At 53.5% G+C, this 278,630-nt stretch overlaps 5 protein-coding genes and 1 long non-coding RNA gene across 6 annotated transcripts; 3 read left to right on the top strand and 3 right to left on the bottom strand.

The window, feature by feature from the left end:
* Window positions 1-5,206: 5,206 nt before the first annotated feature.
* RAB11FIP5 (RAB11 family interacting protein 5) lies at window positions 5,207-31,364 on the top strand. Its single transcript, XM_070949024.1, has 6 exons — window positions 5,207-5,668; window positions 15,301-15,740; window positions 16,498-17,149; window positions 22,043-24,142; window positions 28,332-28,506; window positions 29,581-31,364. Exons 1-6 carry the CDS (start codon window positions 5,274-5,276, stop codon window positions 29,779-29,781), a joined length of 3,963 nt encoding a protein of 1,320 aa, XP_070805125.1. The 5' UTR covers window positions 5,207-5,273; the 3' UTR covers window positions 29,782-31,364.
* Window positions 31,365-32,238: 874 nt separating this feature from the next.
* On the bottom strand, window positions 32,239-34,525 carry LOC139320631 (uncharacterized). The gene is made up of 2 exons (XR_011600713.1): window positions 34,405-34,525; window positions 32,239-32,633 (listed from the first exon to the last, which is right to left on the bottom strand). It is a non-coding gene; the product is annotated as an uncharacterized lncRNA (long non-coding RNA).
* Window positions 33,253-81,852, top strand: SFXN5 (sideroflexin 5). The gene is made up of 14 exons (XM_070949025.1): window positions 33,253-33,317; window positions 39,527-39,595; window positions 48,686-48,763; window positions 52,179-52,205; window positions 52,834-52,888; window positions 53,719-53,744; window positions 56,531-56,584; window positions 58,477-58,533; window positions 59,393-59,458; window positions 60,686-60,776; window positions 61,557-61,672; window positions 63,163-63,248; window positions 69,459-69,576; window positions 81,692-81,852. The coding sequence occupies exons 1-14, from the start codon at window positions 33,261-33,263 to the stop codon at window positions 81,767-81,769; spliced, it is 978 nt and encodes a 325-aa protein (XP_070805126.1). The 5' UTR covers window positions 33,253-33,260; the 3' UTR covers window positions 81,770-81,852.
* A 7,783-nt stretch (window positions 81,853-89,635) lies between these two features.
* On the bottom strand, window positions 89,636-103,825 carry EMX1 (empty spiracles homeobox 1). Its single transcript, XM_070949026.1, has 3 exons — window positions 103,429-103,825; window positions 99,363-99,547; window positions 89,636-89,803 (listed from the first exon to the last, which is right to left on the bottom strand). The coding sequence occupies exons 1-3, from the start codon at window positions 103,823-103,825 to the stop codon at window positions 89,636-89,638; spliced, it is 750 nt and encodes a 249-aa protein (XP_070805127.1).
* A 15,284-nt stretch (window positions 103,826-119,109) lies between these two features.
* On the bottom strand, window positions 119,110-123,945 carry SPR (sepiapterin reductase). The gene is made up of 3 exons (XM_070948826.1): window positions 123,633-123,945; window positions 122,165-122,455; window positions 119,110-122,073 (listed from the first exon to the last, which is right to left on the bottom strand). The coding sequence occupies exons 1-3, from the start codon at window positions 123,940-123,942 to the stop codon at window positions 121,883-121,885; spliced, it is 792 nt and encodes a 263-aa protein (XP_070804927.1). The 5' UTR covers window positions 123,943-123,945; the 3' UTR covers window positions 119,110-121,882.
* A 3,442-nt stretch (window positions 123,946-127,387) lies between these two features.
* Window positions 127,388-272,889, top strand: EXOC6B (exocyst complex component 6B). The gene is made up of 21 exons (XM_070949200.1): window positions 127,388-127,467; window positions 147,953-148,118; window positions 148,561-148,608; window positions 150,070-150,160; window positions 150,257-150,302; window positions 151,447-151,651; window positions 194,806-194,874; window positions 202,738-202,821; window positions 202,936-202,982; window positions 204,250-204,370; window positions 205,017-205,088; window positions 205,909-206,006; window positions 207,326-207,431; window positions 207,803-207,912; window positions 210,939-211,050; window positions 212,999-213,133; window positions 214,276-214,455; window positions 234,165-234,306; window positions 242,147-242,220; window positions 272,361-272,475; window positions 272,744-272,889. The coding sequence occupies exons 2-21, from the start codon at window positions 147,987-147,989 to the stop codon at window positions 272,758-272,760; spliced, it is 2,004 nt and encodes a 667-aa protein (XP_070805301.1). The 5' UTR covers window positions 127,388-127,467; window positions 147,953-147,986; the 3' UTR covers window positions 272,761-272,889.
* Window positions 272,890-278,630: the final 5,741 nt, after the last annotated feature.

Here is a 278,630-nt window from a genome sequence, read left to right as displayed (position 1 = left end):
GGGGGCGGCAGCAGCCTCTCAGAGGGCTTACTGTTCTTAGTGTGGGTGGGAGACCCCTGCAGTCCCAGAGCTGGGAGGGGTGGCTTAGAGGACTCTGCCTGGTGTGTGGCTGGGGCAGGGAATGGGGTGGGGGCGGGGGGCAGAACTGGCCCAGCAAGGAACCTCCCCCTCTTCTAGCTAATTGTGGGCTCCCGAGTGGAACGACCGCTGCCCTGTGCCCGGCGGGCGCATGAAAAGGCAACAGGGAACATTAGGCCAAAACGGGCCCTGGCTGCGTGGCAGAGATGGGGCAGATAGGGCAGGCTCCTGGGGCCGGGCAGAGGAAATGAGCCCTGCCTGCCTTATCTGCCTCCCATCAGAGCCTGGCACCATTTTCCATGGAGCAGAGATCCACAGATAAGGGGGTGGAGGGCAGAAAGTCCCTGGCCAGATCAGCCAGAGGGGGTCCTTTGCTGAGCAGGCAGGGGGATGCCGGGATGGCTGAGGCTGGCTTCTCGGTGACCTTGTCACACGGCCTGCCCCCCAGGACCAATTCTCCACGAAGCTCCTGGGGGGGGGGAACCGTTCACATTCCTTGTTGGGCCTTTTTTTCAGGCGCTGCTAATGGACGACCCCTCCTCACTTGGATGTATCCAGTGGCTCAGAAATGGAATGGGATCTTGGAGACCCTGGAAGCTGTGCCAGCAATACCCCTCCCTCCATAGGGCACCTACCTGAGAAAGGAGTGGGTGGCATGCAGGGTCTCTGGGCGGGCCGGGCTGGTGCCGCAGGAGGAACCACGGAAGGGCAATCCTAGGCCTCGGCCCTCTCTTGGGGGGTTTCGGGGGCTTCCTCCTGCCCCGTCATGCCCGCAAAGAAGGGGAGGGGCAGGCCAGGCAGAGCCAGGGGGCTGAAGGAATGGCTCATCCCGGCTCCTCCGGCCCAGACAGACCCAGGGCCTCGTCTCCTTTCGACCTCCCACACCTGGACGTTCCGTTCCTTCCCTTCGGACGGTTTGTGGCCAGAGCCAAGCAGGTCCCCCCATCCTGGCCTCTCTCTGGGTTTTGGCAGAGCAGGGAAACCTTTGGGGTCTCTCTGGAAAGGGTCCCACAGGGACGCCACGGAAGAGGGCTTCTCGTGGGGTGGCCTTGTGAGGCTTCACACCTGCAGTAACTCGACTGACCTCTGCAGCCACCGGGGGAGGGGGGGATAGGCACACCCCACACCCATTGTCTCTTGCCATGGAGTCCTCAGTGAGGATGGTGAGGAGGTTTTTGGACCAGCAATTGAGGTGTGAGGAAGATCCACGTGGCTTTAGCAGTTATGATGAGAAAAGACCCTGGAAATGGGGGGCCATCATGGCTCCTGGACCACCACCCCAGTTTCTTTTAGGCCCCCAGAGGCTGAGTGGAGCAGGCTGGCTCTGAGACCAGGAACCAAAATGACCTCTAAAAATAGAACAATATCTGAACCATTTAAAATGAAAACACCTGGAAAGAAGAATGCAGATTAATAACCGCTCAATGACTGCAATTACCAGTAGCTTTATTTGAGTGGCTCTTGACTGGAACGGAGCCTCGTCTGCATTCAGCAGAAGAGGCTGGGGAGGAGGGCACTTATTCTAAACCAGAGGTTAACAAGGGGCTGGGAGGAGGGGCCTCTGTGCCCCCCCCCAAGTCTTTTCCTTTTCCCTCTCAGAGCCCTGAATTGGGTAGTGGGTGCCCAAACCACCTGCAGCTGAGTGGGGTGGAGCGGGGCAGGCGGGCACATTTGGGCTAGCAGACCCTCCCCACCGCAGAAGGACTCTGAAGGCAGAGTCAGCCTCAGGCAGGGAAGAGCCACTGAACAGCTGCCTTCATCCCTGCCAAGAGCAAGGGGTCTCCAGATCTTCTGTGCCTCCCCCTGCCCCCCCCCGTTTCGAATGAGTCAGAGGAGTGTGAAGAGTGATGGCTACAGCATCCTCTGTAGATCTATTTCTCCTGTATGGAAACTGGTGTTTACCAAATGTACGCGGAAGACCAGGAATGATGTGCCGGCAGACCAACTTCTCAAGGCACTTCATGGGGATAGGAGTGAGTGCCACCGGTCTGTCATTGCTGAGGTTATCGATAGGGAGCTTCTTTGGCAGCGGAACAATGGTGGAAGCCTTCAAACCAGATGGAATAGTGGACTGGGATAGAGGACTTTCTTGGCTTTCGAGAACTGAAGAAGCTTCTTAAATGAGAAGTGAAACGTTTTCAAGGGAAAAAAACCCAAGAAAGCCCAGTTGCCTTTTGAAAAGAACCTTTGGGGCATCAGCTCAATCGACTCCCACTTTTCAAAAGCAGACCCCTCGCACCCCAAACTCTTCTCTTCCTGGACCGCACTTGCCTCTCGTCAGCTGCAAAGCACTTCTATGTGCTCGTCGTGAATCTCCAAAAACTCTTCCTTCTTGAGGACAAGAGACCGATGGCTCACCAGACTTGCTGATTTTAATAAAATAACAGTTGGAAAATCCAATTGTTGGCATGTTTTTAGCTGAGTTTTTAATATCCCATTGCCATCACATTCCCTACGGTGCTCCACCAGGCAACTGTGAAGAAGATGGAGCAGGATTTAATCTTGAGATTAATAGAAATATAAGGATTAATTGCAAGGAATTTAAATCTGCAGGGCCAGATGACCAGCCCATGAGGGTACTTGAGGAATTAATGGATGGTCTGGCTAAATTGGTATGTCTTCTCCTGTGCTCTGTAAAGGAAGGAAAACCAAGAAAAACTGAAATCTTTCAACTGCGATGGTGGAGAAAATTATTAATAATTATTTGGGCCTAATAATTCAATGTCAACCTCGAACCCTGTCAGGATCGAACTCAGGCTGAGGGCAGAGTTTGCTTGTAATCCAGCACTTTTAACCACTGTGCCACCAGGGCTATCAGCTCTTATTCCACTGATAGCCACCTTTCCATGTTCAGAGATTGGCCAGAGATACAGCAGCGGATAGATGACCAGAAGGTTCCCAAAGGACATCGGGTAAACCTTGGTCGGCTCCGGGAGGCACCTTGGTGGGACCATTTCCCCCAATTCTCCACTCTGGAGCTTCAGAGCCATCTCAAACCGACCATGACTGCTCACAGAGCTATCCAGGAAAGTCCTCCTTTTTCAATCACTGGCTTTATGCAAAGCTGCTTGCCTGGTGCCAGATATGAAGAGGGACCGGATGGCAGACCTGACATTTTTAGCCACTTGAGAAGCAGTTTAGGACACTGTGGTCACACCACTGAGTGATCTGTCTAGCTCAGAAAGGAAGATGATTGTTCAGCTGGTAGTCAGTCCAGAGCAATGTTGCTCAACCTTGAGTGGACTTCAACTTCCAGAATTCCCAGACTGCCTGTTGGCCAAGGAATTCTGGGAGTTGAAGTCCACACATCTCAAGTTGCCAAGGTTGAGAAAAAAATTTTTTTAATTTGATTTATATGCCGCCCTTCTCCGGAGACTCAGGGCGGCTTACAATGCGCTAAGCAATAGCCTTCATCCTTTTGTATATTTTATACAAAGTTAGCTTATTGCCCCCACAATCTAGGTCCTCAATTTACCTACCTTAGAAAGGATGGAAGGCTGAGTCAACCTTGAGCCTGGTGAGATTCGAACCTGCAGTAATTGCAGGCAGCTGGTCTTAATAACAGGGTGCTTTAGACCACTGTACTACCAAGGCTCTTATTGGCTTCTTAAAGCATCTTTGCAGTAAATAAGGACGAATTGCTGGAGCCTCTGGTCCATGAGAGGCAGCCCCTCCGGACTGTGGCCATATCACCTCCCCACCTGCAGCCCTGGCCTGCTACAACCAAGAGCAACTCAGAGGAGGCAACTTCCCTCTCCTCTCTTAGCTCAGTCAGTATAATGCATGCCCAGTCAGTGCTTTGACCCAGGACTAAACCCTGGATAATGAATGTCTGGCTAGGCATGAAGTAGCAGAATTGTATCGGAGGCCCACCATTACTGTCACTATGGCTTCCTTGGCTAGATTGCAACCTGAAAGAAATGGAGATCCCAATTGCTTCCCTTCCTTTCCCAGCAAAGGCTGGTTGCAGCCTCTCCTGCACTTGCAATAATCTAGATGACCACTAGATGCCAGCCTTGCAAGGTAGTCCAAATACAAAGCACATTCAGGAATATTAGCGCTGTATTTTATTGGAAAGTTATGTTAATAGAATCTTGCAAGTCTGAAGGTCCATGGCTCCACCCCCGTCACCTTTCTGATCCAAGACACCAGGGAGGATTCCCTTCTGAGACATTTGCCATTCCTTCTGCGGCTCTTCCTCCCGCTTCCCAACAGAACGGTACCATTCCCACGTACCATTACACACAGACCCGATTATTGCAGCCTTGCTAGTCACTGATTTAAGCGGACCTTCTCCTTTGCTGAAGACCCGGCTGTCCTCCCAGGCCCTGGGGGAGGGGTCAGTGACTTTTGCGCTTTCCTTTGACTTTTTGTCCTTTGCTCTTCTGGTCTCTTGCATTTTTAGTTATAAGGTAACCTCAGACAGGGGAGTCCGGTGGGCTATAAAATTCAGTTTCCCGCTTGGAAAACTACAGGGCCTCTTCTCCTGCTCTGCACGTGCTCTGCTCTGCGCATGCTCGCGCTCCAAACGCCCCCCCACCGTTCTGGAGTGCAGAGTCTGCCGCTTGCCCCCCCTCCCTCCCGTCCCCCCGGGGCTGGTCCTGCAGTTGCCCCAAGCGCCCCCTCCCCGGTGGGCAGCTGTGCACCCGGCCTTCCCTGGGCTCAGCGGCCCTCGAGGCTTCCACCGGCGGGGCGCCCTCCAGTAGGGGCCGGGCGGCTGCTCCGTTTCTGGCAGAGGTCCGGGCTGACGGCCGGTGCTCCCCCGCTGGCCGGGGTGGCGGAAGCCGGCGGGGCCGAGGGGCGCCCGCGGGCGCTGCAAAGTCTCGGGGCGCGGAGGGGGAGCAGCCGGCGGGCCAGGCGCGGCTCTGCCTAGCGAGGCCTCCCGGGCGACCGTCCGGCCCAGCCTCCCCCAAGTTGGGGGGCGCCAAGCGGCCCGGAGGCCCCTCCCGCCCGGGAAGCTCTGCGCGGGACGCCCCCCCCACCGGCCCGGTCAGCCGGACGCGGGGCGGAGCCAGCCCGCAAAGGCGGGGCCCTCCTGGCGCGGGGGGGGGGCGCCGGGCCGGGCGGGGGCGGGGCCAGCCGACTGCAGCTGCAGCACCGCCGCGCCTGCCGCTCCTCCGCCCGCCTCGCCCGCCGCCGCCCGCGGGAGCCGGAGAAACTTTGCCGCAGGAGCCCCCCCCCCCAGCCGTCCCGGGATGAGCCTGCCTCGGGCGAGCGAGGAGCCTCCGGCGGCGGCGCCGTCCTGGCTGCCCAGCCACGTGCAGGTGGCGGTGGGGCAGGCGCGGGGGCTGCGGGCCAAGGGGGGCCCGGGCGACGCCGCCTTCGTGGCGCTGCAGCTGGGCCGGCAGAAGCACCGCACCGCCGTGGCCGCGCAGAAGGGCGGCTGTCCGCGCTGGGCCGAGCAGTGCGCGCTGGAGCTGCCGCCGCCGCCGCCGCCCGGCCCGCGCCCGGCCCCGCCGCCGGAGCCCGACCCGCAGCTGCTGCAGCTGGTGGTCTGGCAGCGAGCGCTGGTGGGCCCCGACCGCTTCCTGGGCCGCGCCGCCCTCCCGCTGGCCGCGCTGCTGCAGGACGGCCGCTCCCACCCCGACCGGTGAGTGGCGCGCGGGGCTCCCGAAACGCCGAGTCACTCCCGGGGAAAGCATCGGGCGGGGGCGCCCCTGCTCTTCCGGGAGGCACTTGGTCCCTTCTGTGCAGGGGGGCAGGGAAGGCCTCTCCGACCCCTGGGGGGCACTGCTGGGACGCCTGGCTTTCCGGTCTGGACGGAGGTGCAGAAGGCAGGCCAGCCCCTCCCCAGGGCAACCTTGACCCCAAGTCCGTTTTCCCAGATGTTGGGCACACCTGGGGCAAGACTTGCAGGTTGTTTTGTCCCCTCTGGAGGGCTGCCCACTCAGGCCTGTCCCATGGCCGCTGGTGCCCCAAGAGGTCCAGGAGCAGCTGGTTTGCAAAGGAGACCCCTCTCTGGGGGGCCTTCCAAAGGGTGGCCCTGGAGCCCGTGTCCCTGGCAGAATCCGTGTCCGTGGCTAGCCCCACCCATCTGGGACGGAGAATCTGAGGGCCTGGCTCTCTGAGGGATGGTGGCCTTCTGTGGAGGGTGGCTGGCACTGTTTGCCCTGAGAGAGTGCGGGTTCACGTGGTCTGTGGGGGCCCTGGAGCAACCAGGGTCCTCTGCTGGCTGGCTGGCTTGGCAAACTCCCTCTTAACCCTGGTTCCTGGCAGGTTTCAGGCAGGGGAGGCTTATGAGGGACCAGGGCTGCTGCATCTCTGCCCAGTCTCCCCAGCCTCTGGGCTGGTCATTGAAAGAGCCGTGCCCAGGTCTCCCAGAAAGACAGATGCTCCTGCAACTCCCCCCCCCCACCCGCCCCTGGCCAGCAGAGATGGCATTCCTTTCCATCCGGTCCATTTGGTGAAGCTGTACAGATTGCTCCTCACTTCCCCCTTCAGGTGACCCCCAGACAGGCTGGACTTCAACTCCCATAGTCCCCAGGCAGCAGCATTGCCCAAGGTGGAATCGGAGGCCGGTTGTGGGAAGATGACTTTCAGCAGCCGATACTAAAACCCAGCCCGCTTGGCTGGTTGGTTCTGCCCCAGAAGTTTCCATTGCATTCTGCAGGTGTCCAGTTGGGGCCTCTTGGGAGGGGGCTTTGCAGCTTGGGATGCCAGGGTGGGAGAGCCACCTTGTGGGGTTCCTCTTCCCGGCCGGATTCCAGGGGAGGGGTCGGGGAGTTGACCAGTCCCTGCTGGAGGGCACTGGGCGCTCGCTGGGAGGACCGGCCAGCAGCCTTGTTGACCTGGCCTTGCTGAAGGCGCCTGTTGTTACAGCCAGGGAGCCAACCAGCTGCACCCAGGGTGTGTCGTGGGCTGACTTTGGCCCAGGTTGTGTTTTTGTTCTGTGGTTTTGAATAGCTAAATTGTTTGGTCACTTGTTGCCTTGAATGTTTCACATTGAGTGGAAAGGAAGTGCAATATTGCAGAAGGGAACGTTTTGGGGGCCTGCAGGGAGGGCTGAGCGGGTGGCTGGGCTGCTACTGCTGCTGCTGGCACTGCCAGGGCTTTCTTCCTGCCTGGGTGCAGAGCATCAATTAGGGTGACACCCTGGCTTGTCCCATAGAAAACTCCCTGCCCCCCCCTCCTTTGTCTCCTTGGGTGCCCCCTGGCCCAGAAGCTCCTCCTGCTCCCTGCTTCAGTGCAGGCCACTTTCATCACAGGCAATTGCTCCAAATGTCACACAATTGTGTGAACTTGGGGCTGTTCGCTTGAGATAAGGCTGACTGTTTTTTCTCCAGCCACCTCTGGGCCTCCCCTGGCACAATCCGTCTGTGGCCATGACCACCTCTACAATCGGTCTGTGCCTGCAGGAGCCGCAGGAAGCGGCACCTCCTGCCATCTGTGGATGGGCCTGAGTGTGTGTGTGCATTTTCAGGCATTGTGAGATGAATCTACCAGAAATGAGGACCCAGATTGTGGGGGCAATAAGCTGACTTTGTATAAATATACAAAAGTATGAAGGCTATTGCTTAACACATTGTAAGCCACCCTGAGTCTCCAGAGAAGGGCGGCATATAAATTAAAGCCAAAAAAAATAAATAAAAATTAAGAAGCAGCCAAAGTTGTGTTGGAAGAAGGATGAGGTTGTTTCTTTGGGATAATAAGAAAATAATTTCAAGGAGCTAAATTTAGCTTAACACTAGGGCTAATCTCCAAAAAGGAATGTTGGAGTGGAAGAAGCCATTTCTGTAACTTCTTATGAAGTCTCCAAAGAAAGTTGGGCAGATCACAAGAAAACCGGGTGCTCCTTGCGGCCACTTGGTGCATCTCACCTGATGGACTTCTGGGCATCGCAATTCACAGGCATCAAGAATGAAATGAAAGGGGGCTGGGGGGGGCTCGGCCCCAAGAGGAAGGATGGCAAGCGCTGCGCCTGGGCAAGGAAAGGCTCCTCATGCAGAAAGTGGGGGCTTCAGCCATGGAGGCAGAGAAGACTTGGTCCTGATAGAAGCAAACGTGGCTCTTGATGCTGGACGTTCTTCCCTTGTATTTCGGGACCTGAAGAGCCTTGCTGGAAACAAGCTTCAGAGTGCCGATAAAGAAGAGTATTTGTAGCTCAGAGCTGGAATGAAGGGCTCAACCAAGCTCAGCATCCAGGACCCTCCCAAACTTCAGAGCTTTTGGAATCCAGATGGTGACCCGCCCTTTGAGCAGAATGTGTCCATCTGAATTCAGAGAAGCCACACACTCCTTTTGGGGTGTGGAAGAAGGCCATCTGACAGGCAAGGTTCCTTCCTCTGGTCGGTTTCAGGGCCTGCGTTGCTTCCGAGCGAGATGGTGCAATTTCCCCTTCTCTCACCAGCTGCTGCCCAGCATGGACAGCTGCAAGCTGAACCTGGTGCAAAGGGCTGTGGGTCGTTGCAAGCCTGCAAGAGCTGCGGGTGGAAGGTTTCCTGGCTGTGTTGAAATCTAGCACTAATTATGGCTCGTTGGCCGGCTTGGGAATGGCCACTGTCCACAACGCAGGAGAGCCTCTGCCATCAGCGGACACCAGCCTTCCCTTTTCATTAGTTGTGAGTGTTGGACATCCCATGCCACCTTTTCTGCAGAACCCTGGGAAAATAAAACTAAGGTTCTCAGAGTGGCCTAAGCCAGAATTCCTGTAAAGCTGCCATACGTTCTGGGAATGCCAGGAATTCATCTAAAACCAGAATAGGAGAGCTCTTTATTTATAGGGATAACCTGGGTAGCAAAGATAAAAATGCAGAACTCCATAACAATTTGCAAGAGGCAAGTACAAGCCTGGGTGACATCTAACCTAGACCAGGCTCCTTCACATCCTAAAAGCCACAGCCTTCCAGAAGGCCAGGAGATTCAAAGCTAATAGAGTGGAGGCAGCAGGTGCCGTGACAGAAGGCAACACAACCGAGCTGCTTCACCGAGAGGATCTCGGGGGCAGCCTGCCCTGCCAGATTTGGAATGCAGCCCTCGTTGGCTTGCAAGTCCAAACATCGAGGTCCTTTCTTTGGACTTTATGGCTGAGCAGAGCCTGAAGGATGAAACGCTGGAGGTATTGGGCCTTCCCCCTCTCCCTGAAGCCCTCAGGCCCGGCCCCCTTATCTTTGGGAGGTGGCTTGGTGGTGCCCACTATCCTCCTTTGCTTCCCATCACCTGGCAGTGTTGCAATCTGTCTTTTGGATCCTTTTGAGTTGCTCTGGCGATCTGTTAGAGTGAAGTACACCCCGTGTCTGCTCTTGGGGTGAGCCAGGCAGGGAAACAGGCGCGGCCCCGATTCCAGGAATGCAATTTTATTATTGTGGGGAATCTTGAAAGCCTGCCAAGATTGCTCTCAGCCCTCTTGGAGAGGGTCTCTCAGAATTCATGCATTTCCTGAAACACACCCGTTGTTCTTAGGAGTCAGAGTTGGAAAGGACCTAAGAGGTCATCAGGCGTCACCCCTTGCATCCAGCAGCATTCACTGCACCAGCCCTGCTTGTTGGCTGTCCAGCCTCTGTAGGAAAACTTTCAGTAAAGGAGAAGAAGCCATGCCAGGCATTAATTGGGTTCCTCTTCCTGACCAGGTGTCCTTCCTTCCTTCCTTCCTTCCTTCCTTCCTGTGAGTTCAGGTCTTCTCCTCTGGAGTGAGGGAGAATTCTGTATGTCCAAACTCTCTACAACGTCACGCCCCCTCAGGTGTTTGAAGACAGCTGTCAGCCCCCCCCCCCCGCAAACTTCTCTTCATCCAAATTGAACACCTACCTATCAGTTGCCTTTCTCAACTCTGAATGCGTCACAGCCTTGGTGGGTGTGGGCCCCTGGATGGAAGGAGGGTCTTGTGTCATCACGATGATCTGCAGCCTTCTACTCCCCAAGTTGGTTGGATTGTGGCTTCTGAGGATGCCGGTTGGGGAAGGATGGCCTTGGCCTAGGCTGGGGGAGAGGACAGGAGGAGAACCCTAATCAGTGGGAGCCAGGCTTCCCAATAGGCCTGCAATTACGCACGGTCTTTGCTGACCTGGACTTTCTGTGCAAATGAGAGGGGCAGGAATGTCAAGGGGTCGACCTGTTTTCCAAGGCAGGAGAAGAAGCAGCGGATGGAAACTCATCAAGGAGAGAAGCAACCTGGAGCTAAGGAGGAATTTCCTGACCCTTAGAATAATCAACCAGTGGAACAGCCTGCCACCAGAAGTTCTGGGTGCTCCAACACTGGAGGCTTTCAAGAAGAGACTGGACAGCCACTTGTCTGGAATGTTATAGGGTTTCCTGCTTGAGCAGGGCTTGGACCAGATAGAAGATCTTCCAACTCTCTTATTCTGTTCTGCCTGCTGATCTGTTTCTGGGGAAAGATTGAGACCTGAGGAGTTTTATTCACCATTTATCTAATTTATATAACCAGCTATCTCACAAAAAGCTATTTTGGGTGGTGTACAAGAGAGCTAAAATAGTGAGTAGATACATAAAATTACTATAAATTATAACACAAACATAAACTATAAAAAGCAGAGCAAGCGGACAATAGGTGAAGGGATGCTCATAATCATATTGCTCGGGTTGTCTCCTGCCCCCCTTCCCGGAAAGGGGCATCTGGAGGGTGGCAGGCGGAGAAGAGACGAGGGTACAGCCAGGACTGGCTCCCATTTGGCTTTTCCAGCCGTCCGTCCTTCAGAAAAGCTCTACTGAGCGGGGAGGGATTTTATATGTTGTGGCTCGAGACTCTGGAACCATCAGTCACAAATCCCCGGATGTTGTGGTCAGAGTCTGGAAGGCCATTTGGGGTGGGGGGCAGCCCTGGTTGCCCTTTGGACTTCCTGCCATCTTTCTGCCGAGAGAACAGCAGCCATCATTGTAGAGATTGGGGCCTAACTCCAGAGCTTGGCTGCCCGGGCTGTGTGGGACACAAGCCATGCACCAAAGGTATCTCGGAGGCTTCCGCTCTGGGGAAGCAGCTGCTGGTGTCTTGGTCACCTACAGGTCTTCTGCGGCCGAAGGAATCCGGTGGCTAAGGGGGACCTCCTGCAGGAAGTGATAGGAGGTTCTTCCGCGGGCGCTCTTAGGGGCTCTGCTGCTTCCTCTGAGGGTGCAGGGATCATGGCCAGGAGACCTGGGCTCACGGGAACTGCTCAAGGAGCAGGAGGGAAACAGAAACGGGGAAGGAGCTCCCCTCCAGCCATCGGCACCCGGAGGAGCAGAGGTTAACTCCAAGATCAACATCAGACCAACAGTCAAGTAAGCAATAATCCAGTCAAAAGAACTGCCCAACCGAAGAACCTCTGAGACCACCCCCAGCAACACTGAGAGGAGAAGCCACTGGAATGTAAACTCAGAGCAACCCCAACTCCTTACTAGCACTGATGATGCCACCTAGTTGGGTCATGAAATGTCTGCAAGAAAACTACCAGACTCAGAGAGCACAAGGACCTTCAGCCCTGCCTTTGTTAGCATTCAAAGAGACTCCTGCCCTGCGTTGTGTAGGGGGCTTCCTGTTCCTTCAGCAGCCCCTCCTGTGGGGGAGAACCCCCACGCACACATAACGCTGGTGATGCCAGCTGGGTTTTTGGGAAGGCTCTGAGCTGCCCATTTTGCCCTAAAAAGTAAAAACTCCTGCATGGCTTGGCACTCTGTGCGCTCCCTTTACCCGTCCCTCCCAAATACAGCCGCCCCTCCCCCCCCCCCGGTCTGGGGAGAGCCCCCAAACTGGTGCTTTTCATTCAGGGCCCCTTCCCCAGAAAAGCGCTTGGGAAATAAAGCGGCACTTTTAGAATTGCTTTGTGGAGTTTTTAGTCTTTCACGAGGTTGCCGGAGTTGAGACTCCCAGGAATGAATGCATAGACTTGGGTTTTGCTGCTGTTTTGCTGAAATTTGTGTTTATTTATTGACTTTGGTTTCAATTGGAATATTGTAAGTCACTGGGAGACACGTTGGACCATGGCAGTCAGTACATACTGGGAATGGGGGGGGCTGGTTCTGTGGGAGCTGAGGAGTAACAAAGAAGAGGGCTAACTCAAACTAAACCTTGGGGCAGGGGTGTCCCCCAAGGGGGGTCTGGGAATCCCGGAATAACTCATGTCCAAATTTTGTGATGCAGAGGTGTTGCCCTCTGAGAGTAGAACGGTTGGCTTTTGCTTGCTTTAATGCCTATGGCACCCATTGCCTGCCTGGCTGGTACCCCACTGGCAAGAAGAGAAAAGTCTGAGCTGGGAGGGAGCTCTCTGCTGCCACCTCTCCTGGGCACCTCTGGGCAAAGCCTCCAAGGCAGGCAGCCCACTTGGGATGCCAGGGAGAAGAGTAGCAGTCAGAAGGAGTGAAGGTTGGAACCCCAGAGGGAACGGGGGTCTTTCCTGTCACTGAGGCAGGGCCCCCCACTTCTGCTTTGCAGTAGGGTCCATCATCTGTCTTGCACAGTAGCATATTGGGGAAGTGATTTGCAGACCTGTGAGAAGTTGTGGGAAGGGTTGTGGGCCCTTGGCAGCCTCGGCCCAAGCATCTTCATCTGAGCCCCTTCTGGGCTGCCGGAGGGGGTGGGGGGGGCTGGCTTGCTTTTCAGTGGCTGAGCCAGCAGGCCCATTCCTAGAAGGAATGGAGCACATTCCTTGCTTCCTGCTGGAGATTGCAGGCGGATTCTTTGCCAGGTAGGGAGGGCCGTTTGAGACCCAGATCTGTGGGGGCCCTTGACTTGTCCTTGCAGCCTTTTTCTCGGGCCCTTTTGCACAGGGTGAGCAGAGTCCTGAAGCCGGCTGCCTGTCCCAGTGATGCTGGCCAGCCAGATGTTCTAGCAAACGGAGTAGCGAATCCGTGCCAGGGCGGCTCTGCCTGGGCTTCGGAGAAAGGCCTCTCCAGAGTGTTTGCAACAACCCCAGGCTGGATTGCTGTGGATCGGTTTCCTCCTTCGCTGTGGGCCGGGTATTTTGGAAAAAGTGTGATGTTGACGGGCCTCCACTGAGTCATGTGCTCCGAAGTGCTTCCCCACCTTCCCCGAAGCTTCTCCAAATAAACATTTCTCTGGATATGGGCTGGCAGGGAAGAGCTGAGGAAACTGGGCTATATTGCCAAGTGCAGATAGGAGGCCTGCAGGCTGCCTGGGAGGAAAAGCCCCTTGGCCTTAGGGCTGGGAAAGGGATGGGGCCTTCCTTCCTTCCTCCCCTCCCTCCCTCCCTCTCTTCTTGGCCTGTAGTCTCTCAGCTCAATCTTTTAGAGAACTTTTCCCATCTCTGCTGCCTTAGAAAACATGAGGTAGAAGAGCAAGCAACGATTTATGCAAATATAAAGAAGCAAATTTCAAGGGCGACTACCTGGGGTTGCCCTTGAAGAGCATCTGGGAGCTTCAACTGGCGCAGAACTCGGCTGCGGTGGTGGTTAATGGCGTCTGTTTTCAACGCGTGGGACACTCCGCCAGCGGCCTTGGTTCCCACTCGTTTCTGCCCATCCTGCCCGGTCTGCTCAGGTCCCTTCGGCCAGGGATTGCTGGTTGCCTGGGAGATGGGCCTTTTCTACTCTAGTGCCCATCCTCTGGCATAGTCTCCTCCTGGAGATGAGAATGGCCCCAACCCTCCTGCTGGCCTTTCGTAAGGCCCTAAAGACCTGGCTCTGGGCCTGGGGCGCTGAATGTGCGGAGGGGCCTGGCTCCTGCCTGTGGCAGCGACTGCTACATTTCCCTTGGCTGCTGCTTTCTTGGCATTTAGGTTCTTGTAGTTACGATCGTAATGGCATCTACTGTTCTCGTATGATTTGAGAGAGGGTTCACTTCCCAGAGTCCTTGTTGAGATGGGCGACTATATAAATTGACCAAATCAATCCCCTCCCCCTCCCCCTCCCCCAAGGCAGTGGGCTCAGCTTCCTTGGGGCTGAGTAGCAGAGTCGGGATTCCCTCCCTCGGTTCCTGGAAGCCCCAACACATCTGGGGGGGGGGAGGTCAAGGGCGGCTGCAGTTGTGTCCTGCTTTGCTTGAAGTGGGGGGTCAAGATCTGGTTAAGGACCAGGTGGGCCGGTGGGCCCTTCCAGCTCTGCCTTCTGGAAGCTCCTGTGAGCTCCTGGGCCAACCTTCATGCTGGCGCCTTGCATGAGGAAGAAGAGCAGAGCGGGAGGCCGAGTTGTCTCCTTCAGCAGGGCAGCAATAGGGAAGGGCCTGGCTGCCTCCTTTCACCCTTCCTTTGCTAAGCTGGGGGGTCATTTAGTATATTTTGTCTTGGGTCTTTCTTATCCCCTTGTGGAAAGAATGGCTTGCTCAGCAATTTTTCTGGCTCAGGGATTCTGGGAGCTGAAGTCCATGGGTCGCAAAGGGGCCACGGCCCACCGTAGGGTGTAGGGAGACATCCAGCAAACACTAGAGCCACTCGGCCCTCGGCAGGAATCTGGGCAGGGCCGGAAGCACAGTAGAGACCCTCCCTAGTTTGGGGGCTGTAAAAGGGAGGGGGAGGAGAAAGGGACGTTCAGACTTCAGCCTTACGAGCTGCTTTATTGTAAGATTATATTAACAGGGCCTTGCAAGTCTGAAAGTCCATTTCTCTCCCCATCCCCGGTCCTCTTTACCGCTCGAGAAACAGGGGAGGGTCCCTCCTGATCCCGGGTTCCTGCTGCCGCCCATATGGCCATTCCAGGATACCATGGCATCCAGTTCATTGGCATCTGTTTCATGGGCACAGAGGGCCCATTTTATGACAATTGGCATGCAGGCAAAGGTGAGACCCGGGAGGGTCTCTGCCATCTCATAGGGGAAGGTGCAGGGGTGGGGGGCACAGAGCTTAGCTAGAGCAGACCTTTTGCACATTGTCATTGGGGGGAGCGTGGTAGGTTGCAGCCAGGCAGGTGAGCTCATCCAGGTGTGCGGATGAGGCAGCTGCTGGCTTTTCTTGGTGAAAAGGAGGAAGACCCCCGCCCTGAGGGGAGCCCTGCTGAGATGGGGCAAAGGTTTCCAGGGCAGCCCAGGAGGAATTGGCCTGGCTGTTTACGTGGGGTGGAGTCTGCCGGATCAGAGCAGAGGGCCCTCCATTCGAATCCTGCTCAGGGCAAGTGCCAAGAAGAGAAGCTGGGAGAGGGTGGCAGAGAGCAGGGCGCCCTCTGGGCACTCCCCAACCTGATGCCCCTGGAATTGCAGCTTCCAGATGTTCCTGGCAAGGGGCTGGATAGCATTGGGGCCAGGTGGCTGCTTTTGGGAAGGGCAGCTGGGAGAGGGGCATCGTGAGGATGTCCCCTGCCCCTCATGGGGTCGCTGGGTTGATGCCCTCCCTCCTGTCCCCCCAGGTGGTACAAGCTTCACTCCAAGCCGGGCAAGAAGGAGAAGGAGCGGGGTGAGATCCAGTTGAGCCTGCAGTTCACGCGCCACAGCCTGACGGCCAGCATGTTCGACCTGTCGGTCAAGGAGAAGTCGCGCTCGCCCTTCCGGCGGCTGAGGGACAAGATGAAGGGGAAGCACAGCTACGACCTGGACTCCTCCTCGGCCATTGTGCCCAGCAGTAGCGGGGCCCTGGATGACGACTTCCGCCCGGGGCCCCCCAAGGACAAGGCCCGGGGGGGCTTCTTCTTCAAGAGCCAGCTGCGCCGCTCCTCCCTCACCCGCTCCAGCACCTCCCTGGGCTCCGCCAGCACCCTCTCCTCCGCCAGCAGCCTGGGGGCTCTGGGCAGCACCGAGGGGGGGGCGCCCTCGCCCAGCCGGCACAGCAGCCTCTCTACCGACCCTGCCGGTAAGTAAGCGGGGGGGACGGGGGACAGGACGGCCAGGGATGGGACTATGCCAGGTGGCCTTAGGAAAACACCCCCCCCGGCCCTAGGATTCTAGGATGACCCCCCTGGGCCTCCCCTGCCCCCCGCAGATGCTGCTGCTCCTTTTGCTCTCCTGAGTCAGAAAACTTGAGTTCCTGCTCTTGGTGCCCCCTCCCCCCCCCGGGAAGAAAAATGGCTGCCCGGTTGCAGCAGCATCTGGCAGGCGGCCCCCTCTGGGTCTCGGGAGGGGGGTGCTTTGCCTCTGAGGGCTTTTTGGGAGGCCTGGCCATAAGAGGAGAGAAGTTCTTGGCCCCTCTGGAGCAAGTCCTCCTCAAAAGAGGCATGGCATTGGGAAGGAGCCCCCCCTCCGTATTAAGGGTCATTTCACAACCCAGCCAACTTTTAAGCTGGGTGAATTATTCTGTTTTGGGAAAAACAACCAAAATAAGTCTGGTAGCACTTTTTCCAACTACAGTTTTCATTAAAGGAGTAAGATGTGGGTCACAAAACTTGATTTTCAATAAAATGTGTGAGTTGGAAAAGGCTATCCTCAAAGCAAAGGGCTGCCCCTCTGTTGTGCCTCTGTGGGGCAGAGCAGCTGGGAGGCTGATCATTTCTTTCTTTCTTTCTTTCTTTCTTTCTTTCTTTCTTTCTTTCTTTCTTTCCGTCTTTCCTTCCTTCCTTCCTTCCTTTTTTCTTCCTTTCTTCCCACCTTCCCTCCCCTCCCCTCTCTCCCAGGAAGAGATTTTCTGCCCTCCCCCCAGCTGACCCACAAGAGAGCCTTCAGCGATGAGGTGAGCCAGATCAACCTGCTGCCAGAAACTGTGCAGGGCCTGAAGACCCCAAAGGAGCCCTCCTCTGGGTCCTCCCTCTGTATCAACGGGAGCCACATTTACTGCGAGGAGCCCACCCCCAAGCCCTCCTTCCTCTCGCTGGCCCCCTTTCCTCCTGCCCAGAGCGATCCTAGCAAGCAGGAGGGGGGCTCGGGGGCCGGACTGCCTGCTGTCGAACCGGACCTGCCGCCCTGGCCTGCCAGCGGTTTCCAGAAAGGACCCCCGAAAGACCTCCCCCGGTTCATCCCCTCGCCCCCCATTTTGGCGGCGCAGGAAGAAGACAAGCTCTCTGTGAAGACCATCGCCCTGAACAAGCAGCGGGCCCGAGCCAGAAGGGAGGAGGGGCTGCAGGCCGAGAGCAAGCCCGTTCCCATGGCCGCCCCCCTGGCTTTCCCCCCGGAGGACGAGAGGGACCATCGTGGGAGCCTCAGGGGCAATGGCCAGAGCCCCGAGCCGAGTCTGGAGGCCGCACCCGGAGTGGAAGAGGCGCCTTGGAGTTGCAGTGGCGGCAGCCGGATCAGTCTGAGAGACCCCAGGGAGCCGGTTCGAAAGCCCAGGTGAGCCTGCATCTGTGGGGCTGAGCCATGGGATTGGGAGGGGGGGGGCACCACTCGCCATGGTGCCAGGGAGGACTGAGTTGGAAGTGGCTCTTCTGGACTCCAGAGTCCCTGCTCTCAGGCCGTTGGGTCCAGCCAGCCCTGTTGCTGACCTTTTGCACCCGGGATAGAGGCTGGCACGTCCGGAGAGGCAGCTGCCTAGGCGGGGGTGGCAGAGTCTGGGGTGACTGACTGAGTTTGGGCGGGGTTCCCAACCTTCCCAGTGCCAGGGCTGCCTTGGGAATGCCCGATTGGCATAAATCCAGCTGCTGGGCAGGATGGGGGCTTCGGAAAGGAAGGCCAAGGTAGGAGATGAACCAGGGTGGCACCTGGAGCAAGGCTACGGCAGCTGCTTCTGAGACCCCTGCCCGAGGGGGAGCTGGACCCACGAGGACATTGCCTCAGCCCAGCCTGAACCGGGCTGTCTGCACTTGGCCAGTTCCTGATGGTAACGGGGTCTGCTCTGTCATTAGGGCAGCTGGACATTTGAGTCGGGGGCTCTTTCGAATTTGAACAAGGGGCAGTGAAAGGGAGGAGGAGATCTGTGCTGGAAGAAGGAAGGAAGGGCTGGTGGTGTTTTCCTGGGATCCAGCCTGCTGAGCATTGGGGGGGTTGGGGGAATTTGGGGGGGGGAATGGGGAAACAGATGAAAAGCACCTGAAGTCCATTTTTTGCTGCATCAGTCAGGATCATGACGAACAGAACAGAGTCCCAATTCAGCCAGTCACTCTGGATTGCCCCCTGAACAGCTGTAATGGCTTTCAAGTAGGAGACGCAGCAGCGCTGGGGTTCCCCTCCTCCCTCGCTTGCTTCCTGGCCCCCCATGTACCCTCCAGGAGCCCCCTATGCAAGGAAGAGTCCATTTTGTGGCAGCACTGAAAGACCATTTCCACCTCTCTGAAAATGGCGGCCACTGAAATGGGACTGTGGTACTTTGGGGGCCCCTCAGGAGCCCCTGGAGCTGCTCCCAAACGTCACTTTGGGAAAACATGATTAAAATGGAGGCATTGGCATCTCAGCCTCTAAGCAGCCTCTGTGTAGCTCTGGGCCTCCCTTTTGGGTTTTGCAGGGTCTGATCTGGGGCTTCCTTGGAGTGTAACGTGGGAGTGGAAGGTCCTGCGTGTCCCAGAGAGGAGTCCCTCATTCCAACATCATCCTTGCTGAGTTGCATAGATTGTGGCAGAGGCTAACAACAATCCACTGGAAACGGTTCCCACCGTTTGAGCAAGGACTCCAGGTGGGCATCCACATTCACATCAATGTTGTCCTGGATGATGACCCCAAGCCCTGGTCGGGTGGCCCCCAAGAACCTCCTGGAGAAAAGCTGAGGTCCAGTGAGGAGCTGAGGAGGAGCAGTAGCAGCAGCTTCGGGGCTTCCAAGGCGGCTGGGTTGAGGTGGGAACGTTGCCCAGATACTGAAGTGACCAGAGGCAAAAGGACGAAACCATCTTAGGATGAGGTGGGAGAGGGAGGGGGGTCATGGCGGGAGGCATCCAGAGCAGACATGGCCAGACAGGAGGCTGATACTCTGGGAATCCGGCATGGAGACTTCCTGTGACAGCTGAAGAGCCACCAATCTTCCTGTGCGGTCAAGAAAAGGAGGAGAAGAAACGGAGTAGCCATCATTAACTAAATGGGGTAAAGCAATGACCTTGATTCAGAGCCCAACCGACCTTATTCGCACAGGTAGTCCATGACCTACAACTCTATTGGAGCCTTCCCATTATGGCCAAAAGTTGTGACGGTCATAAAGCAGGTCACTCACGTGTCTGACCTGATTTTACAAATTTTTTTGCAGTGGTCATTAAGCAAACACCAGGGTCATTAAGTGAACCAGTTGTTCACCGTAATCTGTTCATGCTGAAAACTGGATGTAAATGCTTCTTTTTGGAAGAAACGTCGTAAAACACAGGTGGCCATGGGACAATGCAGATGGTCGTAAATGCAGATCAGTTGCTGAAATTTGGTCATGTGACCACAGGGGCAGGGCCTTTGATTCTTTGGAGCTGGGTTCCCATTGGCATCCCCAGGGTGATCTAGTCTAACTTAGAATGGTTGCCAGGTTCCTGTGTAGATCCGAGTCTCTAGATTGAACCACCAAAGCGGAAGGGAGTAAACGGGTCTGAGCCGTTTTTATCAAAGAGGAGACTGGAGCGCTACAGTTGGAAGTGAACAAACTTCTGGATTAAGAAGAAGGAGGTTTGGCTTCCGGGCTCCAAGAGGAGGAGAGAAAAAGAATCCGGATTGACGGGAGGCCCAGCCTCAGAGCCTCCTCAGGGCGCCCTCCCTGGAGACGGTGCAGGGAAGGTCAGAAGTTCTGCCTGGCCAGCAGAAAGCAGGACTCCTCGCAGCGCAAACTACAGGAAGCACAAAGATCAGGCCCACGAGGGGGGACCTCAGCCGTATTCCGTATCATCACACGATAGAGCTAAAAATAAATGCAATGGCTTAGACTTGATGAGTAACCGGAATGATGTCATGGAGCAAAAATACTCCAAAATGCTGAGAAGCAAATAAGGTGGAAAGACGGTCGGCTGACAGGTTAAAAAAAACAGAAGCTGAAGGAAGCAAAAGAAATCGAGAGGAAAAATTGCCTGGCTAAACTCTGCGCTACACAGACAGCAAGGAGAAGGCAGGAATTGCAGCTCCATAAGAACCTCAAGGACAAGATTTTTATTTAAGAAGATCTCAGAAGTCAAGAGAACCTTTTCTGCAAAGATGGACGTGGTGAAAGATCAAAATAGAGCAGCAAAGGAAGACCTCGGGCCATTTTGAAGGACTGTGTGTGTGTGTGTGGGGGGGGGGAAGGTGGAATCCCTAATTAAAAATGTGTATGAAGGTTTATTTATTTATTAAATGTCTTTGCCACCCGTCTCACTAATTCAGCAACAGGTTTATCCGCTGAAATGGAGCCAGAAGTGACCTAGGTGGGCTTAGAAAATATTTCTTAAAAATTCTGCTGCAGCCGTTGTTGAAACAGCAGCTGAGCTGCTTTTAAGCCTCTCTTTGCAAAGTGATGCAGTTGAAATGCTGCTTGCAAATTGGAATCAGGTATCGAAACACAGCAATGGCCCAGAAAGATGCCACTTGCGTTTTCCCTCATGTGCTCACATTTGCTCCAGATGTGCCTTTGGAGGAGACACCCCCCCTCCCCCCCGATTCACTTTACCTAACTCGGGGGGGGTGGTGGTTGTAGATTACACACAGCCTTTTAACTATAGATCACAACTTGTGGGTGGTTGTTAAAAAGGGTGCATAAGAGGGTAGCTCAACCAGGGTGCCTGTTGAAGAACGTTTATAATGGCCAGAAAAGCCACCATCTGATTGGAAGATGGCACAAGTAAGCAGCTCAGAATCGTGGAAGGATTAAGGCCAAGACTGTAGGAGAAGGACTGGCAGAGCCGGGGGGAGGAGTGAAAAGGGGAACCAGCCTAGAATTGGTATATAGCCACAAATGAAATAACTCCAACCTCCCTTAAACTGACCCTTACCTGACTCCAAGCGGGTGCTGACCATTGCTGGAGAAGATTTCTGTGCCCAGGCTTTTAGCACATAACTGGGTTAAATTGGACCTCCCCGTGTAGATCAGGTTTCTTGGGCCTGAGCTGATTTCTGCAGCTTCCTCTTCCTCTGGCTCCTCCACAGAGTCCGAAGTGAGCTTGTGGAGAAGCTGAAGCATTCACAAGGCGTGAGATGGGGCATCCCAGGGCATCCAGCCTTCATCTCAGGCTGTGTTAGTGGTGAAGGAGGCCCGGACTGCCCTTCCTTGGTTCCAGGAATGAGGAAAGGGCAAAGGTTGGGCTTTGACCTGAGCCTTCTAGCTTCTTGGGCAGCTGGGCAGCTGTGCTGAGGGCAAAGGGCCGGCTGTCCGGGCACCAGATGCTGTTCCAGGGTGGGAGAAATCTGCTCATCTGGCAGAAGGGCTGGGCAGTGGTTCTCTCCACCAGCCTTCTGCCCGTCCAGGTCCCAGGGGATGGTGGGGGGTGTTCTCTGCTGTCAGAGGGGCTCATTTCCTGGAAGGGCAGAAAGTCTCTGCAAGGGGCTGGCATTGTCCAGGTGACTTTTTCCGACTTCCTGAGCTTGTCAGAATGACTGGAGGACATCAGGGGGACGGATGGGGGAGCCACAGCAGCGTTGGGGGCTTCAAGGGAGAGTGAAGGCAGCTCTCCGAGTCCCCGCGCAGTCCCCCACCCCCAATAAAGAGTGCAGCATTATTACTTTTGAGGGAGGAAAAGGAGGACTCTCCGGAGGGGGAGGGGAGGGAATTTAAAGCCATCCTGGGGTGGGGAGTCTGTGGGGAGTGGGCAAGGTCAAAGAGGCTGGGGGCAAGGCCCCCATGGAAAGCCCCTTGGGAGGCAGTCTGGGAGGGACTCTGACGGCTGTGTCCTTGGAGCAGGCCAAACCCGACGGGTGGTGTGGGGAGGCCCAGCCTGCCTCCCCCCTCAACTGTGAAGGGGGAGCCCCCTTCTTTTCCATCTCTGCTGCTTTGTGCTGCTTTTAAGTTATCCATTTTTGTGGCTTCTGCAAAGACTGGTTGGTTGCTGTGGTTCCATGAAGGCACCAGTGGGTGTCTTGTATTGCGTGTGTGTGTGTGTGTGTGTGTGTGGCTGTTGGTGGACCTGAATCATTTGGGGCACTGAATTGTGACCAGTGCAAGGGGTCAGAGTCACCTGCGGTGACTTCTAGGGTCACCCAGGAAGCCGCCTCTGTTCTGGCCTCCAAGCAGCCCTCCTTCCTTTCTGCCCCCCCACAAGATTCCCCTCCACCAGCCCTGCCCCAGTCAAGCCTATCCTTGAGGACTAGCTCCTCGTCGACAAGATACTAAACTTGCTTCCCTGCTCGCTTTCTCCCTAGTTCCCAGCCTGGCCTGCCTGCAACTCCAGAGCTCGCCAAGGACCCTAGGGTGGTTCCTGAGGATCAGGGCCTCCCTCCCTCCATCCAGGCCGGAGAAGCACAGCCTGAGCCCCGAGCCCCACCTGCCAGCCACCTTCAGCCATCGTTGCCCGCTGCTACCGCTGCTGCTCCTGCACGCCCACCCGTGGAAGGGGACGATGGCTTTGACGCCTTTGCTGCCAGCCGCTTCCAGCCAGCAGCTCCGGAGCCTGAAACCCCTCCCACCACGGAGCCCCCAGGGGGGGCGACTAGTCTCCTCCCACAGCAGGAGGAAGGGCCCCCCAGCCCTGAGAGGGTCTCGCAGGAGAGTCCGGGCTGGCTGAGCTTCGCCTTTGGGGACAGAGGCCGGGCCTGGAGTGGGTCTGGGGGGGCCCTGCTAGCGAGGGGGACCTTCGGGGAGGGAGGGAACTCTGCCCCCAATACAAGCAGCCTCCGAGGGGAAGCCACCCGTGCCCAGAATATGGGGCGGCTGGGTTCCTCCATACCTGTTGCCCCAGATGTGCCCGAAGAAGCGCTCAGCTGGACACCAGAGAGCTTCCCATGTAACCGGACCATCCCTTCCTTGGCCGACCCCTCCTCGGAGCAGCTGGACTGGGGCCGAGAGCAACAGACATTGCCCCAAAGCCAGCCGGCCCTCCAAGTTGAAAGCAGTGAGCCCTCTTGGCTTCCGTGGGACCCCGAGAGGGAAGAGGACGTGGGTGTCGAGGAGGCTGCCCTGACCGGCGGAGGCCCTGCCCAGGAGGAGCAAAGGGTGCCAGCAGAGACTGAGGTGCCGAGGGGGGCAGGGACCCCTCCTCCAAAGCCAGCAAGGAGGGTCCCCCCTCTCCAGCTCACCGAAGAAGCCAATGGGGCTGGTTGGGGCACGCCGGAGAGCCCATGGCTGAGGGGGGCAGACCCAGAGCCTCCTCAGCACCTCCCTCCTGTGGGGGCAGCTGATTCCCCTCCAGCGGCTGCCATCTCCCTGGTACCAGCAGTGATAATTGGGGCAGGCGTTTCTGGGGCCCCCGAGGGCCTCCCACTGGCTGCTGCCGAGGATGAGGCTCTGCAAGATGACAAGCCGGGGGGCCAGGAGGAGTCTTCAGGGGCAACCATCTTCACAGCGAACGAGGGGCCCAGTGCGGAGGCCCTGCCATTCTCCACCTGCCCCTCCCAGCTGTCCTTGAGCGGATTAGGCCTCTCGGGGGTCCCTGAGAGTCCCAGGCAGGATGGGGAGACCAGCTTTGCCCCCTGGGGGCTCGAGGGTGCCTGGCCGACAGGGCTGCCCGGCTCGGCCTCATTGTGGAACTCAGAGAAATTTCCCCAGCCCCCCGAGGTTTCCCATAGCCCCCCTGAGCCACGGGTGGAGCCCAGCCCATCTCTGCTGTTCTGGTCTGCCTTGGAAGAGCACCAGGGGCTGCTTGGAGGGAGCACCAGCTTGGAAAGCCCATGCGGCCTAGGACAGAAGGATGTGGCCACTGGGCTGGCCCCTTCGCACCCGGGGCACGAGCAGGAGCTCCCCTCAGGAGGGCCCAGTGACCAAGCGATGGACTTCAGGAAGGCTTCTTTCTGGCAGGAGGGCAGGGGGGAGCCAAAGAGCAAGGAGGAGGATCCCGTGCTGACCCCAGGCAACCCTTTTGCCCCCTGGGCCGCCCCCTCTCCACAGAAGAACCCCTTTGTGGACCTGCCTGCTGCAGAGGTGCCCTGGGCCCAGGCTGCCGTCCTTCCGGTCTCCCCCACTGTTGATGCCCACAGCCTGGGAGAGTTTCCTGCAGCCACCGGCCCTCCCAGGGAGCTCCGTTCTCACAGCTTCTCTGTGGAGCTCCCGGTGGCCCCCAGCCGGCCTTATCCCCGGCCCTTGGCCTTCTCCACCCCTTCCTTCCAGCCCGCCCCAAGCCCCACCGACTGCCACCTCCCTTCTCCCCTGGGGCCCCCAGCCACTAGTGCAGGGGCTGCAGCGGACGGCCAGACCAGGCCCCCCCCGTCCCCCTTGCTCTCTCCCCCCAGCACAGATGCCTCGGCCCCTTCGGTCCTGCCCATGGAGATGCTGCCGGCTCAAGACGCCCCACACCAGCAGACGGCCAGGTGAGCAGCGGGGGGTTGGAGGGGTGCAGGCGTGTGTGTGGCCGGGTGTCTGTGCCTGTGTGTGCAACTTCTCAGGAGAGTGCTGTTGCCTCCCATCTCTGCTTGGCCTCCCTGCCAATTCCTTTGGCTCAGCCAGGCTGCTCTCTGTGTTGGGGTCCCTCTGGAGTTTGTATTTCTGGCCTCCCCGTTTCTAGCTTGAATTGGCTTCCTGGCTCCCAGCTGAACACAGCCATCTTCCTCTCTGGCGGGCAGGAGGCTTTCATGTGCCAAAGCCAGTTCCCTCTTCCCCTCCCCACCCCACCCCCCATAGTAAATGCCACCACTTCCCGGGGGTCAGGGGCAGGGGAGAGGTGGAAAATCTTGGGGTCCCTGCCTCCTCGAAGGCTTGTGAGAGGGGAGCTGAAATAACCAGCATTTTTGGCAGGAATGGTGCCCGAGGCCAGGACAGTTGTGGGCCTGGAATGCCAGCTGGGGCGGCCCCTGCAGCATTGGGCTTGAGGCCGGAGCCCTCACCGAAGAGGGCCTTTCCCTTGCAGGTGCTCCGAATTCTCAACCCAGGAGGCCAGCTGCTCTGCAGACTGAGGATCCTGGGGATTGTAGTCCCAGCACCTCCAGGGGTGACCTGGGTGCTGCTGTGGTGTCCTAGTGGCCGAAGGGCTCTTGAGTGGGTGCAGAGTGTTCCCCCTGCCCCCAGCACAGCCTCTGTGGCCGGAAGAGCTACCCAGCTAGACGAAGGGAGGGGAGTTGGGGTCTCACATCCACTGCTATTCTTAACAGAATAATGGGGTTGGAAGGGAGGTCTTCAGCCTCCTCCTCAAGCAGAAACCCTCTACGACTTGAGACAAAGGGCTGTCCAGTCTCTTCTTAAAAGCCTCCAGTGACGGAGCATCCACAACTTCTGGAGGCAAGTCGTTCCACTGGTTAATTGTTCTCACTTCCTTGGTTCTAGTCTGGATCTCTCCTGGATTAGTCTTGCACAGTGGATCCAACGGAGCCTTGAGTTGGGGCCGGAGTGCTGGGCTGCCTCTAGAGGGATGGGCAGCAGTTCCCTTGGGATGCTGGGCGGTGGCAGCTCCCTGGCCTGGGGCTCTCCTGCCTCCCAGCAGCTGCGGTTCAAAGCCTCTTTCCTGCACGGCCTGTAAAAAAAAAGGGGGGGGGCACTAGGAATTCAGGCCCCTCTTCCTGGTGGTGCTGGTTAGCCTTAATTCTTGCATGTGTGCTGCCTGAGTCAGTTCCCCTAACACTGGATGTCCCGTGTGTTGGTTTATTTAATCTGTTTATACTGCTTGACCAGTGACTCTGGGTGGCTGGGAGGCCTTAAGATATCCAACACAGGGGAAAAGGACAATAATAGGGACGGAAGCTGGGCGGGGTCCTGCTCCCAGCTCTTCTTTAAGGGTAGCCGGTGGGGAAGCAGAAAAGCTGTGGAGGTCAAAGGTGAGAAAGAAAAAGGAGGGCGTGGCTGTCCACTCTGGGAGGAGAGGCTTGGCGGGCAAGGGAGAAAGGGAGGGAGGGAAGGTGGGCAGCTAGCTGGGCAGGCGGAAGAGGTCTCGGCCAGTTCACTTGGTGGCTCCCGGCAGGCATTCCATTGCTCTCAGGCAGGGAGTAGGGTGCGCCTCAGGTGCTGTGACGGCTGCTGGCCTCTGTCCCCTTCTCTTCCTGGGGGCCAGATTCAGCCTACTGACCTTTGCAGCTGTTGGAGCTCAAAGGGCCCATTCCTCCACTTCCTCCTTGGTTAGAGCCAACCTTCCTCCCACAGTTACTCTGAAAACGCTCCTCCAGTGGTGAACGTGGGGTTGATTTATTGCTCAGGGATGAGCATTTCTGTGCCCCCTTAATAGTTTGGCTGGGTGTCCAGGGTCTGAAAGCCCTCAGAGAGGTTCCAAATGGTCAATGTCTGGAGATTCTCAATCCTCCAGGACACGGTTGTCCCAAAGGTGCTTTTTCCAAAAGGAAACGGGACTTCCTTGTTTTTTTTCTTTGAAAACATTTTGCTTCTGATCCAGGAAGCTTCTTCAGTTCTTCGCACAACAGTACAGGGGAACTGTACTGAAGCCCTGAAGTGAAAGCGTTTGCAGCTGAGCAAAATACCCTGACTTCTCCAGCTCTTGAGGCTGAGTTGGCACAGGTCTTCCAGACTGGTATGGACAGTTTGGCATATCTCTGCCAAGCTGGACAGTCTTGAGGGCCCGATTCTTGATTGGAGCTACCAAATATGTTGTTGCAAAGATTCCGATGAACACCAGATGGCAGCAGAGAGATTTAGGCATCCCTTTGCTACCATCCAATGCACACCTGGATATTTGCAGCTGGGACGTTGCTCTTTTTTCCTCTTTAAAACAATATAATTCTTAATATAAATAGAAGAATAGCAATCTCAAAATCTTAAAAAACCCACAAAGTATAAAATAAAAATGAATTGGAAAAAAGATATGTTGAAATAAATGTAAAATAAGTTCAGTTTTATAGAAAGCTAGTTTTAAGAAATGTATAAGAAATGAACAGATTTCTTCTATCCAGGATTTTAAATCAAGTGTGATAGAATGTTTTTATGAGAATAAAACTGTTTTTAGCTGCAGTCCTAGCATACTAAACTCTGAATTCTTCATGTTTAATAGATTCCAGATTTTGAGAATATCATTCAATCCTTCCACCTTAAATCTTGAGTATCAAACCAAAATCACAGTGCTACAAACTAAAACCTCATTCTTCATTCCAGTCAGTGTCAATCCTAAAATATTACACCTGCAATTTGTAAAGATTTCACACTGTCCTTCCTACATATCTGCTGGAGGGTTACAAATACAAATGAGAAATAAAATCATTTAGTGATGTTAATTGCACCTTAAGACCATAAGATACTAATTCAATATTTTAAAATCTGCCATTTAAAAAAGATAGTCCAATTCTGGGTCAAGTTATTGCAGACTTGCCATGTACAGCTGAATAGACTCTTTAAGTTTTACTTACAAATTAACTGGTGATTCGTGAGCCTCCAAAATCATTTTCCAGCAACATTGATATTTTAAGCATTCCAAATGCTGATTTCAGCCCAAGCTGTAAAATCAAAAGATGTTTCAAATTAATATCCATATTCTAAGTATAATTTGTGAACAATTTTCAAAACATTCTTGGATTTGTGCCATAATTAATGTGTTAATCTTTTAAGATGACCCGAGACTGTTTTGAGATTTGCTGCAACAGACATAGCACAGCTGTCTGGAGGGAGCTAAAATCCATTCTCTGTTTAGAATTATCTCCAGAAAGAGGTTGGCGCAGCTGCCAGCAGGTGGCGCTGGTGCTGCACAAAAACCTCTCAGCCTGCAGTAAGTGGGGATTTGGGGGGGGGGCTCATCTGTGGGCTGCCAAGAGAGAAATTGTAGGGATGATTGTGCAACCCTGGAACTCTCCGCCTTAAAAGGGGGCTCCAGGATGCCTATGCAGCCTGCCCACTTGGGCATTGGGGCTGGGCTGACGTGGGCCAGGGAGGATGCTCCGGGGTCTGGCTCAGCTCCTCAGGAAGGAGGGTCTGCAACGTGTGCCCAGGAGCCAGGCCGAGATTGGTGGGGCCTGCAGGGTACGAGGATTTGGAGTTCACCCCACCCTTCAAACAGACAGCCATTTAATAGGTATAGCGCTTCTGGAGGGGGCTGAGGATTTCCAGGAATGCCCTTTGTTTTCCTTAAGGGAAGAGAAACAGGGCATTCTGGGAAATTTCCTTTGTTGGTCAGAGATGAAGGAGGAAGGTTGAGGAAGAAGGGAGATTTCCAGCCCTCCTCATTTGCTTGCTTGAGGTGTAGGATTGCGACTGCAGAGGGGGAGTTGGCTTGATGGACGACAGTGAAGGAGGGAGCCCATTCCATGGAGGGAGGCAGGCCAGAGGCAGCCCAGCCTGGAGGTGGATTGGAGGAGGAGGAAGGCGCAGGAGAGACACTTCCTATAGTCTCCCAGGGTATTTCATTAGGGTGAGAGGAGTATAGGTTTAGTCTGGCAAGATTCTGTCTACATAGTGTGAGCAAATAAAGAAGTGGCTTTCGGGTGGTTTTTTGTTCTTGGGCCTGGCACTTGGAGCTTTCCACAGCTTCCGGGTCCTGGCGGGGGTTTCTCTGCAGCTTTGAGCAGGGACAGCGTTTCTCTCTCAGCCCTCCATCCAAGAGGGGAGCCTAATGATGCCTCTGGTTTCTTGCAGTCCGCACCCAGTCAAGCCCATGAGAAGCACGCCTGCCCCAGAGTCCCCACGCAAGGAGGCTTCCAGTCTGAGCCCTGGCCAGACCACTGACCAGGAGCAGCTCACCCCCAAGCCCACCATCAGTGGGAGCTTCGCAGTCTCGGTGGCGCAGCTGGAGAAGACGGAGCCGAAACAGGTGAGGACGGGGCTGAGCTGCCGAGGACAGACGTGCTGAATGCCAGGAACGCGTCTTCCTTGCTGAACCTTTGGAGCGTCAGTTGTTCCTCTCTCCTATCCGTTGTGCCCAGGCCAGAAGGGGGCATCCTGCACCCGGCCTGGGTTTATTGGCCAGATGCAACTACTCTGGCATCTGATTCCCGCCCCACTGGCCCATTGCCAGGAAGCCTGGCCTAGTTTCCTGCTGCAGATTTTCAGTGACGCCTCAGATCTTTTGAGCTCCTGGGTCAGCCCTGGGCTCGGCTCCCTTGGTACCTTTCACAAGGCCTGCAAGCTTCCCAGGGGCATCTCTGCCCAGTCTCTAGGCTTTGGCAAAGGACTGAGATTCTGGGCCCCAGACATGGCGGAAAAGCTGTGCAGGGAGAGGGTGGAGTCAGGAGGATCACAGGAGGACTGCCCTTGAGTGGCAGCCAGGAGGAGGAGGGTCCTTCTCCCTGCCCAGTAGCCTTCTGGGGTGGGAATTCTGGGGGACAAAAACAATCCTGGTGGCTAAGCAGACTGATAGCATTGTGATTAATACCAGCTGTCTGCAATTACTGTAAGTTCGAATCTCACCAGGCTCAAGGTTGACTCAGCCTTCCATCCTTTCTAAGGTAGGTAAATTGAGGACCCAGATTGTGGGGGCAATAAGCTGACTTTGTATAAATATACAAAAGTATGAAGGCTATTGATTAACGCATTGTAAGCCGCCCTGAGTCTCTGGAGAAGGGTGGCATATAAATCAATTTTTTTTTTAAAAAAAAGTCCAAACTGGGGGGAAAATGAGCCCTCTGGGACGAGGGGAGCTGTATCAGGCAATCAGAGCCACAAATGAATAATCAAAGCCCTTAACTTTATTGTCTGGGAAGGTTCAGATGAGGCTTCTTGATCTTGGAGGAGGTCAAGCTTCTGCCTCTCATGGCTGCGCGAGGACTCCAAACTAGGCCCTCGCTTGACTCCTCCTCCCAGCCCACCGGGCGGTTTCCCAACAAGCTCACCCTCTGTGGCCCTGCTCTTCAGCCCCCATCTGTCTCCCCCCCTTGTGTATCTGCAGAGCCCCCCCACCAAGTATCACCACCTGACGCGGGAAGAGCTGCTCCAACTTCTGCTGCGACGGGAGGCTGAGCTGGGCAAGAAGGAGGAGCAGGTGCGGGAGCTGGAGGGCTACATCGACCGGCTGCTGGTGCGCATCATGGAGCAGTCACCCACCCTGCTGCAGATCCCTCTCGAGGAGCGGGCCAAGGCCACCCAGTAGCCCCCTACCAGGAATCTATCGCCCCTCCCTTCCTGCCTGGGTTTGGTCTGCTGAATGTTCCCCTCCTTTGGCGCAGACAGCACCCCCCACCTCAGGATACCCTGCTCCTGCAGCCCCAGCCTGGGATCTCTGGACCTCCAAACATCTTGGCATTTACGGACTCTTCTTGGCACAGGCTGCGGGGTGGTCCTGCAAACTTCCTGGCGTGTCCCTTTGCGAACTCTGTCACCTCGACCACACTGCAGTCAGGCAGTCTTTGCCGTCCACTTATGCCCCCCCTTCCCCTTGGCTGAAATGGGAGGTTTGCATTGGGGGCAGTCGAAGGGAAAGGCACTGGTGGCTGACCCAGGAAAAGCCGCCTGATTGGACAGAGCTGGGACCTATGCTTTGCCTTTTTCCATGAGGACTAGTGTCTTCCTCTGATTTGTTCAGTGTTCAAGGTGGTGCCATCACGCAGCACCTCGGAACCAGCCTGATCTTTTCCGTGTCATCTCAGGGCAGGGGGCGCTCTGCCTGCCCCAGAGTAGTACCAAGGGCTGGCTGTGCATGCCAAAACCATTCTCCTCTGCCCTGTTTCTCCATCTTCTACTTGGCCTACACACGAATGGAAGGAGGGGCGCATCTGCCTGAAGCGGTAATAAGACGTGCCTTTTGACACCCCACCCCCACACAGAACCTGGCCTGCATGTAAGGAGGGGCCCTCCCTCGCCTTATTTACTGACGTCACCCAGGAATCTCACAGCAAGGAGAGGCTGCTTTTAAGGCAGGCAGAGGCTTAAAAGGTCTGGAGGAATGCCTTAGCTCCTGGGGAGGCAATAGGGGGATTGACCACCGGTCCCCTTGGCTGCCTAGAGGCTTTGTGTCAAGGGTGGATGCCCTTCCTGGTAGCTTAACTCTTCTGGAAAGCCTTCCTGTGGCCCTCCTGGCTCCCTTGCCAAGAAGGCCTGGGTGGGGGGGCACTACTGAAGGCCTGAAGCAAGGCAACCCCGATGCCCACAACATGAGGGAAATCAAAGGAAAGGAAGCCCCCTGCCCCCATCTTGGGAAATGGCTGGGCAAGGAGGCTCCCTAGATTTTCGTTCATCCTGTTTCTGCCAAATGTTTTTACTGTTTGCCCTTTAAGTACGGTGGGGCGGAGCGCATGATAAGGAGAGGGCACCAGAAGAAGCTTTTTTGGGGGGGGGCTGGTAGTCCTTGGCTGCGATGGGGGGATTTGTGCCTGTCCCCCTTGAGCTTGCAGTGAGCGGCCTCTTTGACTGCCGTCTCCTTAGTGGCCCCAATGTTCCCCACCCACCTGGGCCCGTCTTGGAGACCTGGGTTGGATGTTGCCTGCCTTTGCTTTGGAGAAGCTCCCAGTGTGGTTCCCCCCCACCCACATCTGGCAATAGCCACATAACGCCTCCCCACGTCCCGCCCCCTCCCCGTGGGAACCTTTTTCTCCATTACAGGCTCTGCCTTGTCCTGAGTGGCCTCTGGAAGAATGGAAGGGGGGGGGGGGCTCTTGTGTTAAGTGCTGTTGATGATGTTTGTTTCATAAAAGTTTTGAGACTCTTCTGTTTTAAGCACTTTAAAGACAAAATAAAAATGGTTGAATTGTTGCTTAGACAGTTCGTATTTCCCAATAGTCCTTTTCACACGTGTCTTGGCTAATTCGCATTCCAAGATCCCCAGATTTCCACTGTGTCTCCACCGTAGGGAGTGGGAAGTTGCCCAGCTGGGGATGTGGGGGTGGGGGAGATGCTCTTTTAAGGCAGCAGCTGGGGGCTGGCTGTGCCCTCTGCCTCATCACGAAGAGCTTCCCCTGGCCAGCCAAGTCTTGGGGGCTGCACAGAGCAGGCTGGTTTCTCTCTGTTTCCTGCTCTGCAGGGTGATCTTTTCCCTAACTGGCGGGGGGGGGGAATCTCCCCTTCTGCAGAAGAGGGTAGGGGGAGCTTCTCTCGTGGTGGGTGGGCTGCCTGGTCCCCCTGCTGCTCCCCCCCCCCAGCTTTGCTGGTGGGATGGGATTTTCCTTCAGGGGTTCAGCCCTCTCCTCAAAGGTCAGCCAGAGAATTTCTACAGAATGCATGAAGGCAGTACATGTTTATGCTAGAAATAGGAAATAGAAGGAACATTGTATCATGCTTGGTGGCCTTGTAAAAACACTTTAAAAAATATTGGATGATACATAGCTTGAATACAGAATATTGATACAAAAAGTCAACATTAAATTGAAACCGGGAATTCTAAGATTGATGGACACACAGTTAGAAAAAAGTCACTGAAGATTATCTCAATATATGGTTGCCCTGGAGATTATATGCAGAGATGGGAAGATTTCGCACTGCCCTCCAGGGAGGGACGGCTGGTGAAACTGGGCAGATCTCCCTGAGATGGGTAAACTGGCTTCTTTGATTAGAGAAGAAGCATTATTTACATTTACGGACTTTTTGTGTAAAAATGAAAAAAAGAGACTTGTGATTTAGAGTTTAGAGGTTTAGGATAAATTATAGAATGAGCAACAAGTAACTTTGTTGTTGTTAGTTATGAAGTTGTGTCCGACCCATTGCGACCTCATGGACAGCGTTCCTCCAGGCCTTCTTGTCCTCTACCATCCTCAGGAGCCCATTTAAGCTCACGCCGACTGCTTCAGTGACGCCATCCAGCCACCTCGTTCTCTGCCGTCCCCTTCTTCTTTTGCCCTCCATCGTTCCCAGCATGAGGCTCTTCTCCAGGGAGTCCTTCCTTCTCATTAGGTGGCCAAAGTGTTTCAGTTTCCTCTTCAGGATCGGGCCTTCTAAAGAGCAGCCAGGGTTGATCTCCTCTAGGACTGACCGGTTGGATCGCCTTGCAGTCCAAGGGACTCGCAGGAGGGCCTTTAGAGAGGTAACGTCAGAGAGGTTAAATGTGATATGAAGATTATCAGAAGCCACTTTATTATCATTTTTTAAAGCTTTTCATGCACTTTTTGCTTTTTCTTCCTTACTTTATATTAACATTAGTCTTGAGTTTCTTTAAAAATTTTAATACACGTTAGACGCACGCACTCAGAGAGAGAGAGAGAGAGAGAGAGAGACTTCAATTCCCAGGATCCCCTGCTGGTTGACCTATTGCAGGGGTGGGGAACTAGCACCCCTTTATGACTTGTGGCGTCTGGCTCGGGAGTTCTGGGAAGCCCGTAGTTCCCACCTCTGATCTCTCGGAAGGGTGTTCCAGTCCTGGCGCCCGCGAGCTCCTCCTTGGGGAAGGCTGCGGACGGTCGGCGCTGCCCCGCCCGCCCCGCACGGAGAACGGCGCTTCCTCACTCCGCCCTGTCGCGGAGGGGGCGGGGCCGCGCGGGTCCGGCCACAGAACGGCCCTTGCGCCGCCAGAGGAAACTACCCGCCCCAGCAGGCTCCGCGGGAGCTGCGGTGCGCCTCAGCCAATCGGGGGCGGGCCAGGCTGCAAGGGGCGGGGCCGGGCTGCAAGGAGCACTTCGCACGCGAAAGTGGCGCCGAGCGGGGATGGCGGAGAGCGCGGGGTTCCCGGCCTTCCAGCTGGGGAAGCCCCGCTTCGAGCAGGTGGGCTGCGGGGCTGCGCGCGCCGGCATCGGGGAGGGGGCGCCTGCCGGGCGGGCGCTGGGCCGTCCCTCGCCCGGGGGCTCCGCTGCCGGGGAAGAGCGACTCCCGCCTCCTGCCGCCAGGCCGCCCGCTGATTGGGCGCTACCGCTGTCGCTTGCCTTCTGGAATTCCCGCCCTTTTCTGGATGCCAGGAAGGTTTTTGATTGGCAGTTGCTTTCCCCCAGGGGCGGGGCTTCTCCGCCGGTGGCGAGTTCGAGTCTAAGTGCGGGAAGGAGGCGGGGGAGGGGTGCGGAGGAACTGGATCCGTCTCTAGAAGAGGGCAGGGCAGCCGTGCCAGGGCTGGGGGCAGCGGCCCCTGCGTGAGGGGGCTCAGCGCTGCTCGGCCCCGTGGGAGCTGCCCGCCTTTAGCCCAGCAGGGCAACGGCGGAGGGCGCTGACCCCGAGGGAGGGACGGGGGGGCGCAGGCTCTTCAGCCGCAGCTGAGCCGCGCTGCCCAAAGCCGGCCCGGGGGTTCCCTCCGCAAGGCTGCCCGAGGAAGGCAGAGCGGCCGGCTTCCCTCCCGGTCCTTTGCAGGGAGGAAGTTGCCTCCCCCGAGGACCCCCCCCTTCTCTCCTCTCCCGGGCTCAGAGCCCCCGGAGGACCCTTGGCGGGGGAGGGGCGCTTTTGGGGCAGCCGAGGCCTTTGGAAGGAGGGGGCAATTTCACCCAAAGGGAGCCCCCCCTCCTCCCTCTGCCCCCCCCCCCCGACAAAGGGCCTGCCTGGGTCTTCCTGCCTGGCAGTGCCAGCCTTCCGGGAGCGGAGGTGCCCTGCTGCTTTGGGGGGGGTGTCCCTCATCTGTCATTGGGGAATGGCCGCCTTTCTGAGAGGCAGAACGAATGACTTTCTTTGCCTTCTGCTCTGCTCTGGGCCACTGGCAGCCCCTTCGCTTCATTGGAAGGGATGCCTCATGTCCTACTTCTGGCCCACCCCAAAAAGTACACAGGTTTATTTGCCACGGGTTCTAGTCGAAGTTCAGCCTCCATAAATACCACTAAACCTTGGACTTTGCTCGTCAGAACTGCCCAGGTGATAAGAGAGAAAACCTTACCTGGCTGTTTCCTCCAGACCTTCAACCCTCTGAAGGGCCTGGGGCAGCCCGTGCTGCTTCCTCAAGGCTGTTTTGCTCCTTTGCTGAAGAGGGGCTGGTCCCTTTGGAGGGGCGCCTGCACCCTTCCGGAGTTTGCTGGGCTGACTCGCCTCACCAAGTGAGCAAACAGGAAGAAGAGGCAGAGTTTGGCCAGAGAGTCAAACAGAAGACTTCCCCATTTTCATTCCATCTTTCAGCCAGCCTCTTTCCCTCCAGGCTTGCCCTGGGGGGGGCGCGAAGTTTTGGGGAGCCTGCGGCCCGGAGTGAACAAACAGAGTTAGAGGGCGCATGAAAATTTGGGGAGGGGAGGAGCAGGGAAGGCTCCAGGTACCCCAGACAACCAGGGAACAGCATGTGACCTGCTGCAATGGAGTTTGTGTCTTTATGGGGAGGGAGGGAAGGGCCTGAGGAGGGGGATTCCACCACCTCCCAGGCAGAGAGAACATGTTGCGGATTGCTGCTTTAAATTTCAAGAGTAGATCCCAACTAGTGGAGAGCAAAGCAGGAAGGATTCCATGGATGAAGGTCCTTAGGGGAAAAAACAGTTGGGGAGAGTTGGGAAACCTAAAAACGAGATAATTAAAGCCCAAACCTAGTCAATTCCAAAGAGAAATGAAATGGGAGACCTTCCCAATGAGGCCACCATGGTTGCACCAAAAGCTCTCTGGTGGACTGAGAAAAGGGACAAGTTTAAGAAATGGAAAGGGGCACGTAGAGAAAACAGAACATCAGCAAATAACTCTAATCTGCACAGATGGAGTCAGGAAGGCAAAAGGTCAGCATGATGATGAACAAGAAGGAAGGTTCTTTGGGTATGTGTGGAACAATGGAGGTCAAGGAAGCAGACGGTCAACCGGTCCCCTAGGCTGTGGACTATCCTAGGCTGTGGAAGGAAGCAGCAGGTGTGATCTCAGGAGCATCTTCTGTAGTCTCTGACAGTGCTGGGATCCACAGGAAAGGCCAGAAGACTGGAGAAAACCTGATATTGTCCCAAGCTATAGAAAAGGGGGCTCAGGAAACTGTAGACCAATCGGCTTAACACCAATCCTATCGGAAGGCATTGGGTTTGCAAGATTTCACCAAGGCTTTGGTCCTTTGATAAGATGGCCCATTGCCCCGTCCTTCTTCAAATAGGACAGTATGGGCTGCTCCACCAGATGGAGTTGCAGTTGGTTGAACATCCATACCCAACACTTGGACCTTAATGGACCTGTGTCAAGCTGGGGGCATTGGGGTATCTTGCAGCTCTGTCCTGGCTCTGTTCTTCCTCAGCCTTCTTAGATCTTAAGTGGGGGGGGGGAGTGTCAAGGAGATGCTCATCAAATTTGCAGATGGCCACAAGCTGGTAGAAACTTGAAGCATCTCAGAAGACGGATTAACATTCAAAGGAATCTTGATAGACTTGAAAATTGGCCCCTTTTTTAAAAATGCTATTTAGCAGCAAGAAATAGAAAAAGCCAGAGGCCCATGAAGAAGAAAAGGGTTCTTTTCCGGAGTGACCTGAGGATCCCTGCCCTAGTCTTGGGGCTGGACTAGAAGACCTTGAGCCACCCTGGAAGTCTGCGGAATGTGTTGGAGCAGATGAGGGGGGGGTCCCAGATGTGTCCTAGGAGGACAGAGAAGTTAGGAAGGTCTGGGAGGAGCATCTCACTCACCCACCCTCTCTGGCAGAAGCAAACTTTTGGGAGAGCCTGGGTTCAGGTGGCACTCTAGCCTCTCCCTCTTAGAGAATGGATTACAGCCACGCAGGCAGACCACATTGTGGGGTATTGTAGAAGACACGTGGACCACAAGGACTGGAGAAACTCTAGAGGAAGAAGAGGCACATTGTGATGATGGATGATTCCTTGCTAAAAGGACCCCAGGAGGCTGTGCACAGTCCTTGTATGATGTCGTGGGAAAGGTGGCCTTCCAGGGGCCCACACAGGCCGTGTGGCAGACTGAACTTACCTAAACTCACTCACAAGGTTCCTTCCGGTCATGTCCAGGCAAATGACCCATCCAGAAGAACAATTCCAAGCACCTCTGGAGACTCTGAATTGGTAGTCAAAACCTCAGGTGCCTCAGCTGAGCGCACTGTGTGAGAAACTCACAGGGAGGACTAGAGGTCCTAACTCCAAGGGCCAAAGTGGAAGGTTGGCAACCCTGACATTTCATTGGCACAAAGGCTACATTTAATTCCAGGCTGAATGAGATGGGTATGTTGCACTTTACATACAGGAAAACATGCATACTTGCCCCAAAATTCAGGAATGGACCATCCAAACCCTTGGATAAGAAATATTTGGATAAGAAAAAGAGGAAGGAAGAAGTAAAGTGAGGATGGGAATTCATTTTGGGATCCCTGACCGGCCTCTCAGAGAGGCCTGAGAGGGAGATAATGGAGGCTTTTGATTCCCCTGCCAGGAAACTGCTGAGAGATGGAAGCCCAGAAGATTGTGGTCGTCTCTTACTGATAGTGACGATCGTTCTCTGAGGATCCACGGTCTGGGTCCACGGAGCTGGTTCTGAGACAGTCTGCCGGCGTGGCAGGCGTGGCACAGGCGAGGGGAGCTGGGCCAGCTGTCTGGTTCGCTTAGCTAACGAGAGCGGCTGCTTTGTTTTCTGCTGTGTCTCTGCCCAGAACTAATTTATTTTATGAAAAGATTTGCTTAATTAGTTTTGTTCTTTTGTAAGTGAGCCAAGCCATGTGAGAGGGAGAAGCTGGAGGTGTTCTGCACCAATTAATTTTTTTTCCCCAGTGCTGATTAACAGAGTTTTTCTTCAAACTCTTCGGGCTCAGGCAGGGCGTGGGAGGGACGAATTCCTCTGCGCTAGCTTCGTTAGGGGTGGCTGTGAATGGCCGCTTTGAAGTGCCCGCGGGACGGGATGGGCACCTGCCTGGGTTTGGGGGTGCAAGGATGCTCTTCTAGAAAGGGCCCGCCATGGAGCCCTTCCAGGACGGGGGTCTCGGGGTGGACTGGTGGAAGGGCTCCATCCGCAGTGCCCCAAGCAAGGCTTCCAGAAGGTCAGGGTTGTACGATGCACACCGGTGGACAGGGGGTACGATCTCCATTGGCACTGCACGTGTGGATTGAGATGACCCCTCCGGAGCAGCTGTCGCACCAGAGAGATGTAAAGTGACTGGGTGCCCCTGAGGAAGGCCGAGGGCCTGGTGTGCTTCTGCCTCGGACTCCAACCACAAGAAGGGCTGATTTCCATAGCTTGAGGAGCATTTCTGCTGGCAGAGGCTCCAATAGAAAGGGGGGATCCCTGCCAGGGAGAGTTCTGCCCCCCCGAATGGATCAGCCTTTGCCAGTCAGACGCTCCCTTTGTGATGGCCGGTTCCTGCTCCAGGAGCCATAGAGGGGGCAGCTCTATGGCCAGGAACCCTGGGGCCCCTCACCTGCTGCTGTGCCCCTGCTGGAGGGGGTGGGGCTTCTTGGGGTCTCCATCAAAGGGCCGCCATTGCTCAGGTTTCTCTGAAGAGGAGGGGAAGATCTGGTGTGCTGGGTGGAGGGCAATCCCTGCTTTCCTTCTGAAGCGCCAACCTCAACCCCTGTGGTGCTGTGCCTGGCAGTGCCCGGGTTTCTTTTTTTTATTGAAAAAGTTTTACAAACATCAATTTTTCCCCCATTTCCCCCCCCAAACCCTCCCCCCCCATGACTTCCCCAAGGTGAAATCCATCCACATTGTATTATATCATACTTTACCACCCTTCTATTCTCCTCCCTGTGGACTATAAATTTCTACATAACAATAAACAATTTTGCCCCCATATACTATACATTTCTACACAACATTTAGCTAAAAGCTATCTGGTACTTCCTGGTTTGGTATTTATTCTGCACATAATCTATCCAATTCTTCCACTCCCATGCATAACTCTCTTGAGTCCGGTCTTTTAAGTATGCGGATATCTTCGCCATTTCTGCAAAACTGGCCATCTTCAAAGTCCATTCTTGAATTGTAGGCATATCATCCCTTTTCCAATATTGAGCAATCAGTAACCTGGCTGCTGTCACCATATACAATATCAATTTTGTTTCACCCACTGAAAAACCCTTAACTATACCCAGTAAAAACAAATGAGGAGAAAATTGAATTTTTTTCTTTAAAACATTTTGCATAACCCACCAAATTTTTATCCAAAAAGCCTTGGCTTTCTTGCATGTCCACCATATATGATAATATGTAGCATCTAAACAATCACATCTCCAACATTTCGGTTGAACATTAGGATACATACATGACAATTTCTTAGGATCTAAATGCCACCTATAAAACATTTTATAAAAAATTTTCCCTTAAATTCTGCAACTGTGTAAACTTAACATTCTGAACCCATATTTTTTCCCATGTTTCCATCATAACTGGTTCTCCAAAATTTTGCGCCCATTTTATCATACAATCTTTAACCAATTCATTTTCTGAATCTCTTTCTAACAAAACATTATAAATCCTCTTAATATGCATTGGGCCTTTCTCTTTTATCTGTCTAACCAATTCTTCTTCATGCAACATTAAACCGTTTTTTTGATCTTCTCTCCATCTCAATTGAAGTTGATTATACTGTGCCCGGGTTTCTTGACCAAGGCCACAGCTGTTTACAATGGTCTGGGGGTTTGGACTGAAAAGTGGGGGGTTGAGGTCCCCCAATATCCTGGTTTTGAGCGGTAGGAACGTCCCCAGAGTGGCCTCTGAGCTGAACTCAGCGTCTGTAACAAAAAGGAATCCTGGGGAGCCATATCCCCCATGCTGAAGGTCCAGAGGGGTCGCCCCAGACATCCCAGGAGCCCTGGATCAGTAGTAACACTGGGGGCGGGGGGGTGAAGCTTGGCCCTGAATGGCACCTGCTTTTATAGCCCCAGCAGTGAGGGGGGGAGGCTGGGGGCCTTTCGGCATGAAGTGTTGCCTGGGGCTTTGGTGGGCTGGGCTCTTCCGTGGGGGCCACAGGCGCTTTGGAGAAGAGGCAGGAGGGCTGCCAGGGGTCCCTGGGTCAGAGGGAGGGAGGCAGGCTGCTTGGCCGGCGGGTGGGGGGGGAAGGAAGGCCTTGCGGATGGGTGGCTCTCTGGTCCTGATGCTGGTGCTTCTGTCTCCACAGGGCTCGTTTTATGGCAGATTGAGACACTTCCTGGACATCATTGACCCCCGCACTCTCTTCGTCACAAAGGTAACGTCTCTGCCCCTCCTCGGGCCCTCCTCTCGCCTGAAACGATTTCCCTCCTAGACAACGCTTCCTTGGCGTTTTTCTTTGCAAAAAGTCCTGCTCTGATCATGGATCCAGTTTAATGCTTGAGCTGGGAGCTGGTTGCCTTCCTGGGCTGGTTGAGTTCTGGCAGAATCTGAAGGGTGGCAAGTGGCATTTTCTGCCTTGGGATTCTCTGTCTGGACTTGCTCACCGCTCCCCTTCACCCGTTCTCGCTTCCCAGCCATCCTTTCAAGCCTCTCCTGCCCTCCCCTCCAACGTCTCCCTCCTTGCTGCTTTGTTACTGCTTCAGGTGCAGTGGGGCACCCCTCCTGCCCTCAAAGAACAGCAGCATGCCCCCCTGACTCCCTTCTCAAATCCATTATGTGCTGCCTATTATTTGCTGGTAGCAAATAAATTTAATAAATAATAATTAGATTGAATAGGACGCGGTGGCTCAGTGGCTAAGATGCTGAGCTTGTCAACCCAAAGGTCGGCAGTTCAGTGGTTGGAAACCCTAGTGCCGCAGAACGGGGTGAGCTCCCGTGACTTGTCCCAGCTTCTGCCAACCTAGCAGTTTGAAACCATGTTAAAAAATGCAAGTAGAAAAATAGGAACCACTTTTGGTGGGAAGGGAACAGCGTTCTGTGCGCCTTTGGCATTGAGTCATGCTGGCCACATGACCACGGAGACGTCTTCGAACAGCGCTGGCTCTTCGGTTTTGAAACGGAGATGAGCACCGCCCCCTAGAGTTGGGAACGACTAGCGCATATGGGCGAGGGGAACCTTTACCTTTAATTAGATTAGTTTTCACTTTGAATTAACCCTCTCGTGTCTAATACAGCAGCAACCGGGGGCCACAGCTAATGTTCTCCAAGGAAGGCAGCCTAGATCGCCAACTTCTGCAAAGCTCACCTTAGTCTTACCTGCTCCTGTGGGCAGTTTTCCCCTGGACAAGCATGTCCCAAGTGACCAGCTGAAGGGGTCCCCCCACCTGAGTGACCTGCCCCTTGATGGGTCTCTCTCTGCCTGCTGCTTTGTGCCAGCCTTGGCCCTTGCTGGGGGGTGGGGTGGGGGCTCATTCAAAAACGGTTCTGGGACTTGAGGGTCCCAGCAAAGGAACCAAGGTTTCAGGAGGAACCTGGGGATGGGCCGTGTGGCCTTGTCCATGCCAGAGCCAGTGACCATATGCGTCTCCCATCCCCTCTGGTGCCCTGGGATTCCTGGCACGTCTCCCTGGAGGAAGCTGCTGCATGCCCCTTGGTGGGAGGGGTGGGGGAACCGATGGGGAATTCCTTTTGCAGGGCAGGAATTCTGCTGCTCACTATGCAGTTAGCACTTAGGAATATCCATATTGTTAAGTAGTTTGATGCATTTTCTCTGGCTTGGCATGAAATGGATTAGGAACTAGGAATGATGAAATCTCTCTGTGTAGGTGTGTGATGCCTCCAAAATAATTAGCTACATCAACATTTTCTGCAAGGATTAAATGTCTAATGATGTTAACCTACTAATATATGTATAAATATATTTGGACCTGATTACTATCATACTTTAAGGAGGGCAAGCAGTTAATTATCCCCCCAAAGCACACTTAATTTCTGTCCTCCATTATCAGTTCCTTTTCTGCACTTATTTATCTCCATTAATTTCTTACACCTCACAGTCCCTGATGAAAAGTGTGACATACTTGGAGACAGTCAGAGATCCCATTTCCCCCCCCCAATGGTTTTTTTAAGTTTGTGTGTTTGTGTGCAAGAGGGATGGAAAAAAAAAATTAAGGACACAGAATTGGAGGGTGGAGCAGGTGAGTAACTGGGGAGGGTTGTTATATATAGTGGGTGGGTGGGTGTTTGTTATTCATACAAGAGGGAGAGAGCCACAACTCTCCAGCTGAAGGCAGCATCCTGTCACCCTAGAGGACAACCAGACCCACCAGGGATTAAGCCCCAGCAAGACCCACCCACAGCCCTGGTGCCCCTCATCTCTCCAACCCCCCCCCCAGCTGCCCCACACATCCCAGTTGGCCATCCGGGGCCTGTTTGGGACCTCCTGGGTAAACCCCCCTATGTGGTTGCCACTCTTTGGAGCCTCATACTGGCCAAGGCAGATGAATTCAGCCTGAAAAGTGCCAGGGTTTGATGTGTCCGTTGAGGAATTTATCAACAAAAGCTAATTATCACTACTCGGGACTGAAACATCAAGACCAGCCAGGCAATGTTGTGTCACGCACACGAGGAAAGACCTAAAGAGACAGAATTCGGGAGGTGCCCCTTGCTTGATGTTTTTCAACCTCCACAATGTTAAGACGTGTGGACCTTAGTTCCCCAGAGGATGCCCCAGAGGTGACAAAGTTGTCAAAGTTGAAAAACTTTGCTCCAGAGTAGAAAAGGCACAGCCCTCCCCAGCTGTTGGCTGTCTGCTTTGGAAATAGCGGTTCCGGTTAGTTGATTTGTTTACAGCCCAAGACGGTCATAAAATTCCTTCGGATACAGAGATTGTGTGTGAACATATGGACCAGGGTTGGGGGACCTTGGCCCCTTTATGACTTGTGGACTTCAATTCCCAGAATTGCTGAGCCAGCCACGAAAGGGCCCAGGTTTCCCCACCCCTGATCTAGGCAGAGAGTTAAAAGACAATAATGGAAGGAGTGGATGAAATGATTGTCAATCTGAATCCTGATAAGAATTTGGCAACCTCCTTGGAGGCATCTAGAAATTGGTCACTGAAAAAGAGAACGGTAACACCTTGAGTGTAAAAAAAGATTAATTTTTTTGACAATTGGGCATTTTAGCAACCCATGTGAACCAGAGTTACTCTCCATATCAAAGCCTACACAAGTTGGAATTGTGCAAGGAAAGGCAGCCTGTGTCCTTCCATATCCTAATGGGAGCCCATAATTTTGGCCAGGGAAAAAATCCTCTTGTCAAACATTAAAAAAAAAAAAATTGGGGATAGTCCCAATAATTGTGACAGGACCTGCAGTATAGTGGGCATGGGAAATCCATTGAGATGTCCCAAATATTTTGCTTAAATTTGCACGTGTTTTATTAAGGCTGAGAGTGGATATTGCCAGAACAGAAAAGCCAAACCAAGATTAATTCCTCCCTGGGGGAGAAACACCCCCATCTAACAAGGTCCAGTGCGGCAAGGAAGTCCCTCGAGGGATCAGCTTTGGCCAGAGGCCAGAGTGCCTGATAAGCCTCGGAGGAAACACCGGTTGAATTCTGGTCTTTGAGAGCCCCCAGAGTTGCTTCGGGGATTCACTTTACATCTTTTGTGGATTTTAATTGGATGGCTTTGAAGCCTGTGGAGAATCGGGACTGAACACCGGGCAGTATTAAACCAGAAGTTTCAATACTTTAATTGCTTCTTGGGCCTGGTTGTTAACGGTGTTGCCTCACACATTTCATAATCGCCAGGAATGCTCCGTGTTCTTAGATTAAGCTCCCTCGCTTGGTTAGTCCACCAGCCAGAAAGTTGAAAACAAGCCCTTAAGTACCTCAAAGGCTGCATCCGTCCGTCTCCCACCGTTCTTATAACTAGCTGGAGCTCTGAAACTCTTTCTTGAGAATACTAAAAACTCAGGGCCATTAATTTCAAGGTGCTCCATAGGGCAACACTTCCCAAACCTGGAAAACTTGCCCAAAATTGTGTAACTGTCTTTTGTTTACTTATGTAATGACACACAATTCCATTGCCCAATTACAACAGGGACATTTAAATTGACTTTAAATTTAAATTGAAGAAGGAGTCAACCTATTCTCCAAAGCCCCTGAGGGCAGGACAAGAAGCAACAGATGGAAACCAATCAAGGGGAGAAGCAACCTGGAACTGAGGAGGAATTTCCTGACAGTGAGAACAGTCAACCAGCGGAACGACTTTCCTCCAGAAGCTCCATCACTGGAGGCATTCGATAAGAGATCAGACAGCCATTTATCCGGGGTCTTCTGTTTGAGCAGGGGGCTGGACTGGAAGACCTCCAAGGTCCCCCTCCAACTCTGTTATTTAAATTTAAATTGAAGAAGGGCTCAACCAATTCTCCATTTTGTTTTGCTAAACAAAACAGTTGTTAAGAGAATTGCCTCATTTTATGACCTTTCTTGCTACAGTTGTTATGTGAATCACTCCAGTTGTTCATTAGTAACATGGTTGTTCAGTGAATCTGGCTTTCCCACTGACTTGGCTTGTCAGAAGGTCATAAAAGAAGATCATAAAAGGGCTGTGGTGGTGCAGTGGTTAGAGGGCGGGATGGCAGGCAAACTCTGCCCACAGCCAGGAGTTCGATCCTGACTGCCTCAAGGTTGAGTCTTCCTCCCTCCCTCCCCCTCCCTTCCTTCCTTTTACAACCCTTTTGTGGTCCCTTTACAACCTCTGGACTTCAACTCCCAGAATTGTTTTGCTACTGTTGTTAAGCGAATCACGCAGTTGCTAAGTGAACCCAGCTTCCCCAATTGACTTTACTTGCCTGAAGCCGGCTGGAAAAATCACAGATGGTGACCGCGTGACGCTGCAACCATGGCAAATACATGCCAGTTGCTAGGCACCCAAAATTAGATCATGTGAATGTGGGGACAGTTGTAAGTGTGAGGACAGACTCATGTTTTTCGGTCCCAATGTCGCTTTGGACACTCGCTAAGCCAGTGGTTTTAAGTCAAGGACTCCCCGTAGATAGCCTGAGTCCAGCGGCCCTTCAGGCTGGCAGAGCAGAGGGGAAGCGTCTGTGCGCAGGGTGCGGTTAATTCCCACCCGCATCCTGGTGGGAAGCGCCTGTGATTCAGGCATGATTCATGCCAGCAGCCAGACCAGGGTGGCAGATGGGCAAAGAAGCCGGGATTGAGCTGGTGGGTTGTTCGCAGGCTGGGCTGGAAGCCTCAGGCAGAGTTGAAAGGATTCCGGGTTTGAAGTCCTGTTTACAACAGCAAAGTGGGGATCACGAGCCAGTCCCCGTCTCTCAGCCTGGCCCACCTGACAGGGTGGTTGTTCTATGGAAGATAGGAGGAAAAAGGAATGCAGGTAGTCCTTGGCTTACGATCACAATTGAGCCCCAAATGTCTGTTGCTAAGTGAGACAACTGTTAAGTGAGTTTTGCCCCATTTTATGACCTTTTTTGCCACGGATGTTGAGTGGGTCTGGCTTCCCCATTGACTTTGCTTGTCGGAAGATCGCAAAAGGGGATCACGTGACCTTGGAACGTTGCAACCGTCATAAATACAAGTCAGTTGCCAAGCGTCCGAATTTTGATCAGGTGACCACAGGGGAGGCTGCAACGGTCGTAAGTGTGAAAAACGACCATAAGCCACTTTTTCTGTGCTGTTGTAACTTCAAACGGTCATTAAATGCACTGCTATAAATCTGCCCTGAGTTATTTGTAAAAATAATAGAAGGCAGGATAAAAAAGTCTTTTTCGTGAAAGGAAGATCCATCGCGTTGCATTGCTCACCTGTGGCTCCTCCTGAGCTGCTTGGGCTTCTGCCTTCTTCCCAAGCAAAGGGGGGGGGTACCTGATCGTCAATCAATCAGCTGGGAGGGACCTTGGAGGCCTTCTAGTCCAGCCCCCTGCTCAAGCAGGAGACCCCATACCTCCCCGGTGCATATAGGAAGACGCCACCGGGCTTTGCAGCGGATCTCTCTTAATCTGAAGCTGCGCTTACACACTGGACGCAATCCACGCACTCCCCCCCCCCCTTTTCAGTCATTGATGACTAAGCGGTGAGCATCCACGAAGCCCAGACCCAGACCTTCTCCAAGTCCTCCTGGAGTGATTAATCTGTGAAGGAGAAAATGCCAGGTTTCCCCTCCTCCTAAATGAACGTTTTCCACCCTGGGGAGAAGCGTGGAAAGGCTCCTCGGGGGCTCTCCGTGCAAAGGCCCTGGTGCCCTTGAGGGTCCTCTTGGACGGAAGCTCTTGCGTAGATGTTTGAGGGAATAGTGGCCACTCCTCCAGCCGGACTCTCTGGGCTAAGCTCGGAAAGAAACCCTTCCTCACTATCCAGGCAGCAGGCCCTTAAACCTTGGACGATTTTTGACATTTTAATGATGAAAGAAATTTCAATCTTGCAAAAAGAATTGCATGTAGCTGATGCCAAAGCAACAGCAACAAAGAGGCAGGATAAATTCCCAAGATATCTTGGATAAGCCGGTGGTCCCCGTTCCCTCTCGGGCTTCCATCCCCACAGGTCCGCTGCTGGTAGAGCTCTCCCCAGACCCCCTTCTGGAGCTGAGCTCCTGCGCCTGTGCGGAGAGGATCTGCCTTCTTCTTCTTCTTCCTGGCAGGTGTCAGACTTCGGTGCTTAAAATTAGGCTCTTAATTGCTTATAATGAAACTGTGTGGGACCATCTGAAGGATTCGGCAGGTTTTTTGCGAAGCTAATTTAGTCCATGCGACATTTGCTGCTAACGCACAGCAGGGGATTGGGGAGTTCGGGGAACTGGCAGGCTGCCGGGGGTGCGGGGGGGGGGTGTACCCTCCCCCTCCCCCCCAAGAGGGAAGTGGCCAAAGTGGCTGCCAGAGTATTGAAAGGGCTGCTTCCCTCTATGACGGCTCCGGCCGGATGGTGGTTCTGGGTTTTGGGTGGCTGTTGTTGTAGTGGCACAGGTAGTCCTCGACTTACAACTGTAACGGAGCCTGGCCATTTTAAAGTGGGTCAGCATATGAATGACTCTTTTGGGGCAGTCGCAAAACACTTCTTGCCAGGACCCAGATGTAAATGCGGTTTTTGGCAACCACATTCAGGGGAGTGTGGAATGCTGCAAACAGCTGCTGATCTCATCCCAAAATGCCATCACAGGATGGTGGGGAGGGGGGAGCATTCAGACCTTCAGAATCAGGTGTTAAGTACCTTTGGGGGGGTCTCTTGCAACATCAAATGGTCACTAAGCAACCTGTTATAAGTAGAGATGTTTTTGTGTTGTGTTATGTATGTGTCCACTTTTGAGAGCAGGCAACAGAATTTCCTTTTTAATGGGTACCAGTGTGCCCACAGGAAAAAAAATGACAATAAAGGTTATCTTATCTATCTAACCTTACAGATTGGGGCAGCAGTATTGGGATGCCAGCAGCCGCAGCCAAGGAAGAAGGCAGTGGAGTGAAGGGTTAGGGCAAGGCAGGGGGCATTCCTATTCGCTTCTGCTTGGGCCAGGTCCCAGGTTGGGGGGGGGGCTTCACCTCCTGGCTGTGGGAGTCCCCCCACCTCCCTGCTTGCATCCAGGCCCACTTTGCTCAGCTTTGCACTCCTGTGTCTTCCCTCAGGGCAAGCTTCTCTCTCAGCCCCCCAAAAAGAGGGTGCAGAGTTGCCCAAAGCCTCTCAGGCAAGCCTGGGCCATTTTGTGCTGCTGGGGGGGGGGGAGGGGGGGCATTGGTCCTGTGCGGCCAGCTGGGCCCTGCCAAGGTTGTTATAGTAACCAGGAGAGGACAAGAAGGTCCATTGATGCATTTTCTGGGTCTTCATTCAGAAGAGCGGAGGGAAGCACAGAGACGGGCTGCAGAGAAGGCCTGGAGTTGGACAATTCGGGTGTCCAAAAACATGCTAATGAGGAGGAGGAGGAGGAGGAGAGAGTCTCCCTGGAATGCTAAGCAGAGCTTGGCTGCCTCTTCACAGGAAAATGGGTCACTTTCTTGGCTGCTTGGTTACCATTCACCGGCCTGGCTCTGGAGGCTCAAGCCAGCAGGCGGTGGGAGGCCTTGGCTCTCCTCCTCTAGGCCTTGGATGCCCCCTCCCCTCCCGCCTCTAGGGCTGTTCTGGGGCTGCCCCACTGAGAGCAGTTGTACTAGGGGACGATTTGGGTCCCTGGCTGCAATTAGGGGAAAAGTCCATCTTACGAGATGAACTTGGTCATTTGTCCAGTGTCTGCCATTGGGTGCTGCCCTTCTCTGATCTGGCAAATTTCTTCACTCTTCCCCACATCGTCTCCCATTGCGCTGCTTGTGTACCAAAAAAGGAGAATCTTTGGAGCTCAGGGTTGAAACGAGTGGCCCTGGGTGCTCTCTGAGCTGGGTGGCTTCCTTGCAGATGTTTCAGGACCCAGCTAGGGAAGGTCATCAGTGCTAGGAGGGAGTGGAGTTTGGGGGGAGGAGGACTACGGGGCCCTGGGTGCTTTCTGAGCTGGGTTGCTGTCTTGCAGCCCTTTCATGACCCAACTAGGTCACATCATCAGTGCTAGAAGGGGTCAGGGTTCACTCTGATGATGTTAGCTAGTTGGGTAATGAAACATCTGCAAGAACCCAGCTCAGAGCGCAGGAAAGACCCTTCAAGAAAAGGGTGGCTGGTGGAGGAATGGGGGGGGCACACAGCACTGGACTCCTAGCTCAGAGGGAAGAGAAGGTCTTGGAATGGGGGCTTCCAAGGGTCTACCCGAATCTTGGAGGCTGACTGACATACGTGCCTGAGTGGCTTGCAGGGTGGAAACGAAGGGACTTGGAAAAGCTTTAGAGCATGGGTGTCAGACTTGCGATGACGCGTTATCACGTGACGTATCGCAACTTTTTTCCCCTTTGCTAAACTGGGGGTGGCCTGGCCAGTGCGTGACACATCCGGCCCGCAGGCTGCGAGTTTGACACCCTGCTTTAGAGCAATTGCCGCCTTGCATGATGGTAGTACATGCCGTGGGTAAGTTGGCCGGCCATATTGATTTATTGAATAAATAAACAAATACATGAACTCTCCCATGGGGGCTTCTGTCTGATTTGGGAGGAACCCTCTGAATTATCAGTCTGGATGAGGAAGAAGCCGAGTGCCTCCATCTGCTTCCCTTGCCATCGGCCCCATCGGCTGCCCCCTCATGGACTTCTTGCCCGCTCTGGGGCCGCTGGCATGGCCAGCAGAGTGTCCTCCCTTCTCTCAAGACAGACCCGCTTGCTTAAAAGGGGAGTTCAGACAAGGCCTTGCCAACGGCTTCGAGCCTTGCTAGCAGTTGCTTGATGGCCCTCTTCTCGGGGGGTCCCACGCACAGCCCTGGCTCCCCTCTCTTGTTCCCTTCCCCAGCCAAGGACATTGCCCAGAAATGGGAGGCCCTGTGGGGCCCTGGTCCTTTTCCTTTCCTCAAGGGTGCAGGTGATGCTTGCTGTCTTTTCAGAGTCGCCTCAAGGAAGCCATGCAGCTGCTGGAGGACTACAAGCACGGCTCGCTGCCCCCAGGAACCACCAACAAAGAGGTGATCGGAGGGAAGGAACCCCCACCCTCTCCTGAAGGAGAGACCTGGGCCCAGGGTGGGGACAACCAGAGGTTAGGTAGCCAGATGATGCGGAGGCCAGGTGTGTGCCAGCTGTGCCCTTCCTGCCCGTCTATCAGTAGCCCCTGCCCTGTTGGCACAAAGGGCCCTCGAGCGTCTCTTCTCAAGAATGGCGGCGTTTGTGGAGGGCAGTGTCTTTGGGGGAGGAATCCCCTCCTGTGAGATCTCAGAAGATCCCCCCAAAAGGGCAGGAATGGGCCCGGTGGATCTGCCAGGTGTTTTTCAAGTATTTTCCTTTGATCCTCCTTGATCCAGGCTCAAGTGTTTGATAGTTTGGGTTCCATAATTGGCGTTACTGAATAGCTGGCATCCAGCGGCATTTGATGCTTTGGCCATGTTGGGCAGCTGATGAGAGCCCACGCAGGCAGCCCTTAACATACGGCCACAACACAGCCTGCCCATTACGGTCATATGTAGTGATGGTCATAAATCAAGTTGGCCATGTAACATGATTTTACAAGCTTTTTTTTGTGGTGATCATTAAGTGAACATGGTGGTCATAAAATGAACACCATGGTATTAAGCAAACGTATTGTTTGCCATATTGTAGTTTTCCAAAAATATCATAAAACACAGTCGCATGATTCCATGACCCATAAGTGCAGTTGTGTAGTGAAGTGAAGCCCCTGAAGCCATTTGGCCATGGGGAGGGAGGGGGGGGAGGGTGGCAACCATTCGAATTTCAGAGCAGGGTTGTAATTCCCTTTTTTCCAGGCAGGACACAACTTTGAGTGTTTGCTAAGTGCCCGGTTGAAAGTTGAGGACTACCCATATTTCATAGACGCCCTAAAGCACTTGAGTTCTGAATTCTGAAATAAAGGAGCTTCTCCTGGCCCAGATCCCAGCTCTTAGCTCTGGTTTCAGCTACTGCTGGGGAGATCGGGGTCCGCCCTTCGCCTGGGGGTCTCCAGGGCCAGGCCTGTGCTTGGGCAGATTGTGGAACAGTCCCGAAGTTGCAGGGCCAGGAGCTGCAATGGGCCCCGGGCATTTATCCCTTCTCTGCCCTGCAAAATCCAGGTAGAAAGGCAGCAGGCATCTCAGACACAAGCCAGCAGGTTCCACGGAGCAGCTTCCAAGGAAGGAGGGCTGCTTCCTCTTCTTCTGATGAAGGTTGCCGTAGATCTGGGCTGCACCAGCAGACAGCTGGCCAGGGCTGACTGGCACGGACCACAGACTGTAAGTGAGCAAGTCCCAAGCCAGCCAACCGGCTCCCATGGCTCTGGGTTTGGGCCTGGGCACAGGCCTCCCATCTTCAAAGAAATCGCCCCCCCTGGCTCTCATGGATCAGGAACCAGAGGAACTGTGGAAGGAAATAAAAGACGCTGCAAGGGCTGAACTTGAGAAGAAGACCAAGGAAGATAAGAAAGCAAACTGGATGTCAGAGCAAATGATGAAAGTCAGCCAGAAGAAAAGCCAAAGATCCCAAACAAGATCAGGGAATTTCAGAGACCTTTTGGGAGAAAATCAACATGGGGGGGGGGGCTGGCTCTTCTGCCCTCCCCACTAGCTGTTTCCTGGCCAAACTAGGATAGTCATTCTCTCTCTCTCTCTCACACACACACACACACACACACACACACACACACACTCCCTTTTCTCCCCAGCCTTAATTAGCCTTAGAAAAGAGCCTTTTCTCACCTGCAGATGCCCCCTGCAGTCCACACAATTGTGTGAGAGGCCCCCCTGGGAGAGCCTTTGGGATCTGCTCCATTTAGTGACCAAGCGGCAGCTGAATCATTCCAAGCTTCCTTCCCTCCATTCCAACTTCCTTCGAGGACGTTGTGAGGACTAATTAATTAACAGTGGTAAAGTGTTATTTAAGTGCTCTGAATTTTTATTACTTTGTGCCATGCAGAATTCTTCTGCTGGTGCTTTTGCTGTTTTACACCTATGTAAATCCCCTGGCTGTGGCAGGGCTCCTCGTGGGCTCGGCTGGGTGCGACCAGGAGAAGATTGAGCCTCTGATTTGCACAGCTGGAGGACAGCCAGGCGCCTGGCCAGTTTTCCCACCCCGGCTATTCGAGCCCTGATGTCTCTCAGTCAGCCACACGTCCAATCATTCGGAAGTGGCTGGGCTGGCTCGGGTGCTAAAAAGTGTTTTGGAGGCCAATTTAAGCACCGAAAGCAAACCGAGCAGAGCCCAGCAGGGTGTGCCCTGAAGAGGAGGTTGATGTGAGGAGGAAAAGGCTGATGGGAAAGAGGAGACCACGGGGGGGGGGGGGCAGGTGTCATCCAGACGGTCCCTCTTGCCCAAAGGATGAAGGACGGGCAGGCAGCTTGTCAGCCTTGGCCACCCTGGTGCCTCTGGATGTGTAGGGCGTCAAGGACCACGCTGGCTGGGATGATGAATTGTTCCATCACATTAGGAGGGCAGCAGGTTGGGGAAGGCTTGTCAAGCAGCTGAATACGGTATGAAATGAATTGCAGTTCCATTAAATTTTGTAGATGTGCTCAAAAATAAGCCCCTAAAATACTACAGACTCGGTTTGTGTGTGGGAACCACGACAGAAGAGCTTCCTGGGCAGCTGAAAGGGCTACCTCTTCCCTTCTTTACCTGATCAGAAACCCTGAGCCACAAAAGAGCTTCTTCCGATCCTTGGTGAGATTCTCATACGGAAATCCTGATTGCGTTTGGCTTCTCTGTGACACCATTTTCCTTCTTTTATTCAACAAGTTTCCTGGCTAAGGCACCCCAAACTTATTTCTGTGTGGCAAAAAGGGAGCTGGCCTGACCTGAGAAACAGTCTTCTCCAAATGCAGACTGAGATGTCTTCACGTCTCAGCCACGGAAGTGTCCAGATGTCCACCAAGAAACACAGGCCCCTCAGATTTTGGAGACTTGTTTTGGGATGGGCTGCCTAGAGGCCCTTGGCTGTGGGCAGGGCAGGACCCGAGAGGGACATCAAAAACCGTATCCTTGAATTCAGTGGTCCTTCTAGGACGGGGCTGCAGAGGCCCAGCCAGCCCTTCTCCTGAGGGCCCGTTGGCCGCATCTTCTGCCTGGGATTCTGCCTTGATTGGCCTAGGAGAAGAAGAGCCCCTTCCTTGCCCCAAGAGGGGGGAAAAGTTGCACCCACCCCATCTTACCAGCTGCAGCACACCTGGCCCCCTCTACAAGCATCTCTCTGGTTCAGGTTGTAGGGCAGGGTTAGTCAGTCCCTGCCCCCTGCCCTGCCGTGGGTTTTGGGATGAGCTGTTCCTTCCCTCCAGTGAATTTGACCTGCTCTCCTCCTTGCCCTCCCCCCCTCAAAGCTGCCCTTTGGGTAGGGTTCTCTCTTGTTGCCTTCAGCCTGCGGATTTGAACCAGCCTCCTTAACTGTGTCTTTTGCTTTTCCAGCTTTGGAGAGCACAGAAAATAAAACAGGTAACCTGCTCAGAGTCCCTCCTGGGTGACGGAGGCTGCTTCTCCTGGTGCCGCCCTTGGCCCTGACGGGGAAGACAGGGCTCCCTTGTGACGGCCGGAGCCTCTCGGTCCCCGAGTAGCCTTCCTTTTGCCACCGGCTTCTCCGGAGCGCAAGGCCTTAGGGGCCCAGCCATCCCAGAGCCTGGGTTGGGAAGAGATGGGATTCCTCTGCATTCCCATAAGGATAAGGGAGGTTTTTCTTCCTCCACCTCCACCCCAGTTAGCTTGACTTCAGCCTGGGTGGCTGGGGGGGGTGTGTGATTTTGATCTCCCCCCATGTGCCAAGAAACCAATTTTGTTGTTGTTTTGTTGTTTTGCTGCCTAGTGAGGGAGGGGTCAGATGAGAGGGGAAGGAGCCACAGCTGAGAAAAGGGTTAAAAAGGAAAAAAAAACTTAGAAATGAGCTGCCTGAACATCTCAGGCTGTAAAAGAGAGAGCGGGAGGTTTGTACCTTCACATTTACAAGACAGTAGCCTTACAATGAACTAGACTGAGCTCATCTGGGGGTGTTTCCTGCCTGGTCTGCTTGGGAGGATGGGGGTTTCTGGGGAAGCTGCCTCCAATTTCACTGCGTCTCCTCCTTTTCTAGGCCATCATCCACCCGGACACGAACGAGACCATTTTCATGCCTTTCCGAATGTCAGGTATGGCCCCGTGGAGGTTTGCTGGGTTTCGGGCGCTCACCTTCTCCAAACCTTGGTGCTTCTCTGTGCGGTCAGTGCCTGGTTCAGCCCTTCCGTGGCCCTCTCTAGCTCAGCGGGAGAAATTCTTCTCTTCCCCGCCTTCAGTGGGAAGCCCAGTCCCAGAAGCCGAGGGCCCCTCCACCTTCCTCGCCTCCACCCCACTGTAAATGACCAAGCGGGTAAGGAGGGTGAGGATGACGAGAACAGTCGGTCACTCTGACGGATCCCAGATGGTTATTCAGGGAGAGCCATCTGCCCAGGGTGCTTGAAGCTGGCCTCCTGCCCTGAGTGTGGGGCTGGACCTGATGGTTCAGGAGTCGCACTCAACCCTAGGATTCCCCACCCCTTCAGGTGACCTGGATTGGCTAATGAGGTTAATGAGCCCACATGACCTTCCTCAATTCCGGGGGTCCTGTGCCTGTAAATTCACACTCTGCCCTTGTGTGAAACCCTGTTGCTCTGTGGCTTCTCTCATGGGAGAAAGAAAAGGCAGCGTAGACTCACTGAGGGAATAGCTATAAGAGCCTCCTTCCGCCACCCGACAGGTTCTAGACGTATTCCTCTAGAATAGATCCCAGGGTTCCTCCTGTGGTTGGGCATTCTGGAGGTTTTGGTTTACCCCCATTTGGGAATCCTGGCTGCAAAACTCTGGCCGGCCATTAGATGGCCCAGGTGGAACTTCTGTGCTGCCCCCCAGTGGTCACCTGAGTTCTCGCAGCTCCCATCCAGCAACTCCTCTTGGGGGTGGGGGAGCATCTGGGTCTCAAACGATGCCTTTCTTTTTTCCTTAGGTTACATTCCTTTTGGCACGCCTATTGTAAGTGTGAAAGCCTTGCACCTTCATTCTGCGTAGCAAGAAATGCCTTTCTTAGCATTGACTTCCGGTTCTCTGGTTCAGTCAGGACGTTACTCACAGGCTCCTTATGTACCAAGAAGCCCCCCGGGAGACCCTGGTCTGCTTGCCGCTGCATTACTAGGCTACCTGGGGCCCCCAGATGGCCCCGGGGGCTGATTGGGCGCATCAAAGACCCCTTTCCTCTTTGGGGCCGGCTGAAGTGGGCGGGCTGCCATCTGCCTCCGTCCAGCATGGCTGCTACTGGTGGGTGAAGGACCAGGAAACGGGACGGCTGGCTCAGCCAGCAGAGGCAGCGTCTGGGACGGGAATGGACGAGGAGACCTGCAGTCAGAGAAGCGCTATTGAGCAACATTTGGCTGCCATTTTGTGAGGTTCCGGTGGGGAGGCCTTTGCTTGGGGCAGCCCTGTGCGTGTCCAGGCCTGCAGCAGCTCCAGCCCCTCGCCTTGTCTCCTTCTGGGGGAAACACTGGCCCCCGTTACCGCCCTTTTCCTCCTGGGGGGCCACCCCTCCCTCCGTCTCTTCGGGGAGCGTTCTGGCCACATTGCCGGAGACATATGGGCCTTGCAGTAATGATCTCTTGAAGGAAGGCATGGCAGGGTTCCCAGCGTAAAGAGGGGAAAGGTGTCCTTATTTATGTTTAACATTTGGGTGGTAATCTGTAATTAACTTTGCAAAAAGTTAAACACAAATTTGAGTTAGCGATCAGGTTGACACCAGAATCGGCCCAAATCCAGACCTGTCAGAGGAGCTGAGAGCTGTCAGCGGAGCTCCGTTTTGCAAGCTGTAAATGATAAACTGGAACCCCTTGTCATAAAGCAAAAAAAAAAAATGATTTTCAAATGTTACATTTTAATTTTAACATTTATGCCAATTGATCTGTGAAATGTAGTGACATAATTGGCAGCTCCCTCAATCCCCGTCTGAGTTTTCAACTGAGCATACTGGGAAGGAAGGAGGGGGTGTTTTGAGGATGGATGGAGGCTGGGAACTCCCTTCCTTCCTCCCTTCCTCCTTTTGTATTCTTTCTTTCCTCCCTCCATCCCTCCTTCTCATTCTTTTTTGTATTTTCCTTTCCTTCCTTCCTTCTTCCTCACTTTCTTCCTCCTGCTTCCTTTTCCTCCTGCTTCCTTCCTTCTTCCTCATCTTCTTCTTCCTCCTTCCTTCTTCCTCCTCCTTCCTGTTCCTCCTCCTTCCTTCCTTCCTTCCTCCTTCCTTTCTTTTTCCTCCTCCTTCCCCCCTCCTACTCCCCGCTCTGGGGCTCCAGTTGAAGGAAGACTGAACTTGGTGCTAAGACCATCCAGGCTTCTGGCCTCAGCTGACCTCCCCCTCAGAAGCCTCCTGGGTTCTGGCCTTCAAGGGCAGCCCTGGTAGATTCTCCATTCATGGCCGGGGGGGGGGGGTGCACAGATGTGTGGCCCACACAAGGTGTCGGCAGGGCAATTGAATTTCTGCCTGCCTCATCCATAGTGCAGGAGGCCATCTGAAGCAAAGCAGGACCTGGGTCTTTGTCTCCGATGGGATCCGTGAATGGGGGTGGGGGGCTTGGAATGGCTGCCTTTCCCCGAGTCCCCAGAATCCTTTCTGCCTCTTATGTGCAGCTCCATGGAGAATCCATTTCTGGGGGTTTGCTCGTTGTTGTCTTCCTCTCCGCCAGGAACGAGCAAGGAAGCCGTAGGTTTTTGGCAGACCCCGGCCCAGATGGAGGAATGGCGCTCAGCGTGCCTCTTGCAGGCAGCCCCCTCGCCCACGTGTCTCCCCCTCCCCCGATCTGGGGGGATGTGCAGCTGTCTCTCATTCATTTCTAGCCATTCCATGCCTTCCCCCCCCCCCAGGACCCACCTGTCCCTCAAGAAAAAGAAGTAGGGCAGGGGTCTCCAACCTTGGCAACGTTAAGCCTGGCGGACTTCAACTCCCAGAATTCCCCAGCCAGCTGTTAGTTAGTCCGCCAGGCTTAACGTTGCCAAGGCTGGAGACCCCTGAACTAGGGTACAGACTGTCCGGCCACAGTCGGGACCAGAATTTCCATTGTTAAGCAAGGCAGTTAAGCAATGCCTGATTTTATGACCTTTTTGCCCTGGTTGTTAAGCGAATCAGTGCAGTTGCTAGGCGAATCACATGACCCTGGCTCTCCCTGTTGATTCTGCCTGTCAGAAGCCGGCTGATAAAGTCACTAGTGGCAATTGTCTGACCCCGGAACACTGTGTCTTTGTATATATGTGCTGGCTGGGACGGTTGTAAGTGCGAGGACCACTTGTGAATAATTCTCAGAGCAACTGTAGCTTTGAGTGGTCACTAAATGGATCGTTATGAACCGAGGGTTACTTTGCAGATAAGACGCAGGTTTGCAGGCTGAAGCCTCCTCTCCCTGCCAGCCTGATGGCCCCCCAAAAAGCAGCATCCCCCAGGTGGGCAGAGGCTCTCTGCATTCCCCCCCCCCCCGAATCTGGGGAACAATCGCCAGCGGGGGGGGCAGGGAGCAACGTTTTGTCTGCTTCCTGTGGGCCAAAGCCAGGGTCCAGGGGAGGGGCTCTGCCTGGGGAGCCCCTTTTCTTTGGGCTGGATGGGTGCTGAAACAGCTCCTCCCTTTCTGCAGGTGGCAGGCGTGCCCAGGGTGAGGCTTCTCACCCACCGATGCTTGCCCACGTTCGTTTTATGCCCAGGGAGCATTGGGGGCCCTCCAGAGGGGCTCAGCCCGCCTGGCATTTGTGCCTTCCTTGTTTTTGAAATCTCCCCTTTCCTCTCGTAGGTTGTGGGTCTCCTGCTGCCAAACCAGACCCTGGCCTCCACCATCTTCTGGCAGGTAAGGAGCACGCGTGTGCCCATCATCCCCTGGAGGAGGAGCCTCTGCCAGCTGCGTGTTTCAAGCAGTGATCCCCTCCTCAGGCCTGCCTGCCTGCCTTCATCCATCCATCCATCTTCTGTGCCTCCCATCTCACTCTGCAAAGCAACTTGTGGGCATCTGTCATCGTTCGTGAATGGTTGCTGTCCTTCTGGGCCCATCGCCTTGCTTTCTCTGGGAGAGCCAGGATCCCTTCCCCTCCTTATCTGTCTCTTCCCTCCATCGTCCTATATCCATTTTCTTCCCTCTCCTGCCCTCTGGATTCTCATCAGTTCTGCAGCCCCCCCCCCAGCTACAGCACCCCAGGCCTTCCTGAACTAGGGGTCCAAAGGGAGGGGGCCGCTGTGGATGCTCCCCAGTCCTCCGGCTGCCAAGGCCGTGTTGGGGGGCCGGGCCGGATCTTGTCACAGGCCAGACTGAGGGACCCCCAGCTCTCTGCTGAGATGGTCCCTGGGCTCTTCCGGACGAGACACCCAGACCAAAGCCGGTCTCTGTTCCCCAGACAGGGCTAGGCCGATGCGTTTGTTCTCCTCCTAAAAAGTGAGTTGTTTCCCTTGTTTGTGGTTGTCCGGTGAGCCTGCAGAAAAAGAAACCAAGAAAATGGCAGGTTTTGCATTGTCAGCAGCTTGGAAGGGCAGAAACTGAAAGGAATGTGCAAAGCAAGACCTCTGTGTCTGTGTGTGCGTCTGTATTGTGGAAGAGAGAGCTCTCTCCAGGTGGAAGGCCAGCCTGAGTTACTGTGGTGCAGAGAGTGGCAGGCCTGGCATTCAGGCTGAGTTAACTCAAGGTAAACCCACCTCCCATTCCACTTTCTGCAAGAGGTCTGGAAAGCTGTTTCGCCTGAGGGGGTGGGGGGGCTTTGGCTCCATACTCCCCCCCTCAAGACCTCTGTTCTCCTTCCGCCTGGCACAGGTTGCCCTGCCTTTCTTGCCACTTTCCTTCCTCTCGCCTCGCATTTCCTTCTCTGACTCTCTCGCTCTCTCCTTCTCGTCTCTCCCTCTTCCCTTCTTCTCTGCTCTCGGCTCAGCCTCCTTTGCCAGGTCCTGCCAGCAGCTGGAGAGGGACAGAGCAGCCCCCGCAGAGCCACTCTTAGTAGAAGGGCAGGCAGGGCCGGTGGAGGTAAGCGCCCAGCACAGCTCAGCTCATAGCACCAAGCTGCTCAGAGACACACAACACACACACACACACACACGCACATGCACACTGACCTCTCCCTGTCTCAGGGCTGCCCTGCCACAGCTGGAACCTTGCCCTGGGCTAGGAAGCTCCCCTGGAGGGAGGCAGCAAGCAGAGCCCCAGGGCCCTGTCCTGCTTCCAAGGCCAGTTGTGGAGGGGGAGGGGGGGCTGCTCCCGGAGCGGCTCACCGAATTGTCTCTCCCTGTGCAGACAGCACCAGCCAAGGTGGAAATGGCTCTGGAGAGCCCCCTGGGGACTGGCGCGTTCCCCCCAACCCATCCCCCCCCTCTCCCCCCCCCGGCAGGGCAGAGCAGCCACGGTTGGGGAGGACCCAATTTGACCTGGAAAAGCAGGCAGGCCAGGGAATGGGGCGTGGGGTGGGTGTGCCTGTGCGTACCGGCAGGTGAGTACCTGCCAGGGAGAGAGTGGTGAGCTGTTGGGCCTCTGGGGGCTCTTTGTCTCTCAGATAGGAGCAGCATCGCCTGGACTGGACAAGCAGAGGCTTTCTGTGCTGGCCAGAGGCTCACCTGGAAGGGCTGCTTTCGGCCACTCGGCCTCCTCCTCTTTCTCCCATAGCAGTTCTGCCAGTGGACTTTCCGCCTCTTGCCTGAGCTGACCCTCTCTCCCGCTGCCTTTTAACCAGGGCTCCGTCCCTCTCTCTTCTCCCTTCTCCTTAGTGGTTGAACCAGAGCCACAACGCCTGTGTCAACTATGCAAACCGGAACGCAACCAAGGTGAGGGGGGGTCTCCACAAGAGAGCACAGGGGGCCTCCGGCTTGGTTCCCCTGGCCCAGATCATCCTCCTGGGGTGCAGGGAGAGCTCCAGTGGCAGGGACTGGTCAGCACATCACGCCCTGGCCAGAGGTCCAGATGCCAGGACTCGGCTCGGCCTTCACATCAGACCCCTCTGCCATCCTTTGGGGCTGGGCACAGCATCTGCCTGTCTCTCGGGAAGGTCAGAACCTCCTGCCACATGGCCAGCTCTGCAGCCCTGAAGGGACCACCCTGCTCCTCCTCCAAGGGGCCCACCATCCAGCTGTTGGAGCCCAGCCAGCCAGCCTTCCCTGCCCCGCCCAGGCCTCCTGCCCTGCTGAGTCTCTGGCCCCAGAACGCCCAGCTGCATGGCCAGAGGATTTAGGGCGGGGGCTCTGCTGCCCAGAGGAGGAGGAGGAGGAGGAGGAGGAGGAGGAGCTGCGAAGAGCTGGCTGCTTTCAGCAGGGGGCTCTCGGGGGCTGCAAACAAAGGGCTGGGAGGAGGCATGCCTAACCCTAAACACCCCCCCCCCTCCGTGTCTTGGTTTCCTGCTTGTGATCCCAGGTGCTGCCTTCTATTAATCAGAATAGACCTGGGACCTTGGAGGTCTTCTAGTCCAACCCCCTGCTCAAGCAGGAAATCTTATATTATTTCAAATAGGTGGCTGTCCAGTCTCTTCTTAAAAACCTCAAGTGTTGGAGCACCCACAACTTCTGGTGGCGAGCTGTTCCACTGGTTAATTGTCCTCACTGTTAGGAAGTTTCTCCTTAATTCTAGGTTGCTTCTCTCCTTGATCAATTTCCCACCATTCTTTCTTGTCCTCTTCCTCCTCCTTCCCAGCCGTCTCCGACCTCCAAGTTCATCCAGGGCTACCTGGGGGCCGTGGTTAGTGCCGTCTCCATTGCGGTGAGTGGCCCTTTAAGGCTTCTTTTTTCCCCTCTTGGGTGTGGGGGGGTGAGCGAGAAGCAGCAAGAAGATACTCCCCCCAAAGCCTGTGGGGTGAGGATCCCCACAGGGCTGGAGTGGCATGAGGGGGTTCGGGTACCCAGGATCTGTGGGGAGGAAGTGCTTTGCTGGTCTTGTGCTGCCCCATAGAGGTGGAGGTGGCCCCAAGACAGTCCCCCCCATCTCCAGCGTTTCAGCCAATGAGCAGGCTCAGTTTTGGACATGGGGTGGGGGCAAAGCTGTCTCGGGAATTCTGGGAGTTGAAGTCCACAGGTCATAAAGTTGGCATCGTTGCCTACCCCTACAGTAGACTGACCAGCAAGATGCTGCCAAGGAGCCTACAGAGCTCTGCCCACAATGACCCCTCTTCTGTCCCAGGGTCCTGGCCCCTTGGTCCAGTTCTCCCACCGGCTTCTCATTTTCTCTCCTCCCGCCGGTCACCTGCCCTGCTCCGCCTCTCAGCAACACCATTTCTCTGGTGAAGGTGCCCTGCGGCTTTCCTCCGTCCTTCTGCCCACCTTGATAATTGTCTGCCAGAAGCTGCTCAGATGCGTTGATAGTCTGCGAATCTCCCACCAGCATCTGGCGTGGAGCAGAGGGACCCCCACCGGCCTGGCTCCGCTGACCACTTAGCACCGCGAGAGAACCGTGCTCGGCCTTGAGGAGCAGCAGCCTTGGTCTCGGCTGGGCCGCTCTCTGGCTGAAGCCATCAACCTTCCCCTTGGGAAAGGAAGTGGACGATGGGCTTTGCCTCTGGTCTTGTGGTGGGGGTGGGGGGGTAGAATTGAAGGTTCCTAGTCCTAGTTTGCTTGACTGCTGCCCCACATCATCTGAGAGGCCAAGGGGGCTTCCTTGCGAAGGGCAGATGCCACGTGGAGGGCAGGTGTGTTGTGGTTCCCTTTGCCACGCTTTTGTGAGTGTTGGTCTGGAGACGTCGTCTCCTGTTTAAAGGTGGTGCAGTGATGCACTCCTGAATCTCGGGACAGCCTTCTGCTCCTCAGGGTGTGGGGGGCTTTTGCTCTCACAACCTGCCACGTTCAGATTTCCAGGAAGGTTTGTCTTCAGGCGATGAGCATTTAGCAGAGGGAATTGGGGGGAGGGGGCGGAAGCAGGAAGAATCCCTCCCTTGGACGCCCAGCAAGTGAGGGGCTCAGCCCCCTGACCTCCCTCGGCTTGCTTCCCCCGCAGGTGGGCCTTAACCTTCTCATCCAGAGAGCTAACCAGTTCACGCCGGCCACCCGGCTCCTGATCCAGAGATTTGTGCCATTCCCTGCCGTAGGTGAGACCCTCTGCCCTCTCCCGCAGGCTGGTGCTGCTGGGGTCCCTGGTGCCAGGCTTCAGGCAGGCTGGAGGTATCACGGTCTGGGGGTGGGGGGGCGATGTCTGGCATAGCAGGATCAGGCAATCCCCTGACTCACCCGAGACCCCCACCCTGGGCTTTGCAAGGAGCACTGCAGGCAGCCCTGCCTCTGCTTTCCCTGATTTTGTGGCCCAGGCCCCCAAGGCTTCCAGACTGGGGTCTCCCAGACTCCCCCTCCCCCTCCCGCCCGCATGGCTGTGCCCAGAGCTTTTCCTGGCTGCTTCCTCTCTGCTGCTTTGGGAACAGCCTCAGTTTGGCCGAGGGGGGGGGGAGAAGTGGGGGGGCTGGGGATGCCCAAGGTGCTGTGGGGGGAGAGGAGGGCACCGAGCGAGTGGCGGGGAGAGACAGCAAGCCTGGGAGGAAGAGCTCTGCCAGAGAAGCTGAGGGCATCTAGTGGTTTGGGAGAAATGGGGGTGACATGCTTCCCCCTGGGGGGGCAGTGATTCCATTGGAGACTTTGGGGCTGCAGGAGGGGCTTTCAGCATGGAGCTGGCAGGGGGTGTAGCCCAGCTGTGACACTATTCCTCCCTCCAGTAAATGCAATTTCAGCCGGGTCCAGGGGGATCAGAGTTCAAATTCTGATACCGCCACCCTTCTGTGGGATTGGAAGCAGTGGAGCAGGGGGCTTTCCCCCGTCCCATGCGGGGTGGGCTCTCCTTCCAGCATGGCTTTTCAGCTTTTCCTCCCCCTCCCCCCCAGCGAGTGCCAACATTTGCAACGTGGTCCTGATGAGGCACACGGAACTGGAGGAAGGGATCGACGTCCTGGACGAGGAAGGGAACGTGGTTGGATCGTCCCGGATCGCTGCCAGACACGTATGTGCCTTTCGCCAGGGGGAGGGGTTGAGGGTCCCACCAGGGTCAGGCATAGGGTGGGCGTGCAGAGGCCGGGCTTCTTGGGCCTGCCTTTGCTGCTCAGGGAGTGAAGAAGGATGCCCACCCCCTTCGCCCCTCTGGGAATTTCTCCTGCTGGCCATGAGGAGACATTCCTCTGCTGGTCAAGCATTTTGGGGAGTCCCCATACCCGGGGTGCCCTAAGCCCTGCCAGCAGAGGGGTCGGAAAAGTCCTGGCGCTTCTGGGGCCCATGAGAGCAAGAAGCCTTTTCCCTCCCTCCGCAGTTGCCCCCTGAGAGGAAAGGGTCCCGTGCCCGATTGTGGAGTGGCAAAGAGGAAAGGAGGCAGGAGGGTTTCTAACTTCCCAGCCTGGAATTAATTAGCGATTGCCAGCTGTGTCTGTGGGAAGATGCTCCAGATGTTTCCCGACTCCCCCTCCACACCTGCCTGCTCCTCCTCCCCCCCCACCCCCAGTTCAGCCCTGCCATCTGCAGACACCCTGCGCTTTCTGCTTCTGAGTAGCTCTTTGCCAGGATAACCTACACAAAGCCCCACTCAACGTATTGTGTCCCTGAGAGGCACGATTGTGTCACTGTTGTGTTTCACACCGTCCCAAAGAGAACACCTGTTCAGCTGGCAGAGCCCCTGTGGGCCGGAGACCACCAGCCTCTGGGAAGCTAGAGCCTCCGGGGCAGGGTCAAGCCAGCCCCCTGCAGCCCCCTCGGTCAAAACATTTTTATACTGCTTTTTATTTTGGACCCCCCCATAACCTCCCCCAATAAGATCTGAGCTTCGTTTTGCTGCAGCTACTCTTTGCACCAGGGCGGCTGCTCCCCAAGCTGCTGCCTCCTCCAGGACGTGGAGTGGGGGCACTTTGCAAAGAGCATGGGGGGGGTGCAGGTGCAGGTCCGGGAGAAGCTGAGCCTTGGCAAACCCACAAGGGCAGGCAGATGATCCACAGGCCCAGGTTCCGTGGCAGCCCACGAATCCCCTCCCGTGGCAGCCCAGAAGGGTTCTGGACCAAGCTGCTCAGACGCTGGGCAGGCACTTGGAGGGCACCTTTGCAAACTGCAGGGCTGGCATGAAGAGCAATGGGGAGGGGTCAGAGGATGGGCTCAGCCTTCCAGCCCTCTTTCCAAGAGCCAGGGAGGTGCCCAGCAAGACATGCCCAAGGCACCAGGGTGCGCACAGCTGAGGAAGGGCCCATTTGCAGAAGCACAACGTCCTCGGGATGCCCTCCCTTGTGTCCTCCAGATCGTTCCTTCGGCTGCAATCTGCCAGGGCCCTTCAGCAGGTGGACATGGCAGCTTCCCCCCCCCCCGTGGGGTGAGAGTGACCCAGCCCAAACCCCCGCCGGGCTCTTCCGTGGGGCGGGCGAGGGAGGCCGTCTCCCCACCCCACTCAGAGCCCCCCTGTTTCCGGCAGGAGGGCAGGCAACGAATCTGAAGCAACCGCCCACCGTGTCTCCTCAGGCCCTGCTGGAGACGGCGCTCACCAGAGTGGTCCTGCCCATGCCCATCCTGGTTCTGCCTCCCGTCATCATGTCTCTCCTGGAGAAGTAAGTGGGCGCAGATGGCACTTGGGAGGGGGGGCTCCCCACAGGGCTGTACGAGAGGGGAGTCATGGCCCCCCAGGATGACGGAAGGGTGTTTTGGGGGGTCATATTCACCAAACGCTTGTTCTATTAATGCAAAGGAACATGCCGTTCCAGCATCTTCCAGCCACTCAGGTTTCCGTCTCATTCCGTCCTGCTGGGTGTCGGTCAGAGCTTCCACTTTTAGGACATCTACGTAATTGATGAGAAGCTCCTTCGTTTTGGTGTATTTTTATTAAATTTAGAAGCTACTCAATTCTGGGCAGCTGGCTTATAATTAAAGCACAGCCATAAAACCAAGGGATGAAAGAACCGCGCAGGTCTGAGAAATGTACAATATAGCAAAAACAGTAGAAGGGAACATTTGTAGTTCAGGGTTGAACTGGGAGGTCCTTGGGTGCATCCTGAGCTTGGTTGTTTTGAAGACATTTCATTACCTTACTGGGTAACATCAGCAGTGCGTGTGAGTGTGGGGTTTACTCCCTGTTTATATACATATATAGGGGTTTGCCTTGGCAGTGTGGGTGAGGATGTGGTTTTCTCCTCGGTAGTTACTTTGATTTGGATGTTGTTTTCCACCCATATTGTTTGCCTGGTGCTGATCCCTGCTTATCTTGGCGTTGGCTGCTGGAGAATATGTGTCTTGGTCTTTTCTTTTATCCTTCTTAGCTTTTTTGGTCTCTTTTGAATGGTGTGTAAATTTGGTTCATCACTATGTGTCTGCTGATGGCTGGTTTGTCTGAATGCCAAGAGGAATTCCTTAGCATTTTTGTATTTTTGCTCACTGTTTCCCAGTTGAAACTGTGGTGGAGTCTGTCATATATTGTGCCATTAAAGAGTTGTCAGCATTCACACTGAGTAAAAGCTCCTCTACCACATTCTTCCAGATCTTCGTCATTCCCTCCTGTGTCCTTTCCCAGTCTGTGTTAATCAAACCTCTATATAGTTTGATTTAATTTTATTGAAAGTTTTAAAAATAAGATTAAAAATGAACAAGAAGGAAACCAGAAAAAGGAAGAAAGGAAAAAACGAAAAAGAAAAGAATAAAGTAGAAGAAACATAGAAAAGAAAAAAGATATAAAGTAACTTCCAGTCTTCTTTACAGCAGTTATGAGTACAGTTGTAGATTCATTTCTTTCTCTAAAATTATATTGTGACCCTCTACAGTCTGTCCTATCTAATCATCAAAGCCATAGCTCACGCATCCATTTTTTCTGGTGTGTGTGTGTTGCAAAACAGAAGTCCCAAAGGAAAAGTTCTGGTTTTAGCTGTATATTATTTTTTAAAATCCTCTTAATCCATGTATATATTTGAATCTGGAATTTTCTAGCTTTTTTACACATCTACCAAACATAGCAAAATGACCCTTCTCATAACTGTGAGGTGCTTTTATACATTCTAGAACATTTCTCTGGTGTCATATAGCAACGGCACGTCATTTTATAAAACTTCTCTTGAAGATTATCATGTAGTCTCCGTTGTTCCACCTGTGTATTATAGCCACAATTTTTAGCGCACTTTATCATACATTCTTTCATTTCTTCTGTTTCAAATCTCAATAAAAGTTTATACATTTTAGCAAGGGCTAGCTCCTCATTTGTATGCAATTCCAAAGCCAGAGTATTCAATACATCCTAAATTCTTTTGTCTACTTTGAACTTTTCTGATAACTGTAAATGAGAAAACCATTTACAGTTATGTCCCTCTGCCATCAGTTGTACAGTTGTTTAATGTTGTGTTCCCCTTGACAACATTCTAATATCTTGCAGTACTTATTACTGCTTGCCTACTGTTTCTCTCTGTAAAATGCTTCTTGTGCGGAGAGCTACAAAGCAGTGGTGAAATCCAGTTTTGTTTACTACCAGTTCTGTGGGCGTGGCTTGGTGGGTGTGGCAGGGGAAGGATACTGCAAAATCTCCATTCCCATCCGACTCCAGGGGAAAGATACTGCAAAATCCCCATTCCCTCCCCACTCTGGGATCAGCCAGAGGTGGTATTTGCTGGTTCTCTGCTTGGTGCCGGGGGTGGGGGTGGGGGGGCGCATCCACAGATGCGAAATGCTGCTGTTGGTGCTGCTCTTGATGGCTCAGGTTCCCAGGAAAAGAGAGTGGGGTGCTCATCTCCCCTCCCCAGGGCCTGATTCTTGAGGGCACTACTGGTATACTCAATGCTGCTCAAAATTTCTCCAGAACCTGTCAGAACCTGCTGGATTTCATCCCTGCTACAAAGGTGTTTTCGGGGATATCCTGGGTTTGTATCTATTCCATACTCCCATACTCCCATACTCTCTAAATGGAACGTCTGACACAGTGATTTTTAAAATGTACGTGAGTCTGAATTTTCTCATACCACAAGTGTCAAAGCCAGCCAAATCTCAGGCCATGTTCTTCTAACTCTGAAGGTCGTCTATTTCTCAGCAAGCCCCTCTCTCTCTCATCAAAACTAAAGAGTGAACTGCAAAATAGAATTTCAAATCAGCTGAACTCAATCACGGAAGTAAAGGTTGGGTTGAAGCAGGATGTTCCAGAGGAGACACCTCAGCCTCCCTCCTGCCTTTGTTCCTCCACCTCTGTTGCACAGCCTCGGGGGGGGGGGGGCTGCAGTTGTTCCCCCTTTCCTGGGCCTGCCTTCTCTCATCTCCTGAGTGTGTGTGCCCCCCCCCGCCGAGATTTCCTCCTTTCCTCCCCAGGAAGAGTCTTCCCATCCCCTCCTGCTGTGGGGACTCCACAGTCTCCCCTCGGCTCCCTGGGGAAGCAGCCAGCCGGGCTCAGCGGCACCTATTCTGAGCTCCCTGCTTGGTGCCGGGGGTGGGGGTGGGGGGGCGCATCCACAGATGCGAAATGCTGCTGTTGGTGCTGCTCTTGATGGCTCAGGTTCCCAGGAAAAGAGAGCGGGGTGCTCATCTCCCCTCCCCAGGGCCTGATTCTTGAGGGCACTACTGGTACTGTGGCCTTTGGCCTCCTGCAGGCAAAGGACGTGCCATAGGATGTGTGGTGGGGGAGAATGGGGGAGGGGGGAGTTCCTGTGAAGCAGAGGATCCGCACTCGAGACTGTGGTCATGAGGCTGCAGTTTATGTGAACCCCCCGGGAGCCCCAGAAGCAACCTCAGTTGAATTGAGTCCTCGGAGGACGGTGGCTTCAGCGGCAGAGGGGAGAAAAAGCAGCGGCTGAGAAGAGACCCCCCCTTGCAGGCAGCTTTGGGGGTTCATGGGGTCCCTTGTTTCAAGGGCCTTGAAGGTTCCATATCCTTTGAGCATGGAGGGCCCTGTGGTTGGGGAGGGCGCCTCCCTTGTCAGATCAGGGCGTGGGGGGGAGTGAGGCACCTGTCCTGGGCCAGGGGCTCAGCATCGGAGTGGGGGACATCCACAAGGGTCCCTTTGCTACCCCAGAAACGCCTGCCTTTCCCCAGTCCAGCAGGGAGGATCCTGGTAGGTCAGGGTTGAACTGGGGGCTCCTTGTGGGGGCTGTCTGAGCTGAGTGGTTTCCTTGCAGGTGTTCCATGACCCACTAGCCCTGGTGAGGTTCCCTAGTTTGGGTCATGAAACGGCTGCAAGAAAACCGCCCAGCTCAGGGCCCCTCATTTCCCCGTTTTGTGGCTCTAACCGGAGACATCGATGGCAGCCGTGTTGACTATAAACACAGCCCTTCCTGCCCCACCCGGAGTCTGCCAGCTTCGGAGCCTGCCCTGAGCCCCTGCCATCGCCCGCTCAGCGCCTCCGTCTCCTCCGAGGCAGGTGCCGGTCTGGAGCACCAAACCTGAGAACGCCTGGGCGTCCCGAGAGCAACTTCCATATGGAAGGCATTGCAGGCCTTCCGAAAACGCCGGCGACAGCTGCCACATTATGCAGAACATGAACCGCTAATCAGCCATGTGCTGAAACTTGAAGGAAGGTGCGCGTTCAAGCTCGGTGACACGCCGTGTCTGCAGCACAGATGCACCGTCTGCACCATCCTTCTCTCCGGGTCCCTTTGGGGGTGGAGGCCTTGGCTTGCCCACCCCCCTTGGGCTGTTGGAAGGGGCTTTCTGCCTCCCTGAGGCCTTGTCCACAAGAGGTGGGGGCTCCGCGGAGGGACCAGCCCCCGGAGGCCCTTGCTGTGAAGAAGGCCAAGGCACGGAGGCAGGGGCCTCTCGGGTGGCAACAAGGAGACCCCCACTTCCACTGGGTCTCTTCCTGCTCGCTGCCAGGCAGGAGGGAGAGAGTGGGCTGCCTCCCGTCTCGGTCTTGCCCCCTTCTTTCCAGGCTCCCAAGTATCAAGGGCCCCTTTTTAAAGCTTTCTGGGAACCCCAAGGAAATTTGGGCCATTGCCAGCTGTTCCCCTTTTCATCAAACGAAGCCTCCAAAGCGGGGTCTCCAAACTTGGCCACTTTTAAGACTTGTGGACTTCAACTCCCAGAATTTCGGCTGTCTGGGGAATTCTGGGAGTTGAGGTCCAGAAGTCTCCAAGTTTGGAGACCCTTGCTCTAAAGCCGGTTGCAGGGTCTGCATGGTGTGGGCTGACTAGCATGGACCACCCCCAGCTAGGATGGGCTTCAGGGCAGCCAGAGGGCTGGCCTTGATCCTGGAAGTCCTCTTCCCATCCAAGCCCCGGCAGAGAAGGACTCCTTACCTCTACAGTGGGAAAGCAGCCGTTCCCACGTGCAACGGACACTGGGATGAAGGCTTACGGGGATCCTTCTCCGTACTCTGTACAGTGGCTTTCTGTATTTGCTGGTAGCTGGAGCACCTCAGCCTGGGCTCCTCTGGCAATTGGATTCCAGCCAGGGAATTCCCCCGTGGGGTTCTCACAGCCTTCATCCAAAGCTGACTGGCTCTTTAGCTCTTTAGCCCGGCAGAGAAAGCAGGGGGAGTTGGGGGCCAGAGGCTCGGGGTGGGCAGGGCTTGCCCTGACTGGTGTGCGGGATCAGGGTGGCACCCTCGCAGGCAGCAGCCGGGCCTTGCTGTGATTCTTAAGAGCAGGGATCTGAAGGCTGAGCCTCCCTCTCGCTTAATTGTGAGTCATTTAGCCTGAACTTTGCAAACGCTGAGATCTGAGTCCCAATTAAGACATTGCACTTCATGTGATAATTAAGGCTTTTTCTTTAAATCAGGCCATAACGCCTCCTAATTAGGAGGCCGTAGCCATTGTGATTTGAATTGGCCTGAGTTTAAAACACCCAGGGTGGAAGTCACACCTGGGAGCCTCACCAGACAACGCTCTAAATTGGTTATGTTCCCCGTAGAAATGGGGAGGAGCCCAGTGGCTGCAATTAAGTGGCTGCAGACCCCAAAAGGAAATGGGGTGGCCTGGGGAAGAGGGGCAGCGGCCCAGAGGGGCCAGGCGGGGGCCAGTGGGCTGCCAGCTTTGGTTGCGAGGGTGCTGGCTGGAATTTCAGAGGGGCACCGCCCACCTTCATCAGGAACACGGACAGAGGGGATGGGCTCCCCTGAGCTAAGAGCCCAGTTGCCGACAGAAGGGAGGCCTGTGGGGGGAGAGGCGATCGCCTGTGTCCTCCTGCCCTGCCTCCGTGGCTCTGGTTTGTTCGGGGCCCTTAAATATGGTGGCCCCTTGGCAAGGCCTGCGTCTCAGTGCGTTGCCCGACTGGGGAGGGGATGAACCCATTGTCAAAGCTCTCACGAATGGAGGAGGAGGGAGGTTGCCCAGGCAGGGAGAGGCAGCAGCACTTCAGAAGAGCCTGGTGTCCCCAGTGCTGCCCCCACCCTCTGGGCACAAAGAGGGCAATTGCCAAAGGTCCTTCAGAGCCAGGGTAGGGTTGGGGATCGCTGAGAGCCCTCACTGTCTTGTGCATCCCTTCCGAAAGGAGTCCGGAGGGGCAGCAATCACCGCATCCCTCTTGCAGCTCTGGTGGGCGTAAAGGAAAGAAGGCTTCCTGTATCGGCCGGAATCTCATCCAGCTTTCTGGTTTGGCCCTTGCGGGTCCTTGAGGGACAAACAGACAGGCTGGTTGGCTGGCAATGACAGGAGATCAGGGTGTTCTGGCCAGGGTGGGTGACGAGGGCCAGACCCTCACCCAAAAGACGTTCACTTCTGTGGATGGCCTCCAACTCTTCTCCCTCGCAGGCCCCTTGGGGGCTAAATCGCTGGTCTTCTCCCCAGAGAGGGCTGCGAGTGCGGCAGAGAAGGGGGGTCCCGGTGGGTTGCTCTGTCTGACGATGACATCCGTCTGTCTTCCAGGACGGCTTTTCTGCGCTCCCGACCTCGGATGCTCCTCCCGGTCCAAAGCCTCGTGTGCCTTGCCGCCTTCGGCCTCGCCCTGCCCTTGGCCATCAGCCTCTTCCCCCAGATGTCCCAGGTCAGTGACACGCTCGTTCCGGTCCCCGGAGGGTGGGCAAGGGGAGACTCCTGTGGAAGGGTCCAAGAGCACCCCTGAGCACCCTCAGTTGACAAAGCAGTGGGCGTATACGTCCTGAACCCGCCTGCTCCAGAGCCCCAGCTCTTCCTGAGTTTAACTTATCTTGGTTAAACTCAGGAAGAGTTTAACCAAGATAAGCAGTGAATAAGTAATGGGAGGGCAGGGCTGCCGCCTGCAGATTTGAGAAATAGGTAAACGGTGGTTTTAATTACTGGATTGGTGACAGGATTTGCATGCAAAGGTCCCAGTTTGGGCAACAGTTTGACAGGAAAAGCCTTTTCCTCCTTTGTGTCTCGGGATCAGGGAAGGGCAGCATCAGAGGAGTGCCGCCGCCCCCCCCCCCCCGCCCCTCTGCTGGCTTTGCAATGGGCCACCTGGAGCCCCCGAAGCCCTTTCATGAGAAGCGGGGTGGGGGTGGGATTGGCTGCCCCATCTTAATTAGAGAACCACTTTAATTGGTCAAAGGACTTTAATGGGTTACCCAGAAAAGCTGAGGGGAGCCCTTTGAAGGGGCAAGTGCAGGAAGTCCGCCTTCGCTTGCTCTGCCCCTGGAGGAAGGTGGCTGGGGGAGAGGAGTGAAATCTGGGGGCCTGGGACAACTGCAGCCCTGGGCCCCGGAGGCTGGAACCCCAAGAGGGCGGCCCTGCTGGGCAGGAAACGTTTGGGCTCCTGTAGCAGTGATGGGGGTGGCTGCTTGCCAGGGAGTCCCATTTGCAGGACCCCTGAGGCCCTTTCCTGGGGCTCCTGAGACAAGGGCTTGGGGGGCCAGTGGGGTGGAGGCTGAGCCCACCTGCATGGGGAGGCAACTGGCACGCCTGAGACCCTCCAGGTGCCCAGCAGGAGGGCCAGGAAGGTGAAGGGGGCCCTCCGGGTGGCAACTCATCACAGCCCCCCCCCCCCATGGGACAAAAGTTACACTAATATAGAAGGAATAGAGGGATAGACTCATTAAAGAAAGGATGTCGCAGGGGGGACAAAATTAAATGTGAATGAAAAAAATGAAAACAATTTTTAACTATTTTAAATAATTGAATTGTGCCTCAGTGAGTTGTCCTCTGGTGAGTTGGTCATGATGAGTTGGCCGTGGCGATTTGTCCCATTCGCCTCCTGGTTGGTTCTGATTCCCCAGAATGTTCAGGAGGGCCCCTGATACTGGAGAAGTAAACATGGGGCTCTTGTGGGGGCCTTGCAAAAGAGGCCCCTTCCCCTTGCCAACCCCCCTGTCCTGGCTGCTTCCTCCTCCCTTGGAGCCTTGCCTTCTGGCCCCCTCCAGGGAGCGTTTCTAAGAATTGATTGATTGATTGATTGATTGGTTATTGGTGGGCTGATTTAAATTCTTGGGCTGCCCCCTCTGATCCAAAAGGATTCCGACTTCAGAGGAGAGTCTCAGAGGGAACTGGAAAGGGGGATGGCCGAGCAGGGCAGGGATGCTGGAGGGGCCAAGGCCACGCAAGGGAGCCCAGCGCTTAGTTCCTCAGCAGGGCCAGCCAGGTGATGCTGGGGGAGGCAGGATGGAAGGCACAGGGTTTACAGGGGGCAACCCCCAGGCCCCCAGGGCCTAAGGGATGAATTTGAAACCCTCCAAGCCAGCGGCCATTGCCAGGTCTGGGACCCTGAACCCCCCAGGTTAGCAGCAATGCCCTGCGTGATGCCCGTTTCACATTTCAAACCCTTGCCAGTGGGAAGGGGGCTTGGCTGGCCCTGCTGCTTGCTTACAGCAAGGAAGAAACTCCTCCTCTTCCTCCTCTTCCTCCTGATACTCCTCTCTATGGGCATCCACCGGTGCCCCTCAGTCCCCCAGGCATTTCAGCCTGTCCTTGGGAGGCAGCTGCCTTGCCCAGCACAGGTTGGGAGCAACTGTCCCTCTGCAGCCGGGCGGACCCCCATAAGCTGCCCCTCCACGGATTGAAGAGCAGCTGAAGGCCTGCCCTGGGCCCAGGCATCCTTCTGGCTCTGCAACGGGGGAGCGGCCCTCCTTCACCAGTCTGTCTGAGCCTCCCTCTGCTGGCAGCGCCATGAGAGAAGCAAGAGGTTAATGAGCCAACGCGCGGTGGTGTTGCGGCAGCAGCCGCACGATGACAGTGAGCAGCAATTACTAATTAGATGCAGTTTAACAGGAGGGGGGAGTGACATCTCCTCTTCGCCAACTGTCAATAATTAGCAGATCTGGTGAGGCTGAAATGTGTCCACAGTTAAAAGGCGGCTCCTGCCTGGGAAAGGAGGAAGAGGAGGAGGAGGGGAGGAGGCGTTGGTGGTGGGAAGGGCCACAGGGAGGCTGGGGCGGGACCAGCCTCGTCCACTGGGACTGAGCTGGGCCGGCCTCAGGGCAGGCGGGAGGGTCTGCCGGTCCTGCTGGGGGGCAGCGCAGGGCTTTTCCCGGACAGCACGAAGGCTGGATCCAGTGCAGCGTGAGGGAAGGATCTCAGCCCTTCGGGGGGCAGGAATTCAATTCCGCAAGAACAAAGGATTGGTGTTCACCTAAGCAAGTCAGTTGCCCAACCTCTAGTCTGGCTTCTGGTCATTGTGCGAAGCCCTTGGTGTATGTGGCTGCGATGCCTTCAGGATTTCAGCCCAGCCCCAGACCGCTGCCCCACAGGCCTCCTCATGACCTCAGATTTGGAACTGGAATGGATGCAACAGGAGCTCCTACTGGACCCATCCTGGACAGGAAAGACGGAGCCCCTGGCAGGGTACGGTTCTTGTGCCCCATGCCCTGCCAGAGCCTCTCAGCCACTCTGGGCCAGGAAGGGAGGGGGAGGGAGGGAGGGAGGGAGGGAAAGAAGGAAGGAAATGCTTGGCTGCTTCTCGTGAGGGGTCCCTTCTGAGTCCAGGTGTGCTCTCTCCCTCCTGGCAGCTTCCTTCTTGGCCTTGCTGGGCCACATCAATCCACCACTCTTCACGGAGGGCAACCCAGCCCCAGAGTTTCTCTGGGGGGCTGGGTTCCTCTGGAGTGGGCTTCCCTGGTGGAGGGATGGCGTGGAAGGGCCCATCTGGTGCCTTGCAGTTTCCTCCTTTCTCGTTTTGTAGAGATCTCAGATAGTCCCAAAGGTGACATTTCACTTCTCATCCAAGAAGCTTCTTCAGTTCTTGAATGAGAATCGAAACGTCTTCAAGGAAAAACCTTGAAGGGAGTCCAGTTGCCTTTTGAAAAAGCATCTTTGGGACAACTGTGACCCGGATGACGGAGAGTCTCCATAGACAGATCTCAGGAAGGTTGCCTGGCAGATTTCCTTCACTGCCATCGGGATGGACTTTTCTGGAAAGAGGGAGAGCCTCCTCCATGGTTGTTTCTCCCTTGGGCTCTTTTGAGGCCCCTGCTGGGCCGAACCCACCAAAAAATGCCTGAAAGGCCTTCCTTTCCCTGCAAGACGAAGCGATCCGAGCAATGGCAGCACAACGCAGCCTTCCCCATTTGCCCCCCTCTGGCTTTCCTCCTGCTCACGCAGCCCTCCTTGAGAATTCATTTTCAGCTCTCTCACTTCAGCCCATCCAGGGGCTTTGCTCCTTTCTCCCTCCAGCCCTGGGAGGCCCCCATTCACCCACCACTCCTCCAGATCTTGCTGACCCTTGAGGGGGGGATTGCAGGAACAACTGGACCCTGCTGGGGGGGGAGGGATGCTGTCAATTAATCAATTAATTCAGAGATGAACTGCCAAGGCGCCTGAAGAGAAGCCGTCCTTCTGCTCTTGGATCGGTTGCATGTTCCAGCCCCCAAAATGCCTTCCTGCTTCCCCTCAGTCCAGGCAGCGCAATGTTTCTCTTCATCCCCTGACCGGCCAGGACTTCTCAGGCCCAGGAGTTGCAATACAGGGCTCTGGCTGTCAGCCAGAGTGAAAGAAAGAAGGAAGGAGGAAGCAAAGAATTCCCAGAAAGCAGGAAAGTGAAGATCTGGTTCTTTCTCCAGAAGCCTCTTTTGGTCTCCCTAAGCCCAAAGGTTGTTGGAACCCAGGCAGCGGTGAAATCTAAAAATCTTCACTACTGGTTCTGTGGGTGTGGCTTGGCGGGCATGTGACTGGGTGGGCGTGGCCAACTTGTCACTCACGTCACTCACTGTTAGTCAGGAGCTGCACATTCTGAAGCACATTCTGCCCTTCTGAAGCCCCCAAACACTTTGAGTTTCCCTCTGTCATCTGGCTTGACTGCCCAAGTGAACCTCGGAGCCTTCTCTTGCCCAGCTCTCCATCCCGGAGGGCCGTGCATCCCCCCGCCAATCCTCCGTACAAACTGCCCACCCCGTTTATGCAAAGGCAGAGGCGCCTCCTTCCCCCGGAGTGCTGGACTCCACGGGCTGAGCTCCCAGAGTGGCGCCGGTGGTCAAAGAGAGCTGGCATGTGGCCGGGTGGGAATCCAGTGGACTGCTTTGGAGCCCCACGGAGGCGGCACGGGAGGCATGGGTAGAAGGCGGCCTTTTCTGCAGCATCCCCCTCCCGTCTTTGGATCACCCTGCAGGAGGGGGGTTCTGCCTTTGCAGAAACAGGGTGGGGCAAGCGAGCGGCGACCGGGGGACCGGTTTGGGGGCGCTACCGGTTTGGCAATCCAGGATCGCCTGAACCGGTAGCATTTCACCCCTGATCCCAGGGTCTTATTTCCGGGCTAGCACTCTGCTGGAGATCATTAAAGGTGCTGAGATGCCTCCTTAGCTGACCTCAACAGAGGCCCTGAGCATTGTGGAGGCCCACTGCTCATTCTCTCCACAGTGGCTGCATGCAGATACCTGGATCCAGACCGCAAGATCTTGATTATGGTCTCCCTGCTGAATGTGACAAAGAAGCCGCCCTGAGTCTCTGGAAAGGGGCGGCATATAAATTTAATAAATAAATAAATAAAATAAGTCCGGCCATGCCTGACCAGAGATGGACTAAGGTACTTCTCTCTGGGTGAACTTTGGGGCACTAAAAGGCATTTTCACCCTAGAGGTTCTGGAACAGAACTTCTGGATCAGCTGGTGAGCAAGAATCTGATGAATTTTGCACGATTTATCCAAAATGATGATGTCTGGCCTGAAAAGAACAAAGAGAGAAAGATGAGGAACGTGATGATGAGATGACTAGAATTCTTGTAAAAAGAACCCACAAAGAAGTCAAACGTTTCATCAGATCGAAAGGCGTGCAGCCCCACTTTTTCTCTTACGCCCTAAAATGTCAGTGGATGCTTCTTGCAGCCCATGTTCTGGCCTTGGGGAGCTTTGCATGGTAGCAGCTCCCCCAAATGCTCATCCACACGTGGGTCCCAGGAAGAAGAAACTCCACAAAGGACACCTGGTTGGCTTAGCTTGGCTTTGTTTTTACACACATGGACCCACATCACCTACAGCAGCCACAGGAGCCCCAAGGAGTTGAAGCCTTAATTAATGAATTAATTCCCTTGGGTCACCTGTGACGAGCCCTGATTTTCTGAGAACCATCCGGAAGACCTTAATGATCTCTATTCTCCAAAGCACCTGAAGGCCAGACAAGGAATAATGGATGGAAATTAACCAAAGAGAGAAGCAACCTGGAACTGAGGAGAAACTTCCTAACAGTGAGGACAATTAACCTGTGGAACAGAAATTGCCTCCAGAAGTTGTAGGGGCTCCATCACTGGAGGCTTTTAAAGAAGAGCCACCTGTCTGAAATGGTATCAGGGACTGCTGCTTGAGCAGGGGGCTGGACTAGAAGACCTCCAAGGTCCCTTCCAACTCTATTCTGATAATTGGTTGATTGGATCCAAAGCTGCCCTGCAAGAGCCTAGGAAGGGCCCAGTCTTCAAAGAAAAGAAAGAAAAGCTTCTATCAAGTAGTTAAACATTAATACGGAATCAAATCTTAAAAGGTTTCTTCTCTTAAGCGTTGCCCTTGGTATCCAGAAGGGCTGAGCCTCACTTCTGCGGGACGTCCAGGGAAGATGGTCCTCTGCTGGACAGAGCCAAGGTCCTTGCTGGACTTGGGAAATGCTTTTCGCCTTTTGGCCACCTGGTGGCTTTGGTCCTGCTCCCTGGAACCAGGAAGAGCATCTTCTTCCTCTCCAGAGGAGCCTCCACCCCTTTCAACTCACTGGGCTTAGGACCCTTCCCTGGGAGCCTTTTGATTGTCAGCATCTTAAAACTGGGGAGCAAGACCCGGCCCAATGCTGCAGATGTCGTTCCCCCCACCAGCAAATCCTCCTGCCCCTTCCTCCAATTCTCTAGCTCTGTTGTGCAAACAAAGCATTCTTTCCCCCCCCCCCATGGGGGGGGAGGGGGAATCAGGACAAGAGGTTCAAAGGCACCTTTTCACACCTGGCACCTGCAGGCTGCTTGGACGCTCAGCTGCCAACTCAAAAGGAGAGGAAAAGTCTCCTGATTCCTCTTGCAAAGAGAAAGTGGAGACTCTGAAAGCTGCTCAGGAGCATCACTCATCCCTTGGACATGCCCTGCTTTAAGATGTCAAACAGGAGGAGATGATCAAAGCCCAGGCCGGAAGAGGCAAGGCCCCGCTCGGTGCCCTGGGGCAGGGAGTTGCCCTTTCGGGATCTCACAGCAGGCACCTCTGCCACGGGCCTCCTTTGCCATGGAGATAAAAGGCCAGGTGTGGGGGAGGAGGAGCAGACCGAGACCTTCGGAGGCCAAAGGTTCCTCAGGAAAATGCAGGCGAGACATCCCGGCCTTGGGCGACTCTCTCCAGGCTGGGTGGGGTGGAACGAGGCAAAGCCTTGGAGGTCTCCAGGGCCGGAAAACAAAGGCAGGCCAGGTGTGGGCCTCTCTCTGTGCCTCTGAAGGAAAAAGGTTGGCCCGTTCAAGGCTGAAGGAGCCCTCTTGATGGTATGAAGGCAGCTCCTCCGGGGCCTGAGCCCCCTCTGCTCCTCAGGGGCTCGGAGAAGACCAGCAGCTCCTCCCCTGCTTGGAGGCTGGACCTGTCCTGGATGGGATGGTGGGCTGGGTGCAGAATGCTGGACTCGACTGGCTTCAGGTCGAACCTAAACTCTTGTGCTCCTGAAATGTTCTGTCTGTTTGGCTGAGGTGTTCCCAGCTGGGGCAGAGACTCCGGGGCTGCCCCATGGAAGACGGACGGGACAGGATCGTTCAGAGATGCTCCAGGAAGTTAGACAAGAAACAAGCAGTTTAAATTACAAGGAAGCAGATTTTACTGAGAGATTAACAAATGAACGGCAAGAGCCGCTGAGCTGCAGATGGAGCTCTCCTTCAGCAGAGGACTTGAAATACAGGGCCTTTTGCTCAGTCTAGATGATCTTCAAAGCCTCTTTTGGAAATTCTTCCAGGGATCAGAGAAAAGGCTGAGCTGCTCCACCAGACAACCACAAAGAGGGGCAGGATTCAACCCGAGACGGATAGGAAGTACGCCTGGGGCATCCCTATTCACTCCCATGAGTTTCAACCTTCAGGGTGCTGCAGGAATCAGCAGCTGGACTTGGAGGAGCCTCACAAAGGGGCAGACAAGGGCGGAAAGGCGTGGGAGACCCTCCCCTTCCACAGAAGATTTGGGGAACTGCAGAGAGCAGGGCCTGGAACGCTTGTGCAGCAGATTGGGGTGCAGCTACTCTGCAATTCCATTAAAAATAACGTGATGCTTGCCGGAAATCTGTGTAGATTTGTCAAGAATGACACTCCCCCCCCCTTTTGCATTAAAGACACATTTATAATGTACTTAAGAGTCTGGATGACTGGAGACCTTCATAGGCATTCAGAATTTGTGAACCTTTAGGAATTTTCAATATTTCTCCATAAACATGAGCTAAAATGTTATCTGTTTTCCACATAAGTCCTCAAACTAGATAAAAAGAACTTAATTAAACACAGGAGTGAAAAACAGAAATCAATGAACAAGTATATTGTTTTTGAATCATTTCTTTGATGGGGTACTCTTTATCCAATTTGAGGACTTGTATGGAGAACAGATCAGGTTTTATGCAGAAATATTGAGAGCTCAAATTCAGAAATTCTTAAGCACCACTAGACTTACTATTATATCTTCAGGTTCAAACACGCCATAATTAAGATTGCATTAATTATACAATTTATTGTTTATAGGCCATGCAGAGGCCCACTTAACTTGATACCTATTTTTCGGGTTTTTAAAATAAAGATGAATTGTGTTTATGTAGTACTTCTTTCCAAAATGGATAAACAGTCTTGCCAGCACATCCTGATCTCATTATTTGATTGAATGGGTTCTTAATTGATTGTGGAAATGCTGTGAGCGTAATATGTCTGGTTCCAACAGAGCAGTTCCCACCGTCCCTTGTGGCAATGCCAGTCCATTTGGGGCTGGATAGCATGATCTAAAAGCGGTTTGAAGTCTGGTCCAAGAATTGTCCCCAAATCATGCTTTTCAGTCATTCCTTATCGTAGGAGTGAGTTTTGGGTGGAAAAGCTAAAGATGTGGTTTATTATGACATCAATGAGGAGTGGGAAGCACACGTCTCCAGTTCAGACGAATAGCTTTAAAAAAAAAAAAACAACCTCAGAATGTTCTCAAGAGATCAAAGCATCGAGCTTCAAATTAGTGGCTACCTGTTGTGCAAAGATCTTCCACTTACGAAGCAGAAGTGAAACGCCTGAACGGAGGATTTAATTGTGTAAAAAGTCTTAGAGCTGATTATACACTGAATGTAAGTCAACAGGTCTGGTGGCAAGAATAGGCCAGGCAATTTTGCATTGGTTTCCTATATTGCTCTAGGGTTGTGGGGTTCAACATGGAGGAGCCCACCCTTTTAGGAAGGATGTAGAGAAACTGGAAGGGATTCACAGATGAAGAAGAGGAAGATCTGGAGAACATCCTACACAGAGAGAGACAGCCTTGGAAATGGCCGGGTGGCACAGGACTCATCAGAGGAAGCCAAAGTCTCTTCAGCCCACTTTCAGAGGGTAGGACCTGCCGACCTTCCTCACACAAAGACCCGTTCACCAAGGGAATCAGCGACCCAGAGAGTGGTGGGTTGCCCTGCAAGCAGAGGCCGGGCAGCCATCTCTCTGCATATCTGTGGTACGAGCCAACGTCCATTGGTGCCAGGCGCAGCTGCTGCCTGGACTCAGCCTCGCCGGCCCCTTGGAAGTGAACAGGGCAAGGTGGTGCCAAGCTGGAGGTGGCCTCCATGGCTTTGCCAAGAGGAAGCTGGGCTTGGTGGGTCCAACAAAGGGGCTCAGCGGGCCCACGCCTTCCAGTGGCTGGCACGGTGGCTCCCCTCCACGTCAGCCAGTCCCACCCTTCCCTCGCAGGATGCTCCGCGTCCCCCTTTCCGCGTTCTGCTTTGTGTTTAAATAAGAAAAGAAATGGTGAAGTTGCTAATAATGGCTCTAAGAGAAAATATGCTACATCTGCTATGGATAGCAGTACAAAATTAGCTACTCACACCTCTGACACCCAAGATGTCTTCACTTAAAATACCCGTCGGCTTCCTTTACATAACTTGCTGATGATATTTAAAAGAAATACAATTTTGCAATTACTTCTTCTTTCTGGTGTATATCATTTTCTTTTTATGTTTATATATTTCTGCTTCATTAGTGCAGACTGAAGGGTGATTAGATCCCTTCAAACATTTTACAGAGGTTAAACGTTGATTAAGATTTAATTATTACTGTAAATAGCTTGGAATGACATATGGTGCAAAAACCTGACATATGTGCATTTGAATAAATGAAGTGCTATTTCCCAGGATGCACCAGGAACTGTTTAACAGCTTTGGTGAAGGGTTATGTTGCACCTCATGTTAAGATTTCTTGGATGTTATATTTTGTTGGGTTTCTGCAGCTGAAAGCTAAGAACAGTTTTTCCAGTTTTTAAAAACATTGAATATTTTAAATACCTAAATTGTTTTGCACAAATTTTTGCTAATTTGTCTAACTAGGTTAAACATTTTCAAAAGCTTTTAGGTTTCCCATGTAGGTTCCTAGCATTGTTGTGTCAGCCTTGGCACTGCCACCCGTAGAGACCATTTTAAAGATATAAAATAATAATTTTGAAGGAGGACAGCAAGTGTCCTGCTTCGGATGGGTGAGCCTCCGAAGGAAATACCTGGGTCCTTCTGCCCCTTCCAGGGTGCGGAGAAGGGGGGCTTCAGGCCCTTGTACCCCTTGTGCCACTCCAGAGCCTGCGGGACCAAAAGAAGGTTTCAGTACTGGGGGCCAGTATTTATTTTATTTACTTCTTCAACTTACATAGCCACTCATCTTGCAGGAATCATAAAAGCAACCCGTATCCAAAGCCAACAGAACCGACTGGCAGGGGAGGGCACCACTGGGACCCCTCCCGGAGATGAGTTCCCTCAGCCCTGGGGGGGGCTGCCATGTCTTCAGAGTCTTAGAAAAGCCCCGGGGGGGGGGGCTGGAGGGGATGAAAAGAGGCATTCCGCTCCCTTAAGTCTTGCGAACCCATTTCGTCCTTTAAAAATCCTCTGTGCTGGACCCACCTGCGGTCTTGGAGCCGACTAAAATGGGGCACAGTTGCTGCCTGTGATGGAGGCCTGGGGCATTTGGGGTGCCTGGAAGGCCTTTGAAAGCAGGGAAGGACATGCCGAGGGAAGCAAAACCCCCTTGGCATGGGGAGCGGGCAGTGCCTGCCTTTGCTCCGCTTAGAGGCGGCTTGCAAGGAACGTCCAGTGTGGGATGTTGTGACACTCACAACATACATGCTGTGGCACCGAGAACATACATACATGTGAGAAGGAAGGGCAGGTATGGGGTCTGGAAGGGTAAAGGGGCCAAACTTGTTTAGGGTGGGGCTGGCCCCAGAAGGGGCGATGGGGCCCTCCGTTCCAGGAGAAGAGGTGGGCTTCCTTGGACCCTGCCTCTCCCGGAGTCCCCAAAGACAGGAGGCCAGAGGGAGCCCAGTCTGGACACAGCAGCAGAGCCTTTGGGGCCCAGTCGTGGCTTGTAGGTCTCTGCATCCTGGGCCCCTCTCACCCACAGTTGAACCTCCCTATCCCCCCCCCTCGCCCTCCTTCGCTTTCAGCCTCCAAACTCCATTTCCTCTGGGCTCAGCATCGCAGCTGTGCTGTTGTGATTCTTCCCACTTTCTCTGTTTCCCACCTGTCCCTCCAAGAGACAGTCAGCCAAAGGCAGCCGCTGAAATTGGGGTGTGTGTGTGTGTGTGTGTGGAACTGGTGATCCCTCACGCCTGGCAAGACCGTGTGTGTGTGTGTCACCCTAGGAGGCCACTGATGGGGCAGGCTTTGGCCATCCAAGTCCAGGGCTTGGGCCACGACGAAAATCCCTGGGGGCTCCTGCAGAACTCTCTGTATACTAACAGACTCCACTTACAACTCGTGTAACTTGGGGGGGGGGCAGTAATGAATTAAAATGTGTATCACTCAGACCGCTCGGCTAGAGCCGTAAAGCACTACGAAGCGGTATATAAGTCTCAGCGCTTTTGCTGTTGCTAATCAGGGCAGCTTTCCTCCTTCCTTGTGTGACATGAATGGGTGGGTTGCTGGGCCTCTGCTTATGCTGGCAGGGGGGGATTGGTAGCTTTGCTGCTGTAGTCTGTCTGCACACACAATGGCTCCTGCCCCGTCTCCCTGGGGAAGGAGGCTCCAGAGCCAAGAAGTCCCCTGCACCTTCTCCCCCCCCCCAGGAGATGCCGGGGCTGGTTGCTGGGCGCCTTTCGGCCTTCCAGGCCCAAAAGCATCCTGTGACGATGCGAATGCCCCACAGATAACAGCAGCCCCAACACGCCCAGAGCCTGGCAAGAGCTGGCAGAATTACGGGGAGCTTTCAAGAGGGGCCCAGATAGACTCCGCTGAGCCTTCAGAAGCCGCCTGGCCTCCTGGAAGGAACATCTGTTCAAAAGAGTTTTGACAGTGAGGACAAAGCCTCTGCTCAGGTTGCTTGCTTGCAGTGGGGATACCTGGCATCAAAAGGCACCTGGTTGTCTTCAGGGCTCTTGGGCCTCAGATGCTCCAAGCAGCCCCTCAGAACCAACCGGTGTGAGCAGAGGAGATTCAAGTGGGCTGGGCTGATACCGTCCGCAGAGCCTCTCGTCCTGTTGGCCACGGCCAGCAGCCCCTGGCCGCTCTCGTGGCCCATGCCGGAGCCTGCTTGCTCTTCTTCTGACCCAGTTTTCCTGCCTTCTTCTTGGCAGATCGAGGCCGCCCGTTTGGAGCCGGAGATCGCCCGGGCCACCACCAGCCTGACCGTCACCTACAACAAAGGGCTGTAAGCGGAAGCCAGCCCAGCCCTGGGCGCCCAAGACAGCAGCGCAGCAGCGGCACGGAGAGGCGTGAAGGGAGGAGGGGGTGGTTGGGGAGGGGGCGGAATACAATAGGAAGGAGAAGACGACAAAGCTGCGGCTTGTAACATCTTCCCTCCGTCAAGAATGGAGTGTAAATTAGCACTTTCCGAGACCCGGTATCTCACGTTGGTCGAAAAGATTAATATTTAAAATTCTCAATTAGCGACAGTAACAGCACAAAGAGAAAGGGGGGGGAAGGAAGGAACTGGGGGGGGGGGGCTGGTGGAAAGTCTGGCTTCCTCTGGCTCTGCTGAGCTCCAGGCCAGGCTGGCAAGCCCCCTCCCACCAGATGTGTGGGAATGCAGCTTTCGGGGTCCCCAGGCTCCCATGGCCACACAGGGAGCTGCAATCCCAGACAATTTGGGGAGGGGGAATCAGCTGGAGCAGCTGCAGAACATAGGGAGGGGGACTGCTCCCCCTTTGAGGCTGGAGTAGAAGGCCTTTCAGTCCCTGAGCTGTGTAGGGAGACATGAGGGAGGCCTCCTCCAGCTTGGCCAGAGCTGTGGGGCTCACTTTAATTCCAAGCCCTTCTCAGAGGGTCTCCTGGGCCCTCCTTCCTTGCTCCTCCCCCACAACCGCCAGCACCCCACCCCCTTTTCCCTGTGCCCAGCCGCCTCCTGCAGCCCTTGGGAGGGACATTGAACGTGTGAGCTCTTGGAGAGGCTGCTGGAGTCACCCTTCTTTCTGTGCTGGGCCTCCTGGATTTTTTGGCTTGCAGACTCCCACAGTGGAGAGGGACCCTCTCTGCAGTGACCCTTTCCACCGAATGCAGAGGACCTCTTTATGGGGCCAGCCGTGGGACTGAGGCCCAGCAGGGCTCTTCCCTTCCTACTGCATCCCCCCCAGGGGGAAGGTCTTGGGGTTGAAACATAAGCGGGTGAGGAGGCAGCATACTGGGGGCCAGAATGTGGGGTAGCAGCAATCAGAGCTTTAGGGGTTGGGGGGCTGAACGAGGCTGGTTCTACCCATGGCCTGCTTCCCCCCCCAACCCCTGGAATACTTGTTCTGGCTCCCCCTGAGAGGCCCCAGCCTCCCCCCCAGCCCTGTGTATCATGGCTTCTGCAGGGACCCAACAGGCAGTGCTGGTTGCAGCCTTGGGAGCCCTTCAAGGAGGGGGTTTCTCTGACTGACCCCTTCCTTGGGGGGGGCTGACCTTTGCCTGCTCCTTTAATTTTCAGAGGCCTGACCAGCACTTCCTGCTTTCCTGGGACTTTTCGACTGTCGGCTGGATGTGGCACTTGGTGTCTGAGGCCAACTGCCAAAGCCGGTTGGTTGATTGATTAGGAAAGAAAGAAAAGAAGGAAGGAAAAGAAAGAGAAAGAAAGAAAGAAAGCTTTCGCAGCCAAGTTCCACAGGAAGTGCCAGTTCAGCTCACACAGCATGCTTAATCAGACGACTGGCAGAGCCAGCGGAGTGAGTTTCTCTGCAGCATTCATTACCCTTAGCCTCCCTCCCTCCCTCCCTCCCTTTCAGTTGCTGCTGTTGTTTGGGGTCTTGTGTTGTGGAAACTCAGGTAATGAGATTAAGTGTCAGGTCAGTGTATTGGGCCAACCCTGAACATGTGAACGCAGCCCTTGTGCCTTGTGGGGGCTGGGATGGTGCCTCCGGCTAGAGCAATCCTTGCTGGTGGAAGTGGCAGGGCCAATAGGCTCCCAGCCCTCCCCGGACCCTCTTTGCACTCCCTGGACCCCTGCCCGGTTAGTCTGGGGCTGGGTGAAATTGGATTTTGTCTTCCCAAAGTATTTGGGGCAGTGGGGCGAAGCCAAGCCTCTTCAGAGTTATGGGGAGCGTCCAGACTTGTCGGTGGGGAAAGTGCCCCAAAGGGCAGCTCCTCCGAAGCCCCCCCCAAGGGGAACCAGGGTGCTCAGACCCTGCACCTCAATCTCCCACCTGGGGCTGAAGCAGGAAATGCCTCTCTCCGTTGCCTGGAGGTGGGGTGGGGGTGCAGCCTCCCCCCTTGCCCAAGGACATGTTTTGGTCGTGAAATCCAAGCCCGTCGGGAGCTTTTGCTCAGCCAGCGGGAGGGACTCCACCTTGATCTGAGCGGATTGTTTTAACAAACACCCCCGGGGGCCCCCCCGCAAGGATTCCAAGGATGCTTTTAGCGCCACTTGCTCCAAAGCCGCTGCCCCCCCCACCTTTTCCTGGGAAGAGGCCTGGAGGGCGCCTGGTTGGGTCTTTGCGCCCAGATGCCCCCCCCCCCCGGCTTCTGTCCCCCGCAACCCGCCGGCCTGGTGGCGAATTAATTGTGCCGCCGCTCCAAAAGCACAAAGGGAGCCGCGGCAGCCTTCGCGGTCCTGCCTTCCCGTAATTGGGACGCGGAGGAGAAGCAGGCAGGCTGGCTGATGCTCACCTCAGCAGCTAATAATAATGAGAGGATCCTCTCTTGTAGCTTTTAATTAGGAACTGAGTAGTTAATTGATTTGTTGGGTATGTTAATTAAGGAATAATGAGGGCTGCAATGAAACAGAAAGAGGGAGCTGAGGCTGCCCCCACCCGCGGCAGTGGAAGGTGGAGCCGGCGAGGGTCGCGGCCCTCCAAGAGCCTCCAGGGTCTGGCTTTCGGCTTCTCTATGGGGAGCAGAGGGGGCAGCCCTTTAAGCAGGACCATAGGAGGCCAGGGGATCTGCCCTGCCCTTTCTTGGGAGGGGAGAGGGTCCTCCACGTGTCCCCCTCCCTCAGAGCTGCAACACCTGGCCGGGGCACCTGCGTGGCCCGTGTTCCACAGCCAGTCCATCCCCTGGCAAAGAGGCTGGGCCCAGAGAGCTGCTGGAGGGAGCCCTGTTGCAGGAGGGGTGAGGCCAGCTGGAGGGGTGAAGCCAGCAGCTAAGGAAGGGCTGGTTTGCCACAGAATTGCCACGCCATGTGGTCTCTTGGCCGGGAAGAATCCACCCAGCCACAGATCCAAGCAATTCACCTCCAGCCTGGACAGATTGTACACACCTCCCTCTTGACTTCTGTGGGGAGTGGTCTCATCCAGGTTAAATCAGGGATCTTCAGTGGGTCTCGATCGCCAGGAAGTCATGTGTGCTGGTGTGTGTGTGTGTGTGTGTGTGTGTGTGTCAAAACTCACTTAAGGCTGTGTTGCCACTTAGCCCAGTCAGAGGCTGCGGGCAGTTCTGCTTGTGCAGTTTAAGGACTAGAATACAGGAATTAAAATGTAATTAGTGTTATTTTCATATCTTGCAACTCTAACCCCAATGAAATCCTTAGTCTAATTTCTACGGGGTCACACAAATGCATTTACTGTTGGGGGGGGGGCTGTGCTTTTGAGCAGCTGGGCAGTGGTTCAGCCCCTGAACGACGTTGCCAAGCTTTGTACTGTGAAAGCCCTCCGGGTGGGTGGCAAAACTGCTGAGGGCAGGCGCTGTCCTAGCTGGGCACGGCCCAGGGCTCAGCTGCCTTTGGCAGGGAGCCACAAGGGGTCTGCCCTGCGCCTCCCCTGCGGCCCTCGGCACCCGCACTGATCTCAATGCACCTTATGGCTCTCCTGAGCCCCCGAGCGGCCACCCATTGGCGGTGGAGGGGGGTGGCCATCGTTTGTCTTCCAGCGACCTCACGCTCCGAGCACAGATACCTCTGCCTGGGTGAGCCCACCGCAAAATGCTCAGAGGCCTTTTTTAACTTCCTCAGTAGATTTATTGATCATGACACTTTATGTAACACTTCTAAACTCTAGAATAAAAGCACACCTAAAACTGCTCATCTGCATCTGTGGCTTGGTATTTTATAGGACACCTTTATTATATTTTATTTGTTTGTTTATTAAATGTACATGCTGCCCGCCTCGCTATCTTGAGGGAGCTGTGTTCCGGAGATCTCTCCTGCCAGTGAAGGATGTTTGTAGAACATGTGTAGGTTGGATAATGAACACAATGCAAAAAAACAGCCAAGCTGAGAGAGCATCAAGGAGCCGTTTCCTCCTCCTCCTCCTCCTCCTTTGCACAACCCCCCTTCCCTTCTAGCACTGATGGTGTTACCTAGTTTGCGTCATGTAACATCTGCAGGAAAAGAAGCTCAGAGGGCGCCTCAGAACTCTCCTGGATCAGCCCAAGGTGCACCTGATCTAGTCCTGTCCCTCCTGTCAGCCCTTCTTGGGAAGCCCACCAGCAGGGCAGAAGACCACGACGGCTGTCGGATGGCAGAGGGACTCCTGCCATCGCCTTGGCCAAGAACGTGCAATAAAAGCCGCCAGAGAGGCTAGTCCTCTTGCGATGGTCCTTCTTGTGGCAACATCCTTCAGGATCCCCTTCCCGCCTCTCCCTGCCTTGGCCTCCAAAGTCAACAGGCTGCAGTGCTGCTGACCACTCTCTCTTCTCTGCCAGAGGTTGGCCCAGCCATGCCCCAAGGTCACTCCTGTCCCACACGAGGGGCACCACCCAGCTGAGAACTTGATTTGCCCCCTTCTCTAACCTGGTGCCCATTTGAGGAAAAAGGTTGAGGTGCCCCAAATACCAACCTGTGGTCACACTGGCAAATTTTGCTGAAGTGACACGTCAGGATTTATTTACTACGCGAGCCAGAGGGCTTTTCTGCCGCTTCTATCAAGGAAACGTAGCAAGCAGCTCACGGCAAATGCCAATCAAGCTCACAGACAAGAAAGGGATGCAGAAAAACACCAGCACATAATTTCAGCGCAATAATAACAGCAAATCAATATGCGAGGGGCGAAATGCCTCCATCTTCAATTCTTCCATCCTCAAATCCAGCCACTTCTGTGCAGGCCTTCTGAAGGGCAGCAGCCAGCAGGCTCACCTTAAGCTGCAGAGACGGCCTCTCCCACCAGGCTGAATTCCGGAAGAGAGGCCCACTTTGGAGTCCCCTCCTACTGTCCCTGGCAGGAAGTGGGGCTCCTGTGTGCCTTGGGTAGCTGGCCAGATGCTACCCAGTGGAATCTGGTTCTGAACCCTCATCCACACCTTTACTGCACCCAGAAGCAAGCTGGCCCTGCTGTCATAGGACAGCCTGGGATGTCCTGTTAGCACTTGGGCAGCCACCTGTTATACCAGCCAAAGGTTCTCCGTGGTCTCCAAGGGTAGTGCAGTATAGAATGAATTGTAGTAGTTAGTCAATGCACAAGGGCATGGGTCTTGTTCTGGGGGACACGCTGCTCCAAACCCTTCTGGGAGAGCAGAAGGAGCAGAGCTAACGCCCTTCTAGAATTGCTTGCCTTCCCTATTAGCTCCTCCATCTTTTCCACCTAGGTGCTTACAGCTTCCATTAAATCAGGGACCAAGATGTACAGCCGGCTGACGTCTACTTGCTGATATTGTAACTCAAAGGTCAAGTAAGGCCTCCTAGTGGTTTCCTATAGGTGCTAAATAAGGTGGAGGAAAAGGTTAAGCCCTCGAGCACCCCGTGTTGATGTGCCCCGGCCTTTGGAAGTAACCAGTCAGGAGGAATTTGCACCCCCACAGAATGGGGGCTCTAGTTCTCACCCTCACTGGTGGTCCAGAAGAAAAGTATTCTCAGCCATTGGGAGAACCAACTGGACAGGTATGGTCACAATCCCTTACGTAAGTCCTGATTCAAGAAAAGGTAAAAGAGGGGGTCCACCTATTCTCCAAAGCCCCTGAAGGGAGGACAGGAAACAACAGATGGAAACTAGTCAAGGAGAGAAGTAACCTGGAACTAAGAAATTTCTGACAGTGAGGACAATTAATCAGTAGAACAGCTTGCCACCAGAATTGCTGGGTGCTTCATCACTGGAGGCTTTTTAAGAAGAGACTGGACAGACTCTTGTCTGAAATGGTATAGGGTCTTCTTCTTGAGCAGAGAGTTGGACTAGAAGACCTCCAAGGTCCCTTCCAACTTTGGTTATTCTGCGATTAGAGTAACAACATGATTTCCGTCCCATGTCCTAAATGCATCCTGAATGGAAAGAGCCCAGCTCTGATTCTTCCAGATGCTTTGTGGCTCCGGCCCCAAAGAGAAAGGTTGGGCCATGGATGGTAGTTGCCTGGCACCTTGAATCCCAGGTGTCTTAGAGGAGAGACCATATGGAAGCCCCTTCAGACCTTCAGCAACAAGGCCCATCTCTCACCTCAGATGAAGCCAGCCCCAATCTCACCCCCTCTTCCCCAAGGACAACAGGCCCAAGCTCTTCCTGGTTAACCTTGCCAGATACCCTCTGGGCCCCAGGAGGCTCCTCCGTTTATGGCCAGAGCTGCCACATCTTCCCTCTCACCCCCCCATCTGGTTTCCACATCTGGGAGTTGACTGCCTCACAAGGGATAACCTTCGCCCCCCCCCCACCACCACCACTTGTCCTGCTCCCACAGATCCATCTCGAGGCTGGCAGGGAGACCTCCCTCTTTCTTTGTTCTAATGGGGGGTGGGCTGAGAGGCAGGCACCGCACCCCTTTCTCTGCAGGCATTGGGCTCAGCCCTCCCAGCAAAGAAGGCTCTGCAGGCCCCCTTCCTGGCTGCATCTCCAAGCGCCCAAAAGCTGCTAACGGGGCAGCTAGGCTCCTGATAGGCGCTTGCAGGGAGGTCCGCACTGCTCCCACAGAAGCCCCAGCGCTTCCTCCCTTTGCAGAGCAGGGCAGCAGGGGGTGGGACTGCACCGGAGGGCCGGTTCCTCCTTTCCCGGGTGCCTCGCAGAGTGAGGCTGGGCAGGGCGCAGCAGGGGCTCATGGCGGAGGGCTTCTGGACCAACCAACGCCTCCACAGGGCGAGCCAGCCGGGCCTCTGCTGCAGAAACTCCTGCCCGCCGAGCAAGAAGCAGCACGGTTCAGGGGCCTCGCATGGTGCTGCTGCCCCCAGCCTCCTTCAAGCAGATCCCGGGGGGGGGGCTTCCCTGAAGGGACAGAGGTAACCTAGTTATTGGGGGGGGGAAACTGCACCACGCTAGTCCCAACCCACGGATGCCAGCGGGAGGGCAGCTCCTGCCTAAAGGATTTTTGCTGACCCAAACTTTAGGATCTGATGGGCACACCAGGAACTGGAGAACAAGGCAGCTGCCAGTGGTTTGGCTTGTCCATTCCACGACCCCCGGCCCCCAGCATGCCTCTTCCTGCAGAACCTTCCTGCAGGGGGCTTCTGGGCACAGAAGAGAAAGAGTCAGGAGCCACGGCCACAACTGGAGCACATCCCAGGAAGGGAATATGCTGGCGTGGCCCAGAGGGACACCCTCATTCCCATCAGAATCCAGCAGCTTTCCTGGACCTCTGTGTCTAAAGGTTCGGGTAGCTGTCCAGAACGGAGCCAAATGCCGGGGAGACGACCAGGTCCGGTAAAGGGGCCCTTCTGCAGGTGAGCCAGCTACAACCAGGCCTTGCACTTCCAACCCAGGTTATTTTTATTCACGGCACAGCAACACACACTACAGCTGCTTGCTATCTATGACATCAGAGTATGTACACAGGCCCAGCAAATGCAGAGACACGAAATAATAAATTAAAATAAAAATGCATTCTTTTTTGTTGATTAAAAAATTATCCCACCAAAGTGCAACAAAGACGAGAGGATGGAGTACGGCGGAGGGCTTGGTGAATGGATGGATCTGTTCACACGGCTGGCGAAGGGCTTCCCTTCGTCCCTGGTGGCCCTGCCCTCCGCACTGGCTGGGCTGGGTATGTCCCACGGTTCCCCAGTCTGCCCTGTGGCAGCTAGGCAGCGGGCAAGATCGCAGGAGAGAAGGGATTTCCTAGATCATCCTTAGGTTCCCCCCGATTCCCCATGAAGGGGGCACCCCTGGTGGAGGGGAGAGCAGCTGGATCTCCATTGAGTCCTTGCTTTCCCACACGGTCCTTTTCGGCCCTGCTCGCCAGTGGCCGCCTCCTCCCGCCTCTCACTAGTCATTGGACGTGACATCAATGTCCTCCGTGTTGGACTGCTTGGTGGCAATCCTCCATCGGTTGATGTGGTGGGATCCCTTTTTCTTTTGATCCGATTCGGGACCTTCTTCTTCCAGTTTCTGCCTTTTGTATTTGGTCCTTCTGTTTTGAAACCAGACCTTCACCTGGACGAGACAGAGAGTAGAAAAGGAAAGGTAAAAAGTTAAGGCCCTCTTGGAAACTAGACTGGAGCAGTTGCAAACCTGGAGAAGCATTTTCTGATGTCCTGATTTGCACAAACGCTCACGTGCTCACGGTCTCTGAACTGAAGCGCCAGAGACCTGGTACTTATTCATTGCTGTAAGCCTATTCATCCTTCACCGCTCTCTCCAAGAGGATCAAAGTTATACCTTGAAAAGAGGCACCTAAAACCAGCCAAAAGGACCAGAACAAAAGCACAGCCGGCCACTCTGCTTTTGCCACAAGGGAGCCTTCCTCTCCTGGGGGAGCCAGGGCCCCTGGGGCCATCTTGGGAGAAGAGGCCTGAAGCAGAGTTCAGGGCTTCCAGAAGCCTCCAGTTCAGAGGGAGAAAAGCCTTAAACATGGGGCTGCCTGCCAGGAGGGGAAGGGGCTGCCTGCTTAATGCACAGGGACGAGAGCCACAGCCTCCAAAAAGTCCCATCTATCAGTAGAACAGGATTTGTCTTGCCATTTATATAAGTATAAGTGTAGAATATATGTACATGTGTCTTTGTGCATACACACACATATACAGGCACATACATACACAACCAATTTTGTTGCTCTCCACATTTCATAGCCTCTAACATCAAGATGGATTCATCCAAGTTTGGGACTTGGCAGGGAAGTGAAAGAAAAAAGGGCCTATCAGAATGCTGGTAAGAACAGCAACAGCCCACTCTGTTCATGTGCTGTGGATCAAAGTGCAAATACAAATGCAGACGGTCCCCCCACTGTCACTTATGTAGCAGAGAGGAAGTTGTGGAGACTGGCAAAGTTCACGAGAGACCAAGAGTAGATTCCTGAAGGGTGGAAATGCCTGTTGGAGCAGCAACACGAGACTTCGCACACCACCCATACTCTGGTTGATGGAAATTAAATTGACTTGGCATTAAAAGAAAAAGTCTCATGAATAACAGAGACATTTCAATAGGAAAACACACCTGTAGGTCACACAGAGGAAGTCAATGGTAACAAAGACCTGGTGAATTTTATCTAAATGTTGTCCAGAATCTGGTAGAATTTTGACCAGTTTGAGAAACTGCCCACCATGAAAGGCATGAAGGATTCCCAAGAAACTAGCTGACGTGTAAGAACAGGCGTGGTTTTGAAAATGTTTGGATCTGGGACTAAGATAACACCTCTGGCACAGATCAGACCCATCCCCAGATTTTACTGGTGTGCCTCAGCAGCTGCATCAGAAGACCCCGAGGAACGTCTTCAGGAAAACGGCAAAAGGACACAAAATTTGAGAATCCAAATGCAAACAGGCATCAAACAAAGAAGGAACTCTAGAAAGAAATGACTTTTGTAGGGCTTGGTTGACATCCATGGCAATTCTGCATCATTCTATTCTTCTAACTCGACTGGCCTCTCTTAGGCATCCCGCTTGTAATGGCTGCGGAGACCCTCAACATCCCTTTCCAGCCTTGGGGTTTCCTGGCTGCCATTTTGAAATCCCCCTGGGGAGTCTTGCATGAATGTGCCCCAAAGAGCCATTTTGGTCCCCAACATACAAAGTTCTTGCAAGTTTGTTGGCCATGGAGCCCCACACAGACGCTCCTGGTGGCTCCAATTGTTCTAGGAAGCTCTGCTGGCTGATACACACACACACACACACACACACACACACACACACACACACACACACAAACAGAGGATTCTCTTTTCTGCCTAACTCTAAAGGTATTGTTGGAAGAAATGTCCATCTGGGTTCAGTTCCAAGTGGGGAAAAAGACATTGGAAATATGGAGACTACTTGGAAAGATGGTTTAATGGTGAACAAGAATCACATGGCTTGAGTTCCTGAGTAGAAAAAAAGGGGCAAGATGCTGAGAGTGACTTGGTTTTATGCCCTCTGTTGTGCCCCACCTCAGAATTTTTTGTTCCTGTATAAGAAATGTACCCTGATTGGTTGTGAGACTCCCAGGGGACGGGGGTCTTAGCTAACTTTGTAGGCTGTCTCCCAAGCTTGCTTGAGTCTTGCCATGTGGTGAGTTTCTGTTGCTAGATGGGTCCTATTGTGTTGCAGATGTTGATCCATTGACAAACATGGGGGGAAATGAATGAGCTCAGCTGAAGCCTTAATGGCCCATTGACAAAGATGGGGGGGACAGGGAGCTGCATTGTCATTAAAACATGTTTCTCCATTTCTCATCCAGGGAAATATAATATTCTGCCTTTTTAATATTTCCTAAAATATTTCATTCTTCTAGGAGAGGGATGAGTGCTAACTTCCTACAGTATGAGAGCTGCTGCAGGGAGACTTACGGCCAGCCATCTTGCTCAGGAACATACCTGATTTTTGTGGCAGCTGCATGGTTCCTCCTACAGATGGGCTCCAAAGCATGCAGAGGACCTGGGGGGGGGGTCCCCACCACTCTAATCCGACTCTCTCCCTGTGGAAAATCTTGCCCTGGAAGATTGGCGTGGCCCCTCCCAGGCATCCTTTTCGCAGGCCTGTGCCAGTCACACGTGGAAGTGTCTTTGGTGCCCTCAGGTGGCCAAACCCATCAAGAGAAACAGAGATGCCTCTTGCCTGCATGCCAGGCTTCAGTTTCAACATTGGCAGAGCCAGAAGGGCCGTCGGGGCCTCCCCTTGCCACAGGCAGGTGTGAGGGGCCTGGAAATGCCTGAGGCCTTTCATGCAGAGAAGATGTGGAAGAAAGACAGGTTTCTCCCCACCCAAATGCCAGAATGGGGGCATAACTGAATGAAACGTCATCAGAGTCAAACTGGAAGTTTCCTTCTTACGGTGGACTCTTCCCTGAGGGCCCCTCTTGCAGATGCTTCGGAAGAGAGATTCTCGGAGGGGCTGCAGTTAGAGACGACTGCCGGGGCCCAAGAAAACATTGATAGACACTATTAAGCATCTCCCTATTTTTAAAAGACAACGGATTTTGCAGGACAGGAATCCTGCTTCAATTTCCATTTCAAATCCCAAGTTTATTTTCAAGGCATCCTCAGAGGGATCCAGTACTCAAGGGGCTCTGGTGCCCACACGGTCAACATACATGAAAAGGAGGCAGAATTTCAGCCACACACACAATTGCAGCATATCTGGATGTTTTGACACACCCTCCCATGGGTGATCTCACTCCTAGCCCAAGATCACTCATCCCAGCCGGACCCACTGATCATCTCCCCCCAACAGGCATTTCTCGCCAGAGTTCTGGAGCCTATTCTGGAGTTTAAATAACAACCAACACGAACATATCACAAAAATATGGAACACCCTATCAACAGCAATGAATGTACCGAACCGAATGGCAATGAAAGCTTTCCACATAAAAATTCTACTCCAATTATTTTCGTTCTGATAGATAATTTAAATGCTGGTACAATAAAGGTTTGCATTGTGTTGTTTTCTTTAATGAACTCGGAATTCTCACTGGAGGCGCATTTGACCAAGGCCTGGCTCTCTGCAGAAGGCTCAGAGGCTGGGAAGGAAAGGAGGAAGGAAAGAGGAGAGGATGACTGGAAGCAAAGGGGCTGGACTCAGTTCGAATGATGATGGGGGAGGGGGGCGACCTTGGGGGACCTCAGGATTAGCCTTGGGCAGATCATCCTGGAGGATGTGGTCCCCAGGAGTTAATTGTGACAATGGCAGATAATACAGGTAGTCCTTGACTTGTGACCAAAATTGAGCTCACAATTTCTAAGCAAGATAGTTGTTCAGTGAGTTTTACCCCATTTTACGACCTTGTAAATCACTGAATCACTTCAGTTGTTAAGTTAGTAACCTGGTTGTTAAGTTAATTTGGCTTCCCCATTGACTCTGCTTTTCAGAAGGTCACCAAAGGCGGTCACGTTACTGTGGGATGATCTACTGTCATAAATAGGAATCAGTTGCCAAGCGTCCAAATTTTGATCATGTGATCATGGGAATGCTGCAACAGTCGTAAGTGTGAAAAATGGTCATAAGTCACCTTTTTTTCAGTGCTGTCAGAACAGTGACTAAATGAACTGTTGTAAATGGAGGACTATTTCTACATCATTTTATTCTGTTGTCTATCATTTAATCCCCAGTGGAGTTTCTTCACTCCTCTGACTTGTTTTGGGAGGAGGAAGAAGATGCCAATGAAATAAGGGACCCTCCTAGTCTGCTCCAAAAATTCTTGGATAAACCGCAGTGAGTCAACCTGTGCCTAAGGGGGGAAAAGACGGAAAAAGAAGGAAAAAGGCGGCAGGGCTGGACCTGGACGAGTCCCTGCTGGTGGAGCTCTGGGGGGGGGGGACGCTGGGAATGGTACTCTGTGACAGCCCTGCAGAAAGCAATTTCCCTCCCCAGCTCAGAGCAGTCTACCCAGAAGCCAGACATGTCCAAAGCACCAGCCACAAAGCTCCCTGTGGCAGAGTGCTAAGGGACAAATTGGGAAGAATTGCACTTTTTTGTTTTTGCAAAGAAAAGGGTAAAGGTGAAGGAAGGTTTTCTTTTGAGGGCTCCTGGGTGCTCTCTGAGCTTACTGATTTTCTTGCAGAGGTTTCATGATCCTAACTGGGTAACATCATCGGAATGAACCGCTGCAAGAAAGCCAGCAAGCTCAGAGAGCACCCAGGAGCCACAAACGTTCTCCTTTATAGAGTTTCTTTTCCTGGCATTGGTCAAAAGGTTGTTTTCTATTTGTTTTCACCATAAATGACCTCTGTTTTTATTGATTTATTTTTTATTGAAAAAGTTTTACAAATACAAATTTTCCCATTTCCCCCCCCTTTCCCTCCCTAACCCTCCCCTCCTCCCATGACTTCCCCAAGATCAAATCCAAATCCAAATCATTTTATATCGTATCATACTTTACCACCCTTCTATTCTCCCCCCTGTGTACTATACATTTCTACACAACATTCAACTAAAAGCTATCTGGTACTTCCTAGTTTGGTATTTATTCTGCACATAATCTATCATAATGACCTCTGTTTTTAAATGGTTACGCTCCGCTCTCCGCTCCATTCTAAGTACCCATTAAATTACCTTTAAAAAAACCTACGGAATTGCCAGTTTCTGTTTTCACATTTTACTTCCCTTAATGGTCACCAGCAAAGCGGCACTGGGGGTTCCGGGCTGCTGCACAGCTCTTCCTCCGTCAGGGAGGACCGAAGGGAAGACTGCCTGCGGGTCAACTACGGCTCTGCGGCTCTCATTTTCCCTTCAGTAATAAGGGAACGTTACTCCCTGAGGGAGGCAGGGAAGGAGGAAATAGGAGGATTTTCTGGTACAAAGTTTCCTTTAAAAGGTTTCCAAATCAGCCTGATCAGCCCCCCCCCCTTAATAGAAAGCACAGGGCTCTCAACCCCAGATGAAAACTGTTGTACCTCACCATATTCCTTGGTCCATCCAAGGAGACTTCCCTGCCCCAGGAACTCAGCATACAGGTGAACCCCCCCCTCCCTCCCTCCCTCTTCTTTGATTAAAAAAAAGCAGATAAATTTTGTGCATAAAGCAATAAAAGAAACAAGAAGCCTGACAAAAACCTTTTCTTATAAAAAAACAAATATTGCCTTTGTTCCCTTCCAGAATGCTTTGGGCCTATCTGCACATGAATACACAGACACGCCCACAGGTGGGTGTCTTGAGATCAGAAATAAGCAATCCAGAGGCTGAGGATCGCATCGACCTCCAAAACCTCTTTTGAGTGAGTCTGCTCCCCCACAACCCTGTGACTGAAATGGGAAGGAAAATCTGTGGTCCAGTTTCCAGCCAATTTCTGAGAGGGAGCAGATAAGTCAAATTGAGCCTTAGTGCAACTAAGCTGGTCGGAGGAGATGTAAAATTCGAGCCCCAGAAAGCTTGATTGCTCCCCCCCCCCCCAGCGTTGTGTATGTGCGACACAGAACGCTCTGCAGTCCTTGGACCTAAGAAGCACCGCTGGAGTCTAACCCTCCCCCCCCACACAACATCTGCCAATCTTGGCCTCGTCGGAAAATAAATGCTCAGCTCTGTGAACCAGGATGATAATTGAGGCGTATCCTGCATTTTTTAAAAAAGCGAGCGAGAAATACCTAAACGAACAGAGTGTTGCATCCTTTGATTTCCTGGGGATCTTTCCCCGGCCTTGCCCCCCCCTCCCCTCCCCTCCAGACCCAGAGCCTCGTGTTCTTCCCCGGCCTCCGAAGGGGTCACTTCCTCCAGAGGAAAAGCTCAAAGACCTTTCAATGGGGGCCGTTTGTTTTGAAACCCAACTCTTGTTACTTACACCATTTGCCCAAAACACACCTGCTTACTCCAGCCGCGCTTACCGCCAGGGGGACGCGGATCACCTTACACCCCCACCCCCCACCCCGGTGGAGCCACCGCCGGACTCCCAACCAGGCGCACCTTTGGGGAGAATTTCTGCTCTTCTCGGCCGCTCTCCGGTCAGCTTTTACACAGCGAGGCAGTTTATTCGGCTCCGGACAAAGGAGCCCCTTCCGCCGGACGCTGCGAAACCCCTCAGCGGGTCCCCAGAAATGTCCGCTCACCCTGGACCCTTCTGACAGGCTGCTGAACCCCCCCCCCAAGTCTTCTGAGGAGACCAAGGCGGGTTTCTTTGACGGGGGCAAAGGGAGGGTCTCCCTGAATCTGGGCAAGAATAAGAGTTGGGTGGAGGGGCCGCGGGGAGCCCCTGGCCGCCTCCTGAAGACAAAGGGGCGGGAATGCGAGGTGGGTCTTCTTTTCCCAAAGCAGGTGGGGAAGGAGCACAGAACGAAAGCCCAGTTAGGCTCCTCCGCACAGGACAGTTTATGATGACATTCATCTGCTGGTCTCCGGCGACTTCCGTTGTGCGGAAAAGGGTCCCCAAGGGCCACTCCTCCTTCAGCCCTTGCACCTCCTCACCTCACAAGACACCGCAAGCAGCCCCTTTTTCTAAGGGGTTCCTAAACCACGGCAGGCCATTGCGGACTTGACAAACAGCAAAGGCACCCCAGAAACCCTGCCGGCCTCCCAATAATGGCACCTAGGGCATCTGGTGCCAGCATGAATTTTCCTCTGCCACAGTGTTTGTATAAGGGCGCCGTCACACAAGCGTTGTCATCCACGCCCCTCGTGCCGCATACATACACGGATCTCCAGGAAACTTACCCTACAGCCCCCTTTCCCACGTAGGCGCCGTATGCACCCAAGTACCCATCATGCTGCTCCATTCCAGAGAAAGCAATATGGGTATTGAGTGAAGAAAGCGAGTCGGTAAAAGTGAGACAGAAAATTATGCCGAAAAAGAAAAGCAACTGCAGCTACATCTAGATTAATACGAAGTCCTCAAATACCCCTTGGTAGCTTCCTATCCTGGCAAAACCTCCTCCTCCTTCCAGGGGTCCGATGCCCCGCTTGGATCCCCCATTTGGTCCTCCGCTCCGTCTCCCCCAAACTTCTCCTCCTCTGGAGCGGCTCAGCGCCGCCCCGCTCCCAACCTTTCCCCCTCGCCCCTTGCCGGCCTCTGCCTTCCTCCCTGTCTCTTCCCTTGTTTTCTCTCGGTGACCTAACCCTCCGGAAACCTCTTTGGCCCAGATCACTCGCTTTGCAGTCAAAATAATATTCCATTACTCGGTCCAATCCCTTTTATCTCCCATATCCAAGCCTCCAGTATTTATTCTGTTTCTGCTTAACCCTCCCTTCCAGCTTTTATTGATGTCTCATATTTAGAAAAAGGGCCTGGGGTACCTTCTGATCCACCCCCGTTTTCACAACCCTTCACTCCTCCCGCGAACAACCGCGAGGATTCCACCCGAACCTTCTCCAGCTATTTCCCCTGTTTGGAGAACACGCCAGCAAGGCATCTGCCGTCCTCTCCTGCCTCCGGCTGCTGTTTTCGTGCAACCTGCCATTGCTCGCTCCGTTTTCCCTGCTAAACAACTTTGGTTTCCCAGGTAGTGAATTGCTAATTCCTCGCTGTACTCACTGCAGGTCCTTCAACAAGTTCACCTCATCTGCGTGCAGAAATACGTGCACAATTCGTGTCTCCAACCACGAGCGTCTTAATTCCACCACAAGAGTTTCGTCTGCATTTATCTGTAATTACACGAAAGAATGACGGGGACACCAAACACCTCCGTCTGGGCACCGAACCCTTCGCGAGCTTCTCCTTTAGCCGCGCACCCGCACGCTTCTCTTCCACCGTCTCTCTCTCAGCAGCAACCTCCAGCTCCGTAGTGGTGCAAAAGGGTTCGCGACGGAAGCCTGCTCCATTTAGCGACGGGGTTTTGTCGCAATCCACAAGTTTCGCACAAATTGTGTTTTTCACATTCCTGCATTTCCCAGCAACCCGCTGAACAGCAAATTCGGCTCTGCGCCACCTGTTTTCCCGCTTTCCCCCCTCCTGCGTCTTGGGCAGAATTCTTCCAAACACCCTCCGGGACACATCCCGCCTCCCCCTGGCTTCTGCCTTCCGTCCTGCTCCCTTTCCAGGTGCGCAGGGAACCGATAATAGCATTCTCTCCCCCCACCCACCCACCCACCCAATTGTCAGCCATGGTTGCAGACGTCCCTCTTTCCAGTCACACCATCTAAACCTGCAGTTACCATTTTTCAATGTTCTCACCATATTTATAACTTGCTGCTCTGGGGTTTTCCCCCCTTGGACAGTAGCCATACCAAAGATTTTTCCCTTTTTGCCACTTTCTGGCATCTCAGCAACAGTCCCGTCCGTGTTTCTAGTTATTCCTTTCAACGCTCCTCGCTTCAGTTTCATCCCGAACCATTTTGTAACTTTTATTTTGTTTCCGGAGTCTCCCTGCTGTAGCCTCTTCGCCCAAGCCAATGTTTACATCTGCACACACGTGAACGCATCCACACGCGATGACACACAGCTGTTCTCCACCTCTGTGGGAAACATAACTGGGGATCTACGGGCTCCAACTTTTCCCTCCAAACGGGGCGCTCCTCCTGCCGTGACTCCGCCAAGGGCTGGGAAAGGCCCCCGAGAGGGGACTGACGGCAAGGACGGCATCAACTTAAAATACCCAAGAGAAGGTTTCTAGTTCACACCTCGGTTTTCAGAGAAATATGCTCAGATCTACACAGTTTTTGTACACTGCTGGTGAGTCTGGCAGGAACCAGAAAAAGTTTGAAGAGGCAAGGTCCGTTCTGAGGCCAGAAAAGTTAAATCAGCCACCCTGCTCCCCACCTTGTCTCATCTATGAATTCACTAGCGAAATTGACCTTAACGAGTTGGGTTATTTCAAAAGTGTACAGGAAAGGAAGGCTTTAGAATGACTGATAGTTTAGTCATTCTGGTTCACTGGCGGTTGTGAGGAGTCAAATGTTCAGAGGATAACTTTATCAGGTCTCAGGAAGCAAGCGATTAAGGCTGAATGCTGCACAGAATGACAGCAGCAACAGCATAAGGGAAGAGGGCGGCCACTTCCACGCGGGGCAACCGGCGGCGGTCTCCCTCGCAGCTTCAGTCTTTGGAGAAAACGGACCTTCCCGGCCTCCCATTTCTCTCACCTCCTTGGCCTTCGCTGGTGCTGCCTCGCACTGAAGGGCCCTGTGCCCCCCGCCCCCCCCCGTACCGCGCCACGGCCCACCTGGGTCTCGGAGAGGCTGAGGCTGCCGGCCAATTGCTTGCGCTCGGCGCCCACCACGTAGTGGTTCTTCTCGAAGGCGCGTTCCAGCCGCAGCAGCTGCGAGGGCGAGAAGGCGGTGCGGATTCGCTTCGGCTTCCGGGCGAAGGGCCCGTGCAAGAGCAGGTTCTCCTGGGACACCTCGCCGCCTGCGGAGGGAAAGCAGCAGGTCAGCGCCCGCCGCCCAGGATCAACCCCGTCAGACCCTTCGGCGACCCCGGACGAAGCTGCTACACGGGCGCCCGCGGGCCTCCGTACTCTCAGGAGCCGGGTGACCCCATTCCAATCCCCCTCCAGCCGCCACTCCTTGCGGGACAGGCAAACGCGGGATTCAGGCGGGACGCGGGTCCTAGGCGGTTGCTGCCCCCTTCCGAAGGGCCGAAACAGGGGCAGAAGGGGAGGCAGCACCCAGGTGTGAGAGTTCCGCGTTTCAGCCCACCCTCCGCCCTTACTTCCCGTTCGGCGGAGGGGCAGGAGATGGGAATCCTGGGGCGACCAAAAGCTGGCTCTAGATCAGAAACCAGGCGCCCCCCCTTTGTTGCAATTCCCCGGGACCCGAGGCGGCCACAAAGCAAGGTGCCCTTGCCCCGAGCGCTTTTTCCTCAGAGCTTTCGGCTGGTCTTCCCCAAAAGCAATTCGACAACCGTGTGGAGTGACTAGGAGGCCTACCTTGTCAGGACCTTGTGAAGGAAAGAGCCAACATTTACACGGAGAAAGGGCTGTGGGAAGGGAACGGCGGAGCCCAGTTCTGGGGGATGTGTGTGTGAAAGGGAGGGTCGATACCAACCCTCCGGGGTCCTGAACTAGGCTGAGCTGCGGCTGCCTTTGGTGGCCAGGACAAGCTCTCCCCTCTCTTTAGGGCGCGGGAGGAGCCGGGAAAGAGATGGAAGGGCTACCGTTTGAAGCGTTCTCCTTTCCCTGGCCGAACACTTCGCCCCCCCCCCCGCCCATTTTGAGGAAGGCAAACAAGGGGTCACCAGGCGAGATCTGTCCTGGCAAGTGGCTCGGTCTTGCGTGGGGCAACCTCCCCAAAGTAGCAATAGCACTTAGATTTATACACCGCTTTACCGTGCTTTACAGGCCTCTCTGAGCAGTTTACAGTCAGCATTTTGCCCCCAACAATCTGGGTCCTCATTTTACCCACCTCCGAAGGAGGGAAGGCTGAGTCCACCTAAGTAAGGGAGTGGCTGAATTTATGCCCCCACCCCACAGGCTGTGCTCGCGCAAGGGCTGGAGGGGAGCGGTTCCACAAGCCTGGCCTCCGGTTTGGGTTTGCACAAAGACCCTGCAAGGCCTGGAAATGACCGGGTTCAGCGCTGCGAAGCGCCCTTCGGCTCAGGCGTCCTTTCCTGCTTTAAGAGCCCGATTTGGAAAGCAGTATCTCCAGCCCTCGGCTCCCCACCGTTGGAAAGCTGGCTTCGGCCTTGCTCTCAACGCGTTTTCTCCCCCGAGCTAGTACTACTCCGAAGAGAAGTGCGGACGGAGCTGGTAATTCTGGGCGAGTGGCGCTCTCTCCCTCTGCCTAGCGCAGCCCCGCGTTCTGCCTTCCGCCGAGAAAGACGGGGGCTCCAAAAGCCTCTTGCCCCGCCCGGGACTTGCAGGAAGCTCGGCCGCGGGACAGGTGGACTTCCCCGGGACCGGCTCTTGGCTGGGGTGGGCGAGGTCCGCCTCCTTCTCCGAGGACCCGCCAAGCAGGCCAGGCGAGAATCGCTTTCTCGGTCCGAAACCGGTGAGCGCGGCGGAGGCCGAGCCCGCGCAGGCTACCTCCAAGTCTGTTCCGAGCGGCTGGCTTGCAGGAGGGGAGGCCGAACCCGCAGGAGGCTCTCCGGGAAGCCGAGCGAAGAAGCTTCCTCCAGGAGGGCACTTGGGGAGGGCCGCGCACAACGGGCAAGGGGGCCGGGTGGGTACAACGGCAACGAAAAGGGGAAGGGAAGGGCGGGAAAGCAGAGCCTCCCTTCGTCCACGCCCGGCACCCCCTCGGACTGGCTGGCATTTTGGGAGCATTCCCTCGGCCCGCCTTTGCCCCTTCCCCGGACCGCGGCGGGGAGAGCTCCCCTGCTCTGCCCTCCTGGCCGACGAAGAGAGGCCTTGAACGGGCGCTTCTTCCAGGCCGTGGCCGAGCAGCTTCCCGGGAAAACCCGAGGCGACCTGGCTCCAGCGACCTTGTGTGTGTGTGTGTGTGTGTGTGTGTAGGGCCCGAAGGGGGGCTAGTGCCAGGCTCTGCTCGCCGCCGCCGGTTCCGCTGGTAGGCCATAAAGAGGGAGCCGGACGCGGCCGGAGAGGCTTCCCGGCCCTGCGAGCCTCGAACTCGTTTCCAAGCTTCTCCTTTACCCACGGGAGCGTCCCGCGGGCTTTGGGGTTGCCGTGCTACGTTTCCCTGCAACCATTTTACCTTCTTCAGAAAGAGCCGAACTGCGGCTGGAATGAAGGCCCCGCACCGCCTGCTGTTCGCCGATACCAACGAGGCTTTCCGGGCGGAAAGTCCGGCGTGCCTGGGCCGGCCTTCCCTGCGGGCCGTGAGAGCCGCTCTTCTCCTGGGTTGTGCCTGCGGAGCCTTCCCAGCAACCAAGAGAGTCTCCTCTCGGAAGGAAGGAAGGAAGGAAGGAAGGAAGGAAGGAAGGAAGGAAGGAAAGGAAGGAAGGAAGGAAGGAAGGAAGGAAGGAAGGAAGGAAGGAAAGGAAGGAAGGAAAGGAAGGAAGGAAGGAAGGAAAGGAAGGAAGGAAGGAAGGAAGGAAGGAAGGAAGGAAGGAAGGAAGGAAGGAAGTGCAAGGGAGAATTCCTGGCGGAGTTCAGGCTGCCGTTCTTTAAAACGAGACGGACGGATCGGCGCCCGTTTCCGCTAGGATGTAGGGGAGCCGCCCCGGGGCCGCCGGATCTCTCCTTCAGACCACCGGAAAACTATAACGAGCCTCTGTTCGGGAAAAAGGCTTCCTGGAATCGCAAACCTTCCTGGAAGGAAAGCGGCCTTTCTCCACGACCATCAAGGACCCGTCTGCGCTCGCCGGTGGTCCCTTTCCCCGCCCTCGCGGGGTCGGAACCCGGCGGATCGCAAGAATCGGCTGTGATTCCTCAGCGCCCATTTGAAATCGGAATCTTCCCCATACTCAGAATGTTGTATCTACCGCCTCATCTCCCAAGCCAGCGCAGCCCCCAACCGAGGCCGGGGAAGGACCAGACAATTCTCCGCCGCGAAGAGTATTTGAACGGATCTCCACGGATTTTGCTCGGATCCAGATCGCTCCGTTGCGGGGCGCCGAAGCAGCCGTGGCTCCTTCTCCTTACCGGGTGCTGTTCTTCCCCGCCGGAGCAGGGATTGCGGGGCTCAGCAAAGAGGCGGCGGGGAGGGCCTTCCCTGCCGCTGGGCGACCTCACCGAGCCCCCCTGCACCTCCCTCCTAAACGATCTCAGCGGAAGAGATGTCTGAACAGCGGGCCTTCTCGGGTCGAAGGAGGGCAAAGCGAGCAGTTGGCGGGACGACAGGACCGGCTGGGGTTGCCTCCTGAACCCGCGGCTGCTCCTGCCGCTACAGAACTCCCGGGGTTGGGGTGGACTTCGGAAGAGGGTTCAAAGGGCGCCATCGCTGCCGGCCAGGGGCGCCTTGGGGGGGTCTGGATCGCAACGCCCCTCCCGCGGGCACCGAGGGCCGTGCCGGTCGCCACAGGCCCGTAAGGGAGAGAGGTAGCTGTGCCAAGCCATCTCAAAGGCCGCGGCTGCCTTGATGGCATCAGAAACACGGCCCAGCCTTTATCAAAGTCCCGCTGGGCCCCTGACCGGTGGGAAAAGGCGCTGCCTCTGGCCAGCGGGAACTTCTCCCGCCGCCTGGCCGCCCCGGGATCGCGATTCGCTTCCCCTCCATGCCGGGCGGGCTCGGCTGCCACCTGGCACAGCTTTGACCCACCGCGAACTCCAGGCCGGGCTTCGGCCGGGCGGTTACGGTCACTCCATGCGCTGCTCCGAAGCGCCAAAGCCGGCGCTGAAGGGCCCCGAGCGCGTGCCCTCTGCTCCCCGGAGGCGGCCGCGCTTGGCTTACCTTGGAAGCGGTGCCCGAAGAAACGGTTCCGCAGCACCCAGGGATAGAAGTTGAGCGGGTCGCGCGGCTGCGGGCCGAAGAAAGGGTGCGGGGAGGGAGGCAGGTGCGAGGAGCCCAGCTGCGGCGGGTGGACGGCCAGGGCAGGCGGGTGGCTCACGGCCTCCGGGAAGAGCAGCTCCGGGCCGCCGTAGAGCGAACGCCCGGCGGCGGCCGAGCCCTGGAAGCCGTGCGCGAAGGCCTCGACGGCGGCGCTGGCCGGATATCCGAGGGCGGCGGCAGCGGCGGCGGCGGCAGCGACGGGACGGAGAGAATCCTCTGCCAGCGGGTGGCTATTGTCTTTGCCCACCAGGGACTCGATCGTGAAGCAGCGCTTGGCCGCCGCCGCGGGCTGGAACATGGCTCAGGGCCGGGCGAGGGCGGCGCTCAGGCGGACCCGGGCGCGGGAACACCAGGGAGCCACGTCGGGCTCGGCGCGCAACCGGCCCGATCCGGCAGCAGATCCGGGCGCGCTGGACCGGGCAGGGCGCGGCGGCTCTGGGGAGGTGGCAGCCGCACTCCCACCCGTGGTTCACCCGCGCGCCCGCCTCCCACCCCATCCACCCGGTGCGCAGTGGGCGCGCTCCTTGGCTAGTCGTCCAGATAAGCCGGGTACCTGCGGCCCGCCCCTCTGATTGGCCAGGTTCACCTGCCCCGGGGTTGGGGAGGGCACGTGGGAAAGGCGGAGGGAGGGAGGCGGAGGGGAGGAGGCAGCGGGGTCGCCGCCAAAAGGCGGACTGGAGCGCCCGGGAGGCTGCGCTGAGCTCCGGATCCGCCCCCGCTGCCCCGCCCTCCCGCTTGCCAGAAGGAAGGCAGGCAGGCGGGCGGCGAGAGTGAGCGCGCGAGCCAGAGGGAGGGATCGGCTGGCCGCCCGGGCTCTTCGTAGCCAGTCCCCCGGCCCAGACTAGGAGAGGGCAGGCCCGGTCGCCGCCCGGTCCAGGAGAACGGCGGCTCCCGAAGCCGAAAACCCCTGGGCGGCTCCCCGGGCCTTGAGGCCACCAGGACCTTCTCCAAGCCCCGACGGAGCTCCCCCCCCACGTCGGCTTTCGCGCAGTTTCTGGAAGGGTTGGAGCAGCTGTGTGGGTCACCAGCCAAGCCGGAGCCAGCGAAGGCCCCTCCAAGGTTCGCAGCGGCGCTGCCGGAGAGAACGGCCGCCTCGGTCCCTCTCCGAAGACCTGAGGCCCTCCAATCCCAGACAGCGCCTCGAAGGAGTTTGGGGCGCAGGCTAGCTGGCTGGTAAGTAGCCCCGGCCATGGCTCCCGGGGAGGCTCCCGTCGTGGCCTTTGGTGGAGCCTGGAAGGGCCCGATTCTTGCCTGCTCAGCTCCTCGCTGGCCTCCCGAGGGTGGTGGAGGAAGCCGCGCCTTGTGACCGCGGGGAAGGATCCCCGTTCCTCAAAACATGGGAGCTGCTCCCGCCACCAGGATTGAGGCTGAGCCCCACTGCGCCTGCCGAGGCCGCTCTGGCTGCGCCGGTTATGTGGACGGACCGAAGGGGCATTTGGCTCCGCAATCGCGGCGGCCGGAGGGTTTTTTTCCTACGAGGCCTTGGCGTCCCTTTCCCGACGGTCCGTCTGGCGAAGGGGCCGCTTTCTCCGCCGAGGTCGGGCTCATTCTTTCTCGGGCAGCGAAGCCACGAGCGGCTTCTCCAGCGGGGGTTTGTCCCCTGCTCTGGCCCGGGTAGTGGATCAGAAGCCCAACCGGAACGTCTGATCCGGAATTCGTGTCTTCTGCCGGAGGCCGCCCTGGCTGCCGCCTCAGGGCGCCAGGGAGAGACGTAGAGGCGGCTGGCTCCGGTTTTCCGGGCGGCCGGGATTAGGCAGGGGTCTCCAGGGGCAGAAAGATTTGGGGAGACGAAGAGATCCGAACGGAAGCGGCTTCTGGCGTTCCCGGCTAACAGCGGGTCGCAACCCCTCTTGCCTGCCGGAGGCTCTTGCCTCTTGCCTTCTTCCAGGGGCCGAGGGGCGGCGGTTTAGCGGGAAAGGGGCTGCCCACTTTTCCGAGGCGTCCCGGTGAAACCGGCTGACCCGAAAATTTCATGCCGAGCCGCCGCCTGAGAGGTTCTGGAAGGAAAATGACGCAGAGCCAGCCGGGGACGCCATGCGGTCCCAACCCTGGGCTGCCCTTTGTCCGGGAGGGTCTGTGGGTCCCTGCGCTGGGTGGGTGGGGGCTGGACCAGAAGAGCTCGGAGGTCTCCTCTCATCCAACGAATCAAAGGTCCCTCTAATAGAAATACGGCGCAGGCACACATAATATGTCTTTTCAGGATGTCGGTATTTTTCACAGGAACCGTTTCCGCGCAAACGCCGCTCTCTTCGAGCGCAGTGAGCCCGGAATCGATGCCACGAGCGCCGCACCCGCCACTCTGCTCCCTTGGCCGGAGATGCGGCGCTTTCTCTTCCAAACCAGCTCCATTTCCGTGGGCATTCCGTGCTTCGAGCCGTTCGCTACGCAGGAGTGGCTCTGGAGCCCGGACCGTTTAGGTGGCCCACCGAGAGGCGGTTACCCGAAGAACTCCGGTCCCGACGGGCGCTGAGCCCCCGTCGGCCTCCAAAGGGGCTCCCGCCATTGCCGGCAGGGGAGCAAACCGAGGCGCCTCCGTGCTGGGCAACGGCCCTCCACCTTCCAGCGCCGCTCCGAGCAAAGGGAAAGCCGTCAAGCGGCCCAGCGAGATTCTGGTCCAGTTCGCCGAGACGCAACAAGAACCTGGCGGGCCCAGCGGCCGCTCCCTCCGCTCCCCTCCCCTCCCGGGCGGTCTTCCCCGCAAGCTTCCCGCTCCCTTCAGCGCCTAGGAAGCGGCCTGAGCCGGGCGATGGGGCTGACGGGGCTTTGGCGACGGAGGCTTTGCCCTCCGGCCCCCCCGTGACAGCCCCGGCCCCACGCAGCCTCCTTCGGGCTCCCTCGGCCCTTCAGCTGCCCCCCACTCTCCGTCGGGCACAGCAGGGCGACCGGCCGAAGCAAGGCGGGAGGAAGAGAGCGCCGGGGCCGCGGCTGGACGCTGCCGGTCCTCGGACTTCGGCTCGGCTCGTGTGGCCGGGCGGGCGCTGGTCTCCCTCGCCAGGGCGGAGGTGGAAGGCGCTGGGCATGCAGGGCGCTCCTGTCGTTGGGGATTCCAATCTGAAGGCCGGGCCGGGCCTAACCGTTTTTGGCCGGGGGCGGCCGCTTCTCGCTGCCCTCTGCGGGAGAAAAAGGCCGGGGCCTTCACGCCCTTGAACCCCCGGGGGGCGGGTGGGGCGGAGGGCTGAGGATGTGTCGATGGTGACTTTTGCTGTAGGGCGTCCCTGGGGGCCTGGGCGAGACGTCTACCTGAAGAGGCTTCCTAGCAGCTGGCAGGATCGGAACAGTGATCTGCCCAGCCGATGGAATCTCCCCCAGAATCTTTAAGATCCCCAACTCGACCTGACTTAGAAGCCAAGTGCCGTCCGGGTCTGGCGGGGTAGCGGTCGTCGCTCTGACGGAGGCCGAAGGCTGAAGTCTCACCGGTGAATCCAATCCCGCGCCCAGGACGCCCTTTCTGGCTGAGAAGAGAAACGGCTGGCAACGGGCCGGGGCCCCCTAAGAACCCCTGATTCGCCCGGGCAGAGGGTAACTGCTCTCCCCTGCCGCCCCCAGATGCTGCGATGGATGCCAGTCAGCGCTTTCGCCCAGGGCTGATCCGAGCAGGGAAAGCGGCGGTGGCAGTTTGGAGCATCCGCCTCGCCCCTTCCTCAATCGGCGGCCTCAAAGCTGCCCAGGCTCGGACGCTCTTCTGGCGTAACTGGAGCGGGTCCAATTTACTGGCCGGGCTGGGTGGAAAAGACAACCAACAGGTGAATTTCCCCAGGCTGCCTAGGCAGGTGAGGTCTTGCTTTTCCTAACGAAAATGTCCCTGTGATCCAAGGGCTCCTTGGTTATTTGGGCCAGGAATGTCTTTGGACTGGGGTGCTTCCCTCTTTCTCCCCCTCTCTCAGGAGGAAATGACCCCCTTTGCAGGCGTTGCCATTTAAGCCTTGGGAGTGGATCCAAAATGGTTAACTGGAGGTTTTTGCCCTTAAGCCAGAAGGGTTGAGAGAGCAGCAGGCCAGGGAGGAAGTGAGCGAGTTTACTACAGGACCCTCTCCCCTCCCCTCCCCTCCCTCTCTCTCTCTCTCTCCTTCCTCTCCTCTCCTCTTTTCCTCCCCTCCCCTCCCCTCCCCTCCTCCCCTCCCTATCTCTCTTCTTCCTCTTCTCTCCCCCTCCCTCCCCTCCACTCCCCTCCGCTCCCCTCCCCCTCCCCTCCCTCTCTCTTCCTCCTCTCTCCTCTTCTCTCCCCCTCTCTCTCACACACACCAACAAGAACAAAGCAAGTAAACCAGACCTCCCCTCCCCCACTACATGAGAGAATGGCGTCTTTGATTAGACCAGAGATGATTCCTGGGGGCCACAGGTTCAAGATCTGCCCCACTTGCCAATTCCTGAAGATAACTAACAAAAGCTTTGAAATTTGGCAGCAATTCAAGGAGCTGAAGCAAGAAAGAAGCGCTTCCCTGGCCCTGAGCTGTGGAAGGCTCCCCATTCATTTGGCTGGTTTGGAGAAGGCACCAATCAAGAACATGAGCAGATCCGTACATCAATCCACCTAATTTAAAATTCAAGGTACCTCTTCAATATTACTTAAAGTCTCCTATCACTTTTGAAAGCTTCTTTTTAGAAAAGCTTGAGATTATAACTGGGAATCAGCCTGGAATTCCTGAAGGTATAAAATTCCCTTTAAATGCATGCTAAGAAGTCATTAAAAAAACTATATAAATATAATTTACAGATGATGCCAAGCCTCTTAAATGCCTTCTATAAATCAAATTAATTTTTGTTGATAGTTGACAGATTTGTTCTACCAAAACACTGGAAAAATATAAAGGCCAAAGTCTTTCTTTGAATCGGTGGCATTTGAAAGTGTGGAAACAGCACTGGATGAATAATACAACAGCAAAATGGGTTAATTAAAACTGCTTTATTTATATTTAGCTTCCATTTTTAGTAATATCAGTGGAGTAATTTATGATAACTTCCATCTATTTTTAATGAAAATAATTGAATGTACATGTTTAAAATTCTCAATTTCACTTTTAAATTTTGAAATGTACTAAACATATATACTGGTAAAATGTATGTTTTAAAAAACTTTGTATAGTTTCTCTTTTTTGCTTTTATAAACTTTTCCCACATTAAACATTATTTTATCATTGTATCCTCCATCCATCCATCCATCCAATTCATTTTCTGGGTTCACACAACATGGTAAATCCTAAACCAGATTAACAAAACAGGCTTGTCCTCAGCTGCTCCCAAAGGTCCATCTGAATGAGGCTTTCCTTGGCTTAGGGAGGGCGCAGCTCAAAGAGAATCAATGGAGCCTTCCATCACCCCATCCCGGGAGGGGGGGATACTCAATTTCTATCCCCACTTTTCTAATCAAAGTGCTCAGGGAAATGGAAAACCATCCCTCCCCCCAAAAAAAGTAATTAAACACGAAGACTGTTTAGGAGTGAACAATTCAGGGGCTAGGAAAGGAAATGTATCTTCTTGGTGCAATGTCCCAGGATGGCTTCCACTGGGATGGGGCTTTTCTTGTCGCCAACATCCTTAGAAGAGCCCCAGAAACCCCAGCTAGTCCATGAAGCCGGAGCCCCGAATGAGCATCAGTCTCCCGTTGGGAGGGGACCCTCTGTTGAGAGTGTTTCTGAAGGGCCGCATGGACGGATGCGATGGCCACCCAACAGCCCTTCCGGGTTTGGGGGAAAACAGGAGGGCCAGAAACACCAAAACATGCTTAGCAGCAAAACCCAAACAAAGCTAGGCAGAAAAAAATGCAAATACAGGAGGGGGAAACTGAAGCAGTGTCATGGATGGGAGACCACAAGGAAACCCAGGCTGTGGATTAACAGGAAGTAGAGTGGTCACAAAAACCAAAATGATGGCCTCAGCGGTGTCATCAAAGCCCATTTTTATGCCTGTCCCTGCTAAAGGGGGGGGAAGCTTTGATTGCACCCTTACAGCCCCCTCTTGACTTTTTTGACCCACCCTCTGCAGAGGTGAAAGAAGTAAATCAGAAAGGCTTCTTCCCTTCCATCCCTCTGCTGATGACGTCATCAAGAGGTCAGCTGAGCTCCAGGAGGATGGAGGGGGGGGGAGGCCCTGAGGATAATAAAGCCCAAGCAACTTTCAGTCTGTGAGTGAGTGAGTGAGTGAGTGAGAGAGAGAGAGAGAGAGAGAGAGAGAGACGCACACAGAGAGAGACAAGCATAGAAGTCTCTATGTGTGCAACATGGGCTCGGTGGTGGATTTCTGCTGCGCTCCCCACGGCTTCTGAGAGAGGAAGGGCCCATCAATCAAGGCCATATGCCGCCGCCGCCGCCGCCGCCTGATTTCCTCTCTTGCAATTTGCGCGGCGCTCGGCGTCGCAGCCGTCGCGGAGATGGCAGCCTCCCAGCCCTGATTAGGCTCAACAGATTTCTGCTCCTTATATTTAGACTCTCCATATTGCTTCCAGGAAAGTGCGCATTTGGAAGGCAGCGACGCCCGAGGGCCATATCCTGCCACCAGGCTCGGCAGGTAGGCAGCCGGCTCCCCGCCGGGAAGCCCTCGCAGCCGGCGCTTCTGGGGCTGGCGGGGCCCGGCCGAGCCTGGCTCTGACCTCCCCCTCCCCCGGCCTCCGCAGCCCCCGGCCGCCCCGCAGAAGGGGGGCCTCTTTCGTCCCCCCTCCCCCGGGGGCTTCCAGGCGAACTAGCCTCCCCGGCCGCTGCTGCCCATCCCCCTCTCCAGCCGCTCTGGGGGCTCCCTCCGAGAACAGCTGGCAACGAGGCTGCCTGGGTCCGCCGGGCGGGAACCCTCCGTCCCTCTCCGCTCCTCGCCTGGCCCGAATCGCGGCTGGGCCAGCGCTTCCACGGGCGCCGAGGCCAGAAAGACCAGCCGCTAACGGGCGCTGTGAGCGGGAGATGGAAGCAACTGGAGCCTCCGGGTCGCCTTTGATTCCCAGGTGGCCGCTCTGGGAGTTCCCGGAGCCTGCACGAAAATTTCGGCCTCTGGCAGAAAAGGGGCTGGGGGGGGGCGGAGGGGAGCCCGGGGCGGGAACGGGCAGGAGGGAGGCTGGGCGGGCCTCCTTCGCTTCGCCTGGGAGAGCGGGGGATTTAATCATTCCCCTGCCTTTGGCAGGCGGGGGAGGAGAACTGGGCAGCAGGGGTCGAGTGGGCTGTGCGTGGGGAGGTCGTCTTCCGTGGGGTGAGAGGTACGCTGGCCGGAAAGGATCCCGAGGGCGGCAGGTGGCGCGGATACTGTGGCAAGACCAGCTGGGGGAGGGGGGCCTCCGTCGCTGCGACGCGGGATGGGCAGCTCTTCCATCGGTAGCGGCTACATTCCTCCCCCCCCCCGCCCCGCGCAGCGCCCAAACGTTGGCCCGCGGGCGGGGTTTGGTAGGGCCCGGCTGGAGCGGGGGGGGGGGCGTGGGTGAAGCGCCGGTGAAGTGCCAGCTCAGGATGTGGGAAGGAGCAGGGCAGCCGAGAGGGCGGCGACCAGCTTTGGCGGAGCGAAGCAGCGCCGGCCCTGAAGAGCCTGGCCTGGGTGGGAGGACCCCGCTTCAATCCCACGGAAAGCCCCCCCCCGCTCCCTCCGCTGGGTCTCCGGCTCTTTTCTCCCCAAACTCGTAATTAATCGCTCAAGGCAAAAGTAATGAATGTTAATTGGCCATCTGTACAAAGGCTAATTAAAATCTACCATGCTGGGGATTCGAACGTCCTGCGAGCGGGCGGCTGAATGGAGCCGAGCCCAGCCGAGGAGGGAGGTGGGCGCAGAAACCCGCTGAAAGGATGGCGGAATGGCGAGCGCCGGGGACGCGGGGCCGGGATCCGGCTGGCTCCTGGCTTTGCCGCTTTCTTCCTTGGGGCGGGAAGCCCCAAAGCAGCCTCGAACCCCCGCCGCTCCCTCTCCCTCCCTCCCCTGCTAGGCCTTGGCCGCGGCTCCCCGTCGAGCCCCCCGAGAAGATCTTTGTAGGGAGGCTGGAGGGGGCCCCCGGGTCTCTGCTGTCGCCTCCAGCACGGAAGAGGCGCCCCCTATAGGGACCCAGAGACTCCCTGGCGGAGTTCCCCTCGCCCTCTTTCGGAGTCTTCGCCCCCGCCCCCTCCCTTTGCAAAAGGCGGCCAGAAAGAGGCGCCGTAAAGGCCTCCAAAGGCCCACGGGCTGAGTGAGAAAGAGGCCGGAGCCGCTGAAAGGGACAAGGCTTTCCGTCGTATTTGCGGGACAGGCGACCCCACCGAACAATCCTCCGCAGGTCGCTTTCCGAGGGGGTGAAGCCCCTTCCTCCTAAAGTTGACCGGAAAGCTCGCCGCTGGTTTCCGGATTTTCTAATGGGGGGAAGCCAGAGGGGCGTCACCCTCAATCCCCCCCCCAGGCGGAACAGAAATGGTCGCTCAACCGAATCAGTCCTGGGACGGAATCCTTGTGGCCCAGTCAAGTCCCTCCCAGGGGCGCCCCAGCCGAGACCCCCTTGCGGGATTGACGCGGCCCCACCAGGCCAGCACAGCGGCCTCTCGCCGCCTCCCATACTTTCTGCCCGGGGAGCTCAACCGACGCCCAGCGCCAGCCCCTCTCCTGGGAGCCTCCCCGCCGGAGTGCGGCTGGGCTCAAGCGGAGCGATCACCTGGGAGCCTACCAGGCCCCACCGTGGGCCCCGCCGAGAGCCCGAGGCAGATTCCCCGAACCGGGATTTGCCCCGTTCTCCGGGTGCCCTTGAGCGCCAGATCAGGCGGCGGGATAGCCTGGAATTCGCGTCTGGCCTTCCCTTGCCCGCCCCCTCGACCCCAGGGGGGGCAGCCTCCAGTCCGCCGGTCCCCGAGAAGCCCCCAAGGGGCCGAGGCTCCAGGGGGACCGGGAGGCCGGAGGCGCCCGGCTTTGAGGAGGCCTGGGCTGCCTTGGGGTGGCCAGGAGACGCGTTTCCATGGGAACCAGTGGCAAGTGGGCTTCACTTCATCCTCCCCTGTCCCCGAAGCTGGACTCTGGAAAGGGAAAGAAGGGGAAGCGGAGCCCGGCCGGGCTTCTTGACCTCTGGAGCCGCCTTTCTCCGGGCGCTCAAGACAAGCTGCGTCGCGCTGGTTGCCGAGGCCCCCGATGAGCTGTCGGGCGAAGGTGGCCCTGCCCCGGGGCTTGGAAGGCCTTCGGGGTCTTTGCGGCTCGCTGGGGCCTGGAGAGCCTGGGCTGGAGGGGCGGCGGAGGCGGCGGGAAAGCCGCGTCCGAGGGGCGCGCAGCGGAGGAGCCGAGAGCCAGCGCGTCCCAGGAGGAGAGGCCGTGCGGTCGGCCAGAGCAGCCACGCGAGTCTTCGTAGGACACCACCGGGCGATGGGAGCGCCGGAGAAGAGGCTGAGGCTGGGCAGGGGGGCGGTGGAGGGGGACTCCCACTCCTCGGGGTCTCCGGGTCGAAGAGCGCCTTCCAAGTTTGCAGGCCGAGTGGGCAGACAGACCGAGATTGCTGTGAGGGCAGCCCTGGCCAGGCAGCCGGTTGCACCGGTCAAGTCCGCAGGAAGAGAGGCGAAGCAGCTGGAGGCACAAAGGGAATTGCAAGCCCTTTTCATCCCTGACTGAGATATTTCTTGGGGAAGGGACGGTGCTGCAAGACTAAAGATGAAGAAACAGACTTTCTCAAAAAGAAAGAAAAGACGATTCAGACATTGGATGCCTTTTTTCACAGTGAGGTCGCACTTCTGATCTATTTTTATTTTGCAATTAATATCTTCTTATGTGTGATCTCCAAGGCAAACAGCAGCTCTGAGCAAGGAATGGCTGAGGCCGCCCAGAGACGCCACAGAGGCTGGGTGGGGTTTTCACACCTTGCAAGGTTCAAAGGTGAGAAGTTCGTCCCTAACCAACCTCTCTTGCCCCCCCTCCCCTCCCCTGCCCAGCCCTATTTAACTCCCACCCCAGTCGGCCCCCTCCCCGTCTGATGATCCTAGCTGTAGCAGATGAAATTGGGGCTCTTTAATAAAACTTGTTTATTGGGAAAGGTGCCGTCACACTCCTCCTGATTTGGGGCCTCTTACATTTCTCTTGACTTATGAACGCAATTGTCGCTGGAGTCTCTGTTGCTGAGCAAGATGAGTTGCTGAGTCAAATGAGTTGCACATTTAGCACCTTTTTTGCTGTGGTTGTTAAGTGAACCACTGCTGTCATTAAGTGAATCACATGATATTTAAATGAATCTGTCTTCGCTTGTCTCTTCTTGTCAGAATCTGTCTAGGAAGGTCACAAATAGTAGTCACGTGACCCCGGGATACTGCAATTCCCATGGATACCAGGCGCTCAAATGTTGATTATGTGACCACAGGGACCTTGCAATGGTCGTAAGTGTGAGAACTGGTCGTAAAGTCCCTTTTTCAGCACTGTCATAACTTGGAATGGTTGCTAAGTAAGTGGTCATAAGTCAAGGACTATGTACAAACTCCGTCATAAAACCAAGCAGCCAGTCTGGCACTGGATGGCTGCTGAGAGTTTTCAGGTTGCTGGCAGACTGAACACTCTTAATGGGTTCTTTCTTTCCATCCGCTCTGTCTGTCCTTTTGTGTTTTCAGACAGACCCACAATGCCACATTAAACGCTCAGACTAGAGACCTGGCCTGAAACCAAATCAATGAAATTCATCAGAATCAAAATCTTGCTCTGAGATGCGCCAGAGGATTAGAGTTAGTTCAGCGCAGTTTATGCAAAAAATATATATCTCAAAGTCTTGGCACATTGGAAGCTGACTAGGAGCCTGTAGCACAGTGTGGTTGCTGGAGAAACAACCACGATGTCCAGTTGGACTGAATCTGAAGTGCCGTGTCCAGATCTGGGCAGTGACGTTACGAAAGAGGAGGAATTGAGGGGCCCTTGGTGCTCTCTGAGCTGGGTGGTTTTCTTGCAGGCGTTTCATTACCCAACTAGGGAACATCATCAGTGCTAGAGGAGGAATTTCCTGGTAGTGAGAACCATTCATCAGTGGAACAGCCTCCCCCCTGGAGTTGTGGGTGCTTCATCCCTGGAGGTTTTGAAGAAGAGACTGGACAGCCATCTGCCTGGGATAGTTCTTGCCTTTGGGCCGCAGGTTGGATAAGAAGACCTCCAAGCTCCCTTCCAGCCCCAGGATTCTGTGAAACAGGAGACCCTGAATTCCATTTGGTCTGGAGACCCAAGTGGTCGGCAGAGCGGTTGCTGGGTAGGTTCAGCCTGGGGAAAGGAGGCAAAGAGGAGATCAAATACTCAGTTCACCAGACAAAGGATGAAGCTCCCAAGGGCAGGAATACAACCACTAAGGGGGCAGCAGGGGGCAGGCATTACGGGGCCCTGAAGGGCAGTGAGGGCTTTTGATTGCAGTCCCAGAGAACTGAGAGGGGAGTCTTGCCAAGGGACCTTATGGCCCCAAGCAGGCTTGCACTTCTACTCTGCAGAGAGCGGAGCCAATAAATGGGAGGGGCTGCAAAGGACAGATAGACACCCCCACCCCACCCCACCCCCAAAAAAGCCCGCTCCTGAGTCAGGCCGATAATTGTTGCTTTCCCAGAAAATGAGCTCACCGATCTCCTTTTGAACTCACCTGGGCTTCTCTGCAGGTCTTGGCGGGAGAGTTCCGGGAACAGGCTCTGGATTCCAAACAGGGCCAACAAAGGGTTGCGGAGCACACTGCCCTCCAGTGGGGGAAAGCGGTAAAACCTGTGCTTCATCAGCCTGACTAAACTTGTTTTCACACAGTCTGAAGAACAAGCAGTTTCTCCCCCTCTGAGCGGTGGAACAAGGACTCCTTGGTCTCTCTGTCTGTCTGTGTGTAAGAGGGAGGGGGCCCTCCAGCCGTCAGCTGCTCTGTCCTGGGTTCTCATTAACAGGCCCTGGAAGAAGGGAAAGTCCAAGCAGAGTTGCTTACAAGGCCGGTCAAACCACTGACCCTCCTCCCCCCTCCCCAATTCTCCCCCTCAGGCTCCCAGACTGGCCGCTCTCTCTCTCCTTCGCTTGGTTGCCCAGGGAGGAGCCAAGCGGGTCAAGCGGGGCAGGCGGGGGAGGGGGGATGCCGGGAGGCCGTTCTGAGGGAAGGTTATGTCCGCCCCTGGACTCCTTTTATTCCCAATATACAGGCAGTCCTCGACTTAAGAACCATTGGTTGAGGGAGGGGAAAAAGTTGACTTATGACTGTTTTTCACACTTACAACCATTGCAGCATCTCCATGGTCACGTGATCACAATTCAGATGCTTGACAACTGACTCATATTTATTAATGACCGCAGTGTCCCGGGATCACGTGATCCCCCTTTTGCAGCCTTCTGACAAGCAAAGTCAACAGGGAAGCCGGGTTTCCTTAACAACCGTGTGACTAATTTACTAACTGTTGAGTGATTCACTTAACAACGGTGGCAAAAAGGGTTGCAAAAAAGCGCAAAACTCACTTCACAATTATCTCGCAACAGAAATTGGGGGCTGAGTTGTGGTCATAAGTTGAGACTCCCTATGCTGGGGGAAAATGTCTGGCTGGGAGGCTGTGACCTCCTTTCTCTGGGGCCCAGACATAACCCCCCCCAATGTCTAGAAACCCAAAGGGGGGCAGAGCTACAGCCACCCGCCCTCTTTGGAGGTGCTGGCCAGCCTGGTGGACCCTGTGGCTGAGCAGCTTCTTTGAGGGAGGGGACAGAGTGAGGCCCCTCCAGAGAGTGGCTCAGGAGAGGAGAAGGACTGCCTTCAAGAGCAGGGAGGGGGCTCTGGGCACTGGTGGTCCTGCTTGCTTTCGGCTGCTCTCCTCATCCCTCCGGACCCCTGAAGGAGCTGTGGAAATGAGAAACTAACTGCCCTCTCCCACCCAACGGGAGACCCCCTGCCCATGGGGAGCCAAGGGGGGGAACACAAAGAAATGCCCTTCTGTGGGGATTGGGGAACAAGGAGAGGAACCGGGCAGGCTGGCTGGCCTTCCCACAGTTTAATTAATAACAGAATATATATATTTTTTATGGAAGCCTCTATTAACCCCAATTGAGGCGCCTCAATCATTAAAAGGCTCCTGGGAACAGGACAGCTTTAGAGGCATCCGGGGCCCTCTGGCACTGGAGCCAGTTAATCAATTACCTCTCCCTGTTCTTGGCCGGCCCACGCAGGAGCCAAGCCACCCATAGCCGCCAAGAGGAAGGTAGGGGTGTGTGTGTGTGTGTGTGTGTGTGTATGTGGTATTCCCTCCCATCGCCTCTTCTTTTCCACAGTACCCCTCCCTCCTGGCCGTGCTCACCAGGACTCTGTTCCTCAGGCTGCTTCCAAGGGTGGGCTCATCCAGAGAAAGGGCAAAGCTGAATGGGGAGGGAGCTTGGTGGCAGCCAGAATTAAAAGCAGGGGAAGGAAGGAGGGCTAAACAGGAAGACCTCCGTTGCCCAAGACAGCAGCCCAGACGGTGGGGTGGGACTGGAGTGGGGGGGATGGGAAAACTGCCCCACAGTCCGAAGGGGGCCTGGCAGAGGATGGGGCAGGGCTGCTCACAGCCACAGTAGAACAACTCCAGGGGAAACAAGGGCAGCCTTGAGTTGGACTTCCCGTCTTCAAGAATGGGATTGACCGGATGGTGGTGGTGGATTCCTGACCTGGGTGGGCTTGATGAGAGATCCTCCAAGACCACCATTTAGCCCTTTTAGATATGACTGAGGCTTCATTTACATATTGCTTCTCTCCTTGATCAGTTTCCATCCATTGCTTCTTCTCCTGCCTTCAGGGGCATTGGAGAACAGGTGGAACCCCCCCTCTTCTTCTTTGCAGCAGCCCCTCAAATACCGGAAGGCTGCTGTCATGTCCCCCTAGATGAGTCCTCCTTTCCTCCAGAAAGGCCAAACCCAAATCCTGCAACCGTTCTTAGTGAATTTTAGTCTCCAGACCTTTAAGCACCGTGGTTGCTCTTCTTGGCACTCTCAAGATCTTTTTTGCACCGTGGTGACTTTGGGCCAGCCTGCCCAACCCACCTCAAAGGGTGGTTGTGGGGAAAAGTGGAGGCAGAATTAGATTTGTTTGCTTTGAGTTCAGAAACACAGAGAAGGTGGGATGGAAATCTGATCATCATAATCATACAGGATCTGATCTCCACCTGTGGAAGGCTCTGCTTCAGTGAATCCCAGCGCTTTCCTTCTCAAGCCCTGAGAAAAAGGCAGATGCTCCCCAGGGCTGCCTTTGTGAAGACCCCGCCCCACCAGCCCCTCCCAGACCCCGGAGCTGCTGTTTGGTGGCCTTCTAGTGCCCCCTGCTGGCCACCCACAGGAAACAGGCCTTCTGTCGGCGACACCATCGGGAGGGGTCCTAGGCCAAGGACAAAGGTCAGCCCAGGGGAGGTTGGACCTGCACCAGCAGAGTTGAGCTTTTTGGTGGGTTTTGCCCTGGGAGGGTTAGGGGCTTTTCATGACTGTTCTGGGGTCGCTCCTATTTTGCATATGCGAGTGGAGAGGGGGGGGGAGGAGCCAGAGCTGCAGAGGGAGGGGGAGCTTGCAGCTTATTTCCTCCTTTCTCCATCACCCCTTCCCCAGCTGAGGGCACCTCTTCCCATTCTCCCCTCACCCCAAAACATTGCTGGGTTTCTTCCTCTCTTGCCCGCTGGGAGTGGCTGCTGTTCTTCATCCAGCCAGAAGGGGGAGCCTAGATCCCCCCAAAGCACCTCATCATTGGAGAGAAGTTTGGGCTTAGCAAATCAGATGCTTTAAAGGAGGGGGGAGGGGGAGCAGGAAGGAAAAAGTTGAGCCATGAAGGGGCTTTGCAAAGGGACACCTGACAGCACATAGAAAAGAGCCCGGGATGGGAGCGCCTTGAGCAGAGGGTTGGACTAGAAGACCTCTGAGGTCCCTTCCAACTCCAGCTGAAAGGAACCTGGGTTGTGTGAAGGCAGGCAAGGAAGCTGGCTGGGTCTTGAAACAATGTGGTTGCTTCTCCCAAGACGGGGGAGGGGGCTCAGAGCCAGAGGGAGGAGGCAGGGATGGCACAACTCCCAAGGAGCAGGATGACCCAGCACCCTCCATTAGGTGTGTAGATCCTGCACTCACAGGATGTTTCCGTGTTGTCCTGCCAGGGGGCAGCCCCACTGCAAATTGCACTACAATTTGAGAGAAATGGCTGTCTAGTCTCTCCTTAAAAACCTCCAGTGATGAAGGCAAGTCTTTCCACTTTTCTCACTGTTAGCAAATTCCTCCTTAGTTTCAGGTTGCTTCTCTTCTTGATTTGTTCCCATCATTTCTTGTCCTGCCTTCGAGTGCTTTGGAGAAGAGGTTGACACCAAGTGTGACACTGTCCAATTGTACCTAGTTAGCACAACATCCAAAAGACACAAAGCCCAGTTTTTTGAGCATGCTAGACTCATGTTTGTTTGTTTGTTTGTTTGTTACAACTTTTCTTGCCACCGTTGATAAGTGAATCACTGAAGTTGTTAAATCTATATATATAAAAGCGAAAACCACCCATGCCATAATCACGAAATCTCCAGAACCGTAAAGTCTACAAACTTGAAATTTGCCACGTATGTTCCTCTTGGTTTCTAGGTACTCACTAAGAAAGGATTTTTTGAAATGACCATCACAGCATTAGTATTTCCTATATTATTATTAACACGCTCTGATGCTAAGGAGGTTTACTCTCCCTCCCCACCAAATGCAAAACACAAGCAGAGGAGAGGAGTTTCAGTTTGTTTTATTTTCACAGCAACAAGCAGCTTTACTACAGAACAGTTGAGCTAAGCCACGGCCAGGCTCCTTCCTGTCTCCTTCTTGCTCACATAGCAAATACTGTTTCACTTTCCAAACATGCTAACTCCTGATGCTAAGAAGTTCTAGTCCCTCTCACCACCTGAAAAGAAATCTGTTCCAAATGCAAAACACAAGCAGAGGAGAGGCATTTCAGTTTCAGTTTTACTTTCACAGCAGCAGCAGGGGATAGGATAGGGGAGGCTTCTGTGCAAGGCTGAGGGAGAGAAGAGGAGAGGCTGATCGTAACTACTCATTAATGTTCAAGCTGTTGATTTATCAAGCCCGATCGCATAGTTTCGTAGCGGAGCACGGGTATTCAGCTAGTTAGTGATATGATTGTTAAGTGAATCTGGCCTCCCCAGTCACTTTGCCTATCAGAAGGCTGCAAAAGGAGATCCCGATTCTGGGTCACTGCAGCTGTGAGTCAGTTGTCAAGTATCTGAATTCCAATCACGTGACCATGGGCATGCTGCAACGGTCGTTAAGTGTGACAAAGGGGCGTAAGTCACTTTTTTCAGTGCCGTTGTATCTTTGAACTGTCACTAAATGAACTGTTGTAAGTTGTGGACCACCTGTACAGTATCACATTGACATAGCAGGTATTGCAGGTGTTTTATTATTAAGCTGCTCTAATTTGAGCTCTAAATGACCTACATAGACCTATGAGGATCATTTCTGGTATTTGAAATACAAGCCAACCTGCGGTTTATCTTTTGCCTCAGAACGGGGCTGCCTTCATCGCTTTCACTGTTGCTGGCGATTAGAGGGGTTTGTATATGCGTGTTTGCAGAAATAATTTATTTAACCTTCAGAAAAGGGGAAAAAAAGGGCAGGTTATGACTTTAAATGTGTTTTCTTCTTCTTGCGTTAAGGGATTTTAAAACGCAACAAAAATAAAAGTGTTCAGAAATGCTCAGAGTAGGGTTCTTTCCTTCCTTCAAAAACATCAGTTTTCGATTCAACAATCAAAGTTCAGGGTTACATGTGATCAATGCAATCAAGTGGAAGGCTACATAAATGATTAACTTTAGGGATCAGGCAACATCTGGCAGAGTTTGTGGGTTGGATGGTTTCATTCATTGAAGCTACTGGTAAGCTCCCACTGTGAGTTATACACACTTTTAACTCTTAATGTTATATCCTTAACGTTACAGCTTGACGTGATGATGATGCTATCTTGATGTTGTATCTGGAACGTGTATCCATCCTGTCCTGTGACTAAGTAGGGCAGATGGGTGGAATCTAACCACCAGATTGTAAGAACACAAGCGAGCGGTCAGACTTGGAGACCCAAACTCACCGGTAGCCTCACATTGCAATGAACAAGGACCTGCATTCAACTTCGCAGCTACTAAAGATGGTTGGCCGAGCAGCTACAAAAACAGCCAGGCAAGTGACTGAAGCCTGGGAAAGGAGCTTCTTGCCAGTCAACAGGACTGCTGATTTACCACCAGCTTTATCAGATATTTAGGAGGTGGGGGCTTGGCAACACCAGCAAATGACAGCTAATGGCTTAATAACTGGCCATCTACACCCCAATCAACCAATAAAAAAGCCACGCCCAACCAGGCACCCTATAAATGCTAGACATAGAATAGCCCAAAGGACACACTGTTAGCAGAGACCAGTTCCCTGAGGATGGGCTCCACCATGAGTCTGAAAGCTCGGAAGACAAAACCTCTGGTCCCAGTGACCGACCCAGATTGGATCCTGCAACATTATCCTGGGACACACCTAGATTTGCCTTCAAGCCCAAAGAAAGTCTGGAACGGAATAGGATCTCCTGCCACAGGCAGGGGGTTAGACTAGAGGACCTCCAAGGTCCCTTCCAACCCTATTATTCTTCCTCCAGGGACCTGCAAAGAGGCCCCAAAAGGGACTGGCCGGAGGGGGCTGAAGGAAGGTGCGTGGCCCACAGCCAGCTCCAATCTCCAGCAAGGTTGACCCCGACTCACAGCAGACCAGACTGCAAAAGTCTGTGAGAGGGCCTAGCAAAGGAACCGCTGTGAGCTCCCGGCCACCTGGGGAGGGGTGGGGTAGACCCTCCTGCTTGGGCGTGCATCCCCAGGTGGAACTTTAAAGCCACCCCAAAGGTGAAACAAGGATCTATGCAGAATATGGAATAACTACCTATGGAGATTCTCAGTCATTCAGGTCAGGGGTGGGTTCTACCTACCTTTACTACTGGTTTGCAACGGGGCCGTGCTTGCGTGCTTGCACAGAAGCGTTCTGATGACGTTGGGGTCGGTGGGCCAGTTTTACTACCAGTTCTATAGAACCGGGGGCAACCCACCACTGATCCAGCCATGGTTGTCCCAAAGGGGCTTTTTCAAGAGGCAACTGGATTTCCGCTCAGAGCTGAAGAAGCTTTTTGGACGAGAAGCAAAACGTCTTCACAGAAACACAAGAAAGTCCAGTTGCCGGTCACTCCCTCCCCACTTAGCCCCACCGTCCACCCTGGGAAGAGCCACAATTTCCGCACATAATGCAAAGGTAGCTTAGAGTAATTTTTGGCTCTTTTTGGGCACAGTTACAGTTCAGAATTTTGCAAAATGCTTCTACAACAGCCTCAGATACAAAACTTCCAAACAGAGGTTATTTACTGCAGCATGCATGAAAAAAAGAGCCGAGAGAGAATAATTTCTGCTCTTTTAAGGAAGGAAGCCATGCCTTAGAGGAGGACCCTCCAACGGAGAGCTGCTCAGGTGTCATAGAAGTCCACGTGGGCACCGGATTCAAAGGTGTTTGCCAGCAGGAGGTCCAGCAACTTGTGGGCAGAGACGTCGCAGTCTATCAGCTCCCCAGATTCCTTCAGGTGAAGGAAGGCCTGCCTCAGCTCCGGGTCTGCCGAGAGGCTGCGGGCCTCTTCCTGCATGGAGGTGTCCAGGGGGCCTGCAAAGAAAGAAGGCGGGGCAGAAAAGGGCCGCCAATCACGGGGACTCCCGGCAGAGCCAGAGGGTCCGCAGGGCCCCCTGGGACTCACCTGGGGCGTAGTTCAGCACCCGCACGTCCGGCTCTTCGGCCGCTAAGACCTGGAACATCATGTCCCGAGCCGCCTTCCCCGTGCAGTAGAGGGTCCAGCTCTTGAAGGGCTTCAGGGCGCAGAGGGAGGAGATGTTGACCACCAGGCGGCTGAAGCCCGGCTGGGCAGGAAAGGCCTTCAGGACGGAGGCGGTCAAGCAGAGGGCAGAGGTCACGTTGAGGTTTAAGTAGCTGTTGACGTCGCCTGGCTCAGAGAAGTCCGAGAAGGTCTTGGAGACGTCGCCCAAAGATGCTGGAAGGGAAAGAGGCCCCGCTCACCTCCAGCTTCTGGCCAATCAAGCACAAATGAAAATATGGCCCACAGAACCCCACAGAGGGCCCGATTCTGACTGTGGGCCGTTGTTGTGATGAAAGCTTTGGAGCTGTTCTGCTGACCTTCATCAAATTAACGCCTCCAATACTTGCTGAGCCAAGCCAGACCCATAAGAGGCCTTGGAGGGGGTGGGGAGCATCTCGCCTTCCCCCAGATATGCCTAACCCTCATGGGCAGCCCAGCTGCAGCCAAACTCCTCCGAATCAAGGTAACAAGGTTGTCACAAGCTCAGGCTCATCATGAGCCACAACATCTGGAGCCAGCTCCACTCCAAAGACAGGAGTGGGAAGCCCATGGCCCACTGGTGGGAGCAGGCAGCACCTGCCTAATTCTAGAGCTGGGAAGGAGGGAGGACCACTACCTTATCCCGGTGTGGGGTAGTGGGGAAAGTACGGGCCTAGAAACCAGGAGACGGGGAGTTCTAGTCTCGCCTTAGGCACGAAAGCCAGCTAGGTGACCCTGCGCCAGTCCTTCTTTCTCAGCCGCCCAGAGGGTTGGGTGGGGGAAAGAGGCGGCGCAGAGGGGAGAAAAAAAATCCTAACGGTCACCACTTTCATCATCCTGGCCTCTAACTTCTCATGCAGACCCCACCCCACCAAGCCAGGAGGCTGCCAGGGGAGATGTTGAGTGGGGGACCAGACCCTTCTCCCCAAGAGGCCCTCACCTTCGCAGGAAGGCCTCCACTGGGCTTGCTGGGCCAGAAGGGGAGGGAGCTTCCCTTCCTTCCCACTGCCTTGCCCCCACCCTTCCTGGGGCAGATCCTGCACCTTGCACCCCCTTCCTCTCCCCACCCTGAAAGCTGCCCCCCCAACACACTCCAGCCCCAGAGAGCCAAAGCCCCCCGCCCCCCCGCCTCCTCTGCCTGGGTCTCTGTGCTTCTGAGAAGAGGGGCTCCCCAGAACTGCGATCTTCCCCCAGGGGCCACCCGGCGAGTATTATGGGCTGTCCTGGCTGGCGGGGGAGGGGAGCCTGGACTGAGTGCCTTTCGCCCAACTCAATTGTCGAAGGAAAGCCCCCCCTCCCCCCCTTTGCTTCGGGGCCCAAAGTCGCCCACGACCCCCCCCCCCCCGATGGCCGAGCGGCGCCCGCCTCTCACCGGCGTTGTTGATGAGCAGGAGGCGCTGGGGGTCTCCGGCCCCTCGCAGCGCCCGCCCCGCCTCGGCCACGCGCCGCAGCCCCTGCTCCGAGCCCAGGTCGGCCGGCAGCGCCCGCACCAGCAGCCCCGGCCAGGCGGCGCGCAGCTCGCCCTCCAGCCGGCCCAGCGGCCCCGCCGAGCGCGCCACCAGCAGCAGCGCCGAGCCGGGCGGCAGGCGGGCGGCCAGCAGGCGGGCCAGGCTCCGGCCGAGCCCCCGCGACGCCCCCGTCACGATGCACGCCGTCCGGCCCCAGCCGCGCCCCGGCTCCATCGGCCGCAGCTCCCGAGCGCCGCTGCCCCGGCTCCAGCTGCCCCGGCGGAGGGCGCGGCCAGGAAGCCGGGGACGGCAGCAGCGTCGGAGGAGGCGGAGAGAAGCCCGAGCGGGGCTTGGACTACTAGGAGACTCCAAGGTCCCGTCCGGCTCTTCGGCTGCTTCTGCTCGGCGCCCGCGTCCCCTTGACTCGTGCGGGCTGCTCCCGAGGAAGGGGGCAGGGGGGAATCGGCCCAATGGTAGGCAAAGGATCCCTGGGCGTCTGCTTTGGGGGAGACGCGGCTCTTCCGAGGGATGAAGGGCGCAGATTGGGACTCCTGAGGTGGCCTTTGGGCCTTCGGTGAGAAGGCTTTTGCCCAATCAAGGCAGGCCAGGTGTGCCAATGAGAAAGCCCATCAGGCCACTTCTGCGCCCCTGGCTTTTCGCCAATACAGCTGCTGGGATCCTGCTGCCTGGATGGTGCGGAAGGATCCCTATGACAGGCTGTCATTCAGTGGCAGTTTAATCTGCGCTGCCTTCTGGCCGCTTTCCAACACTCCTGCGGAGAGCTGGCTACCATTTTGGATGCCCCAAAGGGCTGTGAAAGTGGCAGCCAGTTTCCCCCCTCCCCCAGCCTCTTCCTGGCTCAATGTGAAGGACATAATCCGAAGAAGGACAAACGGTGTTTCAGAGCACCAGTTTTTGGCCATCCTTCCAATGCGCACATGCCCTGATTTGGCTGGGTGGATACTATACTGAACAAGGACTACATTCAGTAGCCAAACAGATTTTAATTCAGCATATCATGCAAGGCAAATTTTTGTTTATCTCATGATTATGTTACAGAGGCTCAGAAAAGTGATTGACTGTGCTGAAATTCTGCTGTTTCCACCAGAGCTGAGAATTTGAGGTTCAGGTCCTTCCTAATGGAAGAAACAGGCTTTTGCTCTGAGGGTGCTTCCTCTTTTGTCTCTGATCCTTGTGTGTTTCATGCAAACTGGCACCTCTTTGCATCAGTGTGACTTTCATGTACCGTAGGAGCAGGTCCTCCTGGGATCAGCTTAGAGCCTGATCTTTTTTTGGTGATATTTCAGCCTGAGGTTCTTCTAAGATGCTGCCTGCAGTCTGAGTCTCTGCTCACTTGTTTTCTATGTAAATTCAAGGATGTTTTGGTTCTTTTCTTTAATAAAGTTTGATTCTAGTTCTCTCTTGTGAGATTGGTCTGTCTGCTCAGAAGAAAGAATAGGAACAAGGATTGATGTACTTAGTCATATGCCTCGGTGCTCTAGGGCCATACATACCAAAAGTTTGCTTCCTTTTTTATCACTCGTTTTCCTTGCCGTTGAGGTCTGCGACCCATCTCTTTCATACACTAGTGTTAGGGGTAGATAGTCAGTCAGTAAATGAATTGCCTGGAAGATAGGTGGCGGTGGCAGTAACTGCCAAGGCCCCCACCAAGGCATGATGCAAAGACTTCCAGCTTTCGGTACTCTATTTACCAAAGGCAGATTAAGGAATAAACCCTTGAAAAACATTTTGCAATTATTCCTCCTTCATGATGATGATATTTAATTTATTGCCACACACGCTTCTTCCCCAGGGATTAATATCTCAGTAGCTCCAATGACCCTGAATGAGCTGTGAGAGCATGGAGTCATTCTTGCCAGGATGGGAAAAACGGGTGGGCAAGCAAAGAGTAACCTGCAGTGGGGCTGAGGGCCAGGGAAGCCAACCCACCCAGGAGAAGAAACTGCAAAATCAGGCAGCCATCAGAAGCCCCTGCAGTACTGTTGCCAAGGAAACTGTGGGTGGCAACACAGAGAGAGCTTCAGGTGAGAGACAAGGAGGAACCTGCTGATTATGAAGTGTCAGCCTGTGAAACAGGCTCCTATGTGAGGTGATGAGCCCTTCCATGCTGGAAATCTTCAGAACCCGCCAGTCATTGCAGATTCGGTTTGAAAAAGAAACACAACATCGAGGAAAAGAACTGTGTCTATTGCAAGGATTGTTGAGTTCACAAGAAGATCCCAAACAAAAGAAAAGCCATGATTTTTATAGAAGTTGAAGGGTACAAGGCAGGAAATCCTCGATTGGATGGCCAGTTTGGGGAAGTCGGAAAGGTCCTGGCCAGGCCAAAGGGATGGTAGTCTGTCTTTGAGTTACATTCACTCATTCCAATGTTCAAGGTTACAACAGTGCTGAACAAGCAGGACTTGCGGCCAGTCCTTGAAATCGCAGCCATAGTGACACCCTGTGGGGTCCTAGGAGGCCCATTTGCAACCTTCCCTGCCAGCTTCTCACAACAGGCATTGGGGAAGCCAGCAGAAGATTGCAAGTTGCTCCTGTGAGTAGCTTCCACTCTTGCCATCTTTTCAGCTGGCTGTATTCGGAGGGACCCATTAGCCTGCCTGCATGCTCGAGACTCTGTTCCTCCCCGTGTCGTGGCCACGTGAGGTCATCGCTCAACGACTGTGTGGTCCTGGGGTTGCAATGGCAACAGGCCCTGTGGGATGCCCTTCAGGTGCTTATGCAAGTCCCACCTCCTGAGGCTGCCAAGGTTGCTCCTGCGGCTCATGCAATGGAGCCGGGGCTGAACTCCAGGGCTCTTCCATCTCCTCTGCTGGAAAGACCTCAGGTCAGAAGGCCCTCTTCTGCCTCGCAGAGAGACAGCAACATGAATATAAGGAGTGGATCTACTCAGTACTTAAATTTACACTGAAAAGCTACGGGATAGGAAGAAAACCACAATTTTCAGAGAGAAAAAAAATATCCAGTTGGATGTCAGGACGGTGCTCTAGGCCAGGGCTCTCCAACCTTGGCCACTTTAAGACTACTGGACTCCAACTCCCATGTTCCCTTGCTGGCTGAGGAATTCTGGGAGTTGGAGTTGACAAGTCTTAAAAGTGGGCAAGGTGGGACAGCTTTGATCTAGATCAGAGGCCTTCAAACTTGGCCGCTTTAAGACTTGAGGATTTCAACTCCCAGAATTCTCCAGCCAGCATAGTTGACTGCATAGAGAATTCTGGGAGTTGAAGTCCACAAGTCTTACAGCTGCCAGGTTCGAAGGCCTCTGATCTAGAGAGTCCGAGAAAGCCTTGGATTAGGAGAAGGGGGGGGAGGTAGGACAGAGACGTGGCAGGGGGTGGACTGGATGACCTCTTGAGACTCTTCCCTATGTAATACCTCCATCGAGAAAGGGAGGGGGGTTCTAAGAGGTCATGCACTCCAGCCTCAGGGCAGAGGATTTCCCCCTTCCCGCCCGAGGAGAAAGCCGGGCAGGGGTCCGGGGGCGGAACGGCCACGCGGCGGAACGGCCGGGCGCCTGGGCGCGTTTCCGGGGGAGGAGAGAGGGCGCGGGGCGTGCGTGCGTGCGTGCGTGCGGGGCGCGGCGTGGGCGTGGCCGGGCGGCGTTGCCATTGCGACGGCGAGGAGCTGGGCGCGGCCCGCCATGGCGGAGCCGGAGAGCCTGGAGACGGCGGCCGAGCACGAGCGGATCCTGCGCGAGGTCGACAGCACCGACACGGCCTGCCTCGGGCCCACCCTCAGGTGCCGCCCCTGCGGAACTCCCCGCCTCGGGAGCCGCCCCTCCCCCCGCCGGGCAAAGGCTCCGCGCAGCGACCCCGCTCTCTCCCCGGCCCCAGGGAGGAGGAGGAGGAGGAGCCCCTGCCTGGAAGGGCCCGGCCGGGACCCCCGCAGGACCGGCTCTTCTCCTGGGCGCGGGCCCCTCCCCCCCTCGGCTGCCATGTTGACTTTTCTGCCCCCCCCTCCCTCCCTCCGTCCCCGCCTGGTTCCTGCTGCTGCCTTTGGCCGGGGAGGGCGACCCCCCTTCCCGGCTCCTCCCCTGTTCTGCTTCATTAGCTTTCTCCTCATTCCTCCCTGGGAGCCCCCCCCCCCCGGGGTCCTTGAGGACGGTCCTCCTGCTTGAGCAGGGGCTGGACTAGAAGACCTCGGAGGGCCCCTCCAGCTCTATTCTGAATCTGATTCTGATTCCTCCTCCTTCTCCGGGCTGCCCCCCCCGCCGCCCCCTTGGCCATCAGAGGATGGGGGCGGAGCAGCTCCTGTTTTGGGGAGCCCTGGCAGTGGTTGGGGGTCACTTGGGAGGGGAGGGGGCTATGGGGAGGGTTGGGGTCCAGCGAGAGAGATCCCCACTTCTGCTTTTCTGGCGCGGCCTCTGCTTTCCTTTGCTCAGCCGGGGCCTCAGGGTTGGTGCCCCTTCCCCTCTCTGCTGACCTCTGGGTTTGGGAAGGCACCTGGGTTGGCCGGAGAACGGGGCAGGGCAGCCTCTGGACAACCAGTCAGTGCATCTTAAATATAAGGTTCAGCCTCTGCTTCCCCTCAGGCTGCAAGATGGAAAGGATCCTGCTAGCCTACAGTTATGAATCATAACTTTAATTTTATCCATTTGCATGGCTCATCGTTCTGTTTTTCTGCTTCGTGTAACGTCCCTCAGTGAGCGCTTCCTGGCTGCGATGAGAATTTCCCCCCTCCCTTTCCCTGAATTTAAACAGTATAATGTTCCCTCTGGCCTGCAGTGATGTGTGCGGTACACTGTTTCTAGATGGAAAAAATGGCATTTAGTTTGGAGTGGGTGTCTGTATCTGTTGGGCACAGCAGAATGAGGGATTAGATTGGAAGAGAAGGAGCTCAGGATGTCTCCCACTTCATTCAGAGTTAGATTTCCTGCTGGGAAGGAAATGCAGTGACAGAACCGGACCTTCCTTTGCTTTTTTGATAGACCCTCTGACCTTCTACCTCGCGTGGATTACAGGCCACCCCCAGGTTAAGAAAGGGGACCATTCCTAAATTTCTCCTTAACTCAGATTTTTATGCCAGGCGGAATTTGTACTTATGAACAGCCTGCGTGTTGCTAAAAACGGCAGATGGCAGACTCCTTCCTTTCACGAACAGATGGAAACAGCCTGTACATTAAGTGCCTATGGAGATTCTCAGCCATCCAGGTCGTGGCTGCCCCAAAGGTGCTTTTTCAAGAGGCAACTGGGCTTTATTATTTTTTCTTTGAAGACGTTTCACTTCTCATTCAAGAAGCTTCTTCAGCTCTGACATTCCCCACCATCCCGTCAGAGCTAAAGAAGCTTCTTGGATGAGAAGCGAAACGTCTTCAAAGAAAAAACAAGAAAGCCCAGTTGCCTCTTGAAAAAGCACCTTTAGGACAGCCTGTATGTTAAAAAGGTGCTGCTTTGGTGGTTTAAGAAAACAGTGTGTGCCTTTAGTAGTTCATTGGTTCGAGGAAAAAGAATGCCATCATGCATTAGTACAGCAATATGCAGCCTGTTCATATGAGTTGTCCATAAATTGGACATTCTTAACCCGGAGGCTGACTGTAATCAGGATGATTCCTTTTAGATCTGGAAGATTTCTGGAAGATTCATATGCTGTGCAGCATATGAATGGACAAGGCCTGAATGAGCCTGAGAGTCCAAATCCCCACAAAGGGGTCAACATACAGATAAGAGCTCTTAAATTGAGGCTACCTGTACCTGAAGAGTCCCAATATAGGATTACACTGGTTCTATAGTGCCCCCTAGTGGCCAGTGCCAAATACAAGAACGTGTGAAAAAGCTACAACTCCCTAAGTGCCCCCTCCAGGGCTCTGGATTGGGGGGGGGGGGTTGTCTGCAAACTTGGCAACTTTAAGACTTGTGGACTTCAACTCCCAGAATTCCTCAGCCGGCAGAGCTCCGTAGATAGTGCCATGCACAAAACGTAACAAACATTGAAACCACCTGGCTTCGTCCGTATTCCCTTTTTTCACAAACTGTTTTCACTCATGGCCATCATTTATTACTTGAACCCTGTGCCGGGAGAGCTGCTTCAATCCGGGCTTCATCAGTCAATCCATCAGTGGTTTTATAATGGGCAGACCCCATTAGGGGGGTAGGTAAGAGGAGCCCAGCCCCCCGCTCTTGTGCCTCTGCTTGAAACTGACAAGACTTTAAGCGATTATACCTGAAGGCTTTTGCCTCCCAAGTGGCCCTGGCCCATTTCTGGTACACGTAGTCCTTGACTTACGACCACAATGGAGCCCACAATTTCTGTTGCTAAGTGAGATGTTAAGTGAGTTTTGCCCCATTTTATGACCTTTCTTGCCACAGCTGTTAACTGAATCACTGCAATTGTTAAATTATTAACATGGTTATAAAGTGAAACTGGCTTCCCCATTAACTTTGCTTGTCAGAAGGTCACAAAAAGTGATTCCGTGACCCCGGGATGTTGCAGCCATCATAAATATGAGTCAGCTGCTAAGCATGTGAATTTTAATCACGTGACCCTGGGGAAGCTGCAACGGTCATAAGTGTGAAAAACCATTAGTCACTTCTTTGAGTGCTATTGTAACTGAATGGTCACTAAATGAACTGTCGTAAGTCAAGGACTGCCTGTACCTAATCAAAACCCAAACCCATAAAACTGATAACCCAAAAGCAGAAGTACCTGCAGCCCTTCTTGCCCTGCTTCCAGATGGGCAAGTTTGAAGGAGAAGGGTGGACTTCCTTTTGATTTTAAGGCTGCCAGTTTCAGTTCATGCTGGGCATGACTGGTGTTTGTTTTTCCAAGGGGCACCTGCAGGAAACCCTGCTTTCCTGAAGAACGATGCTGCAAAGGGAGCGGGCATTTGCGTGGCTTACTTGTTCCACATTTTCTCCTCTGCTGGCACACAAATGCCTCTTCAGAGCGGTTGCGGGAAGGAGATCAATCAGTGGCTTCTCTGAGAACAGTCAGCCTGCTTTTTTTCAGGTCTACTGAGGAGCTTCTTAATAGCAAAAGGGGCCCTAATGGACCAGGCTATCCGTGCAGCTCTATCCGAGCCGGCTTAATGCAAGTCCGTAGGTCAGGCAGTCTGACCTTGGCAGCTGGAAGACGTGGGGACTTCAACTCCCAGAATTCATGGTTGGCTGGCTGGGGAGTCCACAGGTCTTCAAGTGGCCAAGGCTGGACACCTCTGGTGTTCTAGGTTGACCAGAAAATACATACTCTTAGTAAGCTTTGCTTGTCCCTATAATTTGTCTAAAGAAGATGAAATCTTCATTAATATCTCATTTGTATCAATAAACTTTATGCAACTTACAGGCCATCCTTGACTTGCAGCCAAGTGGGGACCAGAATTTCCATTGTTAAGTGAGTGGTGACCAGTTTTGCGGCCATTTTTGCCACGATTGTTAAGCAATTCACTGCAGTTAAACGAATCCCACAGTTGTTAAGCAAATCCGTCTTCCCCTGTTGACTTTGCGTATGGGAAGCTGTGAGTGAAATTCATGGGAGCTGGGGACACTGTCGTCCTCCTAAATAAAGGCCAGTTGCCAAGTGTGTAGTTGGATCAGGTGACCATGGGGATGCGGTGATGGTTGTAAGTCACTTTTTTCAGTGCTGTGGTAACATCAAACGGTCACTAAACAAATGGTTGTAAGTCGAGAACTCCCTATATTAGCCAAGAACTGTTCTTCCAGGACAGCCAATTGTTTGCATTTTATCCTTGCCAAGTAGTTGCTCCTTGAAGTCCCCCGCTGTCGTTCATTGGGCTGCTGAAGGAAAGGGGCTGCCAAGGGTGGGAATCTCCACCTGGGTCGTTGGTGGAAGGAAGGCTGGCCCTCCCTCTGCGGCTGTGTGTGCAGCTGCTCCTTGCATCCACTCTGCATCTTAGGAAAGGGATGGACAAACTGGGCGGTGTCTGAGGAATCCAGATGAGGAGGAGGCTGGAAGGAAGAAGCTACGAGGATGGGTTGGAGGCGTTGGGTGCCTTTAGCAGGATGAAGGGCGGCCAGGGAGATGACAAGGCAGGGCTGGCTCGGAGGCAGGCGGAAGGTCAAGGGCTTCAGTGAGAGGGAAGTCGCTTTTGGTGGGTGTCGTTCCTAATGGCAAGAGCTGCTTCTCTGGTGCTCCTTAAACAGAGGCAGGCTGGTCTTCTGTTGGGGAGCCACTGGGCAGGGGGTTGGGCTAGGTCCGTGATGGCGAACCTATGGCAGGTGTGCCACAGGTGGCATGCAGAGCCATGTCTGTGGGCAGACGAGCGCTGCCCTAGCTCAGCTCCAGCACGCATTCGCACACCGGCCAGCTGGTTTTTGGGCCTTCCGGGCCCACCAGAAGTCAGGTAATGGGCTGTTTCTGGCCTCCGGGGGTGGGGGGTGGGGAAGGCCCTTTTCGCCATCCCCAGGCTTTAAGAAAACCTCTGGAGCCTGGGGTGGGAGAGAAACGAGCCTACGGGGGCCACCGTGCCATTGCGTGCCAAAAGCAGGGGGAGTATGTGTGTGTGTGGGGGTCACATGTGCGTGCGTGTGGGGGGCGAGGTACATTGAATTACGGGTGAGGGCCCGAGCGTGCGCAACCCCCCCACACTCCCCCTGCTTTTGGCCCACGATAGCAAAACGCCATCACTGGACTAGGTGATCTTCAAGGTACCTTCCGACCTGTGACTTATAACTGTATTTTAAAATCGTTAGGATAGGTAGGAATGCCTTTAATCAAATTTATCAATCTTGATACAATAGAGTTTATGATATTTACTTTCCCCTATTTGGATTTTTATCTATGTCAGATTTAAACTGACAAGAGTCAAACATGCACAGCTATAAAAGGAGGTTCTGTTTCTGTGTCTGTTTCCAGATAAGTCAAGCAATGATTGGAGTTCTGGGCAGTATCACGGAGCCCATATGAAACTTAATCCAGTTAATTGGATCACTTTATACATTGATTTGTTGAGCCATATCAGTCCTTGCCTTCATGTATGCCCAGCCCTATTTTGTAAAATAAGGAACGTTACGCAAAGTGTAGAAATCTGCCCTTGGGACATCACTCGTTCTTCCCTTCCTCACTGCTTCATGGGGAGCTATTTGCCCAAATTCCATTGATTCCCCTGGCTGCTTTATTTCTATCGTAGCCCCTTTTATAGCGTTCAGCCACCAAGCTTCAGCGCTGCTTGTGCAAAATATTGCATCGCTCCAAGGCCTTCATTTTTACAGGTTGGGATCCCTGCGTTTACCATGTGGCCCCTGGGGGCCCAAGGACCTCGTCCAACTCTCGGACCCCGGTGCCCTTTGTAGGTGGCCTTCCTAGCCAGAGCTGTCTCCACCAATCCTGACCTGCCTCGGAGCCCCAGTTGGCTAAAACTGTTAAGTTTTGAAAGAAGAATTAAGAACAAAAGCAACACGGACGTTAAAAGTGAAGAAGCTGAACGAACAAACTAGAAGTAGGTTAATTATTTCAGTAGGAAACCAAAGAGAAAATGGGGCAGCTAATTTCTTTCAGAAGTCCAGAAAGAAACCTCTCGGCTGGGGTGATAGTTCCACAGTTTGTGATGGTTGAGATACTTGAAATCGGCCAACGCATCTTTTCCTTCTCTTCTTCTGAGTAAGCAGAGTTCATTCTTTCCAGCTGTCACTCGTATTTTTCCCATCAGTATTTGCTCCTGGACCGGGTAACCAAGGGGAGAAAAATAGAAGTGAGAAAATAATAAAATGAAGCATACAGGTGATTGTAACTAATCATTTTCATAGGACCATAAGGTCAGGAGGCCTTCAAGTTCAACCCCCTCCCCTCATTCCATCCCAGAAAAATGGTGGTCCAATCTTTTCTTGGCCGGCTCCAGCTTTTCTCACAACTTCGGGCGGGAGGCTCTTCAGATGGTGAGATGGTTCCCACCTCAGGAAATTCCTCCTTATTTCCAGGTTGGAGCTTCCACCCATTGCTTCTTGTCCTGCCCTCGGGAGAATAAATCGCCCCCCCCCCCACTCCCCTTCCAGGACGGGAAGACTGTTCTGGTGTCCCCCCTCCGCCTTCTCTTCCTTAAGCCAAACAGACCTCCTTCCTTCCGCTCTTCTTCACAGAGTTTAGCTTCCAGGATCGCCTTTCTTGCTCTTCTCTGCACTCTTTCTTGGGACTCAGCAGTTCTGAATTGGGGTGACCAGAACGGGACGCAGTGTCCTAGACGTGGCCTGAGTAGTGTGGCTTAGAGCGGTACCATCACTTCCCTTATCTTGAGGCTGGCGCTCTCTCGATGGAGGCCAGGACTGCGTTAGGCTTTTTGGGCAGCTGCAGTCCACTGCTACGGTCCGTCAGTATACTCCGGTCTCTGTCCTTTCCTGTCCCTGTGCAGGACCTCACCCTCGTCCCCAGGGAGCTGCATCATGTTGGGCAGGGCCCAGTGCTCCAGCTCCCTTTGCTCGCCAGGCTCGCTTTCCTGGAGGCAACAGGAGAAGAAGCGGCTGAGTCAGTGGGGAAGGAGTTCCTCCTTGGCTGTTTGGGGAAGATTAGGACCGCCTGTTTTTAGGCATCCTGTGTCCCTCTCGGGCCTCTTCCTGCACAAGAAGAAGAAGGGAAGCTGCGATGGTTTCCCTTCTAAACGCAGAGGTTCAAAGGTCCATCCTTGCACCTTGGTCTTAGCGGAGCCCCTGGCCCTGCCTGAGGCAGCGGAGGCCCCCTCGTTGCCCACCAAGCCCCCTTCCGAGCACGTTCCAAGGGCTGCCTTTTCATGCCCTAAGGAACCCCAACCCTCCAATGCCCTGAAATTGGGGGAGACCAAAGGGCCACTCCTCAAAAGATTGGCTCCGTTCTGAGAAGACGCATCCAGGTGAAGGAAAACAGGGAGGGAGAAATACAAAGGGTTACAGGTGGCCCTTGATTTATGACCACAACTGAACCCAACATTTCTCTTGCTAAGTGAGACATTAAGTGAGTTTTGCCCCATTTTACGACCTTTCTTGCCACAGTTGTTAAGTGAATCACTGCAGCTGTTAAAGTAGTAACACGGTCCTTAAGTGAATCTGGCTTCCCCATGGACTTGGCTTGTCAGAAGGTTGGAAAAGGGGATCACGTGACCCTGGGACCCTAACCCTAACCCTAACCCTTCTCCGGAGACTCAGGGCGGCTTACAATGTGCTAAGGAATAGCGCATTGTTGCCCCCCTCCCTTTTTGGCTATTATTAGCTTTTAAATATTTAATATTTTTAAAAAATATTAAATATTTTTAATGTGTGCCATCAAGTCCTTGTTGACTCTTTAAAAACCACATAGGTAAACCTCAGTGGTGAAATTCAAATTTTTTTACTACAGGTTCTGTGGGCATGGCTTGGTGGGCGTGGCAGGGGAAGGATGCTACAAAATCTCCCTTCCCACCCCACTCTGGGACCAGCCAGAGGTGGCATTTGCCGGTTCTCTGAACTGCTCAAAATATCTGCTACTGGTTCTCCAGAACCTGTCAGAACCTGCTGGATTTCACCCCTGGTAAACCTTCTGTTTTAATTTAAGTTTTAAAATTATTAATTTTTTTTGGTACCATTTAGTGATCTTTTAGATGTATAGTTTCTTATTGAATACTTTGGAATGATTTTGGCACACCAGGTAAAATAAATAAAACTCGGACAATGGGCAGAAACCAGCAGGAAGAAATTCTTTGGGAATGAGTTCCATGTTCTGCATTTGGGTGGGGGCAGCAGGAAGGGGGCCTTGGATGCCTTGTTGAAGGAGAAGCCGAAGAGGAGCAACCGGGAGATGCAGCTGCAGACAAACACACACGCACACACACACACACACACACACACAGACAGACGGACAGACACGTAGCTGTGAGGAGGCAGCAAGAGAAGCCAGTGTGGAGCTGAAGGGAGGCCTCTGTGCTCCTCTCCGCTTGGGGTCAGTCAGACCAGCAGGCTCTTCTGGGCACCCGGTATGACGAATGAGCTGGAAGAAAGTGGGAGCGAGCAAGATCGTAAGGCGCAGGGTGGGAAGACTTTCATGGGAAATGGTTGGAGGCCATGGCTTCAGGTCGCTTGCTGTCTTCAGGGCTGCCCTGCAGAAGAGAAGGCCAGATTGTCCGGAGTTTGTCCGGAAGACGAGAGAGAGAGAGAGAGAGAGAGAGAGAAGGAGCCAAGTGCAGGCCAGCCATTTCCCCTTGAGAAAGAGCCGCTTAGAACGGGGCAGGCGGGGCGGCTAGGCTCTCCTTCGCTGGGGGTCTCCCAAGCCTCGCTCCAGCTGAGGAGGGAACTGACCCAGGACTGGAGGCCAAATGCAGCCTGGCCGGAAGCGGACAGGCAGCCCGTTTGTTTAGTGACCGTTCCAAATTACAACGGCACCGGAAAAAGTGATTTACGACTGTTTTTCACACACACGACCATTGTTGTGGTCACGTGATCAAAATTTGGATGCTTGGCCACTGGCATGTACTTAGGACGGTTGCAGTGTCCCTGGGTCACCTGATCCCCTTTGGCGACCTTCCGGCAAGCAAAGTCTATGGGGAAGCCGGATTCACTTAACAACACATGTGGATTTGGATTTCACCTTGGGGAAGTCATGGGAGGAGGGGAGGGTTAGGGAGGGTTAGGGAGGGAAAGGATGGGGGAAAATGGGAAAATTTGTATTTGTAAAACTTTTTCAATAAAAAAAACAACAACACTGTTACTGACTTAACTGCAGCGATTCACTTAACGGTGGCAAGAAAGGGGGCAAAACTCACTTAACAAATGCCTTGCTTAGCAACAGAAATGTTGCGCTGAGTGGTGGTCATAAGTCGAGGACTCCCTGTATTTGAAGGGATGGAGGAGCTTGCCCCTCTAGGAATTTGCCAGAGTGTCGAGCTCTGGATGTTTGAAGAACATGTGGCTTTGCTGCCACCTGGTGGTTGGTGAAAGACGTTTTGTTTCCTATCAAAGAAGCTTCTTCAGTTCTGACTGAATAGTGGGGAATGGAAGGATTTATATTCTTTGCAGTCATCTGGTCGTTGGAACTCCAAAGGCGGAGTGGTTGAGGCCACTTGAGGGTTCATCTATATCCTCAGAGTCACCTGAATCAGAGTGCAAATGGGTGTGGAACCTTCTTGGCATTGCTGAAAGGACTGTGTTGTAGACAGGAGGTAGGTTGTGCCACATCCTTCCCACACTATTGAAAGAGGGCTGTTCAATTTTAACATAAATGGCCTCTTTAACCCTTCTTTCAAACCAGAGGTCCTGTCTGACCAGAATGTGGACTTTGCTGTCTTCAAAAGAGTGACCTTTGTCTTTTAAACGCAGATGGACTGCTGATTCTTGTCCTGATGGGTTCATCCTCCTATGTGTTTGTGCCATGTGTTTGTGAAGTGGTTGTTTTGTTTCCCCAATGTACAGATCTGCACATGTCTCATTGCATTGTATTGCATCTGTCACATTGCTCAGTTTGTGTCTGGGTGTTTTATCCTTTGGGGTGGACAGACTTCTGCCTTAGTGTATTCTTGGGTTTAAATTGTGCACGTATGCTGTGTTGGTTGAAAATCTGCCTCAGTGTTTCAGATATTCCTGCAATTTATGGAATGACAATGTTGCTTCGTTTGTTGTTCTCTTCTTTGTCTGTTATGTAGGAGCTCCTGGGTGGGTCTTTTTCTGGATCTGGTGAAGACCCACTTGGGATAGCCACACATGTGATGTGTTTTAGTTCTTTTTCTTCCTGATCTTTGCTGGTAGGCAAACTTTCAGCCAGGTGGTATAAGGTTCTGATCACTCCCATTTTGTGTTCCAGTGGGTGATGAAAATCAAAATATAACTATTGAGACCGCAATTTAACGATAGCCATAAACGCAGTCCAACTCATGAAAAACCAGTGGAGCTCACCCAACCTCCTAACCCCAACGCCTGAGGGACTAGCCCGGGGTTTTCAAAGCCTTGTGATGGGCTAACAAGGTTGGGGCCGTGTGGATCTTGGTTGTGGGATGCTCAGTGGTGCTGCCACTGGGAAGGCCTGGCATTGTTTCATGGAAGGGGCTTTGAGCAGGCTAGGCAGGACGGGGCGGGGGGGGGGAAGCAGAAATGGAGGGAGAGTTGCACTAAACAGAGGGGTACGACCATGGCAACTTTAAGACTTGTGGACTTCAACTCCCAGAATTCCCCAGCCAGCTGTGCTGGTTCCTTGATTGCCTGAATTTGCCATGAGCTGAAAAGCTCCTAACCCCCATTTGCTCAGTCTCCCCAAAACAGAAGCGTAGCGACACTTCACTAGTTGCTATCTTGGCACCTGGAAGAGTTCCCGGGATGTAGTTGCCGGTTCAGAACAGCAGAGGGCAATGTGACATCAGCAATGGGATGTCTGCGGGAACTCTGCCTCTGCTGGGATGGCTTGATTGAGCTTTGCTGACCGGCGGCCTTGCTGGCTGGGGGTGATGTCCAAGTCCATGGACGCTTCGGAGATCGAGTTTGACTCAAGGAAGCTTTTTCGGCCTCTTTGCTTTTTCCCCCCGGGGCACAAAGCCAGCTGGATGACCTTGGGCCGGTCACACACCCACAACCCCAGGAAGGAGGCAAGAAAGATGATGGGGCTGGAGGCTAAAACATAATGAAGAAGGGTTGCCGGAATTGGGTATGGCCAATTTAATGAAAAAGAAGTGTTCCAATATTTGAAGGGCTGCCCCAAAGAAGAGGGGGTCGACCTAGCCTCCAAAGCCCCTGAAGGCAGGACAGGAAGCAACGGATGGAAACTGATCAAAGAGAGAAGCAACCTGAAGAAACTTCCATTTGTCTGAAACGGTAGAGGGTTTCCTGCCTAAGCAGGGGGGTGGACTAGGAGACCTCCAAGGTCTCTTCAGGCTCTGTTATTCTGAGGCAATGGCAAATCATTTCTGAAATCTTATCAGGAAAACTGCAGAGACTGGTCCAAGCGGCTGCCAGGAGTCTGCGCTGACTCAGAGGTGCACCTCCCCCCTGCTGACAGGTGCCAGAGATCAGGTCCCTCACCTGAGGGCTGAATTGCAGTCATTTTTCTCTTGGCCCAGAGAGGAGAAGGAGAAGGAAGGGCCTCTTTGCGTTTCAATGGGAACTGAAGTCGCATACCTTCAGGGTGGTTTGCGTAAGGAGCTACAGGCTCACGGATACTCCATCACTAAAGACATTGACATATATAGCAAACACAGACTAACTGGAATAGACATGCCATTCATTACAGTAATAGCCATGTCACAAACAAAACGTGAAGCCTAGGAGTAAACGGACAATAATTGTAATGCTGGAATGTAGTTGGAGGTTGCAAGGAGAAGGTTCATCTTGCTCATTAATAAAGTGCAGTTGGTCAACTGATGGCAGATCTAATGTTACCACAAAATTACCGCTCTGAGACTGGCAGCGTATAATTTTAATAAATAAATAAATAAATACAATTTGGTTTGGGGAAGACAAAAATGGCTAGCTGAGCTCCATTTTGAGGGGAAAGCAGAAAATTATTCCAAACTATATCAGTATTGACAATTCATTTTTCTTTTAAACAATGGCAGAAAGATATTTCTAGATTTGTATGGCAAGGTAAGAAATCAAAAATTAAATATAGTGAATTGTTGCAAGATGTGGAAAAAAAAGAGATGGACTAGAATTACCTGGCCTAAAATTGTACTTGAGGAATGTTGTTTGGGACGCGTGACTTTAGGAAACCGGAGGTTCTTGGAATTAGAGGGACATTTTTTGAGATTTGGGTGGCATGGCTACCTATGGCATTTTAGCCTTCAGGATAATGTGAATTGAAAAAAGCCCCTTTGACAGATGTGCCCTAGTGAGAGTTTGGAAGAGATAGAAAGCAAGTTTGTCTCCTATCATTTCTCTTTGGCCGTCACCCCAGGAAACCTGTTTTAGAAGAGAAATGATACTTACGCAAACTTGGTTACTTATGCTGATCTATTGATCTTAAATAAACCTACATATTGTAATATTGTATATAATATTATTAGTCAATAAAAGAGTAGGAAAAGCAATACTGGGATACAATCCCCAAAATGACAGAATGATCTCAGTTCGAATCCAAGGCAAACCATTCAGTACCACAGTAGTCGAAGTCTCTGCCCCAACCACCGGTGCTGAAGAGGATGAAATTGACCGGTTCTGTGAAGCCCTACAGCACCGGATAGAATTAACACCAGAAAATGATGTCCTTATCATCGGGGGGGGGGGGGGGATTGGAATGCTAAAGAAGGAAGCCAAAAGATAACCGGGATAACAGGCAAGTTTGGCCTTGGAGTACAAAATGAGGCAGGGCCCAGGCTGATAGAGTTCTGTCAAGAGAGTACGATGGTCATAGCAAACACTCTTTTCCAACAGCCCAAGAGACGACTCTACACATGGACCTCACCAGACGGTCAACACAGAAGTCAGACTGACTCGGTGCTCTGCAGCCAAAGATGGAGAAGCTCTAGAGCCGTGCGATGGCGAACCTATGGCACATGTGCCGGAAGTGATGTGCAGAGCCAGTTTTCCAGGCATGCGAGCTGTCGCCCCACTGCAGCTGCGCATGCTCCCAGCTGGTGTTCGGGCCTCCGGTGTGCATGTGCACAATTCAGGGAACCCAGTGATCTTCGGAGCTCTCCTGTGCATGCGTGCGCATTTGTGCATGCGCAAGAGAGTGCTTGCGTGCATGCATTGTGTGCATGAAATCCATGCACATTTGCAGATGGTGCGATTGCACGCACAATGCATGGTGGGGTGCACATGCAAAAGCTGTGTGCATGTGCAGATGGTGTGGTTGCGTGCGTAGCGCATGGAGGAGGAGCCGTGCATTTGCAAAGCACGCAAAGCAAGGACCTGTTCAGCACTCGGTGAGTAAAAGGTTCGCCACCACTGCTCTATACAGTCAGTAAAAACAAGACCAGGAGCTGACTGTGGCTCAGATCATGAGCTTCTCGTTGCAAAATTTAGGGTTAAATTGAAGAAAGTGGGGAAATGCACTAGGCCACTCAGGTATGAACCAAATCATATCCCTGATGAATATACAGTAGAGATGACAAATAGATTTAAGGAATTAGATTTGATAGACAGAGTGGCTGAAGAACTATGGACGGAGGTTCACAACATTGTACAAGAGGTAGAAATTAAAACCATCCCAAAGAAAAAGAAATGCAAGAAAGCACAATGGCTGTCTGAGGAAGCTTTGCAAATAGCTGTGGAGAGAAGGGAAGCGAAAGGCAAGGGAGAAAGAGAAAGATACACCCAGTTTAATGCAGAATTCCAGAGAATAGCTAGAAGAGATAAGAATGCCTTCTTAAATGAACAGTGCAAAGAAAGAGAAGAAAACAATAGAATAGGAAGGATCAGGAATGTCTTCAACAAAATTGGAGATATGAAGGGAACGTTTCATGCAAAGATGGGCATGATAAAGGGCCAAAATGACAGGGACCTAACAGAGGCAGAAGAGATTAAGAAGAAGTGGCAAAATTACATAGAAGAACTGTACAAGAATGAGCTTAACATCCCTGATAACCACGATGAGGTGGTCACTGACCTCGAGCCAGACATTCTAGAATGTGAAGTCAAATGAGTCTTAGGAAATCTGAGCAACAACAAAGCTAGTGTATTCCAGCTGAGCTATTCAAAATCTTAAAACACGATGCAGTAAAAGTGCTACACTCAATTTGTCAGCAAGTTTGGAAAACTCAACAGAGGCCACAGGATTGGAAAAGGTCAGTTTACATTCCAATGCCAAAGAAAGACAATGCCAAAGAAAGTTCAAACTATTGCACCATTGCACTCATTTCACAGGCTAGTAAGGTTATGCTTAAAATCCTACAAGCTAGGCTCCAGCAGTATGTGGATCAAGAACTACTAGAAGTACAGGCAGGATTTCGAAGAGACAGAGGAACTAGAGATCAAATTGCCAACATACGCTGGATCATGGAGAAAGCTAGGGAGTTCCAGAAAAAAATCTACTTTTGCTTCATTGACTATGCTAAAACCTTTGATTGTGTGGATCACAACAAATTGGCAAGTTCTTAAAGAGATGGGAGTCCCAGACCATCCTATTTGTCTCTTGAGAAACCTGTATGTGGCTCAAGAAGCAACAGTGAGAACTGGACACGAAACCACTGATTGGTTCAAAATTGGGAAAGGAGTCCGGCAAGGCTTTATACTGTCGCCCTGCCTATTTAACTTATATGCAGAGCACATCATGAGAAAGGCGGAGCTAGATGAATAAAAAGCTGGAATTAAGATTGCCGGGAGAAATATCAACAACCTCAGATATGCAGATGATACCACTCTAATGATAGAAAGTGAAGAGGAACTAAAGAGCCTCTTGATGGGGGTGAAGAAGGAGAGTGCAAAAGTTGGCTTGAAACTCAACATTAAGAAAGCTAAGATCATGGCATCCGGCCCTCTCAATTCCTGTCAAATAGATGGGGAAGAAATGGAGGTAGTGACAGATTTTATTTTCCTGGGCTCCAAGATCACTGCAGATGGGGACTGCAGCCAAGAAATTAAAAGACGCTTGCTCCTGGGGAGGAAAGCCATGGCAGATCTAGACAGCATACTAAAAAGCAGAGACATCACCCTGCCAACAAAAGTGCATATAGTCAAGGCTATGGTGTTCCCTGTTGAAACGGATGGCTGTGAAAGTTGGGCCATAAGAAAGGCTGAGAAGGCCAAAGAATGGAGGCCTTTGAACTCTGGTGCTGGAGAAGACTCCTGCGAGTCCCTTGGACTGCAAGGCGATCCAACCGGTCAGTCCTAGAGGAGATCAACCCTGGCTGCTCTTTAGAAGGCCCGATCCTGAAGAGGAAACTGAAACACTTTGGCCACCTAATGAGAAGGAAGGACTCCCTGGAGAAGAGCCTCATGCTGGGAATGATGGAGGGCAAAAGAAGAAGGGGACGGCAGAGAACGAGGTGGCTGGATGGAGTCACTGAAGCAGTCAGCATGAGCTTAAATGGACTCCAGAGGATGGTAGAGGACAGGAAGGCCTGGAGGAACGCTGTCCGTGGGGTCGTGATGGATGGATTCCTTTGACAAAAGACAAAAGCCAATTTAGTTGCATTTCTATTTGGAGAAATAGAAGTCTCTTTTGGACTTCTTGCTTGAGAAAGATTAAAATGAAGTTTTGATTTTAGGATTTGCTGATTAGATGTGTTATTATTATGGAAATATTGTGTATTGTTATTTTTATTGCTAGATATGCTGTATTTTTATGCTTATGTTTAAACTTAGATTAAGAGATTTGTTGTTATAATTTTATGTTATTTACATTGCTTAATCCATACACTTTTTATATCAGGGGTCCCCAACCTTTTGGACCTCAGGGACCACTAAATTCATAATTTTAAATCCCACAGACCACTAATATGATTTGCCTAATGATTGGCTGGGTGGGCGTGGCTAAGTGGTCATGTGACTGGGTGGGCATGGCCAACTCGATGGCATTCACATCGAGGGGCGTCTCACCGACCCCTACTCACCCCTCCCCTCCCAGTCACTCCTTGCCTCCCCGTCTGGGCTCCTTAGGGCCCCAACAGGAAGCAGTTGTTGGAGCTAAGCAGCCACCGTGAGAAAGAGTTGGCAAAACAGCTGGCTCAGTTCAAATGGGATCTGAGAAGGAGGCTCAGTAGAAGCACCTCACTCAGGACTAGGAGCAGAGGCTTTCCAAGCAGAGGGAAGACCTGCAGGAGTGCAAGGCCAGGTAATGGCGCCTGGAGGCTCATTGGGCTGAGATGGTCAGCCAGTTCCAGGCCATGAGGCAGTCCCACTGGAACAAGGCCCACCAGCGGCTCTTCCCTCCAGCCTTTGCCCAAAGCCCCGCACCTGGCAGCTGAAGCAGACCCCAAGTCGGAATTTCTGCCCCCCTGCAACCCGCACAAAAAGACCCCAAAGGGGGAGATTCTCTGCAGCAACACAAATGTTCATTGCACATAGCCGGCCCAGGGGCCATCGTTTCAGGACCCCTGATTTAGTGCAATATAAAAAAATGCAAATAATTTTTCTGTGGACCACCGACATTTTCTTGTGGACCACCAGTGGTGACCGCTGTTGTATATGATGTTTTTGTTTTAACTTTAAGAGTAAAAGGTTACTATATACCGTAATTGTACTTGTACTGAAGACAGTTGGGTGTCAGTCCTCTCCTTTTTTGTCAGTTTTTAATTCCCCCCCCCATTTTTGATTGCCTCTCCCCAAATTTTTCCCTTTTTGTTATTCTGCATTTTATATTTTTTTGAAATTGAAAACAGTGGATTTTAAAAGAACGAAAAGCAGAAAAGAGTGAAGGAGACTGCAGTGTGTCTGACTCTCATTAAAGCCCCACACTTTCCCCATCCAAGCCCTGTCCAGCCCCACCCTTTCCGGAGTCTATCTGTGGGGAGTTAGTTGAGGGGTCTCTCCCACCGAGGGGGCCAAAGGTAATCTGCCTAGAAGGTATCCTAAGGATGGTTCAGCCCCCCTTCCTCCTCCTCCTCCTCCTCCTCCTCCTCCTCCTCCTCCTCCTCCTCCTCCTCCTCCTCCTCCTCCTCCTCCTCCTCTGGAGTTGCCTTTATCTCTCCCGCTCAGGGTCTGTCCCGGCTTCTCCCCATCTGCCGCCACGACACATGGTGCCAATCAACTGTCCTTCCAGCTTGAAAGGCTGCTGCGACCGGAGGAATTGCTTGCTGACGCATCACTTCTGTTCTTCCCAGAGAATTGTTCCCACCCTGCGCTCCGAATGTGTTGCTGGTGGCCATCCTTGTCTCTCTCCATCCTTGTCCCAGCGGGGAGTGGGGGGGGAGCCGCTTGGGCCTGGCCTTCCCTCTGGGTCCCCCGTGGCAGCCTTTGGGGCTGGCCAGAGCTGTAGCATGGCCACCTCTCCCCTCTTCCCCAGACCCCTAATTTTTCTTCCTGGGTTCTAGATAAGCAAAGTCCTTTGTCCCTGCAAAGAGCTTCCCTGTTGCTTCAGGGGAATTCTGGCTCTTCCTTTCGATGCCCCCGGATTCCCTGCTGTCAGGGGTGTGTGTGTGTTTGTGTGTGTGTGAGAGAGAGAGAGGGGGGAAGGAGAGACCCCCCTCAAGGACGATGATTAAAGCAAGGGGATGGCCTTGAGAAAGGCTGGTCTTCTTGGGGACCGCTGAGGAACATCTAGCAGCATTTTGTGAAAACCCTACTCTGGCCATCAAAGTTTGGGAGGTGCTCTTGGTTGTGATTCTTGGGGAGCTCTTAAGCCCTTGGCTTCCTTTTTCAGTGGGATGTTGGATGCTGGCTGGCTCTTGTCATTTTCCTCAGAAAATCAGGGCATAATTTTTTTGACTCCTTTGTTCAACGGACTATCTCGTTTTTAACACTTCTGTGGAGAACAAATCACATTTTAGGTCATATTTGTGCAGAAATATCGAACGTTCAGAAGGGCTCACAAATTTTTAAGCATCACTGCAAGTTCTGAGATTGGTTTCTCTTTCCACTGGCAAAAGAGTACGACGCGGGGCCTGCCCCGAGGTCAGCAGTTAGCCAGGGTTAAGCAGAACTCCCTCCGAAACGGAGGCACTGAAGCTCCCATTTCCTAAATCTGGTGTTTTGGACCGTCCTGGGCTGTTCTGGGCAGATGGAAGGTCTGTGTTTCACTCCTTCTTTTCCAGCAATGGACAGCAGGGTCAGAACCCGGCCGGTAGTCTGCAGGACTCGGGAACCGTTTGGGGAACAGGTGGACAGTTGCCTTGACTCCAGCTGCAAGGAGGGCGGATCCAGTCCTTCCAATAAAGGAGAATATTTGCTACTCAGGGATGAAACGAGGGTGCTTTCCGAGCTTGGTACCTTCCTTGCAGACATTTCATGACCCAACTAGGTAACATCATCAGCGCTAGAAGTATATAAACAGAAAGCAATCCCCCCCCCACTTCTAGCACTGATGATGTTACCTAGTTGGGTCATGAAACGTCTGCAAGGAAGCTACCAAGCTCGGAGAGCACCCAGAGTAGAGGGACTGCCAGGGTGCAAGAGAACTTCATGGCCACCTGAGGGGCCATTGCAGTTTGGGGCCCACCTTTGATCTCGGGGGCCCCTTTGGCTTGCACCTCACCAGGCTGTCCAGCGCAGGCGCTCCGGAGGCTCCTCAGCAGCAGCAGCAGCAGCAGGAGAGGCGCTGAGTTTATGCTCGGAGCCACCTGGATCCAGACTTTTCCTGACCTTTTCCAGAGCACGTTGCAAAAAATGTGCCTTTGTGTGGGAACCAGGAGTTCATTCTTTCTGCTGCTTTATTTTTAACTTCCCTAATAAGGAAGCCTTTATGGCCTTGACACTTAATGGAAAGAAAATGTCCGAGGATGAAAAGAATGCCTTTGCGCCCTTAGCCCTTCAAGTGTCATCTGGGCTTTCGTTCCGCTTCTTAATCAAACCCAGAGCAGGAGGCCTTCCCGGGCCCCAGAAAGTCATCGCCATGCCCGGATCGCGGGTTCCTTCCTCGGAACTGCTGGGGTCTTCCCCTGAAATGGACCCCACTCCGTTCCCATCCCTCCGTCCCACCTCCAGATGGTGGAATCTGGGGCTGCCCCCAAGCACCCCTCTAACGGGGGATGGATTCCCAGGAGGATTTTGCCTTTGCAACCCCCTGGGTGCCTGCCTGAAGACTGAAGCCCGTTTCACACCCAGCAGCCCTGGCACTAACCTTTCCGTGCCCTTCCCTGGGCAGCCTGCGATTTTCTGCCCCTCTCTGGCCGGGCAAGGGTGAGGGGGCCGCTCTTTAAAACCAGGATAGGCCTCCCATGCTCAACAAGGCAGCTTGGCTGCAACACCCGGCTGGATACGCTTGTGGCTCATGGCAGATGGTTTTATTTCGCATAATTCTGTTTTGTTCCCTCTTAAGGAGGAGGAACTTCATAATACTGGCTTTAAAATAATCCAGAAAGTCTTTGGCAGAAAGGAACAGGAACGGGAGGGGTGAAGGAGTTATGGGGGTGCCTTTCCAGACACGGTCTGTAAAAACACAGGCCGGCTCTTTCATTGGTTTCCCAATTTGGTCTGGGGGCACGAGAGGCCCAGGGCCCTGCGGGACCATCCTGGGGACGAAAGCCCAGCCCTTTCTGAATTGCGCCCGCTTCCCTGCCAGATAGCCCAGGTGCAGCTTTCTCTAACTGGGACCCAGCTGGGGAGTGGGATTCGCCTCCCAGAATGCAATGCATCCCCGTGATTTTTCTTAACGTAAAATTTGGGTAGCCAAACAAGCTTTTATTCCAGTGTATCGAATAAGCCGCCTTCTGATTAAGGCCAGTTTGTTGGAAGCCGCTTGTGGAATCGGCCCTAGTAGCCGACTGGGCGGCTGGAGGGGGCCAAGACCATTTTGGCCCTTGCCCTGTATTTGGCATTGGGCCTTTTTAAGTTTATTGGGGGCAGAAATGAACCCGGTTTAAAATCTCTCTGACCCAGCTCCTTTGGAGGGAGACAATGCAGGTCGGCCTCGACTTAAGGACAGTTCATTCAGCGACCATTCTAAGTTACCAGGGCACTGAAAAAAGTGACTTAGGACTGTTTTTCACAGTCGTGACCGTTGCAGCCTCCCCAAGACGCTTGGCAACCGGCTCGTCTGTATGTCCTGGGGTCACGTGATCCCCTTTTGATGACCTTAATGACAAGCAAAGCCAATGTGGCTTGCAATGGGGAAGCCAGGTTCACTTCCCAACCGGGTTACTAACTTATCAACTGCAGTGACTTACTTCACCATTGTGGCAAGGAAGGTCGTAAAATGGGGTGAAACTCAATTTTGGGCTCAGTTGTGGTGATACATTAAGGGCTACCTGTACTGTGGCCCCTGTATCTTGGGCGATGCTCCTGAAGAGAGGGAAAAGGGACAGGCCGGCAGATGGCACGGGTGGGGCCGGGTTTAAGGCTGCCAGTGCCAGCCGGGCCTTTTTAAAAATCTCTTGCCGTGCCACCTGCCATGCAGAAATGTCTCTAGACTAACCTCAATTTATGGCCTCCTCCTTGGTCTTGGTTCCACTTCTCGCCGCTATTGGCTCAGGGATAAAGGGGAAACTGAGTCGCTCACATTTGCTGAGTAAACCAAGCAGCCGGCAGTTGAATCTTCACTGGGATTACAGTGAGACCTCAGGTTCATGAGCCTCCTTGTAGCAGACCTTCAACACAACAGTCTTTGGATGTCCTCCCCCCCCTCCCCAATTGCAGACAGGTCTGTTGCCTCTGAAGGAGAATGGCTGGCTGGGGAATTCTGGGAGTTGAAGTCCACAGGTCTTAAAGCTGCCAAGTTTGGAGTTCCCAGGGTTACTTGATGATTCTGTGTCTTACGTGAACTCAGAGAACAGGTGAATTCAGGGTTTCAGCTGCCTAACGCATCCCACTTTATCCAGGTCTGTCTATGATGGGGCAGAACATGGGCGCTTCATGGAGAAGCTGGACGCTCGCATCCGGAACCACGACCGGGAGATCGAGAAGATGTGCAACTTCCATTACCAGGGCTTTGTGGACTCGATCACGGAGTTCCTGAAGGTCCGGGCAGAGGCCCAGAAGCTCAAGGTAAGGGATAGGGGGTCAGCCGGAGGCGGGTGCAAGTGGCACAGAGCACCTTGGAGGCCAGAGGAGCCCGAATTAGTCACCTGGGGGAAGGCCAGGGAGGGACCGGGGGTGCAACCCTGCATGGGATGCAGCAGCCGAGACTCCAGGGGGGGAAGGGGACGGTTTCTGAGGGCCACCCTCTACTTTAGCGCTGGTGGGGCTGAGAAGATGGCCAAGCAGCCCTTGAAGAGGCTCAGGAATTCTGGGAGTTGAAAGTCCACAAGTCCTAAAGAGGCCATCGTTGCCCACCTCGGATCTATATCATCCATCCACCCAATTTGTGCACCCAGCAACTCTGTGTGTGTGTGTGTGTGTGTGTGTGTGTGTGTGTGTGTGTGTGTGTGTGTGTCTCACTTCATGGGCTAAAAATAACTCTTAAAAACACCATGCCTTTTTTTTACAGAATCAAGTCACAGATACGAATCGGAAACTGCAGCTGGAAAGCAAGCAAGTAAGGAAGCCTCGGCTCCTCTCTTCGAAGCCTTTGTGGCAATTTTATTTACAGGCTGTCGTCAGCTTATTACAACAGTAGCCGGGACCAGCATTTCTGTCACAGTACGAAGCCGTGGCCCGGCCACCCCAGCTGCCATTCGCCCTTTTCCTCCTGCAGAAGGCCTGCCCTGCAGTTTGCCAGGCAGCTGCTCCCGAGGCTGCTCGTGCCATTCCTTCTCCACATGGCCTGTCCTGTCCTGTCCTTGCGATGCTTTGGGAAGCCCCTGAGATCTTCCTTCGGTCTCACGAGGACAGGCACGCTCCATGGAGGACTGCCGGCCTTCCCTTCTCACAACGCTTACAAAGACCTCAGGGGGGGGGGGGTTCTGAAGCTTTGTGAGAACAAGGCATTCGGTTTGGAGAATGGTGCAAAGGATGTTGGGAAGAAGGCCAGGTGCAGCCAGCAGCCCCTCACAGGCGGAAGGACCAGGACCAGGGGGTGCCTCGGCAGCAGCAGAGGAAAACATCAGGGGCACCCGGGGCAACCGGGTCACTAGTGGGGGCTTGAGGCGGTACTTCTCAGTGGCAGGAGTGGCATCAGGGCTGCTTGAAGGCCTGTGCTACTGCCAAGGGCCCTGGGCCCCCCGGCCCCAGTCCTGCCACTGCTGAGGGCCCCTGGGTGGAGCGCCACATAGGAGAGGCTGGGGGGAGAGGGGAGTTGAAGGATCCCTGCCGTCCTGAGTGTGGGTGGGCCTGAATTTTGACCACATCACCGTGGGGGCTGTGCAACAACAGCAATTTTGGGCATGGGTCTATCCCCATCCCTCTGTTTCTAACCTCCTTGGAGGCTTTTCTGCTCCCCCTCAGAGGGCTCCGGGGTGCCTCTCTTTGGCCTCCAACCCAGCTCGGCCCTCGGGCCCTCCTTCCCTCAGGCCTGAAAGGAAGCTGCCGTGGAGGAAGGTTTTCAGTGTCCTCGGCAGCATTTGAGCCTCTTGTCCTTCACAAAGCTGCACCCGTGTTGGCAGAGCTGTGTAAAGAGGAGAATGTTGGAGGTGGAGTGTAGAGTCCGAGGGCTGGAAGGGGCCTGAAATGCTCGAGGGAGTGTATGGATCAGGCGAGGGGTGTGTGAATCCGCCTGTCCAGTCTGTCCTTAGCAAGGGCCTGGGTCTTAGCAGCTGAGTCCTGGCCCATCCGGTTCCTTGCCCCTTCGGCCTGCCTGGACACTGCCCGCAGTTGGTCCCTGCGCTCGCTTTGGGCTCTCAGCCAGCCCCTCCGCAGACCTGGGGAAAGGGAGCCGAAGGTCAGGATTCCAAGTCATAGGGTTGGCAATCCCGGTGTCAGCCCTGGTCTGCCCGGGCAGCAGGAAGACTCAGGGAAGGTGGGGGTGGGGGTAGGGGGTCCGCAGTGACCATGTCCAAGCCAACCAAGGTTGGCCCCGAGGCTGCCAGCGACGATAAAGCCCCTCTCGTCTCTCTTGCAGCTGGTGGGCGCCATGGAGGAGCTGAGGCAATGCCGGCTGCAGCAGTGGAACATCTCTGCCACGGTGGATAAACTCAGCCAGTGCCTTCCCGGTGAGAGCCCTGCAGAGGAGGACGGGGGCGCCTGGGGGCGCCTGGGGCCGCCCGTGTCTTCCTGACCTCTCTGTGTGTTTCCGTTCCTTCTGCTAGTTCTGGAGATGGAGAGCAAGTTAAGGGAGCAGATGAAGTCCAAAAGGTAGGCGTTCCTGGGCGGCCCTGTGATTTGGCCGGGGTCCAAGGAAGGTTCTGGCGGCTGGGCTAGGTTAACCGTGGAGCCATGGTGGCACAGTGGCTAGAATGCAGCATTGCAGGGCCCACTGCCAGGAGTTCGATCCTGACCGGCTCCAGGTTGACTCCTTCCGAGGTGGGTGAAATGAGGAGCCAGAGGGTTGGGGGTGGGGGTGGAAAGAGGCTGACTCTGCGAAAGGCCTTAGAAAGGGCTGTTGAGCCCTGTGAAGCGGCATAGAAGCCTCCGTCCACGGCATTTGGGGCTCCCTGGTGTTCGTTTCGTGGCTCTGCTCTGCCTCTCCCTCCCTCCACTGACTGGCCTGCCCTTTTCGCTTGTTCTCCTTTTGGAGATTCTGTCCAGATTGCAGCTTTTATTGATCTATGTTTTTGCACCCATTTTTACCTTTTGTGATCCGTTGGAAAAATGCAGCCCTTTCTCTATTTCCCTGTCCTCTTTCCTCCTTCCTTCCTGCCTCCTGATCCTTTGAGTCTGAGGAGCAGCCGCCCCTTAATACGCAAGAGGAGGAGGGGGGGGACACGACAGACTCCTTTTTACAGGGAGTCCTTGACTTACAACAGTTCGTTGGTGACCATTTGAAGTTACACTGGCACTGAAAAAAGTGACTTACAACCATTTTTCACACTTATGACCGTTGCAGCATCCCCGTGGTCACATGATTGGAATTCAGATGCTTGGCAGGAGGTTCCTATTTATGACGGTTGCAGTGAAGGTCACGTGATCCCCTTTGAGACCTTCTGAGTGGCAAAGTCTGTGGGGAAGCCAGATTCATTTTACAACTCTGTTACTAACTTAACAACCACGGTGGTTGACTTAACAACTGTGGCAAGAAAGCTCACTTAACAACAGGAATGTTTTGCTTAATTGTGGTCATAAGTCAAGGACTACCTGTAGTACCTGGTTTGTCATCGTCTTACCAGTGGTGAGACCGTGAGGGCTGATAAAATCCACTCCCCCCTCGCAGAGTGATTTAAAGAGAAGAGAAAAACTTCAGGGGATTCCTGGGGTCCCAAAGAGCCTGGGAGCCCTGAGGGTGAAGCGAGTCACCTGACCTGCTTCTGAGCAAGGCTCTTCCTTCCTTCCTTCCTTCCAGGCATTATCCCGCCCTGAAGACCTTGGAGCACCTGGAGCGGATGTGCCTGCCCCAAGTCAGCCATTACCACTTCTGCAAGATCATGGTGGAGAACATCCCAAAATTGCGTGAGGAAATCAAGGACGTCTCCATGTCTGACCTGAAAGACTTCCTGGAGAGCATCCGCAAACACTCGGACAAGATTGGGGAGACGGCCATGAAGCAGGTGAGCAGCCAGGTGGGCAGAGAGTCACCCTGCCCTTGCGTGGTCCCAGGCCTTTCCCAGTGCTCAGGCAGCCGGCCTGAAGTGTCAGCCGCTGAGGACCTGGCCTGCCTGCCCGTGTCTTGGGCCTTGCTCAGAGGCCCCTGGCCAGCCACGGTGGGACGCAGAAGGCTGGAGCGGATGGCCTCAGGGATCTCCCTCTGGGGCTGGGAGGACACCCTCATAGCCTTGAACGCTGGGGAACGCAGGTCTGGTTTCTGTCTCCTGGCTTCGGAACATGATTTGTTTATCTTATTTATGAAAACTTATAGGCTGCCCATCTTACCTCAAGGTAACTCTGGGCAGCTTGCAATCATAAGCGATAAAAACAGCATGAACTAAAAGTGGAGCAGCTTTCATTTCTGACTCCTCTCCCGAAGGGACTGCCAGGCGAAACCTTTTCTTTGCTGCTGCTGGTGATGGCAGCGGCTTAGTATATTGCTTTAGTCGTTTTTCCTTATGTATACGTACTCATCACTCGAGTCTCGTTCGCAGTAAAAACAGTTACGTAACGTACAGAAAACGTGCCAGAAGCAGTAAGGCAAGGAATGAGATAAGAAAAAAGAAGACTGGGGACACTCCTCACCGTAGCCCTCCGTGCCGTCCTCATCTTGCTGTTCATTTAGGCTTCTTTCATCTCCTTGCTCTGCTTTGGGTCTTCTGCCTTCTCTTCTGTGTTCTCTGGAAATGGGTTACTTGCATAACCAGGTTTAGCATCTCGGGTGACTTGGGCTTCTGCCTTTAGAAGATAACCAGCTTAAGTTGCTGTGAGCAGAGTGGAATTTAGATGACAGCCAAGAGACGTCGGCCTGCGCTGCTCTGGAAAAGTTGTTGGTGTGACATTTTGCTCTCCTGCGATGCTTCCCTCGTTTGCTTTGCCCGGGGAGAGGAAAGAAGGATTGGATTGAATGGGAGACGCTCTGGGCTCAGGGCAGGAAGGTTGCTCCTCTCCACACCCGGCTTGCCAGCTGGCAGAGGAGGCTGAGAAAGGCCAAGCGTGGTCTGTTAAAAGGGGGGGGGGGAAGGATGGTGGTCTTAATCTGCAGGGAGTTTAAACTGAGGGGAGTCGGCTGCTTTGAACGGCTTCCCTCTTTAGGAAAGGACGAGGCTTCTCCTGCACGGCCCTCTCTGGGCAGCTCCAGCCACAGTGGCCGGAACAGGGCTCCCCAACCCTTCAGAAGCGCTCCATACAAGCGGTGGGCAAGGGGGCGTTGCCCGCACCAGTGGAGCTTCATGTGTGTGCATGAGTGCCCGCTGGTCATGTAAATGGAGCTGCACGCGTGAGCGCTTGCTGCTGACACGGAACCATTTCCTCCCTCCCCCACCCCCTGGCCGGTTGGGGACCCCATATGAATGTGGGTCAGGAGGAGGGGAAGGGGAGAATATTGGGGGACTGGGGGTTGTGGGGAGGCAGCCCCCTTTAAGCCTGCAGAGCTGGGGAAGGCGCCCAGTGGAATCCACAGGAGAAGATGGAGCTGCCCCCCCCCACTTTGAGGCTCTGGGTCTGTGGGGCGTGTGGACGCGTGTGTGTGTGTGTGTGTTTCTTGGAAAGAGCTTCCCTCCCACCGTATACGTGGGCTGCATTCAGTCGCAGGGAGGGTGTCCCGGGAAGGTCCCTGGCAGTCAAAGGGGGCAGTTACACCAGGCTGCAGTGCACGGAGGGAGAAGTGGCAGCCACCTCCTGCCCAGAGGCCGGGCGGGGCGTCCTCCGGTCCGTCCCCCTGGTTGTCATCAGATGAAGGGACCCGACCGGCCCTCCTTGTCAACGGCAGCCCTGGTGGTCCTTAAGCTCCCTCTAAACCAATAAAGGAGGGGGGGGCACTTGGAGGCCTCGGGTTGAAACTCGGCTTCATTGAAACCATCCAGATCTACCTGATGTGAGCAGTTAAGAAGCCGGGATTGTTTACAGAAATGCTGGGCTGTTGGCAAAGGCAGAGAGCCTATTTCTGGAGAGGTTGCAGTCCTCTCCTCCTGGGAAGCGCTGACGGCTTTCGCTTGCCTGCTGGTGCCCGGCTGGCGGGGAGCGTCTCTCTTCACGGCAAAGGCAGCAGCCCTGGCCCAGCTCAGGCTGTTCGCCCATCCCGTCCCTCTTTGCCTTCTGGGGTCTCCCATTAGCCATTTGGGCCACTGAGGAATTGGCTGAACAAGCCTCTAAGCACCCATTGCCCTCAGGAGGCTTTCTCTCTCCCTGGCCTGGAGCAGCCCAAGCGAGGGGAGGGCCCCACTGCCGTTCTTTGGCTGGCTCTTGGAGCAGTGCAGCATGGGCCAAGACATCCCTCCCTCCCTCCCTCCCTTTCCCCAACAACTCTGGGCTTGGCTGCTATAAGCGAGTCTTATTTCCTCTGCTTTTGCCCCCCCCGCCATTCTTTTCTCAGGTGCCCCCTCTCTTTCCTTTTTATCAATGGAGGGCGGGGCTTTTGCCTTGGGCCACGGACTCTGTTCATTATGCTGCTCTTTGCGGCTAGGTCAGAGGTGGGGGATTCCTGACTTGCCCCCCCCCCCCTCCCAGCAGGCAGGTAATAAAAAGCAGGGCCCTCTAATCCTTTCCTTCCCAAGAGAAGGCTGCACACACGCAGGCCCTTCTCCCAGGGCGACACCGTCTCTTCCACCCATCCCCTGAAGCTACCTGGGAAGCCCCCTTGGGCTGCCGATGGGGCTTTCTCCTCTCTGGATTGACCTTGGCTTGATTAACCCTGCCCAGCTGACCTTTTTCCTTCGTTTGGCTTCAGGCCTTGCTCTTCAGCTCTTGATGGGTGTGAAAGGGAAGAGCAAGGAGGCGAGCATCCTTTCTGATGTTGATGGTGGTTCATTCAGGGTCTTTAAACAGAGTCTTCCGGCGGAGGATAATAACTGGAAAGTAAAAATCGATCTTTGCTGGGAGCAGCAAAAAGAAATCTGCCTGTCCTTCCAGAATGGAAGAGGCCACAGAAATGCCAGGCTCCCCTTTGCCGCCCCCCCCCCCCCACTGCTCAGCTGCCCACGGTTCTCTCCGCTCTCCCCTCCTCTCTTCCCTGCTCAGGAAATTCCTCCTGCTTCTTAGGGGAGCCTTTCTGGGTCTATGGGTGACGCTCCTGGGAAGAGGGTCCAAATTCCGTCCTTAGATATTGTAACTCAGGCTTTTGAGCCCTTCTTCACCTCTAAACGTCCCCCGAGGCCCACTGCAGCCGGCCTGGGAGGCTCTGGCCCTCCAGATCTCTTGCCACCCTAAAGCTCCCCAGGCCTCTCTGCCTTCCTCTGGGGTTGACTCTGTTGCGCTGATACTTTGGGTTGGTCTTTGCAAATCATCGCCTGCAAGTTGCCCTGCCCAGGCCAGAGGTCCCGTTTCCCCACCTCTCTGTCAATCAGAACCAGCCTCTCCGTCGGCTGCATGCAGCTGCACGGGCCTGTGGAGTTACTATGACGGCTCTGCTCCCCCCTCGCTCTGTTTATCCCCAGCTGCTTTGGGCCAAGAGTTTTCGAGGGTCTTTCCTTTTTAGCAGCCTCATCTGTGTCAGGGAAAAAAATGGAAATCTTGCTTGATCTGGACAGGGGGGGAAAAAAAGGAGAGTGATCTTGTGCAGGCCCTCCAGAAGAATTTGCCTAGGATGGGGGGAGAGGCAGTTTCTCCTGTTCTGGATGGAACGTTTCCTGCAGAAATGCTCCATGGCTGCCCTCCTTGCCATGGGGCTACCCCGTTCCGGCGGCTGTTGGCACCAGTCGAGGGCCGACGGAGGGTTAGGCGGCCTTTGCTGACTCTCTGCCGGCTGCACAGAAGGAGGAGGGGGGAGGGGGGGAACAGGCCATTTCACGCCCTACTTGGACTCCGTTCTTCACGTCTTGTTGAAATAACATTTATTCCTTTCATGTATCGGCTGCCCATCTCACAGTCCGGCGACTATTTTCCTCTGGGACCCAGTATGTGAGCCCACAAAACACTTCTCAACAGGTCGTTATTTCTGCCTTATTTGTTGGGAGAAAGGAAACTGGAATCTAATTTAGGAATTAAAAAATATTTAAAAAATAGCAGTGACGGACCCCCAAAGGGTCTGAGACGCATTGATGGGTTTGCTCAGCCAAACAGGGTGGCCTGGGCTTTGCCGTTGGGCTCGGACTGGAGCTTTTAGGCTTTTAAGGCTTTTAACAGGCGTCCCAGAAGAGACTGGGCAGCCGTTAGTCCGGAATGGGATTGAGCAGGGGGTTGGACTAGAAGACCTCCGAGGCCCCTTCCAATTCTGTTATCCTGTTATGTTTCTGCCACGATGCACTTGAATGTGTAGTTTTGCTTTGGGTCGTGTTTGGCGTGAGATTTCTCCAAAGGACAAAGGCAAGATTTCTCCCTTCCTCTTCCTAGAGACACCCACCCCCTTTTCCTCCACGAGGTTCGGAACTTCCCTCCTTTTCCCTTCTGAACCCCCTGTGCTTGTTCCCTGCTTTCCTAATACTTCGTCCTTCCTCAGAGCAGCTCCGAAACTTTGTTTGCTTGGACTCCTCAAGACGCCCCCGACAGCTAAAAGCTTCCATTGGAGAGGAACCTTTGTGGCTCAGGTTGAACTGGGGTCCTTGGGGCTTTCAGGGACGGGTGGTTTCCTTACAGATGTTTCATGGCCCAAACTAGGGAATATCATCAGGGTACTTCAAGGGAGGAGGGGTTTGCTCAGGTTTTGGGGAAAAGGTCCATCTCTCCTTCTCGTCGCACATCCCATTGATGCTGATCCTTGTCCAGAGTAGTCTAATTAGGAGGGATGTTAGAAAGAAACTAAGAGCAAACCCTTCTCCCTTCTACCGTAGCACTGATGATGTTATCTAGTTGGGTAATGAAATGTCTGCAAGAAAACAATTGGGCTGAGAGGGTACCAAGGATCCCACAGTCTTTCTCCTTTCTTCCTCCTCCTCCCTCTTCCTCCTCTTCCTTCTCCTCCCACCTCCTCCTACGCCTCTCCACCAACTCCACTCCCTTTCAGCACTGACGATGGTAGCTAGTTGGGTAATGAAATGTCTGCAAGAAAACCACCAGCTCAGAGAGCCCCAGGGACCCCTTATTTAAAAGGTTCTCCCCTGTTGTCTTCTTCAACTGAATGTGCAGTTTTCCATGTCCGCGTTCCTGATGCGGTCGATCCAAAGTCCCTCTGCTTGGCCCCTTTGCATTGCCACGTCGGGCTAGCCAGTGCTGACCAATGGCCAGAGGTGGTGAGTTATGGCTCCAATTTTATTTTGGAAAGAATAGCGCTCCTTTCCCTTGCCCTCAGTTGACCCTCTAGAGCAGGGGTCTCCAACCATGGCTGTGCCGGCTGGGGAATTCTGGAAGTCTTACAGTTGCCAAGGTTGGAGACCCCTGCTCTGGGTGACAAGAGCTCTGTCTGGTGGCCCCGGGCATGGCTACGGCTGCCGGACTCATCTTGGGGGTCCCCAGCCTCTCCCCCTCCCCTCGAGCGCCATGTGTGCGCGAGAGAGCTGTGAGCCTTTCCCCCCAACCCTCGCTCGGGAGTGTGGCGGGTGGGACGAACCTCTGCAGCGCAGGGCGTGCGCATTCCAGATGCTGATGGCTGCCCTCTCAGTGGCCTGGAACGGTGCTTCACTGTGCCATTTGGGCCCTGTTTTTAATTACCCGCAAGCCGATGATTTTCAAACCTTGTGTAATCTGTAATGCAGATGGAAGCGGTTGGAGCCTTTCCCCTCCGTCTGTGTACTTTATAGAAAATTAGATTTAACTGTTCGTGCAGACAGCATCCTCGTCTTATTGTTTGTCAGCTTTTTGGCAGCAGCCACGAGGGGCCTGCGATTGTGGCTTCTTCACCCCCTTCGCTTGTCTCTTTGCAGTCATGCGTTCTCCGGCCCTCCGGATTTCATAATCTCCCTTCCCTCCAATCAGGGGAGGGGCCGGGTTAAGCTCTGGGGAGGGGCTGCAAAGAAGTGGGGGGGGGGGCTAAGAGGCCTCATGCAAGCTGCCCTCCTCCTTTTTGTGCCTTCCCCTCCCCAAGACCCTCCTGGGTGAGCAAGCCAAACAGAGGACGCCCCCCTTGGCTTGCTTCCGATGACGAGGGGATTAAAACCACCCCCGGCCCCTTCTCTCCCCCGATTCCTCATGGGACCCTGGCCTCTCCTTCACTCTTTGGGGCGGGTGGGGGAGGGGGGCAAACCCAGGACAGCCTTTAAGCCATTGGAAGTCGCCCAGTCCTGGGTGAGAGGCTGAGTGTGGGTCTTTTGTGCAGCCGCCTTTGAAATACGGGAGTGGGGGGAGAGGAAAGAGCCCAGCAGTAAAAGTTAGACGCAGCCTCAGGACTTGACATAAATGGTCTTCTGCTCCAAACCAGCTATGGTTGATTTCGGTGCTTGGCATGGCTGGCTGGGGAATTCTGGGAGCTGAAGTCCACAGGTCTTAAAGTTGCCAAGTTGTTTGAAGTCCCCTGTCTATAGCTGGCTGAGGAGTTTTGGGAATAGGGTAGGGTAGGGTAGGGTAGAATTCTTTATTGGCCAAGTGTGATCTGACACACCTATTTTAATGTTGCCAAGTTTGAAGTCCCCTGTCCATGGCTGGCTGGGGAATTCTGGGAGTTGAAGTCCACAAGGTTGGCACCTCTGCTTTAAGGAGAAACTCAACTGGCAGTAAGCCAAGCCTGATTAAAAGAGGGAATATCCCCACCATTCAATCCCTGGCAGTTCAGCCCAAGTTCCCCTAGGGAAGGGGCAACCCCCCAGTGGAGGAAAAGGGGAGCCTTCTGAAGGGCAGGTAAGAGGTTGGACCTCTCTGACCCTCAGCCAGATTGTTTCTTGCAACTAGAGCAGCTCCCCCATTAGCCACTGGCTCATGGATTCCCCACCGTTCAGTCAGAACTAAAGAAGCTTCTTGGATGAAAAGCGAAAGGTTTTCAAGGAAAAGAGCCCCAAGAAAGTCTAATTGCCTTTTGAAAAACACTTACGGGACAGACATGTCCTGGATGGCTGAGAATCTCTATAGACATTTGATGTCTTAGAAAAGGACTTGGGGGCTGGGAGCCTGGATGAAGCCCGTGGCCCCCCGACTTTTACCGCCCACTTTGCTCTGGGATGCCCTGAAGAAAAGAGAAGGCAGCCCAGCAGGGGGATCGGCCCATTCGCCCTACGCCCAGGCCTGGCCTTTTGCTCCCCTCCGAGGGGCAGCGGTGAGGGAAGTCAGTTGGAAGAAGGGGCGGAGGAGAGGCCGGGGGTCTTTCCCCAGCTCCCTTGACGTTCCTGCAGAGCCCACGTGCTGAGGGGGGCTGGCCGAGAGAAGGGCCCCCTGGATTCCCCCAAAGAGGGCCTCTGCCCTGAGACCTCCTTTGATGAGACTCCGAGCAGGATGAGCCAACCGCCTTAGGCGCTGCTTCCTCCAGGACGTCCAGGGGCACAGAAGGTACCGGTAGTCCTTGGCTTACGATCACAATGGAGCCCAAAATTTATGTGTCTCATTTTATGACTTTTCTGGTCATAGTTGTTAAGTGAAGCACTGCAGTTGTTAATGATATGGTTGTTAAGTGAATCTGGCTTCCCCGTTGCTTTGGCTTGTCAGAAGGTCGCCAGTCATATGATCACAGGACCCTGGGATGTAGTAACCGTCATAAATACGAACCAAGCGTCTGAATTTTGATCACATGACCCTGGGGAAGCTGCAATGGTCGTAAGTGTGAGAAATGGTCATCAGTCCCTTTGTTCAGTGCTGTTGTAACTTTGAACGGTCACTAACTGAAGAGTTGTTTCTCTGTAGATCTCTCTCTCTCTCCCTCTCCCTCCTCCCTCCCTCCCTCCCTGCAAAGGGAACGGTGAAACATGATGTTCCCATTGATACCTGCCATTTATCTGTGCTGTGGCTTAGGTGGCGGATTCTGGAAGCTGCTCCCAGCGGCTAAGGAGGGGGCTGCTTTTCAGCCTCCGTTGAGCCTGCTGTCCCAGGCTGAGAGACCGGGGGGGGGGGGCTGAAAAGGAGACTTGTGACGGATTGCAGCTGCTTCTGGCTGGTCGGGGCTTGGATGGATTGAAGAGACAAGACTGTTTGTAGCTCAGGGTTGCTCTGTGGGGCCCTGGACGCTCTCTGAGCTTGTGTTAGGCGCAAGGGGCCAGTTCCACATGTGCAGAGGCCAAGCTGACCCGCTTTACTGCGTTCTGCCTGTAATGCAAGAATCTCTCCCAGACTTTGGGGACAGATAGATAAGGTTCCGTGGAGCTTGGAGGGGTGGTCAGTCCTGGATCTCTTGTGGCTGCGCAATGATTACAGACCAATTCCTCGCTTGATCCCTCCTCCCTGCCTGCCTGGGTTGTTTTGTTGCAGATGTTTCATTACCCAACTAGGTAACAGCATTGATAATGAACCGTCTGTAGAGGAGGAATGGCAGAATCGGGGGTTGGAGTGAAAAGGGGGATCAGCCTAGAATCCTTACACGGTCACAAGGGAACTAAGTCTGACCCCTCCCCCCAGTGCTATTCGCCCTTATCTAACCCTAACCAGCTGTTAACTGTTAGTTGAGAACTAACTATTCCTGGGCATAGGCTGTTGGGCAAAAAATCAGTTTAACTAACTTCATGGGTGGACCTTAGCAGCTTTCAGAGACCACCAAGGACCCCAAGTCAGGAAAGGGCCTATTTGGGGGCTTGCTGGGCATGCCAGCTCCTTGTCAGAAGAACTTGCAGAGGCTCTCCGTCCTGAGTGGCCAGGAAAGACCCCCTGGGCAGCTGTATCTGAAGGGGAGGGGAGGGGAGGGGAGGGGGGGTGCTTCCCATATAAGGAGAGTGGGGGGATGTTTTGCCTCTGCCAGCCCTCCAGTCTCTTCAGTCTTTCCAGGCAGCCTTTGGGGCTGCGGGCTTTGTTCTGCAGTTGGGCCCGTGCGTCATTTAACACTTAATTGAGGCAACAGCCAGGATATTTGCAATTTGAGGAATATGCAGCAACTTTTAAAACGAACTCACTTGGCACCACTTCTCAAGCATCTGTGTAAAAGATGCCATTTCTGTGCTCTTACACGAGGGGCCGAAGGCGAGACCCTTCCTTTAATCTTGCTCCGTGCATTCAATCCAGATTCCTTCCGCTGCCTCGCTGCCAGCGAGCATTCGGGTTGGGTGGGCAGTCTTGGCTCCTGCGACCTTCCCTGGCTCTTCCTTCGCCTGGCAGCAGCCGCAGGGCAGCCTCACCTGGGCAGGCTTTGGCAGGGTGGTGCGTCTGCCTTGCCTGGGTCTTCACCGGAAGGCTGGGCCTCAGGGCTTGGCGGCTGCAAGGAAGATTGTCAGGTGCTGAATTTTTTTGTGCTTCCAGCTCTGCCCGTCTCTGGAGAGGCAGAAGGCTCCGAGGGAGGAAGGCCCAGTTTGAGAACTGGCCAAGATGTCAAGGCTGTTCATCTCCCACCTTCTGAGAAGGATTATGGGATGGAATCGCTCAGTTCAGAGGTCATTGCCTAGAAAGTTGTGGGAAGTCTCGGAGACGACCCGGAGTTCTACAGGACTCCCAAGGGTTGGAACAGGAGGACAACCTGGGCAGGGCTGTTTCTGCTGGGTAGGGCTGCCTTTTCTAGCCCCTCCGTTTTCCTTGTGGAGCTGAGCTGGTGCCCCCCCAGCGCCCCCCTCCCCCGGGAGCCCTCTGGTCTAAGCAGACGGCAGGATCAATAAACACCCCCCCTTCGCCGCCCCCCCCCATGGGCTGGGCAAGCCGCAGCCGCTCACTCGGAGCCTCTTTTTCGGCTCTGACCCGGCAACCTTTCCTCCGGTTGGCAGAGGGACGGTGTTGACAGTCGGGATGGTTCAGCCAAAGTTGAGAGCGAGAAGGAGCAGCGGCCGGGATGGTCTGTGTTATTCGGCAGGACCCCCTCAAGGCCACGCTTGGATTCTGGTGCACATTTCAAAGCACGTGTTAGACTTTATATGAGCCTGATTAAAACGGGGGTGGGGGGGAATTGGCTGAGCCCCAGAGCCACATCTGCCAAGGGACTGGCAGAAGAAGAACCTGACCGCCCTGGAGTGGGGATAAAAGACCCTGCGTGAAGCAGGGAGGAGGCAGTGGGGGGGGGCAGTGCCAGGCAAATGCCCGCAGGCGGTGCCCACGTGGGTGGTTTGTGGCTGTAGGATCACAGGTGCCTTCTGCCCAGCTCCCAGAGGCCCCGGCTGCAGATCTCGCCCTTCCTCGTGTGCATTGTGCAATCCTGAGAGGGTGTGTTGTGTATCCAACTTGCTGTTGCCTTCGGTTCAAGAGACGAAGCCCAAGCAGTGCTGAGGCCCATCAGAGCAGGAGCAGCACAACCGAGTTGCCTTCGGGAAAATGCAGCTGGTCCTCAACTTATGACCACAATTGAGCCCTGAATTTCTGTTGTTAAGTGAGTTTTACCCCATTTTATGACCTTTCTTGCCACGGTTGTTAAGTGAGTCACTGTAGCCGATATGTTAGCAGCCCGGTTTTTAAGCGAATCTGGCTTCCCCATTGACTTTGCTTGCCAGAAGGTCTCAAAAGGGGTTCTCCACGTGACCTTGGGACACAGCAACGGTCATAAGGATGAATCAGTGGCCAAGCATCTGAATTTTGATCACCTGACCATGGGGATGCTGCAGTGGTTGCTAAGTGTGAAAAACGGCCGTAAATCCTTTTTTTCAGTACCGTTGTAGCTTTGAACGGTCACTAAGTGAACGGTTCTGTTTCCCGCTCCTAATCCTGTTCCCGCTGCAGCCAGAGAAGCCCCCCCCCCCGAAGGTCAGAATCGGTTGGGGCAGAAAGAAGAATCGAGCGCAGAGAGTTGCATTTTCCGCCAGCTGCCATTTCCCCCCCCCAAAACGGTGGTCCTTCCTGCCCCAATGTTTGAGGTAGCCCGCAACGCGCCCTGGTCTCGTGCTGCAACTCAGCCTGTGCTTCACGGGTTCCGTGTGCCTCTCCCAAATGGCAGCCACAGCTGCTGTGTGCGCTCAGGCCCCTGGCAAGGCTGCCAACATCCAGCGGGTCATCTGGAAGAAACACGGCCCGTTTGTGCTGGGGGGGGAGAAGGGTCCGTGTCCTCTCCTGCCCAGAGCGGATCTCGGAGCCGGCCACACGGGAAGGAAGGTTGCCGCTTGAACTAATGGGACCCGGACGGATGGCCGCCTGATCCCAGCAAGTGCAGATTCTTGGCAGAGGCGGCTGGCGGGCCTGGTGCCTTTGTCCCCGACTGGCTGCGTTAGGTTGCTGGTGGGCCTGGCCCCTTGGTCTTGGGATGATTCCTAGGAACTCTGCAGGGCCGTCATTACTGGGCGCTTTGACGCCCTGGGCAGCTTCTGGGTGGCAACGGCTTCCTCTGGGTGCCAAGGCTGCTTTCAGAAGCCTCCAGAAAGAGTTGAAAAACAAGAGAGCAGGGAGGGTCTGTTTGGCCGATGGGGGGGAGTGTTGAAAATATGAATGAGTGGTTTTTGTAGGAAAAGGGAATTTGGCTCTTCTGGTTCAAAGAACTTTGTTCTGTACAACAAATTCTATTTATTAATGAGAGAAAAGGGGGTTTGGTGTCATTCCCTGCCTGGCCCGTTTCGATTAGAGTGACTAGGGATGTGTTTTTAATAAGCGGCTGCGTTGCTGGCTGGCCAAGTTGGCCGGCCCCTTGTTTTCTGTTTCGTCTCATTTCAGGGCTGGTGGCATCGCCTTCAAGCGGATCCCCTTCTGGGTAGACTCTCTCCAGCCCTCAGGGCTGCCTGTTTCTGGAAGCCTTGGCAGGGCCGGCGGGAGAGCCAGGCTGGCCCCGAGAGCAGCCCCAGGCGCAGCCCCTCCCTCACGGGGCCGAACCCTGCAGACACATTGAGAGGTTCCTAGTTGTGTCTCCTCCACCTCTGGTTGCCCTGCGGGGTGTGTGTGTCTGTGTGTGTGTCTGTGGAGGTCTGCAGGGTCTGGGCTCTGGAAACCCCCCCCCCCCGGGCAGAGCATGGCAGGGAGGGGGCTTCTGCTGGTGGTTCATGGTGTGTGAAGACGCCGCCCCCGTGATGGTTAGAGCTGTGCCCACTGCCACCCACAGACCCTCAGGCGGGGAACAAGATCCATACAGCAGTCAAGGCTGGCCTTGTGCCTCCTTTCTCCTGGGGCTGAAGTGGCTCCACTTGTGGCTCCAGTTTCCCCGGGGTGTTGCTCCTAAAGGCTGCTCCGGGCCCTCCCGAGCTCTTTTTCAGGGGGGAAAAGGAAGAGCCCCCCCCCCCGGCAGGCCACAGTTCCAGCCCCCCACGGATTCCCTTCCTTCCCCGGGCTCTCTGATTCTGCATCCATCTCCACGGGTAGCCCTCGTTCAGTGACATTAAAAAGAAGGTGACCTGGCCGGTTTTCACCCTCGCAGCCGCTGCAGCCTCCACAGGGCTGCCTGATCTCAGTTCAGACACCCGGCCACTGACTCGTGTTTATGACGGTCGCGGTGATCCTCTTTTGCCTTCTGACAAGCCAAGTCCAGGGAGGAGCCAGATTCGCTTAACGACCGTGTTGCTAAATGTCTCTGGAGACTCCCCGTCCTCCAGGTCCTGCTTGTCCCAAAGGGGCTTTTTTGGCCTCAAGAAGCAGCTGGACTCTCTGTTTTCCTTGGAAGACCTTTCGCTTCTCGCCCAGGAGGCTTCTTCCCTGCCACTTCACTCCAGGAGTTCCCTTAACACCTGGGCTAAGGAAGGGGGCAAAACTCACTTAACGGTCTTGCTTAGCGACAGAAATTTTTGACTCAGTTATAGTCATATTTTGAGGACTATCTGTGTTTTCTCTGAATAAAAAGTAAATAAGCGTAGGCATCTGATTTGGAGAGGCAGGACTCTCCTGTGAGATTGTGTCTTTCTGTGGTTTGAGGCAGCCTTCTCTCCTCGGAGCAGCTTCTGCCTCTCCAGCCGTTCTTTTCTTTTTTCTTTTTATTTGATTTATATGCCGCCCTTCTCCGGAGACTCAGGGCGGCTTACAATGCGTTAAGCAATAGCCTTCATTCTTTTGTATATTTTATACAAAGTCAGCTTATTGCCCCCACAAACTGGGTCCTCATTTCACCTACCTTAGAAAGGATGGAAGGCTGAGTCAACCTTGAGCCTTGGAGAGATTCGAACCAGCAGAAATTGCAGGCAGCTGTGTTAATGACAGGGTGCACTAAACCACTGTACTATCAAGGCTCTATCAAGGTTCTTGACCAACCTGTCAGTTGCCTTGACCTGGACAATTGAAGGCTGCCCTCTTGGTCCCTCCTGGGCAGTTCTCAAGACATCCCTGAACAAAGCAGGGCAACACCCCCACACCCCCACACCCCCACACCCACTGCACCAAGGCAAAGACAAGGGGACACAGATCCAGCTTCCGTCCAGTTAGCAGCTGGGCCGGGGTGTCAAGAGGCAGGTGTGGGTTACCACTACGAAAGGGGCATCTCGAGGGAGAAGGCCCCAGTTCCAGGCTGGAATGGGGGCTTGAGGCAAGGAGCAGCCCTTGCGTGGGACAGGGGCAGCCGCTTGCCTCTTAGCCAGGCCGTGTGTGTGTGTGTGTGTGTGTGTGTGTGTGAGCCCTTATTGCAGTGGCGTTTGGCGTGGTGGATTGTGGCCAGCCCAGCCCCGTCCTGGCCTGCTGTCAGGGCTTCCTGGGCCCAATTGACTTAGGCACCCCAACGCTCCCTGGATGGATGAAGCTGCCGAAATCCCCCCCCCCCCGGTTCTGGTTTAGAGGCCCAGCTACTTCCTTTCAAGAGCGCAAGCCGGGATGCTCATGGTTTCCACATTCCTTCCCTCTCCTGAAGGAGGAGAACGTTCAGGGCTTCTCCTTACCTTGCACAGGGGCAGGCTGGCTGAAACGCTGGCAGGTGCCTGAGCTTCCATCCCCAGAGGGGAATCTCTCTCCAGACACCCCCCACCCACCCCGGATTTGAGGAGTTCTGCTCGGATGGGATCTTGGAGCCTTCGCTTTTTCTTTGGGGAGATCCTTCTAAGAGAAGCTGGCTTTGGGGAGCTCACCTGGTGTTTCTCCCCCGATCGAGCCCTTCTGCCGGCTGGGAGGAGCGGGGCAGGCTCAGCGTATCAGGAGGGGAGACGGGGGGGGTGGGGGGTGGGGAGCTGCGTGGCCCCATCTCCCGCTTTTTCCTCTTGTGCAAAAGCCTGGCCAAAGTAGGAAGAGTGAAATGCATGTCTGTGCCAATAAAGGAGAATATGGGTAGCTCAGGGGTGAAATGAGGGGTCCTTGATCCTCTCTGGGCTTGGTGGTTTTCTTGCAGACATTTCATTACCCAACCGGGGAGCATCAGCAGTGATCCTTCCCTTCCCTTTCGCTTTCCTCCCCCTCCCCTCCCCCTCCCCCTCCTCCTTTCCCAGGCCAGGAGGGCCCTCTGCTCTCGCTCTCCCCGCCCCCAGTGTCACGGATGCCCCCTTGGCAGGTAGAGAGAAATTGGATTGGCAGATGTGACTTTGACCCGGGTACCCAAGAACAGACGGGATAAACTCCGTTTAAATCTGGAGTGGGTGAACTGGGCCTCTCGCTTTGGATCAACACAACCCCGAGGAAACCGGTTTTAAAAACTTACAACACCCTCCCCCCCCCCAATCCTGATTGATTGCTTCTTGGCAACACCTTCCGCTTAAGTATTTTGTTTTTCAGTTTATTTGGTCCAGATGCGATTCCTGCTTGTGAGGCTCCCTGGCGGTCAGGGATCATTGGTGGCTCCTGAGCCGGTAGCCCTACTTTAGAGGATGGAATTTATATTCTTTATTTACGTGACCTTGGCAGTAAGCAGTTCGTGATGAGCCAAGGCAGAAAGTGATTGCTTTTTTATGCTCTTCAAATGAGGTTAATCTAATGAGAGGAATAAAGGCAGTGGAAACCCTTGGCCTGTTCTGGGTGCCTCAGAGGATATTTGGGGAGGCCATCGCCCTGCCTGGAGAGAAGCCCCTGCGGAAGTGGGAGATGAACCAAGGTGGTTTGGTTTCGCCCTGCAAATGTTGTGTCTTCCTAGGACTCTCCATTAGTTGTATGTTAAGGGCACAGATGTTTCATACCACATGTGGAATGTCCCCAGTTCAAAAGAATTATCGGAAGGTCAAGAATTAGGCATCTTTCAAGTATGGAGTTGGCTTCACGAAATATTACAGAAGCCCGAGAGGAGAAATTTGGCCGATAAAAGAATTCTATTCTATTTTACATTATATAGGCTTTCCCCCTTCTTTTGCCGGGCTTATGAATTTTAAGCTTGTGTTACACTTTCAGTATTTTATGTATTTGTGCTTTCCAGCACTTGCTTACGTGGCTCACGGCAGAGGCAGCAGCTTTCTCACTAGGCAGAGCAAACGCCGTGTGATCTACACACCAGGGCCACCCTGTCCCTCCATGCTTCTAGTGCTGACATTTCCCACCAACCCAGCCCCATCCTCGTTGTGGGAGGATGTGGGTCCATCATCCGAGGATGGGGTCCCTCCTCTGGGAGCGTCTCCCTCAGGATTGGAAGGATGCCTTCGTCACGCAAGACCATAACGGCAGGAATGTGGGGGAAAAGAGGAGAGCTTCACCAGCCCAGGAAGGGAGGACGTCATCTCAGATGTCTCACCTCCAGCCGGCCACCTTGGTTTCAGGAGAGGGGATTGTTCCCTGAGAGCCAGGAGCCCAGAGCTCGTGAAGGAAGCTGGGGATGGTCTGGCCAAACCTTCCTTCGTTTTGAAGAATCCCGGAGAATAAGCGAAGTTCCAGATGCTTAGAGAAAGGAAAATATTCTGTCTCTCCCAAAGGGGGAATGGGAGGACTCCCAAGAATTGCAGGCCAATCAGGGAAGATCAATACAGCGATGACCAGGCATCAAATTGGATTTGCCAAGAACCTTTTGGGTTAGTCTGGCATCGCCCATCCCGCTCAATTGGATAGGGTGGGACCACTCCACCTCCCTTCCCTGAGACGCTCAGCCCTCCCCCTGCTTTTTTTTTTTTAGCCTGGCCGAAGGCCTTTAAAACATGGCTGTTTATCCAGGCGCAGGGAGGGCGTGGTGGGGGCCTGTGGGTGGTTATTGGGGCACCCTGGGAAGAGGACTGAGCTGCTGGGCTTTTTGGTTTTGGTCTTATGGTTTTTGTAGTTTTACTGTTGATGTGAGGCGCCCACGGTTGTTTTAGGATGGGTGGCCATATACATACTTTAATTAAAGAATGGAAGGGAAGGGAATGAAATAGGAAGAGAAAGAGAAAGAGAAGAGAAACAGGAATAGGAATAGGAATAGAACAGAATATAGAACAGAACAGAACCAGCCAGAGCAAAGGCAAACTCAGAGAAGCAGTACAAGATCGGAGGAGGTGGAGAGGCCTGAGCCCATAGAACCGCCAAGAGTCGGACACGACTGGATGGGTAACATCAGCAGAATAGAATAGAGGTCGTTCTCAACTGAAGGCTCTTTGTTCAGCTGCCTCCAGTCTCCGTCGGTCGTCCATTCTGAAGCTGCCTTTTCCTAAAGAACCAGCCCTCCGTGTCGTCATCTTCTTGCCTAAGTTTTGTGGCCTTCTGAATGTTGAGGCTTAGAGGTTCACAGTGAGAATACCTTGAGTTCAGTGGCATGTGCAGAACAAATGAGAATTGAAAACCAGAATCATTTCTTCAAGAATCCCGTGTCTTGATGTGGCGGCCTGCCTTCGATGCTGTTTATACTAGAGAGATAAGTGGGATTCTTGGTTGCTGGGAAGCTGACAGCTTGTGGTCCCGCACAAAGTTTCCGCCTTTTGCAGGATTAAAGCAGGAAAACCTAAACGGTTATTTCTAAACAGTATGAAAGCTTTGCTGCCTTTTAAAATTTTGAACGGGCCTGCCAGAATTGTGGTTATTGCCATAGTAAAAGTTTGGATGTGAACGAAATTTCAGAAGTCTGTTTGCATTAGAATAACAAGAGAAAGGAGTTGAGGGTTGAAATACGATACACTTCAAGGTGAATTTATGGAAAGTAAATGGCTTATTGAACTCTGGCTGTGCTGGTGATGAATCGTGGGTTCAAACCTCATTTGAGGTGGGGGGCTGGGTTTGAATCCTGGGCAAAGGGAGGGGGATTCCGGAGCCCAACTTTATCTTCCTGACTTTGAGGTCTTAGGAAAACCGTTCACGCGTGTGATAAAACAACCGAGGGATTTCAAAATATAGCAAAAATCCTCCATGGACTGGAAGGAGGGATGAGAAGCCCACTGAGCCCCTAAGGTCATTCACTTCCTCCCTCTGGGTGATATGATCGCAGCAGTCATGTCAATCGGGAACCCAGGCTGTTCAAAGGAGAATCGGAACTACTAACAGTCAAGGCAATTTGGCGGCAGATAAGAGTCAACGGAATTCAAAGAGATCCCTTGTGGGTGCGAAGGAACTCCAGACTGATGACGTGCTTGACCCCTCCCTCTCTCTGGCTCCTCAGTTTGTTGGTAGGGAAGGGTCATTGTCATCAGAAGATGGGCTCTTGTCCTTGATCCAGTAGAGAGCCCAGCTCGGGGTCTTCCTTTTATCTGCCTCTCTCGGGGCGCCTTCCTTCCACTGTCAGGCGCTCTTCTCGGAAGAGGGCCCTCCTCATCCTTTATGAGGTGCTCATTTCTGTGTCCCTCTCCTGTCCAAACTTATTCTTCTGCCTTCATGAAAACAGGCTTCTGCTTGGGGCTTTTTCCTCCTGCTAAAGCTTGCCCAGGCTGAGTGAGCTGCTTTGTCTCCTCAGAATATTGAATGTTGAAGGGCAGCTGCATTGCATCGCCATCTAAAACTGTCCATCTGCAGCTTCTGCATCCTCCTGAATGTTCAAAGAGATGGTCATTCTCTAGGCAGGGGCTTCATGGGATCTCCTCTCCCCTTCCTCGTGTGCAGCAGCCACCGTCGGCTGGACTTGGCACCTGTGGTGTGTCTGGCAATGATATTCCACAAGTCTCTACACTCAGAAAACCCTTTTTTTTTAGAAAAAGAAAGAAAAAGAGCACAAGTCAGATGTCAGAACATCTGAAACCATACGGAATGGAACCGCCCCATTTTTTCGGATCCTGGGGCAAACCTTTGGAACCTGGATGTTCCGAGTTTGGACCCCTTGAAACGGCTGTTATGAGTTGAAAACACGGTTTATTTAGCAACTGAAGGATGCCAAATTCCTGCATTGGATGTGATCTGGGGCTGGGGTGGCTTTAGGGTTGGGATCAAGGTCATTGCCTCTTCTCTGGATCAGGGGTGATATGGATGTCGGTCCATCCCAGGGCTCTCCAACCTTGGCAGCTTTAAGACTTGTGGACTTCAACTCCCAGAACTCCCCAGCCAGCCACAAGTCTTAAGGTTGCCAAGGTGGGAGAGCCCTGGTTTAAAGAATTGGCTGGAGGGGTTTAGATGCCTTTTTCTGTAATCTTCTCTTCAGTTTCAAGGGCTCGAGAAGCTCTTTAGAGAAGACCTGGTTCTTCAAAGTCAACAGAGCAACGATCTCAGCCTGGGAGGTTTAGAGGGGTCAGTTGTCTCTTTCTTTACCCGTGGAACTGTCTGCCTGGGTGGCTGTAGGCCTTAACAGGCAAACCCTTTTGGGGGCGTTCTTAATAACTTCACTGTGCAATAAAAAATGGCACCAAATCTCCTGGAAGGATGCCTAGAGGTCTTCACCTGCCGTATCCTTCGTTTTCTCCTTTTAAATCTGTAATCGGCTCCAGAAATTTAGCAAGCCTGCCCTGTAATTGGCAGAAGGAGGTTAGATACCACGTGTGTGTGTGTGTGTGTGTGTGTGTGTGTGTGTGTGGGGCATGTGTTGTTTGTTGAGTTGGCTTCTGTCCCTTTAGGGCAATACTGAGATGCACACTTTGACCTGGGGGTGGGGGAGGAGGGGCTCTTGACAGGGAAAAGAACTTCCAGGTTGCTCATTGGTGTGTATGGAAGAGGGGACGTTCCCGTTTTTATCATTTTTCAGCAACTTTAACTATAAAATATCACTCATTTTAAATAGTTGTTTTCTGTCACACAAGCAAGCATGTAATAGAATTTCATGCATGTTTACTCATGAATTGCCCTCCTTGAGTTCAGTGGGCTTCCCCCAGAGAGTCATTATGGGGATCAGACCCTGCAGAGAGGATTTCCTGTCAGGCTGCCCCCTTGGAGGGGGTTTCAGATGGACTTGAGGCAGGCCCACCTAAGATTGATCTCTGTGGCTGCCCTCTTGACCACAGAATATACAGAATAACAGAGTTGGAAGGTACCTTGGAGGTCTTCTAGTCCAACCCTCTGTTCAAGCAGGAGACCCTATAACATTTCTAACAAATGACTGCCCAACCTCTTCTTAAAAGCCTCCAGTGATGGAGCACTCACAACTTCTGGTGGCAAGCTGTTCCACTGGTTAATTGTCCTCACTGTCAGGAAATTCATCCTTAGTTCCAGGTTGCTTTTCTCCTTGATTAGTTTCCATCCATTGCGTCTTCTCCTGCCTTCTGGTGCTTTGGAGAATAGGTGGACCCCTTCTTGTCTGTTACAACCCCTCAAATATTGGAAGGCTGCTGTCATGTCATTCCTAGTCCTTCTCTTCCTTAGACTAGCCATGCCCAATTCCAGCAATGGCTCTTCATATGTTTTAGCCTCCAGCCCCCTCATCATCTTGGTTGCTCTTCTCTGCACTCTTCTCAGAGTCTCAACAGCTTTTTTACATTGTGGTGACCAAACCTGGGTGCAAGATTCCAAGTGTGGTCTTACCCAGGCACTCTGGTTTGATTTTCCAGACTTGAAATTGGGACTTGGGAATGCCTAATCTAAGGAGGAGGAGGACATGATAGTCTTCCAATATTTGAGCTGCTGTCACAGGCAGGAAGGGGTCATCCTATCCTCCAAAGCCCCTGAGTGCAGGAGAAGAGGGACCTTCCCCTGCTACAAAGGTTCTTTCCAAGCAGACTTCTTTCTCCGCTTGATTCTTGGACCTGCATGCCATCTCTTGTCCAGGATCTGAAGCTGGCATCTCCTCCCCGTTCGATAAGAGCCGAGTGGGACCAAGAGAGGACCAAGCAAATGCTTAGAAAGGTGCCCAGAGAAGGCCCCAGGGCGAGTCGGGGGTCGTGATCCTCGGGCCTGTGAGTTGGAAGGAGGCCAGCCCTCCCTAAGTGAGCTTTTCTACATCTGCGACCGAGGCACGTTTAATTAATGCTGGAACAATTAGCCTGACAAGTAAATCAAACTCAATTTTGAACAGTAACATTCTCCTGACATTGTATGGTGGCCAGATGGAGAGGGGAGCTCTTTGGAAAAGGCTTGGCTTGCCTCAGCCGGCCGAGGGGACTTGTGGGCAAATGGGGCTCTTGGAGTGCAGCAAGCCGAAAATTCTTTCTGAGGCGAGGAGGGGGCGGCTGAAGCGGGCGGAGGGTCTGCCCGTTGAGAGAAAGGCCGGCAAGAAAAGGGGGCAGAGCTGCCTGCATGCGCCCAGAGGGGTGTGTGGGGCTGGGCTGCGTTCAGGGGCAGGAACAGAGCAGAGCTGCTCCTCGGGGCACGGGGAGTTCAAAGGCCTGCAGCTAATTTCCCAATCCTGTGACAGAATCCAGAACTCTGCGGTGAGCCCACCCAGACCCCAGAGCAACCCCTGGCCCCCTCCCTACAAAGAGCTTCCAGTTCCAAGCTCTGGCAGGCGCCATGCTTAGCATAACAGAGTAACACAGTTGGAAGGGACCTTGGAGATCATCTAGTCCAACCTCCTGTTCAAACAGGAGACCCTGTAGCACAGGACTGTCAAACTGCCAGCCCACGGGCCGGATGTGTCACATGCTGGCCACGCCCACGCCCCTTTTAGCGAAGGGGGAAAAAGTCCCGATACGTCACCTGACGCCACCGGGACGATGTGAGTTTGACACTCTTGCTCTAGCATCCCAGTCAAAATGGCTGTCCAATCTCATCTTAAAAGCTTCCAGTGATGGAGCACCGACACCTTCTGGAGGCGTCTGCCATTCTACTGAGTAATTGTCCTCACCATCAGGAAGTTTCTGCTCAGTTCCAGGTTGCTTCTCTCCTGGATTAGTTTCCATCCGTTGCTTCTTGTCCGGCCTTCAGGGGCTTTGGAGGAGAAGTTGACTTCCTCTTGTTTTGGCCCTGGGATGGAGAAGAAGCTCTTGACCCAAGAGCAGGATGGGCTCAACCTCCCCTTCCTGGGCCAACATTGCTTGAGGAAGCAGCAGCAGCAGCAGCAGAGAGAGAACTTCTCTCCCTCTACTTGTGGGGCGCTGGGACTTCCAACCGTCACCTAAGACAGAAGATGAGGATGGAGCACAAGTGTGTGTGTGTGGGGGGGGGGACGGGACATCCTGTGCTTTAGATGTGGCACCTTCAGGAGTTGGTTGGTTGGATTAATGATCAGAGACGGAAATTCCAGACTTTTGGTGAAGCCGGTGATACCCAGAGAGCCTCATCTTTTATCCTTGGCTTGAAGAAAGTAAAGTTTTCTTCGGGGGGGGGGGGAGCCTTACCTTTACCAAACTTTTAATCAGATTATATTGGATTCTCTACATAACAAGGGATCCTTTGAAGAATTGGGGATTGGATTCCAGAAAAAGTTTCTCATTGGTGTTGATTTCTTTTGAAGGCGTGGGGGAGCAGATGGACCCCGATGTCTTTCAGGGGAACCCCATGCTGGGTCCCTGGGGGGCAGCGCCCGTGCCCCATGGCAGCCCCTCTGGCTAGACGGTCAGGTTTCAGGAATATTTGTTGAGGACATCTCCAGGTCCTGTTTGCAGATTGGTGGCTTGGTCCATTCCAAGGACAAAGGTTTTCAGTTTGGCAGAGAGATGCTGAGCGTAAAAGAGGCACAGGAGCCCCCCCCCCCCCGCCCCTGCACCTCCCTGCGTGGCCGTTGGTCCTGCTTAAAACTTGCTAATATGTCTCTGCTCCTTAGGGAGAATTCCAAAGCTTTCAAACCTTTCCCCTACCCCAAACCTTTTGTTTCGGGTCTCTTGCTGGACTGTGAAGACAGAAAGAAGAAGAAGAAGAATCAGGTGTTCTGGCACATCCATTAGGCTTAATATGTTCCACATTCAGACACGATCTGAATGATCAAAGCCCTTGCTGTAGACAATAAAACAAATGTAAGCCTTTTTCTTTCATCATCCAGAGTTCTCCCTCATCCATCTTATTTTTGCTAGCTAATCTTATGTTCCTCTCTCTTTCTGAAATCTGCCAGTTCACTTGGCGTTCCTTATTCAAGGTAGGATTCTCTTCTTGTTGTTCAGATCTTCAGCAGAGCTTGGCTTGCACGAGCAACTGGTGTCAGGCAATAGTTTGGTTGCCCTCCACTTTTTGGGATCTGCATGCTGAATGGGACAAGTCACCATGGCCAACTCACTTCTTCAATGTAATTTAAATAATTAAAAAAACCACATTTGAATTGTTGTCATTTGCATTTCATTTTGGCCCTCTTCCACCATTTCAATGAGCTTAGTGTAACGCTTGTCCTAGGCCCTCGGTATGGGCACCAATGTTTTCCCATGTCCTCAGTGCCCAGTTCTTCCTCTACAAGGATTGGAATTGGACCTGCCTCTTGTGAGGCTTTCAGCAGATCAGGGGCTTTCCTGCTGAAGACTGATCTACTTACCTGTAGTCAGCGTCTGCAGCCTCATTTTCCAGATGTTTTTCTATCATTTGTGAAGAGAGTGTTCCTATGGTCTTTCCGTATTGTTTTAGCATAATTTACCTTAATTAGTTCTGTTCTATGATTACTCTTGAATAGATCTGATTGATGACTAATTATGCGCCCTCAGGTTGGTGTTGACTCTTAGGGGCCGTAGCGATAAATTAACCCTACCCTGTCTGTAGTTTTTCCTGCTATTTTCCTCCATTGACTAAGATTTTCTTTCCTTCTTTCTTTCTTTCTTTCTTTCTTTCTTTCTTTCTTTCTTTCTTTCTTTCTTTCTTTCTTTCTTTCTTTCTTTCCTTCCTTCCTTCCTTCCTTCCTTCCTTCCTTCCTTCCTTCCTTCCTTCCTTCCTTTCTTTCTTTCTTTCTTTCTTGATCGACATTGGATGTTTCCACCCAATTCTTACATATTATTCTCCTTTCTGAGGCTTTTGCCTCCTGATTCTCATGATAACTTGTTCTGAAAGCCAGTTACATCTTGAGCACTTTGGCTATTAATTATCTCCCACAAAATTGTCTTTTTCCAGGCCAAATCTTCCTTTGATTCCAGGCTCCTCCAACTAGTGCATTCCAAACAACTATTAGTACTGTACATATTTCATTGCTCAGTCTGTTTACATTTCTTGCAATTTGCCATAGAATTCCTCAAGTGTGTTTTTCTACCATAGCATCACTTGAATATCATGGATACTCACCTGATATCAAGTCATTCTAATAGACATAATCCTTTAACTTGACGAATACGTATTCTTAGTGATGTTCTTTTTGAGTATCCCTGCCAACGGGCAGAATTTCTTGCATACCACCATGCCCGGATCTGCTTCCATGGTTGTAAGGAGAAGATACTCTTGGGTTTATTTCAACATCAGCTCTTTGAGGTTGTGGGAAGAGGAACCAGAAGGAAACTTAAGGAGGAGCAAAAGGGCTAAAGAGAGAGAAAGGAAACTAAAATGACTAAAATGTCCCAGAAGGAAGTTAACCAGCGTCATTTGGATTGATAGCTTCTGCAAGGTGAGGAAGATGAAGCTGAATGAAAGTCTAGTGAAAAGAAAGACTGGGAGGGACATGACAGCAGTCTTCCAATATCTCAGCAGTTGCCACAGAGAAGAGGGGGTCAAGCTATTCTCCAAAGCACCTGAAGGCAGGACAAGAAGCAACGGGTGGAAACTAACCAAGGAGAGAAGCAACCTAGAACTAAGGAGGGATTTCCTGACAGAATAATGAAACAGTGGAACAGAAATTGCCTCCAGAAGTTGTGGGTGCTCCAACACTGCAAGTTTTTAAGAAGAGACTGGACAGCCACCTGTCTGAAATGGCTGGAGCAGGGGGCTGGACTAGAAGACCTCCAAGGTCCCTTCCAACTCTGTTCTGTTCTGATGGGAAGCAGCTGAAGAAATGTCCCTGGCCTGCTCTCTTCTGTGATGTTTCAAGGCATTAACGTGTCTCAAAAAGCACACAACTGGAATCGCTGTTGCATTCAGACAATCTGGCAGTGGCATCATCCACCTGGCAAGGTGTTCCTGAGGATTAAAGATCAAATGAGCGCCCGCTGCCCACCTTTCGGTCTCCGTTTCATGTGGTAGAATCAGTGATTCTCCCTCGCTTTATTTCCCTCATCCCTGCTTAATAGAGATGATGGCATATTTTTAAGCGGTGTCTCAATCACTCTTTCAGGCTAAATTTGGTAATGGAAACTATTATTTGGTTGTTTGTGGGGTTGGCATTGTAAGGAAAAAGGGGCTACCGGAGAATTGGAAGGGCTTTAGCAGAACTTTGAAGGGTAGCCAGCATTCAGAAGAGTTTCTTTTGAAGACATGGAAAATTATAGTTCCGGCATAAACCACGGGAAAATTCATTGGAAATGATTACTTATCAGGAATGCTGACCCAAAGTGAGCCGCAGGGCAGGCAGGGCTGCCCAGAGAGGTCGCTGTCAGATGTTCAGATGATGTTCCTGCCGTTGGGTCTGCTGGTTTGGGCGAGGACTTCTGGGTCTCCTCGGAAGGGGGAGGCCCGCATGGCGGCTGCTGCTTTCTTGGCTCCCTTTGGGGAACAGAATCCCGTTCCAGATGTTGCACCGAGTTTGGCTCGGAGGGGTGGAGATCTGGTCCTGACCGAGCCGGGGAAGCGGCTGGGAAGGAACGGCTGCTGTTCATTTGCGAGGGCCTGCGAAGGAAGCACACTTTGTAAACAGACCATTATGTAACGGGGCTGATTGGGGCTTTGAACTCTCAATGGTTGTCCTATTTCTGCAGGCTGTTCGGCGGCCCGATTGTAGGTGCGGAAGGGTCTCAGTGTCCATACTAGGGTGGAGACTTCTCTTCCGGATGGACCTCTCTGTGAACTTGTTTCTGGAAGAACGTTCTTCTTGCTTCTCCCAAAGATGCTTTTTCAAGAGGCAGTTGGACTTTGTTTTCCCTTGAAGACGTTTCGCTTCTCATCCAGGAAGCTTCTTCAGTTGTGAGTGAATGGTGAAAGCTTCTTGGATGAGAAGTGAAACGTCTTCAAGGGAAAACCAAGGAAGTCCAGTTGCCTCTGGAAAAAGCACCTTTGGGGCAACCGTGTCCTGGATGGCTGAGAGCCTCCATAGACATGTAGACAAGGATTGGGTGTCGCTCCATAGACATTCCCCTCACTTGTTCTGCGGAACGGCTCTCTACGTCCTCCGGTCGCTTCCTGACTTCCTCCCCGTGGCTGCCTACCTGGGGTGGGCGGCCTTCATCTCTGGCCCACTTCGGATCCCAGCAGGTTGCTCGATTGTGGCTCCCTTGTTCGATTAGGTGGCTGCTTTGAGGGAGGCTGTGTCTGCTGGGTCTGTAGGGTTGATTTGGCCAAAGACTTGAGAAAATTCCTCCGAGTAAATGCAGGCCAGGCAACGATTCTGCCTCCAGGATCTCTCCAGAGGCTCCCATTAGTCTTATCATCCTCTTATCATTCTTATTAACCACCCGATAAGGGGCTTGATGGGGCATTTGTCAGAACTGCAGGTAGCACAGGACTGGAAGGTCTGGGAGGGAACAAGGTCTGGGCACTTTGGAAGGCTGGATTGAGGGAAGGAAAACGGGGACGGAGAAATACAAAGAATTGCAGGCAGTCCTCGACTTACGACCACAATTGAGCCCCCAATTTCTGCCGCTAAGTGAGACATTTGTTAAATGAGTTTTGCCCCATTTTGCAACCTTTCTTGATATAGCTGTTAAGTGAATCACTGCAGTTGTTAAGTTAGTAACAGGGCTGTAAAGTGAACCTGGCTTCCCCATTGATGGTCGCCGTGTCCCGGGATCACGTGATCCCCTTTTGCGACCTTCTGACTAGCAAAGTCTACGGGGAAGCCAGATTCACGTAACAACCGCCTGACTAACTTCACACCTGCAGTGATTCGCTTAACAACGGTGGCAAGAAAAGTTGTAAAATGGAGCAAAGCTCGCTTAACAACTGTCTCACTTAGCAACAGAAATTTGGGACTCAATTTTTGGTCCTAAGTCGAGGACTGCCTGTACGTGCTATCCTCCCTCGCGTTCGGCTTGCTTCTCAACTCCGCAGAGAGCGATGGGATGAGTGAGCCGCTGGGCCCTTGATCCCTGGTCCTGCCTTGGAAAGCCTCCTCTTGGCTCCCATCTGCAAACGGTTAATGGGGAGTCTGCAGCAGGCCCTGTCAGGGGCCATCTGGATTCGGTTTCATCCTAAACAGAAGTAAATGTGGAGAAGATATTTCTCTCCATCCAATTTCACTTGTTGTGGATATTTGGCATACTTTGCAGCCCACATCTTGGGCCGCTGGCTGACGGTTCCGGCCCCACAGCCCTGCGACCTTCTTTTAAAACGGTGCCCGAAGGTTGGAATAGGGGAGACTTTTTTCCCCCTTGTGCGGAACATAAAAGCCCTCTCTCTCTTAAAAAATTGTAACCATATTTTCATTAAAATCAGTCGGAGCCCCAATAAACAATTGACAATGAAAATTGTTCCAAGTGCTGGCCGCAGCCTCCTTTCTATTTTTCTTCTCATTGTTTGAAGGAGAGAAAAAAAATTCAAAATACACTTCTTGGTTTAAATAAAGAAAAGTTCTATTAAGTCAGAAGAATGCCTGTGCACGCCTGCACACACACACACACACACACACACACGGCCCTTTATTACGATATAATGAAAACCGACTGTGGTGTGAGCACAAGCATCCCTTTACAGGGTGCCTGGATTCTTCAGCCTTTGTGCCCCTCTGCTCCTGATTTGCCCCGCTCCCTTTGGGGAAGGCAGGGGGAGAGGCCCGGGCGGTGGGCACCCCTCCCTCCTAGGAGTTCTTCTGTTTGTACGCCCGTTGGCACACATGTTTGCGTGCTGGTGCAGAATGTGTATGTGGGCACATGGGACGCAGAATCTGGCCTCCCAGATCCCATGCCCTGTTTTAAGAGCCAGATGCTCTGGAAGAGGCCCTTGGCTCTCAAAGGAGCCCTTCTCTTATGTGGAAGGAATGGGGGGCTCAGGGAGGGGCTCGATGCTCCTGGCCAGAAGCTTTCCTCTCCATCTGTCTGTGGAGATGCTCCACTGTCGAGGTCATGGTTGTCCCAAAGGTGCTTTTTCCAAAAGGCAACTGGACTTCCTTGGGTTTTTTCTTCTGAAAAAGTTTTGCTTCTCATTTAAGGAGCTTCTTCAGTTTGGTCTCCATCTCTTTTTTTGGCCCAGAAGGTCCACAGCCACTTCTGGACTAGTGGATGTGCTGCTGGCCTCTAGCTTGGGTCGGCTTCCTAAAATACATCCTTACGTAGAGACCGTGAGCTTCTCTTACCCAAATGCCTTTACCTGAGGTGCATCGGAAAGTCCTGCAGAGGCGGGAAGGCAGGTGATGCTTTGAAGGACAGAATTGAAGGTCAGGGCTCCCAGATGCTCCAACTGCACCGCATGCCCACCTGTGCCCCGAGGCCATGGCAAGTGAGCGGGGCCCTTGGGCTCTGTGCATGGAGGTAGCCAGCGGCCTGCAGAACAGCTCCCATGTCCTGCTCCCTTCCCCAGGACCACATCCCATTGCAGCTGTTCTGGCTTCCCAAAAGGGCTCTCGAGCAAAACAATTCCTTGGCAGCGTCTTCTGAGCCATGCAGGTGTGTCCCCCTGGCCATGTGGCAGCAGCTGCATTTCCTGGAGCAGCTTTTGCCTGGTTATGCGGCCGACCGAGGTGTATAGAGCCAGCGCCTCCCCACACGCTTGGCCTGGGAAAGGCTGTCCCGCCTGCCCCAAAGAAGCCGTTTCAGCCTAATGAGGGTCTACATCAAAAGGCCTCTGGCCGAAGACACGGCCCGGTAGCTGCCCTTCAAAACGTGCGAGAAGAACAAGAAGTAGAAAGAGACCCAAGTTGCGGAAGGAGACCCCTCCCTCTTTCCCACCACTTGAGGTTCAGAGGATGCTTTGAAGAACCGGGAAGCCACGGAGGAACCTGAAATCGACGTTGGCCACGGTGTTCGATTGCGAATCTCACCCTGCAGTTGAGAAGGAGGCTGTGCTTCTGCCTCAGGGTCTTTCAGATGGACGGACAGATGGAGGGTGATTTATCTGAGGTCAGGGAACAAAGACACACTCAGACACCATGATGGAGTAATTAGAAGTGCAACATTTCAAATAGTGAAAAGGAGAAAATTATGGAGAGTTGCAAAACTGACAAACTTTATAAGAAACAGAGAGTGGTTAGCTGAGGCCACCAGTGAATTTGGAGTCCAGCATGCTCTGACCCCAATTCTGATCCACCCATGAGAGGAGGGGAGTTTGCAGGGGAACTCAAAAAAAAAGGGGGGGGGACTTGTGCTATGGATCCCCCCCCCGCAATTGAAGCAGCATCCTGCAATCAGCACACAATGCACACAGAAATGGTGTAGGGATTTGATCTGGGATTGTGCCCTGCATTTGTGCCTGCAGATGCCCCCAGTCAAGAATTTAGCCCTATCTGGTCCCCTGAAACAGGGGGCCCCAAACCCTGGCCCAGTATGGGGCTGCTGCTCCTTTGGAACTGGGCCGTGCAAACAGCAGGTAAGCAGATGTGGGCACTCATCTGCGCATGCGTGAAGTAATACAGGTGTGGATGAGTACCACTGCTCATGCAAATGGAGCTGTGCACATGTGCTTACCTGCTGCTCGCACAGGTTAAGGTTAAGGTTTATTAAATTTGTATACCGCCCTTCTCCCGAAGGACTCAGGGCAGTGAACAGCCAAGATTAAAATACATACAATATAAAAATTAAAATAAATTAAAACAGAATTAAATCAAATTGGCTTTCCAAAATTTAAAACCCTTTGCCCATAAAATAACCCATTAAAATTTTAAGCCAGCCCGGCTTGCTGAAATAGGAAGGTCTTCAAAGCTCGACGGAAAGTACGGAGGTCCGGCCGAGATCAGTCGTATTCCTGGGGGTAGCTCGTTCCAGAGGGCGGGTGCCCCCACAGAGAAGGCTCTCCCCCTGGGGGTTGTCAGTCGACATTGCTTGACCAACGGCACCCTGAGGAGACCCTCTCTGTGGGAGCGGATTGGCCGGTGGGAGGTTATCGGTGGCAGAAGGTGGTCTCGTAAATACCTGGGCCCTAAGCCATGGAGCGCTTTAAAGATGAGAACCAATACCTTGAAGCGCACCCGGAAGACCACCGGGAGCCAGTGCAGCTCGCGCAGGAGAGGTGTTACATGGGAGCGCTATGTCGTCCCCATAATAACCCACGCGGCTGCATTCTGGACCAGCTGGAGCCTCTAGGTGCTCCTCAAGGAGAGCCCCATGTAGAGAGCATTGCAGTAGTCCAGGCGAGAGGTGACGGCGTGAGTGACCGTGCATAAGGAGTCCCGATCCAGAAAGGGATGCAACTGGCGTATCAGGCGAACCTGATAAAAAGTCCTCCCGGCCACGGCTGTCAAATGCTCTTCTAAAGACAGCCGTGAGTCCAGGAGGATGCCCAAGTTATGAGCCCTTTCCGTGGGGGCCAATGACTCCCCCCCAATAGCCAGCGATGGCACCAACTGACTATATCGGGAAGCCGGCAGCCACAGCCATTTGGTCGTGGAGGGGTTGAGTCGGAGCCTGTTCCTCCCCATCCAGACCCGCACGGCCTCCAGGCACCGGGACATCACTTCAAGGGCATCGTTGGGGTGGTCTGGGGTGGAGATGTACAGCTGAGTGTCATCAGCGTACAGATGGCACCGCACCCCAAATCCACGGATGATCTCACCCAGCGGCTTCACATAAATGTTGAACAGGAGAGGTGAGAGGACCGACTCCTGCGGCACCCCACAAACAAGGTGCCTCGAGGTCGACCTTTGCCTCCCAGCCAACATGGACTGCAACCGGTCGGAGAGATAAGAGGAGAACCACCATAGAACGGTGCCTCTCACTCCCAACCCCTCCAGCCGGCGCAGCATGATACCATGGTCGATGGTATCAAAAGCCGCTGAGAGATCTAATAGGACCAGGACAGAGGAACATCCCCTGTCCCGAGCCCTCCAGAGATCATTGACCAACGCGACCAATGCCGTTTCCGTGCTGTACCCAGGCCTGAAGCCGGACTGGAACGGATCCAGATAGAGAGTTTCATCCAGGTACTGCGGGAGCTGTCGCGCAACCACACCATTTTCTCTCCCTCCCTCCCTCCCTCCCTCCCTCCCTCCCCAGCCGGTCCACAGAGCCGGAAAGGTTGGGGACCACGGGCCCCTCCGTGGGGAGCCTTTAGGAAGAGGGGGAAATTCTTGCGCGCTCTTGGTACGGAAGGTTCCCGTCCACCTGCTTCCCTTCTAGCTGCCACGAAAGTTAAGTGAGTGAACTGGAGAGAATATTGGAAAAATACTAATAATGAGGGGTATCAGCCTGCTGGCTGGGTCTGCCTCGCTGTCTTCAGTGGATCCTCCCCCCCAAGGACTCTGCCTGGCTTCCATTTTCTCTTTGAGGAGACGAGGGATGCTTTTTAGCGCCTGGTCCAGCCAGAGTTTCGGAGGGCGGATTCTCATGCGCGCAGCCTCTGAAGCCGAGCCAGGTCCCAGCTGAAGAAGTGCCACTGGCACGCACTGAGGAGCACGGGACGTGACTCCTGGCCGTTTTGACTGAGTTGCTCCTGAGCTCCTTTTGCCGACTCCAATGCAGAAGGCAGTAAAAATGTGTAGAAGCTGCTGGGACAGAGTCATTAACTGAATTAATTTACGGCAGAATTTATATAGCGAATATAGAATTATAATGACAAGGGGCTCTTGTCGTTGTTATGGCCGGAAGCCTTGGGCGGGGGATGGGACACAGAGGATAAGTTTAGGGCTTTAATGCCTCCAAGCAATGGGTATCCAAATAAATTTACAACTCTTTAAAAATCTTAACCTGTTCCCTTTGAATGGATTTTCCACTTCTGGCTATTATCAGCCCAGGGTTTGATAAATGGGCCCTTCTCTGCTTTGGAAGTAGTCTTTTTTTTTTAAGGCAGACTGTGGCAAGAGTCGGATGAGTCCATTTTCCAAACTGCAAAAGAGGCTTTGTCGTCTCCTTCCGCAACACCTCTGGGCCAGAGGCTGTGATATGCAACCGGGTGGGTGGGGGTGGTGAAGGGGGATGTTTTCAAGGTTTGCAGAGGTAAATTAGCATGACCAAACTCTCTGGGCTTTGCTGACCACTTTCTCTGCAGAGCCAGTGGGGGACTCAAGTTTGAAGTCTATGATGTTTGAGATCCCATATTGTAATTCTATCTATTGATTTCCCACCTGTCCATCCATCCATCCATCCATTGTATCTAGAAACCGCCTATCTCCCTCATATTATAGAGCTGACCTACAGAGACCAAAATGTACGTAGGGGAAACAAAATGCTGTATTTGTAGCCTTGGCCAACTTTGTGGGCAGGTGGCACAAATTCATATTTCATTTTTAGTGGCTCACCGCATCACACAGTTCGATGGTCCCTCCCTAGGGAGATCCTTCAGATGATCTCCAGAGGAGGAGGAGGATCCTCCCTCTCCTCGAAATCTCAAGAGATGAGACAAGGAGAAGCAGAGCTGCCTTTGCCGCTTCTGGGGGTTGCTTAAAGGAGGTGAGGCTGGCTGGGGAAGCGGCTTTGCCTGGGAAGGTCTCTTCCCCAAGTCCTTTTAAAATTATGCAATGCTCAAGGAGGAGGTTTTGTTGCCTTCGCAGCCTGTTTCAAATTACCCCACCGCATCTTGATGTGATTTAGACCCGGGCTTTGACTTGGCCATCCCAGAATTCTCCCATTTCTCCCTCCCCGTCCCCCCAGCTCCCCACCCCCAACTATTACTTGATGGATTTGCTGGAATCCATCAAGGGTCACTGTCACGTTGCAGGAACCCCTTTTGGTTGAGCCCCAGTCTTCTGAAGGATGGTCTGGCGTTACCTGTAGCTCCTGTCCAGGACAGTGAAGGGTTCCTGGTGGGCAATGCGAGGAGGCAAAGCAGCCCCCACCGTAGCATCTCCACCACCGGGTTGTCCAGCTGGGGTCAGGTTCTTCTGGTGAAACACCAGCGTTGGCTTCCACCAAACAGGCCGTATGGTACTGTGGCCAGATTACGCGGTGTCATCTCTCCATTTGTCTCTGGGGGTTCTCAGTCCTCCAGGTCACGGTTGTCCCAGGGTTGTGCTTTTTTTTCAAGATTCAACTTGACTTTCTGGTTTTTCTCGGAAGACGTTTCGCTTCTCGTCCAAAAAGCTTCTTCAGCTCTGACTGGATGGTGGGGAATGGAAGGTTTGATACTCCTTGCAGACAGCTGGTCATTTGCCTCCTTTTAGAGCGTCCTTGAGGCCACTTGGAGGTCTATCTGTGTCATCAAACTTCTTGAAACAAAAAAACAGAAATTTCCTTTTTCTCACCACTGTGTCTCTTGATCCGGCCACGTGAAAGTCGCCAGCGGCCTGGGAAGGGCAGAGAGGAGCCAGCTGGGGTCTCTGCTGAAAACGGCACGGGACGGAGCAGAGTTTGTGGGCGCTGCTTTCCCAATTGTGGCTTGTAGCTGAGAGCCACAGGCAAGGTGGCTGGAGGCTTTTATTGGCCAGGAGGGCAAAAGTGGAATTTGAGAGGGCAGTTTCGGAAGGAGAGCTTTGGCATTTTGTGGCTCATGAGCAATTCTGCCGACTTTCAGTGGGGCTGAGCCCCTGCCCAGCCCAAGCGGGGAAGTAAAAGCCATGGGATGGTCCTTCACGAAGGACTTGAAATCCTGAAATGGCTCCGTCCGCTTGGGAAGGACGGAGCCTCCCAGGGGATGGTATGTGGGGGGTTGCAGACGGGTGAGGACGGGATCGGGAGCCCCGGACTGAAAGATGAGGGCACCAAGATACAGCAGGCATGGTTACCCTCTGGAGTCAGAGGACCAAGGGAGGGGTGGGGGTGGGGGTCCCTGGTGCTCTCTGAGCTGGGAGACGTTTCCTTGAAGACGTTTCATGACCCAAACTAGGGAACATCATCAGTGCATCTAGAGCGAACCCCTTTCTCAGGCAGCGGAATTTGCTCAGCAAGGAGGTTTCTCTCCAGCTACAAGCTCTCTAGGACAGGGGTCTCCAGCCTTGGCAACTTTAAGCCCGGAGGACTTCAACTCCCAGAATTCCCCAGCCAGCTTTGGTGGGAGTTGAAGTCCGCCAGGCTTAAAGTTGCCAAGGTTGGGAGAGCCCTGCCCTAGGCCCTAGGGCACTTCTAGCGTCCTCAGCCTTGGGCAACTTTGGAGGACTGTCTTGTTCCCGAGAGGCTCCACAAGTGGTGAGAGAAGGACAGAGCTCTTGCAGGGTCTGCTTCTTCGGTGGGGGGGGGGGAAGGGGGAGGATCCAGGGCAGAGGGCTGCTCCTCTTCTCTTCTGCAAAAGACTCGGTCAGTCCGTGGCCCCCTCCTCCCCGGCAGCTCTGCCAAAGAATGCGGGGCGGATTTGATCAGGACCTGCAGGGAAGCTGTGGGAATTCCTACTAATTAAAACAATCTGAATACAAAATGCCACACTAATGAAGGAGAATCTTTGTAGCTGAGGGTCTTTGGTGCTCTCTGAGCCGGGTGGCTTCCTTGCAGACGTTTCGTCCGTTAGTCCCTGGCCCTGATGGTCTTACCTGGTCTGGGTAATGAAAGTTTGCAAGAAAACCACTCAGCTCAGAGAGCACCCAGGATCCCTCCACGGTCATTCCTCCTCTCCTCCCACTGATGGTGTCACCTGGTTAGGTAATGAAAGGCCTGCAGAAGAACAACCAAGAACCCTCAGATACCACCCTGGAAAGGCCGAGGAGCGCCCGGAGTCTGGCAGAGGCCAAGGGGTGCTTGTCTCACCTGTGCATTGGTTCCTACCAGTTTACACCTCCCTTCTTTTACCGTTCAGTCCACTGATTATGGGCTGCTTGGCTGCTCTTGATGCAGATGGCACTCGCGGCCTTTGCAGGTCTGGATCTGGTAGAAATGGCAGCACAATCTAAACCATTTAGATATCCGGCCGTAGCTTTCGTCACTCCAGTAACTGCTTATTTTTTTTCATAATTTTATTCATCACTCACACTGTGTTTTTAAAATCATTCACTGCTCTGGCGCTTTATATTTCGGTACCCATTTTATATGTTGTCCCTATGAATTTCACGCACGGGGCCACATTTTGCTACGCTATATGAAATAAACAATATCCATTAAAAACAGATTAAAAGTGAACAAGCCAAAGACATTAAAAGTCAACATGAGAAAAAGATTTAATGTCTTGGATTAATAAGTAGCCTTGAGGCTCCTCGGCCTTCTGGATCAGACAGGCATCTTTGGTCAAGGAAAATAAATGAATAAATGACCCCACTCAAGAGGAGGGCTGCAGCGGGGATGAGCAAGCGGGAGGGAGGGAGGGAGGGAGGATTGCAGGGAAGCCAAGCAGGAGCTTAAGCACCGTCAAGGGGCCGGCAACTCTGCAAGAGAGGCTGTGCTCCCTTTGAAGCAGCCCGGCTGGGAAGGCAGGTTGCTCCTCTCTAGCTAAGGGTGCAAGGGGTTATCAGCTGAGGCTGGTCAAAGGCCTCCTCCTCCTCCTCCTCCTCCTCTTCTTCCTCCTCCTCCTCCTCCCACTTCCTTCCCCTCCTCTTCTTCTTCCTCTTTCTCTTCCTCCCCCTCCCTCTTCCCCTCCCCCTCCCTCTCCTCTTCTTCCTCCTCTTCTTCTTCTCCTCCTCCTCCGTCTCTAATGTGGCTGCCTGGCATCCCTGCCGGATCTAAGAGGATCCTGGATTGCAACCTGCTCCTTCGGGGGAGAGGAGGGGGGGGCGGAGATACCGTCCCTTTCAGAACCTCTGGATTCAGTCACATCCCTTTCTTGCTGAAGACTCTCCCATGTGACCTTCTGCTTGAGCAGGGGGCTGGACTAGAAGACCTCCAAGGTCCCTTCCAGCTCTGTTCCGATTCATCATTCAACCGCCCCCACCCCCGCAGCCCCTCAAGTGTTGCAACCAGATCCTGTGGTTTGTGATCCCCCAGAGTGCCGAGCGATTGTGCAGATCCTGCACCTCTCCCAATGGCCGAAGCCAGGCCAGGGCCACGCTCGGCCTCTCTCCAGGGGGCCAGGCTTTCCAGCTTGTAGTCCTTGACTTACGACCACAGTTGAGCCCAGAATTTATATTGCTAAGGGAGACACTTGTGAAGTGAACTTTGTCCCATTTTATGACCTTTCTTGCCACAGCTGTTAAATGAATCAATGCAATTGTTAAATTAGTCACACGGTCATTAAGTGAATGTGGCCTCCCCATGGACGTTGCCTGTCAGAAGGTCGCAAAAGGGGATCACGTGACTGCAGGGACACGACAACTGTCATAAATGAGAACTGGTTGTCAATCATCTGAATGTAAATGACGGGGCCCCAGGGGATGATGCTGCAACCGTCATAATTGTGGACAACGGCAATAGGTCATTTTTTCCAATGCCATTCTAACTCTGAACAGTCACTAAATGGACGGTTGTAAGTCGAGGACTACCCGTAATTGCTGGTATCGGATGCCTTGGAAGGCCTTGAGTGAAAGCTCCCGGCAGAAGCTGTGTCAGTACGCTGAGTTTACACCTTGCAGTAATCAGACTCCCCTTATCTGATCTGGGGGGGGGTGATTTTATAACTTTCAAATGTGTCTCTGGCGGAGGCCCAACCACACTGTCACTCCTGCTCAGCTTTCCTCCCTTCTCTCCTCTCCTCTCCTCTTCTCCCTAGCGTTGTTGGAAGGGCCGGGCCTTCCTCCTCGAGGAGGGGTATCGTGAGGCCGTATTTCAGCGTTCGGTGTCTCGGTCCATTAGAGGGGCCCATAAAACAATTGTGGCGGCCTCCGGAGATAATCAAAACCACCAAGCCCAGGAGCTGCTCCTTCCCTCCCTTCCTTCCTTTGGGCCCAATGAATCCTTCGCCTTGGCTGCTGCTCGGGTTTTCTCTCCCGGCTCACCAGGAAGGAGGAGCCCATTAGAGCCCTCCGAGTTCGGTGTCAGCAGAGTTGGTGGGATCGGCCTGGGGGAGCCCTACGTTGCCCCCCCCCCACTCGGCACTCCCAGGGCCAATAAACCAGGGGGCCTTCCTGGCCCTCCCCCCCCCTCCCCGGGAAAGCCCCCTTCTTCTGAGGAGGGCTGGAGGGGAAGGGGCTGGCAAAGCCGGAGGCCAGTCTGGAGCCCAGCAGCAAGCAGGATCGGAGGAGGGCTCAGCATCAGAGGGGTCCTGCTGGTTACCCCCCCCGCCCCCCTTCAGAGGTGTCCAGCGGTTGGAGGATGGTGGTGCTGAGCATTTCAGGACCAGCCGGTCTGGAGGCCGGTGGGAATTTGGAAGATCTAAGCGAGGAAGCTTCTTTTGGGAGGCTCAGCCAGCCTGTTTGCTCCGCTTGGCTCTCTGGTTGGGGATCGGGGACTTTCTCCTCCCTAGCCATAGCCATAGCCCTAGCCCTGAGACTTCTTCCATAGGGCTTCCCAGCCCTCTCTAAGTGGTTTACAGAGTCAGCCTGTAGCCCCCAACAATCCGGGTCCTCATTTAAGCCACCTCAGAAGGACGGAAGGCTGAGCCAACCTCAAGCCGGTCAGGATCGAACTCCTGGCTGTGGGCATTGAGTTGAGCTGCAGTGCTGCATTCTAACCACTGCGCCACCTTGTCTGGCCTCTTAATGTGGTCAGTCATTGGTCAAATCCTCATTGGTGTTTTGGTAGCAACGTCTTCACCGGTCTCGCTCTTCAACCTGATGTCATTTTGGCCATCCTCCCTGCACTTCCAAGCGGAACGAAGATGAGCAGGGGGCTGGGCTAGAGGACCTCCAAGGTCCCTTCCAACTCCGTTATTCCGCTCTGTTAACAAGATGACCACATCATTCATTCGTTCCCTTGGATTGTTGTGATGAACTGTGTCTTGAATCCTCCCGTGAGTCTGGATCGCTGATCAAGTCCGCCAATCTGCCGATTTCTCCATTCCAGAGAAATTCCTTAAAGAGGAACTGAGGGAACTTCCTGAATAGACAACAGAGCAAAGCAACTGCTCCATCGAGTCTTCCTTTTCTTTTCCGTGTTATTAATTTGAATTATATTTTGCTTAATAGCTCTTTCCTTACCTATTGAAGCAGGCGTGGCCGGCCATCTGCACGGCTATTGTGCAAAGACTGAATGATATCACGGCATAACATTTAGTTAAACAGCACTGGAAAAAAGGGACGTATGGCTCTTTTTCACACTTGCAACCGTTGCAGCATCCGCGTGGTCACGTGATCCAAAGGCAGACGCCTGGCAACTGATGCAAATTTATGACGGTCGCAGTGTCCCGGGGTCATGTGATCACTTTTTGACTTACAAGCAAAGTCGATGGGGAAGCCAGATTTCACTTAACAAACCGGATTACTAACTTAGCCACTTCAGTCATTCGCTTAAGAACTGGGGCAAGAAGAGTCGTAAACTGGGGCAAAGCTCACTTAACAACAGAAATTTGTGGTGGTAAGTCAAGGGTCACCCAAGCCAGACAGGCCTCGGCTGAGGAGCCAGATGGAAAATATCCACGAATCCATTAACCCCCATGAGACGAGAGGGAAAGAATCACATGCCAGATCCGTGGTGGGCCGGGGCAGCACCTGCTTTCCCTGGGCTGCTGCACAAAAGCCTCACCCAGGAGGTCCTAGGGGAAGGTCTCCGCCTCGTCTCGGAGAGAAGTCCCAGCGCAGCCGTGAGCTCCAGGCCTCAGCATCTGGCTGGGGAGCCTTGCTTGCCTGGGAGAAGCTAGACCAGGTAGGAGGGGGGGTTCATTTTCCAAAGTGGGCTTGACCCCGAGCCAGTTTGGGAGGAAATGGCAATAACTGCCTCCAAAGGGGCCGGGAAGTACGTGGCCAAGCCACCTTGCCGCGTGGCTGCTCCAGGCCCTGGAAGCAGATGGCCGCTCCGCCCCCCCCCAACTCATCTTAAGCAAAGAGCAGAGGGGGGGAGCCGAGATGGATGGATGGCTTTGGGGTGAGCCAGGTGCCTTCACCCCGTCATTTAGTAACACCCCGGCTTTCATGTAAAGTGAAAGGTAACGTTTTTGGGGGGCCGGCCTCCTCCCTCTCCAGGTTGCTCAAATGTCTGAGGGAGCCTCACCTGCACTTTGATGTGCCTTCCCAGCGGGCCCCTCCGGTGGGGGAAGAGGCCTTTATGGGAAACAGAACCGTCCAAAGGGGTTGGGCGGGCAGGTCGTTTGTCTCCCTTTATGGGAGGCCTGTCACACGAGCACAGGGGGCTTCCTCCTTAAAAGCAGGAGGGGAATGGAGGAGGGGGCTCACTTGCTCTAGGCACCTCTCAGGAGCCCTTTGATTTCTCTCCAGAATCTAAAGCAGTGGTTGTCCAACTTTTGGACTTTAACTCCCAGAATTCCCCAGCCAGCTATTCCTTGGTGGAATAAGAAATGGTGAGAGAAATGATGACATTAAGAAAAAGGGGGAAACTGTAGGAGATGACCAGGCTGAGCCAGAGGGAGGGAGGGAGGGAGGGAGGGAGGGAGGGAGGGGTCAAGCACATCATCAGTCTGAGTCCCTTCGCGCCCACAAGAGATCCAAGTTCAGCCCTCCTTGACTTCCTTGACCCTTATCCGCTGCCAATTTGACTTGACTGTTAGTAGTTCCAATCGTTGTAGAGAGTAGCAGAGATTAAACTTGCACTCATTTGACCAGCCTGGGTTCCCGGTTTCTTGTGCCTTGACGGAAACAACACTAACCCTAGTTGACGTGAGCCGCATTCACCTTGTCTCCTTGGCTTCTTTTCCTTGCTTCCGCCCCCTCCATCCTCCTCCTCCTCCCTCTTCAAGAGGACCCCTCCCACTTCTCATCCACTCCGTTCCCCCCAACCTTCTCCGTGGCCCCTTCCTTGCCTGGTGGTTTTGCCATTCTGCTTTGCTTCATTCTCTTCGTTTGACCAGGTCCGAGTTCTCCTTTTGGGGTGGACGTTCATTTTGCCGTTCCTGCTTCGTCTTGACCCGCGCCTTCTTGAGTCTCTCCTGCCCTGTTTGACCCGCTACTTCTCCAGCGATCCCTTCCCGCTGTGTTCGTCTGACTCTGATACGTTTTCTGCCCAACCCAAATCCTTGAACCCGCCTCTGTTCTGCCCGGCACCGGCCGGCTCGGTGCGCTTTCCCACTGCTGTGGAGGCCACGGTGCCTCGGCTGTTCCACACAGTGCTTCCCCGGAAGGCTTTGTCCATTGCTGAGACTGCAGCTTCTTTCAGATCCAGTCTTCCAGAAGTAGATCGAGTAGATCTTCCCTTGGTGCCCTGGAAGGGACGTCCCATTCATGTCATTCTGCTCTCCAGAAACGTTTCTGCGGAAACAGGCCAGAGGTGTTTTGCCAATGTGCCCAAACCTCCTGCCCAGCCTCCATTGTGGATTTCACGGGCTCTTCTTGCCCGCTTGTGGCATTGCCACGAGGGTTTTGCTTTTTATGGAGGCCACCAGGAAGAAGCCGAGCATGCTGGGAAGTTCCCAAGTTGTGATTCCTTGGCTGTAGCAGTGACTGATTCAGCCCCACGTCAAAGCACCTGACGGTTTCCACGATCAGAATATTCCCGTTGGGAGCCGAGGTGCACCCAGAACTCTCCTTTATATAGTTCTGCACCATTTATGTGTAACTCGTAATCACTCCCCTTCGATTTCCTCGTCTCTCTCCGTTTTTGCATCCGCAGTCAGCACTTTGGGCAAAAGGTTTGGCATTTAAAGATCAGGTGCCACCTTGATGCCCACACACTCCTGGCCTCTGTGCGGTGATGCCACCCCCGCTATTCCAGGGGCATCGGCCCACAACAATACTCAGGGGGGCACCCCCATCCACGCCTTCTTCCCTGCTCAGTGACGAACCCTCTTTAAAACAGTCCGTTTACAGGCAGTCCTCCACTTACAACAGTTCATTTAGTGACCGTTTGAAGTGACAACAGCACTGAAAAAAGTGACTTATGACCGTTGCATCATCCACGTGTCACGTGATTTACATTCGGATGCTTAAGAACTGACTTGTATTTATGACGCCTACAGTATCCTGGGGTCACTTCTGACAAGCCAAGTCAATAGGGAAGCCGGATTCACTTAACAATCGGGTTACTCACTTGACAACTGCAGTGATTCACTTAACAAACTGTGGCAAGAAAAGTCATAAAATGGGGCAAAACGCACTTAACAACTGTGTCACTTAACATAAATTTTGGGCTCAATTGTGGTCGTAACTCAATGATTTTCTTCTCTTTTCCCGCTTCCCGTTTTCCTCCCCTATTTTCCCACCATTTTAGTTTTACTTGGTGTCTCCCTGTTTTGTATTTTGATGAACTATATACAGGTAGTCCTCAACCTACGACCACAATTGAGCCCACAATTTCTGTTGCTAAGTGAGAGACTTGTTAAGTGAATTTTGCCCCATTTTACAACCTTTCTTGCCACGTTTATTAAGCGCATCGCTGAAGTTGTTAAGTGAGTAACCCGGTTGTTGAGTGAATCTGGCTTCCCTGTTGACTTGGCTTGTCAGAAGGTCGCAAAAGGGGATCCCGTGACTGTGAGTCAGTTTCCAATCGTCTGACTTTGGATCACGGATGGTGGGGATGCTGCAAAGGTCGTAACTGTGAAAAACATTTTTCAGTGGCGTCGTAACTTTGAATGGTCAGTAAACGAAATGCCGTAAGTCGAGGACTACCTGTGTATAGAACCCCCCTCTCTAACATGGCCCTTCTCCCCTATCCAGGAACCTTAGGCTTTCCCAGAAGGGGACGCAGGGCACGGCCTGCCCAGAGCCCTCTTGGGCCCAGGGCACTCGGGCTAGGATGGAGGGCAGGGGGCTTCAGGAGACGGAGCCTGACCCGAAATGGGGCTCAGGGAAGGGGTTGGAAGAAGACCAGCCTCCGCCTAGCCAGGTGACACACACAGTGGATACTAGGGTGTGTGTGTGTGTGTGTGTGTGTGAGAGAGAGAGAGAGAGTATTTTACAAGCTGGGACGTGCAAAGGCAGGAATTGTGCTGTGGGGCCGCTAGAGGTCAGGAGGGGGCTGTGCCACAAGCCCGGCCTGGTTGCAGAGGGGGGCTCCTTCCTTAGGGAGCCTCCCCCTCCCCCTCCCTCCAGCTGCAGGCTCTGCCCAGGGGACCCCCAGATCTTGTAAGGGAAGGAAAGACACACACACACACACACACACACACACACACACACACACACACACACACACACACGGTTCCCTTGCTGACCCTCGGACTTCCCTGCCAATCGGTAGAAAAGTTGCCTCAAACTCTCGGGTTTTTTTTTTTTTTTTTGGCGGGAAAGGGAGGCCCCCATATACTATAGATAAGTCCTTGACTTTCAACGGTTTGTTTAGTGACCATTTAAATTTACAACAGGGCTGAAAAAAGGGGCTTTTGACCGTTTTTCACAGTTACGACCTTTGAAGCATCCCCAGGGTCAGGGGATCCAAATTCAGAGGCTTGGCCACTGGTTCACACTTACGACCGTGGCTGTGTCCCCCTCCCGGGTCACGTGATCCCCTTTTGCGACCTTCCGATGAGCAAAGTCAACAGGGAAGTCCGATTCACTTAACAACCACATTACTAATTTAACAGCTCAGTGATTCACTTAACAGCTGTGGCCAGAAAGGTCGTAAAATAGGGCAAAAGGGTCTCCCTTAACAACAGAAATGGTGGGCTCAATTGCGATCGTAAGTTGAGGCTACCTCTTAATTCTGTGGCCCCTCAGATGTGTGTGTGTGTGTTGTCATGTTAAAAGAAGGTCCTTCTTCCATCGAAACCGTCGGGTGGCTCCTTCTCATCTCTAGAGAACCAACTCCCCCCCCCACGTTTCTCACAGAGCAGAATGTTTCACTGGAGGATGCAAGTTGTCGGTGGGGGGGGGGAGGAGGAGGACCCTGCCTGGGGAGGGGCTCCTCTGTCTTGCCCTGGCCGTAACGTCTTGGCAAAAGAGGGTGGGCAGATGGCATCCATCTGCAGTGCACAATTCAGGTTTCCCAGGGTGCCTTTCACGCCTCTCTGGTGCCCAGATGTTGGCGGCTGGAACTGATGGGGGTCTGGTGGTGGTAGTGAGGGGAAGTAACTCTTAATGGGGGTGGGGCCCCTGGGGGTCCAGGCCTCCCTACCGCTGGGCCGTCAGGTCAGCCCTCAGCCAGGTGGGGCTTCCCAAGGACACCTCCAAAGGGGGCCGTTGGACAGGGTGGCCTCCCCTGTGTGACCGACCCTCCTGTCCGGTTGTGTCCTAGGCCCAGCAGCAGAGGAGCCTGGAGGGGCAGCCCTTGAGGGCCAGGGGCCGAAGGGGCAGGAGAGTGGCCGGCGCGAATTCAGGGCTGGAGCTCAAGAAAGCCAGTCCGATCTCTGAGCGGGATTCTGGGATCCTGGATGTGGAAGAGGAGGAGGAGGAGGAGGAGGAAGAAGAGGCAAGTCTGTTCTAAGGCCAGGCATGAGCGGGGGAGGGGATCGGCCAGGCTGCCTGTGGAGGGAGGGGTGGAGGGAGGGGGTGGAGGGAGGGGGTGGAGGTGGTTGCCACTTGGGGTCTTCCAGGCTGGGCTTATCCTTTCCGAGGCCCATCTCACCATCTGTCCAAGGTGCTTTGCTTGTATAGGTAGTCCTCAACTTACAACCATTCATTTAAAGACCATTCAAAGTTACAGTGGCACTGAAAAAAGGTACTTATGACCACCTTTCACTCTTACGACCGTTGCAACATCCCCATGGTCAGATGCTTGGCAGCTGGTTCACATTTATGACGGTCGCAGCCTCCCGGAATCATGTGATTCCCTTTTGCGACCGTCTGACCAGCGAAGTCAATGGGGGAGCCGGATTCAGTTAACGACCGGGTTCCTAACTTAACAACTGCAGTCGTTCACTGAACGACTGGCAAGAATGGGGCAAAGCTCACTTAACCGCTGTCTCACTTAGCAACAGAAATTGTGGTTGTAAGTCGAGGACTGCCTGTATCGTGGCCTCTGCTTGAAAGCATCCTCGGTTTTCAGTTCTCCCCTTTTTCTGTTGCCTCGAAGCTTCCCATGGATTGTGTGATAAGAGCTGCAGTTCCCCTGTTGCTCCTGTTTCGGAGCTCTCTCTGGCTTTGGATTGCAATATTTGTGAGAGGGGGAGAAGAAGCTCCTCTCTTGGCTACGGCCACTTCCGGCTGCTCCCTCTGGCCCTCCTTCCAAAGCAGCCTCTGCATTCCCTCCCTCCCTCCCTCCCTGCTTTGATTGACAGCTGTCCCTGTTATATGTCACCCCAGGTGCCCGGTGCTCAGGATTTGGTGGATTTCTCCCCCGTCTACCGCTGCTTCCACATCTACTCCGTGTTGGTAAGTGGCTGCTCCTTTTCCTCCATCGTCGCATCGTTGAGACTGTTAACCGTTGTTCTTCCCTGGGAAGGAGCCACTTCTGGCGACGTGCACGGAGAACGTGGACCAGGATTGCCCCAGAGGTGCTTTTCCCAAAAGGCAACTGGACTTCCTTGGTTTTGTTCCTGGAAGACGTTTCGCTTCTCCTCCAGGTCTTCTTTAGTGAAGAAGCTTCTTGCATGAGAAGCCAAAAGTCTTCAAAGGAAAAAACCCTAGAGAGTCCGGTTGCCTTTTGGGAAGAGCACCTCTGGGACAACCCTGACCTGGATGGCGGAGAGTCTCCATAGGCACGTAGGCAAGGATTGTGTGTCAGCGTGGTCGTTAGCCAGGATGCTACACTTTGTGGAGGCGGGGAGGCGGAGGAGCAGCTGGACTGGCTTCACTGGGCAAGAGTCCTGGGCACGGCCGGTGGACGGGGGCAAGGGGCCAAAAGCGGTTGGGCAGCTTGGAGGCAGCCAAGCTTCAGTGCTGAGCGATGGGCATCCCCTGCAGGCAGGAAGACCGTGTCAAGCAGGAAGGGAGGCTCTGGTTCCTTTGAAGCTTCCTTCGCAGAGCCTGGTGCGATGGGTGGGCTGCCTTTCTGGAGAGCCTCCTCCTCTGGCTTTGCTCTCTTGTCTTATGGCCATTGTGGTACGACCTGCTCTCCTGCCCCCCCCTCGCCCCCCCCCCCCGGGGCTCCCTCTGAGCAGAGCAAAGTGTGGGCCCAGTGCTTCTCGCCAAAGGGGAGGGACTGCTCTTTAGCTGAGGGGGTGGCAGGGAAATAGCCAAAAGACTGAAGAGTAAAAATGATACGATTTAAAATAAGAATGGATACGTATGTAGAGAGTAAAAGAATGGAAATGGAAATGGAAATGGGCTGGTCGCCTAGCAAGAAGAACCGATGGCAAGTGGACCAAGGAGGGCATAGAATGGATCCCACTTGATCAAAAGTATCCACGAAAGAGACCTAAAACAAGGTGGATGGATGACCTCGGCCAAGTGTGGTTTGCCCAACTGGCCAAAGAACGCTCAGGACCGTCTTGGTTGGAGACATGTGAAGAGGCCTTCAACCTGCAACGGGCAGACAAGAGCTAGAACAATGATGACGTAAATCCATGGGACAAAGAATCTACAACCCACAACCGTGGAGCCTTGGTGGATAACGCAAACGCAACACAGCCCCATCTCGCTGGGGGATTGTCCGAGAGGAGCCGCCTCCTGCCAGCCGGTCCCAGGTCTTCACGGGCAGCCAGAGCAAAGGGCTGCATCCTCTCACCCGGAGGCTGCCACTGTACCTGTATTGTCGGATCGATCCAGCCTGTTTGCCGGCAGGTGCTGTTTGGGGGGGTTCCTGGAGAAGAGGGACAGTCGCTGTGTCGGCTCTGCCACTGAATCGACCCGTTTCCTGAGTCGACGCAACGCGTGGAACTGAAGCTCCGCAGAGAGGGAGGGCTCATACCACATTTCAAGGTGGCCAAAATAAAGTTCAAGCTAGTCCAGCTTTGCGTGTTTCGTAAACGCAGTTGCTGAGTCTGCCTGGTTTGGGTCCCGAAGAGCCTGCAAGGAAGCCACCCAGCTGAGAGAGAGCACCAAGGAGCTCTCGGGCCAACCCTGGGCTGCAAAGCTGCTCCTCTCGCTAAGTCTCGCAGTGGCCTGGCCTGACGGCTGGGAATGTTGTGTGAATGCGGCTGGACTGCCGACTGGGTGGAGGGGCGGGAATTGCCACTCCTGGGATCTGCTGGCGGTGACCCTTTGCTGAGTCTCTCCCCCACACCCAGGAGAGCAACCGGATTGCTTTTCCTCTGGAAGCAACTGGTCCCTTCCCTTCACCTGCCCCACGGAAAGCTGATAAAGGCGCCCCATTGGTGGGCCTTGTTCTACAGTAGCAGGGGAACATAGGCTCTGTGGTTGGGAAGAAAGCCACCCTCTCCAGGTTCTGGGGCAACCCTTTACTTCCGGTGGCCCAAGAGGGCCTCTTTCGTGACAGCAGTGAAGCCACGGATGCTTTGGGGCCTCTCTTTGAAGGTCTGGTTTCAGGGGTTGGGGAGGGTTGTGCCCTTTGGGGAGTGCCTGTGTGTGTGTGTGTGTGTGTGTGTGCAGGGGCTGCCTCTGAGGGGCCTCCTTGGAAGGGCCCTGGAGGGATTGGGGTGCAGAGGCTTGCTTTCCACCCAGAAGCCCCTGTACCCTTCCCGTCTTTGACCTCGGAGGGACCCGGGAAAAGGCCGTGTGGGGAGTTGCTGAGCAGGACGGCTCAGGGCCACGGTGGCCGCGGTCAAGCTGGGACCGGAAAAAATGTGCTCATCAGCCAGGCAGAAGGACTCGCATGTAAGAGCTGCAAGAGGCGACTCCGTCTGGCTGACAATGGCCTTATCGGAGGCCTGGCTGCCGTGGAAAAGGATCCCTCTGAGCATAAACACTCCGCACTCCGGCATTGTTAGGGAACTCGACCTTCCTGTCACCTTGCTTTTATGGCTGAGCCGCTGAGAAGTTCCCAACGGATTAGTCGAAATCCTGCTTGGCTCTGCCAGTCCTGCTTATCGGGCAGGCGGCCGGGCAGGGCTCCCCTCTTGGAACAGGGGGTTGGGGCCGGGTCATGGCCGGAGCATCTGGAGGGCCTTCCTCCTCCTCTGGGTGGGCAGAGGCTTTCTAGGAAGCCCTGAACTTTGGCAAGGGGTCAGGCGGTCAGTGGAGAGCAGGGAGAGTGGCCTCCGGGCCTGCCTCCCTCACTGCTGGGATCGGCTCCTGGCAAAGGAAGCTCTTGGAGGAGGAAGAGGAGGTGGAAAAAGAAGAGGAGGAGGAGGCAGAAAAAGAGGAGGAGATGACTGGGGGGTCCTTGGTGCTCTCTGAGCTGGATTGTTTTCTTGCAGATGTTCTATGAGCCCACTAGGGAACACCATCAGTGCTAGAAGGTAGTAGGGTTTGCAGGTGGTGGTAGTAGAGGAGGAGGAGAAGGACGACGACAACAACAATGATGACAACGACAGCAATCAAAACAACTACAACTGTCCCCGGGGCATCCTGCCAGGGCTGCTGCGGGTCAAGAGGAGTCCGGCCTTCTGCTCACCCCTGCAGGGAGACCAAGCCTCCTGTCCGGCCACAGGGAGCCCTCGAACCCAGTGTGGATGTCAGGCTGAGGGCGCTTCCTGGGGCCGGGGATCCATGCTCTTTCTGGCCCACCTGGGCCCACCTGCCTCTGGCTTCAGTCTGCCACCATGCAACTTTCCTCCTGGGACGACAGAGCCCTGAATCCCAGGAGCCCCACACGGCCCGGTGCAGCGTGGCCCCTCTCCTGCCCTGCCCCGGCCTGGCAGTGACACTTTCTAAAAAGTGGCTTGAAATTGGGGGAAATGGCAGCCTGGAGGGGCCTGGCTGAGGAAAGGCGGGAGGTGTAGGGGCCTCCACCTCTGCATCGGATCCAGGGACGTTTTCCAGGCAGGGCCCCCGGTGGGAATGCGGTGTAGCCCCTCGCTGCCCTGCCGATGTGGCTGACCCGGCAGGGCCTGCTGGCGCGAGATACCTCCGGCCGGGGCTGAGCAGCCGGGGCTGCCTTGATAAGAGGCAGGAAAGGCCCTGGGAAGAAATGAGGGTCAGCAGGCCCAGACAGAGGCTGTCTTGCTCAGGGCTGGGGACATCTGAGGAGCCGCCAGACCTTCCCCTTCCCCCCCCCCCAACCGCCTGTCTCCCATGCCTCTCTTCACCCTCTGGCCGGGCTCCTCCTGAGCCTGTGAAAGGAGACAGGGGGCCAAGGAGCCCTTTATTCCGTGCAATGAGAAGGTTCAGCAGGAGACTTTGGCTCCCGGGACTGAAGCTGTGGAAAAGAGCAGCCTCTGGGGTCTCCTGGCTCAACGTTCAAGGATGACAGAGTTGGAAGGGACCATAAAGGTCTCCTAGTCCAAGGCCTGTTCAAGCAGGAGGCCCTGCACCATTTCAGACAGATGGTTGTCCCGTCTCTTCCTGAAAGCCTCCAGGGATGGAGCACCCAGAACTTCTGGAGGCAACTTCCATTCCACTGGCTGATTCTTCTCACTGTCAGGAAGTTTCTCCTTACTTCTGGGCTGCTTCTCTCCTTGATGAGTTTCCATCCATTGTTTCTTGTCCTGCCTTCAGGGGCTTTGGAGAAGAGGTTAGCAGAATAAAAGAGTTGGAAGGGACCTTGGAGGTCTTCTAGTCCAACCCCCTGCTCAGGCAGGAAACCTGGCCTAGACCATTTCAGACAAAGGGCTGTCCAGTCTCTTCTTGAAAAGCTCCAGTGTTGGAGCATTCATAACTTCTGGAGAAAAGTCGTTCCACTGATTAATTGTTCTGTCAGGGAAATCCTCCTTATTTCTAGAACAGTTTTCTGCTTGGTATGTTTTCTTCCCCTCCTCCTCCTCCTCCTCCATCATGATCATCATCTTCTCTGAGCCAGGCCATCATGGCTCTTCTTCTGCTTCACCTTCTTCCCCGCTCAGGCAGGGGCTCTTCCTGGACCGGGCACGGCCATCGGTTGAAATAACAGGAAATTGGGGGCATCCTGTTTGCAGTGGCTTTTGGACAATAGAGCCGGAGCACTATTATTCTGCAGGTCCTTAACTTGAGTTCCAACAAAGGGCCGGGGAAGATGGAGGCCTCTCTGGGAATCTTCTCCTTGGGATGGAGAAGCAGGATCTGTGGGGCAGGGGACACTTCCTCCCCACCTACAAAAGGAGCTGGACCTCTTCTTCTTTGGTTGAAGCTGAGAGCAGAGCGAAGAGCAACAGGATGAAATTGAAAAGGAGGAGATTCAACTTGAGCAGGACTCTCCCAACTTGGCCCTTTAAGACTGGTGGACCTCAACTCCCAGAATTCCCCATGCTGGCTGAGGAAGCATGGGAGTTGAAGTCCACCAGTCTTAAAGGGGCCAAATTTGGAGGGTTTTAAGAGGAGAATGGGAGGAGATGTTCTGAGTGGCAGAAGCTGCTCAGCGATGGAATCGCCTGCCTAGAAGAGTGATGGACTTCCCTTCAGTGGAGGTTTCAAAGAGCAGCTGGCTGGACACCCATTTCATGGATTCCTGTCCTGAGCAGAGAATTGGACCAGACATATGTGTTTGATTGTTTTGATTTACGTAGCAGCCCATCTCACATATATGACTCAGGGCAGTCTATAGTCAAAGGAGACAAAACTCACACAGTACCAGAAATAAAAACTCATCAGAGCCGGGAATCATGGAACAAACCTCCACGTAGCCAGGAGACTCTGACTGGGCTCCCTCCGCACCCAGGTCCCCAGACTTGGCCCAGGGCCCAGGGCTCAAGGCCTTGCAGAAGGCCAGCAGGGTCAGGGCCGAAGGGTCTCTGACGGTTGACATGCACAGTCTCTTTCCTTCCCTACAGGCCGTGAAATGATACTCCCAATAATAGCTATAAGCACATCGCCCTGAATTGTAGGAAGGAAACTCAGCCCCTCGGAGCCTCTGATCCCCTGGGTGGAAGGAGGTTTAATTGAGCTGCGGGAACCGGCTTTGATGTCTACGATAACCTTGTTTTTGCTACAAAACAGATCCGATGTACAATCGGGCTTGGAAGCCACTTCCGGGTTACAATTCTATAAATGGAATTGTGCCACGCGCCAAGATCTCAAGTTTATATTTTAATCAGACATATGGTCCATATGTTATTTACAGTATTTTTGTCCTTATTGTTTACTATTTATTTGACTCTTTCCTCTTAATAACTTTAATGGTGTTAACCACGTATTTTTATGGGTAATTTTATGGGTAATTCCTGATCAGAATTTTGGTATAAAATGTTTTACAGTACTGTAAATGGTTAATGGTACATTAGAATATATTAGCCATGTAATATCTTCCATCTAATGATTAACTGTGATTTTTTTGATTGCCACGCCCATATTTATTGCTTTCATAGTAGTTTCTTTATTATGTTTTCTTAATTTTTTTAAAGTGCGCATTTGTATCAGTTTTGTTTTTTTCCTTTTTTTGCTGAAGTAATAATAATTTAAGCTTTTAAGGAAGCCCAGAGGTGAGGATGGCAGAGGCTTATATTTGACTTCCAGAAAGTTTTTTTCCCCTCATAAATTCAGATCAGTGACAGGCAGGGCTCTGAGACAGAGTGGGAAAAGTCCCTCGAGAGGGAGGGGAATTTCTTCAAAAGGCAGCATTCAGACGTAATTGTGGACAACAGTAACAAGAAAATACCCATGTGGGAAGCAGCAAAAAGGAAAAAAAAAATCTTCTTTTATTGATGAATATTCTTCAACTAGGCCTTAAATGATATTTTAGAGCCAACACTTCCTGTTTTGCTGATACATTCTGTGAAGGGGCTCTAAGCAGAGACGGGGGTTGTGTTACTGCTGCTGGCCTTGCAAAGCTTCCAGGTTGTGTCAGCCCACTCGGAGGGGGCGTCAGGTACGAGAGACTCCCCGGTTCAGAGGCAGGGGCTTCACCTGGCGAGGAGGATCAGAGGGCGGAAGTGGAGGTCAGGACTGACTGTCTGGAACGGGCGGCTCAGGCGACCCACCCACGGCTTCCACTTCCTCTCCTGCTTCTGCTGCTTGCTAGAAAGGGTGGGTGGGTTTCCCAGGAGAAAAGGTGGGATTTTTTTTGGACCCCTCCCAGTTTGTTACAAGGGTTCCATGGAAGCTGCTCCACAGCACTTCTCCATCTCTTCCATAAGGACATCTAGGGGGAAGATTCTGCATCAGCTCTTAAGAGCACCTGGAGGGGTTTATTTTTTTCTCTTCAAGAAGAACAGGAGGTGAATGAGACAGATGTGCAGGGAGGGAGGAGGAGGTCACCAGACAGCTGGATGTGTAGCAGAAGAGTCAGCAAAGCCGAGCTCTGGGTGAGATTAGAGCCATGGAAAGAAATACAAGTTGACAGATTTAAAATATAAATATTTCGGAGAGCGTTTTTCTAATCACTTTAAAACGTACTGTAAAAATAATTTAAATACTTCAGAAGCAAGCTGTCAAAGGGACTCAGCAGCTTCTTGAAGAAGGAGGTTCAGGGGATTGCAGAAAAGCTCAATCGGATTTGGGGTCTTTGCTGCAGGCAGGGGCAGAGAGCTGTCCCCGAGATGCTATTTTCACGAAAGGGTCTTGCGTGGAGATGAAGTTAAAGGGTGGGAAACACAAACTTCTTGAGACCTGATGAATTAAAGACGAATACTGTGGATCACTTCATCCAGACAACTCCATGCATTATAAAATTTTTTGAAAGAATTCAGTTGGGAAATGGTATTTTATGACAAAAATACACGATATGCTTTATTTCTAAGATCAGGGCCTGTACTCTGGGGTTTCCCCAGGGTGTCCATGCTGAGCTTCAAGGACGGCACCCCAAAGTCTGCAGGTCCATCCAAAGGAGCCAATTCAGTGGGGCAGAAGACCCGGCCAATTCCTCCAGAAGCCGAGAGTATTGCCCAGATTTATTCTTGGCGGAGTGGGACCCGTTGCCATGGCCAACTTGCTCCGGGACAATTCAAGGCGGGATAACTCACGAGAGGGACCAGTAGAACTGCAGCTGCCCCCACCCCCCAAAAGCCTCCAGGACTTCTAACTGGAGAAGGTCCAAACCCAAAGCAAGGCATGGCCCGTGGCCGTTCGCTGGTCCTTCTCTTGAATTGTCCCGTGGCGAGTCGGCCAGGGCGAGTTGTCCTAGACCAGGCAACTTGAAGACTTGTGGACTTCAACTCCCAGAATTCCTCAGCCAGCCATGGCAGTTGAAGTCCACAAGGCTTCAAGTGGCCGAGGCTGGAGACCCCTGTGCTAGAAGAGCCTGTTCTTGGGTGGTGGTGGTGGTGGGGTGGGAGAAGAGAAGCCCTTGGTCCCTGGGAGAAGCTTGACCCATTCTCTCCTTGGAAGGGAGCCCGAGAGGCCTTTGAGAGCTACTACCGGAAGCAGAGGAGAAAGCAGGCCCGGCTGGTTCTGCAGCCCCCCTCCAACATGGTAAGACCCCAAAGGGTTTGGGGGACAAGGGGGGGGGTCTCCCATGGGCTGGAATTCTTGGGTTCCCCCCCAGGTGTTTTAATCTTCTTCCCTCCCTTCCCCCCCTCTTTCTAGCACGAAACCCTCTCCGGCTACCGGAAGTATTTTAATCAGATTGTAGGGTAGGTATTCTTCTTTCCCCGTCTGCTCCCCCCAGGGCTCAGGGCTCAGGTCTGTGCGGCACGGGCAGTCCTCGCCTTATAGCCATCCACTTAATGACTGTTCCAAGGAACAACGACACTGACAAAACACTGACTGATGATCGTTTTTCACACTTACGACCGTTGTAGCCTCCCCACCGTCGCGTGATCAAAATTTAGACACTTAGCCACTTATTGACGGCCGCAGTGTCCTGGGGTCCTGTGCTCCCCTTTTGCGACCTTCTGACCAAAATGAATGGGGAAGCCAGATTCACTTAATGATGCTGTTACTAACCTAACAACTGCAGTGATTCACTTAACAACCGTGGCTTGAAAGGTCGTAAAATGGGACAAAACTGTTTCACTTAGCAACAGAAATTTTGCGTTTGATAGTGGTCGTGTGTCGAGGACTACCTGTAAGTAAAAGTTGTCAGACTTCTTTTAATCATTTTTGTTTTTTTCATCCGTTCCATCGTGTCTGATGCTTGGAGGCTGCCTGGATAAAACCCTGCAGTTTCCCTGGCAAGCTTTTTCAGGATTGGTTTGCCATTGCCTCCTTCCAAGGGCAGGTTGAAAGTGGCTGGCTTTGGGCCAAGCAGAACTAGAATTCACGGTCTCCTGGCTTCCAGTCGGATCCCTTAAACACAACCCCCAGCCGGCCCCTGTTCCTCTTACTAAGTAGAAGCCACTGCCCCTCATGCAAGGGTGACACCTGGGGATTGTGGAGACATCCGTGGTCGTGTCCTCAGCAGCCCTGGGGGAGGGGCTTGCCCTGTCTTCAGTGTCCTGGAAGCCCCCCCCCCCCCAATGACCTGCTGGGCTTTTTCTGGATCAGTTAGATGTGCTCCTCCCTCCTCCTCCTTGGCCTCCTCTCAGTCTGCCCTTCCTCCCCCCCAGTGGCAGCCCCCCAGTGAGGAAGCTGGGATGAAAAACTCTGGATCTGAATCTCCTGGCCGGCTCGGGAATTCTAGGAGTTGAAGTCCACAGGGCTTCAAAATTGGACACCCCTGCTGGACAAGCCCTTTCCCCAGGTCCAGTGAAGCCAGAGGTGGGCTGACCACATCAGCTCCAATTGGGCCTTCAGATCAGGATGGGCAGCCACCTGTCTGGAATGGCCTAGGCTAGGTCTCCTGCTTGAGCAGGGGGTTGGACTAGAAGGCCTCCCAGGTCCCTTTCTTGCTCGGTTCTGACTGGTGATTCTGAAGGGAGCCTCCAACGAGCTGTGACGACTCTCCTTTCCTCTTGTCAGCTTTTTCGTCATCGAGGATCACGTTCTGCACACAAGCCAGGGCTTGGTGGACAGAGCCTACATCGATGAGCTCTGGGATATGGCCCTCTCCAAGACCATCGCGGCCCTGCGGACGCATTCGGTGAGTAGCGGTTCCTGGGCCTTTGGCAGGCGAAGGAGGGGCCCCTGTTTTGGGAGGCGGCCTGGGGTTTCTGCACTCCACAAAACCCAAGTTGCTCTTTTGGCTGCCTTTGCCTGGAGCTCCATAAACCCTGGTTCAGTTGTGCTGCTTTGCAGCTCTTGATGTACATAGTCGTTTTTTTCATAACTTCTTTTTTAAATGGACCTGAACCTTATTTTGATCTGGACAGCAATGCTACTTTAGCACTGATGATGTTACTTTGTTGGGTCATGAAATGTCTGCAAGAAAATCCACACGATCAGAGAGCACCAAGGATCCCCCACAGCCCTCCTCCTCCTCCTCTTCTCCACACCCACATTCCCTTCTGGCACTGATGATGTTACGTAGTTTGGTAATGAAACATCTGTAAGCAAACCACCCAGCTCAGAGAGCACCAAGCAGCCCACCATGGTACCTTCCTTTGACAAGCTGATTTGAGCTAAGTTAATTTTTAGGTGGTTTTCTTTTTTTACGACAAATCACCCTGTGGAATTGCAAGTTCGAAATATGTGAGGGTTCCAGACTGCCTTCCTCTGAGCTCCTCAAAGCTCAGAGAAATGCAGCAAGTCAGCCCCTCCTTCTCCTTCTTCTGTCCTTCCTGTTTCAGTCCTATTGCTCAGACCCAGACCTGGTGTTGGACCTGAAAAATCTCATGGTGCTTTTTGCTGACACTCTCCAGGTAAGGAGCCTCCTTGTCTCCCCTCCCCCCCCCGCTCTGCCAGCCTCCTCAGTGCCCCTCCAGGCGTGGCCTGGGAATCAGACATCCCTTCCCCATGGAGGCCCAGAGCACTGGGCTAACTCCTCTAGAGTCCCCCACGGAAGGACCAGAGCCCCAAGGTCTGACTCACCTCCCACAGAATCCCCCCCACCACCATTTTTTGCTCTGAATCTCGATCCGGGGCTTCATCTGGAAGAAGTGGGGGGGGGGGGGGGCAGTGGGAAGTTTTCTCAGTGCAGCTCCTACAGCTAGTCCTCGACTTACAACTGCCCAGTCAACAACCTTTCTAAGTTTTTACAACAGCTCATTTAACCACTGCAGCCCCCAAAAGGTACTTACGACCTGCTTCTGAAATCCTGCCTCCGGGCTGCCTCCGCCTCCCTGCCTGGGGTCATCTGACCCCATTTGGGCCCTTGGCAATCACTGGCGGTGCCTGACGATCCTGTGGCCTCAACTTATGACTTTCTGGCCAGAAACTGGTGTCTACTTAATGACTGCTGCAAAAGTCATGAAATCGGGCATGGCCATGTGGTGGTCCGTTTAATGACTGCCGTGATGCAGAACCGTAATTCCGGGTTCAGTTATGGTCGTAAGCCAAGAACTTCACGTAAAGCTCTAGAGATGAAGCTTCTTCTGGATTTTCGTCCCATCAGAACCCACAGAGGGACCTTTCTAGACCAGAGGCTGGGAGTCCTGGTCAGAGCCCCCTCAGGGTTAGGGTCTCCCCATGCTGGGCAAGGGTCTGCCTTCCTCCCCTGAAGCCCCCCTGTTTCCCTGCCAGGCCTACGGCTTCCCTGTCAGCCAGCTCTTTGACCTGCTTTTGGAGATCCAGGACCAGTACAGGGAGACGCTGCTGAAGAAATGGGCAGGAGCCTTCAGGTAAGGCCTCTTTGGGTGGATTGGGCCCCTGGCTTCCTTGTGGCCAGGAGGAACGCAGATTTCAAGGCTGCACAAGGTAAGATCGAAGAGTAGAACGTAAAGGTGTAATTTAAAAATGAGAACGGACCCCGTAAACCACAAAAGTTAAGGCAGCACCGACGGATGACAAGAGAACCATCTCGGCCTGCTTTGAAACCCACCCGGCAAGGGCCCTCCATGATCTCCATCCTGGTCCCTTCTCTTCTTGGGATTCTGCCCCAGTTGATTTGAAGCCGGAAGCTGCAAAGATGGAAACGGTGGAAAAACGGCCCTAAGTCACATTTTTCAGTGCTGTTGTAACTTTGAACGGTCGCTAAACACACCGTTGTAAGTCAAGGACCACCTGAGTGCTCTTGCCGTTGCCATTGTGGGGAGCAGCTGTGGATCGTCCAGAGCAGGGCTCTCCAGCCGTGGCCACCTGAAGCCTGGCGGACCTCAACTCCCAGCAAAGCCGGCTGGGGAATCCTGGGAGTTGAAGTCCGCCAGGCTTAACGTCCAGAGGGAAGCCTCTCCTGCCCTTCAATGAGATGGAGCTCTTTTATTCTGCCTGGGCCTCTTTTCTCTTCCTCTTTTTTATGCCTGCCGCAATCGCTTTGGATGCCTTTTATATCTTATGACCATAGAATGGCACTGATGGATTTTTTTCAGTGCTTTCCTTTTGTTTAAAATATTTTTAAGTTTCAATATTTTTAACGGGTGTCCTTGAGAAACGGCGTCTCCTGTGGGTCTCCCAGACGGCTGTGCTCCGGTCTTACAAAGCAGGGAAAAGGTCTCCTGAGCAGGGTGTGTGTGTGTGAGTGTGTCTTTGTGTGTCTTATGCCTATATAGTCCTCAACTTACGACTACAATTGAGCCCAAAATTTATGTTGCTAAGTAAAACATTTGCTAAATGAGTTTTGCCCCATTTCACGACCGTTCTTACCACCGTTGTTAGACGAATCACTGCCGTTGTTAAGTGAATCTGGCTTCTCCATTGACTTTATCAGAAGGTTGCAAAAGGGACACCTTGACCGTCATAAATACGAGTTCAGTTGCCAAGCATCTGAATTTCGATCACATGATGCTGGGGATACTGCAACGGTCGTAAGTGTGAAAAACGGTCCTAAGTCACTTTTTTCAGTGCCGTTGTAACGCGAATGGTCACTGAATGAGCTGTTGTAAGTCGAGGACTCCCTGTATAGAAACCTATCCAACGGGCGGAAACGGTGTTTTGGCCGGCTGAGAAAGGTCCACCTGGGTTCTGTGCACAGGTGGAGTGAAAGCTCTTCTTTGTTTCACAGAAACATCCTGGAGTTGGATAATTACAGCCCCATCTCGGTGGCAGACGAAGAGCAGTACGAGAAACTGGTGGGGCAGTTTCCATTCCACGATGCGGAGCTGGAGAAGGTAAAGCCGTGAGGGAAGACGAGGGTTTCCTGGTGGCCTCCGCTCCCCCTGCAGGGCGTTTCTTCAGAGTCACTCGGGGTTGGCCCTGGGAGGGTGGTTTGGATGACCTCCGGCAGTGCTTCCAGCCTTAGCAGCCCTCAAAAGAGGAGAGCTTGGTGATCTGTGGGGGGGGGGCTCCTTTGGAGGGGCACGATGGTTAGCAGTCACGACAGCTCTGGAGGCTGGAGGTTGATGGCGATTCTCGGTCATCCTGGTAGGGGGGTCCAGAAGCTGCGTCACGGCAGCTGGACCCCTTTTCTGGTCGGGGGCTGATGGCCGCTCGGACTGTGTGGGTGCCTATCTTGCTGACCCCTTTCCCCTCCATTTTGCAGCAGCCGTTCCCCAGGAAGTTCCCCTTTTCCGAACTGGTGCCTCGGATCTACAACCAGATCAAGGAATTTATCTACGCCTGCCTGAAGTTCTCTGAAGACCTTCACCTGAGGTAGGAGGGGGGGGGGTCAGAAAGCCCCTGTCTTTCCCCTGGGCCTTCCTTGGGCTATTGCAGCCCCCCAGGAGGTCTCCTCCTCTTCTGCATCTCCTTGGGGGAGGGATGGATTCTTCCTGACGGTCTCTAGAGTGGGTGGAGATCAACGGATGTGTGTGTGTGAAATGTCAAATTTGTTACTACCAGTTCTGGGGGTGTGGCTTGGTGGGGGGGGGGGTAATGTGATTGGGTGGGCGTGGCCAACTTTTTTTAAAAAATTTTAAAAGCATTTTTTCTACAACCTCTTGGGCCAATCTCAGCTGAGTTGCCTGATCGTCAGAGGCTTTTTTTTTTTTTTTTTTGGCTTTTAAAAGCATTTTTTCGGCTGAAGAAAAAATGCTTTTAAAAGTAAAAAAAAGTCTCTGATGATCGCGTGGCTCAATTGGGCCTGGGGGGGGCAGGGATTTTTGCTACTGGTTCTCTGAACCACCCGCCGCCATTGCTACTGGATCGGGCAATCCGGTCTGAACCGGGAGCATTTCACCCCTGAGATCAGCCTTGCTCAATGTAGGGGAAAAAATAAACCTCAAAGGAAGAGTGGCTTAAGAGAAGCCACAGCGTCCCAGCTAAAGAACTGGAGTGATGGAGCAGGGGCTGCCAGCCTCACCTCTTCAAGGGCAGTGGAGCAGTGAGGACAGTTTTCCTTCATGGGGGGGATCTCCACATCTTCATCAGAACTTTGGGGGCATCACCCCTTAAAACAAGCCTGACAATATGGTGCCTGAAAACATCATGGTGCCCTTCCCCAGTGGAACCAATGGAAGCCCCCACTTAAACAAAATTGATTTGTTAATCATTAAGAATTGGGGCAACGGCTTCATGGCTGCAGCAATGGCACACCGGTAGCGTCTTCCTCCTGTGAGGAATGGAGGTTTTTGGGCACCCCATGAATAGGTTGCATGCCAGACTGACAATGGAGGCGAGCACCCAGTCCTCCCTCCTACCCACCCACCCCTTTTTTGAGCCTACAAGGCAGCCTTCACTCCCAGAGGCTGCCTGGACAAATCTACGCAGTCTTATCGGCAATATTTGGGGGAAATGTCCGCTGCTGCCCACAGATTTTGGTCAAATGTCAATGTAGAGGCTGGCATGGTCCGCCTTCCAGGGCAGAGCTGAGGGTGGAGCCCTTTGACTTCCTTTCTAAGAAGCAGTTATGGATTTGTGTGATGGTCTTTTCAGCTGGCAGAAATAGTGTCAGACCTGCCCCAGCCTGGACTGTTAGCAAAGAAGGACCCTCGACTCCATGATGGAGTGAAAGATGTACTTTTCTTAAAACCCAAGTGGATTACAGAACGCAAGCCCAGAACTAAGCATTCACACGCGGGTTTCCCCCAGTTAACTTTTATCCTGTCAGACCCATCCCTCTGGAAGGTACGATGAGTGGTATATTTTCTCCCCCCCCCCACATAGTCTGTGCCAGACTGGCACTAAGGTTTGCAAAGCTCAGTGCCAGATGGCAGTTCTGACAACTGGGAAGTGAGCAATGGTCAGTCAGGGATCCAATGGGTAACGCTGACCCCTCCCCAAAATCTGCATCCTTGGAGGTGGCCTCTGACTGATGCCCGGTCCTTGTTGGGAGAACACGAGACCGGCACTCTTCGTGCTAGAGCAGCACATCACTTCCCTGGCTGGTCGTCACATTTCTCTTTTGGTCTCAGGTGGAGAAAGAGGGCTCTTCCCTCAAACCCGCAAAGCCCCTTTGGGTCCAGTTGGCCTCTGGGCGACTTTGGGAAGGGCTCCCAGGGGCTTTCCTGGCACCCACCTTCTTGGCTTTCTTCTGGGGCGAGTTTTTGTTTTTTTTTTAATCTTGGTCCCCATCCAAGGACTAACCACCACGGACCCTCTTTAGCTGCTGTGAGGTCAGCCAAGGGCGGCCTGTGAGCCGGGCTCCTTTCTTTCGGGTTTAAATTAATTCCATGGGCTTCATCAAGATGTGGATTTAACGATTTCCCTTTTAGGTCACGTTCAGCTTTTCCAAACAAGCCCTGCAGCTCCCTGAGCCTCCTGAAGCATCCGAAGGGGCTGCTGCGAACAGCAATTCCCCCTCATAAGACAGTCAGGGCTGCCTTTGAAGGGGGGGGGGCGGTTGGGGCGGGCATTGGTGGGTGTTCATTATTGCAACACTTCCTGGCTGAATTCTCCATCTACCACATTGGTTTATTTTTTCTTTCAGGAATACTTAGAACAATTTCCAGCCTTCCTGTTATGAATAACCTTTTCCTGGTAAAATTGCTAGCATGATTTTTAAAACCCAAGAGTACAATTTGTCCTCAAATTTTGAGCCCAACATTTCTGTTGCTGAGCGAGACACTGGTTAAGGGAGCGTTGCCCCATTTTACGACCTTTCTTGCCACAGTTGTTAAGTGAATCGCTGCAGTTGTTACATTAGTAACCTGGTTGTTAAGTGAATCTGGCTTCCCCGTTAACTTTGCTTGTTGGAAGGTCGCAAAAGGATCATGTGACCTTGGGACGCTGCGACCATCATAAATATGAAACGGTTGCCTAGCATCCAAAGTTTAATCCCTGACCCTGGGGATGATGCTACAGGTATCCTAGAAGTAAGTGTGGAAAAGGATCATAAGTCACTTTTTTTAGTGCCGTTGTAACTAAATAGATTGTACTGTTCAAAATCATTGAAAACATGAAATGAAAAAAGGACAAAAGGAGCCGGTTATTTCTACATCCTTTTTCTATCTATCTATCTTCCTATTTGTGGGCTCCTATCGATGGGACCCTGAGCTGAGCTTCTGGCCATTGCCAAGATCTGAGGGTCTCCCTCTGAGCCGCCCGTCTCAAGAAAGGCCCGGCTTCCCATCTTCGGCAATCACCGTTTCCCAGCCTCGGGGAAGAGCTTTCCAGCTGGATTTGCTCTGGTTGAAGTCACCCCCAAATACGGGTTTTCTTTGCCCTTAGCAACTGGTCAGCCAGTCAGCCAGTCAGTCTCTCCGTCAGCCAACTGATCCGTGATTCTGTCTGCCTTTCAGCTCCACGGAGGTGGATGACATGATTCGGAAATCGACCAATTTGTTGTTGACCCGGACTCTGAGCAGCTGCTTGCAGAGCGTCATTCGCAGGAAGAACGTCGGCCTGGCCGAGGCAAGGACTCCTTTCTGGGTTGGGAGAGATTGGAGGGGTTTGGCCCCGTCACTGCTCAGGGCCTCGTGGTAGAGACTTGGAGCCTCCTCTCGAAGGGAGGAAGGAGGCAGAAAAAGGAAGCACAAAGAGTTTACAGGTCTCCTCTGAATTGTCTGTGAGACGCCTTCTCCAGATTTTCCTCCAGCACCAGGAAGCGTTTCTCAACTTCGACCATTTTAAGATTGCAGGCTGGGGAATTCTGGGATTTGAAGTCCACTCATCTTAAAATGGCCGAAGCCGAGAGCATGAATCAGCCAGACTTAGATCCAACTCGGGTCCATGTTCGCCTACTTGGTTTCCTTGAGGCCCCCCTTGTCCAGTCTTGTCTAGTAGCCTGAAGGTGTTTCAGTGTGTGTTGTAGGCCAGGGGTCCCTGACTGCTGCCGGTTCGCATCCGGTTGGGAACCAGGCCGTGCAAGTGGCAGGCATGTGTGCGAAGCTTCATCTGCTCATGTGCAGGATCTAGGTTGTGCAGGAGAAACACCCCCCCCCCCATCACCACTGCCACCCGGCTGCCAGTCCATGGAGCCATAAATGCTGGGGAACTGCTGTTGTAGATCATTGTATACTTCTCATCTCTGCCACAGCTGAGACATAGCCAGGAAGGAGGAACAGTGGGAGCCGTAACACAGCCATGTGTTTGAGGGTCCCCGTTCTCCAGCTTGATATTTTAGAGAGGAGCCACTGGACACAAAGGGTTTGCAGTGACATCTAGTCACACCGATCATTTCTGGAATTGTGGCACTGGCGTATGGTCTTTTAGAGAAAGCATAATTGGTGACATTCAATTTATGAGGTGGCAAAAAGAATCCGTGGCCCAACTGGGAAGTAGGGAAATCCCCAGCTTCTCTTTGCTGTCCTTGAAAAACCCAGGGCCGCCTCTGTTGAGGGGGGCAGGATGGAAAATCCCCTCCCCACACATTAATTACAGCCAAGGTGTCTGCGGATTTTCTGACACTGCTGGAGAGTGAGAGGAGCTGTCACTCAAGCTCCTGCCCCTGTTGAAGTCTTGGCCGAGGGCGTCAGGTCCATTCTTGTGCTTTTTGCAACCGGTTTGTCTTGAATAGGATCGAAGGCGTAATGAGACATGTTACAGTGAAGGCGGAAAATTCCTCGGAGGTTTTATTCTCCCTCCAGCAGAAGCCCCGTGAAAAGGCTCACTCAGAGAGCTTAGTCCCAAGAGGCAACTGGACTTTCTGGTTTTTTCTTTTGAAGAGGTTTTGCGTCTTATCCAAGAAGCTTCTTCAGCTCTGACCGGATGGTGTGGAACGGAAGGATTGATATTCCTTGCAGACAGCTGGTCATTGGAATCCTTTTTTGAAGGCCCTTGAAGCACCTGGAGGTTTACCTGTGTCCTCAGGGTCACTTGAGTGGTGCCAATAGTTCCTGTAGTCTGCCATTTTTTCCTCTGGAAATCCATTCCTCCTCCCACACCATTCCAAGGGTCTGCATCCCAAATTGTATAGCTGAAAGTCTATAGAGATTCTCCGTCATCCAGGTCATGGTTGCCCCAAAGGTGCTATTACCAAGAGGCAACTGGACTTTCTTGTTTTTTCTTTTCTTTAAATCTCCAAGTGGTTCAACGGCCCTCTAAAAGGATGCAGATTATCAGCTGTCTGCAAGGAATATAAATCCTTCACATTCCCCACCATCCAGTCAGAGCTGAAGAAGCTTCTTGGATGAGAAGTGAAACCTCTTCAAAACAAAAAACAGTCCAGTTGCCTCCTGAAAAAGCACCTTTGGGACAGCCATGACCTGGATGGCAGAGAATCTCTACAGTCGTTCAGAGAGCTTAGAAACATTTTGGCTAGAGGCCACCTCTGAAGAGCAGTGCACCTCTTGCCTGTTGCCCTGACTTCCTCCAGCCCACCTTTGGCTGATGGTTTTAACCATGTGTGTTGCTCCTGCAGCTGGTCCAGATAATTATCAACACTACACATTTGGAAAGATCCTGTCGATTCCTGGAAGAATTCATCACCAACATCACCAACGTTCTTCCAGAAACCGTCCACACTACGAAGCTTTATGGAACGGCCACTTTCAAGGTGAGCCTGAGCTTTGGCCTCCTCTCTCTCCTAGGCCTACCGGACTTCCTGCCTGTGATCAGTCAACACCACCGAGCCATTGCTCTGCGCTCCTCATCCAAACATGGAAAGCAGCCAGGAGACAGGCAGGCAGGCAGGCGGTTTTTGTTTTTTTTTAAATTTTGATTTATATGCCGCCCTTCTCCGGAGACTCAGGGCGGCTTACAATGCGTTTGAAGAATGATTTGTGGGAAGGCCATCTGGAGATTACGGGGACATTTTGCAGAAACAAATGGAGGAAAAAATGGAGTCTCTGCTCCTCCTGTGTTGGGTTGGTGATCGCGGAAGCCAGTCAACAAAGGGGTTCAGAAGTGTGCAAGTGCAGAGAAGGAAAGCGGCTCCCCACTGATGTGCAAGGAAGTAGTTACATTCTCGGGAACAAAAAGTTTGCATTCTAGGTATGTTCAATGCAGTGCAATATTTACATTGTCCTGCTTTACTGGGAATCTATGGGCATAGGATGGACGGACGTAAACAGTTAGTGTAGTGTAGTGTAGTGTAGTGTAGTGTAGTGTAGTGTAGTGTAGTGTAGTGTAGTGTAGTGTAGTGTAGAGTAGAGTAGAGTAGAGTAGAGTAGAGTAGAGTAGAGTAGAGTAGAGTAGAACAGAATATAGAATAGAATAAAACAGAACAGAATATTTGGCAAAGTGTTCTTAGCCATGCATGGAATTTGTCTCCTGTGCAGAACCTCTGAGTGGACATGGAAAGCAGCAGAATCCTCATGCCAATAAGAGGGGGAAGTAAGGAGGATGAGAGGAAGTCATAGTGCTGCAGCCCTTCCTTGTGGGTGAAGAGACCGAGACCTTAGGCAGCCCTTTTGGGGATTGGGAGCATGTTTCTTACTGCCTCTGTTCCCATAGATTAGCCCCCACCCCCCACCCCTTGTGCAGTTATGAGGCTCTCATGTCCTTGCGTACCGTAGAGTTCCGGCTATCCTTGGGGAGATGGTTATTGCAGGAGCTGCTTGAAGTGTAGATAAAGTGGCATGAAGAGGATTGGTCTAACAACGGGGGCCATGAGCACGCCTTGTCCACTATCCCCCCTCCAGAGCAGGATTTGGGGTGCCACCATGATCTCTCTGCTGAACTGGCCCTTCTCCACAGGACAGCCGCCACGCTGCAGAGGAGGAGATCTACACTAACCTGAACCAAAAGATTGACCAGTTCTTGCAACTTGCAGATTATGACTGGATGGCCGCGGAAGCCCCTCCCAAGGCCAGTGACTACCTGGTGGACCTCATTGCTTTCTTGCGCAGCACCTTTGCTGTCTTCACACATCTGCCTGTAAGTCTGGCTCGGGAGGAGAGGGCTGGGGGCAGAAGGGGGTCGGCAGGACCTCCGGGCCAGTTAGAAGGTCAAGCTGAAGCTTCAGCTTTTCCTTCCACCCCGCTTTCCTTCGGTTGTCCATCAGTCCTCGATTGCCCAGAGGCTTTGGAGGAAACCAAGGCCAGCCTCCTTTCTCCTATCCTCTGGGTCAGAAAGGGGTGGGGGTGGGGTGGGAGATCGGTGGGATTGACCTGAAAAAACCTCCGGATGCACCTCAGGATGGGAGATCACGGGTTTTTGTGCAGTTCTGATCGGCCAATAATTGTGAAGCCACGCACATCCCCGCTGAGTGTGGCCCAGGTGAAGGGATCTTGGCAGGGGCAGGATCCAGTCCCCAGTGGGTGCCAGACACAGAAGTTCCTGGATGGATCAGAGTGACCATTTTCAGACGGCCCGATGGAGGATCTGCCCGGCTTCTGATCCTTCCTGGGCTTTCATTACCGGAGCCGAGCGGAGCAGTGAATACGCCAGGTTGGAGTGCCGGTGGCGATAACTGCCTTAGGAAAGAGGGAGGGAGGGAGAAAAAGAGAGAGACAGAGAGCTTTCATTCATGGCGGTTGACTGTTGTTTTAATTTCATGTCAGACAAGTTAATGTAAATCTCCCTGACGGATCCGTAGCCAGCACACGGGGTTGTTGACTTTACGCTGTGGGAGATGGAAGGTTATGTCAACACCTCTGGCGGGCCTGTCAGCTCCACAAAGCACGGAAGTTTTTTATTTGTTGGGGAAAGGGGTGTTTTTCTGTTTGCCTTTTCGGCTTCCTTTAATCCTCCAAGGAGGCTTGTATCTCGATAACCTCTGTGGCAGGGTAAGCGGGAGGTCAGGAGGGCCTGGAAGGGGAAGGGATCTTTCAGCGGCCGTCATCGCCTCCTTCTCCCTTGCGCCCCTTGGCCCTTCCCCCTGCCTCTCCTCCTGTTTACTCTGGGCCAGATGGCCAGCCCCAATTTCGGTGGCTCCAAGGACACGTGGCCATCCCAGTGGCCCGTTGCACAGAAAGCCGCTGACCTTTTCATGCTACTCGGTCCGGCAGGAGGCTGATTTTTGCTTTCAAGGACTGGTGTGCTTCTAAGAAGCATCGGAAGCCCAAGGCAGTGGTGGTGGGGGGCTGCTGTCTGTGGTGGGGGGCAAAGAGGCTGTCCTCCTGGGCCATGAGAGCCCCTCCCATGTCTTTCCTGGCTGCGCCCTTCCCGGGTCTGGTCCTGCTGGGTTCAGCTTAAGAGAGGGAGCCCCCCCCCCAAGAGAGGAGTCCCAGGATGGAAAATGATTGACAGATACAAGCAACACTGGAGGTGCTCAGTATTAATACCTCTCCTCCCCCAATTACAGAGGGGATACAGAAACAGGGAGGAAGGGCTTAGCTCAAGGGGCAGGGTCCCTGGCAGCACTACCTGGCAGGGCTGGAAGAGAATCGCTGGAGAGTCAGGGCCACATCGGGAGGACGCTCAGGAAAAGCCGCAGAGCAGAGCTGGAGCCATCCTGGGATCTGGCAGCTGCAAAGGCCCAGACTCAGAGCTGCTTCTTGCGCATCCTGGAAGGACCCCCGGGGTGTGTGTGTTAAGCAGGAGGGTCTTCCAAGCAGTCTCAGCTGAGTTGAGCTGGCCCCAACGCCTCCTGTCTTGGAGGTCCCTTTGCTGGGGAACGCCTCCGTCCAGGATTCCCGGTGGGTCTCTGGTCTTCCACATCTACCTGCGGCTGCTGGTTAGGGGGCATCTGAGAGCAGAGCAGGCTGGAGGAGGAGAGCTGCCCTAGAAGAAGGAGGGTCGAGCTGGAGGCATCTGGCAGTTTTCCTCCAGGGATGCAGAAGGGGGAGGCTGAGCCATTTTTAGGGCTGCTCCTGAGGTCCAACTGCACACAGGTGGGATGGCTGAGTAGGGGCTGCTCTCACCTGTGGAGAGGCGGGTGGTGGGATCTGTTCTTATGGAAGCTCTCCTTCCTAGCCAGAAGGTGGCATTCTTGCCCAGGCCCTTCCTTTCTCGCTTCCTCCAGCAGATCAGTTTTAGGTGCTCCCCCTTCCCGCCCCAGGAAGATGAGAGGCCTCTAAGCGTACAGCAACCCGGATGTTTTAATAGCCCCACTGAGAAGAAGGTGGCTGAGTCCCAGGCTGCCCCAGAGCAGAGCTTTCCCACTAAGCTTCTTGAAGCAATGAGGTTCCCCTGCTTCTGAAGGCCACTTCTCCATGCAACCAGCGTGCCACATTACGTGGGCCTTTTCCTTTGCTGGAGCCTTCAAGCAGAAATGGTGCGGTCAGCTGTCAGAGATGCTGTGGTAGTTTTTGGGCTGGCTAGATAACATCTAAGATGCCTTCAAACTTGGGCCTGGGATTCCATCTCTGGCCTGATCTGCCTACAGCTGAAGAAGGCTCTTTTGTCAGATAGAACCTCGAGGGCCTCCTTACTTGGCCTCAGTGAAACCTCCTTGGTCTGAGAACAGGCTCTTTTGGCCCTGGCCAGCCCAGTCCTGGGAATGGCTCCTGAGCCTGTGGCTGTCGGAAGGACCGGGGCAGGGGTGAGCTCCAGCAGAGCCTCCAGACAAGCTCTTGAGAAGCTGCTCGTCCTCTCCAGTCGATGCAAAGCAAGCCACGGAGCAAGACCTTGGGTCCTTGAGTGGGTCTACCCGTTGCTGTTGTGGCTTGGTTTGCCTTTGTGGTTTTTTGTGCGACTAGATCGGAAACAAAGTGCATCTTGGTCATCTTGTTCTCCCGAAGTGGCCAGCGAAGAGTCATTGGATGGCCGCTTGTACCATTGCTGGACGCGAAGCCTCCTCTCCAGCCACAAGCTCTTCTTCCCCGTGGAACCCTCTGCTTGGCTTCCACTCGCCTGAAGGGGGGCGGCGGGTGGAGACCTTGAGGTCTATGCCTGCCTGCCTGCCTGCCTGCTTGGGGCCACCAGCTCTGCTCCAGCCCTCGGTGGGAAGGGCTGATGATAGAATCAAGCCTTGGAAGAGGCTTGAGAGCTTGGCTTCCATAGCTCCAGAAAAGGGGAATTCTTATCTGACAGCCTCTTCCTGTGGCTAACGGCTCATATTGTCCAGAAGTTCCTCCCGATCGATCAGTCGCCGGCCTGAACCTGATTCCTTGTTGCAGCAGTTGAGATCCTGCCTCTGGGGCATTTTTCTTCTTCCGTCCAGGCATGCCGGATTCTGGGACACTGCCTGGACAATCCCTGAAGGTTTCCTGGCAAGGCTTTTGAGCAGGGAGAGAATGTGAGCGGCCCAGGCAGGACTGCCGGTTTCTAGCCTGGTCCCTTCACCACAACACAAAACCTGGCTCTGCCTGGAGGGCCCCATGAGGAAGGGTTAACTCTGGGGGCTCCTGAGGCTGCCGGGGGGCGGGGGGGGGGAGGCTGTCGGCCTCCTTTGTGGGAGCATGATATTCCCTGGGTTTTTCTCTCCTACCTGAGCAGCCTGCTGCCTCCTCCAGCACAAAGCAGTGGCCAGCAAGGGACACGCCTAGGAGGCACGTGGTCTAGTTCCCACGGAATCCCCTTGTGCTGCCTGGCTTCTGCCGTGAATTGTGCACCAGCCGCGTCACTGCTGGAGGGCTTCTTCCACTGCATGGAATTAAACATTGCTGGACGCGTGTCGGGGGATTTCTTTTGATGTTCTTTCAGCTAATTCTGTGTTTTAATCACCACCAATAAAAGTAATAATCGAATGGTTTTATATTAAAGCCATGGTGGCGCAGTGGTTAGAATGCAGTATTGCAGACTAATTCTGCCGACTGCCAGCAGTTCAATTCTGACCGACTCAGGGTTGACTCAGCCCTCTACCCTTCTGAGGTGGGTAAAATGAGGACCCAGATTGTTGAGGGGGGTGGAATATGCTGACTCTGTGAACTGCTTAGAAGAAGGCTGGAGAGCACTGCGAAGCGCTATGCAAGTCCAAGGGCTACTGCGACGGCTATACGGATTCCTCGGTGCCTTCTGACTGAGTTTGGTGGTCTGTTTGCAGGCATTTCATGATCCAAGCGTGTACCATCATCAAGTGTTTACGTACAATAGTTTGCCCTGCCAGTGTGGGTAGTGGGGGTGTGTGTGGTTTCCCCCCTTGGTAGTTTTTTTGATTAGGGTATTGTTTTCGGCTTGATTGTTTGTCTTGTGTTAAGCCCTGCTTATCTGGGTGTGGGCCACTGGAGAGGATGTGTTCTGGTCTTTTACTTTCCCCCTTAGCATTTTTCCATTGTTTCTTTTGAATGGGGGGCAAATCTGCTTTATTTCTATGCACGTGTAGTGGGCTGATGTGTCTGAATGCCAAGCCTCCAGGGATTCCCTAGCATTTTTGGATTTGGCTTGGTCTAGGATGCTCACAGCTCCTCGTTTGAAACTATGGTTGACTTTGTGTCCCGAGATTAAGGATTTTCATTGTGCAGGATCCCATCTGGGTCCAGAGGTTTTGCCTTCCGAGCTTTTGGACTCGGGCTGGAGCCCAGGGAGCCTCTCTCTGGCAGAGCGGCAGCTCCATTGTGCCTTTTAACCGCCAGCTGGTCTTCATGGGTGTGTTCTACTGTCTTCCGCCTGCGTGTCCTGCATTGTGGCTGTTACATCCTTACATTGCGTGTCGTAGGTGATGGCTGGAGCCGGGGAATTCCCGGAGCAGAAGGCATCCTCTCCAGCAGAACAGGTTGTGGGAAATCTCTCCATGGACAGAAGGTTGTTTCCCGAAGAAGCAGAGACATTGTGTAAAAAGGGCTGCCTTCTTTTTGCTTCTGTGATTGAGACAAGAGATGCTGGTTTCTGATTGGGGGGGGGGAAGAGGCTCTTGGCTGCATTCCTCCAGTGGGGCCCCCCCCCCCAGTGTCAGGAAGAGGTCCTTAAATGAGGAGCTCGCTTTGTGTTGCTGAGTTGTTATCTAGGCAGCGCAACTTAATTCAGCAGATGCTGATGCAGAGATGCTTCAGCTCCTCTGACAAGCCTGGTTTCTCTTGGTGGGAAAGTAACTGTCAGAGTCTCATGTTTTTCACATGTCTCGAGGACTCTCAGACGCAGGGAATACGGAGGGAAGGCAAAGGTCATCCAAGTGCCCCATAACTGGGCAGCTTCTCCAGCCTTTCCAGGTTCCTGCACGGAGCAGGAGTGGGAAGATGCTGCTGGCCCTTCCGGTTCTCCTCCCTGTGTACGGGGAGTCCTCCACCTATGACCACAACTGAGCACAAAATCTATCTTGCTAAGCGAGACATTTGTTCAGCGAACTTTGCCTCATTTTATGACCCTTCTTGCCGCGGCTGTTGAGTGAATCACTGTGGTTGCTCAGTTAGTAACTCAGTTTTAGTTAAGTGTCTCTGTCTCCTTCATTGACTTTGCTTGTCGGAGGGTCACCAGTGTGATCACGTGACCCCGGGATTCTGCAGCCGTCATGAACACGGGTCAGTTGCCAAAAATCTGAGTTTTGATCATGTGATGATGGGGCTGCCGCAACGGTCGTAAGTGTGAAAAATGCCCTAAGTCACTTGTTCAGTGCCGGTCTAACTTCGAACTGTTACTAAGTGGACTGTTGCAAGTCGAAGACTACCTGGATCCAATGGGCAGTGGGTGCCTCTGCCTACCCCTCAGAGCTGGCAGGAGGGAGACCATCCCTGCCCTCCTGGACATCCTTTGTGAGAGGGGCACTTTGAGAAGGGAACCTAGGAGGTGGATAAGGCCGGAAGGGAGTTTTTTCCAGACCCCCCCCAACTTCACCCAGCAATCTCTGCTACTTGATTGGCAAAGCTGCCCGGTGGGCACCTATCGGGCAGAGTCTGCTTTGGGGCTGGGTCGCAGGTTTTCTGGAAGTTTTCTTTGCTTCCTGAAAGAGGCTGGGGGGTGGGGCGGATCGGAACACGCAGCTGCTGGGTGCCCCTCCCGCCTCTCAGAAGACCTGAGGAGGGGGGAACCTTCGTCAGGAATCAAAGGCTCCAAATGGGAAGCAGAGAAACGGAAATGCTCAGTTTCAGCAAAGCACATGTGTGACCCCGGCAGAGGGTCTTCTCAAAGGGAAGAGCCGGAGGCTTCCAGACGCTCCGAATGGCCCTGCAAGAAGGTACGCAGGATGTAATTTCCCTCTAAGAAAGAAATACTCAGTCGGTCCCTCTCCTCTGCCTCCTTTTAAACTCTCTTCCAGCCAGGAGCCTGGTCGTGGCATCTCCACCTGGGCTTTCTCCATAACTCTTCTCAAGAGTTGGTGCCTGTGGGCTCAGTCTGGGCAAGTTCGCCACGGGAACCATTTCAGCAGCAGCTGTAGATGCCAAGGCCCAAACGAGGGGAGCGAACGTGTTTCCTGTGTGGCGTAAGATGGGCATGGCCATTCCTGGAGAAAATGGCTCCTTCTTTGCCCAGTATGGTCTTCAGAGAAGCTCTCTTTTTGCTGGCTCTCACCTGATTATGGAAATGCCTAGGTATAGAAGAGGTGGTACTTGATACAACTGTGAGGAAGATCTTGTAGTCTTGATGGACAGTCACTTAAATATGAGCTGGCAGTGTGCTGCAGCTGCCAAAAAAGCCAGTGCAATCGTAGCCTACATTAGCAGTCTTCCAATATCTGAGGGGCTGCCCCAAAGAAGAGGGAGGTCAACCTATTCTCCAAAGCACCAGAAGGCAGGAGAAGAAGCAACGGATGGAAACCAATCAGGGAGAGAAGCAACCTGGGACGAAGGAGGAATTTCCTGACAGTGAGAGAACAACTAACCAGTGGAACAGAAATTGCCTTCAGAAATCGCGGATGCTGCATCATTGGAGGTTTTTAAGAGAACCATTTGTCTGAAATGCTAGATGGTCTCCTGCTTGAGCAGGGGGTTGGACTGGAAGACCTCCAAGGTCCCTTCAAATTCTGCTATTCTGTTATTCAGGTGTAATCCTTACAAGCTATCCAAGGGGATGATCGTCACAATGATGCTATCCGTTCAGTCGTGTCCGACTCTTGGCCTCTCTGTGGGCTCAGGCCTCTCCACATCTTCGGATCTTGCACTGCCTCCCATTAAGACAGTTGGATCCAGTTGCTTTTCAGCTGACTGGATTTCCTGATATCTGGCTTGTTTGACGTCTAAGGGTGGCTAACATCTATAGCAGATTCTGGGAACGGTATGGATAAAGTATATTTTGATTTCATCGAAGCCTTTACAGTATTTAATAACCCGTAGCATTCTGACGCAAAAGCCAGTGAAGAATGGCTCAGATGATGCCACAGCTCAGGGTGTGCTTCACTTCTCAAGAGGCCACTTTGGAATTTCTTGGAGATGCAAGGATAGGACGGGTGACTTCTTAGGGCCGAACTGTTTTTTTCATCCATTTATTTGTTCTACTAACTGTCAAACCTCCCTGACTTGGTTTTCCTCTGGATCTGCCAACCTCCCATGTGATGGGAGCATGTAAGAGAGACTTTGGACCACACTCTTCCTCACTTGCACGTCTGGCACACACAATTGAGTGAGAAGAGCAACAAAGATGATTAAGGCTTTGGAGAGGAAAACATATGAAGAACGGTTGCAGGAACTGGGCATGGTTAGTCTAGAGAAAAGAAGACCTGGGGGGACATGATAGCAGTATTCGAGGGCTGCCACAAAGAGGAGGGGGGTCAACCTAATCTCCAAAGCACCCGAAGGCAGGAGAAGAAACAAAGGATGGAAAGTAATCAAGGAGAGAAGCAACCTGGAATTAAGGAGAAACTTCCTGACAATGAGGACAATTAACCAGCGGAACAGATGTTGCCTTCAGAAGTTGGAAGTGCTCCATCACTGGAGGTCTTCAAGAAGAGACTGCAATGGTATAGGGTCTCCAGCTTCAGCAAGGGGGTTGGACTAGAAGACCTCCTAGGTCCCTTCCAGCTCTATTTTGATTGATTGAGAAGATCAGAACTGGCTCTGTTTCTCTTAATCATCCGCTAGTCCTTTCTTTCCGGCTTCGCTGGGGTAGGTAGCAGCAGGGTGACCCTGGCCAGGGAGTTGAATTAATGGTCGTTTGTTTTAACAGAGGTTCAGTTTCAGTAGCTCTTAATGAGGCCTTTAATAACAAGGTTCTCTAATTAACAAGACGGCTCTGCCCCTAATCCTCTAATTGTTAACACATTTTCTCCAAGTTGGTGTATTTTCTGGGCAGGACAAAAATGGCCTTTTTCTTGTGATTGCCTCTCCTTTGGGACATACGGGCTCAATCGATCACCCAAAGCAGATGGAAATGTAAACGAAATCAGACGTTTCCACCCCTGGTTGTTTCTCAGGATTTGTGGGGAATGGGTTATAGCAGGGGTGGGCAACAAAGGCCCTTTATGACCTGTGGACTTCAACTCCCAGAATTCCTGAGGCAGCAAAGCTGTCTTAGGAATTCTGGGAATTGAATTCCACAGGTTGTAAAGTTGCCATGGTGGCCACCCCGGGCTATAGACTATCCTTCCTCGGTGTTGATGGTAAAAAGAAGACAACGATGGCCTCCTCATTCCCCCTTGATCCAGTGAGCTCCTCCATGTCTGAAGCTCGGCAGCTTCCGTTTTGTGGATGGTGGCAGCAGCCACTGCAACTGATTGTGCGTGGGTGTTTGTATTGGGGAACTCAACAGAGCTTAGTAGCACAGGGGTGGGGAAGAACACCCCAGTTTAAAAACAGGTGTCACCACTGCTACCTCTGGTGCAGATGGAAGCAATGGGAGACAAACCATGTGTGCAGAGGGTCTCCATCTCTCGTCTGGGTGTGATCAGTAGAGAACCAAGATCAGGGTGGATAATTTGTACAGGGGATGGCTGGTCATTACAATAAAATAAATGACCCCCCTCAGGGGAAGAGTGTAATTCAACAGTAGAATTCTCCTCTCTCTTTGTCAGTATTTTGTGTGTACATATTTATGTAATCCCAGAAGGCTGTCCATGGATATCTTGATGGAGATGTGGTCTGGAGCTATGCCATGTTACTTTTGCTGTTTGGGAGAAAAACTACCATATATTACACTCAACTCACACACCGGCAAGAACCGGTAGCTCAACAAAAGTATAAACAATGGGAACTTGTAGGCTGAAATAAGCATTAAACTCAGTTTGTGGCATATCTAAGCAAGAATCAGAATAATAGATTTAGAAGGGGCCTTGGAGGTCTTCTAGTCCAACCCCCTGCTCAACCAGGAGACCTTAGACCATATTAGACAAATGATTGTCCAATCTCTTCTTGAAAGCCTCCAGTGATGGAGAACCCACAGCTTCTGAAGGCAAGTCGTTCCACTGATCAATTGTTCTCCCTGTCAGGAAATTTCTCCTTAATTCTAGTTGCTTCTCTCCTTACTTAATTTCCATCCGTTGCTTCTTATCCTGCCTTCAGGTGCTCTGGAAAATAGGTTGACCTCTTCTTTTCTGTGGCAGCCCCTCAAATATTGGAAGACTTGGTATCATGTCTCCCCAGTCCTTCTTTTCATTTAGTTTAATGTCTAGTTTGACATACCCAATTCCTGCAACTGTTCATCGTATGTTTTAGTCTCTCGCCTAGGAGAACATGGGGAAACAATAATGAAGTTGACAAGACAGGAAATAAGTTAATTAGCACACCTGGCCCTAGAATACTGATTGGTGTACTAATTTTAGATAAGCCTCACTCAAAAAGAAAAAAAAGACAGTGAAGAAAGCAGCACTGGCCAAATGTAGAGAAAATGGTGCTGGCAGATGCACCCAAAGAAACTCAATGGCTGATAAAATAGAGCGAAGAGGTGCCCAGGTCAGGAATGCCAGACAAAATGGAAGGAGCAGAAGAAGGAGGCCCGGATGGCCGAGGAGGAAGTTCTGCCGGAGGCCCCGAAGCCATGGCCGAGAGAGCACACGGTAGCCAGCAGCAACATACCTGAAGGTCAGAGCCAGAAGATCCCATGGAGTGAGAGAACACAAAAGCCCAGCCATAAATCAGACACCCCAGCTATCAAACAGTGTGAATTCCAAAATAACAGCTCCACAGAACAAAGATTTATGATGGTTGGATTCCAGGAGCCTTGAGTTTTGAGAGCTGTATTTCATAGCTGATGTGCCTCTTGGCCTGTTCCAGTCCAGCTTGTTGCATTTCAAGTAACTGCAGGAAATTGGCCTCTTCCTCTGTTTTCTCATGCTCTACTTCTGGCTGTCAACATGCGCGGGTCTTTGCTCTTAAGCGCTTGGGACCATGGAAGATCCTTTGAGGCCCAGGGCAGGCAGAGTAATCCACCCTGGATGGCCCAGTCCAGGATCATCCCCTCAGAATTGGAAGCTTCCTGCCCATTATCCCCAGCATGGGAAGGTCCCCCTCTTCAATATTCACCTCACACATTTTCCGTCAGAAGAGGAATTCATCATTAGCTCTCCAGCGCTTGCGTTGTGGTGCCTTATGCAGAATTCCCTGCAGGGAAAGGGATGGACAAACCCCATGGATGAGAACAACCCAAGCTTTGGGCTCTCCAGTTCCTCCAGCTTCTCCCAGCTGAGGAGCTTGTTCAGAACAGAAGAGCATACAAAGAACGGTTGCAGGATTTGGGTTTGGCCAGTCTAGAGAAAAGAAGGACCAGGGGTGGCACGGTAGCAGTCTTCCAGGAATTTGAGGGGCTGCCACAAAGAACGGGGGGTCAACCTATTTTCCAAAGCTCCAGGACAAGAAACAAAGGATGGAAACTCATCAAAGAGAGAAGCAACCTGGAATGAAGGAGAAACTTCTTAACAGTGAGAATGATTAACCAGTGGAATAGAAGCTGTAGGTGTTCCATCACTGGAGGCTTTTAAGAAGAGACTGGACAGCCTCTTGTCTGAAATGATAGAGGGCAGGGCTGTCGAGCTCCCGGCCCACAGGCCAGATGCGTCACATGCTGGCCACGCCCATGCCCAGTTTAGCGAAGGGGGGAAAAGTCCCGATATGTCAGGTGACACCACCATGACGACATGAGTTTGACACCCCTGATATAGGGTCTTCTGCTTGAGCAGGGGGTTGGACTAGAAGACCTCCAAGGTTCCTTCCAGCCCTATTCTGATTAAGATTAAGATACTACTCTGACTACTCTTTCTTTTTGGAAGTGCCTAAGAAAAATACGGATGTGCAGAGAGCATCAATATCTCCCAGCCCTCCTACAACACATAAAAAGGACTGAGAGTCCATGAATTCGCTTCCTGTCTTCAGGAAAGTTCAATCAAGGTTTCTACTTTTACTACTAAATGACTGTGAAAGTCAGTGAATGAGGCGCCTGGCTTTATTTGGGGACATCTGCCGAAGTTCCAGGACTCTGCAGGTTTCAAAGCGTTGGCCGTGTGCATCACTTAAAAGTGAAGCTGTGGCTGAAGCCATTATCCACTTAATGAATTTGTGCTGTTTTGTAATAGTCTTGGATGGACACATCCTAAGGATTTCCGGGAAACTTGCGTGAATATTGCATGTCTCCCACTTGAGCTGTTTCATGCAAGCTCCAGAGGGCTGATCAAGAACAGAATCCAGAGATTGTTGTGTTTGCTCTTTGGCCAATTGTCTAGAAATGGCCAGCAAGACCAACCTGTTCTTCTGTTCTACAGGGAATTCTTCACTAATCTCTTGTACCTCTTGTGGCTCATCCCAAAGGTGCTTTTTCCAACAGGCAACTGGGCTTCCTTGGGTTTTTTTTTTTTTTTAATGTTTTGTTTCTCATCCAAGACGTTTCTTCAGTTTTTGTTCTTTGAATTGAAGAAGCTTCCTGGATAAGAAGAGAAACGCTTTCAAAGGAAAAAACCCCAAGAAAGTCCAGTTGCCTTTTGGAAAAGCACCTTTGAGAGAACCATGGCCCTGGATGGTTGAGAGTCTCCATAGACATCTCTCATGGCTCATAAAAAAAGAAAATTACAATAACCCTAGTAATGAAATTGGCCCAAAACTAACAATAAGAAAAGACACCATTGGAACTAATCAAGGAGAGCATTGAGGAGAAACTTCCTAACAGTGAGGACAATGAATCAGTGGAACAGAAGTTGTGGTGCTTCAACACCTATCTGAAATGGTGTAGGATCTCCTGCTTGAGCAGGAGGCTGGACTAGAAGACCTCCAAGGTCCCTTCCAGCTCTATTCTGATTGAACTCACCTAACCACCTGGCGTGGGTGCTTGAGGGAAGGGCATGTCTTCAATTCCTTCCCAGAGGCTCACGGGGTCAGGGCCAGTCAGACCTTAGCTGGGGAGGGGCTGTTCCCACAGCAGGCACCACAACTGAAAGCTGTTTGGCCAAGTCAGAGTTCTGCAGCTCTGCTTGGGGGCAGAAAGAAGATGGGGAGGAAGCCTTCTCGGGATCTGGCGTTCCTCCTTCTGGCCAGGAAAGAACGTCTTCTACTAACCATATGCCACCAGCCAAGGAGATGCTTTGGTCTCGATTGGAGGCAAATATATGTGTCCCAGGAAAACGTTGTGGGATCCAATCTGTGGGTCAGTCACGGGGACCAGAGGTTCGGTCTTCCAAGCTTCTGGACTGGTGCTGGAGCCCATCCTCGGGGACCTTCTCTCTACAGATTCCGAGGAGAGAGGACTTCCCTGAGGATGGGCTCCAGCACGAGCCCAAAAGTTTCCTGGTCCCGGTGACTGACCCAGATTGGATCCTGCGAGTCCACTTCTGCCTGGACCAGAGCAAGGACCGAGGGGCTTGGAAAGCTCTTTGCTTCAAGAAGGGAAAGCGGCCGAGGCAGTCAAACACACATGTTGGTTGATATACATCAACTGCCGAAGCCAAGAGGGAAAGAAGCCCTGCCCGTACCCTGATCTAAAAAAAAAAAAAAAAAAAAAAAGCTGTAGAAGAAACAGGAAGATCTTCTTGTGCAAACATGTAATCGGGCAATGAAAAATTTCCTTGCCAGGGTTGCATCCCTGGAGTTCATTAGAAGATCATTGGAGTCTGATCTGGAGGGTTGGTTCAGGGCCATGGGGGTGCTTTCTTCTTTGGAAACAGAAGATCCGAATCCACCCCAAGTCTCACTCCCAGCCACCTTTGCGGTCTTTGCAACAGTGTGAAAATTAGACTTATTCCTCCTTTCTCTGTGCAATATAGATTTAAGTTAAAAATGGCCACCAAACTGCTGTGTCTCCTTAGTTGTGTAATTTTATTAAAGCACCCACATATCCCCACATCTCCATTCCTACATTTGTAGAAAAAAAGAATGCCCCTTCTTTGTTTCTGAAAACAATCCGGCTGCGATACATCACCCACATTAAGACGTATGCAGAGTTTTTGTCTGCCCTGAATTTTCTGCTCCTCGGAGTCACCTGACCTGCAAGAACAGCCACAATTAAGTGATAAATTATCCACATCCAGGTTGCTTGAGTAGGAGAGGCTTTGGCCGTTTTGTGTCCCGGGTTTATTTTTCCCGTGCAAGTTGATTCATCTACACAATTCACTTTTCTATCATTTCTCATTCTTGTCATAAAACCACCCTGCGCTGAAGGATTGTTTCATTCCTCCTCCTTGTTCATCCCTGCGAGGATTTCTTAGAAAAAGGATTGCTTGTCAATGAGTTTGAAGTCAAGGCAGAGCAGACCGGAGCCAATTCCTCCATCATTAGCAGAATGGAGCATTCAGATTTTGGGGAGATGTCCAGGTGATCTGCTGCTGCCTTCAAGTTGGACAATTGTCTGGAACGATAGAGGGTCTCCTGCTTAAGCAGAGAGTTGGACTAGTTCAGAGGTCTCCAACCTTGGCAACTTGAAGATTTACGGACTTCAACTCCCAGAATTCCTCAGTCAGCAAAACAAAGCTGGCTGAGGGATTCTGGGAGTTGAAGTCCACAAGTCGAAGTTGCCAAGGTTGGAGACCCCTGAACTAGAAGACCTGTTATTCTGTTCTGTTAAATACTGTACGGTGCCAAGTGAGGCCTCCAGATGAGTGTTGAAGGGCAAGTCGATGGCTGTTGGGTTCTTCATGGAGACATGGGGTGATCGTCTTCATTTCCAGAAGCTAGTTCTAAGCAAGAGGGACCTGAGTGGCAGCCATCTCTCCTCTCGGTCCATCTCTTGAAAGGCATGAAACACATCACAAAGGTTGTGGTTGCTGTCCAGGATGAGGGACCTTTGCTGGTGGGTGACAGCACCCTGAAAGATTTCTTCCCCAGCGCTGATTGCAAGGCTTGTCCAAACGTCTCCTGGATTTCAGGGTGCCAGATCAGAATTCTGCAGCCCTTTCCTGGATTATTCAGTCCTCCTGTAGCTTCCTCTCACTGGAATAGAATAAAGGAATTGTGGTTTTATTTTCTCCTTTTGAAATTGCTCCCTTTATTGTCCTCGCTGGCTTTTTGGAGATGAGAAGGTATTATGTCTATTTAGAATAAAGCACTAATTTTACCTGGCAAAGAGAAGAAAGTTTCATTCATCTAAAACATTGTAAGCAGTAAGGATAATTAAAAGGGTTTTTTTCTTTTTTGCCCCCAAGGCTTCATTAGCATTGAAAATAGACTTCAAAGGCTTGAATTCCAGAAGAGCCGTTGTGCCTTGTTCCACCCCTGAAAGCCTCAGCTACGTTTTGTGGCCTTTTCAGCAGCAGCAGCAGCAGCAGCAGCACCACGCTGGCCTGCTGTGGCCCAGAACTTCATGCGGGGGATGTGAAGGTGGCCTTATCTATAGACCCAGCAGGCCGTGTGTGGTTTTACAGGCCAGCCACTCATTGTCCCATTGTCGAGAGGACCCAAAACTTCTGGAAAGAACTCCTTTTCCCTCTGCTTGCATTTTCCAATCAAGACACTCCTATTTGTTGAAGGATCTTCCCAAATATCACCTCACAAGCTGCAGGTTGAGCCCTTTCCCTGAGTTGCTGTTGCCTTGCTAAGGCCTCCTTTTGCCTTCTCCGTCTGATGGAGAGCAATGCACAGAGGTGCTTAGGGGACTGGAGGCTAAAACATATGAAGAACGGTTGCAGGAACTGGGTATGTCTAGTTTAATGAAAAGAAGGACCAGAGGTGACATGGATAGCAGTCTTCCAAATATCTCAGGGGCTGCCCCAGAGAAGAGGCAGTCAAGCTATTCTCCAAAGCACCTGAGGGAAGGACAAGAAGCAACGGGTGGAAACTCATCAAGGAGAGAAGCAATTTAGAACTAAGGAGAAACTTCCTGACAGTTAGAACAATTAATAAGTGGAACAACTTGCCTGCAGAAGTTGCGAATGGTCCAACACTGGAAGTTTTTAAGAAGATGTTGGATAACCATTTGTCTGAAGTGATGTAGAGTTTCCTGCCTGGGCAGGGGGTTGGACTAGAAGACCTCCAAGGTCCCTTCCAACATTCTATTCTTCTGAAAGAAATCCTACACTCTCCTCCTGCCGAGTCCATCAGGGAGAGAAAAGGACACTTAGGAATTGCTGAACTGGGCCCTTGAGTGTTTACCAAAAAATTCTGGGAAACTGGGAGCAAAGTAAGAAAGGAAGCTGAGGGATTTTGTGCTGCTGCCCTCTATGTAAACAAGAGCAAATAAGAGAACAGCAGAGTAGGAAGGGACCTTGGAGGTCGTCTAGGCCAACAGCAGGAGACCCTAAAGCAGGGGTCTCCAACCTTGGCAACTTTAAGCCTGGCGGACTTCAACTCCCAGAATTCCCAGAATCTGCTCGGGGAATTCTGAAAGTTGAAGTCCACCAAGTTTAAAGTTGCCAAGTTGGAGACTCCTGCCCTAAAGGATTTCAGACCAAGGGTTGTCAGATCCCTTCTTAAAAACCTTCAGCAGTGGAGCAACTGCAGCTTCTGGAGGCAAGACGTTACACCGGTCCATTGTTTTCACTATCAGCAGATTTATCCTTAGTCCTCGATGGCACTCTTTCTACGGTCTCAGCATCTCTTTGATTCACGATTCTACCTTTGGGAGCCACTTCTGGCTTGGAAGCTTCTAGCTGACCTTGGTCCTACACTGGGCTTTGTGTAGCTTGTGTGGCTGCAGATGCCTCCTGTTCTCAAGATTTCAATCCATATTTATTTATTTATTTTATTTATTATTGCGATTTATATGCCGCCTTTCTCCCTGGGGACTCAAGGCGGCTTACAACATGACAAATAGACCTGAAGACGTGGACGGAGAGCCCCCCCCCACAAATTGCAACTGCTTTGGCTTTTTTTACTGCAAAAATACCAACATGGCTGCTCCCTTGAAAGACAGGTTTTCTAGATCTTCAGACCTGCCTTTCGAGCTTCTAGTGGAAACTGTGAAGCCTCCACCTCTCACAGGACACTCCAAGATCGTTCTCTGGGTCTGGCCATCTTCTCTTCTCCTTAATAGCTCTAGCTCCAGTTCTGGCTTCAGTAGGTATATGCTCTCCTTGTTTGTTCTATCTCTCTGTGTCCCTCTGTGTCTCTCTCTCTCCTCCCCCCCCCTCTCCATTTCCCTCCTTTACTCTGTTTCTTTTAATCACAGGAAAAATAGGAATTCCCTCCTACTTCTTTTTTTGTAGGAATGTAATCAGCCTCACCCAGTTTATTATCTCTTTCACACTTTCTTTCTCTATTCTGTCTCTGGATGGTTTTCCTTGGCAGCTGCCTCTCCCTCCTCATAATTTCCCCCAAGGCTTCATAATTAATCACTGAAGATTTATCTGTCGTGAGCAACAGGGAGAGTTCAGCTGATCACGTTCCTCCAGGCAAGACGAGGCACGTGGAGGAGCAGAGCGGCTCCTGACGCCACGTCCAGAGAAGCAGCTCAGGCACTTCAAGCACCGTCTGGTTTCTGGGTAGAGTCCTATGCCCTAAAGATACCTGGAAGTGGGCTCTAAAGGTAGAGGGAAGGTATCTATGGCGATTCTCCGTCATCCGGGTCATGGTTATCCCAAAGGTGCTTTTTCAAAAGGCGACTGGACTTCCTTGGTTTTTCGAAGATGTTTCGCTTCTCATCCAAGAAGCTTCTTCAGTTCTGCCTGAATGGTGGAGAATGGAAGGATTTGTATTCTTTGCAATCGTCTGGTCATTAGCACTCTCTCCGAAAGTTGTTGAGGCCACTTGGAGGTCATCCCAGGTTCCACACCCATTTGCACCATTCAGGTGACCCTGAGGGCTCCACGTGGCCTCAGGGACTCTCAGAGAGAGTGCTAATGACCAGAGGACTGCAAGGCATATAAGTCCTTCCATCCTCCACCATTCAGTCATAACCGAGGAAGCTTCTTGATGAGAAGCGAAAGGTCTTCGTGGAGAAACAAAGGAAGTCCAGCTGCCTCTTGAAAAAGCACCTTTCAGAGTGAGGAGAGTGCAGAGAGTCTCGGGAGGCTTGGTTCCTCTTAGATGAGAGGTTTTCCAACCTGGGCAACGTGAAGCCGTGGAGACTTTGACTCCGTGGGAGTGAGAGGGATCCCCATCCGGCCAGCCTCAGGCTTTGCACTAGGAAAACGGAGGTAAAAACACGTACAGGTAGTCCTCGAATTAGGACCATAACTGAGCCCAAAATTTATGTGGCTAAGCGAGACATTTGTTGTGAGTTTTGCCTCATTTTACAACCTTCCTTGCCACAGTTGTTAAGTGAATCATTGCAGCTGTTAAATGAATGAACGTGGTGGTTAAATGAATCTGGCTTCCCCTTTGACTTTGCTTATCAGAAGGTCACAAAAGGGATCACATGATCCTAGAACCCTGCGACCGTCACAAATACGAGTCAATTGCCAAGCGCCTGAATTCTGATCATGTGACCACGGGGGATGCTGCAGCGGTCGTAAATGCGAAAAACGGCCCTAAGTCATTTCAGTGCCATTGTAACTTCGAATGGCCACTAAACGAACTGTTGTAAGTCAAGGACTACCTGTAATGGATCTCGTTCAGGATCTTGCCAATACCCTGGAAATAAATGCCCTGTTTGGCTTGGTCCAATAAGTTCCACCCGAGGTTTCTTTCAAAAGAAGGCAGGCAGGTGTCAGATTCTGCATTGTCTCCCAGGGCTGGAAAGCAGCACAGGCGAGGCCGGCTTCCAGAAAGGCCGCTTCCCCCCCCCCCCCAGCTGGGCTGATGCTCCTAAGGACACAGCGGTCAGGGAGGGGCTTTGGGAAGCTCTGGCGGCTTCCCCCTAAAGACCAGTCCTCTTTCCCGAATCCTCCGCTGGCTTCAGCTGACCTGAGAACCTTTCCCTTCCTTCGATGTCCCCCTGGCCTTTGGACGGGGCCCGGCCCCACTCTGAGCTTCCCTCCGGAAGAGCTTCAGGCTGGGCCAGAGACCAGAACTGGCACCTCTCGCCAAAGGTGCCCTTTCCTGCCTTGCGCAAAGCGCAGCTGCCCCATCCCAGAAGGCAGGTGCCGGGCTGCAGAGGGCGCTACCTCTGTCTTGCAGCAGACTTTGCAGGTGGCAGCGGGAGTGCCTGACGCCCGCTCTGGAAGAGAAGCCCTCCGGGTGGGGAGATTAAGATCCCCCCCAGTTGGCCCTGAAGGTCTTGGCAGATGGTTTGGGGCTCACCACGAATTCTTAGATTTGCCGACAGTTGGAACTTCTGCTAGTTAGAAGGAGGAGGAGGAGTAAAGGGTGGGTCTCTCTGGATTGGCGGGAGGCCGTCCGAGGGGTGAGGGGGGTTCCCTGGAACGGAGGCTCATCTCCTGGGGTGAGGAACGCTGATTCTCTCTTACTGCTGAGAAGGATCCGGCTGGGAGGAAGAGCCGGGAGAGCTGCGGCATCTGGGCCTCGGAGGCATAGAAGGGAGCGCTGGGGAAGGCCACAGAAGCCGTGGCCTCTGGGCTGAAGTTCATTGGAAGCAGGGCTGGCCAAGGCACAACTGCTTCACCTCCAGAGGGTATAGGCAGGGCTCCATCTACGACCACAACCGAGCCCCAAATTTCTGTTGCTAAATGAGACAGTTGTGAAGAGAGTCATTGCAGTTGTTAAATTATGTCGAGTGAATGCAGCTTCCCTATTGGCTTTGCTGGTCAGAAGGTCGCAAAAGGGGGATCATGTGACCTGGGACACTGCGACCGTCATAAATATGAGTCATTTGGCAAGCACCTGAATTTTGATCATGTGACCGTGGGGATGCTGCAATGGTCATAAGTGTGAAAAATGGTCCTAAGTCAATGATTTCAGTGCCGTTGTAACTTCAAACGGTCACTACACGGTCAAACGGTCGAGGACTGCTGGTAAGTGAGGGGTTGGCCCCTTGAGGCCCTGGAGAGAGTTTGGGTATCGGGTCTCTCCAGCCTTGGCTGGCGCCTGCAGCGGCCCAATCTAAGTGTTGGGGCTCTTCCAGATGACCATTTTGAATTATTTGGATTATTTTCAGATCTCTTTGGAGGTAAGGGGGGTCAGTGGGTTTGCATACGCAGGTTTTATATGGCCTGTCATTGCTCTTGTCCCGACTCTTGGGAGAGGAGGAGCATATCAAACGTAGAGACCGAAATACAGACAATGTAGAGACAGCCAATATTCAAATGCGATTGGAGACACGGAGCTGCCCAAACTTGTGTGCCCCAATTTTAAGTTCCCCTTTGACCACCCGATTCTCTGAGTGCCGTTAATGGAGGCGCTGAGACAGGAGCTGCGTTTCAAGAGAGCTTCCAAAAGGAGTTTGGCTTCTGTAGCTTTTCAGTGGGTCGACAGGAATATTTGGATCCTTCTGGAGGCTTTGCATTATTTCCTGTCTATTCTGAGGGGCTTATTGTGGTGAGCTGTTTCCACTGGGGAACATGCATGAAATGGAGATAATGGGGGATGGATGGCTTGTGGGGAAGCTGCTTGAGGAAGGGGGCTGCTGGGGACCACACCAGGTGTGCGGGCTCTTCTCCCGGGCTCCTCCTGTTCCCAGACTCACCTGGAGCCTCTCTCTTTGCTTTCCAGGGCAAGGTGGCACAGACCGCCTGCATGTCTGCCTGCAAACACCTGTCCACCTCGCTGATGCAGCAGCTCCTGGAAGCCGAAGTCCGACAGCTGTCCCTGGGTGCCTTGCAGCTCTTCAGCCTGGACGTGGCAGAGTGCGAACGTAAGGATGCCCCTTGCTCGGGCTCCGGAGCCGGTCCTGGGAGGGAACAGAAGGTGTTGGGCCCTAAGAAATATAAGAGAACAGTGTTGGAAGGGACCTTGGAGGTCTTCTAGTCCAACCCCTTATCAATCAGGAGACCTTCTACCATTTCAGACAAGTGGTTGTCCAATCTCTTCTTAAAACCTCCAGTGATGGAGCCCCCACATCTTCTGGAGAAAAGCGATTCCACTCATTAATTGTTCTAACTGTTAGGAAGTTTCTCCTTAATTCCAGGTTGCTTCTCATCTTGATGAGATTCCACCCATCGATTCATATCCTGCCCTCAGGTGCTTTGGACAATAGCTTGATCCCCTCTTCTTTGTGGCAGCCCCTGAGATAATGGAAGACTGTTATCATGTCAGCCTTAGTCCTTCTGTTCCTTAAACTAGACATACCCAGTTCCTGCAACCGTTCTCAGGTCCCCTTATTGGCTTTTTTGCTCTTCTCTCCACTCTTTCTAGAGTCTCAACATATTTTTTTACATTATATTGTTATACCCGCATTCCCTGGGGACGAGCTTTGGTTCTGCTCTCCTCTTGAACCAATCAGGTTCACCACATCCTTCTTCGCACCCTAGCTGGACCCTGCCTGGCCCTGCCAAACACCCACAGGATCCCAGTTGGAGGAGATGCTTCCTCGTGGTGTAACCTCTTATCCTGGCCCTGCAGATGACCTCACCTGACCATCCACCTCTTTCCTTGGGGGTGCAGGACCAGGGAGGAGAGGATCCCTATTCTGTGTTTATAGCTTATGGTGAAAAAAGATGGCACTGCTGATGTTCCTAGAAAGGCACCACTGTGGCCACTATTTTGACTTTTCTGGCTCCCTGCCTCTCCTCAGCATGTGGCTCTGTCACAATGAGTGTCAGGCAAGGAGCCAGGAGAGAGTTCAAAGCCCTCTGAATTTATTCCATGCTACCTGTTTACATGAATCTGATCTACTGACGGTCAAGGTCAAGGGGCGGCAGAGAAGGCTCACTGGACTTCTGAGGGGGATGGACTGAGGTCACTTATTGGGGGCATAGAGACTCCAGGCTGACAATGTGTTTGACGCCGCCTTCGGGCTCAGCCTGGTCACCTGGTACAATAAGTCCCTTCTTCCAAAAGAGGACGGGGAGGTCATCTCAGATGCAGTCTGCAAAACAGACCCTCTGATTGTGGTTAAAAGAGCTTGATTTCCATGCAAAGCAGGGGACCCCAGGGGCCTTGGACAGAATGGGCTTGCTAGAACCTTAGAGCAGGGGGCTCCAAACTTGGCCCCTTTAAGACTGGTGGACTTCAACTCCCAGAATTCCCCAGCCAGCGCACTGGGACCCCTGCTTGAGAAGATGCCACGGCTGAAATTTATCCTCCGGCTGATCTTTGTGCAATGGGGGCAACCAAGCCCCCCCTCCCCAATTGCCCCTTGGGCAGGTTAATGGCAGACGGATGTGCATCCACTGGCTCTCCTGTCGATCCACATCCGATTCCCCCCAACTCATCAAAGCCTTTCCTGGCTCCCCTTGAAGGAGGTTAAGCCCAGGGAGTTTTGCTGACAGCGTGGCTGATCAGGAGGAGGAGAGAGCGGAGAAGCTGAAAGGCCAAGAGGAGGCCGGGGATGTGGCTGTTTCGGGAGTTTCGGGGCTGGGCAGGTTGGATCCTGATGGTGGATAATTTCCTTCTTGTTTCTCTGTTAAGGGCGAGAGGGGGAAGATGCGATCGGGGGAGGACTAGAGGCGGTCCTCAACTTACGACCATTCATTTAGTGACCTAGGTTGCTACGGCACTGGAAAAAAAGGGAGCTATGACTTCACCCAAGAAGCTTCTTCGGTTCTGAGGAACCGAACCGAACTGAAGAATTAAAGAAGCTTCTTGGATGAGAAGCGAAACCTCTTCAAATGAGAGAAACAAAGAAAAGCCCAGCTGCCTTTTGAAAAAGCACCGCTGGGACTCCCAGATTAGCTCATTGAGTTACCCTGGGTAGGAGAAGGAAAATATCGAAGAAATACAGTAAATAAAGATCTCCCTTGCACAATGCCCCACGTGATCTGCCTTCCCTCAGCCAAAGCCGGAGAAGGAGGAAAATGAAGCCAAAGAAACACAGAGGTTCTCTGGAAGGCAGAGAAAAAAAGAAAGAAAGACTTCGGAGTGGTTCCACCTTTTTCCTGCCTAAAATTTGGAAGATGTGAGGTTTTGTCCCTCGCTCGCTTCCATCCCATAATGCCGGTTCAGTTCTATAGGTTCATCTCTAGGGCAGATAAATGGATTGCCCAAGGAGCAAAGTCTCCATTTTTTGTAGAGGCCACTTAGGAGCTGTCTTGTTCCAGCCTTCTTCCGTGCTCACTTTTGGACTCCTCCAAGCACAGTTGGCTCTGATCAGGGCTGGCTTCCTTCAGCTTCCTTGGAGAAGCCTCATGGCTTCTCCTGTCTCTCAGGAGAGCTGAACCCCCCCTCAATCTCTCGGCTTTTGAATGCCCTCACCTTCTCTTGCTGGGGTCCTTAAGGGGAAACAGCTGGTCTGACCCACTGTCTGTGCGGCAAGGGCAGCAGGGACAGCGAGGTGGTTGCTGGCCCAACCTCTTTGCAGGTCCTGGTGGCAGAAGGAGCTTCCTTTCGTTCCTCCACCTTGCTCAAGGAGAACTCTTGAAAATAGGTCTTGGGCCTGCTGAAGATCTCATGAGTTAAATTATAATGTCGCCAGAAGGATTGGGCTGAAGTTGTAGGCCTTCTGGAGGGAGGGTTTGAAAGTCAAGTGGGAGATTAGAAGTTTGTACAAAAAGAAAAGAATAGTACTGAAAGCTGTCATTTGGGTGACAATTTTGGTGAAAAATGGGTTTGAAGATCACGGACACAGTCGAGGCAGGAAGCATCGGGAAACAGAAATCTTGGACTCCCATGAAAAGGCCAGATGGTTCTGCAGAGATGCTGAGGAAAATGATGAAGGAGCCATTGTCTACAAGCTGCTCCAAGAAGATCTCAGATGTTCCTCTAAGGACCATCAACCAAACCTAGGCTGCAGTGTTTCAGAGATGGGAAATCCATGATGCAACCTTCTCCTCCAGTTTTAGCTCCAGGAGGGATCACTGATTCTACCCAAACTGGGAAGAATGTTCTGGATTAGTCCATAGACCATGTCAAAGCAGAAGAAACACAGCAAACTGTATTTCCACATCCATAAAAGATTATATATGCTAGTCAACATTTTCTCCTTCTTCTCCATCCCTTCCTCTTTTATCACTTCAGGAGTCAGGGGAACAAAATTGGAAGTACAAAGTGATAAAAATGGTGATGGTCAGAACCCCTGCAAAAGTGAATTGAAGTGGAATTCAGTGCTTGATCTCTTGAACAGAAGCCTTGTTGACAATGGAGCCTTTTCATAATTGCTCGTGTGCTTTCCGGAATTTCACTTTTTTTTAACGAGGTGTCTCCATCAAGCTCTTTCATAATGGAAAAACTGGCATTTGGGGAGAGACCAGGGCCAATGCTATTACTCTTCAAATATTACTCCTTTGATTTTGCAGAGGCGCCAAAGCTGGAGATGAGCCATGGCCGCTGTTGGCAAGAGACCGTATGCTGGGGATGGTTCACAGGGGTGGTGAAGTAGATTGCTTAAACGGCCATAAGTAGCGATGTTGTAACTTTGGACGGTCACTAAACAAATGGTTGTAAGCCAAGACTACCTGTGTGAGATAGAGCTTTGGTGGCAATGCTGCCGCTCTCCTCCTGTGTGGGTCTTTGCACCTCCCCCTTTGCCTGCTGCCTGCTGGTCCAAGGACCCTGATGGACATCCTGATCCTCAGGAAGCCCAGAGGCCTCTTGGCGTGAGCACCTGGGCTCTCGGGGGCTGTTAGACCAGGGGATGGCAGGGCTGGTGAGACCCTGAACCAGTAACCCAACTGCATAAGTTGAACAGGATGTGAGGCTTTGAAACTCTCAGTCTTTGATGTCCTGCGGGAAATCCGGCAGGGTGGAGGATGGGTTCCAGGTTGGGATTTTAGGATGGCCACTGTACTCACAAGCAAAAGGCCAGGGACCCCCAGAGCAAAGGCTCTTCACCCTTACCTGTGTCTTGACAAATGAAAGATGCCAGAGACAATATTACACTTGTGTTCTGGGCCCTACCTTGGGTACCACTCGGTTCACGGGTGCAATTCAACATGCTCGTTTTAACCCCTATGGCCTGATACCTGAGGATGGGCAGATGACCTTCTCCGGGTAGAATCCAGGCACCCAGGCTCCCCACTGGAAGGGGACGAGGGTGGCAGAGTCAGGCATCAGTCTGTCCTGGCCTCTGGAGCAGGTGCCTCTGAGGAAGGGCTGATGCCACCCAAAGGCTCTTTGGACCCTAGTGAAAATGGGGCCGGGTCCAAAGGGATTTGCGGGGTGCTGAGTGGCTCCAGCTGTTCCTTGTTTGGTGAATTTTTGGTATTTTTGGAGTTTTAATATTGTTTATTATTGTTTTTACTGATGTAAACTGCCAGGAGTCCATGGAGATTGCATCAGTATATAAATAAATTAATTGCATAAATCTGGATGGACCTGCTTAAGATAAATTGTATGGTTTTTCTAGGAGGAGACGGAGATGGGATCATATTTTTATTTATTCTGTTCCATTTGGTGCGTTGTGAGGCTGGGAGGCTCATAATACACTAAAGGGAAAAGAAATAATAAGAACAGGCATATGACAGAGGAGGAGGAAGGGAAGGAGAGGAAAAAGGAGGAAAAGGAGGATAGCCAATGGAACTGGGAAGGGGAGCTTGTTTCTGGGACTGATCATCATTCCGAACTGTAGCCTGCAAGATCACTAGATTTGCTAGACTTTGTGGCTTAGCTAGAACCGTTCCAGTTATCAGGCTAAATACTGAGAGATTCTTGTTCTGAACAATGCTCCACGTTTAAGTTTTGGACCTACGTCTATGGAGATTCTCCATCGTGCAAGTCATGGTAGTCCCAAAAGTGCTTTTTCCAGAAGGCAACTGGACTTTCCTTGAAAACATTTCACTTCTCATCCAAGAAGCTTCTTCACTGCACAGAAGAAGCTTCTTGGTTGAGGAGCGAAATGTTTTCAAGGAACAAAACAAGGAAGCCCAGTTGTCCTTTGAAAAAGCACCTTTGGGCAATATCTTCATTATTCAGTCATTAGAATGTAAAGGATGAGCTGAAGACGGATGGATGGTAATATTATTTTGCCTGCCACAGTCAAGAAACTTTCCTCCGGTTATAATCCCAAGAGGACAGCTGCAGTTCCAGAAGAATAAACTCCCAATTCAGCTGCAGAGAAAGTCATAAAACCACCACCCAAAGAGGGTCCAGGGGAAGTTCTAGCCAAGAGATGATTTAGGGCCAGGCACTCAGCACATCTGGCTGTCGAAGAAAGAAGAATGGCTCATGACGGACCCTCTAAAGATTTTTAAAGGTTCTTAAGATTTTTTAAAAGAGATCCAGTTTAGAATTAAGGAGGGATTTTCTGACAGTGAGAACAATCGACCAGTGGAACAATTGGCCTTCAGAAGTTGTGGGGGCTCCATCACTGGTGGTTTTTAAGTAGAGTTTGGACAACCGTTTGCATGAACGAGATCTTTAGCAGGGTTGGAGTAGAAGACCTCCAAGGGCACCTCCAACTCTGTTTTTCGGTATTTTGGTTGATACACGGTAGATTTTCTCCATGGGCATTAAAGCCAAAAGAAAAATCTTGCCTGTGGCCAATAGACATTTCCCGGGTGGCCACGGCAGTTGGGGGATGATTGCTGAGTCCATCCTGGGGTTGCTTCCAGCACCCTTTTTCCGTCCGCGGGGGGGGGGGGGGGGCTCAAGCAAGTTCTTCCTTTCCTTAGGTGGGGCCAAAGCTCAGACCCAGAGTGGCTGATAACCTTTGAAAAGTCTTCAGAGCAGGATAGAGTGGTCTTTCTCTGGTTGAGGTGGGCCTTGCCTTGCCCTTCGTTGCTGGGGGCTTAGAAACTCTGGCCATTCAGCTAGAAGCACAGAGCCCCTCCACCCCAGGGACTGCTAATGGGGGGAGGGGGAGGGGGGCCTTGGGGGATGAACCCAGGAAGACTGGAATCCCTGGGAGATATTTCCTGTTCAATTGATTGCCTCAAGGGGTTGCCATCTGACTCTGGTTTGCTGCCTTGTCCCAAAGGTGCTTTTTCCAAAAGGCTTCCTTGGTTTTTTTCCTCTTCTCACCTAAGAAGCTTCTTCAGTTCTGAGAGCTGAGCCTCTCCATAGACCGCATGCCAGGCTTTTCCAGGGGTGCCGCAGCATTTCCCCCATGCTGTGTGTACCCCTTTTTTGGGGGGTGCCTTTGAATCAGTGTTGACTCCTGGAGGCTGCTTGGACCGGCCCCAGCTCTTTTCGGAGGGGGTTTGCGTTTGCCCCTGCTGTCTTCTACCTAGGGCTGAGAGAAGGTGCCTGGGCCCAGGTAACCCAGCTGCCTTCGTGCCTAAGGTGGGACTGGAGCTCTGGGCCTCCAGCATCCCTTGAAGCTCCTTTAGGAGGAAGAGAGTCGCACAGCCAAATGAGGAATATTAATCCTTCATTAAAGGTTGACTGGAGTTTCGATGTCCATAACAGAAAGTTCACAGTGAGTGGCTAAACAATTCAAGGTGGGCTTCTCAAACCTCTCTCCCACCGTGAGACTCTGAGGGGGCTGCAAGAAGAGGGATTCTTCAGCTGCTGTTGCATGTCCTGTTGGCCTTTCCTACAAAGTTGCCTTGCCCGGTTGGCTTTTAGGATGCACAGGGTCTTTCAAGGCAAGGCAGCTCTTGGCCCGACTTTGCGCATTTCTTCAGCCTCTTGACTTGATGATGCTGGAGAATCAGGCGGCCAGAAACTTATTTGGCCATTAAAACGAGAGCCTTCCCTATGGCCTGTTGGCCAACCGGGGAGCAGCCCTGGACGAAAGAGCTTCCGGATGAAGTGAGATGGACGAAGCAGGCCAGTTCTGGGAGACCTTGGCTTCCATCTCCCGCTTCTCTGTGTTGCTGGGTTTCAGCCAGCTTTTCCCAACGTCTTCGGTAGATTCTGGTTAGACCACAACTCGTGTAGTTCCTAGTCAGCATAGGATGGACGGGGAAGGCTGATTTGCGCAGCTCTAGCCCAGCTCTCTGGTTTAGACAGAGATCCTCAAGGGTCCGGCCCCTCTCTCTCCCTGGAGACCATCTCTCCTCCGTGCTAATTCTTCTCAACCGCTGCTAAACTGGCCCCCTTCAAAATAATTGATATTCTCCACGAGGAGGGAAGCCCTTTGCCTTTTCCATTCTTTGTCCAGGGATATCATATCTGCTAGAGACGTTCTTCTGCGGCAGCATAATTAATGGAGCAGCTTGGTTTATTTATTTTTGACAAATGGGCCTGGATCATGGTGACAGGCATGAAATTAGAAAATTCTGTGAGTGCCTCCAAATATAAACAGCTTTCGGAACTGAAAAGGATTTCACAGCTAAAGATTTTATTGTGTCGAGAGGAAAAGTTTTTCCATCGGAGACCCCCTCCCCATTTTCCTCCCATCTCCCAAATGCTTTTCTTCTTTGCAAATTGTTTGTCCGTTCACAAAACAAATACTCCGAAGCCCAGTGAGGCTCATGGGAATAAATTTCAGGTCAAATTAGTACAGTTTCCTTGCTGTCAGGATGGGGGAATTAATGGCGTTTTGATGACACAAAATTTGAAGGGTGAACAAAAAGCAGGCAGGGCGGGGGACCTGACTCCTTAGAAGTGGGGCGCTCCTCCCCCCCAGCCGCCGTTGTCTCCGCTGTCATCCGTCTGCCAATCTCCCTGTCCATGGTGAGTTAAAAGTGCTTTTCATCCCTTCTTCTTTCCCACAGAGTTTGCCAGATCCGGGCCGGTGCCTGGGTTCCAAGGGGACACGCTGCTTCTGGCCTTCATCGACTTGAGACAAGTAGGTCTTTGTGCTGCTCCATTTTGTGCTTCTTTTAAGATGTGTGACTAAAGACCGTCAGGTCTTCGGGAGGAAGGGAGGAGGAGGAGGAGGAGGTGGGGCAGGGTTGGAGCGCCAGGCCAGGGACCCCTCTTCTTATCCACCAGGATCCCCTCAATAGCCTTCAGGTTGGTGGCCACCGTTTCTCAGCGCTCAGTTGGCGCTCTTGTGCCAGGGACAGAAAGGACCCGGCAGAGGTGGGTGGCCTGCTGTGCGCCAGGGCCGGTGAGCCCGGATGGGATGCGCTGAGTTGTGGTGGGATCCACCACGGTGGCGGAAGAAGCCCGTTGGCCTCCTCCCTTTGACTTCTGTCTAACCAGGTTGTTTGGGGAAAGACTTTGTCTCCTGTTGCGTGTGTGAGAAAGGTGTGAGAAGACTGGCGTTCCTTGCATGCCCCCCCCATCCCCATCAAGGGTCTCTTCATGGAGGAACCCTCCACCCGTGGACAGGAGGGACACCTTGGCCGTCAGGGTGGGGAATGGGCAGCCTCCGGGGTTGGCAGGCTCCCATGGGAGCAGCGGAGCCCTTTGTGGGGAAGGCAGGCTGTGCCAGTCTGCGTGTGGGGCGTCCCAGGCAGAGGGGCCTGGCTTAGGTCACCTCTTGGCAGCGCAGATGGATCGGGCAGGAGAGAAAGCCTGAATGAAGCCGAGATGCAATGACTGATGCCCTTTCTCATTTAAACCATCTTTGTTAATGAAAGACACCCTGCTTTGTCCCGGCTGCCACGATGATGCAGTGCCACCGCTTTCTAAGGCCGACATGGGCGTGCATGCTGAATGTGCCCCATTGGCTGTGGGGAGGGGGCCCCCAAGCCTTCCTCAACCCTCCGGGGTGGGTTGGCTCCCTTCTCTTCCCTTTCCTTCATCTCCCGCCTTCCCCTTCTGGGCCAAGGCAGTTGGGGGTGGGGGGCTTTCGAAACCAGGGGGGCACCTTCCCTGAACCTTTGCTGCCCTGGAGGGAGGGGTGGCGCATCCTGGAAAAGACAGGTTGGCAGCCCTGCTGTTTTCACGCAATGAAGAAGCCTTCCTCTGAATTTGGACGGAAGCTCCAGATGACAGGACTAAGACCAAAAAATGGGAGTCTCTGGGACCCCTGAGACGAGACCCTACCTCAGTGCCTGAAACTATTCCCGACAGATGCTTTGAAACAGCTCCAAGGGTTCCTGGCATTCTTTGTCTGACCCTTGTAAGTCACATGATCATGGCCATCATCTTTGTTGTCATCTCCATTTTACACGTACTCCATTCCCTCCAACTCTTTTCTTCAGATTTTGTCCCAGTCTGGTTTCAGGGTTCCAGAACCTGCTTTGTTCTTAACCTCTCTCAATCTATGATGCCCAGAATTGGGTTCAGTTTTTCATGCGGTTTGACAAACCCAACATCAACACAGAATCAGGGGGCCCAATTAGTTCCCATGACTTGGCAGCTCTTCTTCAGTTGATGCAGGCCAAAGGCTTGGTTGATGTCTACCGTTCCAGGGTCTTTCCTGCAAGGGTTGTTGTCAGTTACTCCTCTCCATTTTTTAAATTATTTTTATTAGTCATATTTCTATGCTGCCCACTCTCTGAGGACTCTGGGCAGCTTACACCAAAGACAGTATACTAAATAGCATATTGCCCCCTAACAATCTGGGTCCTCGTTTTACCCACCTCGGAAGGATGGAAGGCTGAGTCAACCTTGAGCCGGTGAGATTTGATCCGCTGATCTGCTGAACTAGCAGTACTGCACCCTAACCACTGTGCCACCTCGGCTCTTATCATTTAATTGGCCATCTACATTGCATTTGTCTCTGTGAAGTTTCCCTCTAATCTTTCCAGTCCACTTCTGTAACCTACGAAGGTAAGAAGCTGTAGAGCAACCCTCCTCAGCTGAAAATGGGTAGAATTCCAAAATACATGCTGAAAATCTGCTAAAAAGAGTAGTAGATTTTATATTTGGCTACCTGATTGTTGATTGTTGAGTTGAGTTGGTAAAAGCATTGGGAAATTCATGCTTCTGAGGGAATCAAAAGACTTATTCCGTACAAGTAATTGACTTGGTCTATTGCAGGGGTGCCCAACCTTGGCCACTTGAAGACTTGTGGACTTCAACTCCCAGAATTTCTATAGGTGGATGGGGAATTCTGGGAGCTGAAGTCCACAAGTCTTCAAGTGGCCAATGTTGAACCCTTCTGGACTACTGGCTAAGGTAGCAGGCTGAAACGCTGGAGACAGTGAATCCAATTCCCACCTCAGGCATGAAAGCCAGCTGGGTGACTTTGGGCCAATCACTCTTGATCAGCCCACTTCGCCTCACAGAGGGGTTGTTGTGGGGAAAATAGGAGGAGGAAGGTGTGTTGGATATATTTGCCACCTTCAGTTATTTGTAAAATAGAAAAGGCAGGATACCAATAAATAAATGTAACACGGTGCCAGTCAGTAGAGTCCTTAAATTGGGTTGGGCCTATTTAGGCCATCCTGGTCAGCACAGGATTTTAAATCAAAGCATCTCTGAGAGATGCTTGAATCTCGAAATTTAAGCGGACAATGCAGAACAGGTGAAAAGACTTCCATACTGCCTTTCAGGTAACTGAGGCATGCTATTATTGTCCCCCGGGGTCTCCTCCTTTCCCAGGGCTACCCACAGGTCTCGGTTCTCCAGAATACCAGGCTACTGACACAGCCAAAGGTGTGTGTCAAAGATGTTGAGGTGTGATTCCTCCCCATTGCAAGGCAAAGATCGGATCTTTGGCAAAAATACCTGAAATTGCAGAAAGCTTCCTCAAGAACCCCTCAAGAGTTTGCCTTCCTTAGCCACCAGTGGAAGACCTCTACAATGACCGATTGGTTGATTAATTGATTTTTTATGCCACCCATCTCCCTGGAAGGTGCCTCTGAGCAGCACACAAGTTATAAAACAAGTGGAAAAATAGTTAAAAGATTAAATTATATCATTCCTTTAAGAGCTAAGAGAAACAACGGGAAACATGTGAATTGGTAATTTCATTTTCTGTCTCTTTTTCATCTGTCTCTTCGGGTTTTTTTTTTTTTTTTTTTTTTAAGCATGTCCCCCTTCTTGCTGTGAAACGGGGCTGTCTTGGACCCGGGTAGCAATTTCCCATTTGCACATAGGCTAAAAATCATAGTGCAGGGATCAGAGTTTCTGATGATTTCCACCAGGGTGACTTCTGCTGCCAGAAGACGGTTCAATCTTCCCTCCTCTCTGCTGGGCCCAAGTCCACCGGTGCCAAGGGAGGCTTCGTTTAGGACGCCTGGTTCCTTGGTCTCGGCCTGAGCCGGGCTGCCCTCCCTGGTTGGGAAGGTGGCTGAAGTCCCCTTTATGATGGAAAGCTCTCCCCCGCGGCCTTCCTTCGTTGCTTTCATCAGCTCAGGATTGCCCTCAGCTTTGGGAGGGCCTCCTTAGATCAGGGTTTCACCTGTGGCCTGACGTCGCAACCCAGGATGGAGAAACCTGGTCTTCCACTGTCCAAGGGCAGCTGGTTTTACAAGCACTGTGGGCCGCCTTTGTTGACGAGAGGTTGGGAATGGGGGGTGTTTTTATGCTGATTATGTGGTATACAAAAAGAAATTGATGATGGATGGATGGATGGATGGATGGACGGATGAATATTTGCCCTCCTTCCCTAATTTGACACTTCCCTCATCCTGTAATAGAGATGAATGGGAGGTTCCCCTTGGCCTAGAAGGCAGCCCGTCTCCCTGGCGGCTCCAATTTATTTCCTGGCTTGAGTGCTGGTATCCTCTTCCCCTCTTCCTAACCAGCCTCTCAGACAAGAAGAGCCTGTGCAATTCCTGCAGAAAATCCAGGCAGCCAAGCTCCCTTGGCCCCACCAAACGCTCACTGGCTGGCAGGTGGATTTATCATCTTAGCCGTGACTTTTCCCGGCTTCCGTGGAATTAAGCTGGCCTTCATTCCGCTTTTGAAGAGGCAGCCGTTTTGTTGCCATCAATTAACTGTCAAGTCGGTTAACTTGATTCCTGGAAAGCTTTTCCCCTTTGGAAAAAGCACGGCTGGGCCGAGGAACAGGATGACTGGGGAGTGGGGGGTGGGGGTGGTACCCAGAATGTGCAGTGAAAATCTGCCCTTTGAGTTTGTTTCTTGTTTTCATTTTAAATAATTATTTTTAATTATACTTTTTATATATAGTATATTTTTATTTTTGTTGGATAATGGACATCTATTTATGAAGTCCACCAGTCTTAAAGTTGCCAAGGTTGGAGCAGTGCTACATCCAAAGCAAGAGGTGGGCATCCCTGGACCCTGAAAGCAACCTCTGCCTTGAAGACCTTGGAGCTCACATGCAGCTCTGCCCATTTAGCTGCCTGGGGCCAAACCCCGGGCGACGCATGGAATGGAATGGCCGAGCAGAACGTTGCTGCATTGGTGTCCCAGTACTGGGCGACTTCTGTGTGGGGCAAGGTCTCACACCAAGGTCCAAGATTGTCTTCCTGCTCCTTCTCTGAACTTGGGATCAAAGTCCTCCCTCATGTTCCGTTGGAGGAGGGTTATGATCTTGGCTGATTGGAATAAGAACAAGGGACCTTGGTGGTCTTCCAGTCACTGCTGAAGCAGGAGAAGCCAGGCCATCTCAGACCAATGGCGGTCCAGTCTCTCCTTGAAAACCTCCAGCGACGGGAGAACCCACAAGTTCTGGAGGCAAGCAGTTCCAGTGGTTAATCATTCTTATTGTCAGGAAATTCCTCCTTAAATTCAGGATGCTTCTCTCCCTGATTGGTTTCCACCCGTTGCTTCTTCTCCTGCCTTCAGGGGCTTTGGAGAAGAGGTCGACCCCCCCACTTCTTCTGTGTGGCAGCCCCTGAGATATTGGAAGATGGCCATCCTGTCTCCCCTGGTCTTCCTTCTCTTCCTCTCCCACTCCAGATGGCTCTTGGAAGGATGAGGCAGGACCTTCCTACTCTGGATCACCGGGGGCCTTTTCTGGAACTCTCCTGGGCAGGACAGTTTGGATGGTTGCCTTTAGAGCTGTTCTGGCAATTTAGAGTTTTCTATTCTTGGGTCTGTCTCCATTTGAGGCGGTGCCGTCGCGGAGGTGCCGGTGATTGATTCTGGCAACCTCTGTCAGGACCGTCGGCCAAGGGGCCTTCTGTGATCAGCGTTACCTTTGTCTCTGGCAACTGATGCGCCCGAAGGAATGAGACGCCCTTGCCAGGGGACCCTTGCTGCCAGCTAAGTAGTTTTGCTAGTTTGGTGCCCTCCAAATGTCTGGGGGTCCCTCAATCGGCCTCTTTAGGAGAGGAGAGAAATGGGCCAAGTTGTGGGGTGTGTGTGTGGAGGCAGTTGTGGGCAGGAGAAGAAGGCTCAGCTTCATTCTGAAATGCATTGGAAGGAGTCGTGGCTGTAGAGGCATTTTAGTGGCACTAGAACCGGCCAAGGTGATGATGGATTAGACCTCATTCCCATCTTCTAGAGAAGCCAGTCCCGTCCTCGTCCTCTCAAGAAGCGAGTCTGCTTTCAAGTTTCAGAGCTGCAGCTTGACACCATTTTGAACTTTTATTTGTGGGGACACGGCTCAGCGGACGGGGACGGAATGTGCTTTTCCGCCAGATGCTTTGCCCAGTGGCTCTTTCTCCCACCTACCCCAGTCTTCCCCTAGCAGGGGTGCTGTGGGAACGAGAATGGTGGGGGGTGGGGAGAAACCCAGGACTCCCTCTCCCTCCCATCTGCCCAACTTGGCCTCACAGCTGGAGGGACTCCAGTCCTTGGCCTGAAAAAATTACCCCCCCCCCTAATTCCAGAGGCACGTTTTGAATTAAAGTTGCCGGACTGGTTGTTTTCCAGAATTGCCTGCAGGGCGCAATCAGGCCTGCTGCCCAGGGGAATGTTGGACCCTTCCCAGGGGCTCTGGAGCCCCCATGGAGGAGACCGGGGTCTCCCTGCTGACCCCAGAAGCTCAGGGTGGGGGCCGTCGCTTGGGCTGGATGCTGGCTTTGCAGTCGGGGGGTGGGTGGGGGAATGCCTGCATGGCAAGTTTACAGTCCTGGCAGTAGAAAATATATCCAGGTAGTCCTCGACTTACAACAGTTCGTTTAGTGACTGAAGTTACAACAGCACCGAAAAAGGGACTTAGGACCATTTTTCATGCTTAATGACCACAGCAGCGTCCCCAGGATCATGTGATCAAAATTTGGCCGCTTGGCAGCTGGCATGGATTTAGGACGGTCGCAGGGTCCCCGGGTTACGTTTTGCGACCTTCTGAGAAGCCAAGTCCATGGGGAAGTTAGGTTCACTTAACAACCATGTTGCTAACTGAACAATTGCAGCGAGTGATTCACTTAACAACTGTGGCAAGAAAGGTCGTAAACTGGGACAAAACTCACTTAACTGTTGTCCTGCTTAGCAATGGAAATTTCGGGCTCAATTGTGGTCATAAGTCAAGGACTAGCTCAGTGGTGGGTTTCAAAAATTTTTACTACCGGTTATGTGGGTGTGGCTTGGTGGGCGTGGCTTGGTGGGCATGGCAGGGGAAGGATACTGCAAAATCTCCATTCCCACCCCACTCCAGGGGAAGGATACTGCACAATCCCCATTTCCTCCCAATCAGCTGGGACTCGGGAGGGAGAGAATAGATGGGGGTGTGGTCAGTCAGAATTTTTACTACCGGTTCTCCAAACTACTCAACATTTCCGCTACCGGTTCTCCAGAACTGGTCAGAACCTGCTGAAACCCACCTCTGGACTAGCTGCCTGTGAAAAGCCTTCCCTCCCCTGCAGGGCAGGAGATCCGCCTTTAATGCTATAGTTTAGAACAACCAACCCCTGAATAATAAAACATTTTCAACAGCAGGACATAAAAAAGGGCCTCTAGGTGTGTCCCTCACTTTGCCTTCTACGAGGTCCATCTGAAGCCTGAATTTTCCCTCAGGCCAGGAGGTCACCGCCCCCCCCCCCCAACTCTCTCCAGGGCTGCTGACAAGGACACCCCCCCCCCGGGGGGGCTTCTCCTGCCTCTAATCTTGTAGTAAATTGCCCAGAGTCACTCAGGTGAGACGGAGGGGGTAGAAATTCAATAAAATAAATAATATTCTTGCTGAGAGCTGTTTCCACCATGGACCTTGGGCGGCCCCCTCCAGCTCGGGGCTCCCTCAGGTTGCAGGGTGGGGCGCCATCCACCTCCTGAGGTTTCCAGCCCCTTCGGCCAGGAGAGAAGAGGCAGATTTCTCCAAGGTGCGTTTTCCAAGAGGCATCTGGACTTTCTTGGGTTTTTTTTCCCTTTGAAAATGTATCACTTCTCATCCAAGAAGCTTCTTCAGTTCTAAGATATTCAGTGGTTTAGCTGCTTCTTTAGAACTGAGGAAGCTTCTTGGATGAGAAGTGAAACGTTTTCAAAGAAAAGTCCAGTTGCCTTTTGGGAAAAGCACCTTTGGGACGAGCGTGACCTTGGAGCACCTCCATGGGAAAACGTCTGTGCTGACCTAGTCCTGCCTCCATCCCCTGTACACGTCTCCACGTGGCCCTCGTCTCCTGGCTGGCCTCTGGCTGCAGGGTTTCCAGCCCCCTCGGCCAGGAGAGAAGAGGCAGTCCCCTCTCCACCCCCTTTGGCACTGCCGGGGCCAGGCCCGGCTCCCCAGAGAGGCCTTGGTGGCAGGTGGGCTGTCTGCCTGTCTGCCTTTGGACGTGTCCTGTGGCCCAAAGCCTCCCAGCTGCCCTCGTAGCAGAGACCGGCGTGGCTTCTGCATTCAGCCACTCTGGCTGCTTCTTACATTCCGTGGAGCTGTTGCTGATTTAAAGGCTGCCTTTTGCCCGAGGGAGGGAACAAGAGACAACGGGGGAATAATTGGATAATAAATACAAGGGAACTTCTTAACAAAAATGTAAAATGCTTTTGTCTCTTTGGGGTTTAATGCAAGACACAAGGAAAAGCCTCCCTCCCCCCCCCCCCCCCGGGCAAGAAAATAAATGCAAAGAGGAGAGAATGAAATAAGGCCAAAAGGGAAAAGCAGACCCCCTGGGCAGCCATCACCCCTCCTTCTGGGAAGGGGAACCCACATTTCAGTCCCCAGGCAGGGCCAGAGGGGGCTGCAGCTCTCCAGAGTCCTCTTGCATCAAGGGTGTCCCATCTTTATAACTCAGCTCCCAGGTCCGGTCCATTGGTGGCTTCAGGGCAGCCTGGGACTCAGCCGGGGTGGGGTTCCCAGTTTGGGAGGCTGTCCAGCTGTCTGAATTGATCTTCCCTGGAGAGCCAAAGAGGGTGGAGAGGGGACTGCCTCTTCTCTCCTGGCCGAGGGGGCTGGAAACCCTGCAGCCAGAGGCCACTCAGGAGATGAGGGCCAGGGAAAAAGCCACGTGGAGACCCCTGGAGCAGCAGGGAGCGAGAGGCTGCCGGGGGGAAGGGCTGGGTCCAGCATTTGCAGCCGAGAGACGGAAGAGCCCCGGGTAGAAAGGGTCCCTCTCAGCTTGTGGCCGATGTGGGTCGGGGGCCCCTTCGGAGCAGGTCAGCTCCCCCCTCAAGGGAAACAAGTTTGGGCAGAAGCGATTCCTCCCTGGAACAAGGATTTCTGCCTGAAGGTACCTCGGAGGGCTAGGATGAGTGCCAGGCCTCCCTGCCAAGCTGCCAAATTGGACCGGTTCCCTTATCCTGATCAGACGGATGGAAAGGGATTTCCTTCCCTCTCCTGGAAAGCCCAGAAAGGAAATGGGGAGCGGATCAGTTCCTGTCTGGGAAGGACTCACCTGCCGGGGCTGCCGGCTTGCTCTGGAGCGGAGAGGCTGGATGTCCTCAGGGGTGCCCTGCTTCACCACTCAGCCAGTTGCAAGCATATGAATTTTGATCATGTGACCAGGGGGATGCTGCAGTGGTCATAAGTCTGAAAACTAGTCATAGATCACATTTTTCAGTGCCGTTGTAACTTTGAATTGTCACTAAATGAACTGTTGTAAATCAAGGACCACCTGTACCCACTTCACTGTTCCAGCTATGGGATGAAATACCTTGACGCATCTTTTCCAAAGCTCCTGCGACTCCCTTGCAGATTTGACCCACCCACCCTCTGGACCCCCTCCGACAGCCACAGCCCTTAGACTCCTGGGCCGCTTCCCAGGGCTTCCCAGCCCTCCCTAAGGGGTTGACAGAGCCAGCATTTCCCCCCAACAACCTCAGAAGGACAGAAGGCTGAGTCAACCTTGAGCTGGTCAGGATTAAACTGCTGGCAGTCGGCAGAGTTTGCCTGCAATGCTGCCTTCTCACCACTGGGCCACCACGGCTCAAGTCCTAGAAGTCGTTCAGGAGCAGCCCGAGTGGCGGTGGGCTGCTTGACGTGCCCCTCTGAGCGGATAGTGGAGCCTCCGAGGAGCCCTTTGCGGGTGGCGTCCATTGTGGCTCTGCCTTTCCCATTTCATCCATGGGGCCACCATACTTTGCCCAGGCCAAGGAACGCTGCCTCCGTGGCACTCCCACGGAGAGAAGGCCAGGCTTGTTGGAGACCAGCCCAGGTCGGCTCCGGCTAATTGCAGTGTGTCTGTTGTGTGGCTCACAAGGCTGCGGCCGACAACCTCTCTCCTCCACCCCCCCCCCCCCCCATGGTCTGGCTGGCAAGGCTGCAGCCGCCCAGGTCTTCCTTCCCACCATCGGGGCCTCCCTGGTCTTCCAGACCCATTTCCCAGGCCAGTCCTGGTCCTTTGTGCCTGGAGATTGGAGTCCTCGACTTACAACAGTTCATTTAGTGACCGTTCAAAGTTGCAGTGGCACTGAAAAAAGTGACCTATTTTCACCGTTGCAGCATCCGTGTGGTCACGTGATCAAGGAGGGGGTAACCACAAAGGAGAATATTTCTACACTAGTGTTGGAGTGAGGGGTCCCTGGTGGTTTTCTTGCAGACGTTTCGTGACCCAACTAGGGAGCATCATCAGTGCTAGAAGGGAGCGGGGTTTGCAGGGAGGAGGAGGAGGAGGAGGAAGAAAGTGGGGTCCTTGTGGCTCTCTGAGCTGGGGGGTTTTCTTGCAGGGATTTCATGACCCAAACTAGGTTAACGTCATCATTGCTAGGGAAAACACTGGCTAGACTGACAGTCTCCCCTACTTTGGGTCATGAACCATCTGCAAGCTCAGAGAGCCCCAAGGAGTCTGTCCCTGGAATGGGGGTCACAGCAGGCGAGGGGGGTCTTCTCTCCCCCCTACCCCCGGCAGAGAGCAGGTGGGGGGATGGGGGGGGCTTTGGGGCAGAGAACTGCTTGGTGCCTTTGGTGGGAAAGAGGCCGTGGAAGTTTGGGCAGCCTTTTCCTTACCGAGAACTCTTACCTTGAACTCCGCCTGGCCTTTCGCTTTTGCTGACAGAAATCTCCAGATGCTGAAAAAAACAAGTAGGTGAGGTCACTGGGAGTTGAACCAAGTAGTTGCGTGTGCTGTGTGTGTGTGTGTGTGTGTTTGTGCGCATTTGACAAGGAGTTGCAATTAACCTGCTGGTAGCTACATCCCAGCCGGTGGAGCTGCCTTCCTCAGGCGTCGCGGGACCCCCAGCAGGGAGGAATCGGGGCTGAAACCCTGAAGACCTCTGCTTGCCTCCTGGGAAAGGTCGGCCCCTGGTGCCAGCCGGCAGAGGGATCCAGTGGGAGGCAGCTAGCCGGCCATTGGCTCGTGCACCCCAGCCCCGGCGGCACAGCCACGCTGGAAGCGGAGGAAAAGGGGACCCTTGCCAGCCGCAGAAGGGGGGCATCCAAATGGCAGCAGAGAAAGAGCCGCTGCGCTGCCCACCGTGTGTGCGGGGCGCTTTTCTGGGCGGCCTAGGGTGGTGTGTGGGGCAGGACAGCGGTCACCAGGGATGGGCAGGAAGAGTGGCCACAACTCCAGCTGTCTGCTTAGCTGGAGCACCATCGCTTTTTCGAATCCTGGTGAGACCCTGGAAAGAGATCCTGAAGAGGAGGGGACTCAGAACTGGGCCTGCTGAAAACAGGCTGAGAGATTGGGGGAGGGGGTTGCAAAAAAGAGCCCCCTCCTTTATTTGCATCTCCCCCCCCCAGGGAGCAGAAGAGGGAGCTGCCCCTCTTCCAGCTGCAGATTGTCAGCTGATGTTTGGGCTCCAGATCTGCTTCTTGGGGCTGGGGTGCAGGGCCACCTTCCCTGCAGGCAGATGAGACCTCCCAAAGCATCGCATCCTTTGGCTCACCAGTCTCCAGTGAAGCAGCTTCTCTCCCCCCCCCCCGGGAACCTCCCCTTGGGCAATTCCTGGATGCCTTGCTTTGGCCTGTGCCCTAAAGGGCCGGGTCCCTCCCCTCCAGCCAGCCCTGGAAAGCCCCCGGGGCATTTCCTGTGCCCGCTCGTAGTAGGCGTGCGCCTCTCTGGAGCCACCGAGAACGGGGCCTTTGCTCAACGCCAGACCGGTTGAGCGGTTGGCGCAACTTGCCCGGAGCACGCCCGCCCGCCACGCCTGCTCTGTTGGGGACTCCGGCAGGGAAGGTTGCCCGGGGCTGAAGCTGTGCTGACAAGGGCTGTCGTTGGCTCCCCTGCGCTGCCCGCCCGGGGAGTGGCCGTCGTGAGCCAGCACATGCCAGCCCAGGGAGGGAGGGAGGCTGCTGCCCGGCCGGCCCAGGCAGAGGGCGAGGAGGGGCCGAGCTCCCCTCAGGAAACGGCTCCTTGCAAGGTGGAAAAAGTTGATGAACTCCCGGCGGCTGATAAGTCAGGCCCGCGGAACGGTGAACTCTGGCTGACCTGCTGCTATGCTGGCTGACCCGCCGTGCTTAACAGCCAGAGAGAAACCAGGTGGATTCACTTTTTCACTGCTGATAAGCAGCCGGGCAGCACCACGCCCTGACCCACACCTGACCCTCCTCCTGGGCTCCCTGAACTCTGTGGCGGATGATAAACACGGCAGCGGCCCTGATAAGAGCAGCCGCAGCCTTGGCGGAGGACGGAGCCTCCTGGGGAGGGGATGCAGAGCAGGGAAAGCTGGCCGGCCGAATGGCGAGGCTGCTTGGCTCCTTGTTGACCGACCAGGCCAGCCATTGATCAAGGAGGACCGTCCCCGAGCCCTCTGTCCCCAAGGGGGTCTTCCTGCTGGGCCTGGAGGGGCTCCCTGCAGCCCGAGCCCGACCTGGGAACGTTTGCCAGGCTGCAAAGCTACTTTCTAGGGACTCTTTGATGAACGGACACCCTCAGCCCCTGGGACGTTGCAGGGACCTTAGGCCCCCCCTCCCCCAAAGCGAAGGGCTGACATTGAGCATGGCTCTTCTTTGAGTTTGTAGGCAGCTCCAAGCTGGGAAGGACCCCCCCCTTTCAAAACTCTTCTCTGGGTGTTGCTGGCAGGTCAGTTGAGGCTGACCCCTGACCCTTCTGAAGTGCCAGGGCTGGCCTGGCAGCAACCTTGGGGAGGGGGAGCTGAGATCCTTTCTGACCATCTTTAGACCAGGCTTCTGAGCTGATGGATGGCTCTCCTTGACCCCCCCCCACTAAAAGCTCCCCCAGTGAGAAGGGAGGGGCCTGCATCACTGTAGGGCAGGGGTGTCCAACTTGGCTACTTGAAGACTTCAACTCCCAGAATTCCCCAGCCCCCTCCTGTAGGCTTAGCTCCAGGCTTCTAGAGGACCACAACGGACAGGGGACGCCCTCGCTACTCTCCCCGGTAGAAAAGAGGGGTGCCCTCCATTCTCTTCTCCCCCATCCCCATTTTCTGAAGGAAAATGGAAGACGGGACACCAAATGGGGGTCCCTTGACCCCTTGAATCTCTCCCTGTGAGATGCCTTTAGGGTTCAAGCCTGGGTTGGAATCCCCCTCTGGGCTCAGAGCTTCTGTGTGAAGGGAACAAGAGTTTCCAGCGTCTGGGGTTTCCTTGACTTTTCAACAAAAACTCAAAAGAGGCCTGAAGCTTGCCTGCTTGTGGGGTGCATTTGCCTCCTGCCGCTGCTGCTGACTGAGCCCCCGTCCTGGGAGAAATGTTGGGGTGCTGCAGGGCAGGGCAGTGGGGGGCAGGGGGGTCCCTCAGGTTTGATGCCAAGGGAAGTTGCTCCTCCTCTCCTCCTTTCAAGGCTTGGGAGGGGTTGGAAACGCTGCCTGGGGGGTTAAGGAACTTCTCTGATTCGGAGGCTGCATTTCATTTTGGGGGTTTTTGGGGATGTGTGTGTCAGTCACTGGCTGTATTTTTTAGGGAAGGCGTCCAAGTGGGTCTCTCTGGCTTTTGACCTGAAACTTGCAGAGGGGCTTCGAGCCCACCTATGCAGATGGGTCCTTGGTGGTCTCTGAGCTTGCTTGTTTTCTTGCAGGCGTTTCATGACCCAAACTAGGGAACATTATTATGTTAGTGATCAGCGCTAGTGAAGTTCATGGGACGCCTGCAAGAGAACAAGCAAGCTCAGAGACCACCAAGGACCCCCCCCTCTCCTTTATTACAGCCTATCCGTAGCGCCCCCCCCCCCATGGGTCTTAGAACATAGAAATAGGGTTGGAGGGGACCATGGAGATCTTCTAGTCCAGCGCCATGCTCAGGCAGGAGACCCTATGCCATTCTCCCCTGCCTCTCAGCCTTTGCTTTCCTTGCGGGACTGAACCGTTGCTTCGCCTCCGAGGAAACACCCTTGACTGCCTCGGGACCCTGGGGTGAGGGGGATGGGATGGAACGATGGGAGACCCAAGAGCAGTTTCAGCTGGGATCAAAACTTCTCCTTGGCTCTGCCTCCCTTCCGGGCAGGGGGGTCTCCAGCAAAGAGAAGGGCAGCCGTGCCCTACAGTGAAAACCACTACCAGACCCGCATGCATGGGGAGCCGCTGTGGGGCAGGGCAGGGGTCCCGACAAAGCTCAGACACGGCCTATTCCTTCTTTGCCAGCTCGAAACAGGCCCGGCAGCCCACCCGGCTTCTTTTCAGTTGCTAAGTGGCAGCTCCTGGTTGAGAGCTGCTGGCCTGGTTTTTGACAGCAAGGAATAATTGAATATTTAAATAAAGCCCCCCCCTCATTCTGTCCCCCTTTCTCTGATTGTATTGGAGATTCCCCTTTATTCCTGGTGGTCCCCCGTCTGGGAGAGTTTGGTTCCTCCGTTTGTTTCTCCAACTTTCAGCCATGATTCTCCTAAGGCAGGAGGGGGGTGGGCTGCTTGCATCCCCCTCCTTGGCCTCTTCTTCTAGTTGTGCACGTGAGGTTTTTCTCTGGGGACATCTGAACTTTAACTTCTGATGATGAAAATAACTTCTGTTAATATTGGCTTTTCCACATTAAAAGAGCGGCACTCAAGACGGCAGAGAAATGGGAATAAAGTGAGCGATTAAAATGTGGCAATTTTTCCCTTTTCAATTGGTTAATAAAAGTGTCCACCAGAATAGACCCCAACTGAGCACCTTGTCAATCACCCGAAGCCTCCATGGGTTTTAAAAAAAAACCCCGCTGGCCATATTGACAAAAAACATCTCCCCGAATGGCCTGGAACGAGGAGTCGCAGCCCTGAGCCTGCATCCAATCCTCCAGGCACCCAGAAAAGGCTGTAAAACCTTTTGTCGTCCTTGGGTTGTGTCAAGGAAAGAGCTAAAAAACTCTGTTGGTGCTGAAGATCAACAGAAGATGCTACAATTCTTAGAAAACTCTGCATCCACCTCCTCCTCTCTGCAAAGCTCTTTTGCTCTCTCAGAGCAGCTGGTGGTTTGAGGGAGAGACAGACACGGGGGGGGGGGGGGGGAGACAGACCCCGCGGGGAGCTACTTGGGGCCGGCTGAGCCCAGGTCTCCTTTCCAAAGGCCTTGACACTGGAGAGCTGCTGAGCGGCCCGTAGCTGAGATTCTTGCGCCCCTCGCGTGCGGATCCTTCTGGGCTGCAGGGTTCACCTCCGGGTTAATGGCTCCAGTTATCTGTGCGCTGTGGGGTTATCAGTATGATAGGATCAATAAATAGGATAGGCAGAAAAGCTGCCACCAGAAAAAACAGCCCATGGAGAAAGTTGCTTGCTGAGCGAGTGGACGAAGGTTAATTTTCCAGGCTCTCAGAGGAAGGGTGGTTGGGACTTCTAGTTCCTGGGACAGGCAGGCAGATAGACCCACCAGGCTTTCGATCCAGAGCCTCACATGGCTTGGACCATTTGACAGTCAAGAGTGGAGCAGCTCCTGATGTTACTGATGCAGGAACCTTGAGGCTGATGTAGAAGGACCATGCTGCTTGGACCCCTCCTCATCCTCCGTTGGATGGCCTCCTTAAGTCTCTCGGGGCTCTGCTGCCCTTTTACAGGACACCCTCGCTTCCCTTGGATACCCATCCAAACCGCCTTGGGATCTCTCTCTCTCTCTCTCTCTCTCTCACACACACACACACACACACACACACCCCTCCATGGTGGTTAGTGGGTAGGATCCAGGATTGCAGGCTAACTCTGCCGATTGCCAGGAGTTCAATCCTGACCGGCTCAAGGTTGACTCAGCTTTTCATCCTTCCCAGGTCGATAAAATGAGGACCTGGATTGTTGGGGGCCAGAGTCTGACTTTGTAGACCGCTTAGAGAGGGCCGTAAAGCACTGTGAAGGAGTATATAAGTCTTGGTGCTATTGCTGTTGCCATTCATTCATTTATTTCCATTCATTCATTCATTCATTCATTCATTCATTCATTCATTCATTCATTCATTCATTCTATGTGCCACCCACCTGGCTGCAAGAAAGCCAGGCTCTCGCCTACAGACAAAAGGTGCAACTCTAGGGAGGGGCCAGGTGGCTCCTCATCTCTTGAGAAGAAGGCCAGGAATTAGTCCTGGGAAATGTGACTGCTGGGATGGCAAAGCTATCTGAAACCGCCCCAAAGTACGGGAGCAAATGGCCCCACTGCAGTCTGGGGTGAAGGCAGAACCCTTGAGAAGGGGCATCTCGCATCAGAAGGATTCGGGCAACCCGGGCCGCTCCCTCCCTCTCAGCCCAACTTGCCTCGCAGGGTTGTTGTGGGGAAAATAGGAGGAGGAAGAAGGAGAAGATACCTTCGCTGCCTTGAGTTACTTGCACACTAATAAAGGTGGGATAGAAATCTTAACAGATAAATAAATAAAATGAAGCCCCCTCCCAGGAGGAGCTCTGGAAGACAAGAGCTTTTTAAATTCATCTTTTCATTTTAGGTTTAGCTTTTTTCACAACTTCTGGAGGCAAGTTGTTCCACTGGTTAATTGTTCTCACTTTCAGGGAATTCCTCCTTCGTCCCAGGTTGCTTCTCTCCTTGATCAGTTTCCATCTGTTGCTTCTTGTCCTGCTGCCCTCAGGGGCTTTGGAGAACACGTGGACCCCCAACTCTTCTTTGGGGCAGCCCCTCAAATATTGAAACGCTGCTGTCATGTCAGCCCTGGTCCTTCTCTTCATTCGATTAGACTTACCCAATTCCTGCCACCGTTCTTTATATGTTTTAGCCTTGTTGAGTATGTTTCTCTCTGTGAGTAGGGAGAAGCCATGGCCATTATCTGGCTAGAGACCAGTGATGGTGGCCAAACATCCAAGCATCAGTTTTTGGGGTGGAGAATTGCCTTTTTGCCTCTTAACACAATTCCTGCATTCCCTTGGATGGGCCGGCTGGGGGCTGCAAAAGAGGAATATGGAAAAGATCCCCGAGGGTTAAGAGAAGGAAGGCGGGGCATGCAGGCCCTCTGAATTGCTCTGGGGACGTTGGTGAGGGCCGAGGTCGGAAGGCGATAAGCATCTCCTCGCCCGCTTGGTGGCCTCTCCATTAAACATGATGAAACCCTGCAGCTTTTTCCTTGGCTGGGAAGGCTGAGCTCAGCAACAGCAGGAGGAAGGATTGGCCTCCCCGATAGCCTCCCTCCCTCCCTCCCTCCCTCTCTCTCTCTCTCTGTCTCTCTCTCTCTCTCTCTCTCTCTCTGTCTCTCTCTCTCTCTGTCTCTCTCTCTCTCTCTCTCTGTCTCTCCGAGGCATCGCCGTAGAGTTTACAATTTAATTTTCTGCTTTTGTAATCTGTAGTCCTTGTGTATAGATCATCTAATGAAAAGGGCCTTTTTAGAATTAACATGGTATTTGGCAGCGAGGGAGATCACTCCATGTGTTTCCATTTCTTTATTGGAAAAAAAGAGGGTTCTTAAAGGAAGCATCTGAGTCAGGTTTCTTCTGAAGACAGATGTGGAGTCAAAGGGAAGTAGAAGTGCTTGTGCAGAGAGCTGATCTCCCCCCCCCCCCAAGTGCCCCAGTCCAGTGTCCTCTATAATTGATTTGATCACTGGTTGATCACTCACTCAGAATAGAGCTGGAAGGGACTTTGGAGGCCTTCTAGTCCAACCCCCTTCTCAAGCAGGAGACCCTATGCCGTTTCAGACAAGTGTTTCTCCATTCTCTTCTTCAAAACCTCCAGTGATGGAGGACCCACAGTATCTGGAAGCCATCTGTTCCACTGGTCAGTTGTTCTCAGGCAATTTCTCCTTAATTGCTGGTTTCTTCTCTCCTTGATTGGTTTCTACCCGTTGCTTCTTGTTCTGCCTTCTGGTGCTTTAGAGAATAGATTGAGCCCCTTCTCTTTGTGGCAGCCCCTCAACTACCGCTATCACATCCCCCCTAGTCCTTTTTTTCTCTAGACTGGCCATGTCCAGTTCTTGCATCCGGTCTTCTTCATATATTTTAATCTCCAGGCTGTTAATCAACTCAGTTGCTCTTCTCTGCACTTTTTCCAAAGTCTCAACAACTTTTTTGGAATATGGTGACTAAAACTGGATGCAGTGCTCCAGGTGTGGCCTTACTAAGGATTTGTAAATTGTTTTTTTCATTTTCAGATTGGGCAGATCCTCCATCCTTTATATCCCCTACACTCCTCTCTTTGCTGGGCTCTTGTTTTGGGTTGCAGGTTGGACTTGATGCTCTCAAGGTTCCTTTCAAACCTTCTTACATCCTGTGATGGTAGAGATTGTAGAGCAGGGGTCTACAACGCTGGCTGGGGAATTCTGTGAGTTGAAGTCCACAAGTCTTAAAGTCGTTAACTTTGGAGACCCCCATCGTAGAGTATGATGGAAGAATCACTTTGGAAAGAAGGGGAGACTCACGGGAAGGTTTAAGCTACTCAAGCAATGTGGTGGCCACCAGCAGCCATGATTGTCTTGTGTTCCTAATGCTGTGTAATAAGGGTGAGCACCAAGTGGAAGCAGAGGGCGGAGGTGCATCCCCAGAAGAAACAACAGGAAGTGGAAGCAGGAAGCCAGGAAGCTCTCAGAGTTCAAAGTAACTAAGAGGGGCTGAGCAGGAACTGCTGGAAATCCCAGGGAGATCAGAAAGAAATCCTCAGTCCTTTGAACAACAGGAATGCCAAGATTGCCACTGATCCGCCATTCAGTGCAGAGACTTGTGCAGTTCCTCAACGTATTTACACCTGCGCCTTGTGCCAGGAAGGTGGCCTGTTCTGGCAACGGCCCACCAACTGCGCCACAAGGCTCCCGGCAGGTGGGCTTCGGAGGCCTTCCCATTCAGCCCTTCCTCCCCAGGACTGCCACGAATTGGTCCACTCCTTTTTTTTGGAGCCAGTGAACAATTGGGAGTCAATTTGGGGTCATGCTCAAGGCAGCAGGCTGGCAACCAGGAGAGCTGCCTTAGGCCCAAAGCCAGCCGGGTGATTCTTGGGCTGGTCCCTCTCTCTGTCTCGGTCCTAAGAAGAGGGAAGCCAGGGCAAAAATCTTGCCAAGTAAACAGCAGGGACCTGTCCAGGCAGGCAGGTTCCAGGAGTGACTTGAAGGCCCAAAGCAAACATCAGCCAGGGCTGTTCCCCAAGAGATGGTTCAAGACTGACCGTCTTCCTTCTGTGGTAGGACTAGAGCTAGACATGGGCTCGGTCTGCTGGGCAGAAACTGGCTGGAAAGGAAGCTGGCTTAGGTTGTCCCTGCGTCTCCTGCTCTCGGTGTTTGCTGTAGGTTACAAAGGAGGCGTTCTCGTCTGACTAGAAACTTTGCCTGGTTGTAAAAGAGGTTAAAGGGATAATAATAGGGGTCTAGAGGACGTATTTTATTGGGATTTCTGAAAGATTTTGCTAAGACTCCTAATCCAAGTTTAGCAGTCCTGGGATAAGAGGGGAAGATTCATTTCACGGTTCAGTTGTTTTCAAGAGAAATGAATGCAAAACAAAGCTAGCAGTGGTTTATGGGCGGTGACACAGTGGTTAAAAGGCAGCATTACAGGCTGACTCTGTCACTGCCATCAGTTCGATCCTGACCATCCCAAGGTTGACTCAGCCTTCCGTCCGCCTGAAGTCGGTAAAATGAGGACCCAGATAGTTGGGGGCAAGGTGCTGATTCTGTAAACCGCTCAGAGAGGGCTGGAAAGCACTGAGAAGCCGGAGGTCAGTATGCTAAGTGCTACTGCTTTTCCTCCAGAGGGCTGAGTCTCAATGCAACCGTAGAGGCCTTTTGGTGGGACACCTACATGCCTTCCTGGGGCTTTCCCGGAAGGCTCTTGCTGACCATTAGGGAAATATATCCCTGGACTAGGGGGATCCGTGGGCTGAGATGGTCTTGAAGCTGTTCCTACCTACGGAGGATTCGACTTGTTCTGCAGCCAAGGCTGGCACGCCAGGGGAATGGCCCAGGCTCCATCCAGGGTTTGTGAGGCCGACTTCGGTTCCTGCAGAGCCGCCTCTGTCTCCACGATGACGATCAAAGCCCGGCCTGCTGGCGGCATCCAGGTCTGTGGAAGCCGAATGTGCTCCTCCTGCCAAGTCGTCCTCTCTCGCACAGCAGGGAAAGCCATCGCCCAGCTCGGCCTGATCATTTCTCCAGCAGAATCCTAGGCAGGTTCATGAAGGGGTGAGCGCAGTCCTGCCGAGTGGAAGCTGTCGCTCTGCATGCAGCCTGGCATGGAACGGAGCGCCTGGAGGGACGGTGCCTCCAATCCAGGTGGCATGGGGAGCGTCAGGAGACATCAGTTTGCCCACCTCTGAAGTCTACTGCTGCTCCAGACAGGAGGGGAGAGCCCACCCATCTCAGCCCGAGCCAGTGGGAGTTTGGAGGAGCGAACATGTTTGGTTGTGTCCAAGCGTCCCAGTTCTTCTCCTGCTCCTCTTTGGCTCTTGGCTCTGCTCAACTAGCTGTGGCTTCAGCTCAGAGAGCAACCGTTTTTTCTGCACAATCCTTTGGGAGACTCTTAAGTCAGGGGTGGGGAAGGATGGCCCTTTTATGACTGGTGGACTTTAACTCCCAGAATTTCTGAGCAGCCACGCAGCCCTCTCCAAGTCCGGGAGTCCTGAAAGGGCCATCCTTCCCCACCCGACTTGTAAGGGCTTCCCTGGATCTGCTTAGATTTAATTCTCAACCGAGAGGCTTCTTCCCCTTAGGATCTTCTCTCATGTCCTACCTTCATGGAGCAAACTCTGAACCTGCACATCAGAAATTATGGGTTATGTTTAGCCCCACTATTACCTGCAGCCTCTGATGCAGTTTAGAGTTCTCATACCTGCATCACAGCCTCTCGGCTTCCCTTTTGCCCCGTTGAACAGAAGGGCAGAATGATAAAGAACCGTAAGGGACCCTTGAAGCCTCAAACCTCTCCTTGAAGCCCGTCCCCCCTCCTTGGCTCAAGGGTTCCTTTGTTCTTACTGGTGGGACCCTTTTCCTGACGTTTGGCCTCATTATCCTCAACCTGTGTCTGGCATTGCAGGCTGTCTTGACTGTCTTCCATGGGATGGGTCTCCATTCGTGGATTTGAAGGGTGCTCTCATTATCCTTCTAGTCCTCGTCTGCCCACTGCAGGACGAAGGCCTCTTCTGCATGTTTCCAGCCAAAACGGTCCTGCATTTTCTTTGGCCAGTTGGGACCGTCCATCTTGCTTTAGGTCTCTTTCCTGGATGCTTTTGGTCAAGCGGGATCCGTTCTAGGACCGCCTCGGTCCACCTGCCGTCCGTTCGTCTTGCTCTGTGACCAGCCCATTTCCATTTCAATTCTTTGACTCTCTTGATGGCATCGTATATTTTCCTTTGTTTTCTAATCCATGTGCAGGTGTTTTGTCTTGTAATGCCAAGCGTGGATCGTAGCTTTTGTATTGATTGTGAGGTTTGTGTCCATGTTTCGCCAGCGTATGTTAGAGCAGGTGGCACACCCTGATCAAAGACTTTTCAGGCACAGGGGGAGGTTGTTCTTGAAAATCACGCTTAGCTTGCCAGGTGCTATGGTATTCCCCCAGTAATTCTCTCCTCAAGGCGAAACATGCTGCATTCTCCTTAGGAAAACATCCTTCCGGGTCCTTGAGCAACCTTACATCCTTCCTTGCGTCTCTGAGTCTTGCCCAGAATGAACCTAGGACTCCAGGTGGGGTGGAACCAACAGGGAACCCAGTGGAGATACCCCCACAGGCTGGAACTTTCCGGCCAAACGAGGCCCCCTGGGGCTTGGTCTTCCTGCTTCTAATCATCCTATAATTGACTAATAGTCATAAGGTTGACTCTGGGCCGCTCCCTCAGGTGGCTGGCCTTTTCCGTGACTCTCTGGTGACAACAGGGAATGCAGGCATGATCTCGGATCCATGTCGATGTGAACGCAAGCAGAGGAGTATTTATAGTTGTTACAGCAGCTGAACTAACTTGGAAGAGGCCTATCAAAAACCTGGACCAGAAGACGGTGCTCATTAGCGGAATCCATTCTGGCCAGCCGTCCCTTCCTCTTTTGATACGGTTCAGCTGAGGAACAGAACTCTTGGTCTTCGGTAGGAGACCAAGTTCGAGTTCAAGTTAGGGGTGACTTTCCTACGTGGCCTTTGGGGTGGGCCTGGGCTAACCCTGGCTCTTTGGATGGGGAGCTCCCACCTGGCTCTGCGGCTTCCGAGGCCCGGCCCTGTCCGAGCGCAGGACACTGTCCGAAGTGCTGATCTCTCCAGGGCTTGGGCGGAGCAGATCAAGGCAGTTGGCGGTGGCCCCGTTTCCAAGTGCCTTCGCCTCAAAAGATTTACGAGCTTTGATTGTGCACCATTTTGGCTCTCCTCCGCTGCCCTGGCTTTGTTTTCTTTCCCACTAACAATGACCTCAGCTCTGTTTGTTTTAACGAGTTCGTGACCTCCGCCTGGGTTTACACCAGAGAACGAGCAGCACTCGCAGAAAAATGCGCCCCTCCTGGGATGGCTCCCTGAGTGTGTGTGTGTGTGTGTGTGTGCACCGTCTCAAAATGGTGGGGAGCCTCCTCCCTATGTCAAACAATGGCAGAGGTTCAAGGCTGTGAGTAAACCCCGAGACAGAGCTGAGTTGGCCTCTCCTGACACCTCTGCTCAGCTGCAAGGAACAGAGCAAGCAGGCTCAGCCACCGGTACCACAAAACCCAGGAAGCTGCTCCTGCTGCCCCCGTTGGGCAAGCACAGATGCAGCGACATCAGCCTTTTAATTCGATTGATTGGGCACGCAGCCGGTCAAGCTGGGTCTACCAACCTAGGCAGAAGCACTCGGGCAGCCTTGCCACCCCTGGGCCCTCCAGATGGGGAGGCCATGCCAGGGTTGGGATGCTGGACACTGGAATGCCTCTACATCTGGAAAGGGGGAGTGGCTACCCGAAAGCAGTTGCTGTTTCCAAATAGAGAAGAGAACTTTGATATATACAGATTGGTGTCTGCCTTTTCTGCCCCACTTTCTTGTTTATTTCCTTTGAAAATGTTTCGCTTCTCATCCAAGAAGCTTCTTCAGTTCGGATTCATTAGAGTTAGGACATTTCAGAAGCTTCTTGGATGAGAAGCGAAATGTTTTCAAGGGAAAAAAACCCCAGTTGCCTTTGGGACAAGCAAGACCTGGATGACGAAGGATCTCCCTAGACATCGACAGCTCCGCAGAGGAGTGAAACCTGGGCCTTTGGTTCTGGAAAGCTCCCGGCTGCCTGTTTGGGAGCAGGGAAGATGAGCCACCGGCCCCAAAGCGAAGGAAGAGCAGGCCTGTGTTTTCCCCGAATGCCATTCTGGAGTTGAGTCATACCGGTTCTCAAGGCTCAAAGTCACACCGAGGCCATAAATCTGGTTTATCCCAGCAGGGAGATAAGCTGTGCACACAGCATAAATCTAGTTGCTGGTGAACCACCTTCCCGAGATAGGCGGTTCCATGCAGGCTGGGGACTTTTGCCTTTAAAGGGTCAGGGCGACCCGGTCCGTGACCTCCAGGACCTGCTTCCCAGAGCAGAGGGCCCAGGGCAGGAAGGCCATCCAGGGGTCAGGCTGAGGGAGAGCAGGAGGGCCAGCCTCCTGCTTCGAGCCAGATTCCTGCTTGGCTTCCAGATTTATTCTTAATCTGCAACAAACAGCCATAAATCCTGTTTCTTCTGTTGGTGCCAAAGGCCAGGCTCTTCCCCGGTAGTTTCCACAACAGGCCCCCTTGGATGTCGGGCCTGGATTAAGGCCTTTGCGTGGCTCCAGTCAAAGCTCAGCCCGGGCACCGGTGCTGGTCTGGTGCCGGGGCGGTTTAGCTGGCAGCCGAGCACGGCCTGTGAGATGGGAGGCCTGATTAGCTTCGGCTCAGGCTGAAGGCCTTGGGGAGGTGGCCAGGGGGGCCTGCGAGGTTTTCCTCCCAGACGAGCTGTGGCTGTAGCCGGTTCCTCATGGGAACACTTGCACAGGGGCTGGGGGGTGGGACCAGAAACAGAATGGAATAGAACCGGAAGGGACCTTGGAGGTCTTCTAGTCCAGCCCCCTGCTCAAGCAGGAGACCCTCTACCACTCCAGACAAATGGCCGTCCAGTCTTTTCTTAAAAGCCTCCCGTGTTGGAGCGCCTGGAGGCAAGTGGCCCCAGCTCCAGAAGGATCCTCCGGGTGGCCTCTGGAGTCCCAGGCTGCTGCTCCTGGTGAGGGAGGCTGCAGACAGGCTGGGCAAGGTCAGGCGCTCTTTGCCTTGGCATTCCCTGACATGCACGGACAAGTTCCAGGCGGCTCCTTGGAGCCTTGGCTGGCATTAGGGGCAGCTGCAGGTGGAGGCCAGTTGCTAGCCCACCTGCCAGAGTGCCTGTCCACCTCGCTGGCTCACTGCTTTCTGGGGTGCAGCTGTGCGGCACAGCTTGAGTGGCGGGTAACAGGAGGCTCATCTGACGAGGTGGCAGAGACCCCTTGGGCTCATGAAAGGAGGAGATCTGCAGCTCAGGGCGGAACTGGGGGCTCCCTGGTGCTCTCTGAGCCGGGTGGTTTTCTTGTAGACATTTCATGACCCAGCTGGGCAACCTTATCAGTGCTAGAGGGAAGTGGGATTTGCAGAGAGGAGGAGAAGGAGGACTGTCCGGTCCTTGATGGCCTAAAAGCCTGGCTGTTTTCTTGAAGATGTTTCATTATCCAAACTAGGCAGCGTCATTATCACTAATGCTGATTACGTTACCTAGTTGAGTCATGAAACGTCTGCCAGAGAAAACCAGGCTCAGAGAGCACCAAGAACTCCTCAATTATTATTCCTCTTCCTCCTCCTCCTCCTCCCTTCTGTCACTGATGATGTTCCCTAGTTTGGGTCATGAAACATCTGCTCAGAGAGCACCAAGGAGCCCTCGTGGCAACCCTGAGCTACAAAGGTTCTCCTTGATTGAGCCCAAGGGCTCTCTGCCATCTCTTCCACTCTTCCCTTGGGCTCTGCCCCCTCCCGATGCATGCACAGAGCAGGACAGGCGAGGTCCCGGTGCAGCCCCCTTGCCCTACTGCAGCTGCCTGGCCTTTCCTCCTTTTGCCTCTTGCCCACTCTCTGGCTTTGCAGATCTGGCCAGATCGTCCTTGCCCTCGGCTGCGTCTCCCTGGAGGAAGCCACGGAAGGAGGCCGGAGCCAAGCACTCGCAACCCCCTCCCCCATGCTGGCCCTTGGCCGCTTTCACCGGAGTGTTTAGAAACCCTCAGTGAGCGCGCCAGGGAGGAGAGAGAGAGCGAGAGAGAGCAGCGAGCAAGTTCAAGGCAAGGTGAAGCTCTTGGGAGATAATCAGAAAGTTCATGCGGAGGTGGCAGCCGCTGCCGCAGTTTCACACAGACTGCCTGGGGTGAGCGGGAGGTCACCCCTTCCTCTGCGCCCTGCCCTCCCCCGGTAAACAAAAGCAACCTGCCATTCACAAGGAACTTGGCACCCTCGACCGGGAGCCGGGCACGGGTGGCAGCCCAGACCGGCTCCTTGGCAGGTACACCGTCTACTGGAGGCGGTGCCAGGAAGGAAGGAGGCCCATCGCTTTTCCTCTGGCCGCCCTGAATTGTGCCCGGGGCACCCTCTCCATGTGCCAGCCTTCTGCCAAGTAGCCTAAGTCAAGGGTCTCCAAGCGTGGCCACTTTAAGACTTGTGAACTTCAACTCCCAGAATTCCCCAGCCAGTGCATGCTGGGAGTTGAAGTCCACAAGTCTTAAAGTGGCCGCGCTTGGAGACCCTTGACCTCAAGGGATCCTGGCCCTGCCCTGCTACCCTCCTGCCAGGAGATGCTTTGGGCAAGCGGAACCACTGGGCGTTCATTTCAGTGTCCCAGGCAGGAGGGAGTGGGTGCCAGGTGAGAGGGGTCCCAACACTGGAGGAGAATCTCTCTCTCTGTAACGAGTCCAAGGCCCTGACTTCCTTGGCAGCCCTATTTTCTCCTGAAGCCCAAGCTCTCGGGTTCCTCTCCTCCCAGATCTCTTCTCCAGTCCCTGGGCCTCCTTGCTCTCCTCAGAGATGTGGCAACAGTCAGAATTGTGAAAAATGGTCCTAAGTCGACTTGTTTCAGTGATCACTTTGAACAGTCACTAAATGAATGGTTGTAAGTTGAGGAACCGCCTATAGCAGGTCCATAGTTCCCGAGATCTTCCTTCACCCGTTTTTCAATAGGAAGGAGAACTGAGTTCATTCAAATCCAGTTTGAACCCAAGACCCACCTTGGCCCCGCTTTCTTTCCCCTTCCATCATCTTCTGCTTCTTCTTCTTCTTTCCCCCTTTTGTCCTTCCTTTCTCGTTTATTTTTTCCGTAAGTGCAAAACGGTTTGTCTTGGGCCCCTGGTTTCCTTTTGAGTTTCCATCCGTTCTGTGTTGCCTTTTCTTGCGCTTCCCTCTTTACAACTCAGGTGGGGGAATCGAAAGCTGCATTCCGTCCTCCTAAAATCGATCTAGAAGGTTGAAGGGTTGCAATTCCACCCCCACCTGCCCCATCCCCCCAGCTGTCTCCAAGTGTAGCCTTGGCCTTTCCTGGAAATACACTCTTGCCTAGAAAGAGACAGCCCCTCCCTCCTCTTGTGTCATCGGGGAGACCACCTAAAAAGCTTCTGATTGTGCATCTCCCTTGTTAAACCGTCTCCCCCCAGCCCCGTATCTCAGCTGTCAATCTTTGCTCTTTTTGATCCTGGGCTCCCTACAGAATAGCCCTGGGGGGCAAGGCTGCCACTGGCCAGACTGAGTGCCTGCCAATTGGCTGCTCTGCCCTCACCAAACTCCTGGTTTGTTTCTCTCTTCCTCCCCCAGGGGTGGGCTTCTCTGCTGAGAACGCGAATGATGGAGACAGACACACAGACACCCGGCTGAAGGTCAAGGCCCCCATTGCCCTTCTTCTGCCCCCTGGGCACAAGGGGCCTCTGCTGGCACGTGCTGCCTGCAGGGGGTGGGGTGGGGAGCAGCCAAGGGGGCTCACCTCTCTGCAATGGGGCCGCTGGCTGCAGGGGCTGCGCTGCAAAGGGGGGTGGGGGCGGGGGCAGATTAGAAAAATTCCTTGGAGGCCAGGAGAAAGAGGAGACAATCCACATGGCAGGTTGCTTCCCTTTCCTGGACTGATTGGCTGGGAACATTTTCCCTCTTTCACCCATTTTCCCTGGAATCAGAGGAGGCTGGCGGGGGGTCTAGATTCTCTCGGTTGGGCTACTGCATTCTAAGCCAGGCTACTTCGCCCTGAGAGCAGGGGTGAAATCCAGCAGGTTCTGACAGGTTCTGGAGAACCCGTAGTGGAAATTTTGAGCCATTCAGACAACTGGCAAATACCACCTCTGGCTGGTCCCAGAGTGGGGTGGAATGGGGATTTTGCAATATCTTTCCCCCTGGAGTGGGGAGGGAATGGGGATTTTGCAGTATCTTTCCCCTGGAGTCAGATGGGAATGGAGATTTTGCAGTATCCTTCCCCTGCCACGCTCACCAAGCCACGCTCACCAAGCCACACCACACCCACAGAACCGGTAGTAAAAAAAAATTGGATTTCACCACTGCCTGAGAGACTCTGGCGGCAGTTGCTGCCCTGCACTTCAGAGGCAGCGGGTGGGAAGACGGGGATTGGAGGAGGACCAGGGAAATGCACAGGCCACCCCCCCCCCCGGGTGATGGAGCCAGGCCTGGTCTCCTAGCCCCTCCCTCCTCATGGGACCCTTGTGGACGAGGGGAAAAGGGCAGAGGCACAGCCTTTGTCCCAGAGGAGAAGCAGCTCTGGACTCAAGGCGGGCAGTCGTTGTGGACCCAGCATCTGAATAGCCATAGCCATGGCCCTTGGACTTACCTGCCGCTTCCCAGTGCTTCCCAGCCCTCTCTAAGCGGTTTGCAGAGTCAGCCTTTTGCCCCTGGGTCCTTGTTTTACCGACTTTGGAAGGGCGGAAGGCTTAAAATGGCCAGGTTGGAGAGACTGGTGTTACAGAACCAAGCCGGCCACTCCTAAACGTGAAAGAGCAAAGCATTTATTGATTTTATTCCATTTCTATGCCGCCCAAGTCGCTCTTCCTCCCGCTTGGGAGGGTATTTCGATACCAAAGCTCAGCTGAGGAAACCCCGAAGAACACTCGTCGAAACAATCACACTTTGGCGTTACCAGAAATAGCCCTGATCTTTCCCGGGAATAAATTACAATCATTTACAGATGGAAAAAATGAAAGACGTTATATATGTGGCAAGTGCAGATGTGAATATTTCTGGACTCCGTCCACTGGAAAACTAATAAAGACCGAAGACTAAAAAACAGGCCCCGGAGCGTGTCCAAAAACAACGCAGTCGGGAGAGATACGGATGCAGCTCGACCGAAGGCTTCACGCTGCTCCCCTCAGAATACAGAATATACAAGAGCTGGAAGGGACCTTGGAGATCTTCTAGTCCAACCCCCAGCTCAGGCAGGAGAAACTCTACCATTTCAGACAAATGGCTGCCCAATCTCTACTCAGAAACTTCCAGTGTTGGAGCATTTATAACCTCTGGAAAGAAGTTCTTCCACTCATTAACTGTGCCTGTTGAGGAAATTTCTCATTACTTCCAGAGAGAAGAGAAGAGAAGAGAAGAGAAGAGAAGAGAAGAGAAGAGAAGAGAAGAGAAGAGAAGAGAAGAGAAGAGAAGAGAAGAGAAGAGAGAAGAGAAGAGAAGAGAAGAGAAGAGAAGAGAAGAGAGAGAGAAGAGAGAGAAGAGAAGAGAAGAGAAGAGAAGAGAAGAGAAGAGAAGAGAAGAGAAGAGGAAAGGAAGGAAGGAAAAGAAAGAAAGAAAAAGAAAGAAAGAAAGAAAAAGAAAGAAAGAAAGAAAAACTCTCACCTTATAGATTAGCCCAGCCACCCTGCCTCCCCTGTCATCCATGTTGTCAGTGACTCGTGGCCTGGAGGATTGCTGGGGGGGAGGGGGGGAGGGGAGGTGATGCGTGAGCCAACCATGGGGTAGGGCACAACTTGGGAACTTCTGTGTCTCCTCCTGGGCTTCTCCTCCAGGACATGGACTCTCCCAAGTTCCCCCAGCTCAGCCCCCCTCTCCTTAAGAAGCCAGCAGCCCCCCAGCCCCCCTCCCTACACCGACCCCCATACCCCCAGGGCGGGGGCTGCTGTCCTCCCTGCTGTAGGCCCGGCTTCCCTCCCTGGCCAAGCCGGCGGGAGGGGGTGGGGTGGGGTGGGGGCTCCTTCCCAACGAGGGGTGTGTGCTTGTCTGTGTGTGCGTGCGCCCTGACCAGGGTGATGGATGGCCCTGCAGAGCCAACTCGCCGGCTGCAGGAATTAATGGCATTTGCATAATCTTCACTTTGGAATCTGCCCCAGCAGATCGTGGCCTGGTCGGTGCAAGAGCCACACGTTGTCCTCACCAAAGACCCCCCTCCCTCCCTCCCCTCCCTCCCTCCCCCATTTAGGAGGTGAAAAGTTGAAGGGGGAGAACGAAGAAAGTCCCCATTTCTGGGCTGCATAAATTCTCCTGCCCTTGTCAGGCTTCCCAGCCCAGTTGTGTTGTTGCAGCCGCTCTCCACGTGCGGAGAAACACAGCCTCTGAAGGAGGGGGGGGGCAGCCCAGCCGCAGAGCCCTCCCGCCCAGCCATGCGTCCACAAGATGGATGGGCCGAGGGATGGCAGGGCTGCCGGCCATCCATCACCCTTGCCTGTCTGCCGGTCTTTGCTGGCGGAGCCTGGACTCTGAATAACAAGAGCTGGAAGGGACCTTGGAGGTCTTCTAGTCCAACCCCCTGTTTAAGCAGGAGTCTCTACACCATTTCAGACAAATGGCTGTCCAGTCCCTTTTTAAACACTTAAAAACTTCCAGTGATGGAGCATCCACAACATCTGAAGGCAGCTGTTCCACTGGTTAAAATTAAAATGGCCACATTTGGAGACCCTGGCCTGGATCATGGAGGCTGCAGCTCCATCCTCTCTGGCCACCAAGGAAGCGGTGTCTTCTGCAGATGTCCAGCCTGCTTCTTCTCCCCTTGCCTCCTTCAAGAGGCAGCCATTGGCTGATCTTGGTTTGTTGGTTTCCATTTTTCCAGCTGGATTTATGTAGAAACTTGCACACACAAAAAAACCCTGGAGCTCCCCAAAGATCCTCTAGCCAGCTCACCAATTGCTGGATGTCCTTCTCGGCAAGAAATGGGGTCTGTTTGGCCCCAGAGAGAAGGGATCCAAGGTCAGGGGTGGACAGTCCACTCCTTTTGCTCAGGTGGCTGCTGTCCATTTAAGGGGTCTATGCAGAGTCTCCTGGTTGTCCCAAAGGTGCTTTTTCCAAAAGGCCAATGGACTTTTTGGTGGTTTTCCTTGAAAAGGTTTCGCTTCTCATCCAGGAAGCTTCTTCAGTTCTGGGTTAAGGTTGAACTGAAGAAGCTTCTTGGAGAGAAGCAAAGCATTTCCAAAGAGGACAGAAAACCCAAGAAAGTCCAGTTGCCCTTTGGAAAAGCCCTTTTGGGATGTCCATCCGGGAGTTTTAACATCCAACAAAACCTGTTGTGAGGATTTAGGTGAGGCCTGAGGCTGAATCCCAAGAGGGATGCCTTCGTTCAGCCTTCTGCGTTTTGGGTCTGCCGTCGTAGTGGGAGAGGTGGTCAATAAGCCCATTTTACAGGCTTGCTCCCTTTTCCTCTTTCAGCTGCTGGATCTCTTTCTCCAGTGGGACTGGTCGACGTACCTGGCCGACTACGGGCAACCCACCTGCAAGTACCATTCGGGTGAATCCGACGACCGCCGCTGGCCTTGCTGGAAAAGTGAGTGGGTCCTCCCAGGGGCCGACAGCCCCTGCTTGCTGCTCCTATGCCCCAGGCCGCCTGGGGTGGGGCCCAGCCTTGCACGGGAGCTGCTGCTTATGGCAATGCTGCATGTGGGGCTGGGTTGCAGCTGTCACTGGCTGTGTTGTCCTTGGGGCAGCCCCTCAAGTACTGGAATACTGCTTTCATGTCATCCCTAATCCTTCTTTTCTCTAGAGCTGGCCATACCCAAATCCTGCAGCCGTTCTTCGTATGTTTTTCTCTCCAGGCCTTTCATCCTCTTAGTTGCTCTTCTCTGAACTTTTTCCAAAAGTCTCAACATATTTTTTTGTAATGTGGGAACCAAAACTGGATGCAGCATTCCAGGTGTGGCCTGACTAAGGCTTTACAAAGCAGTACTAAGACTTCATGTGATTTTGATTCTGTGCCTCTGTTTATACAACCAAGGATTGTATTCGCTTTTTTGGCTGCTGCAGCACATGGCCGGCTCATGTTTGAGGATCGTCCACTGGGACTCCAAGGTCCCTCTCACAGCGACTGTTTTTGCCACTTCAGTGTCACCACATGCGAGTGGATTGCAGGCCTTTTCTTTGCGGGGGGTGGGGGGTGGGGGGGGTTGCTGTTCCTCCCTGCGTGGCCTCTGGGAGAAGCTGACACGGCCCTCCGTGTGCAGCCCCTGGACCGGACCAGACCCCCGTCTGGCAGTGGGGGCAGAAAGGGATTGAGCTGGCACAGGAGGTGTCACTGGCTGGTGCCTGCATGTGCCACCTTGGCTTGGCTGCTGAGCTGGATGGCCATTGGGGCGCTTCGGGACCAAGTGCGGGACTGTGGGGCCGAGGGCAACAGCCTGGGGCAGCGAGAGGTCCTGTAACCAAAGGGGCTTCACCTTCTCCTCCATTGGTCCTGCTCCAAATTCCCCGTAGTCCTCAGAGAAACCTGCAGAGGCCTGGCCAGGCTGCTGCCCTTCGGCCCCGGCCCGCCCTTCCCTTTGCCCCTTCCCCCATGCCGGAGGGCTTGCATGGCCTGCTGGTGGGAGTAGGTGAGCCAGGAAGCAGGAGAGGCAGCTGCCAGCCGCCACTTAACTTCTCCTTTGCTTTATTTCTCCTTCCTCCCCATCCCTCCCTCCCTCCTCCTGGCAGGATCTCCCGAGAGTAAGTATGTGTGGGGGTGGCTTTGCTGGCATCCTCAGCCTGTACGAAATGCAAGGGGGGGGGCCCCAAGTTCAATCCCCCAAGTCCTCTGATGTGCCAAGGGTGCTTTTTCCAAAATGTCCTTGCTTTTTTCTTTGAAAACCTTTTGCTTCTCATCCAAGAAGCTTCTTCAGTTCTAACTCATTAGAGTTACAACTTCAGCCAGAACTGAAGACGCTTCTTGGGAGAAAAGCGAAAGTTTTCAAAGAAAAATAAGAAAATCCAGTTGCCTTTTGGAAAAAAGCACCTTTGGGGCAACCGTGAGCCTGGAGGACAGAGCATCTCCAGAGACATGGAGCCAAATACTCCTTCTGGGCTGGGGGGTCGTTCTGTATGGACGGGACAGCTGGGGCTGAGAGTTTGGACCCATCATTTCCCCTTGTTGTTTGTGGGGTGGAAGCCAAACAGAGCCTGCAAGGGGTTGGTTTTGGTCAAGCCGTTTATTTCAGATTCAATGGCTGGGGGTCTTCACCCCCAGTCCAGAAGGCAAAGGCAGTTGCATCTCCCCACTTCCTGCCACTTCCTGCTTTGGGACATGGTGGGTCAGCTGAGCTGACAGCTGAGGTCCGAGACTTGAGCTCCACAGGACGGGCTGAGCTCCAGTCCTTGCTTCAGCTCCTGCCCACCAGCAGTTTGAAAGCATGCGAATGCGAGTAGATAAATAGGTACCCCTTTGGTGGGAAGATGGGAGCGTTCTGAGCGCCTCTCTGTATAGCCATGCTGGCCACAAGACCACGGAAAATGTCTTCGGACAACCTTGGTTCCCTTGTTGGTTGGTTCCCTCACTCTGGGGCAGAGAGATGAGCACTGTGCCCCAGTCAGTTCGAGACCTTACTTTTGGCTTTAAAGATGGAGGTGGTGGCCAGGAAGGGCCACCCCACAAGAGGCACATGGAAGAGGCCGAGCCCCTCTGGGACCTCTAGAGCTGAGCCTTGGGAAGGGCTCTGTGGCTGCAGAAGATGCTGGCCACTCCCTCCGCTTATCCCCCCCTCAGCCAGCCAGCGCTCCTCCTGCTCTGCTGCCCACCCATCCCGGAGGTGGAAAGGAAGCCCTGCGTTGCCCATCCCAGGCTGTGCCATCGGCTTCTGGGTCTCCAGAGCTCCCTTCGGTCGCCTGGGGCCTCTCTTCCTTTTCCGCCTTCTGCTGTGGTGCCTTGAGCCCCACAGTGTCCTGGGCACAGAGTGAGCACGTGCCTTCTGCTGGGGAGAGTCCCGGCGCCCGAGGGGGAGGGGGAGAGTCCGCCAGCCGCTTCAGTTCCTCCTCTCCTAGTTTCCAAGTCAGTCTCCCCCCCACCCCCCCCCATGGCCACCGGGAGATGGGTGGACTTCAATTCCCAGAATTCCCCAGCCAGCACGGGTGGGGTGGCCTCAGCTCCCGGCAGGAAGACCCCTGACCCCTTTTGCTCCAGCTCTCCACAAGGACAGGCCCCCTAGCTGGAGAGGCCCTGCCATCTCCTGCGTGTCTGTCTGTGTTCTTCTGCCTGACGGGGTCTTTTTCCCGCCTGCCCCAGGATGAAGGACACCAGCCGCAAGAACAACGTCTTCGCCCAGTTCCGGAAGAACGAGAGGGACAAGCAGAAGCTGATTGAGGCCGTGGCCAAGCAGCTCCGCACCCTCATCAGCACCAGCCACCACTCCTGAGGGGCCGCAAGACGCGGGGGGGGGGGGTGCCCTGGGTGGGTGGAGGGGGGGGCTTGGCAGGGTGGGGCCTCTGCCCGGGTACTGCCAGGAGGGGGCAGAGTGGCTCCAGGGAACCAGCGTGGCTGCCGGAGGATCGGTGGGACGCAGCTTGTGGGACTGCTTGGTGGTGGCCCTTCTCTGGAGGAGCCTGGCTCGCTTGGGAAAGACTGCTCCTGGAGCTGGAAGCTCAGAGCCCCAGAGGGCCTTCCAGGAAGGCCAAGGCCAGGGGCCCGTCAGCACTTCCGGGTTCCTAGACGCACCTTGGCAATGAAACACTAATGCAGGGGTGTCCAACCCTGCCCACTTTTAAGAGTTTTGGACTTCAGTTTCCAGAATTCCCCAGCCTGCATGGCTGGCTGGGAATTCTGGGAGTTGAAGTCCAGAAGTCTTAAGGGGACCAAAGTTGGACACTTCTGGTTTCAAGGGAACAATTTACACTTTCAAAGGGAAACATTTACAAGGAACACCCCTGTGGGGTGCCCTGGACCCCCGTTTCAGCCCCCATTTTGTCTCCTTTCCGGATAGACGGCCTTCCTCTCTTGCTCCTTTGGCCGCATTTGAAACAATCCACTCTTTTTAAAAAAAAAAATATGTGAGCTCTCTGCCCTATTTCTCAGTGATCCATTTTTGAAAATCTGATTTCTCGGCCTTGGGGCCGCTCTGCTCCTTTTCTGTAGGAAGCCGGGATGGGAAGCATTTTCCTCTTACAGAGAAAGGGAATCGGAGCTCTTTAAAATGAACTCATTGGAAAACAAGAACTTTGTTTAAAAAACCCAAAGCCCTAGTTTTTAATGAAAGGAGTGGAACTCTTGTAAGTGGAATCCGTTGTTTGGGCCTCAGGTTTTGCCCAACATCATTGGATCAAAAAAATCAGGATGGTGGGCAGCCCAGGCAGCAGAAGGCCCCTCCTTTTAAAGGGAGCAGCGGCTGCCCTCTTGGCTTTTCCCATTGCCCCCCCCCCAGACCTCTGGCCCCTAGAAGACATGGCCTCCCTTCCTTCTGCCTGCTTTTGTGCCCAGAACCCCACTTTCCACGTGGCAAAAAGTCGCAGTCGTAATTGGAATGGGGAGGGAAATTGCATCCTTCCCCATTGTATGTGACTTTCAGCTTCCCTCACGCCAAGCGGCAGGGCAGCTGCCCCCTCCCCAAAGCACTGGCCCACAGACCACCCGGAGACCCCAAAGGTGGGGATTTGTGGCCAGAGAGGACGGTGTCCATCTGCCGGCCATCTCAGGTCTTCCCTGTTGGCTCCTCCCTGTTGCCCCTGCCCCAGGGACATTTTGTGGGGTCTGTGTGGAAGGGGTCACCCTGATGGAATAGCTCAGGGGTCCGCAGACCCAGCCACCTTAAGACTTGTGGACTTCAACTCCCAGAATTCCCCAGCCAGCATCGCTCGAAGTCCCAAAGAGGCCAAATTTGGAGACCCCTGGAATAACAGGCAGAAAGCCCCCCCCCCTGGATGTTGGGGCAAAGGTCTTTCTCAATCTGGCAGTCCAGCTAACTGGCTGCCGAAGGGCTGACCCGGACCGGTCGGACAAGTGCCTTAGAGGAGCCTCAGCACAAGCCCACTTCTGACTGAAATGTGCGTGGACCAAGCAGACCCTCACCGGCCAAGGACCCTCCACCATCTTGCCTTCGGGGCTTGTCTTTGCTGCTGAGCAGCTCGAAGGTCCCGAGATGGACACTTTGAGGCGAGTGTCCCGATCTCCACTAAAGAAGGAAGGAGAGAAGAAGTCCCCCGGCCCTGTTGGTTTGGATGAGTTCCTCAGGTCTTCTTGAATTCCCCACCACTTGTGTCCTTCTGGTTTGTGTCCTCTTCTGTGTCTTCTCTGGGAGTGAGGGCATCTTCCGAGGGAGACTTTCTCCTGACCACGAGGGCCTGGAGTCCCTCCTCCTCTTTCACTCTGGCCACATGGCTGGCTGTCCACTGGGAGGACAGAGAGGGGCCCATGGGGGTCTGTGGAGTCCAGCTTCATGTCCAGGCCATGCAAAGCCCCCAGGGCCTCCCAAGACCGGCCCAAAGCCTTCCCATCCTTGGTTCAGCTGGAGCTGTCCAAGGCCCCTTTGGCTTCTAGAGCTGATGGGGGCGATCTTGGAGGGACCTGGTCATCTTCCTTCTTTCCTTCAAATCCAACCTGCCTTGTGGGTCACCTGGCCCCCATGAGGCAGATCTCAGCAGGGAGAGGAGCTGGGACCCCCCTTTGTGGGGAATGCACCTCTGAACATCGGCCGGCCTGCTGGTCACAGGCCTTGGGACCAAGGCCTGGGTAGGAGATCGGCCTTTGCCACAGCTGCGAGGGATCCTGTTTCAAAACCCAGCCTGGTCTCTGGGCCCAAAGAGCCCCCGCCCGGTTTGCCTTATCCAGAGAAGGACAAGGGGAGTCAACTCCAACCTGCACCTTGTCCAGCTCTGCAGTGCCCCTTGGGTCTCCCAAGCAAGCCCACCCTGGCCCCCAACCCCACAGAACCAGCCCTCTGGCCCTGTAGGGAGCACGACCGGCTCCTGCTGAGGCCTCCCATTTTGAGAGGGTCAAGCTCTGGATGGGGGAAGGGGGGTTGATCAGGTTGGCCATCGGTGGGTGGCTGGTTTAGGGTGGACCCTGCCATCTCCTGCCGGTTCTAAGTAAACTCCGGCCTTGTGGTGCCTCTTCCTCTCCTTAACTAGATACGGCCTCCGCCCAGGAGAGGAAGAGCACCAGATGTTCTAGGGATGCCCCTTGCGAAGGGTCTGTTCCCTGGAAGGGGGTCTCTCTACTGCTCTCTCAAAAGACGCGCCCGTCCATTCCCCACCCTTCTTGGGCCCTTGGAGTTCAGAGCCAGGATTCGCACTTGGCTGAAGTACCACCCCTCGTCCAAAGCGGGGTCTCCAGCCTTGGCTGCTTTAAGACCTGTGGGCTTCAACTCCCAGAATTCCTCAGCCAGCCACGGTTGGAGAGTCCCGGCCCAAAGAGGAAGGGTCTCCCCCGGATTCTTTCTCATGTCTCCGTCTCTGGATTCTCAAACCACCGTTTGTCTCCAGCATCGCAGGAGACGTTTCTTTCAAGGGCAAGGCTATTTGATTTTGTGATTTAATAATTTTGGGTGGAGGTGAGCAAGGCCACCACCAGTCCATTTGGGGGCCCCAACTTAAGGCGGGATCTGGCAGCCCTCCAGGAGCTGGCCAGCAACTCTCTTCTTGCACAAGCAGGACTCACGGCAGCTCGCCAGAATCCGCTTTGCCAGAATTGCAGACCTTTCTCCCTCTTGCTTCTCTCTTCCGAGGACTTTCCTCAACCTCCACATTTTG

This window comes from Pituophis catenifer, unplaced genomic scaffold (genome assembly GCF_029215685.1).
Source record: "Pituophis catenifer annectens isolate HBS135680 unplaced genomic scaffold, rPitCat1.0.hap2 SCAF_8, whole genome shotgun sequence".
Taxonomy (NCBI): domain Eukaryota; kingdom Metazoa; phylum Chordata; class Lepidosauria; order Squamata; family Colubridae; genus Pituophis; species Pituophis catenifer.
The sequence above is the reverse complement of the archived record's forward strand: the minus strand, read 5'-3'. Positions and strand labels throughout refer to the sequence as shown.

Coding starts and splice junctions, on each gene's coding strand:
- RAB11FIP5 (XM_070949024.1), top strand. CDS start 5,274: ATGAGCCTGCCTCGGGCGAGCGAGGAGCCTCCGGCGGCGGCGCCGTCC. Junction 17,150..22,042: donor GAGCCGGTTCGAAAGCCCAG/GTGAGCCTGCAT, acceptor CTTTCTCCCTAG/TTCCCAGCCTGGCCTGCCTG. Junction 28,507..29,580: donor AGAAGACGGAGCCGAAACAG/GTGAGGACGGGG, acceptor GTGTATCTGCAG/AGCCCCCCCACCAAGTATCA.
- SFXN5 (XM_070949025.1), top strand. CDS start 33,261: ATGGCGGAGAGCGCGGGGTTCCCGGCCTTCCAGCTGGGGAAGCCCCGC. Junction 56,585..58,476: donor CCTCCACCATCTTCTGGCAG/GTAAGGAGCACG, acceptor CCTTCTCCTTAG/TGGTTGAACCAGAGCCACAA. Junction 61,673..63,162: donor CCCGGATCGCTGCCAGACAC/GTATGTGCCTTT, acceptor GTGTCTCCTCAG/GCCCTGCTGGAGACGGCGCT.
- EMX1 (XM_070949026.1), bottom strand. CDS start 103,825: ATGTTCCAGCCCGCGGCGGCGGCCAAGCGCTGCTTCACGATCGAGTCC. Junction 99,548..103,428: donor CTTCGGGCACCGCTTCCAAG/GTAAGCCAAGCG, acceptor TTCCCTCCGCAG/GCGGCGAGGTGTCCCAGGAG. Junction 89,804..99,362: donor TCAGCCTCTCCGAGACCCAG/GTGGGCCGTGGC, acceptor TGTCTCGTCCAG/GTGAAGGTCTGGTTTCAAAA.
- SPR (XM_070948826.1), bottom strand. CDS start 123,942: ATGGAGCCGGGGCGCGGCTGGGGCCGGACGGCGTGCATCGTGACGGGG. Junction 122,456..123,632: donor CCTGCTCATCAACAACGCCG/GTGAGAGGCGGG, acceptor TTTCCCTTCCAG/CATCTTTGGGCGACGTCTCC. Junction 122,074..122,164: donor GGTGCTGAACTACGCCCCAG/GTGAGTCCCAGG, acceptor CTTTCTTTGCAG/GCCCCCTGGACACCTCCATG.
- EXOC6B (XM_070949200.1), top strand. CDS start 147,987: ATGGAGAAGCTGGACGCTCGCATCCGGAACCACGACCGGGAGATCGAG. Junction 202,983..204,249: donor TATTTTAATCAGATTGTAGG/GTAGGTATTCTT, acceptor TCCTCTTGTCAG/CTTTTTCGTCATCGAGGATC. Junction 234,307..242,146: donor GGACGTGGCAGAGTGCGAAC/GTAAGGATGCCC, acceptor TCTTTCCCACAG/AGTTTGCCAGATCCGGGCCG.